The sequence below is a fragment of the Periplaneta americana genome, chromosome 1 (genome assembly GCF_040183065.1).
Source record: "Periplaneta americana isolate PAMFEO1 chromosome 1, P.americana_PAMFEO1_priV1, whole genome shotgun sequence".
Classification (NCBI taxonomy): Eukaryota; Metazoa; Arthropoda; class Insecta; order Blattodea; family Blattidae; genus Periplaneta; species Periplaneta americana.
This window is the reverse complement of record NC_091117.1, coordinates 175,186,124-175,430,384: the sequence shown is the minus strand read 5'-3', so window position 1 is coordinate 175,430,384 and position 244,261 is coordinate 175,186,124. Positions and strand designations below refer to the sequence as shown.

At 35.6% G+C, this 244,261-nt stretch overlaps 4 protein-coding genes and 2 long non-coding RNA genes across 7 annotated transcripts; 3 read left to right on the top strand and 3 right to left on the bottom strand.

Moving 5' to 3' along the window:
- The first annotated feature begins 813 nt into the window (after positions 1 to 813).
- Positions 814 to 76,302, top strand: LOC138694908 (serine protease nudel-like). Its single transcript, XM_069819128.1, has 23 exons — positions 814 to 934; positions 9,193 to 9,293; positions 11,055 to 11,183; positions 14,021 to 17,929; positions 22,645 to 22,842; positions 27,733 to 27,893; positions 28,932 to 29,059; positions 31,323 to 31,853; positions 35,619 to 35,896; positions 37,629 to 37,773; positions 43,392 to 43,516; positions 45,408 to 47,421; positions 52,530 to 52,699; positions 56,048 to 56,161; positions 57,881 to 58,052; positions 60,144 to 60,503; positions 61,834 to 62,034; positions 62,251 to 62,401; positions 64,922 to 65,084; positions 65,221 to 65,382; positions 68,532 to 68,772; positions 71,268 to 71,375; positions 75,660 to 76,302. Exons 2-23 carry the CDS (start codon positions 9,197 to 9,199, stop codon positions 75,940 to 75,942), a joined length of 9,840 nt encoding a protein of 3,279 aa, XP_069675229.1. The 5' UTR covers positions 814 to 934; positions 9,193 to 9,196; the 3' UTR covers positions 75,943 to 76,302.
- Positions 76,303 to 90,599: 14,297 nt separating this feature from the next.
- Positions 90,600 to 119,606, top strand: LOC138704507 (trans-Golgi network integral membrane protein TGN38-like). The gene is made up of 4 exons (XM_069832454.1): positions 90,600 to 91,380; positions 98,290 to 99,126; positions 103,842 to 103,999; positions 107,415 to 119,606. Exons 1-4 carry the CDS (start codon positions 90,792 to 90,794, stop codon positions 107,556 to 107,558), a joined length of 1,728 nt encoding a protein of 575 aa, XP_069688555.1. The 5' UTR covers positions 90,600 to 90,791; the 3' UTR covers positions 107,559 to 119,606.
- Positions 119,607 to 122,491: 2,885 nt separating this feature from the next.
- On the bottom strand, positions 122,492 to 140,163 carry LOC138704509 (trypsin-1-like). The gene is made up of 8 exons (XM_069832467.1): positions 140,094 to 140,163; positions 137,799 to 137,919; positions 134,399 to 134,453; positions 130,871 to 131,039; positions 128,612 to 128,826; positions 126,847 to 127,040; positions 123,146 to 123,203; positions 122,492 to 123,068 (listed from the first exon to the last, which is right to left on the bottom strand). The coding sequence occupies exons 2-8, from the start codon at positions 137,838 to 137,840 to the stop codon at positions 122,941 to 122,943; spliced, it is 861 nt and encodes a 286-aa protein (XP_069688568.1). The 5' UTR covers positions 137,841 to 137,919; positions 140,094 to 140,163; the 3' UTR covers positions 122,492 to 122,940.
- A 13,214-nt stretch (positions 140,164 to 153,377) lies between these two features.
- Positions 153,378 to 187,159, top strand: LOC138704517 (trypsin-1-like). Of its 2 annotated transcripts, none has more exons than XM_069832480.1 (6): positions 153,378 to 153,523; positions 158,739 to 158,913; positions 165,961 to 166,169; positions 170,375 to 170,586; positions 184,756 to 184,810; positions 186,918 to 187,159. In XM_069832480.1, exons 1-6 carry the CDS (start codon positions 153,469 to 153,471, stop codon positions 187,013 to 187,015), a joined length of 804 nt encoding a protein of 267 aa, XP_069688581.1. In that variant the 5' UTR covers positions 153,378 to 153,468; the 3' UTR covers positions 187,016 to 187,159. The 2 variants fall into 2 exon arrangements, with proteins under 2 accessions (XP_069688581.1, XP_069688589.1); XM_069832488.1 differs by having other exon boundaries at positions 153,404 to 153,545.
- Positions 187,160 to 194,225: 7,066 nt separating this feature from the next.
- On the bottom strand, positions 194,226 to 205,994 carry LOC138704447 (uncharacterized). Its single transcript, XR_011333349.1, has 3 exons — positions 205,846 to 205,994; positions 200,985 to 201,183; positions 194,226 to 194,399 (listed from the first exon to the last, which is right to left on the bottom strand). It is a non-coding gene; the product is annotated as an uncharacterized lncRNA (long non-coding RNA).
- Positions 205,995 to 222,915: 16,921 nt separating this feature from the next.
- LOC138704440 (uncharacterized) lies at positions 222,916 to 232,098 on the bottom strand. The gene is made up of 3 exons (XR_011333348.1): positions 231,943 to 232,098; positions 228,093 to 228,270; positions 222,916 to 223,083 (listed from the first exon to the last, which is right to left on the bottom strand). It is a non-coding gene; the product is annotated as an uncharacterized lncRNA (long non-coding RNA).
- Positions 232,099 to 244,261: the final 12,163 nt, after the last annotated feature.

Sequence of the window (244,261 nt, the reverse complement as noted above, 5' to 3'; positions counted from 1 at the left end):
ATGACGAATGTGAAGAAAGTGATGCGTAACATTTTCCAGACTGTTATGTTGAAGTAATTGTCCGAAAATGTGCAGTCATTTTTCAATTTTTCCCTTATATTACAGTACATAGTATTTGCTGATAACAAATGAAGAGTTCACTGCAAGAATGATGGATGTCACTTTCTTGTCGAAAATGAACCAAGACTGTCAATGCATAGCTTAAGACATATAGAATGTACATACGGAGTTATATGGCATTAACACTGATAGTCATTGTCCAGTAATGATCGGAAAATCACAGTTAAGCTTTGAGCGCTAAGCATTTCAAACTTTCAATTGCTTCTCCTGCAAAATGTATCCCAAATGACATCCATCATTCTTGCAATGGACTCTTCAAATGTCAAAAAATTGTTCAAAATTAAACATTTTTGTAGTGGTGATAAAATACACCCCCACCCTAGTTGGTATTGCATGTTATTTAAAATACCTCGATATTTTTATTCTTAAGGTATTTCATTCCCGTGTTACTTAAGTAAATTTATATTCAAATATTTTTTAGACCAAAGCTATATTTTATTGCGTAAATTGATTAACATGAAAATACGTACAGTTACATTTCACTGCATATTTTTACGAATTTTCTCAAGAAATATTCACAGGATAAGATGTAACAAACGAATATCATAAAAGTGGTTCAATTTAGAATCAAGCATTCAATGTCCCTGAAGTAGCCTATGTCCGATATCTTCAATTTGGTTCAGGCCTACTAGTGGAATGAATCCATCCTACACAAATATTAGTTTTGTTGTTGAATCACGATTCCTCTAGATCGCGGGTGTGTCGTAATTCATTTATCGTCAACCCCCTTCAGTCACGTATGGACAGCGTATCAGTCAGGGTTGAGAGTGAAATTTGTGTTGCCGTCTCGCCTCGTTTGGAATCAGATTGTAAGGTAACAATTTTCATATCCAAACTTAATCAAGTAGGAACTTAAATGACTGTTTAGTTAAAAATAAAGCACATTTATGTACCGTCCTTCATATTTCCTGGACGAGTGAGAGCAAAAGAAACCAGGGAAATCAACTTCAGTAACTATAATGTTAAATCTGATGTGGAACTTGAGTTTGTTTAAATTCCTAAGTAGGAAAAAATGTTTCTATAACAAGAATTTGAAATGTGTAATGCAATTTTTTAATAATATTAAATGTAACTTCATGAGCCTTTACGTCATTTTGAAGATAAAATAATATAATAACTTCATAAGAAAAGGTGAAATAAAACAATGTACAAAATAGTTATTAAGAAAATCTCTAGAACGGAGTTTAGGAATTTAGAAGGAAATTTTCTTGTCAGGTACTTGCAGGATATCATTAAAAATTAAATTCGTGCCATAAAAATAGTTATTCTAAAGTTTCAACCATCTACACCTGTGGAGTAAACAATAGCGCGTCTGACGGCGAAATCGGGTAGCCCGGGTTCGAATCCCGGTCGGGACAAGTTACCTGGTTAGGGTTTTTCCCGGAGTTTTCCCTCAATCCAATACGAGCAAATGCTGGGTAACTTTCGGTGCTGGACCCTGGACTCATTTCACTGGCATTATCACCTTCATTTCATTCGGACGCTAAATAGCCTTAGATGTTGATACAGCGTCTTAAAATAAGCCAATAAAAAAGTTTCAATCATTTTAAAATGCCTGAGACTCTGTTAAAATGTAAGCCTACTTACAAATCGAATCGTAATTTCATTTATAAGGGACTGGGATTTAACGTAGTTTATTTTACGACGCTGTATCAACATCTTAGGTATTTAGCGTCTGAATGAGATGAAGATGATAATGCCGGTGAAATGAGTCCTAGGTCCAGCACCGAAAGTTACCTAGCATTTGCTCAAATTGTGTTGAAGGAAAACCCCGGAAAAAACCTCAACCAGGTAACTTGCCACGACCAGGATTCGAACCCGGGCCACCTGGTTTCGTGGCCAGACGCGCTAACCGTTACTCCACAGGTGTGGACGGGTTTAACGTCAGGACGCTTTTTGAATTGATTCATTTAGGAGCTATCACTTCGAAACGAAATGAATTAGAGAGATTCAAGCAATTCTTGTTGGATATTTAACTTTTTTTTTCCGAAAATGTATTCTTCAAAGTAATTACTTTATCCGTACAGATGTAAGGTTGTCTCGTTTCTTTGTTACTATTAATGTAATAGAATAGAACATTAAATTTATTTTTATAGCCTTGGAATATTTAGAACAAAGCTAATTGGGCTATATGAGTTGTACAGGGGGCCCTATATAATTTTCATTCTGGCAGCTGTTAATGACGAAGAAATAACTGTCGTTTTTGGGTTTTATACAGGATGTAAGGGATGTAAGTGTCGTCCTTTTCACAATCGTCGGGGACTATCTACAGGATCGAAAAATGTCCATACAACATAGGGTCAAAACTTGATAGTTTACCCAGAAAAAAAATATTTTTCTTATTTTATTTGCATTATACTGCTTATATCGTTAGTAAAATTACGAACACAATTACATCAGTAGGTATATCTAGCAAAGAGTTAATATTAGTTTAGATAAATATTTGTGTGTTCTATTACGTTTTCGTGAAATTAGATAAAAATATATGCCTAATTTTGTTAATAATCTGGCGTGAGAGACGTGGCAACGTGTTCAGCAGGCAGTACTCTGCACAGACGTAAGTATGAGTCAGCTGAGTTCAAGCTCCCTGTCCGTAGGTAGGTCTACTGCCGAGCGGATTGCAGTTCAGTACAGGGTATTCAATAAACAACTTACAATGTCTCATTTACAGTTTAGGAATATCATATGTTATTAATTTATGGAGAAAGTCGTCGTAATTCAAGTGAGACAAGAAGGAATATACCGTCAACGTTTTCCTCAAAGAAGGTTACCTAATCGGCGAACTTTTGTAGCAGTTTCTCAACGATTTTTAGAAACTAAGAGTCTCTTACCCCTTTTCGAAAATCATACAACCATAAATTTGTTTAAAAATGATGCTGCTTTACGGAAGCGGGAGAGATTAAAATTTTGCATTAGAAAAAAATTCGTGTGATTTTGTGCAGAAAACCATTATTGTTTATTTTTTAAACATACAATAAAAATAGAGCAATATTGTTACATGAAATGTAAATTTACCATAATGTTCTATTAATGAGATTGAAAGTTTGTGTTTTCTGCTTGTTTTATGTAAACAACAGTATTATCATGGTCCGTTCCTGCATTAGAACAGAGCATCTGTACCGGTATGTCTGTACCCGCTTGAGCTGTACTGTGTACTTATAAACCCCCTCCTCCCCATCCAGCAACGTTGCAAAACGTCTAATATTGTATACTTCAATAATTAGTTAAATATTGCAATTAGAAAAAAATTGTAAGGACATTTTATTCTTCCTTGTGACATGAATATGGTTCCAAAATGATGGCGCACCCGCGCACTTTGCCGTCCGCGAACATTCGGGGAAAGGTGGATAGGCCGAGGTGGTCCAACTCCTTGGCCACCATGGTCGCCAGATTTAACTTCTCTCGACTTTTTCCTTTGGGACGACACAAAGAACCTTGTTTATGAGATTCCTGTAGTGCACATGGCAAGAGCTCATTGTCTTTAGTAAAGTGGGAGATGTAAATCGATTCAACCTTCAAACTTATTTTGCATTGAAACGATACATTTCCGGACATGGGTTCCTAATCAAAACTTTATCTACTTAGTCCCCTCTACAATCCCTATAAATTTGTAATAGGAATTACGAAACACTCTGTATAGGTTTAGAGGGTGATATAATCAAGACACATAACACCACCTCTGCCAAAGCAGGCAAATTGTACTGCTCAAAAACCTCATCCACTTCAAGCCCACACTCTTCTTCTTCTTCTTCTTCTTCTTCTTCTAAAACTTTTGGCAGTAGGGTCTATGTTTCTTAAGACACTATCATCTACGAACAAAGCATCCAAATTGACACTCAGTGCAGAAGCTGCTTCTTGAACGTCTTTCAAAATAAATTTGACTGTTCCCTTTTAATGATAATGATTAAACATTCTATAGGGTGCAGTTTCAGAGAAGTCGAAGTTACTCTGAAGTTAGAAGACAGCATTTTCATGAAAAAGAATCAATTTCTGATGATTTTATAACATTGAAGTTAGCTTTATTTGTGCTTACGGGTACATGCGCCACATAAAAAATAATATTCAAATATTAATGTAAATTGCATGTAATAAAACAGCGAACATTATTTAAATGAATTAAATTATAGAGCCCCAAAAATCAGGGCAATTAGCGTCGCGACTGACATCATGGAAGGACGCAGGACAACAAAGTAGATATCGGAGGTGTCCCGAGAAAATCCAATCGGGAGGAAATCCTGTTATTTAAGCTAATAATTGTATTGTTGTTTGAAGTGTGTTAATTTGTATAGGTTTCTGGAAATAAAATTATAACATTTTATCAGTAAGTGCACCATGATATGAAACGCTATAAAAATAAAGGCTGGTCCACAATAAACCGGGACGGAAACAACGAGAACGAGAACGAGAACGGAAATATTGTTAAAATAAATGTATTTAAATGTGAGCATTCATAATTAACTATTGTCAATGCTCACACTTAAATACATTTATTTTAACAATATTTCCGTTCTCGTTCTCGTTGTCGTTTCCATTCCTGGCTTATTGTGAACCAGCCTTAAGGAAAGAATTTTCATATTAGGAATCTTGCGATCTGTAGTGATTGAACATTCAGTCAGAAGGCAAAATTGACACAGGAGCTACAGTTCCTTTACGTTTCTTTTCTTTTCTTTTTTGCTGTTTTAAAAATATTGCTCTGCACGTCTACAGAGTGAAATGCATGCAGTGCTCTGATTGTGAACATGTTACTCAACCACTTGTACATCGCACATGTCTGTTTTCTTATCTCTGCTGGTCAGCATTTCGACTCGCATTACATCATGCAGAAGCTCCTATGCTAACACCGAGGGTCTCCACCGATAGAGATGACGCTAATATCTAAAGATATGACTCAAGTTTTAAGCTGTAAAGTAGATTGACATACAGTAGATAGGTTGAGGAAACTTTCTACAGGGACATCATCTTATTTTCACTAACATTTCTAATATTAACCTGGCTATACCTTTGGATTAAAAGTTCAGAACCGGAAACACCGTTTGCTACTCCCTTCTACTGGAGTTCGATGATACTGGCGTATTATACAAACAAATCACTTTACTAGGTATAGGAGGAAAGAAAAGTAGTTCATCCATTTACGTAAACTAGGAAATATTTTGAGTTTGATCATTTTCATTAGATTTTTGTTTAATCAAAATACAATACTGTATTAACACTTAGTGTTTTTACTCATGAATTGGGCTATCCATTCGGACGTATTAATTATGCAGTGTATGTTGTACTGTTACAGCACATTAGCGTACAATATAGAGAATGAAGTTAAATTGAAAAATAATCATATTATGGATATTTAAACACATTTTCCAAAATGGTGGCCGTTAATTTCGATACAGGCTTCAGTTCTAATGTGCATATTATCGCACTATAGACTATTATACCTAATTCCCAGTTTCGTTCTTCGTTCTAGTAACTCATGTTACAATAATTCTGTACATACTCTATAAAAGAGTACCTTACGTACTGTAAATGCAATCTTCATTTTTGCCCGATCCGAAAAGATAAAATTACTCAGACATGCTATCTACTGTGGTTTTGTCGCAGGATCGTAGAAAGGATAGAAATAACGTGACAGTTAATTAATTAACGAGGCTCTTTTGTTTATTTTAAACATTTGTATAATATTACGTAGACGTCCACTTCTTAACAGAAGTTAATGTTTTCAGAAAAGAGCCAAGACAGCCCAGCCACTAGCTTTTACAGAGGGACGAGCAAAAGCCGTTGGGAGAAACCGGGATGTGACATAGGCAAACGGACGACAGTACCTGTGCGAGAATATGATACAATATATTGAAAGCGAGCATATTTCTGGAACGTACTATATTCACTAACAGTACTGTTTGTGTTTACTACGACCATAAGGCGACTTTGACTGTACACGCTTGGTTCTGTGTGAAGAACGGTTGGAAGTTTACTAGTAGAGGGGGTGGGAGTGAAGTACATTAAAAAACTCGGGTACAATAAAAATTGAAGTAAAAATAAAATGATGTCCCTGTACAAGTTATCATGTAAGGATTGAGGTCCAGATGATAGAATTTTGGTTGGTAGATTGGTTGATTATTTGTTACACACACAGGGTGCGAATTAAGATTTCTGATGAGGGGGGGATAGATCCTAGATAGAGAATAACACACATAAAATTACCTTCATTCGATACGGCTCAACGCTTGGTCGCACTGAGTTGCTTGTCTTGCATCTTGATCATTATAATAATTATATCCATGAGCAGGCTTAAGATAAGATGTGTAATGCCCTAGATCATATATGTAACAGATAACTCCTCGCTACGTTAAAATCGGCAGCACTTTGAAGAGAACAACCGCCAGGATCGCCACCCGTCCGCCGTAAACGAACACGAGATGGCAGCACAATCGCTAATGCAATTCAAATGGGAATTACGACGTGACTCCTTATGTAATAACTAGATGGCAGCGTAGTAAACCTCACAAAAGTTGTTAACCTCAAAGCCTATAAGCCCGACATATGTTACATATATTATCTAGGGTGATGCCTAAGATATTGATTGTTGTCAGCTTGCCGGTGATGATAATATGTCAATATTATTTTATTTGCTTACTTTATACTGTACTTTATAAAGTATACACGTATTAAAACAATTATATCTTGTGAGGTAGGTAGAAGTTATCCCTGGCAGGGATGTTAATATGAATTTATGAGAGGGGGATAACTTTCAAACGGGGGAAATCCCCCCCCCCATCTCCCCCGTTAATTCGCACCGTGTACACACATAACTCATAGAATGTACACTCCTATTTACCCACTTAGATCATGTTCTCTTTCAAGATTTCGCCACTTTGACCTCGCCTTTTACACGCGTCTTCTTAAAAAGTGACAGGGTGAGGAAATCCCTATGATTGCGTGTAACGTCTATACAGGAATTAGGATAGACAAATAAATACAGTTTGCTGTAAGATTAAAGTTTCTTTAATAAATAGATACCGAGCTAGTTAGCTCAGATGACAACGTTTGAGACTCACATTCGGGAGGTCCCGGATTCAAACCCCTTGTCTGGCCAATCTGATGGTATACCCACAAATTCTAAACACGCGATATGGACATAGATCTTAAAGCGTATATAAATAAATTAAAAAATGAATGGATATGCTACAATAATAATAATAATAATAATAATAATAATAATAATAATAATAATAATAGCAGCTTGCATGTATAGAATGTAACTATTAAGAGAACAAGTAAGAAGCTGTAGCTGTCAAAAAAAAAAAAAAAACAAAAAAAAAAAACAAAAAAACAAAGTGGCCGCACTCGTGAACAGTGAATATTTTCTAAGTTCACTTCGGGTCACGATGATGTTACACGATTAGAAGCAGTTTCGGAACTATGGAGCCATTCGATATATGCGTATCATATAGTAGCGGTAGAGTGCTCGCTTAAGGATTCAAAGGTTGTGATTTCGAGCCTTGTTCAAGTTATCATTTTATTTCATTATCATTCTTTAGCGATACAAATAATATTCAAGTTATCATTTATATTATCGTTTTTTAGCGATATAAATAATATCAAATTATCATTTTATTATATTATCGTTCTTTAGCGACATAAATAATATTCAAGTTATTTATATTCTGTTATCGTTGTTTAGCGATATAAAAAATATTCGCGTTATAATTTATATTGTTACCGTTCTTAGCGATATAAATTATATTCAAGTTGTCATTTATATTCTGTTATGTTCTTTAGCGATATAAATAATATAAATTTAATGTTAGATTTTGAAAAATACAGTTGCATAATATTGGTGTTAGTTTTTTTCTTTTTATATATTACATTATATATCTTGTAATACAAAATGGGATTTGAGCCTGAGACGTTGACGTCTGAATTCAGACGTTCTTCCAACTGAGCCACGGGGCACAAGTAAGAAAGCATAATAATATGCGGAATAATTGGCCCAATCCCCCCTCCAAGACGTCCTGATGATTTGTGGAAGCTCGTCCAGGACATGTCCACTCGACTGCAAAATGTGTTCGAGATTGGAGAAAGATGGACTAAGTATTGGATCGTGCCTTTTGGTTTGGTTTTTTTAAACTTGTGTTTGAATTTTCTATGGCAGACGCCAGTATGCTTGTTTTGTTTATGCCACAAAAGATATTTTTGCTGAGTATAAATTTCTTTATTTTTTTCCATTTGCAGCCATAATGTCATAATAAATGATAGTCATAAATAATGATAATGGCATAATGCATTCATGAACGTGATGTTAATTGGGCCTACTGAAACAGTCATAAAAGAGACAGCAGCGATTATATTTTTTCGCTATCTTAAAAAAAAAAGTAAAAAGCACTCGGAGGTGTTCGAACGCACGACCTCACTAATATCAGGCCGAAACGCTACCATTACGCTACTAGTGTAACACGTAGCATTCTTTAATTACAACTATATATATAGCAGGCATCGTGGTCCAACATGTAACATCGTTTGTCTCCGAATTTTAGAGGAGTTACCCGAAGGGAACTTAGTATTTAGAGAGCGGCCACTTTTTCTTTTGACAGCTGTACGTAATGTCGACCTTGTATCAACTTTCTACAAATAAGTACTCGTGTATTGTACAACATTTTTTGCACGATCATATTTTTAAAATTTTAAATACAATATAGGCCTATTTTTACATTGGACATTTAGAGTAATATTATTCCAAAGCCTTCGCAAAACTGCATTGTAATGGTAACTATGTAACAATAAGTCCACTGTAATGGGTCTATATCAGTATAGTTTTATGTTACGAAGAATGGTTTCCTTAATAAAAAGTTTCTGTATGAGAATTCTAACTTTCAAGGCCTAACGACAATAGCTGTAAATACAACAACAAAAAACACGATTGTACAAAATAATATATTACGATACAAGGTTGGGAAGTGCTTTTTGCAAAGTTGAAGAAAAGTTTGAAAAACTCACTTTGCTCGTTTTTCAATTTCCGAGATTTTATAATGCACTTCGCAAACGTGTATTGTAAGGATTCGAGGCTTTGCTTGTTGACAGGACAATGGTAACCGGTGGGGAGGATGACAACATTCCATTAGAAGAAAACAGTCGACGAATTTCAGATGACGTCGCAGAATCCAGAGAAGCTTCGCGCCGAGGTATGTACTCTTGTGACCTGCTTTACTTGTTTTATATTATCCATGAATTAAATTATACTTCCTTCTTGAATAATCATTTGCTATATGCAGTATTTCATACGAACTATAGAAGACCTTACTATGATTCTGAGATCCGCGCTTACCTCGTATCTACATATTGTCACTTAACAGAAAGGTTTTATAAACAGATAAACGTATTTAAGGTTAGCATTCGCGTACTCATTTATTTGATACTAGAAGATTGAATAAATAGGTAGGTAGATAGATAGATAGATAGATAGATAGATAGATAGATAGATAGATAGATAGATAGATAGATAGATAGATAGATAGATAGATAGATAGATAGATAGATAGATAGATAGATAGATAGATAGATAGATAGATAGATAGATAGATAGATAGATAGATAGATAGATAGATAGATAGATAGATAGATAGATGAATAATTTTATTATTGAATCAATTATCTAATTAAGTAACAAATAAGTGAATAGTTCTTTCTGCTGCACGACGGGGCACAACGCGTTGCTCCGCTTAACCTTTACTCATTTCAGCGAGTGCTGACGGCCACTGCTCTAGTATAAGAGGCATAGTTTTCCAGATTATTATACTTCGAAGTATAAATGAATAAAATCTATTTCACAATAAAATATTATGATAATTTCATATGTTTATCCAAGAATTTCATATTTGCACGAGCTGGAATGTATTTATAATCTCTGCTTTAACAGAAAAAAGTACCTGAAGACACTCGTGCAGTAAGAATTAGTTGTTCGCGTAGGAATTATCTAGCCGAATGTCACAGTACGAAATAGCTTTCACCGATAATTTAATTTCGCTTTTAAACTCCTATTTCTTGTCTTGAGAATTACTAGGTACTCGATCTGTTGTCACGGAAGAATCATCATGAAAAGAAACATTCGTTAAGCTCAATTAAATTATCGGAAAACTATCAGCACTTGTAATATAATTTTAGATAACCTGAGTGGAGAATAGCAAGAAGAGACTTAATTAATCTATAAACGAATAATTATAATTCTGTAAAAACATTTTCGTCACTATAATCTGAGACTTTCACTGTGTTCAATATAGTGCAAGATTTTTGGTCTTTGCATCATCTGATAAATGCAGAAACATCGTGTTTCGGAGTTACCTATGTTTCGGCTCCGACATTAGAAAAACAGAGGAAGTGGAGCTTATCTATTGGCTTTGTCACCAACTTCTTTTTGAATGAGATCAGCAGGACTCCTTTCTCTATCTTCCCAGATTATGGAACTCTTTCTTAGCTTTGCAGCCTGGATGTTTCTGCATCTAATATCATACATCAACCCAGGGTGCGAATTAGGATTTCTGATGAGCGGGGGGACAGAATCCTAGATAGAGAATACCATATATAAAATTATTATTGTCCTCATTCGATACGGCTCAACGCTTGGTCGCACTGAGTTGCTTGTCTTGCATCTTGATCAAAATAATAATTATATCCATGAGCAGGCTTAAGATAAGATGTGTAATTCCTAAGTTATTGATTGTTGTCAGCTTGCCGGTGATGATAATACGTCAATATTATTTTCTTTGCTTATTTTCTACTTTACAAAATATACTGGTATTAAAACAATTATATTTTGTGAGGGGGGGATAGAGTTATTCCTGACAGGGATGTTAATATGAATTTATGAGAGGGGGATAACTTTCCCCCGTTAATTCTCACTCTGCATCAACCCAAAAAATATCGCACAACATTTTGCTCCATTGCAGCACACACATCACTTTCTGACTGGTGTCAGCTACGCCGCAACAGACGTCGGATGGTCACCGTAGTGGCTCTGGTGCTGGGGGCAGCCACAGTTGCTGTATTGGTGCCCATCATAGTTTACAATTCCACTCGTAAGTATCCACAGCCAGTCGCGTGCTTATTAATATCCCTGCTCACATATATAGCAGATTGGCCATGCTCATGTTAAAAACGGTAACGTGTAGAAGACAACAACCACCAGGATCGCCACTGTCGATTAGTAACGACCGCTAGATGAAAGTATATACAGTTGCTCTATGCAATTTTTTTTAAATTCTTCTTGGATTTTGATACAGTATCGGACTTTATGGATCCCTGACTGCACTATGATGTTGTTCCTTGTATTGTTAGTTTACAGAATCTCTTCATCGCACAAATTCGAAGACGTTGATGTCCTTGAAAATTGTTTGGAAATTTGTTTGTAGATGTTTTTCCTCATACTGTATCACAAGACCACCAGTTTGATTATTATGCAATATCAAAAATAGCCATTTTCGGCGTTCTATACAGTCTGAAGTCGTCTACATTACAGTCTCCAATTCTTTTAATGAAATAATTTGGGCTTCATTGAAGTCTACTATAAAACTTCCTTATAATTTTGGTAAGAACTTCATGTATATATGGCATATTGAGATCTTCATGTATTTGAGATGTTCTAGTAAACCAGTCAGACCCATGAGTCAGTCTAAGAGCCCTGTTTTGTGCAACCTGTAGTGGTCTATAAGCATTGCTGTTCATATAGCCCCAGGAAGGTGCAGCATAATTATGTTATAATTGGCAGTACCAAAGCCTTACAGAGATGCAATTTCCGTTTAATGCTTATGGCACCTGATTTTAATAGCGGAAATATATGTACTATGCGTCCAATGGCGTTTCCTTTAATCTGATGGAGATGCTGATGCCAGGACAACCGCTGGTCCAGAGTTACGCCAAGATATTTGACAATCGGTTGATACTCCAGCTCTTTATCGCATATGTTAAGTTTAGGGATTCTTTTCATCGTACACTTCGTGAAACAGATAGCCTGTGTTTTATCAGCATTTAAGGTCTATGCAATTCAAACGGGAGTTACAACGTGACTTCTACTGTCGCTAGATGGCAACATAGTTAAATTGATAAAAGCTGTTGCCTTCAAAGCCTATAAGACTGATCAGTCTGTTATATGTGATCTGGGTTAATACGAACCATTTTCTTTTGTCTTGAGCAGTTATGAAGTATGGAGTAATTGCTACACGAGATAGCCATTATTCTAAAAGTTCGTCACACTACTCGTAATATTGTACTCAAGACCGCGTCTGTAGCTGAAGAGCTAGCGAGCTGGCCTTCAATCCCCGGCCAGGTCATGATGAGATTTGTGGTGGACAAACAGAAATTAAAGAAGGTATTCCACGAGGCACTCCCGTTTTCCTCTATCATTCTACCAACACATTACAGCTTTCCCACATTTTTTCTATCATCTGCAACAGTAAAAATAGGCTGGAGAGAGGTCTCGGTTGTAGTCTACGGACTTCCGATGCTCATATAGAAAGGACTTGGAGCTCCTAGCCCCTTGGGCTCATCAGGCCACTCGTCTGCAGATCCGATCTGGCTGTCAGTAACTGAAACAGAATGGTCTACCTGTAAGCGTCGGTTTCACGATTCTGATTGAGGAAGGGCTTGGAGCTCCTGGTTCCTGGGCCTTATCAGTCTACTCATCTGCGGATAAAGGGCTGAAGCAGAATGGCCCACCTGTCAGCGTCGAATTCACGAAAGCCACCCAGGTCACCTGTCGGACTTGGGCCTGCAGGGCACACATTGGGCCAAAGAATGTGTGTTAGGACCCGGCCTAGATCCAGTCACGAAAAGCCAGACCAAGTGAAGCCAATTCGTACTCCAAAATGATGTCGACGAAGAGAAGAGTCCTGAAACAGACCAGGCTAGCATCACGAACATGGGGCTCCTGAGGATCAAACAGGGTCTGTGATAAGTTGCGCAAGCCAGATGGACGAGGACGGGCCTTTAGTTCAATTTCCAGTTAACTTGTAGCGTTCGTAGAGTGGTAGAATAATCGAGTGATTTAATCGTGAAATTTAATACGATAACGTATATGAAAAATGCCCAATTTTGTGGGACAGTATCCACGAAGTGTATAAAGTAGTGCATAAAGAAATGAAGCAAGAACTCGGGATATGTGTCTCTTATTTAAAGATTATCATCTGTTTCGACCCACGGTATACTGCCTCTGTAGAAGAAACTTCCAAAACTTGGTGGATATCAACCTAGTTCTTAGCATCAGAAACCACCACCATTACTACTACTACTACTACTACTACTACTACTACTACTACTACTACTACTACTACTACTACTACTACTATTACTACTACTACTACTACTACTACTACTACTACTACCACCACCACTGTTATTACTACACCGCCGCTACTACTATTACTACCATACTGTTACTACACCGTTGCTACTACTACTACTGTTACTGCTACTACCACTACCACTACACTACTACTACCACTACCACCACAACCATCACTACTATTACTACATATATCACTGCTACTACTAGCACTACCACTGGTACTACTGCTACTACCACCATTACTACTACGACAACCACACCACTGCTATTACTACACCGCCACCACCACTACTACTACTACTACTACTACTACTACTACTACTACTACTACTACTACTACTACTACTACTACTACTACTACTACTACTGTTACTATATTGTGGGATGATCAGATAAAATATCGTACTTTGTTGAGTAGAAAGAAATGTCAACGTCACTTAAAACATGGAATGTAATTTTGAACAGACTGTAGTGTATAATGTTTACTATTGAAACTTCATGGAAGTTGGTATATCTTAAATTGTAATAATTATTCTGTTTAATTCGTAATAGTTGTTTCTTTCTATGTTTCAGACATCAAACACAAGATGGAGCTGTTAAGCCGTTACGTAACAAAATCAGAGACTAATGATGGTGATTTAGAAGTTGCAATGGGTTCACGTGATACAGATGATAATTACAGTGCTAGCAGTGCATTTCCTTCCTTTGCTACATTCTTTGAAGGAAATAATGCTATCTTGACAGAAAATCACTTTGTTGACGATAATAGCGAAATTAAATATAAAAGAACTGGTAATAAAATTACATTAGATTTGAAAACTAATTCATTACAGTGGAATGAAGAGGCAAATATTGATCGTCAATCAAGAGAAGAAAATATTGATGACAGTGTTACTAGAATTAAGAGAATACGGCGCCATATCGAAGATGTTGATAGAAATAGTGAAGATAAATGTTTAGGTCGGAAGTGTCGTAAAATTGTGCAGAAAATATCTGATAAGGTACAAAGTTTAGAGGCAAAAGTTGAGGCTCTTAAAACTCTGATGTCAGAGTTAAACGGACCAGATGAGACTTACGAAGAAATGCCCAGTCAGCAGAGTCCCGAACATGGTGATACATTGGTAAAGAACTCTGAGAACGAGAGCAGTAACTTCATGTTAGCTAAACCTGTAAACAAAGAGAACAAAGAGGAAACTGGAGATAAGATGTCTAAGGGACATGCTGTTCAGACTAAATTTTCGGAAGTAACAAACGGATATTCGAATTCAACTGATACAGATTCCACTTTACACGAAGTTACTGAAAGTCCCAGATCATTTAAAGAAATTGTTCAGAATGAATCTCAGACTACAATTAGCCTTGAAGTAACACAAAATACGGATAAAGATAGTGTTCTTCAAAGGGACACAACACATAGAAGTATACCTAGTAACTTGACGACAGTAGCTAATTCAAAAACTTCCGTAGATGATAGAACCATTTCTAGTGCCTCTGTTGGTTGGCTACTTACAGATCAGAATGAAGACAAACGTGTTCAAGCTGGAACTGAAACAGGAACTGGAACTGACAGGTTATACGAAGAAAAAAATGCATTTTATGACGACAGTATTGCTTCTGGGCTGGAGGCAGATAACCTTCTTTGGACAACTGACAATGGGAAATCAGAAGGAGGACTGAGTGAGGGAAAGATCGAAACCACTACTGAGAAACCAGCTTATAACAGTGAATATGGTATTAACGAAACTTTAGAAAAAGTCTATGAAGGTACAGTGACCGAAGAACCTGTTACAGTAAACATCTTGATAGCACAGAATTTGGAGACACAAGAGAAAAACGAAGAAAATGCATTGAGCACACAAACCACATCGATTTTTGCTAATTATGTGAATATAGACAACAGATACGAGGATATTACAAGAAAAACTTCAGAAGAACTATATGACAAAGATCAGAGTTTGGATATAGTAACTAGAAACAATGGGATCCACAGTACAGACAGGGTGATACTAACATCTTCTCATCAATTTCAAGAAGAAGAGAACGATTCCACAACTACAAGTGAACTTAATACACACAGTTTCACCAGCAAAGATGATGGCTTAGTAGTGACCAGTATTGAAATATACGAATCAGCAAGTACACCAAAGACATCACAAGATTGGATAAGCTACTCAGATAAACAAAGGTCTTTCCCAACAGCATCATCATACGAATTAGATTATAAGAATACTAAAATTACTGCAGGAACAATAGAAGATAAATACGAAACATCTATAAGAACAACAAAACGTGAAATAACAAAAAGTGAACGTCAAGAATTTGGCAATGTTGGCACTGAAAATTCTGTTGGAACAACATTGAATGAAATAACAGTTATTGGAGATCACGAATTGCACAACAGAGAAACAGAGAGATTTATAGACACAACAATGCTAACTGAAGGTGAAGATAATGAACTCAACTACATAGAAACCCTGAGAATTGAAGATATAGTTGAACAAGGGCCAAACATTAAAAATACCGGTAATGAATTAAATTACACAGAAACTACAAACACTGAAGACACTGCACTTCAAGAAGGAACTGAGAATGAAGGTAATAAACAGAACTACATGGAAACTACTGACTCTGAAGAAACAGAAATCGAAAAAGAATCTGAAAATGAAGATAAACTGTCGAAATATACGGAAACTACAAATTTTGTAGAAACAGGAATTAAAAAAGGACCGGAAAATGTTGACAACGAATCGGATTACATAAAAACTACAAAAACTGACCATGCAGAAATAGAAAAAGGATATGAAATTGTAGATAACTCATCGGAATACACAGAAACTACAAAACCTGAAGACAAAGAAATTAAAAAGTTATCTGAAATTGTAAATAATGAATCGGAAACTACAAACTCTGAAGGAACAGAAAACCAAAATGGATCTGAGAGTGAAGATAAAGAATCAGAAAACACAGAAACTACAATTTCTGAAGAAACAGATATCCAAAAGGGATCTGAGAATGAAGATAACAATCAAGAAAACATAGAAACTACGAACTCAGAAGAAACAGAAATCCAAAAAGAATCTCAGAATGAAGATAGCGAACCGGAAAGCACAGAAACTACAAATTATGAAAATACAAGAATCCAAATAGAAACTGAAAGTGAAAACAATGGACTGAAATACACAGAAGCTACAAATTCTGAAATCACAGTAGCTGAAGAAGGAATTGAATATGAAGCTAATGAATTAGCTAACACAGCTGCGACAAACTCTATAGGCACAAAAGTTTATGTAGGAAATGATGAAGATAATGAAATATCTGATACGGAAATCGCACATTCTGAAAACACAGGAACTCAAGAAAAGACTAAAGATGAAGATAATGGGCTAGATTACACAGAAACTGCAACTACTGTGGACACAGAATTCCAAGTCCAAGGAGCTACTGCAAATGAAGATAACAGAGAGATTACATTTAGTGAAACAGTTGAGAATTATAACGTAAAAAATACAACCGATTATTTTAAACTTACAGAAAATAAAAATGATAAAACCAAAAAGATTAATAGTCGAGATACAAGTACTGTTTCAAAACCGTTTCAATTTCAAGTCTATGAATATCAATCAACTGTAGACGATGGGAATATACCAGTTACAACTATGGACATTGAGAAATATTCTGAAAATGAACTTATGGACAAAAGCGGAACTGATATCAGTATGGGATATTTTACCAGTTCAGGAGCTAGTTCCAATTTTTTGTCTTTTGCGACAACAATGTCAGATATTTTAGATGAAAGGGAGCATATTTCAGATGTACACCCCGCAGGAAGTAAAGATCCTATGGCTCCATTGGAGGACACTGCTTTGAATGCAGAACACATTCTACCTACTACAACGAGAAATAACAAAGGCTCGAATACGAGTTCAGTTGTAAATAGACCTCTCCATTTTCCGCCTTTGACGTCCTTCAATGCATTCAGCACAGATAACTTTGCACACACACAATTTGGCAACACTGCAGTTGATGAAGTAATGAAATCTCATTTACAAGTTGAAGCAGAACCTGCGGTGCTCGTACCCCCATACTGGGTACCGTACCCCATGTGCGTATATAAGGTGCCTCCATCCCGACTTTTATTTACCTCAGGAGCTGGACCGTTGGAGTCGGAAGGTAGTTTAACAGCAGTGTCCCAGAATCAAGATCAATATCAATGGTACTTCCCTACCGGTCCTGGTGAACAGTTCTTGTACCCTGGAGTTATCAAGACCCATTACCCACCACAACTTGGGTCATCACCACAGCAGTATGTCTACTGTCCACCAGTCATACCGTCACTTAGGCTGCAGTCTCAGCAGTTTGCATCCATGACGGGTAGCACTGGCTTTCAAAGAGACAGCACCAACCAGGACTTTGTTCGAGGGACCGACGAGATCGATGACCCTTTAGTGCAGAAATTGCTGGGAGTGCAGCCTAAAGCGGCAGGTGAGAGGAATTTGCAGCACTTTTTTAGATAGTGTCAGAGAAAATATTTGCACAAACCTGCTACATTTTATAAGAGTACGCAACAATTTATCATTATTGCTAAGGTGGTTGTTAATGCTATTATAGTTATCACATATTATCACTGTCTCCAAATATGGAGAAAATTTATCGCACTATATTAGTCTAAGAAAATCGGATTTGTACAGATGGAATTCACAACATTAATCGTAGGTATTTATGATTATGATATTCTCCTATTCTAAGTATCTATCTAGAGAGTTGTTACCGGTTTGGTTTACCGATGTACCGGCGCGCGGGTCCTCGGTGAGGACTGCGGTTGTGACCGCTAGAATTAGTACCGTAACAGCGCAATTAAACTACAACACATTTACCTTGTAAAACTAGGGTTGGATAAAAAGTAATGGCAAGAGTTCGATATTTCTGACATGGCTTTATTCACAGGGGTACTACAGTTACGTACCTTCTATATAGTCGCCCCCCTTATTTATTACCTTTTGCCAAATGTTTGGAAGGCGTCGTACACCATCAGCGCGTCCATCTTTGTTGATGTTCCGTATTGACCACCCTAAAGCACGGAAAAGTTTATCTCTGGTATTGTACTGGGTCCCTCGCAGTGGTTCTTTCACTTTGGTGAAAAGATCGTAATCGCATGGATCATATCGGGTGAGTACGGTGGATGTTCCAGTAGTCCGCGTTTTCCGTCTGCCTTGAAGGTACAGCGTGGTGCAGTATTACCCCATCAATGACATATGCCACAATGAACATCTCCTTCACAGCACTTTGTGTAGGGCGCACTTTCTTTGGACGAGGAGAACCGGGATGCTTCCATTCATTTGATTGGCGTTTCAAGTTTGGTTCATACGAGCGAGTCCAGGTTTCGTCTATAGCGACGATTCGTCCAAGAAACTCGTCACCTTCCCTTTAGTACCGGTGCAACAAGGCCTTCCCGGAACGCTTTAACCCATCGTGCAACTGTGCGATTTGGCAACGCTGTATCGCCACATGCTTCACGCAGTCCCTGAAAACATTCTTGTGCACTATGACCTCGTGCTATTTCAATTTTGATCCAGGAACGTTGCTCTAGTTTTGTAAGGCTGGTCTTAGGGCTCTCGCACTATCCCTATGAAAGTGAACGTTCTACACACTGCAGTAGATTGATGGAGTACTGTCGCCGCTGGCTGCACTAACTCATCTAACAGTCCTTGTTCATGTCCACACAGCTGGCAGCTCTCGAACGCACCATCGTCACGTGTTGCCATTACTTTTTATCCAACCTATGTAGATGCTGAAAATGTCGACCATCTTGTTCCACACAAATGGAATATCGCGTAAATACGAGTAAGTTATCGTTCTCTCTCCGCAGTTCTTCGATTGAAATTCCTGTAATTTCTAACTCAATGTTATCTTTTAGTTCCTGAAGTGCATTATGTGGATATACACTCAAAAGCTTGTATAATCTAATTATAGAGCATAAAATGGGGTGTAATGAGAAGATTGTTGAGTTATTGATCTTGTTGCTTAACCTCGCTAATATTTTATCAAAATATAATGAATGAGATATCAATTGCAACAAACGCAATTCCATATGAAATTAGCAAAAAGTAGATAATCAATTCACGGTCTTTCAAGTTATGTATGTATCTTCATAGTGCAGCTGTTAACTGCACGGTTACTTCATTTGTCACAGTTTCTTTTCATATTTGCACTGTAATAGCTCTTCAGTTGAGAACTATGTCAGCAGCGATTTTCTTGGCGCCTTATTTAGGCAATCGGTAATACTGAATTTTGAAATCAATCTATATTGATAGAGAATTTGTGTTATTTTTCCATAGGCATGTATCGATAAGTCTTCTTGCAGGGACTATGGCACTATATTATCGACTATGGTTTAGCTCTACTAGCAGTTTTCTATAACTATACCAACAGATGGCAGTACCGGTACTTAACATTTTATTGAATTTACTTTTACATTAATTAAAACATATTCCAAGTTAAAGCAATTTATTTATTTATTTTATTGCTAGTAAGTTTGAAATGAATACAAGTTATTACAATGTAAGATAAACTAGCCCACTCCTGAATGAGTAAGACTCTTGCTCAGGAGGGGATTCCAATACAGACAAAAATAAAATTAAAATTGAGAGTGAATACATATTAAAAATTGTTTAATATGTTTAAATCCAAACTATAAGTCCAATACAAATGTTTATATTATTTTATTAATTTGGAGATGATTCGTGGTTAAAGCAATATTAGAATAAAATTATTGTTTAATAATCTGGGACCTTGACTTGTGCTATGATAAAAAGCTGCATTGGTTTTACATTTAGGTTCAGACAAACGCAGAGAATTCATATTTTTAGTTCTATATTTATGTAAGATATCTTTCAAAATTATAAAAATTTCTGTGAAAATATTTTAATAAAATAAAATAATAAATTTGTTTAATGTTAAAAACTTTGAAATGTTTAAACAACAATTCAATTGAGTAATCTTTATGATTTTTTTAAACAAATTTTTAAATAATTTTTTCTGTAGTAAAATTAACGGTTAAAAGTTGGATTTATAAGTTCCCCCCAACCTATAATACCATACATAATATAATATAGATTGAAATAATGCTAAATAAATTATACGTAAACAGTTAATTGACAAAATATTTCTTAGAACAACAAAGTAATATAATATTTTACGTAATTTATTACAAATATAATGAATATGATTATCAATAATTATACCTAAGTATTTAACCTCATTAACTTAATTAATAACTGAACAATTGCAATTTATATCGGAACAGTCAAAATTATGCATTTTAATTTGTAGTATAGATGAAATTGGTTTATTACTTGTATTATTTAAATAAAATGAGATAACTATAGTTTTATTCTTATTATTTACAAGTGAATTTAAATCGAACCATTATTTTATTAATTTTAAGCCGAAATTTGCATTATAATAAACATCAGTCCAAGTTTTTCCACTAAAAAGTAAAACAATATCATAAGCATACGAATATAAATTATCTTCATATTAAATGGATTAAAATATATATATATATATATATATATATATATATATATATGATTCATACGTAATCATAAGTGTATGACATTTTTTATACTGACGTTATTTACATGCACTTTTTGGTTAAGTGCTATGATAGAGTAACTGAGTGGCTGAATATGTGTCATTTTATGATAATGCTCTAAAGTTTGTTTTTGGCTGATTACCAGAGTTTTGGAGGGAGCTGAGTTTCCTTAACTCCCTTTCCTTCCATAGACAAACCCAAATAAATATAAAAGAAATAAAAGAAAGTTAAAAAAAATAGAATTAACATCTCTTACTTACTTACTTACGTACTGGCTTTTAAGGAACCCGGAGGTTCATTGCCGCCCTCACATAAGTCCGCCACCGGTCCCTATCCTGAGCAAGACCAATCCAGTCTCCATCATCACATCCCATCTCCCTCAAATCCATTTTAATATTTTTTAATATTATCCTCCCATCTACGTCTCGGTCTCCCTAAAGGTCTTTTCCCTCCGGCCTCCCAAGTAACACTCTATATGCATTTCTGGATTCGCCCATACGTGCTACATGACCTGCCCATCTCAAACGTCTGGATTTAATGTTCCTAATTATGTCAGGTGAAGAATACAATGCGTGCAGTTCTGTGTTGGGTAACTTTCTTCATTCTCCTGTAACTTCATCCCTCTTAACCCCAAATATTTTTCTAAGCACCTTATTCTCAAACACCCTTAAGCTATGTTCCTCTCTCAAAGTGAGAGTCCAAGTTTCACAATCATAAAGAACAACCGGTAATATAACTGTTTTATAAATTCTAACTTTCAGATTTTTTTGACAGTAGAGTAGATGACAAAAGCTTCTCAACCGAATAATAACAGGCATTTCCAATATTTATTCTGTGTTTAATTTCCTCCCGAGTATCATTTATATTTGTTACTGTTGCTCCCAGATATTTGAACTTCTCCACCTCTTCAAAAGATAAATTTCCAATTTTTATATTTCCATTTCGTACAATATTCTGGTCACGAGACATAATCATATACTTAGTCTTTTCGGGATTTACTTCCAAACCTATCGCTTTACTTGCTTCGAGTATAATTCCCGTGTTTTCCCTAATCGTTTGTGGATTTTCTCCTAACATATTCACGTCATCCGCATAGATAAGCAGCTGATGTAATCCGTTCAATTCCAAACCCTCTCTGTTATCCTGGACTTTCCTAATGGCATACTCTAGAGCAAAGTTATAAAGTAAAGGTGATAGTACATCTCCTTGCTTTAGCCCACATTGAATTGGAAACGCATCTGACAGAAACTGACCTGTACGGACTCTGCTGTGCGTTTCACTGAGACATATTTTAATTAATCGAACTAGAGAATTAACATCTCTACCTAAAAAAAATAACACAAAATAATATACTTATAAATAAAATACTAGCATACTCAGCCAAAAAAATTAAAGCAAAACCACCTCTACTATATTCACTACATAGTTTCCATTCTGACTTTATCTTTGTGTTCTTCCCTGGCTGCAATTGTGATAATGACGATCTATCTGTAAACAAATATAGCAAGAAACTCCATCACTTCGTAGTCCAGAAGGAGATTTAGCAGACGGTTGGTTATAAGACTGACTAATTCATACACTGTTCGGGGATGTAATATTCCAGAAGGATGCCGTCCTGGCACGAAGGCGTGTTGGGATGGCTTGGAGTGTGTGTCTTCTTCGGAGTGGTGTGATGGGATTGTGCATTGCAATGATACAAGCGATGAGAGGGATTGCAGATGCCAGGACAGGCTGGACAAGAACAGAATGTGCGACGGCTACTTCGACTGTCCACAGGGAGAAGATGAGTTGGGCTGCTTTGGTGAGTGCTATAGCTTCTATAAAATCTATTTTTGGACAGTCATTTTAATGTATACCTTATTTTATTTCAAGGAGTGCAGTTCGGTGTTCAAAGGAGCCACCGAACTGCACTCCTTGAAATAAAATAAGGTATACGCTTCTAACAGTGTAGGATCGTGTTAAAATGTACTATAATGTGAAAGCGTGTTATTAGTAAACAACTTTCAACTGTTTATACCACATTCTTTCGCTTATACTAGAGTTTCTCGAACTATCGTCCAAGGATCACGGACCACAAGTGGTTTTCGAGGTCTGGGTTTGTAGTCCTCTGAGATTGAACATGTATTTAGTAAAACAGAGTATTTGTCCGAGAGGGACGGAAAAAATCATTCCTTAGTTAAGCACAGAGTAACACGATTTCGGTTGCAAAAGTTTTCTTTTATAAAAATATGTTCAGCAATGTTCATGGCTTTATGAAGTTTGAAGCATATATCTCTTTTCTCCCAGGATTGATGTTTTATGAAATTTGTGGCTGAACATGGAAAATGTTGAGCGCAAGCATCAGTAACACTCTCACGAACCTCAGCCCGCCATTTGACTCTGGTAGGCTGAGCATGTAACAGTAGTGTCAGAGTTGTAAGCTCCAAAACTGGTTGTGGAGCCGGAGACTGCAGTCGGAGCGTGTTTACGTTCTCCACTTGGGTCTGTTCAACAGTGTATCCTGAACATCAGATGCAGTTGTATGCGGCATTCGATTTATTTCTGTTTTTAGATCTTTCTCATAATGAAAGTATGAACTTACATAAGGAAGGGAAAAAGCTAAGCTTAAAAAACGGAGCCAAACAGAACTGCAGTGTTAAGCTAATAAATTTTCAGGTGCTCATATATCAATAACAATGTAACAGAATAATAATAATAATAATAATAATAATAATAATAGTAATAATAATAATAATAATAATAGAATACAAAATACATATTTAACCAGTATTCAAATTTTTAATAGTAAACATTTGGTTAGGAACAAATAAAATAAATTAACTTCTTAAGTCCTATTATTATTATTATTATTATTATTATTATTATTATTATTATTATTATTATTATTATTATTATTATTATAAAACCTGAAATATTGTTCTATTAATTCTCACAAACAACTATCAATGTTCATTCACTTTCCAATAACTGTGCGCTTACTGCTTGAAACCTGACATTTTCTATTCTCCACTAATATATTTATGTTAGCTGAGATTCTATTTGCCAAACAAATTCGAGGCTGTTTTTCCAGATTGATGTCAGAAAGCCTTTCTCAATTTTTGTTTTTCAACTGTTTCAACACGGAAAACCCCTGCTCGCAAACATAAGTGATACCAAACATAGAAATAAGTTCAGCGACGTTCTTACGTAAGTGCTGAAATTGTGTCTTATCAAAGTCTTTATAGAATTACACCATACCAATAGCATTTGTCTTCAGTATTTCACAAAGGAGACGATATCATTTAAGTTCAATGAGTTCCAGCTGTACAGCAGGGTCGCACACAGTTTTGATATCTACTGAGAGGGGAGTTTCGAATAGCTATAGCTAATTCAGTGTCAAGACTGCCTAAATTTGCTAAATTCGTGAAGAAGATTAGTTAATACTGTAATAAATTGTTCTCTAGTGAAAAGAGTTTAAATACATTGCATTCCTCTTCACCATTTTTCAATTTCATACGCTTTACCAGATCATTCTAATGTTTTCTCTCGTAATGACCAAAGCTCGGAACTTGGGGACTTGTGTGTCGTGCGCTTGAGTAAGGTTACAGGTACAGCGTACACAAAGCTCAAGCTGCAAAGTGCTCTGGGACAGTCGTATGTACTAAGAAAGTGGTCACATCGAATGGCAAGAAGACGAACGAAGAAACTGTGTCATGTCGAAGCCAATGACATTACGAGAATTACAGGTAAATTGTCTGTCTGAGGAATGAGAAAATACGTGTTATTCGAATGGGTGTTATGGAAGTTTGAAAATACATTTCTTAAATTTTAGGTACAGAATTTCGTGGAGGAATTCTGAGGAGATGCATTATTTTCTTCTAATGCAGAGTTTATATTTTGTAAGTTGTGCCACACATAAACTAGAGCTGGAAACGGGCATTCATTGAAAGACATTGCTGTCCTTTAAATTTATGGAAAATTTGTCCATAGCCATGGATCAAGTCGTAGAGGGACCTTCCCTAGTAGTGATACACTAATTGAAAACTATTTGCGAGAAAAATTTAGGATATACTGTACTTATCTTTCTCAGATACGAAATCTGCTGAAAATCGAACAGGAAACAGTGACAGTGAAAATATTCAGTATTTTATTTAGGCCCAGGACTTTATAATAAAATTTCAAACCATATTTACAAATTTGAAATTTTTTAAAATTGAAACTTTTAAAAAGGAAATTTGTAAAATTATCCATGATATATAATAGTAACAAATGTACTTTTTTTACCTTTTATTTCTATCGACTATATTTATGTTTTTATTGAATATCACTGGCTTCTGTCGGATTGTCAATTTATATTAAATGTGTATTTTTCTCTCGTTTTCTCTTTCTTCTTTATTCTTGCTCTTATGTTGTATTTATTGGTTTGAATTAAGTTACTTACTGTATTTAGTAAACTGTCCTTGTAAATTTTATGTTATATTATTCACTAAGAACACATCGTACACGAGCCTGGCTCTTACGGTAGTGGCTAGAAACATTTTTATTTTATAAATGCAATTTGTACTCACAAGGTAGCTAGTTAAAATGAATAAAATAAAAAAAATTAAAGTTTGCTCCCGTCACTTCATGTGACGTGGAAATAAGTTTCCTTCGTTTCAAGTCATGTTTAACTAACAGACGAAGAATTTATGGGTTCGAAAATCTTCGAATGCATGTAGTCATACACTGTAATGAAATGTACAGAGCAGAACTATAAATTTGATATATTTTACATGTTTATTTATAGGCTATATATACTATAAAATTACGTGTTTCAACCTATCATAATATTATCATTATGTTGTTCCAGCCAGGAACCACTTTTATAGCAGACCTGACAGTACCTCTGTGCTGGAAGCGGGAGTTTGTCGACATTGAAGTCCGGTCGCTTAGCCACGTTCAAAGACACAAGTCCCCAAGTTCCGAGCTTTGGTAATGACGCTTCACATTGAATCTTTTCATCGACAGGAACTGTTTACAAAATTAGACACTGTACACTGCGAACAAAAACACGTTCTCCCAGCTTGGGTCAAAGTAGGCACTAGAACTTGAGCTCGATTCTCCCAGCGCTCCTGCTGAAGACGCAGCCATGCTTTGAACTTTGCTTTGTCTGTGGAAATACCGGAGCACGCAAGGAGTCACAGTGGGCGCTCCGCTCCGTTTAGTCTTTGTCTGACAACGCTGATTGTAAACTTTCGTCTCTTATATATCCTATCGTCTCTTATATATCCTATCGATAATTTTCTCCGACATTTGTACACACGATGATTCAATCCATTGGTAGACCATGATAACGTGACTACAGTAGGTGGCCGGGGTCCGACGACGGAACATGGCGCCGTCTTGAATCACAAAGTGGTTACTTACGCTTATAATATTACTACGATGTACCGAAGTACATACGATATTTCCGTGCAGGAATTCTATATTACCATATGGTGAAGAATCCCGTGCCGAAGAGATTCTACCCATTCTTCACCGGAAGAACAATAATTGTTTTTATGCATCTGAAGTCTGACTAGTGTAATAATATGTAGCTAGTTGGCGATGTACGCAATGGAGGGGTAATGGAACTGGCCACTCTACTGGGCTAAATGCCTCATAAGTGGTGACTTCTTGGTATTACTTGTGAGGTTCAGACCTGTCTTCAGACAGTTGACTAAACAACAACAACAACCTATAATAAAACAGAGAATTAAACAGAGCTGCAATTCCTTAATATTAAATTGCAGACATAGTGTGCAGATGTTAACAGCTAATCCTGTGAATAAATACAAGCAAACACACTCTTACAACAGGCAGCGATACCAAGATGATGCCAAGATCTAGTAGGCTCTGATGTTGGTGTACAGTATACACCGAAACAGCTGTAAGGCACACGTGCTTATATAATTAACACTAGTAAATTTGCCATTTTATCAATCATTTGTATTTAAGTGTTAAAAGTAGTTTACGTAAGATTCAAGATAAATACTTTTTATTCAATGCAATTCGGGATGTGTTTTATAATGCCTCTTTGTATTAAATAGTTTGATATATGGTAATTGTTTTCGGCAAAACACATGGCGCATTTTTTTTCACGTTTAAAAATCTTAAAGTACCGTTAGTTCCCATAACTATAGTCCTGGAACACAACTATGGTCCATTCAAATTTTGTACTTCATAATGTAGTACTTCATTTATTTATATTTTTTCTGTATTGTAGTTTGAAGTCAAGTTAATGCAGCTATCTACGAACGGTTTATGTTACTTCTACAGTGTTCTTTGAATAGTTGTATCATGAATCATAGTTTTGTTTCAGGACCATAGTTATGGGAAATGACGGTATGCATTTCTCCATTCATTTGTTAAAGAAAAGCGACATTTCGTTTTCTTGACACGCTCCATTGAAACTGACATCCTCCGATGTATTGTTTTGAAATGTAATGCTATATTCAATGAGTTGCGTACGTACTGATGTAACTGAGAGAAGAGAGGGGATCCTTAGTGACACGCCTGCGGGGGCACATTGGCACACAGTGACATCGAATGCCCATGGCTGACTTAGAATAAGCATGGCACAGTCACTTTTCCTTTACAAACATCACAGGATCTTTGAAACAAGGTTATAAAATTATGTTGCATGATTACCCATTGGAGAAATTAGTGCATGGCGATACAAATATTTCTGCAGGATGTAACGACCAGTCATTTAGCTGCGAGAACTGGGATCGGAGCCATACAGCCACCACGTGCATGTCCGTTGAGCATCGCTGTGATGGCACACGGAACTGTCCAAATGGGAAGGACGAGGCCGAGTGTCTACTCCTGGAGGACAAGTTATTTCACCACCAAGTAAGATTATTATTCGGTCGTTTAACTGTTGCTGAATATTTGTAAGTTTACAACAAAAACTCTTCAAGAATTTAATAATATGAAAATTGATTTTATGACTAGTCAAACATTTTAAAATAGAATTTTTTTGTGTATGGAGGGTACAAACAATAAACTTTAAGGGTGCTATTCATAGACATTTCACTAGCCCGCACTACGAGCGTGCTAAACTAGCCCCGGCTATCGACTGGTTACTTGTACAGGATTCATATCATATATCGCTAACATTGGTTTATGAATACGAAAAACGTTAGTTCGCTGATCATCCACCGGAAGCCCGTGCTAAGAATGTCTATGAATATGGCCCAATATTTTCAAATGTTTGACTAGTCGTAAAGTCTATTTTCAAATTAAGATAAGTTATAGGCTGAACATTTAAAATAAATTCTTGAATATCTTGTAAAAATGTCAATAAAGAAAGGACATTCTGTCAATATTTGATTGCTCAGTATATTTTTCAATTTGTCGTTTTGAACGACAAAATAATAAATTATCGTTCTCGTCTTCATATTCCATCTCAGCAGAGATCAATGGATTTTTTTTTTTTTTTAGACTATTACACTTTTACTACGTCATACTACTTTTGACCAATAAAACGGTACGAAAGGACGTCTTTCAAGCAATCATGGCTGCTTATTGCACAATTTTATCACTTCCCTAGCATTTGTTTATTTTTATCGCTTCCCTAGCATTTGTTTCTTTGTTTGCCAACGTTTCAAACTGCAAATTCTTTACGGTATTATAAAACATGCTTTGCGATCGTCATTTATTTCCCGCATAGATAGTCGACTGAAAATGGCGGCTCCGTTCAAACGTTTTGGTGAAAGTAACATTAGTGAAATAGAATTTTAGCGAGTCAATTAATATCTATTTTATTGTATTAGAATACTTTATTTATTATAATCTTTATATACTTTCTTCTGTTTTTATTACCTCCCTACCATTTGTTTCTTTGCTAAATTAAACTTCGTGAAACTAATGTTTTATGTAATATTCCAGTTATTTCCTGTGTCATACACCAAAGGATTTCTGCATCGCTTCTGGCAGGGGAAATGGTATCCCATGTGTAATACTCTTGAAGAATGGGCGCTTGAAGTGTGCAAGTCGGATGTGGGATTCTTTGAAAAGTAAGTCTTCATTGAGACGCAATAAAATAATGTTAGTGGTGAGACTAAAAGAGAAGTTGCCTGAAGAATGAGATGGTTGCTGGGACCTAAAACCAGCTCCGTAGTGGGACATATTTGAACAGTCAGGGGCTGAAGGGAGCTAATTTACAGTGAGATATAAATTGGAGCCATTTTGTTGAGGACATGGAAGAGATGCAGTTCATATATATTGAAACGAGCATCAATCTGCAACAATAATTAAACTGGTTTCACAATTCTTGTGAAATTTTGCATTACAAAATAAAAATGTTATTACAGTTGATACTCTTATTTTCAATAGTCCTTTAACTGAACGCCGGAGGTCGAACCCCTTGGTTCTACGTACCAAGTGCTCTAACCACTGAGGTACGTCAAAGTTAAATCCACAGCACCGGAGCGAATTTTTCTCCTCTAATAATCATTGTCACCGCAACAGATATATTCTGTAGGACCAAAAATTAATCTTTACGTAGATTCTTTGCCCAACAGTGCATATTACTGTGGAATCCTGGCCACCAAGCCACTCAATTGAGTGCGCTTCTTGTATAATGGCAGTCGAGTTAAGGGTTAGGTACAGCTTATAGCAGTAACATTTTTGGAAATATTAAACATTTTTTCCTCCATTATTGTATCTTGTACAGTAATGGAAATTGGTATCTGTAAACTCTGTTCTTCTGCTATATGAAAAAAAAAATATATTTTTACGATTTAAAAAAAATACTTGTGTGTGTGTGTGTGTGTGTCTGTATATATATATATATATATATATTTTTTTTTTTTTTCAAAATTCAAAATGTGCAGTTTACTGTGCAGTGATGAAGCATTTCCCTCATAACTCATAAACTTATTAAGTTTTTCATGTTCTCTCCCTTTTATTTTATTGATGAAACTCATGTTTATAATATCACGCTCTTTCAAATACATTCCTTAATAAATAACATATATATTTTTTTATTTTGTGTTAGAAGAAAATACTGATATTCGACCATTTTGTAAAATGAATTAATTTTTTATCAGATAATCTATCAAAGATAGAGAAGTGATCTTACATAATATTGTAGACATGACATCCATTAATACACACAAGAAATTTTATCACAGAATGTTGGATACTTTTTGAATAATGTGGGAAACGCTTCATCACTGCACAGTGAACTGAATTTGGAAAAAAAAAAAGTGTAAATAATTTTTTTTTAAATCGTAAAAATATATTTTTTTTTTCATATAGCACAAGGACAGTGTTTTACACATACTAAGTTTCATTATTGTACAAGATACAATAATGGAGGAAAAAATGTTGAATATTTCCAAAATTTTACTGCCGTAAGCTGTACCTAACCGCTTAATATATTATGTCAACATATATGTCGAACTTGGAATCAGGCAACAAAGGGAAACACACTAGAGGAGAGGGATTCGATCCGGTGCTGTGGATTAAACTTCGGCGTGGCTCAGTGGTTAAAGCACTTGGTACGTAGAACCAAGGACCCGAATTCGATCTCTGGCGCGGGAGCGAATTTTTCTCCTCTAATAATCATTGACACCATAACAGATATATTCTGTAGTACCAAAATTAATCTTTACGTAGATTTCGTACTAGTGTTAGAAGCTTTTTTCTCGCACTGTTGTATAATAGCCATTTTTAAACACTCTTACCTAGCGTTAAAAGATCTGTTAGAATTACTGCCTGAAAATTAATTATTTTTAGCTATTTCAATAGTTTTTTTCTAGTAATAATATTTAGACATTGCGAGAATATATTCGGGATAGATTATATACGATTTGTTGCACCTCGTTTATTTTACAGAAATATGTTTCTTTGTCTTTATAATTGGACTCCACTTGCGTTGACACTCTAGCTCCATCTCACTTGCCGAATACCTCCAGACGCGCAGCATCTGCTGCTGAATTAGCCGTGAAAAATAAAGTCAATAAATATGCTCATATTTTAGACAATTATATCTTTGTCCCCTTTGTTGTGGAGACCTTCGGTCCTTGGAGACATAACGCTAAAGTTTTGGTATCTCAAATCGGCCAAATTTTGGTCTCCATTATTGGTGATCCTCGTTGCACCACTTATTTTCGTCAACGTTTAAGTATTGCAATTCAACGCGGAAATGCAATGAGCGTTTTGGGTACTCTTCCCGAGTCCAGCCTTTTGGACGAACTCTTTCTCTTGTAAAATTTATTAAGTAATTGGAAATTACCATATAGAAATATTCCTGAATATAAATGTTTGTTTCAGCAAACCAGACATTGAAAAGAGGTATGTAACTTCCGAATACAGAGGTTTGTTCTTGATGGTGGACTCGCATGAGAAAGTCGAGTTGGTGAAAAGCTGCATTGGAAACGAAGCAATCTATGTGACATGTCCTCGCATGTTTTGTGGCACCCGGATCCTACCAGGTGTTAAGGACGAGGAAGAGCTAAGCACCGAGGACAGTGATCTGAATCTGGGGCGCATCAAGAGACTTGAAAACATCGTGCAGGAGTCCCTTAACGTGAATGCAGATGAAGATAGCAGCAAGTTGCTGAGATTTCACTTGATGATACCAGACAGTAACAACAGTACCTCAGAGACGCTGGGTCACGAAGATGGGGATGCTGCCCATAAACAAAGACCAATTAGGGATGAGGGTCGTGTGGTCGGAGGGACGGCTAGCAAGCCAGGAGCTTGGCCCTGGGTTGTGGCCCTGTACAGGGATGGTCAGTTTCACTGCGGTGGTGTCCTGCTTCAAGAGTCCTGGGTCATGACGGCTGCGCACTGCGTGGATGGGTGAGTGTCAACTCTGAGTTCTCGGTAAAAAAATCGGTTTCTTGGTAAAAGTGACCAAGTCCAAAATGCAGAATTGTTGGGAAAAAGCATTTATGCTCGACCATGCCGAAATTTAGTAATTATACACCTGGTAGCAGTCCTTTAATGCATGTCATCCTAGTGGGATACCAACATCTATTATGCAACATTACTCCTGCTCTTCCAGTCAAGTTAAACGACACAATAATCCCTTTTGCATCCTATGTTAAAAACCTTGGAGTTTACTTTGACACACATTTAAACTGGAATTATCAAGTAACCCATATTATCAAAAAAATGCTTTCCATACTACATTCCTTAAACAGCATTCGAAAATTCCTCCCGCTATCACTCAAGAAAGTACTAGTGGAAACACTAGTAATGTCCCACTTCGATTATCGTGATTCTATACTGACCGACCTCAATGTCAACCAGTCGCAAAGATTACAACGTGTTCATAATTCTTGTGTTCGCTTCGTCTGCGATGTCCGTCGCGCTGACCACATTACCCCATCCTTCCAAACTCTAAACTGGCTACGGCTTAACGAACGTAGAAATTTTCATTCTCTTGTTCTCCTTTTCCAAGACCTTCACACCTCTACACCTACCTACCTTGCCTCCCGTTTCAGTTACCTGTCATCATATCATAATCTCTTCACACGCACGCAAAATAGCCTCATACTCACTCCATTCCATCCGCTTTCCTCCCACCACGTCAAACAGCAGGCCACGAACCTTGCCGAATAGGGATGTTGCCAAACTTCCATCAAATGGTGTCATAAATAACTGGTCCTGCATGCTACAATATCATTTCTTTCAATCAAAATACATCTTGTATTTCTACATTTTTAAAACTTAAATTCCATGTCTCGAATCACTTTCCGTAGTGTTTCTCTCCAACCTTGGAAATTATTGCTTTTCTCGCAACCTTCAGTAATTTCTTCAATGTCGGAACGTTTTTCTGTATGGTATAAAATTCTTGTATCTTTCGTCTTACAATACATCGGTTCATATCATCTACAAGAATTAAAGGTTCCCTTGGTCTGTTCTTCCCTGGTGATTCTAGCTTTTCATCTCCTGCACAGACCCCCTTCTCTCCCGATTTTCTCTCCCGATTAGGCGCTCTAACTTGCCTATATAAATTACATAAAAATGTTGTATTATTAGTATTTGTTAAGTAATTTTAATACGTAATCAACTGAAATAAAATAAGCCTCACCTTTGATCGCAGCTGCTCTTTTCGTTGCCTGATTTATAGGAAACAGATATTGGACCTGTTTGTTCCTCTTCATTGCAAAATGTTATTACGTAGGCCTACTTGCTTAATAATATTTCTTTCGCCACTCCGAGCTACAGTGTTCATGTTGAGTTGACAACACTGGACTACAAGTGCACATAAACTGTCCCGCAAGAAGGCTCAAAATTGAGAGTAGTGGGGGACAGAAAGGGAGAGAGATAGAAAAGAGAGAGATAGGAATGCAGGGAGAGAAATGAATTACCGAGGCTGAGAAGGAATTAGGGTTCAGTTCGCATATCTTACGGGAGCACAGATCCGATGGTTCGACAATATTTAACATTAATTATACAGTGTGTCCCAAAATGATGTATACACATTTTGAAACACTATATCACAGCAACTAGATGAGACAGAAATACTATTTTTGCGGTTTTGTATTCATTAAGCCCGTACGTGTTCAAAATGGCCCCCTTCCGCCACAGTACACTCCCAACAACGATGTACAACAGAGCGACACACCAACCGGATGTCCACACCTGTGGAGTAACGGTCAGCGCATCTGGCCGCGAAACCAGGTGGCCCGGGTTCGAATCCCGGTCGGGGCAAGTTACCTGGTTGAGGTTTTTTCCGGGGTTTTCCCTCAACCCAATATGAGCAAATGCTGGGTAACTTTCGGTGCTAGACACCTTCATTTCATTGAGACGCTAAATAACCAAAGATGTTGATACAGCGTCGTAAAATAACCCAATAAAAAAATAAAAAAAAACAACCGGATTGTTGCTAATGGAATATCATTACAGGCATTTCAATCTGAACTCTCAGTTCCTCCAGTGTTCGTGGTTTTGTGGCGTACACTGTGTCCTTTACAGCTCTCCATAGGTGGACAAGTCTCGGAATGTAAGGCTTCCATTTTTGAGCTCGCAAAATTCGATGAACACTGAATTTGCTGATACCAATCTCACGAGAACATTGCCTCATTGACTTCTTTAGGGATTGTGCAAAAGCCTGCATGACTGCATCAAAACTCTCATTATCAGTGGAACTTCTCTTTCTTCCGCACCGCCCTTTCAACACATCCTGCACCGTTCCGTCGACTTCAAACTTGTTTCAGATTCTTGTGATAGTTAACCTTGTTGGTGGTTATTGAATATAGTTTCATTTACATATATGTAAATCACATTTTCTTCAAGAATTATTATAGTATGATGCGAAAGATTGTCAATTACATTAACATATCTTGATTTAATTATTAAATCTATTTAAATACATATATGTTACAGAAGTCAAGAACCTGGTGAACAATCATATATAGAAGATTTTTAAACAAATGTTTGCATTATAAGACATACTCCATTACAACATTTTAATCGTAACATCAGTAATATTTGCATAATATCACATAGAATATCTCACAGGCATTAAGTACAAATATTTCACATTTTATCAATTTTAACAATTTATATAATAGTGACATTCAGCAAAATGTAATATGAGTTCTATGTAATTTACATTCATATTTATGTTTTTATATTTTACTTTTCGGCAAGTCGGCGAAACTACACAAATCAGTCAAATTGAACATTTCTCACACCAATATCAGATTTTATCACATATAACTCATGATTAATTATTTAAATCATTGTTATGCTTATTACTGTTGAATATGCCTGAATGGACTTACGTTTAGATTTCATTGTAACATTTTGAATATCTGACGATGTCATATAGGCGAAAACGTTCATAAACTTTCCTCTGCAAGATGTATTAGCAAATAATTATTTGCAAAAAAATTATAAATCATATGATTGAAAAACTTTAAAATAAATTTATGCTCGACCATGCCGAAATGTAGTAATTATACACCTGGTAGCAGCCCTTTAATGGACCTCTTTAAAGTACACCTATTCATTAAAGTTCAGGTGTTCCACCAATCAGAAAACACCATTGTAGCAATATGAAAGCGCAAGTATCGATTATTCTCGGATATGCAATCGAAAGACAACTAGCGATACGTCACGGAGGCTGGAAATCCAATACTGTCCCAGAAGGTTATGTTCTGTTACTATAATAATTAGCGTTAATTGTAAATAATATTCAAATAAATTCAATTTGTCATCTCGTTTTTCAATGTCTAAATGAATTTCAAGGTTATATGAAGATTAAGGTTTATTTTACTCTCTAGATTATATCAAGGTCAATGACATTTGTTTCTCGGAAAAATCAATACTTTCGCGTCTGCGCACATCTCACAATTTACGTGATACTGCACAAGATCAGTTCCGCTCCCCAGTCAGATAAGAATAACATGAATACTTATTAATAATTTCAAGTTAGAAATATTGCGCTCGTTTCATAAACATACTCGCGTCTTAATTACTACCATTATAGGCTCGTTGCATAATGTACTATTATAATCTTGAACTGATTTCTCTGAAAAATCAAAAATGAATTGTAAGATGTCTATGTTTAATTGAAATTGAAAATGAATTAATTTTCCTGATCTGTTACAGTTTCTCTCAGCACTACTTCGAGGTGCAGGCAGGCATGCTGCGCAGATTCTCATTCTCGCCTGCAGAGCAGACGCAACCCGTGGAACACGTCATCCTGTTTGAGCGTTACGACCGTTCCGATATGCGCAATGATCTTGCTTTGGTGCAGCTGAGGGAGCCACTTCGACTGAACCGTTGGGTGCGCACTGTGTGCCTACCACCGGAAGTCTGGGGCCCTCGCTCTGGTACAGTCTGCACTGCTGTTGGCTGGGGTGCCACGTTCGAGCACGGGCCAGACCGTGAGTCCTACTTCTACATACAGTGAAGTTTGCTTTTCCAAGTTAAAGTGATATAACTGTGCACATAGAAGGGGACAATTAAATACATAAAAATAAATAAAAAAACCTATTTACGCTTTGTAATTGAGTGCAGAATTAATTAGAAAAGTAAACTGGGGGTATCATTGTGGTAACTACACGTTATGCCGAGCTTGTTGGATGATTGTTCACCTCTGCTTAGATATATGGACATGAGACAGCAGTCGGCTGGTAGACATCGACCTTCCATACTTTCTCATAATGGGATTGCTTTTTTTTTCTTATTTGTGTTGTATTTATTTACATTTCAAGGTATTCGTACATCGCTTCTCAACTAGAATATGATACATGTCAAAAAAATCTTATTAGCACTACAAAGTCTTAATTATAGTCATAGTCTAGTTGAAATATATACAGAATAATTTTACAATATCGTTGGTGTTCGCGCAAAATGTCTTATGTTAAAATTACCAATTTTTCAGAAAAGGGAAACAAGTGAATATCTCTGTTGGTTTCAGATCAATGGCTATTATCATAAAAACACATCTTGTGATATTTTGCAATTCTATGTAAACGCCAAAATAATGCATGTCTAGAAGGGGAAAAAATTTTTCGAATTTTTTGACATATGACATTATGCACGAACACCAACGATATACTAGTACAACACAAGATGTTAATATCAATATTTAATACAAGACAGAAATATTCATGCAGCGTTGTTGAATGTCATAAATTCACTTACAGAATAGAAGGCGTGAGAAATTAGGTACTTCTTTAATTAATTTGGCCCTAAATAATCTTATGTTTTGAGTTTGATTTTTTATATCCATACGGAGGCTATTAAAATTTTTACTGCCATATAACGCACTCCTTTTTGGTAGCATCATATACTTGCCGATGGAAATGAAAGTAATTTTTGACGCGTATTTATGCTATGAACTGTTGCATTAGTTACAAAGTTTTCACGATTACATACGAAGAAGTTTACTAATGAAAAAATATACTGAAAATCCATGGTCATCATTTGTAGATTTTGAAAATGGTCCTACACGATTCTCTAGATTTAACACCTACAGTACTTCTTCAGAGGGTAGATCCATATTCCTCATTAATTACCAGTTGATTCGCATCGTTGGAGTAAGACTAAGTTTCAGTTAGCTATATTTGTTTAACGGAATGAGATAGAAAACTAATTACGGTACAAATTAATTGTATAAATTTAATTGTATTTATTGCTAATTTATTTGGTAATTTTATACATTTAAGGAAATAATGTAACTGAATAGAGGTATTGCACACTTAGAAATAGGCGAAAGGACAGGAATGCTTGTGGAGGGAATCCTTTTCGAATGAATTTGCTAATAATAAACATACAATATATATAAAACGCAGTTGTATGAACACTTTACAGATGATGATAATAGAAGTTTCCTTTAAGCCACGATACATCGCGGTCGAACACCTGTACCAGCGTCGTGGTAATGTCACTGAAGATGGATGGGTACCCTCCGAAACATGTTTGAATTTTACCAATCTTAATTATCATCATCATCATCTGTAAAGTGTTCATACAACTGTGTTTTATATATATATATATATATATATATATATATATATATTGTATGTTTATTATCTAACCCATGAACACTGTTTAATTGAACTTACATGTGTGAGTTGAATTTGCTAATGTTATTAATATTTCCTTGAACAGCTGATCACATGCAAGAAGTGGAGGTGCCCATATTACCCAAGTGCAAGCATGCTGCGGACAACAAGGGCTTCGAGATTTGTGCGGGTGTGCCTGAGGGCGGCAGGGACGCGTGTCAGGGTGACAGTGGAGGCCCTCTACTGTGCAGGTGCGAAGCTAATGTCTAAAATCTTCCTTTGCTCTTGACTGCAAAGAGCATGATTTTCATTTTAATGCACTTGATTAATCTCGGTATTAATATACACTGCAACTATGTGATGTTTCCTTTAAGACTAAGCTTGAAACCATTAAGCAGTTAGAATAAGACGAGTAAATAGCGAGAGACTAAGGGTCGTATTCATAAACGAGACTTTGGGTCAAAGTTGACTTTGGAAAGTACAAAGTCACCATTTTCATATTCACAGTCGACACTTTGACGAAAGTAAACTTCAATGGTGACTTTACTTCGAAGTCGCCGAAAATCTAGACTTTGACTTTGACTTTTGTTCGTGGACAAAAGGAAAATGGCTGATATTTGGAAAATTGTTAAATTTGCCGAGAATATTGAGGACATCCATGATATTATTAAAGCTTCCCATGTTCCTTAGCGTATTATTATAGATTATAAATTCAAATCAAGCTACAGATTTGATAAACAGACAGTATTAAATATCTTCGTCATGTTTCAAATTTCATTGATGAATAATCAAAAAGGTTTATCTGTTCCACCGATAAATAATACAATTTATTTCATTGCGATTTTACGCTACAGCTTGGATTGATAAGGATTGATAGCTTAATATTGATTTTGACTATTTAATTCTATAAAGGATAGGTTATACAGTTGGATATGCAGTTAATTTATAATCCTGCTGTCGTCATAATAATGTTTTCTGCATATTGATTTCAAATAATTTTTGAGTAGTTTCTGCTGACATGCAGGAAATAACTATGCCAACTGACAGCAGGATAATGTCTCTTCCATAGTCTGTCATTGGTGCATCTTCTTATCTTCTAAATCTTCAGAATAAAATTATTTTGCAGTGAAATAATTTAAGAGCTTGATGTGAAACTAATGTAACTACAATCGATGTTTTATTCACAACAAAATTCTTAACAGGCAATACTATTTCATAATATGAACTCTACCATCATGTTCTGTAGCTGCGAATTGTGTTATAAACAAGACTGTTCGAAATGAGTTGCGATTTTTTGTGGCCGAGTATAGAAGAACAAATTATTATCTATTGGTTTACTTACGTTAGTTTCATATTAAACCCTCGAATAATATTATTCTTATGTAAAGCAGCAAGAACGGTTAACAATCACTTAACATGTACCGATGTTCAATTGTTTCCCTGATTTGTGACTCAAAGGATGGCTTAGATTGTGGCAATGCCTACCCTATTTCAACTATATATTAATTTAATTCGTTTAGAAGGCAGTGATTGTGATTTCCAACATTAGAACAAGATCGTCAAATCTCGACTTACCGAAGCCAAAGTCAAAGGCTCAGAAGTATTGTCTATGAATAGGACTTTCAAAAAAGTTAAACTTTACTACGAAAGTCGACTTTGGGAAGTTTTCATCCAAAGTCTCGTTTATGAATACGGCCCTAAATCTCACCAAGTATATACCAATCTATTCGAAAATGAACAAAATGAGATTTCACTTTATCCCTATAAAAGTTTACTGCAGACATTACACAGGGTTAGTTAAAAGTCCCGCACCACCTAAATAACTTTTGAAGCATAAGGTTCAGTGACATGAAACATGGTATGTGAGGATAACCATATACTACGAACTCGATAATGGTATTACAGAGTTTTTTTACTTCCGGTTTAAACGGAAGTAACTCCAACTCTCTTATTTTAAATGAACACCCAATATATTTCATTAAGAGTACTCATTAAGAGCTTTTCAAAAAGTACCCACACTTGATACTTCTTTACAAATTCAGTGTTGCTAAGTCAAGAAAACAGAAAAGTGTATCGAATATTAAAATAATAAAATAATCCTTCCTTAATAAAAACAAAACAAAGCTAGCTCACCTTCTAAATTATGTGTTCAAATTGGTAGCCGTCAGCTGCTTTACAATGTGTTACTCGATGATAGAAACCATTTAAGGAATGATTTAACCAGGCTTTAGGAAATATCTTGCACCACTTCTATTTTTATTTAGCAACACTGAATTTGTACAGAAGTATCAAGTGTGGGTACTTTTTTGAAAAGCTTTTAATTAGCTTTATTAAAAAATAAAAAATATATATATTGGGTGTTCCATTTAAAATAAGAGAGTTGGAGTTACTTCCGATTAAACCGGAAGTAGAAAGAACTCTGTAATACCATTATTGAATGAAATTAAAGTTCTAATCAAGCATTTCTCAATTTTCTTCTTGATGAGGTCCACCTTTTCCTCACATTACGTCACTGGCCTAATTTTAATTTTTGGTTTTATAAAATTCCTTTGTATGTAAAGCTCATCTTCTTATTTGGATGCATGAATTCATTTGGTAGATGTTTGAAAGTTAACTGCAAAAATAAACTATGAGTTAGAAAAGTGATTCTCGACTAGGACGCCTCGGTTCCCTAGACAGTTAAGAGGACCACAAAATAAAACAAGTTGTTGATGATGATGATGATGATGATGATGATTATGGTGACGATAATAATAATAATAATAATAATAATTATTATTATAATTATAATAATAATTATAATAATGCGATTTTAAATGTTTTATGAAATTTAACATTAAACTATTTTGCGTTAAAAACATAATTATATTAAAATAATTTCGAGGGAAAAATTGTTCCGGAGCCGGGTATCGAACCCGGGACCTTTGGTTTAACGTACCAACGCTCTACCACTGAGCTACCCGGGAACTCTAACCGACACCGATCCAATTTTTCCCTCGAAATTATTCAAATCAACTTTACAGGAAGTTATATCTGAAATCTTGATTTGCATAATACACGTCACTGTTCGTTAACAGAAAACCACATTTAAGTCACACGGAGTTAGTATGCACTCGAAGTTGGTTGCTTGACGGTTGTCAGCCCACTTTGAGGTCTGTGGATATAGAGGGAAAAATTGGATCGGTGTCGGTTAGAGTTCCCGGGTAGCTCAGTGGTAGAGCGTTGGTACGTTAAACCAAAGGTCCCGGGTTCTATACCCGACTCCGGAACAATTTTTCCCTCGAAATTATTCAAATCAACTTTACAGGAAGTTATACCTGAAATCTTGATTTGCATAATTATATTACTTTCTTTTAAAATTTTTACCAAATTTTAAATTACAATGCCCTATATTTTAGTGTACATCTTAGGCCATTGATGTAATGTCAGGAAAAGGGAGACCTTCTCAAGAAGAAAACTGTGAAACGCTGGATTAGAATATTTATTGTAACATGATTTAAGAACTATACTGACAATCGCTCGCTTGACGCCTTTTTTTCATTAGGAGGAAGGGAGGGAACATCCCACGCATTAGGAGGAAGGGAGGGAACATCCCACGCACTACGACCTGAGGTCTATTGTATACCCCCGATATGGGATGGGTTGCGTGCCCACCACTCCTCTACGCGCACAGACCTAACCACTTGACCCCCTTAACGACCGGTCTCTACAGCCAACAGAGTCCATGTACCACTCCTGCTTCGGCAACCCGCGCGCACCCAAGGCTCTCTTAACGTCCGAGGCGAAGTCCTCCCCCGAGGTCTGCCTCGGATTCCGTTACAGAAGCTCTCCATTATCGCATGAATACAATCCACGAAGGTCGGTCGAGGGAGCCAGCAGCTTCGGAGGGCCGCCTGTAGAGCGATCTGAAAACCAGAAAAAGTAACGGAATGATGAATGAAAGGATGATAGGGGAGGAAAGGAAATGGTGAAGATGAGTGGGGCTCCAATCGCCTGATAAAGTTACCTGATATTCATCCCTAGGAGCGAGGGGAAAATAACCGAAGAAACCTCACCCAGGCAACTCGTCCCGACAGGGAATCGAACCCGGGCCCGCTGGGTTCGGAGTTAGACTGGCTAACCCCTCAGCCACAACTGTGTACTTGATGCCTTGTGCTAGGCGGACGAACATTTCCTGTTTCGAAATTACCTTGAGTTCCAGAATATTTCCCCAGTTTTCCTATGTTCCTAGATATCTGCAGCAACTATTATGTCACCTTCTGTATGTTCGAAAAGCAGAATTACGTCACACTGTTATTTCGATCCATTTATGTCAATATGTAGGTAGATGCCATTACTTTACAGCAGCCGTGGCGAAAATGTCATCGTGCGCCGAGCCACTGTATAACTTGCAACGTGCATAGCACCTATGGAGGGAGGCGGACACCCGAAGGGAAAGTGAAGCAACTGTCTGACTTATTAAGGGGACACACAACTATATTTTGGAACTTTTTTTCCTATTTTACCAATCTTTTTCAAATTTGGAGAAAAAGTTTAATATACACATGGAAAGTAACATGCAAAATCTCAGCTCATTAGATCCAATACTTTTAAAAATAAAAAATATTTCAATTTTTAATCAATCATTAATTGAAATATCACTTTTAATTATCATTTTTTATTTTTTGGCTTTTTGCATTTGACTGTGACTTCTCAATGAATAGGGGAAGAATTCTGCGTATTGATTTAGTTCTGTCACGTAAATTAATGTAGAAATTTAATTTTTCATTTCTGTGACACTTTTTCTGCAATTTTTAAGTTGAGTGTCCCCTTAACGGATTTCATTTTCCTTATGTCAAGCACTTAAATATAATTTTATACAGTATAAGGTTACAAACTAATGTTTAGTACGTGTAACGAAGAAATAAATGAAGAAGAAAACATAGGACACATTATCACAACCTATTAACTGTCTTCAGAATGTCTCTGCGACAGAATTTCAAAATCAGGAATTATGTCACGTACTGCCAGTCGTAGTTGATCACGAAGCAATTTGTCTGTCAGTCGTGATCTAAATTTGGTTTTTACTATTTTCATCGTTGAAAATATTTTTTCACAAACATAAGTTGTAGCGTACATGGCTTCAACATAGCAAGCGAAAGAACGAAGCTTCGGATATTTATTTTTTGGCAAAGATTTGAAAAGTTCAACATTTGTCAATTCCTTACATTTAGCTTTCATTTAACATCACATTGTAAATCTGTGAGTTTAAATTGAAGATCTAACGGCATTATTCGTATATCTGCTGAAAAAGGATCGACGTAGAGAGATGATAATAATAATAATAATAATAATAATAATAATAATAATAATAATACTTCACCTTTTAATGTTTCATGAGTGACATGTAGTATAATGCTGCTTTATGTTACACAACCGTTTTCCTCGTAATACTTGTGAACAAATCCTACATTTAAATATTCTCATCATATTAGCAGCAAAAAAATGCGTCCTTCCATCCTACTTGAAACTTTCGATTTTGTAGAGGTACATGGTTTTGAGAGATACATTGGACGATACGCCACTCGCAGGTCAGAGAGAAATAAGCAAATGGAACGGAGTTTGATTCCAGTGAGTGAGAGGGTGGGGGTTGGGGAAGGCAGGAAGTAAGAGAAATGCACAGCTATCATTGCGAGCCACAATGTGCTCCCGAGTCGCATTTTCGCCACGGCTGCTTTACAGTATTATTTTGAATATACTTTCAAATTGGTTGAAGCGTAATGTAACTTACAGCAGTTGATTTAAACATTTCAGATCTGATGTAGATAATGACAGCTTACATTCAGGAAATGATTAATTTAATTTCGTGCTCAATTATTGTGTGTTTCAGACATAAAGGACATCAGTGGTACGTTGCTGGTATCGTTAGCCACGGAGAAGGTTGTGCACGACCGAATGAACCAGGAGTGTACACAAGGGTTATGTTGTTTCTGGACTGGATCAAGGAGAAAGTGGGTGAGCATTTTAACACATTGTTAAAACAGTTGCCTTCTGAGGAAGTAAGTTCAAAGCATTCACTATCCTGTAGTTTGCATGTCATCCTTTCATAATGTTCTAACGAAGGGCAGGTGTTTCACTGCAAACCCAGCATTCTCCAGTCTTTCCTATTTTCTGTCTTTTTCTTTGTCTCCGCATATGATCCACATATCTTAATATCGTCTATCATCTGATATCTTCTTCTGCCCCGAACTCTTCTCCCATTCACCAGTCCTTCCAGTGCATCCTTCAGTAGACCATTTTAAAATAATTTAATACACAAACACAACTATTACATGAAATGATAAATAAGTTTTTGTAGCTTAGCTTTATCCTCTTCAGCTCTAATCAACAATAAAAACAATCCAGGTGGCCAGGCGACGATAGAAAACAAAAGATGTGAAAACTAATGAAAACTCTAGCTCCATCTCACTTGCCGAATACCTCCAGACGCGCAGCATCTGCTGCTGAATTAGCCGTGAAGAAGAAGGCCAATAAATATGCTCATCTTTTAGACAATTATATCTTTGTCCCCTTTGCTGTGGAGACTTTCGGTCCTTGGAGTCATGACGCTAAAGTTTTGGTATCTCAAATCGGCCAAATTTTGATCTCCATTACTGGTGATCCTCGTTGCACTACTTATTTGCGTCAACGTTTAAGTATTGCAATTCAACGCGGAAATGCAATGAGCGTTTTAGGTACTCTTCCCGAGTCCAGCCCTTTGGACGAACTCTTTCTCCCGTGAATGAGGAGTATAAACAATTGAATGCTCTTTCATATTTAAGTATAAAAATATAGGGGTGCCATTTGAAATTTCAAAGTGGGGGTGGCTGAGGAATGGGCGGTGAAATCTAAAGTGCAATTAAGCCTAGTTTAAGACTTCCCCCTCAATATCTAAATTGGCGTGTTTTTTTAAATTGAATTCAATTTAAATAATTAAGTATTTAGACTGGAAAGTTTTGAAATTAAAGCCCTGTATAAAAGTGAATGTGGGTATGTATGTTTTCCATACAAATCTACACTCTCCGAACGATATTTGCCAAAGTTTCATAACCAGGAAAAAAACATAGGCTACATTAAAATTGGACAAATGGATGTTAAATTAATTAAAGGAAAATAAAACATAAAAATAAATACGATAAAATTTCATGCATAATATTAAAATGCAATCTTATACAGTCAGTAAGTTCTTTATTATTGTCTGTTATATTCAACATCGATTTTTACGAGGCCGTGGAAAAAATAACACGAAATTAAATAACATTGTTGATACATCATGAAGGCCAAAATCTAGACAGTTCGTGCAATAAGTATCTATGCAGTCCAGTAGTCACGAAGCTCAATACGTAGGGAATATGCATCCAATGGCAGTTGAACTTTAGTTGCTAGCCATTAGGATCGCTGCTATCGCCTCATCACAGACAATGCGAAATAGTACCGGCACAGTCTGTTGTTCCTAGTACTCTCAGTTGCTAACCGCTTGGAGTGCTATATCGCGAGAAATGCAAAAAGTCACCTCCAGCTTGTGACTGTAAGATATTAGTCTGTGGTTATAGATAGTGAGCGGGGTTTTTTTTTATCCAGCTGAAATCTTTAATTCTTCGAAACACATCACATATTATGCTACGCTGAACCTGGACTGAAATTGAATCTCTTTTGGATATTGTTCGTGCTACCGAGAGGGCTCATTAGAAACGTACTACTGTTTTTTTTAAATTGCATGAGTTGTGCTTTCTAATAAAGATGACAAAAAATGTCGTCCCATTTTCCTTTCTCTTTTGAGAAGAGGTTGAAATGAAGGAAAGTTCGAGGGAGCCATTGGGTATAACTGATGCTGAATAGTTAAAATAATTGTTGATGTTTTTCACAGGGACAACTCAACTCCCAGACAAGACCCCACGACCCTCGTGTCCTGGACTACAGTGCTCGGTGGGAAACGCGCGTTGTCTCTCCAAGATGAAGGTGTGTGACAGAGTAGTGGACTGTCTGCGTGCAGAGGACGAAATGAACTGCCCCTCACTCTCGTCGCGCTCGATGGGTTCCTCACACTTGAATTCCAGAGCTGAAATAGAAAACGAAGACATGTTTGGCAGAAACTACCTTTCCAACGATATCCTGGCATCCGAAAACCAGTCTGGTGGAGCAATTGGATTTGACAACCATGCAGCCCTTGAGGACAACACGTACTTACAGCGTGAGACTGAACGGACTTCGGAATCATTGCAACGTAGGAAAATAATAAGGGATACCACTAATTCGGGAAGTGTTGATGCAGATGGTAGGAAAGTTGGAGGTATTCTACAGTCACTTACAGGCCCTGCGGCATATATATTTTCAAATAATGAAGCTCAAGTGCCACCTTTACCTTACATACGTTCAAAAATGGAAAGATTAACTCGAAAGGATAATGTTGTTTGGGATAACAGCACAGGAAATACAACATATCATAATGGAACAAAAAATGAAACATTTACTGATGGTGAAATGAAAGGTATAATAGTTTCTAATAGTGAAACAAATAATGGTAACATAACATCTGATAGTGATATTTGGAATAAAACTCTTTTAGAAGAAGAAGAAGCAGCACAAATTGAGACATTTAAGAACATTTCTTATAATGAAGGACAAGACGCAGTTACTGAAACAAAAAAGACGACTATTGATAATGGAACACAAAACAATTCAGTTTCTGACAGTGATTCAAATAATAAGACAGTTAATGATAGTGAAACAAGTAATAAAACAATATCTGTTAATTATAAAATGTGCAATAGTGAAACTGGTAATAATACTCTTTGTGACAAGGAAATGGAAAATAAGACACTTAACTTAATTTTGTTCACTGAAAAGCATGACGAAGGTATTGGAACAGTAGAAAAGATAATTTCTGATAACGAAACGCAGAAGAATACAGCTTCTAGTAGTGAGAAAGGAAATGATGGGCCTCTCAAAAATGATATAGAGAACAAAACAGAAACAGATCGCGAAATGCACAATGACACTGTTTCTGTGTTGAATGAAACAAGAGCATTACCTGAAAATGTAGAAATTACAACGGTTTCTGTTGATGGCACGCAGGCGCAAGAAATAAATAAGAATACAATTGACATGAATGAAACGCGTAGCAGAATAGTTGGTAACAACAAAACAATAAATGAGAAGGTTTCTGACAGTGAGAAACAAAGCACTGCAGGGTCTGTGAAAGAAATAAATGACATAACTGAAAATACATTTGAAGATGAGGCAGTTTCTGGGAATGAGACACATAATGAGATGAGAACTGATAAAGAAAATCAGATTATGCAGTCTGATGAAGCAAGACAAAATGAATTGGAAAACCCAGTTTCAAGTACGATATTATCAACATTTATAATACAGAATATTACCGTTGGCGACACAACAGAAGCATTTGATTGGTTTGAAATGGAAACAAAATTCCGACGGAAAACACCATCACGTGATGACTTTCAAATTAATAATGAAACGGATATTACAACACAAGTTACAGCAATGCCCGATATTGTAACAGCAGTAAGAGTTGACAGTTTCATAGTTGATTCCCCTAGGACACATGACGAAGCAGATATGCCAAAGTTAAATGAATCAACTGTTCTACAACAGGAGAAAACAACACCAACGCCAGAGACTTCAACTGGAAGTCACTTAACTACGTCAATTGAAATCACAACATTACAGAGTGCAGGGGAAACAACTGCAGCCGCTTACAGTAATGCTACAACGACCGTTACTACTCCAGTATATTCGAACATAAATACAGAAAGTGAGACAACCTCAGAAACAACACTGCCACCACTTACAACCACCCAAACTTCCATCAAGCACAGAATCAATGTAACCACCAAGGAAACCTTCAGCTGCAAGACGTAAGTCTTACTAGTATATTATATTGTGCTCTTTTGCTTTGAAACCCATTTTAATACTACAGTGAAACCTCCGTTATATTAGACACCTCATTATATTAGACATATTTTCTTGGAACAGGACAGATTTCTATGCATTTACATGTCCAAAATACCGGTATGCTCTGTTGGACACCCCTCAATCCTGAAAGCTGGACACTCCTCATAGTTCTTTCTTGGATGATTCTCTTGTTCCGTTGTGTATTTCTGCTACCTGTTTAAAGTTGAGTTTCATTGAACCTTTGTGTTTTACAAGGACCATCAGCACTATTGAGTAAGAGGAGTGTTTTCTTGTACTGCACAGCAACTGTGAAGCTCTTTCTATTTCCCTGGAATTATCCACTTTGTCCTTTTTGTAACTGTGCTGTGGCTAAATTTGAATAGAGAGCGAAGGGGCATTATTTTTCATAACAGTAAGCTCTGTTGGACCCCCTCAATCCTGGAAGCTGAACACTCCTCATAGTTCAGGGCAGGGCATAGTTGCGCCCCACGGTCAGATAAAATACAGCAGATAAAAAAGGGTCCCTGTTTTGTGGGCATAGTTGCACCCCGTTCCCATCAGGTAGAGAAAAGGGCATGGCATAGTTGCGCCCCGAAGAATTCAGGCAGCAGAAGGTACATGGCATAGTTGCGTCCCGATGAAATAGGTAGAGAAAAAGACATTACAGAAACTCGAGCCTCGTAATCAACCAACCATATTGATTTCTTATTCGATTTAATATTTATTATCGATACCGTAAAAATGAACACCATGAAGTTGGCAGTACTTTATTAACTGTTTTTCTATTGTTTATGCAGTGATTATCCATAGCCTACCGTTCAAATGAACACCATAAAGTTGGCAGTATTTTATTAACTGACATATTCAAAAGAGTGAGTCGTTGGCATTTTATTAGTGATTTTCACACCGTGTGTGGCGTATAGTGAGAATAATTTAAAATGAATGTTAAGTTTAGTGAAAAGGGTAAAGAGTTAATAATTCACAATGGTTCTAAGTTTCAATATTCGAAACCCTGTACCGCAAGTTAAGATATCGGTGTACAAACAAAAAATGCATTTCATTTATTGTGTGATCGATAAAAAAGTGTTATTTTAAATAGCAAAATTGATCACATGCCAGGCCTATCTGATTTCAATGCAATTATCACTGTAATATTTTTAAGTAATTTGTTTATATTATGACAATCACTTTCGTGTGTACTATACCCATCGGAGCGCAACTATGCCATGTCCATTCTCCTACCTGATTTCTTCGGGGCGCAACTATGCTATGTCCATTCTGGTACCTGATTTCTTCGGGGCGCAACTATGCCATGTCCCTTCTGCTACCTGATTTCTTCGGGGCGCAATTATGCCGTGCCTAGGCCTCTCAATTGACCGCGGGGCGCAACTATGCCATACCGATAGTTCTATCTTGGACGATTCTTTTGTTCTATTGTGTATTTCTGCTACCTGTTTAGAGCTGAGTTTCATTGAATCCTTGTGTTTTACAAGGACCATTAGCACAATGCAATAACAGGAGTGTTTCCTTGTACAGCACAGCAACTGTGAACCTCTTTCTACTTCCCCGGAATTACCCACTTTGTCCTTTTTGTAACTGTGTTGTGGCTAAATTTGAGTATAGAGTGAAGGGGTATTATTTTTCATAACAGTAAACTTTATGATGCGAAATTATTTCAGTAGGCCTGCAGTGTAGAAATCAATCTCTGTTGAGGGTTTTACCCCTGAGAGTCAATTTGCGAAGTTTATGTAATGCCTCAATATGAATAAGCGTAAGTTGGTGGAATTAAACATTGAAAGGAAGAAAGAAGTTATTGATCGTTTGAGTTATGCTGTTAGTTGTAGGAAAATTACAGAAGAGTTTGTAATTTCTAAATCAACAGTTTCAAACATTGTCAACAGTAGGACCTCAATATTAAATACATGGGGAAAAAAATTCCAGTGGAGAAAGAAAAATAATTCGCAGGAACTAAATTACGAAGTGTTTGAGTATTGTTGTTCCTTAACATTATGTACAGTAATTTCCTTTCTATTGCATGCTAAAAAAGTCTGCTTTCCTCTCTACCTTGGACACCCGGTTAGGGTGAGCAATTTTTCACTGAACCATAGGTGTTCAATTTAGAGAGGTTTCACTGTACTAATTTTTACAGCCGTGTTCAGATACCGGGACCAATCTGTGCTCTTGGCGTACGTCACAGCTGTTACACATCCGTACTCGCACTATCAGGATTGTCTGAACTGAAAACGTTGGTCGTAAGTTAGCATAATATTAGTTACATTTTGGTCAGTTCCGATGGAAGGCAATGTTTGTTTCCAGAACACTATCTGCTCTCAACACCTTGCCTCACTCCACCTCCCCATTCGTGCAACGGTCACCAAGGACAGAAATTGGTTCCCAGTAAAATTTTTGTAATAAATGGTTGAAAAAAAAACTGAGAAAGTAAAGAGAAAGTTAGTTTTTTTTATATAAGTGTGCCAACTAGAGATGAACAACGATCGAGAAAGCAACACTAACAGCGCCCGCAAAGCCGAAAACCCGCACGACAATGTTGTATACGTCGCGTCCTTGACGTAAAGACTTCCAAATCTTCCGAGACTCGATATTGATCATCTCCCGAAGTCAAGCAGTCTTCAATCGCCACAGTTATTTATACCTGACTGAACTTTTATCTACTTTGCCAACTGTTATATATGTATAAACAATCAAGTAATCTATTTGAAACATCTCTACCTTTCAGTGTATAATAACCCGTTCCCCAGTCTTTATTTAATTACTAGGCCCTTATTAAAAAGCTAGGAATTTTCTTTTCATATGTTTAAGATAAAGTGTGCAATCTCAAGTAAAAATATATTAATGTCATGTTTCATGTTTCTTAGAAATGCAAATTTCTTTCAGAATTGTTTTTTTTTATCTATTTATATAACCACAGGTAATATCATATAAAAGAACCAGAACATTTTGATAACTAAGGTACTGTTCTGTTTTGTCTTTTTGTCTCATTTAAACATTTATAATGTTATTTATTTCAATTATGTATGTTATACAAAGTTACGAAATCTTTCCACGCCGACGAAATGCTATTTCGAGAATGACGAGCGAGATGCGAAGCGCACGAGAATGATGAGACGAGACTCGAAAGACAAATGCAGCGAACATAGCGAGCGAGAGCGGCAGTTAGTTTTGTTCAACTCTAGTTCCAAGGTATAGACAGTCGGTGTTAGATTACCAGAAAGACTGATTTAGAATACTTTTTAGGAACTGTTTCAGAAGAATAATAGTGTAATAACGTATTACTACCATAAAAACGAGTTATACGCTAAGATTAAACCCATTGAATACACACTCATGCATATGCGTGTAAGTCGATTACTGTTAACCTCTGTGGAGTAACGGTGAACGTGTCTAACCGTGAAACGAGAAGGCCTCGAGTTCAGATCGTGGTTGGGACAAGTTACTTGTTTGAGGTTTTTTCGGGGGCTTTTCCTCAACCCATTAAAAGCAAATGCTGGGTAACTTTCAGGGCTAGATTCTGGACTCATTTCCCTGGAATTATCATATTTTTACACATATACTAGATAATCGTCACAGTTGATAAAGCGTCGTAAAATAATTGAAATAAATTTTTAAATGTCCACTATTATTAGTGTGTACTTTGTGGGCAAGCGGGTTACTCTTGTAAAGCAATTGAATTGAATTTTGCGATAAAAACAAATAGGAGAGAGTTATAAAGTATATAAAGATTAGAAGAAATAAAATAATCTAATACAATAAAGTATTGATTTATTAAAATTCTGTGTCACTAATATTAGCTTCACCAAAACATTTAAACGGAGCAGCCGTTTTCAGTCGACTATCTATGCGGGAAAACAAATGACGAACGCAAAGCATGTTTTATAATACCGTAATGTTGGCAAAAAAAGAAAGAAATTCTAGAGAAGTAATAAAAAACAAACAAATACCAGGGAAGTGATAAAAATAAATGCTAGGGAATGGAATGGAATGGAATTTGAGTGGGTCACGGATGGCCCAGCACTACAACCTGTTGAGATCTATTGCGTTAACCCTCGATATGGAATGAGTTGCATGCCATAGATCCCCGACGCGCACCGCTCTAACCACATGACTCCCTAACGACCGGTCCCTACAGCCACCAGAAATCCATGTACCATTCCTGCTTCGGCAACTTCCCCCAAGGCTCTCCTGTCGGTTCGAGGCGAAACTCCTCCCCCGAGTAGGTCCGCCTGGGGTGCTCGTTGCAGAAGCCATCCAACGTCGTTTAACTACATTCCACGGAGGCCGGTCGAGAGAGCCAGTAGTTCCGGGAGGCCGCATGTAAAGTGATTTGAAAAACCAGAAACGGGATGATGAGAAAAGGATGATGGGGGAGGAAAGGAAGTGGCGAAGATGAGTGGGGTTCCAATCGCCTGATAAAGTTACCTGATATTCATCCATAGGAGTGAGGGAAAAACCCCGAAAAAAATCTCACCCAGGCAACTCGTCCTGACCGGGAATCGAACCCAGGATCACTGGGTTCGGAGTTAGACTCACTAACCTCTCAGCCACAACGGTGGACTTAAAAATGCTGGGGAAGTGATAAAATTATAGCGATAAACAGCCGTTATTGGTTGAAACCGTTTTATTGGTCAAAAGTAGTATGGCGTAGTAAAAGTCAACATAAACACGTATTTTAGTAAACAATCTCTTTGCATACGATATCAGCCTTAGCTTAGGCTATAAGGATTTTTGTTTATATGTCCGTAAAATGGTGTGACTAGGGACACAGGGGTGAACAAGGACGAATTTTTACCCATTTTTGATTTCTTTATGTCAAAGAGTCAATATAATAATAAGAGTGTTTGTTCACTCATTATGAATAAAAACATAAATACTTTTATTATATATAATTTTTGATACAAAGAAATAAAAAAAAATAGTAAAAATTCGTCCCTATTCACACCAGCGTCACAATCCACCCCATTTTACGATATCGATTTTTTTTTCTTTTTTTCTTCAGTTACGAGCTCTGATGTTCTCAAGCACTTTTAGTGATACGTGCATGCATGACTTGCAGGATGCGTCAGAAGATCCTGCTGGAGAGGGTGTGTGACGGCGTGGTGGACTGCGAGGACATGTCGGACGAGGCTGACTGCACGTGCCTCGAACGGCTGTTGAGCATCAGTCCGCAGTTCGTGTGCGATGGCTACCCGGACTGTGCAGACGGCTCTGACGAACAAGATTGTGGTGAGCTGCTAGCACAGTCGAAATGCCATCATATTCGTAATATACCTGCCGGGTGAATAGAACGCAGACTCAGGTTACGCATACAGTTTGCTGCCATACGCAGAGCAGGTCAATAATTCGACACACCAAAAGCTATTAATGTAAAATATTAATAAGCGTTGATTTTATTCACCCACATTAAGGAAGGAAATGGCTGAAAATGTCTGCCTTCTTGTTGCAAATACTTGTCATATCAAACACAGGAAAAATTGGGACGGTGTAGGGTGTAATTCCTGGGTAGCTCAGTCGGTAGAGCATTTGTGCGCTAAGCGAAAGGCCCCGGGATCGATACCCGGCCCCTGAACAATTTTTTCCTTGAAATGATTCAAGTCTGCTTCACAGAGAGCTTTACCTGAAAGCCAGATTTGCTTGTCACGTCTGTTTGAGAAATGAAGCATCACTTGCTACAGTTCCCATTGGAGGTCATGTTTTCCCGGATCTTATTTTTCAATTCTTTCAGAATATGTAGATTAATGTTGTACATGTTGTCTTATATGTCCCGCGCCTGCCTAGGACTCGCGTTACGGATTGCGCTGGTTCGAGTCCTCATGGGGGAAGAAATTTTCTCATGACATTTCAGCCTGTGTATGGGACCGGTGTCCACCCTTCACCGTGATGATAGTGAAATCCGTTATGAAAACCAGCTAACCACAAGATACCTCCATTCTGGTTGGATGATCGACCACCTCTGCTTCGACATATAGACGTGAGGCCAGAAACCGGCTGGTCCTTCATGGGCTGTTGTGCCTCGAATTATTATTATTATTATTTATTATTATTATTATTATTATTATTATTATTATTATTATTATTATTATATATGAAGAGTCCACTGCAAGAATGATGGATGTCATTTCGAATACATTTTGCAGGAGAAGCAATTGAAAGTTTGAAATGCTTAGCGCTCAAAGCTTAACTGTGATTTTCCGATCATTACTGGACAATGACTATCAGTGTTAATGCCATATAACTCTCTATGTACATTTATGTCTTAAGCTATGCATTGACAGTCTTGGTTCATTTTCGACAAGAAAGTGACATCCATCATTCTTGCAGTGGACTCTTCATATAATGTACTTAGATGTAAGGGAACTACGTCCACATCGGATTTATAAAATAAAACCATCTGCCCTTCAATAAGAGTGACCACAAGGATCCAGAAAACAAATACATATATAAATGTTTACAATGAAAATAGGCCTACATACAATAAATTTCAAAAGAAAATTAAAGTACCATATTACTTGAAATAGAGATTAAATTGCGAAATTTGAATTGAGTCCTTTAGAATTTCTTTGAGGATTTTCTCAACATTGTAAAATGTGAATCCCTTTGATTTTAAAAGGTTATAGATGTATTTGGAGATGGTACCACGAACTCCAAAAAGAAGTCCGTGTACTGACTAACGATTAGCCATGATGTTATACTGCTTGCTAAAATAAGGAATGCAAGGTCCATAGATGATTCTCTTTTCATCATCAGTAAGTTTTGGCTATTGTGCATCCCTTTCAAACCTGATAGTTGGGTCTAATATTGTTCCTGTGTTATTTTTTCTATCAGTGACAACAATATCTGCTCGTCTTGTTGAATCATCTTCCGAGATACAATGCACTTCTTCATGGGCTTCTAATCCTTGTTGTCTTAGGATGTCAGCAAGTATTGTCCTTACCGTGTGATGGCGGTTGTTCCTCAGTAACTCAGTCTTTCGGCAGAAACCCAACACATGTCCTAGTGTTTCAGTCTTGTCACAGCCTGGGTGGCGGCAAAGGGTTATGTTGCTCTACCTGGGACTGACCGTACTGCAGGAAGGTTGCATGACATCTTCATCGCATAACATATTCAGATGATGACGAGCCTTTTTTATTCAATATCCAGGAATCTGTCTTAGGACATTCCGCATAAAAACTGACTCCTTTACCCTTAAGCGGCAGTTCACATCATGAAGAAAAAGATTCTTTCCTTAGGATTTCTCTCAGTTGCTGTCCTTTCTTTAAGTTCGGAAATTCATTTTCAGAGATATTAAGATTTGTTAAAGCTTGTTGTCTTTCTTTGTTGAGATTCCAGACGAAATTTAAGTAGATGTCATTTATATGTAAAAGGTGAGTGCATATATTAAAATGTTGAATGCTAGCTTCCTACTAAGCTCGAATGATACAAAGCCCTCGAAGTTTTCCAGAATCGTAGATCATGGCATTAGGGGTGTCATCAGGAAGCATAATCATTTCCTTCACAGCACTTCTTATAAGTTTATCAGTATCTCTAAAAAATGTTTTAGAATTCTGCATTAGAGAAGAACATTGTAGGGGATAGACGAGTCTTGGCCATATAAATTCATTCATAATCTTGATCTTTTGTTCTGTCTTAAGTAATTGTGATTGTGTCAAAGAATGCAGATCTGAATCCAGAGATGAAAATACTTTCCTCTTACCAAAACAGATTTCATCATTAAAGTCTACATCTAAATATCGGATTTGCTCTTTTTTACTTTGAAGTAATGAAATAGCTGAACCCTGTAGAGAGATTATTTGTTCACTGGATAAGAGGTCTTTTCGTAGAATGATACATTTGTTTTATTAGGATTAATTTGAAGACCGAGAGTGGCAAGACTGCTTTCAGCTTAGTTGACTAATGAGTAGCATGTTTTACAGAAGAACTTATTAATGCCAAGTCATCCGCAAATGCAAGGGTAGATAAATTAGGAAGTCCTCAGATAGGCTGTAATAGGCTGTACCCAGTTACCATGGATAAATATTTATCCATGCAGTTACTTTTGAAGAACCAAATATTGGGAAGCAAGAAGGATGATGACTTCATTGTTAAATCCAGAGCATTAGATACACGCACACTTTTGAAGAACCTACACCATCTAATGAATGAAAACAATTAATGTAGAAATTCAATTTAAAATTAATGGACGGACTGAAGAGTAAACGAAGGAAGATACGAATGAATGATCGAAGGAGGAAGAGAAACGGGAGTGAATGGGTGAGTAGATCTAAATGTGTGAAGAGTTCGTAGCTATTAAGGTGTGATTGACGAATAGAATAATTGAACAGAGAAACACACCGAATAATAAAATGAACTATCAGAGGAAAAATGAAGGCGTACACAGAAGAATGTACAGTATAGGGAATATATATTTACAAAGAATTGCACGAATTCTAGGTAGGCCCACCTGAAAAATTGTAGGAAGTTAAAGTTCATCGGAGAAAAAATATTTTATATTGAAATCACAGTTTGTAAGCTTCTTTCATATTTCGCAAACACATTTACGAGTACTTTATCATTGATATTCACTTGGGATTTCAGGTACCTGTGAGGAAGGAGAGTTCTACTGCTACGTAAGCGGAGAGTGTGTTTCTGGTGATCAGAAGTGTAATCACCGGGTGGACTGCCCCCAAGGGGAAGACGAAAGTGACTGCTGTAAGATCTCTACGATATCTCTTATAATATTAATTTACTTATATGATTTTGACAGTCATTGAGTATAATTAAATATAGATTAAATTTTGCAGTGTCTTTTTACTTTTATATAACGAGCAACAACATTTTGTAAATGAAACATAACGTATTCAGTTATTTTATGTATTTTCATTGGAGAAGAATGGGGTTTGTTCCCGTGTAGGATCTTCGACACTTTTTTTATAAATAAAATGACACATAAGGGTTTTCTCAGACAATTTCCGTTTCTCATGTCATTCCCATTTCACCCCACAGTTGCGTGATCGCCATATTACAAGGCCAAAGTTTCTGAATAAAAATGTTATCTACATTAATCTCACTAGAGGGTTTGATTTATCTGAAGAAAATCAAAACTCGAGTGGGATTTAATTGACCACTACACGATATATAAAGTATATAAAGATTTGAAGAAATAAAGTACCCTAATACAATAAAATATTAATTGGCTTAGTAAAATACGTACTAAACTGTCTTGAAAATATATTCTTGCACCATCTCATCATTACAAATATTCTGCTAGATGGCAGTAGTGTGTTATGATGAGCTGTTCTATTGTTACCAGTTGTACCAACTATACAGTCTTCATTGAACTCTATGGACGATTACTAGTCAAGAAGGCTTTGTTGTTTCAATTTCAGTTTTATTAAAACAGTCGCATTCCACTTCAATTATTATCAATATATATTATACATTTTCTCATACGTGACTATCAGTAATCTCATACAGCAGAAGCTATAATATAACTTAAATAATATAAACAAGACAAATTATAGAAAAGTTTTAATTAAAGATGATGAAATAAATAGGTGTCATTTTAAAAGGTACAATTATTGAAAGTACAGTGTTGGCAAACAAATAAACAAATGCTAAAAGATTATAAAAATTATAGGGTAAGCAGCCATGATTGGTTGAAACACGTCGTTCCGTACAGTTTTGTCGGTCAAAAGTTCTATGACGTAGTAAAAGGTAATAGTCAATGAAAAGCTGTTAGATTAAAAATAATAATTCCTATTCGTGCTATATGAAAATGAAAGTATTCAGTTCATAATTTCAGTACGGGAATATGAGAAATAATACATATTTATATAAATATGTTATTTAGTAGGTAGGCCTAAGTGATATTACTCCGCCAATCCACCAATGGTTAAAGATGATGTTTGCCGTCCCATTTTTCGATGTTCATAAGTTATTTAATTTAAATATAATAATCCAAGAGTGAAGGTACGACAATTTTCTGTTCATTTGTAATGTGTAAAGATTAAATAAGAATTCTTATGCTTACGTATTATAGAAGTATTAAGTGAAAATAATTAATATGGTTTATTTATTACAACAAAAGAAAGAACGTTGTTAAAGTGTAGGTCGTAGTTTGGTTGAAGAAGAAAATAGTCCCCCTTTTATTGTAACGATTGCAAGTCACGGAAACATTTCTAGTAACGCTTGGTCTGATTACTTGTTTGGGCGTTTTCCGAGATTTTCTCCGACTTGAAAACGAATGCCTAGTAATCTATGGCGAATCCTCGGACTCATCTCGCAAAAATACCATCCCGATATCACCAATTCTATTGACGCTAAAAATGTCTTATAATTGACAAACATTAAATAAACCCAAAAATTACGAGTTCCTTTGAAATGCTTCACGTCACGCTAAAAACTGTAAATTTGCTCTTTTTCTTGTAGTTGCGCTGACCAATGGTGTCAACGTACAGATGGATGCGGATGGAATGTCTCATATCGGTCCCAGCGGCATTTTCACATACAGTCTGAATGGACACTGGAGGGCCATGTGTGTGCTTGACACAATGGATGTCAAAGTTCTTGCTTCGAATATTTGTTATTACCTTGGTTACAGGTGAGAAAAATAACTATCTTTTTAGGCACAACTACAAGATATATGGGAAGCTGAGATGATATTTTAAAGATCGTGCTATGGAGGATTAAGAATACTAAGTAACAAGAAAATGTATAAGTAGAGTAGAACATATTTTAACATATCAATGTTAATTAGGCAACAGGTTACGAGCAGGAAATAAACACAGGGTGATGTTCACATTAATTGATAGTAAGTATAATTACCACTATGAGCAGCTACAATTGGAACCATAAACATTGATTACAGCTGAACTTTCCATCGTATTTGATTTTATACCATTATTAGTCAGGCACTGCGCGAATGTACCTTGTCAGGTTTATTTGTACTCTTCAGTTCTGTTAGGAGTTGGAGACGTGCAGTTCCTATTTAAATAAAGAATGAATTGAGGTCACAAAATAATAAAATTTGGACGTCAGTAAGATAATAACGTAAAGGAAAATTAAACGATAATTACCTGAAATGGCATGTTTGCCATACTTTCTGCGTGACAAGAAGTGAAATGCCTCTTTACATTGACATGAGAAATATAATTACTCCACAAATTAAACAGTCTTTCCCCCATGAAGTGCACAAACGTATTCGTCTTCCCATTCCTGATGGTAGTAATTTCCAGAGAAGAAACCATTTTTACGGCGAAGATTACAGAGATCACAAGCAATGTTTACATTTGAATCCTACCTTACCCTATCGAGCGGACTGGTGTGGGGTTGAATGAAAGTAGTGACGTTATTTGTCATGGAGAAACAGTCTCCCATCCATAGTTATAATTGAAGTCATATATGACATAATTGATTCGAAATTACGAAATTAATAGTATAGTTCTACTCGTACATTACTTACATCCTCGTGAAAATTATCCGAATAAAGTACCCACTTTTAACTAAAAAGTCCAAATTCAACAGAGACTGAGGGCTACTCCTCTACTGAGCAATCAGTTGAACCTGGGTCATTCCATGCAAAAAATATGCTTTTGAACCATGATGTTTCAACAGCTAAAAATATTGTAGTAGGTTATTTTGTATGTTCTAAATATGAATTTCACGCAATATTATATTTATATCCTTCATAGTTTGGCAGCAATCAGTATTTAAAATATTGGTTTAGCAAAGAACACGGTTCCATTCATTGAAGTTTTCTTACTATGTAAAAGAAGATGGAAAAGTGATTTCAATGCAATTCGAAAAAGGAGAGCCTTGTTTATAAATTCCCTCAAAATTAAAAAAAAAATGTATAATTTTTTAAGTATTTGTACGCCGTAAAATAATTTAAAATAATATAGAACACAAAATTCATTTCATTTTTACAGACGAAAAAGCATGTGTTTAATTCTTTAGGGTATATTGATTCCACTGTGAAAATTTCAGATTGTTGACTTAAATATCATGTCAGTTTTTAATAAAAACAACTCACCGGAATAAAAGAGCTCAGCATATAGGATCTCCCGTCGCCGTCGTACAGAATGTTGCGCGATCAAGGTCAGGGAGACGGTCGTTTGAGATTACTTATCGTTATGAAGTCTCGCGAATGCTGCGACCGCCACACACAGCAAGCGATTTTCAACCGTCGGAACAAAAATTAGCCTAATAATTTTATTAATTTAATTATTCATAAGTTTTTTGAGATAACGTCACAAAACTTGAGAGATGGATTAAGAATAAGATTTTCTTGAATACAAATAAAATTCGCATGAATTTAAATTGGTACATTCGAAAATAAAACTATTTCTTTTTTTCAATGAGGTGTTTTTATGACCATCTCTTAATATTATTCGAATTAGTCTTCAAGGTATTAAAACATGGTTGTTCAGGTTTACAATGGCGTCTGTTTAGTTTCGATGACACTTCATACAGGGTGTCTTGAATATTTAAAATTATGGATAGCATGTAACTGCCACCCATTTTTCAGTCATCCGTATGACTAAAATATTAATGATAAGGCGGTCATACTTGACAGTTTAATTTATTTTCATAATAATATTATTGTATTAAAAGCCCAAAAAAATCCATGACATCACTGGCATATTCTTAAAATTTTGTATGGAATAACCCACCTAGATTCCTCTTGTTGCAGCGGATACAACTTCTTCACCAACGTTACAGTGAAGCACGACAAAATGGAGGTAATCCAATCGTATTCGTCCCTCAGCAATTCGACCAACATAGCCAATGCTTCCAATTATGACGATGACTTGAGCGAGATGATCAGGAAGAACTTGCCACCCAAATACTGTACTGGCTTAGAGGTGAAGTGTGTGCCACGTCTGTTTGGGGGCGAAGCTTCCTTCCAGCTCCACTCAGCCTCGAGCGTTGAGACTGAATACAGGTGGCCATGGCATGCTGCTGTTTACGTGAATGGAGTATACCTCAGTGCTGCAACTCTGCTCGATGCCAGGTGGTTGCTTACAGAAGCAATCATGATGGACAATATTGAGTAAGTATCTCACCTAAGTATTAACAATAATATTCAGTATCACTCGGTTAAGGGCGAAGTTTTAGGCTATATAATATTCTTATTGAATTTGGTATTCCCAAAAAGCTAGTTCGATTAATTAGAATGTGTCTCGGTGAAACATATGTGCTACATGTCCTGCCCATCCCAAACGTCTCGATTTAATGTTTCTAATTATGTTAGGTCAATACTACTATTTTTTATGATTTCGCTTACTGCTTTCGCTCCTACTCCTTTAGGACCAACCTAATCTTGTTGTGCCGTTATCTGTTTGTAATTTAGATAATGATACAACACACGATACTATACACCTATACACAACATACTATACCTGAAACTGGCCTATATAGACTCTTCGTAAAGGTCCGTTTCTGATATTTTTCCAATTAACTGCGGCTAAAGCAAGGAGATGCACTATCACCTTTACTATTTAACTTTGCTCTAGAATATGCCATTAGGAAGTCCAGGATAACAGACAAGGTTTGGAATTGAACGGGTTGCATCAGTTGCTTATTTATGCAGATGACGTGAATATGTTATGAGAAAATACACAAAGTATTAGGGAAAACACAGGAATTTTACTTGAAGAAAGTGAGATAGATTTGGAAGTAAATCCCGAAAAGACAAAATGTATGACAGCATTCTTCAGTGTTTCCTATTGAATACTGCTCAGGTGGACCACAGAATCTTTTTGGTGTGTTTCTTTTACTGGAGAGTTTTACTGGTTGCAATTCCAAGTCTTCAGTGTTATCCATGGCTTACATATTTGAAAACTTAATGAAATTTATCTTCACTTCTATCGTCTGAAATTGTACATTCTACCAATCTCACTGCTGACATCTGTCCAGTAAGTCTGCTGGCGATCCAGAAGGGTGAAGTTCAAACTTTCAAGATCAAGGATTATATCACTGGTAATAAGCAATGCAAGTGTGAATCAAACATTCAAATCACAGCTTACGATATTTGTCACTACTATCATTAGCTTCGATATAGCATAGACGTCGACTGATCGAAGATTTAAATATGGTTAGCATTCCAACTTCCCAATAGAGGCATTGAGTTAAAAATAAGAGTACAAATTATAATTTAAAATTAGAGATGTCAAACAGCTTCGTGCCAGAAAATGTGTGGGGTGCAGACTTCCCAACCTCCCCCACCACCAGGATGCCCGTGATAGAATGTAATATTCACTGCCTTTTGTTAGCTGTAAGACACCTAACTTGAGGTGCACAGGAGGAGGTACTCCCTTAATATTAGATTTATTGTACTATCGATCTCATATTTGAATGTTTTATTTGTGTTTCGCTTTCAGGCTTGAGAAAGACTATGTGTCTGTATTGCTGGGAGTGCCAAGGAGAGAGCTGGGAATTGAGGGTCCATACGAATTGGTTAGAAGGGTGGACTTCATGAAAACAGTAGCATCCAGCGACGCGCTGCTCTTGCATATGGATTCTTCTCTAGATGCTGACGTGGATATCAGTCGTCATATTCATCCAATCAGCTTGGCTCATTTGTAAGTAAAATGACTGCGATTTAATTAAGAACTTGCCATACGATTTTCAATCTTGAGCTGAAATAGGTTGTTGTTGTACGAGACGACTGTGCTTTGTGCATGCATTCTTGATGTAATTTCTGCCATCATATTTAGACTCTTTCCTAAGCATAACCCCTCTATCTGAAACAAGTACGTCTGACATACCTGCGGTAATGTCGTCCTTCTATTCTGCAGTTACAAAGATCCCACAGAAGAGGAAACATGCATTGCAGTAGGCAGAGATTCATCAGGAAATACAAAGACTGTATTCTTGAAGACACTGTTGTCAGATTGCGACTCGCAGAGATGCTTCAAACGAAAGAACAATAAAACAGCATTATGTCAGGTATGATATGATCATCCGTTTATATTCTAATTCGTTCAATCGAGAACTTATTATATAAAAATGAATAAAAAAACGCCAGTCTAAAGAATTTTGGCAAAGTCTTGTGTGTTACATTCCACTACTAGAATAGCGTATCTTAAGAGAACGTCATTTTTATATCGTCTTGGTTCTCACGGTTTTAATTGTTTGTATTTTGTCTCTTGACTTCAATTGACCAGAAATGAATTTATTATACCTCGAAAAGTTAACAAAATCATATTAGTTTTATTGTTAATGCCTTTATTTTTATAAATATGGGTCTGAAAAAGTGTGAATGATTTAACAATGTAATGAGTGTTTTTTAGGCACATAATTATTTATGTTACTTAGTCTGATGAAGATAAGATAATTGGAAAGCTCTGTGTTCTTACTAATGCTATTAAGCGAAAATGGATAAGAGATAAAGAGAAGGCGTCATAATCTTTGTTACTAACACTTTAATTACTTCATTTATCTATCGCTTGAGCATAATTTAATAACTCTTTGCTGAAATATTACTTAAAAAATTACAGACAAAAATTGTTCGTTAAATTTATACCCAATATTACAAATTCATTTTACAAATTATGAATTGCAATTTACTCTACTCGTCCTTATGTTCTAACGTTTCAAACTTAACCATTAAATTATGTAGATAAGGATATACTCGTATAGCTTTCCTCATTAAGTTGCATCTGCGACCAGCTACGAAAATTCCAGCACATAGGCTATAGATAGTAACTAATTAGAATTACATAAGGTTACATTGCGCAGGTTCATCTTCTCCACACTAGTGGGTTGCATGGGCGTGCAATGTAGTTACGATTAGCCTAATAGTATAAGAATATTGATTTGATATTATTTCGGAATATATAAGTTACCAAATTCTTAGACCTTACGTCTGATTGACAGAAAACGCATTTTATTGATTACCTACCTCAGTTTGTAGAATAACGTTTATATTCGACAGATACTGCAGAAAAATGGGAGTTATTCATAGATTTCAAAAAGGCGTATGACTCGGTTAAGAGAGAAGTTTTATATAATATTCTTATTCAATTTGGTATTTCCAAGAAAATAGTTCGATTAATGAAAATGTGTCTCAGTGAAAGTACATCAAATTCCGTATAGGCCAGTTTCTGTCTGAAGGCCCACTCTCACTTAGCGAAATCGAATCGAACAGAATTACTCTTCACAATGTATTTAAATGGAAGATAGCAGAAAGCGACGCGGCACGTCGAATCGAACAGAACAGAATTCAGGAGCTAGAGCATTTATTCCACTGCCGGAACAGAATTTCTTGTTTCAGGTACGATCGTAAGTTCTCGTGAAGTCTTCATGAAAAAACAAATGAACCACATCCATTCTTGGCGGCTTAATTTGTTTACTATAAAAAGTTATTGCTGAAATAGTAGTGTACGAAAATCACAATTTAATATGCACGCAGAAAAATTAATAAATCTTGTGCAGAATTATCCTCTTTTGTATGACAAAACACAAAAGTGCTGTTCGTTCGATTCCACTAGATGTGAGCGGCAGCAGATTTTTCGTTTCGATTCGATTCCGCTAAGTGGGAGCGGGCCTTGACGCTTTTCCAATGCACTACGGGCTAAAGGAAGGAGATGCACTATCATCTTCACTTTTTAACTTTGCTCTAGAATACGCCATTAGATAAGTCCAGGAAAACAGAGGTGGTTTAGACTAGAACGGGTTATATCAGCTGCTTATTTATGCCGATGACGTGAACATGTTAGGAGAAAATCCACATACTATGAGGGAAAACACGGAATTTTACTTGACGCGAGTAAGGTGATAGGTTTGGAAGTAACTCCCGAAAAATACAAACTATATATGATTATGTTTCGTGACCAGAACATAATACGAAATGAAAATACATAATTTTTCTTTAAAAAGTAACATATAAATGACACTCGAGAAGAAATTAAACGCAGATTAAATATGGGGAATGCCTGTTATTAATTGGTTGAGAAGCTTTTGACATCCAGTCTGCTTTAAAAAAAACTGAAAATTAGAATTTATATTACCTGTTGTTCTGTATGGTTATGAAACTTGGACTCTCACTTTGAGAGAGGGTCGGAGGTTAAGGGTGTTCGAGAATAAGGAGCTTAGGGAAATATTTGGAGCTAAGAGGGATGAAGTTATGGGAGAACGGAGAAAATTACACAACGCAGAACTGTACGCATTGTATTGTTCACCTAACATAAATTAGGAACATTATATTCAGACGTTTGAGATGTAGCACGTATGGGTGAATCCAGAAATTGAGGGAAAAAGGCCTTTGAAGAGGCGGAGACGTGTATGAGAGGATATTATTAAAATGGATTTGAGGGAGGTGGGATATGATGGTAGGGATTGGATTAATCTTGCTCAGGATAGGGACCGATGGCGGGCCTATGTGAGGGCGGCAATAAACTTCCGGGTTTTTTAAAAGGTATTTGTAAGTAAGTAAATAAATAGCATTTATATTAGAATGTTTTGCAGAACAAACAGCCCAAAGCGTGGAGTGGCGTCATCTCTTGCCTGTCTGATGTTGGTTGGTACCCTGCAGCAGTATTTCATGAGCCTGATGGTGTCTGTGGCTTCCAAAGGGTCACTGAATTCACAGCCGTTATCAGGATCCTCAACAAACTCCACAAACTTATGGGTACCTTGTAGTAATTATTTTTATAGCTTCAAAATGGGAAGCAATACAAGCTTCTTAGAATAAATGTTATGATAGTTTCCAAAACGTCTGGTTCAGTTTCCCTCGTGTAATGTCTGATGTTGCTACTCTTTTCTAGAAGAGAGAGTTGATCCCGCACCTGTGCCAGCTTGCCGAGGGCTGTGGTGTCCTTTGGGACGTTGCTTACCTCCTGAGAAAATCTGTGATGGTTTTGTGGACTGCCGTTACAATGTTGATGAGAATCCAACATATTGTAGCAAGTGTCAGAATGGAAGTTGTGGTAAGATGTGTTTTAGAGTAATTTCTATGGTATATCCAGTATAGTAAATCAAAAATTATTTAGCGTTTAATGAGACAGAGCCCACTGTTCACAACATAACGAAATTAAAGTAATTCAAGAAACTCATATCATTTGAACCTCTTCAGTAGATTTGTCTTTACTGTATTAAGAGCAGGGTTTAAGCCACAGTCGCATTTGTCGCATTTTGCTACTCGACTTCTAAAAATGCAACAGACTTTGAATGTAAATGTGCAAAAATGCGACAACCAAATTAAACTTCAGAAACGAAGATGGTAATGGAGAAAATGGAATCAGAGATGTGTTCGAACTAATCTGAATTTAAATGAAATGCTAATGGCATGGGCAATGTTCAAAAAGATATTGATCAATAGATGTTCAGAAATTGATTTCAAAGATTTGGTACAATTCATATAAGTTAAATGAACAATTTCTTCGAATTGATTTGTATAATTCCATCGCATACTGTAAATTGTGAGCGAGGATTTAGTTGCATGAATCTTGTAAAAACTGGAATTAGAAACCGCCTTTCAGTAAAAGAGTCAGCACTCTGCTAACAAATCTTGAATGGCCTACTAGTAAAGAATTTCATGTTCAGAATGCCCATAAAATAACGTATTTTAATGTGACGTAAATTCAGGAGTATAAATGATACTTATAAGTATATGTGGAGTGTGCTAATATGGGTTGAAAGTAATAAAACTCCAAAAAGCAAATTACATAACTTTTTGTTTCTGCATACTGCATTAATTTTATCTTTCTGCATAATTACTTACAATATTGCAAAAGCATTTCGCAATTTGCACAAATATGATTTTTCATTTGTATATTTTTGCGACAATTCATTTTATATATTAAAACCTGGTTAAGGGGTTAATTAGTATAGTATTCTGGAAAGTTATGTTACGCTATATGTTACGTTATGTTATAACCTCGTCTGTCCTTCGGTATCGTATATGATAGCTTAGAAATTTATTCATGTCATTCATTATGCGCTTATATAGGTCCGTGGCCTGAGGTATCTTATTCACGTACTCGTTCCCGGGCTACGGCAAGCTTCTCGTTAATTGTGAATGTTCGCATTTAAATATATACACTTTAACATTTTTCCGTTCTCGTTCTAGTTCTCGTTTTGGTTCTCGTTTCCGGTTTATTGTGAAAAAGCCATAAAACTTAAATCATGAAGCTGAATGACAATGTGGATTACTGACAGATTGAATCCTATACTAATTATACTGAAATACAAATGTTAACTTTTCTATTACGAAAACCAAACCACTGGAATTCGAACACGAAATTGGCATTCAAATTGTCAGGTCATACATGTTAGAAAAATTTTATAACACGCTCTTGGCAAGCAAGTCAAATGACGACTACGATAACAGCGACGTCGCTTGTCGATTTTACGTTCCTATAATATGGTTACTAAGAAACGCTAACGTGACATCCTGGGTTATACAGTATTACATAAAAAACTGAATTTTAAACAATCTTATTACGAATTTGATTTGTTCTAATTTTTAGCAAAATGCGCAACACGTATGTAATAGTTATTTGTGCGAGATCGTGCGTATTTGCTTGGTTTCCGCACAAAACCAATCCGCGGGAAGTCTAAAATTCCACATTCAGTATTCTCAGCCTAACACACATAACAATTTCCCTCTTCTTACCGCTTAAGCGCGACATTCATTTTACTGCTTTAGGCTTTTAACATATTATTTTTAGAGGCGTTCAATATAGTAATAATTATAAATTGGAAACTTACCACTGCAATTTCACCTAAATTGCACTGTTAATTATTGTTTTTAAATATTTGCAAAAATTAAGTCAACTCTACAACTCCACTAAAGTTACTGCATTCGTGATGCAAGTAACATTAAGGAAGCAGTGAAAAAATCAACAAACTTGCCGATGTTATTACCGCAATATGTTATATAAATATTATTATTAAAATATTAAAATGAAAAATAAATCATTACATAACCTTACCGTTTGTTTTAATTTCGCATTTATAGACTGGGAAAAAAAGAGACAGACGTATATCACAGCCTGCTGGAGTATAGTAAACACAGAAAACATTTTAAAGTAGCAATGTTGAAGATAGATATTTTTGTTTTGCAAATTTGCCGTCATTGAACAGAAACCAAGATGGAGATTTCATTGCAACTAATTAGAAATTCCTCTTTCAGGTATGTAATAAACGAATTTCGCACAAAATAATGTACGATACACGAGCGGTATGTTTTCTTTCAATTCTCGGAAATTAAAAAAGCTCAACTACGTTTCGCTTTTTCAAATTTTTCCTCGAACATGAAAACTTCAACATACCGCTCTTGTAACTCATATTACTATTACGATATGAATATCGTAAAGTTTCATACCATACAATCCGAGACTGGAAAGTTGTCAAACGGGGCCGCAGGCCGATTTTGATAATCTTTCGAGTATTGTAATACGAAGTTACGATAAATATATTCGTACAACGTTTTATCCGCTATGATAAATAATTAAGTTTTTAATACAAATAATTTTATTAGTTTTGAACATGTATTTTGTGGAGAGGCGATTGTATTATTAGCTTCTTCCTGCGATTCGTTTATGTTTGTTTTATTAGTTTTGAAAACAATAGGTTTTTGTTTATAACAGAAAAACAGCAGTACTAGGAGAAATAAACAAACATTCTTAAAATGAGTTGAAACGAGGATTCAGATATTGAAAATACTGCAAATTGTGCAATTGAATGTTTAGTACCAAATTGTATTGTTGTTAATGTTTTTAATAAATAAAATCAACTTAATTTGATTTAATTTAATGTGTAGTTCACATTACGCAACCAGTTAGGTAGCAGCAGTATAAATACCTAACCAGTTGCGTAATAGAAATATCATTACATAACTAGATGCGTAATGATTGTGTTTACATTATATTTATTAGTGATGAAATTGTCACATTATGTCACATTGCATAAAGTGGATAAAATAGCCACAAAAGTAGCTTTATTGCACTCGAGAATTTAGAATACTCCCTACGGCCATGTTCTATCTGACCCACTCTTACATAAAGCTGTATTTTTATACTAGTCGTATAATATAATATTACGTAACTTTAATATGCTATTAAAACTTCCACAGCGCAGTGTACTTTGGATCAACTGCGGTGTAAAAGTGGTGAGTGTGTTGCCAAATCTTCGTTCTGCGACGGCCATAAGAACTGCTCTGATGGAAGTGATGAGCCAGAAAACTGCAGCTGTGCAAGCTACTTGCAGATGGTGGCTCCAGAGCGTGTATGTGATGGCCACAGAAACTGCGAGGACAAGTCCGACGAGAGTCCTGATCTATGTCCTTGCAGGAAACACGACTTCAAATGCAACGGGTAACAAAATGTGTTCACAAAATTCATTCTGATAAGGAGCAAGGAATTAAGACTGTGAAACTGCATCCATTTCAATGTAACCACTTTGACAGTAGTTACTTTCTTATTTCGAATTGCATTGAAACTGTTTCGAATCATGAGTGACGTGTATTCAAGGTACATTATTATTATTATTATTATTATTATTATTATTATTATTATTATTATTAATATTAGTAAATCCCGAAAAGACTAAGTATATGATTGTCTCGTGACGAGAATATTGTACGAAATGGAAATATAAAAATTGGAGATTTATCTTTCGAAGAGGTAGAGAAGTTCAAATATCTGGGAGCAACAGTAACAAATATAAATGATACTCGGGAGGAAATTAAACACAGAATAAATAAGGGAAATGCCTGTTATTATTCGGTTCAGAAGCTTTTATCATCCAGTCTGCTGTCAAAAAATCTGAAAGTTAGAATTTATAAAACAGTTATATTACCGGTTGTTCTGTATGGTCGTGAAACTTGGACTCTCAATTTGAGAGAGAAACATAGGTTAAGGGTGTTTGAGAATAAGGTTCTCAGGAAAATATTTGAGGTTAAGAGGGATGAAGTTACAGGAGAATGGAGAAAGTTACACAACACAGAACTGCACGCATTGTATTCTTCACTTGACATAATTAAGAACATTAAATCCAGACGTTTGAGATGGCCGAATTCAGAAATGCATATAGAGTGTTAGTTGGGAGGCCGGAGGGAAAAAGACCTTTAGGGAGGCCGAGATGTAGGTGGGAAGGTAATATTAAAATGGATTTGAGGGAGGTGGGATATGATGATAGAGAATGGATTAATCTTGCTCAGGTTAGGGACCAATGGCGGGCTTATGTGAGGGCGGCCATGAACCTCCGGGTTCCTTAAAAGCCAGTAAGTATTATTATTATTATTATTATTATTATTATTATTATTATTATTATTATTATTATTATTATAGGTAAGAGCCATTCAACCAGTAGAATTTAGGACTCTAACATTTTTGGAAATATTCAACATTTTTTTCCTCCATTATTGTATCTTGTACAATATGAAAATTGGTATGTGTAAAACATTATCCTTCTACTATATGAAAAAAATATTTTTACAATTTAAAAAAATTGTTTTCTTTTCTCAAAATTCATAATGGTCGCAGTTTACTGTGCAGTGATGAAGCGTTTCCCTCAGAACTCATAAACTTGTTAAATTTGTCATGTTCTCTCTTATTTTATTGCTGAAACTCATATTTACAATATCATGCTCTTTCAACAACATTCCTCAATAAATATTTTTTTTTGTGTTAGAAGAAAGTACTGATATTTGACCATTTTCAAATGAATTTATTTTTTTATCAGACAATCTATCAAAGGTATAGAAGTGATCTTGCATCATATTGTGGATATGATATGCATAAATACACACAAAATATTTCATCACAGAATGTTGGATAGGTTTTTAGTTATGTGGGAAACGCTTCATCACTGCACAGTGAATTGAACTTAAAAAATATATATGTAAATAATTTTTTTAAATCGTAAAAATATTTTTTTTTTCATATAGCAGAAGAAAAGTGTTTAAAGACTCATTCACAATTAAAATTAAACATAATGTAAGCGTTAACTTAAGAATATAAACGTTACGGTAAAATCAAGAAGTCATACTATCATTCACGATGGGAACATAAACATAACAGCAAACATACTTGGTAACTATGGAAACATAACAACGACGCCATTTCCTCATATTCTGTTGTAGCCTATACTTCAGCGCTCCACGATTGTGTTCTGTTTGCAAATCACGTAAGCATAAGCATGGAAGTTTGGAGTTTGCAAACTTTCATGTTAACGTCTTACGGTAATGTTTATGTCAATGCTTATGTGAATCATTGTGAATGATCCCATTTAGTAGCCGGGGCGCAAACTTCTGCGTTTATGTTACGGTTGTTTAATTTCCATTGTGAATGGGCCTTTACACGTGCTAATTTGCATTATTGTACAAGATACAGTAATGGAGGAAAAAAAGTTCAATATTTCCAAAATTTTACTGCTGTAAGCCGTACCTAACCCCTTAAGCTAGCGATTCTGAAAATATGGGTAGCAACGTGCTTATGTTTACATTAGGATTTTTCTTACAGCGAAAACAGTATAGCTAGTGGGCAATGTATGCAATGGAGGAGGAAAGGAACTGCCCACCCTACAACATTATCTCCTGGCCTAGTTGCGTCATAAGTGGTGCCTTCTTGGTATCATTCGTGGGGTTCAGAGTTCAGACTTGTCTTCGGTCAGTTGACTAAACAACAACCACTACAAGAAAACCTACTTGGAATTTTATTTTCGTATAGTTACAGTAAAAAACTTTGGTTCGGGTAGTGTCATAATTTCGTGGAACTACCTAATCACTGCGGTAACACATAATTAAATTAAAATTTATTCTGTTTCGCTTCGGGATGTGCACTAATGACTATACTATGTTGCATTTTAGGACTGAGAGATGTGTGATCAAGGAATTCGTCTGTGATGGCGAACCAGACTGTCCGGACGCGGATGACGAACTCCACTGTTATTCACTTCTATTGGATAACAATTCGAAGTAAGTAAAAGGTTTGGCTATGCTCGTGTTTATGAACGAGGACTCATGCCAGCTGTCAAACTGCACGCATAGTATGTGAAGCTATATTCCCTCTATTTATTAACTTGCCTGTCCTTTAACTTTACACTCATTAGTTGTAACTAGAGTCCGGATTCGTATAGAGTACATTTATAAAGCTTGAAATATGCCTGCAAATTTGATTGTCCATGAGAAAATGTCCAAAATATTTACAAATAAAATCAAACTTAATTTAACTTGAATAGGGTAAAGTTGCCTATTTCCGTGATACCCCTAATCCCGTGACACTTTTTTAAAATTGAATGTCAGTCAAAGCTTTGCCTTTCGAACATAGCGCATGACATCTTTCTCGAAAAATTGCATCTTTCACCTTCTTTTGAGAATCGGTGAACTTCCTAGCAAGATACCCAACCCCATGATAGTCAGTGAAAAAACATATCACGGAATTAGGCAACTTTATCCTAGTTCAATATTTGTGGTGGTTTGTATTCAGTAACTGCAAATGAATTTTGAAGAATTTTCTATTTATTTGTAACGTTTGTTACATTATGTGAAAAAATATCAGCAAAGTCACACCACTGACGTCATAGCACTGACACTTTTTGTAGGTAATTCTGTTCGAATTCTTTTATATTAAAAAAAACTAATTATCCAGTGAGGTAGAAGAAGAAATAACGCTCCATTCCATGTTAATGTAGTCTACTATAATCTTTCAGTTTAAGGGAATAATAAAATACAAGCATGTTGTATGTTTGAATCTTCCAGATTTGTCACACCACTGATATGTATACGAACTACTCATGTTTAACGTATTAGATACAGTATAACACTAACTGTGCAGAACATGAATATTATGTGCAATACAGCGGCGGCTCCTTAAGGTTGTAGCAAGTTTGTGCTACAACCCAAAATTATAGAAGTCATAAACTCCTTAGAATAGGGGTTGAATTGATTTAGTTTTGTCTACTATGTCATGGGAACATGATTAGTTTGCTTCGGAGAATCGCGTGAATCATTTGCAGGAGCCTCATCGTTGACTCGCCGGAGTGAACGCACGTACTTCTTATGGGAACAGGGTGGATCTTAGGACCCTTTCCGGGACGGAGGGATGAGCGGAGATTTCTCTAGTACAGCTTGAGAGTAAAGTTGTTGGTAAACGGAATTCAAAGCTCTCAACATATAGGGCAGAGGGCAGGTCTTTCACTGCAAACCCAGCATTTTCCAGTCTTTCCTATTTTCTATCTTCCTCTTAAGGATGGTTCACAATAAACCGGGAATGGAAATGACAACGAGAACGATAACGGGAATATTGTTAAAATAAATGTATTTAAATGTGAGCATTCACAATTATGAATGCTCACATTTAAATACATTTTAACAATATTCCCGTTATCGTTCTCGTTTCAGTTCCCGATTTATTGTGAATCAGCCTTTAGTCTCCGCATATGATCCATATATCTTAATGTCATCTATCATTTGATATCTTCTTCTGCCCGAACTCTTCTCCCGTTCACCATTCCTTCCAGTGCATTCTTCAGTATGCAGTTTCTTCTTAGCCAGTGACCCAACCAATTCCTTTTCCTCTTCCTGATCATTCTTTTTTCACCCACTCTTTCCAATATAGCTTAGATTTTTATTCTGTCTGGCCATTTCACACGCTCCATCCTTCTCCATATTCACATTTCAAATGCTTCTAGTCGCTTCTCTTCACTTTGTCGTAATGTCCATACTTCTGCTTCCATACAATGTCACACTTCATACAAAACATTTCACTAGTGTTCTTCAGAGATCCGTAGAAGATGCTCTTTTTATATTAAAAGCGCTTATCTTATTTCGTTGTAATATCTTTTGATTTTCAAAAAAGCTTTGAGATACTGAGACTGTAACACACCCTAAGATTCACCTTTCAGTTCCCCCCCCCCCCAAATTTGATAATCTAAGAAGCGTGATCTATAAAGTTTAAGAGAATGTAAACTCTGTTTTCTATTGAATGAAATGTACATTGGGAGAAAGGCAGTCTCAAATTTGAAGGAAAACCGTTTCTCTAATGGTTGAAATTCTCAGTATGTACTGTGGGGAGCTGACGAGAAAGTCTCTGCGAAGTATATTTATATTAGGTGCGGTGCGGGAATGGAGCACCGCTCTTCCTAGAACTGACCAGAGATAAGATAAGTTGTTATGAGTTTGACCCTTATGACACTAAACAGATGAAATCACTGTCGCCACATGATGTTTAATTATAATGTTGCTGAAAATATCAACTAGTTTGAGACTAGCTCAGTGTCGGTGTGTTATATAAGTTGAAACTGTTAGTTTATATTTTAAAAGTTGATCGAATGTTTTCACATTGGTTAGTTATTGTAATGTAGTTAGTAGTGTCATTTTGTCGTTTTCTACCAGGAAGAGTGGCGTTATGCTGGATGTTGCCTGCGTGTAGGATTGGCATTACTCCACATTCCTACCAGGGCTGATCTCGTGAGCTCCCCACAGTACATAATATGAGCCGTTGAGAGCAGAAGTGGTGTAAGTGAAAAATGGATAATGAGGGTTAAAGTAAACATTCTGTAAAATACAGTGCAAAGTACCAATTCATATTCAATTTATTTAAACTATTAGTAGTCAGTGGATAGCACGAAGGACACATTAATTGCTACTTTGCGCTATATTTTACAGAATTTTTACTCTAAACGTCATTACGCAATTTTGACTTCTGCTCTGAACGGTTCATATTTATGATCAGAATAACAGAATCAACTTGTGTTTATGAGGAAGTGTAGTAGGCGTCTACGTCGAACTAAAAACAAACATAAAGCGACTTTGGCTTGATATTCCATCTCGGAAGAAACACAGTACAGTAGCTTTCGCTACACTACAGACGAATGAGTTATTTCAGCCCAGTCTGACGGTTATACTGCTGAGTCATGGATGAATATATAAATATATTCATGCATGGTTGAGTGCTGCAAATCGCTAAACAACTAGATTACAAATGTCGGTAGTGCGGTACGTCTTTGGTTGGCGACATTTACAGCTCGTTTGACGGTAGCCTTGAGGTTCATTTGCTTTATTATTCACCTACAACTAGCATGTGTAAATATGTAATTAGGCCTAGTGCTAACTATTGTGTTGTGCGAGATAACGCTTGAAGGTATGTCTCGTATTTTAGTTAGCAAAGATGAGTACCGCAAATTTGTTTATTAGAAGAGACGTTTTCAGCGCGCACTTTGAAAGAAAAATCTTAGATTAAGTGACTTGGCAGACCAATTCCATTCCCTGAAATTTCAGAATGTTTTAAAACAAAGGCTAAGTCTTTTAATAGAACTTTTAATCCAGAGTTACATCATATGACAATTTTCAATGATTGTGCGGGCATTGGGGAGGGGGGAGGGAGAAGACAAACGTTTGTTACTATGTAACTGACTAACAAAATACAAATGTTTTTGGCTTTTGATTTTTTATTTCTCTTCTATTTTTTAAGAAATATTTTCAAAGCCAAGTTTTTAGTAGATCTCAATTTTTAAGCTTCCTTTATTTTGGCTACAGCCACAAGATACAGAGGAACATTTCGGTGCATTCATTTTATGAAATACCTGATTTATTCACTCCCAATTTTTTTTTAATTTGAAAACGTTACTTATTCTATCATTCATTAAAAATATTAATAAAATAAGCTAGCAGCAGTTCTTACAAAATAAATGCATAAAAACATGCAGTACCTCATAAATACTTTCAGTAAAAATTTCATCCAGATTTATTGACACTTGTCATAAAAAAATTGGTGTTGAATGAAGAAAAAATGGATTTGAAAGTAAAATGAATATTTATGTAACACATAGCCTACCTATTAAAATTCTCTTTCGCTACATTCGTCTAGTAACTTCAAGGAGCCAACTTTAAAACAAAAAGTACTAATATTGTTGTGTGCATGTGAACATGAGCAAAAACAAATGCATCGAGTATACCGTGCGCTGGTGTATAAATGTGACGATTAAAACTGTTAACAAAATACTTCTACTACTTACTGTTATACCATTAACGGCCTTATCCGTCATTTACATGTCAGCGCTTACTTGATACATTTACAAAATCATGTGACTGTTACCTATATAGGGCTACTATAGAACTAGGCCAAAAAAATCCTCGAAATAATCCATATCCACTCTAGTATCTTCAGTTGGATTCCTAGTTTTAGTGCTATGAAACTAATGTCTCATTAAAAACATATTTTTATTTGTGGAAAATAAATAGATCGTACTTTTTTCACAGTAACACCGGCAAAGTGATGGTCAAAGTGGGCGGCGTCTGGCAAACTCATTGTTCCTCAGCTCTGTCTCAACATTTGCTGGACACTTTATGTCGTGGCTTGGGTTTCGAGATTGCCGATAAAGTGGAAGAACGAAGTGACACTACATCAGAAGTGCAGGACTTCGATTTATTCTCCACTGTGAGACTGAACTCAAATACATCGATAACATTACGGGGCAATCGATCCTTTGCAAGATTTGTGAAACCTGAGCATTGTTCCCAGCTGCAACTACATTGTTCATAGCACAACATATTTCATGAGAACTGTTGGCATGACTAGTGACTGAGATTACAAAAAACATTGGAAGTGTAGAGAAACAAAGAATATGAAGTGACATTTTGGTTGTGAATGTAGAATAAAATCAAAATATCGCATCATTTTTCTAGAATTATAAAGAAAATTAAAATAAAATGTAAGTATTAAATAAATCTTTACTGAAAATTGTTTATTGCACGATATGTTGGAAATAACGTTCGAACAATTTAAAATTTATGCTGTGGATAGAGTTGTTTGCTGACAAAACAGGCAGTTCTCACTGAAGATGTGTTTTCTTCCTCTCTACAAGAATATGGCAGTCTTCACCATCTTTCATTCACCTTGATATGGAACATACATCACTTGTTTAAAACGTAGCCTACGTTGCATGCATAGAAGAAAGAAATATGACTATTTCTGAAAATATATTAATCACATTGTGAACATGCTTTTTAATAGGTAGATACAGACAGGTTTTACCCTACCCGCGGGGAATCCTCTCTCCCATCTAGCGGACGAAAACGTTGTGATTCCCGCCATACGCAAGCGAAAATAGGCGGACAGATGCGCAGGCGGGAGAAGAGCACGTGTTATTCATATAGTAATGCTCACCACATTGAAGCAATATGAGACAGTGTGGTGGACAAAAAGTTGTTTTACACGTTTTATTCCTATATTTTACGCTCATTCTTGACTCTGAATTTTGACTAGGAATTTTTTGAATTCAAGTGGCTCGTAACAAATACACGTTAAAACAGCGACTTTTTATGTACCGTACGATAATTTTGTGAAAGTGGGATCTGTAGCCGTTTTCGTTTCAGATCACAGTCTACTAGATTTATTCCGTTGTCACCAAAAAGCTATTTGGTCGTCGTATAAGTTATTTTGTGGCAAGAAAGCCGTAACGTAATATCTTGTCCATTCATTGCTTGTAACTAACGCAGAAATTCAGTAGAATCACTTTCAATATATGCTACATGTAATGTGACCAAACTACCACGTGGATTGAATTCTTAAATATACCATGCCTTAAATTTCAAAGTTGGTTAACATGCGTTTATGTTGGCCGGCTTATATTCATGAGAGAATGCCGTTGGTCAAGTATACACAAATAACATCAGAATGCGTATCTTTATTGACATATCTATCGATATGCATAGCAGTTTCCATTCTCGATTTATTTTGAATAAAAAATCTTAACGTTCACGTTCTGGTTCTCGTTTCCGGTTTATTGTTGACAAACCTTGAGAAGACGATTCTGAGAAGAATTTCGAAATTCTGCTGTTTCAAATGCATCTAGAATGAGGAAAATAGTCGAGAAGGTGAGAGAGACTGGCTTCTTAATTGATAAGAAACCTCAGGCCCTCAGCAGCGCCGCACAGTTAGTCTTGGTTTACTTCGTTTTCCTCCATGACAGTGGTCGCCTTTGTAAGCCAGGGTTTGATCTGGGAGAAGGTTGTAGAAGAGTCTTGTTTCATCGAGGTTATAAATATCCCTAGGGGCATAGCCTATTTATTTTTCTCTTCTTCGAAATTCTGCAATCATTTACTCACAGCCCTTTCATTTACTGAATTTTGTTCTCCACGTATTGAGAGACATGAAGTAACATGACGTTCTCGAAAACTCGACAGCAAGCCGCCAGAACATTCAAAGTCTGTTATTCCACGTTTGAAAACGAGCTCTTCCTTTTTCTCTTGAATTACGGGACCTGACTGACAGTAGTATACCGACGTTCAAAGATATGACTCTAGTAATCGATAGTGATCGATAATTTGTTGGTGTAAGTGTGGCTTCTTTAGTTATTACTTCTATGAATAGATGGTGAAGATAATAGTCAGTATTGTAAATCACACATAAATATACACGCATTGCAGAATTCAATTTTCCATACCACTCTACCGACTGTAAAACAACACTGGGTTTAGTTGGAAACCGCCGGTATTGTCAATTATGAGAATAATTTGTGATTAATCTACATAATCATTTTCCCTGACACTGTTTTACCCGTCCCAATAATGGTGCCACCTATTGAGAACTAGCGTAACTCTTTTAAGGTTTGCAGGACTTAAAAGAAGTTCCTGAAGTTTGTCTATTTTTTATATTTTGGATTCTGACTTATCTTGTGATTGGAAAGTCCACTTACACGATCATAAAATCGTATGTCAGATATCTTTGAACGCCAGTGTACATTTTGTGCCCTCATATTGTCAAACCATTCAAGAATCTTAGACTTCACTTGTTCGTATTTTGCTTCACGAATTCGCTTAATTTTTGTTTATTAAGGACCGAAAGCTGCAGCAGCGTCAATTTTATTTTTATTTTTTATTTTAGTCGAAAGAGTAGATTTTAGAATTCGAAAATATATTTTGTTGAATGTTTGAAAATATTTTGCAATTTGAATTTTTGTCATAGTACCGTAAGACACTACATTCAAAATTTTAACTTTACTTTTGATATACTACAGATTGTTTTCCTTCTTTCATTTATGTTGTTGCTCATATCGAGGTGTTAACCCGAACACTGGCCGAGAAAAACTAACAGTTAAATCACTGTAGCACTCAATGACACCCTCGAGATACGACACACAGAAGACTTAAGCTACTACTCTGGTTCAAGTGGGAAATACAGCAGTACATATTATGCGTATTCTAAACGATAACTTGAAGACATTTGAAGTCTTTACTATGAGAGTGAACGGAGAATCCCCATTCAATAAACTGTAAAGGGTGTCCATAAAATTTGTTCGTTTCTATTGAAGGAGAGGACAAAAATCTGGAGACCGAAAATTTGTTTGAAGTTCGTGTAAACAAAAATTCGTATTAACCGAATAAAAACCCATTAAATCCACTGCATTTTAACCGGGACCGGAAAATTGTTCGTATTAAGGAGGTGTTCGTCTTAAATGAGTTCGTATTAACGAAAGTTTACAGTATAAAGAAATTCCCTGTAAAGAAATTTCGAAAATGTTAATGTTGAACACTTGACCAATAATAAATAATTTAAGGTAATTCCAAAATGTGCGCCTGTGTTACTCCCGAAAGTATGATTTACCAACCAAGCACCATTTTTTTTTTGCAATTTTTGTTTTTCGAGTTCGATGCTGATGTTATTTATATTGTTCAAACCTTTGTACTGACTAATCTTTTGTGTACAGTAGTGGTAAAGAAACCGGACCGACCCTTGTAGCTGATTTCAGTCACAGATTCAAATTTTGCTAGTCACAAAACACATCCAGCTTGTATTAATTGTAACAATGAAATTTGTTGCATTTGTTCGATTCTTGCCGGCTTTTGTTTCCTTCAGTGCCTGAAACTTACAGACGAAAAAACTTTGAGAGTTTCATTTTCATCTGGCATCAATATCACATTTCTACCTCTATTCGGCAAAGATTGTATTGTATTGTATTGTATTGTATTGTATTGTATTGTATTGTATTGTATTGTATTTATTAACATTCCTTGGTATTCATACATTGCTTCACAGCTAGAATATGGAACAAGGCAAAAAACTTAATACTACTATAAAGCCTGCATTTATAGTCACAGTCTAGATGAAATATATACAGAAGAGATTTACAATATAGTCTACTAGTACAACAAAAATTTTTACTATCAATTTCATGAAGCGTTATTGAATGTCATGAATTCACCTACAGAATAGAAGGCGTGAGAAATTAGGTACTTCTTTAATTTGGCCCTAAATAATCTTATGTTTTGAGTTTCATTTTATATATCGATAGGGAGACTATTAAAAATGTTTACTGCCATATAACGCACTCCTTTTTGATAGCATGATAGACTTGCCGATGGAGTATGAAAGTCATTTTTGACGTGTATTTATGCTATGAACTGTTGAATTAGTTACAAAGTTTTCACGATTATATAAGAGGAAGATTATTAATGAAAATATATACTGACAAGCCATGGGCATTATTTGTAGTTTTTTGAAAATAGTCCTACAAGATTCCCTAGATTTGGCACCTACTATTATTCTAATTACTCTTTTTTGTAATAGGAATATACTGTTACTATCTGTGGAATTTCCCCAGAATATATAACTGTGTATTTTACATTTAAGAGCAGTACATACCTATGGCTTCACTATCCATATTGAAATTACCACAATTTGACAGAATACACAGCACAGGATTCTTTTGTATCAGCTACAAGGGTCGGTCCGGTTTTTTTTTTTTTGCCACTACTGTACATAATGTTCTTTTAATGTGAAAACACTGATTTTTGTTGGAGGTGCCAATAAATTTAACTTTATTTATAGATAATTTACATTTTTACTCCTGTGAATGGTTATGTAGGCAGGGTCCAGTACACTGCTTTGCCCAGGGGCCTATAACACTGTTAAGACAGCCCTGAGAATGAATGATCTTCCAGTCAGCCCGCAACATAGCACACAAAGGAAGCAGGTTTATCGCTTTCAGATTGCCAGCATTGACACGCACTTAAAGGCGCCAAGAAGTTATTAGCTAATGACAATGAGGCCCGAACAGAAAGAAAACAGCTTCGTACGTCTTGTCAACGCGTGCAACAAGCGTCTACAAGTTTATCGGAATGAATCGTTAATCCCTGCTAGCTGGTTGTTGACGCCTGTATTCTATATTGTCGGTGCACAAGAGCAAGCAAAATGGATAGTGATGCTTTAATTGTTGCTGTTTATAATACACCTGCGGTATGAGTTAAAAGAGACAAGTACAGGTACCATAGTAACAGAAATGCAGTAGAGAAGTGTACTTAAAATGTACTTAAAAAGCCCTTAAATTAATGGAAGAATAACATGAAACTAAAAGAAAATGTTTATATATTATTCACCGTACTCGCACCACAACTTCTCCAAAATTAGTCACCTTGTTTCAATGACTGCCCTGCAAATCTCGGAGAGAGGAGGCAACTTCCTGGAATTTGGCTAAGATAAAGGAACAGAGACCACCTTCTCCGTCTCCTCCTCCTTCCGCACTTCACTTTTGTTACCAGATCTTCCAGATGAGGGAGTGTGAATGACAAAACAAACTGTGGATGCAGCGTGCATTCTTGCAATCTTTGTGTTAAAAATACTGACTACTACTACTGCTACTGCTGCTGCTGCTCCTACTACTACTACCACTACCACTTCCAATACCACTACCACTACCACTACATACCTTCCGAACCATGTTGGGACACAACGTCCTGTCCAGGACACGGTGAATGTTTTCTCTTTTCCAAACATAAATTCTAAAGACACCCTCGTACCAACAAAAGAACAGTAGCGGTCAAAGCTCTCACTTAAACTAAGCTGTGGTCAAGCATTTTATATTATTTCCGTTGTGAGAAGTGAAGCCTTCAGTGGAATGAGGGATAGACTTTAGAGTCTGTTCCAAACTATAAAACTCAAACTTCACTGTTATTCACTTATTCAGTAGGTAATTTACTACTGACCTATTTGCTTAGAAAGATATTTAACAAACCTATCAATAAATAAGAAAGTAAAATGTGTTCCAAATGATCTAAAAGTTCTTAAAAGTATTAAAAATGACCAAAAAATGCCGAAAAAAATATAAAAATGACCTATTAGTTCAGAAACGTCAAAAAATGCAGTATAAGAAATTATTTTTTAAATTTGATATTAACATAGAAAGAATTTCTATATTAATAGGCATCGTCCTAATGTGAAAAATAAGAAGATTACTTTTCATCAACATCCGTTCCCTATTAATAACTGACTTATCTGACAAACAACATGAATTGCAAATTATTTAAGTTGTTGATTTCATTGCTTATGAAAACACTACATTCAAGTTAATTTTTCACTTTATACTCTTTTTAGTAGCAAATCTGAGAAAGAATTGAAAGTATTTAAGTGATCAGTTTGCTGTCGAGCTTGGGAAATTTCCACCTCTCCTCTCGGTAGAATTCTGGTAATTGCAGTGATCACACAATAAGATGGCCACATTTTGAAGCTATGAAGTTCCTTAAGATGTAGTGAGGCCCAGGGATTTCAAGCAAAGCGTACCCTCACCGTATAGAGAGGATAATAGTGAAAGTATTTCTTTTCCCAGAGTATGATGACCCACGGCCTGCTGCGCCAGAGTCCCTTAATACTATTACAAAGTTTGTGGAATTCTCTTCCGTATCTCTTACAAAAGGGGGGGGGACGTAGGCCAACAGGTTGTATCCAATTATTCTCTGCTACATATTGAAATGAAAGTCAGAAGTTAAAAAAAAAAAAAAGAAAGAAAAAAGTAGGAAACGTGTTCAAGAAAATGAGGACGACGAATATCTACACTTTTTCAAAAGTCTGTAGTCTATAAGGAGCAGATTTCTATGTAATTAAATATTATTTTTGCGTGTGATAAAACACAATTAACAAAGTTAAAAATTCCGAACATGATGTTTCAAGTTTAGAACCCGAATTTTATTTCCACATAAAAACACATATTTTCACAAAAAAAATTATGTAAATACATATTTTCAGGAAATCTATTATAAACACACAAATCTTGAGGTTCTTTTTACTTAAATAATTTTTTACAAGAACTTTTAAACATTTTAAAACTAAATCAATTATGTCTCTCAGAAGTACGTTATCTTTTTAAGAATTCTTGGTTGCTTCGAGTTTCTGAGCGCTGTGTGGTGTATCCGTGATCCATTTTTGTAATAGTATCGCCTCAAGTTCTGAGAACTGCTAGGCAGCATATCAGTGTTATTATTAGAGAATAAATTAACGTGGACAAGGAGGAGAGATCTTGCAACACATAATTAGGAATGTTTATTGTTGCTGAAGATGATTTCATTCCACGCTTTGTTTGTGAAACACAACAGATAAGAGCTCGGGTATGAATTTTAATTTAAACAAATCTCTCGCCTCTCGCTCATGTCCATGAAGTAAGTAGACCTATGTCTTGTTGTGGTACCCTGTTATCGGGCTTGGTCAATCGATATCCTTCAAGATATACTGAAAGATGGTTATTTAAAAAACGATATGGCTTTCCTATTAGCAAATTTAAGTTTTTTGTGTGACACCATAAAAAAATTCGAAACATCCAAAAAGTTGTTGTCTGAAACAGGGAGGTGCGTGCCGTGGAAATTAAACTAGACTCGCTACCAGGTTCAGAAGTACAATTACTAAGGGACAAATTCCAGAATGTGTTTGGGAAAAACAGTGGATATAAAAAAATGTGTAAAGTTGCTCAAGTATTGGAGGATGTGTCTGTAGGTGAAATTGACAGTGTATGTGTTTGCGACATTTCTCTCTTTAAATATGCACGTCTGACGTCCTGTGATGCGGAAAGATCGTTTTCACAATAAAGTCGTTGTTCAGAGATAATCGGCATGCATTTGTTGTTCACTGCAATTCTCGGCCAACTACTAGCACTCAAGTGTGGTTGGTGAGTACCTAGTAACATTTTTTTTTCCCAAGCTAAGTAAGGTGTTTTTGTCATATTTAAAACAAATATTTTTTTGTTTTTAGCCAATATTTTTTGTTTTTAGCAAATATTTTCGTACTTTTTAGCATATAAAAAATAAATATATTAAAATTTTTTAGCACATAAAAATCCGCTCCCTAGTAGTCTATTACCACACAAATGGCAATTACACAGACAAACAAGTGATGTTATTCACCACACCTTTTCCTACAACGATTTATTGGATGAATGCCAGTTGTTTTTCTTGTCGCTTTTAATATGAAATATTAAATGTTATCAAAATATAGAAGAAAGTCTGCATCAGACAAGCTAGTCACCAGGAAAGCAACTGGTAGATTTTAACCGCTTTAACACGCGTTCTCTGTGTCCACTGCTCAGCGCCTACCGACGCAGGCAATCGACGTTGGCAGCCAGCGAGCAGGTTACCTGCTTTTGCTTGCTTTCTTTGTGTGTATAGACTTCAGTTCCCTTCAGCATAATAATTGTATTTTAAAATTTAAATAGATGCAATTTACTTAGTTCACGTAAAAATACTTATGTAACTAGTGTGTAAGACACTGTAAGAACTGTTTCTTATACATCTGGATTACACAACTTTTAACATTATATCACTTTGGAAAACTTATTATATATCTTTCACGTATTAAATTTTTTAAAAGGCGCCAAGACCAGCAATGACCAGTTCTAAAGATGACCAATAACAGGTCGAAATTTGTTAACAAGATAATATAAAAATTGAACACGTGAATGATATTATAATACTGAGACGGCCACGTGAGGTTCGATCTCACGACCGACGGAGGAAGGGCAGAGGGGGTGTATTACGGCAACGCGGCGAGGGGAGGTTGCGCGCGCATCTGCTACCTGCCGAGTGAGGATGGAAGCAAACTGCTACGTGCGGAGTGAAGGGGGGACGGACCCTCCCGAATCGACCAGAAGTCCGTCGAGGTGGAGATATCCAGATAATTCGAGAGAGCTATATCTGGACACCCGTAGAAATTTCTCGTAACTATGGTTTAGCTATAAAAGAAGAAACGCGAGTGAACTTGAGCAGTCAGTTTTAGTCAGTCAGTCAGTAAGGCAGTGTTGTTAAAGTCAGTGGAGAGCAAGCCAGACAGTCTTGTGTAGCAGTGAGACCAGAGCGCGACTTGAGTTGTGTCCGTAACTGTGGAGCCTGAAGCCCGGAGTTCGAGTGCAGTGGACCGCAGTTGGGGGACCTGAGTTCGAAGTGCAGCGGATCGTCTCTGAAGGTCTGGGGTTCGAGATTCTGTGAACGCGAGTGACTGAGCTAGAAGAACTAGCCAAGACAAACGAGCTGTGAACTGAGAACTGACAGTTCTGTGTTGTAAATAGTGCTTTATGAATATTAGTTAAAATTAACAGTTCATTGTTGTTCGCAATAGTCCAAGTAATTTGTCATTGTCGTCTGTGGAGTGCAATAACGAACGCTGTGTTGCTGTGCGGAGAACAAATCCCATTGTTGACGGGAGTGAAATTAAATTGTAGAGAGTGATAATTATTGTTGCTTTGAATAAAAGTTACGTTGTTGAGTTGGAATAAATTTACAATGCGTTTTCCAAACTGTTTCTTATTCAAATAACCTAATTTAATGCACAGCATGGAACAACGGAAACCCTTATGAAAAAATAAATGGTAACATCGCTTTCTGACAAATTAAAACAAGAAACCGCTACCACTGCAGTGGTCCAATTGGAAATAAATTACTGTCGGTATGCACAGATTTGTACTGAAACCTAAAACTATTTTGGGAATTTCTTAAATAAGACATTGCTCCCGCGTGCGAACTACCTAGTGTATCATATAAAAACATCACGCACTACTGCAGGAATATCTGAAGGTGCATCTACACGGTTCAACTTTTCTTTCAACTTTACGCATTGAATCAATGCATGCAATATATATATATATATATATATATATATATATATATATATATATCAAAGACGTTTTATAGTTTAACCTAGACTCACTACGAAACACTTTCGCGCATAGCCATCTTGGGGCAGAGAGCCATGTGATTACAATATGTTTACATCACAATTCCGCTTAATTTGAAATAACATAGAAGGTTATTCAGTATTATTGATGTGTTAGGAGTAAGTGCGTATTAATTTAATCAATAGTGTGTGTATATATATAGTGTTTATATAGTTTAAATGAATCGTTCTCCTGTGATATACGTGAAATCACAGTGTAGGACTACTATTTTGCTACATTTGAGGCCCATACATATAGTGTTTATATAGTATTTTAATCATGTTATGAGTGAAATCATCGTGTGCTCTTGTGCTGCATACAACTGTACAAAGAGTGTTCTTTTATCATTTATTTTCATCGTACTCCTTTATAAATTCCGCAAGTGGAATCATGGTGTATAGTTGTGCTGCATACAACTGTACGAATCAACGTAAGAAGGATTCGGAAATTTCTTTTCACAAGCAAATTAGTTACATATATTGTATTAGGATATTGTAAAATGACTGAGAACAGAAGTACATATTTATTGTGTTAATAGAAGAGAATGTTTTATAGGAGTAAGCGCAAACTTTCTTTTTAGGTTTCCATTGCAAAAGCCTGAGCTTCTCAGTAAATGGTTATCTGCTGTTAAACGGGATAAATTTATACCATCAACTCACCACAGGCTTTGTTCAGTTCATTTCATAGAATCTTGTTTCTGGAAGACTAATGGTAATAAATTACTGAAACCTGACGCAGTTCCATCAGTTTTTAATTTTCCAGCCCATCTCACAAACGTAATCACCAAAGGACGGATCAGAGTGGCTGTTCTTACAAGTTTACTAACCATTTACTATAGTATGTTTATGTTGAAGCACAGACGGTGACTCCAGAAGTACACAACGGGCGCGTACCTGCAATGTCCGTACAGTTGTGTCAAAAGAATGCGTACACTGTGCTGTACATGACGGCTGTGAATTTGTACTCCGTTATAAAGCACTACTTGTATTTACGTTTAAAGTGAATACTACATAGTCTGTGCATTGCAGTGGACAATAATGTACATGCGGAGATTGTTGAAAGTGAACGTTCTGCGTCTCTCACTTAAACAAAAATTATATCGTGAGAAACTCCTTTCGACATCGCAAGATGTAATAGGTGCATGCGAATAATATACTATATCAGGAATATCAATATCAATATCTGATATATTTCTTTCACTGTTTTATCTCGAGGGCTCTATTTGTTTTTTGCAGCAACATATCTCGCTCGCCATACATGATTGAAAAACCATTAATTTTTGCTAACACATTCTGAAGTTTCTCGTTCACTTTTTTTGTAACTTCCGGCTTTGGTTTCCTTAAGTTTTACAGATAATTTCTTCTATATGTTTATAGCCTTTGGCATGTGTAAATCAGATGTTTGTAACAACATTATGGCTTTCGGTAAGTGATAAAAGTTATTCTGTATGAAATCTAAACTGCACGCAAGATCATCTGAAATTAGAGATTTTGCTATTTCAATTACATGTGCCTTTGTAGAATCTGAACTATTGATCACTTTCACAATTTGAACATAATATGTGGCATAATAGAAGGCAGCCTCCAGCCAGCTACCCCATCTTGTTATTATGGGAGCGATTTCCTTGAATTTTTGTATTCGGGAAGGTTCTTTCAGAAAAAATTTCTTAACGTTGCCTATAAAGCTATCGACATCATTATAAGAAGAGCGAATTACTTCCGCTAAGCAAGTAAGGTGAACCAACTTAGGATATATTATTTTTATGTCATTGGCCCCTTTATCATATAGGGCGCAGCATCTGTGACTAAAAGAAAAATACTCATGGCATTAGAAAATACAGTTGTCATTGTTGTGTGGTTCACATTTTCTATCGTCTCACACGTTAGTACATATTTCTTTCCAGTAGAGTTAGGTATAAATGTTCCTACAATTACATTTGCATCCGATGTTGACGGATTCTCTTGTATGTATTCCCTGTGATGTCTGCTGTTGCAATGCCTTTCTAAGTGCCATTTTTTCGTATATCTTAACGTCACTTTACATGTATTACACGTAATTATTTCTCCTTCACTGCTGAAGATATTACCTCCGAACTGGTGTACAAGCGTTCACTTTTTCACTTTGTACACGTTTTTCCTTAGGCATTCTGACAGTTTATAAATAACAACACAAATAGCACAATCTTGTTCCTAACTGCTATGTTTAACTGTAGGTCCACTACTAAACGTAGTTCATCGGTTACCTCGTATTCCCACATAATAACTTCGCATTTGCTTTCACTAGTAGTAGAAACGCCACCCGTTTGCGAAGCGGAACGTGATGTTCCTACTGCATACTGTATAATTCTTTACCCTCTGTCTGTACCTAGGGAACACGTGCCGAGACATTCTGCTCTCTGCATCAGTAACATGAAGCCACAGAACCTGATCACTCTGATCCGCCCTCTGGTAATCACAAAATAAGTTTAAAAGGCCATAGCCTAGTTAGATTTTTGACCTTTAAAATAATGTTTTTTTTATGTTCATTTATTTGTAACTTATATTGAAGTACGGTACTGAAAGTTACTTATAACATAGATCCATGTCTATATTTTGCAAATCATAATTAAAATGCTCATAAGTTAATGTTTTTTATGTTTTGGAACCCGTATGTCCACATTCAGAATTCTTACCACTTCTAAAATTTATTTCAGATTGAACAACCACCCCGTAGAGTATTAAAGAGATCATTAGAATCAGACAAACATGAAACAAATGAAGAAAGTAACAGTGGTACTATTTTAATAAATACTGATCAGGTCGTAACAGAGCACAACTATGCTCTTAGTCCCAGAAAAAATGTAAATTAATGGAAAAAGAGCTGGAAAGAAAGAATGAACAAATTGAAAATTTAAGATGTCTAAATTCCACATAAAGAAAGACAACTCACAAGCAAGAGGGTTCAATCAACAAATTGAAAGTAGCAGTAAAAGAATTGAAAGAAAAAAATCTTGCCACTGAGCACACACTATCAGTCATGCAGGATAATTTTTCGGATGTGATGTTAGATATCATTTCTAGAGCAGCTGGTGAACAGAAGGGTGAATATTCTGATATACTTAAGAATTTTGCCATAACAATGCACTTTTATTCACCAGCTGCATATGAATATCTCAGGCAGAATCTAAATAATTCTTTACCACATGTCAATACCTTACGCACATGGTACAATACAGTAAGAGGTGATCCTGGTTTTACTCAGGAAGCTTTCCTTGCATTAGAGGAACGTGCTAAGCTTTCTTCTCATCAAATATGGGTTGTTCTCATGTTTGATGAGATGTCAATTAAAAAGTGCATTGAGTGGAATGGTAAGGAATTTGTTGGGTATGTTGATTTGGGAGGTGGTGTATGTTTAATCGAAACAGAGGAAGCAAAGAAAATCAATTTTATTTATGGATCAATAGGTGAGTGCAAAATAAATCTGGTTAAGTATTTTCGTACTATCTAGATATGGCCTAGTTACAATATTTTGATATTCTTGCACATATTCGATTTAATAATAACAGTTGATGTTTTTCCTTGTTTATTGAAATATTTATTATTAGGCCTAAGCAAAATGCACACAGTGTGCAAGATTAAGTTAATGTCCTAACTCGATTAATTAAATATTTCAGGAACTCCATCGGTACAGATTTGATGAATTGTGTAAATATGAATAGGCCTAATCACGAAGACAAGAATTTTTAATTGACAATTTTAGCATAACAGCTTAATATTTGTTGTTCACAAAGATGACGATTACTGAATGACAGTTCCAGTTTCTTCAATTATTTGCTGTTGTAGACTACTACAGGAATGCAGGTGATTACGTTTCACTGTTTATATTTGTTTTTATCCTTGTTACTCTTTTAGCTTATATTTGGTTGTTTTTTTTATAGTGTACGGTAGTAATAAATCTTAGTGTCTTTTGCGGTTGCGTTCTATCAGCATTACTTTTCGTCCGCTATTTTCACGACCGCAAGATGCACACAATGTGCAAGATTAAGTTAATGTTCTCACTCGGTTATTGAAATATATTTCAGGAAGCCCATCCTACGGATATGATGAATTATGTAAATAGAAATACGCCCAATTTATAAAGACGACGAAGATTATTGACTGACAATTGCAGGATTAATATCTTTGATTATTTGATGTTATACCACAAGAATGCAGGTAATTACGTTTTACTATTTATATTTGTCTTTATCCTTGTCACTCTTAGGCTCATGTTTGGTCGTTTTTATGTTGTATAGTAGTAAATCTTAGTTTGTTTTACGATTGCGTTCTATCAGCATTGCTTTCCGTCCGCTATCGTCACGGCCCCAAGATGGCGGCGAGCGATCGCTTCAATTTGGGTCCAGTCCTATCTTCTGCGCAGCCTGCAGTGTGGGGACTTGAGATATATATATATATATATATATATATATATATATATATATATATATATATATATATATATAATATGCAGAAGTTGACGTTCAAAACGGTGCACCTTGTAGACACAAAATCTTTATGCATCTTAATTGAAAGCGCGTTTTAAACTTACTTCTTAGTTCTTTCACTATTCTTTCCAGATTGCATGCATACGCTCAAGGAAAATTGAACTGTGTAGATGCTGCTTAAGAGACGGTACAGAATATGACGAGACTATTGGTTAGCGTAATTGATTGTGTGATCGGCTTCACTAAGCAAAAGTCAATTTAAAATTTTTACTGCCGGTATGCCATACCGGCTCATGACCACTGTAGTACTGTTGGCTATGCCGGTAGTTATATAACAAGGATAGCACGCGCATAATAATGTTTGTGATTTTTTTTTACGTGAATCTAGAACAGTTAATATTCTTATATCAGCCATGACGCTTAATCGTTTCACGGAACCCTAAATTCTGGGGTTCCACGAAATCCTGTTTGAGAACTTCTATTTATAAAAGTAGCATCGATTCGCGCTCCTAGCGGTGGAGACTTTGAACTTATGGGGACATGCAAAGATGTTGCGATGTGATTTTAGCGTCGAAATTCCTTATACATATACCTGAATTCTGTAATAATACAACTAAAAATATTGAGTATGTTGACTACTATGATATTGTTTTCTATAATTTCTATAATTTATTTGTAACTTGTGTAATTTGATATTGAGGGACATTTAAGTGGCAATATGGGACATTTCTTACCTTTAATCTGCGATTTCCAGTGTCCTTTGTTGGCAATGCTGGTTAGTGGTGACGTTAGGAAGTGGAGTGTTATGAAGTTAGGTGTTTTATCTCCAGAATTAATTTCGTGGTATCTTGTGTCAGATTTTTATTTATGATTGTGGATAAAGAATGGGATTTATATGAGAAACTCCCATTTGTGAAGTTGTGAATTATTTAGACTTAGTATTCGACGTAGTAAATCGGTATGACAATGTCACTAAAAATTGTTATAATACTGTATGTATTGTGTCATCCCGCATTTTGTAGTATTCGTCAGCCTTTAGGAATGAAGAACCCGGCAGTTCTAGAAAAATACACTGATCCGCGAACAATCATTTCTCGCATACAAAACGATACGAAAGATTGCCTCATAGTGGATCCAAAATATTTCGAACTATGTGATAGACCCGAACATACATTAATTAATAATAAGGCGTATTTGGATTTCGATATGATTTTGTGCATGAATAGTTACGATGCCGCATTGCGCATTTGTGAAAAACATAACACAGACGTCTTAAAGAATTTACAAAAAGCTATGGAACAAGAGAAAGAAGAGACTGGTAGTGTCTTCTGTAACCGAATGAAGTCTGTACTAGTGGAGTCATCTTTTCCGCAAACGAAAGAGTGGGTGTCTTTGCTTATTAAGCAATTTAGTAACGGAGATGATAATTGTAAACGAGAGTGTGTACAGCCTAACTCTATAAATCCGCTATGCAAATTCGTGCTTTTTGCAAATTCCCTTTCGTTGCAGTTTGAAAAGAATAAATCCAGTTCACCTGCCATTACAACAGGTAAGACCTCAATGAGAACAATTATCTTAAAATACTAAACAGCGCAGATATGTCCGTGTTTGTCGAATGCGTATCATCATGGTCACGAAAGGGCACTTTTCAGAGCCAATAATTTATTTTGCGTGCACAAGGTTGGAATTTTGGAGGAAGAGAAAAATGAAGGTAAACCGTGTTCTCCAGTAACAAGGTTAGCTAAGGTTTAATGAGGAGACATATTAGTGTACGAGTAGCAGGGTGCGAATTAACAGGGGGTGATGGGGAAGATTGCTCCCCCCCCCCCCCGTTGGAAAGTTATCCCCCTCTCATAAATTCATATTAACATCTCTGCCAGGGATAACTTCTGTCCCCTCCTCACAAAATATAATTGTTTTAATATGAGTAGGCGTATAGCCCTATGTATTTTATTAAGTATAAAGTAAGCAAAGATAATAATATTAATGTATTATCATTACCGGTAAGGTGACAACAACCAGGAACTTAGGAATTACACATCTTATCTTAAGCCTAGTCATGGATATAATTATTATTATGATCAAGATAGAAGACAAGCAGCTCAGTGCTACCAAGCGTTGAGCCGTATCGAATGAGGATAATAATAATTTTATGTATGGTATTCTCTATGATTTATCCCCAAATCCCTTTGTTTTACTATAGGACAGTGGTTCCAAACCTTTTTTGACTGACGACACACTTTACTGGACGCCCATGATGTCGCGACACACTTATTTGTTTTTATTAGTAATAATAAAAATAAAGTGAAACTCTGTGTAGAATATTTTATAGCAAATGGGAAGATAATTACTGTTCACTGCATGGGAATTTTGTCGTTTTTAACCTCTTTTTCGTTCAACTAAGACTTTCAAGGTCTAAGCTGTTCCAGCACGTTCCGCCAGAAAAAGAGCACTGATATTAATTTTCATATAGTGTCGGACATCCATTGTTGTAGATAGGTCGATGTTAACACGCAAAAAAAAAAAAAAAAAAAAAAAAAAAAAAAAAAAAAAAAAAGCAACTTGATTGGCATTAGGAAAAAAACAAAGGTACATTAGCCTACTTGTGTGTCAAAAATTCCAACCTATCTATTTAAATTAATGTAAAGTTTAAAGTTTGCATTTGGTGAGTTGCATAGAGTTTATCTATAGGCCTACATGGCCTTATGATTGACAGATCAACATGTAAATCGTCTTCAAGATGCAGCAGTCTGTTCATTTGTTTAAATTTCGCTATTTTCATGGTAAAGAAATGCTGATTCCCACAAGTATGAATTTGAAAATGGCAGTTATAAATAAATTTTGAGTTTATTTGGCACCATCGACGACAAAATATTTCCGCATATAAAACATTCTGAATTTTGTTTATATTCGTCTCCACGCCACGTAAAACCACATTACAAGTATTCATCTCTATAGCTTACTTACGAAACGCAGTGCGTTTTTGTGAATCCTGAAGAGAATTTTTGCTCACATTATCTGAATTAGCACTGCTGTCATCTAACTTAGAACTTGATTCAGATTTTCTTTTTCGAATTAAAAATTTGACAATAATAAAATCTAAATAAAGCACTTCTGATAAAATAGTCGCACTATCACCCGCTCACATGTATATACTGAAACTGACCGATATGTTCTAACGATTCTAAACTATGTTTTTTATGAAGTGGGAAGGGTATTAAACGAATTACAAAGCATTGTTGCAGATGTTCACTTTCATTGGAATTATCGCCAAGCAGAAAAATTAAACTGAGGATTGTTGGAAGTGTTCACGTTTCATTGGTAAAGTCTGTCTCAGAATAAAATGTACCATATGAAAGACTTCGTTGTACATAAAAATGCATTATAAAGAGACTTTCTGGATGGCATAAAATTTATTTTTCGGTACCAAAATTCCGCGACACACTCCATGGGACACACCGGTTGGGAACCCCTGCTATAGGATATCAGTACTAAGTTTATGAGAATTTCTGAATTTGCTCACTAATAAGTTGGAGAACCTACATTGATTTTGGAATATGTATTATATGTCTTTCTCGTGTTAAATTTTACCGTACCTGATTAACATGTTTCGGCCTGTTGGCCTTCTCGTTGGCATTGGCATTGATTTTGGAGAACGTATCACAGTTGAAATAAAGACAGAAAGGAAATTGTTAAAATGCTGTGTAATTAATTGCTATATGTCCATTAGAGGTACCATTAGAAATTAATCTATCATAGACTTTCATTTCCCATTACTTGCATTACAGTAAAGAAAAGGTTTCTTCCTAAATTTTCTACATTCATATGTGTACGTTCATCTGTAAAATAATGTTCTATTACGCTGCAATAGTACATTATGCAATGAGCCTATAATGGTAGTAATTAAGGCGCGAGTATGTTTATGAAACTTGCTTGCGCTCGTTTCATAATTTTCATATGAGCGTCTTAATTACCATTATAGTCAAGTTTCATGAGACTTTTTATGTTCGACCATATTGATTTTTTCCGGCATTTGGTGAAATGAATTTGTGGGAATGTGCTTTGTGAAAGGCTGGAAGATGACGGTGAATTGATGTTAATTTGTGTGTTGTTTTTTTCGACTGAGTTTAATATTGTCTAATCTCGCGCTAGTTGTCTTTGGATTGCATATCCGAGAATAATCGATACTTCCACTTTCATATTGCTACAATGGTATTTTCTGATTGGTGGAACACCTGAACTTTAATGAAAAGGTGTACTTTAATGAGGTCCATTAAAGGGCTGCTACCAGGTGTATAATTACTACATTTCGGCATGGTCGAGCATAAAAGATCTTTTAACATCGCAGGATGTGACAAGGCAGTAGTCAGAATGTGGTACAAGTGACAATTCTTTTTACAGTAAATTAAATTACTATCATATCGTCCAGCATAGATTTTATTTCTTTCAGCTTTGCCAGAGTTGGAAAAAAAACAGTTTTATTTAAAAAATAAAAAAGGCCTGTTTTTTTGTTTGAAACTGTTTTCTTAATAGTTATTTTAAGCAGTGCCATGAAATAGTGCATTTTCAAAATGTGTTGTTGTTGTTGTCGTCGTTAACTAATGCTGATTTCTTGACAATAAAGCCATTAACTCTCTTGCTGTTCAATATTTCTCACACACTGTGTGGTTCAGAGGAAAGGCCTGGACATAATGTGATTCTGATCCATTTTTTTCTGAAGACTGCACAATGGACAAGGTGGTGAAGAAAAAATTGACAAATAGTCATACCCTTTTGAATAATCGAAAGGATTGCAACTGTACTTTTCCTTGGATACTGAAGAGTTATATTTTGTACATTGAGACTCTCCCATCTTTTATTATTTTAAATTTCGTGGAAATGGTTGATGCTTTGAGTTGATTAAGCTTTTAACTATTGAAAATGATAACATTGACATTTTTTTAAATATTAAACATGGTTTATACATATGGTTGCCAGATGGGTATTGTAAAAATTAGCGAAATTCCAGATTTTTTAAGGAAAATTCGGGAAACCAGCATTTTAGACATTTTAAATTTTTATTGCACTGTTTATTAAATTAAATAATACATCTTGATTACACAACTTTTAACACTGTATCACTTCGGAATATGCATGATAAGAACTTTCTTGTGTTAAATTTTAACGAAGGCCTACCTTGTTAACATGTTTCGACCTATTTTCGATCATCTTCGGAACTCTTCCGAAGATGACCGAAAATAGGTCGAAACATGTTAAGGTCAATTCCACGATAGGTTGGACATTGAAGTTAAAAATTAAATTTCGTGTTCAGTATATGTTCTTTATATAATTTTCTTCAGGAAAGTTCATATTTTCAGAAATTAACAGAAAAGTTCGATTTATTTAATTCATCTTTGTTTTACATACATCCGAAGTGAATATTTTTAGTGTGTACTTTTGATCTGTCAAATTTACTTTGGCAGTTTGTTGCCAAACCATAACTTAAAATTAATAAACAAGGCTGTTCTCTGTTGTAATTCTATTAACAGAAAGAGAAGACTTTAAAATCCGTGTCAATTTACTTTTATGAATGTCGGTGAGTTAAAAAATTTGCTATTTTTAAAGTAAGTGTTTTTATGTAACACCCGTCACAGAATATGCTTAAAGTTACTCTCTTGCTCTCAGTTTTTGTCCTGAAGGCACAAATTTTTGAAAGCAAAGTCAAAATATGATGCCAAAAGTACAGTATTTTTTAATTTTTTTTTTAAACTAAAAATAACAAGTGTTTTAATGTGACGGGTGTTACAAAATTAGAGCACGGAGAACACAGGAATTCTGTATTTTGATTTATTTTAGGTAGTTCCCACAACACATTATTAAATAGGTTTCAAATGTTGGTAAATCTGAAGTTTAAGTTATCAACAGTCGTCAATACCTGTTTCCTCCAAAATCTTACTTGTCTGAAAGATTTCCCACCAAATTTACATTAAGGTGAATGTTTAGTCGAAAGTTCTGATTTACATAAAAATTATAGGCTACAAAGGTGAATGTACTTATGTTCTATTTTAGTTAATCATAGTACTTTTCTATTCTGTAACATTATTTCTTGCTTACTTAACAAGGAATGAATTACTGAAGATATTAACCACTAGCATAATGCAGATTAAGCTGCTGCATTTTTAGGATACACGAAGCTGCATGTTAACCATGTAATTATTTATTTTAACGTTTTGAGATAGCTGGATACCGTATAGGCCCTATATTTAATTGCAGAATGGGGAAATCAGCACCCGAGAGGCAACCTGAATGCCCTAGGCGAAGAAAATTAAATAAAGATAAAATTCTGTGGTGTTCGAGTAAAGGGGGATAAGTAATTTTTTGTGCAGATGGAATTTTGTTCCCCAGATGAACACACAAGTTAAATTATACAAGTTAATGTGCAAAAATGAAAAGAATACTAGCAGTTGTTGTGTTTTGTGTAGAAAAGTATTTTCAGTAAGAGTTCCAAATTTAATTTTCATTTATCACCAAGCTCATTTTATGACATCTCCCTTTACCCAAACAACACAGATATGAAGACTATTTGCAGAAGGAGAGAGAGAGAGAGAAAGAGAGAGGGAAAAGCTTAGGAGAACAAAGAAGCTATCTAGAAAAGAATTTACTGCTCACAGTAAGAAAACAAAACTGAAAGTTTGAAACTAAAGGACAAGAAAAGCTGCATTAATAAACACTAGTGTTTTCAGTGAAACGAAATTCCAGTCACCAGGAAAAGCTGTCGAAATAGTAAAAATTGAGACAGCTCTGAGTATGATGCTGCTTAAGTTGTTGTATTTTGTTTTGTAATTACAGTTTTAGTAAAATTTATTAAATTCCATTGTGAGAAATATAAATTTATATTTAGCATTTGTTGAAGTGAGCATATATACTAAAAATTAAATTTATGTTAGGAACAACAGTTTAATATCAAAAGGGAATCTATACTTCTAGCCACACTATTTTGATTTTATGGCTGTATTTTTTATTGTTTCTATTAAATATTTGTATTAATTTACTTTAGAGCGTCAGAAGTACAATTTTGAAGCTGTCAACATCATATTTGTAATTTACCAAGTGAAAGTTAACATAAAAAAAATTGCACACTTTGAAAACATATGTCTACCATTGATATTAGGCTACCAGTACTCTTAAGTCTATGTAGTGAACTACAGAAAATATATGTTCTATGATTTGAACCAAAAAAAAAAAACCAAATGTGAAATTTCTTTGGACAAGTAACACCCGTCACATTATTAAGTAACACCCGTCACATAAGGTTAATTAAATTGTAAGTGTAGGGCTTAATATTTTAATTACATCCATTATATCACTCGATTCCTTGAACTTTCCTCTCACTGAAAATTGGTAACACAATTAATTCAAACTGTGAACTTCACATAGTTATCAGTTAAACTGTATCATTAATTTATGCATGTCTTTTTCATGTTACACCCGTCACATTGTTTATTTCACTTAAATCACTTGACAAATAATGTTTAGAAAAAAAAATAATTAGTTGTGTCTGACAAGCAAGAAGTGGAGATTCATTGGAGTATAAAAGAACTAGTAAAAATATTTTATTAATTATTGTATTTCAATTAAATTTCGAAGAATCACTTTCTGAAAGTAACACCAGTCACAGTGGAATTGACCTTAACAAGGTACGTTAAAATTTAACACAAGAAAGTCCTTATCATACATATTCCGAAATTAAATAAGCTTATTTATTCATAAAATTAATATCCCATTAACTGAAAAAAAATAGGCCTACATTTTATGAAACTTAATGGTGGATTTCATAAAAAAAAATAATATTTTCAAATTTACCTCAGTTTGAGTGCTTATATTTCTATGAAGATCTAATTATCATTTATTGACAGAAATAATTTTTTACAACATTATAATAAAGCTCGACAGTCTAGTTTTGAATTGGCACAAAGTTATAATTCTGATTTCATTAAAACAGTGGGGCATCTGTTCCTCCTGTTTGACCATTTGTGTTTCATTGTGAGCATAAGAGGGATTCTTTCTCGTGGGCATAAGCCAGTTGTATACATCTTTCCACCTCTTTAAATAAACACTTTTTTTAATGGAGGTCTGACTAGTGGAATATGTAGCTAGTTGATGATGTATGCAACAGAAGCGGGAAGGAACTGGCCACCCTACCCCATTATCTCCTGGCCTAGTTGCCTCATAAGTGGTGACTTTTTGGTATCACTTGTGAGATTCAGATCTGTCTTTGGACAGTTGACTATACAACAATCTCATCAGAATTTCGTTTCCCTAAATGTTTAGACAGCATACTTGTGCAGAACCATTACAGAAAAAAATAAGTAAATTAAATTGGTTATCTGTTTCTATATTAATTTTAATTCACATTGATATTTTTCGTAAATAGATTCATTTTTAGTCATGTTTCATGAGCATCAATTTCTTTTTTCAGATAAAACTGTCAGCACCAACCAGGAAATTCTACCGAATCTTATTCCAAATGCTGTTTCTGCAAAATCCCATCATACAAAGTTTGATAATGTAAAAAAGGCAGATCATGTATCTCCAGTAAACAACACACATGCTCAAGTCGCTGCCCTTCGGAGTTCTCAGAAGACAGAAACAAATACTTCTGATGTAGATACAATTGTTAAGAACAAAAACAGTGCTACTCAGCCCTCAGAGCTGACTGATAAAAAAATTAATCAGAAAAATGTGGAACAAGATCAGTCCTTAATAAATAAAACTATTGTCCCTGTTGAAGAATCGAAAGTAATTCCAACGATTAAATCAGTCTTGATGGGCGAAGTAAATGAGAATAAGGGCTCACAAAGTGAGAATGAAGCCACCAAGGAAACCTCTTCTTCGAACAGCATCATGCAACAAACATCCAGTAATAACAAAAAGCAAGAGCCAGTACCTCAGAACAATAACAGATCTCAAAATTCCACAACTCAGGACATTACAACAGTACCATCGCAGTTGAGTGATACAGATAAAAGCAAACTTGAATCTGTCATACCTTCAACATCTTCGACAGAACTTCCAAAGCCAGAGAAGGGTGAAGATGTTCAAACAAAGAGCAAACCAGTTGATGTGGACATGAGCAAAACTCAGGGAACAGATGGTGAAGATGGCACACTTTTATATGATCCAAGTCAAGATGCAGGGGTGGAAAGTAGTATTGCAGAATCACCTACTGAATCATCAGAAATGCAAGATACAGATGTGGGGATCGGACTTGATGATGAGGACCAGGACATTACACAACATGATGCAGAGACAACAGGTAAGGGTTGGCGAGAATGAAATGTACTTCAGCACTGGTTTATTGCATCATAACCTACCTTCTTCCAACATGTAGACTGCACGGTAATTTATACTGTTATAATGTACCGGTATGCATTTATTTACACTGCAAGTGGGCAAGCACCCGGTGGCAGTGGTATACACAATATAAACAATACACAATAAAATTACAATACACAATACAATTATACAATACACAATACAATTATATACACAATGCAATACACAATACAGTTTAACACAATAATTACAATTAATAATAAAACATAAAATAACCTAATTTTACAATAGAACCTACATATGTATAGGCCCTACATAAGTTTCAATAGTCTTTCACTTTATTCTCATCTCACTCACTGTAGTGGCACTATGACACATTTCACTGACACTCTATAACACATTTCACTGACACTCTATAACACATTTCACTGACACTATAGAACACATTTCATTGACGCTATAAATTATCACTGATTGGAACTATGTTGGTAATCCATTTTGAATCTTGCGTACACCACTATGTTGTTGTTGTTTTCTAATGCCAGGCGTTTGACAATAAAGTCATTTGACCTCTTGCACTCCAATATTTTTCAAAGATATTATCATGACCAGCCAATGAAGCACAGATTTTGAATCCATTTCTTGGTTTGAGTTGCACAATGGGCAGTTAGGGGACTGATATATTCCAATTCTATGCAGGTGTTTGGCCAAACAGTCATGGCCTGTTGCCAATCTAAATGCAGCTACAGATGATTTTCGTGGTAAATCGGGAATTAACTGTGGATTTTGATGCAGAGAGTTCCATTTTTTCCCTTGGGATTGAGTTATCAAATTTTGTTTGTTGAAGTCTAAGTATGTAGATTTAATAAATCTCTTCACAGAGTAATATGTAGATTTAGTAACAGGTCTGTAAGTAGCAGTGCTGCCCTTCTTTGCTAAAGCATCCACATTCTCGTTTCCCAGGATTCCACAATTGGATGGTATCCATTGGAATACAATTCTTTTATTGAGTGATATTAATTGAGAGAGCATTTTAGTTATTTCTGCTGTTTGAGATGAAGGTGTGTGTTTAGAGACGATTGATAGAATAGCTGCTTTGGAGTCTGACAATATAACTGCATTCTTAAATTTATTGATGTGGCATAGAAGATTCCTGAGACATTCACTTATTGCAATGATTTCACCATCAAAACTTGTTGTTCCATATCCAAGAGATCTATAAAGTGAGAAGAGACAGCACGTAACACCTGCACCAGCACCTTGTTCTCTGGAGATCAAGGATCCGTTGGTGTATAAATGAAGCCAGTTTTGTGGAGGGTACCTAATATTAATTGTCTCTAAAAACAATCGTTTCAGTATTTCAGTGTTTACTTCTGATTTCAGTATTTCTTCTGTTAAATTTAGATTATATTCTATATTTAATAGAGTTAAAGGGTTTGGTTTAATTTGTAAGTTTTCTTTTAAATTCGGGATATCGATTTTCTGTGTTAATTCTTGAACAATGGATATGAAACTTTTTTGAGTTTTCAATCTACATAGAGGACTGTATGAATGCCAATTGTTTCCCGGTAATCTGATAAGTTTTTCATATTGAATCAGTGCTTTTTCTTCTATTGTCATTTTGATGCTGTTAATATTAGTGAGGAATCTCATAGAATCTATTGGAGTTGTTTTGATTCCACCAGTAATGAGTCTGAGAGCTTGGTTTTGAACATATTCTATGTCGTTTATGAAAGGTGAAGTAATAAAAATTTCTTCGCAGTATGTCAGCTCTGGCTGTATAAACATTTTGTATATAGTGTTCAAAGTATTCCTAGAGCATCCCCATTTCTTTCCTGCTAGTCTTTTTAGAAGGGAGAATCTTTTACGAGCTTTTTCAGAAATGTATTTCAAATGGTTGCTCCATGTTAACTTACCATCGAAAATAACTCCAAGATATTTGGATTCATAAGTCCTAGGAAGGTGTTGGCCATTGTATTGGATATTGAATTTTCTTTCTTTTTTACCGAGTGAAAATATTTGGTAGTTACTTTTGCTTAAATTGAGTGTCTTCAAATTTGATGTATACCATTCATGTAGTTGATTTAGAGCTTTAAGAGCAGAATTTTGAATTTTGTCTCTATGTCTGTAAGATCCGGAAGTCCACAAAACTATATCATCTGCAAATAGTGCTGTTTTCATGTTTGATTCCTCTAACAGGGAGGGTAAGTCATTTATATAAATATTGAATAAAGTTTTGCTGAGGACAGCGCCCTGAGGTAGACCTTGATATGTTTGTCTGTAACTAGAAAGTGAGTTATTGAATTTTGTGGCAATGAGTCTTTGACTAAGGAATTCTCATATCCATCTGAACATATTGCTGGAGATACCTAATTTCTGGAGTTTTAGTAATAATTTATTTCTCCAAACAGAGTCATATGCTAACTGAAAGTCAATAAATATTGCCAAGGTATCTTCTTTCTTGTTAAAACTGTCTTTTATTTCTTGGCCGAGGCGTATGACTTGTTCATTGGTAGAGTGTAGTTGTCGAAAACCGGCTTGTCTTGGTGATAAAAGATTTTAGGATTCTAAATACCAAGTTAATCTGTTGGAGATCATGGACTCCATAGTTTTTGCTATCATGCTTAATAGTGCTATTGGTCGATAACTATTAACATCATTAGCAGGTTTCCCTTTTTTGTGAATTGGTACAATGATTGTTTTTTTTCCAAGCTGCAGGAATTGAGGTGTTCCATGATAAATTGAAAATGGATAAAGGTACAGACTTGGCTTTTTCCCCCAGATGTTTAAAAAATTCGGAATGAATGTTGTTGTTGCCAGGAGATTTCTTGGTTTTTAAATTTTGTATAGCTAGAGTTAATTCTTTGGAAGTAAAATTTTGATAAAATATTTCAGGTGATGAAAGAGTGATGGAACGGAGAAAAATTCTCTCCGGCGCCGGGATTTGAACCCGGGTTTTCAGCTCTACGTGCTGATGCTTTATCCACTAAGCCATGCCGGATACAATCCCGACGCCGTTTAGAATCGTCTCAGATTAAGCTCCATCTTTTGGGTTCCCTCTGGTGGCCGCCCTCTGCACTACGTCATAGATGTCTATGAACGCAGGACCGAAGTCCATACATGTGTGGAGGTGCACTCAGATGAGTGACTGATTGGCCGGGATCCGACGGTATGGGCGCCGTCTTAAATCACACATGTATGGACTTCGGTCCTGCGTTCATAGACATCTATGACGTAGTGCAGAGGGCGGCCACCAGAGGGAACCCAAAAGATGGAGCTTAATCTGAGACGATTCTAAACGGCGTCGGGATTGTATCCGGCGTGGCTTAGTGGATAAAGCATCAGCACGTAGAGCTGAAAACCCGGGTTCAAATCCCGGTGCCGGAGAGAATTTTTCTCCGTTCCATCACTCTTTCATCATGTGATGACGCAGAATATCTGCATGGAAATATCATATGTACTTCGGTACATCAATATATATAAAATATTTCAGGTTTTGTACTAGTAATATTGTTTTTATTATTTTTATGTAATTCTCTTTTGATAAATTTGTCAGTTTTTTTGATATCGGAACTATTCACTGCACTGTAAAATCATAACTTCACTGACTCATCTCGCTTCACTGATACAACAGTTCTAATAAGACAGATAATTACACCCTTATGCATACTTATAAACAGAGCTACATTTAAGCTAAACATTTCTAAGGCCCTCTTATACGCTATTTTTAAATAATTTACAATTCAAACCAAGGGAGTAATTCGTCAGGCTAAATAAAATACATGCCACCTTAAAAAATTAAATGTTAAATGTCACCTTAATTTTAATTTGCACTTTATACACAACTTTTTAAGTTCTTCTGGAATCTCCTTAAGGAAGGACAGCCCTCAAAGACTGCTGCAGGTAGGTCATTCCAATCATTTATAGAACATCTACCTTCTGTTGGTCTACCTAGGTGTGATTATCATGTCACATGACATTGTAACTTATTATTAAACACTTCGTATAAAGTTGTCCTCAGTGATGTAAGACATTAGATTTGGGATTCATGTGTAGAAACTTGACCAAGGTAATAACTTATTTATTTATGAATGACAAAAATCGTTGTTGTTCCTTCCCTTAGAAGATAAGTAAGCCAGAAGTCCTGTCTCTGAGATTTATCTCATAGGAGAATGGAGAAAGTTACACAACGCAGAACTGCGTACAGTATTCTTCACCTAACATAATGAGGAACATTAAATCCAGACGTTTGAGATGGGCAGTGCATGTAGTAAATATGGGTGAATCCAGAAATGCATATAGAATGTTAGTAGGAAGACCCGAGGGAAAAAGACCTTTAGGGAGGCCGAGACGTAGATGGGAGGATAATATTAAAATAGATTTGAGGGAGATGGAATATGATGATAGGGATGGGGACTGATAGCAGGCTTGTGTGAGGACGGCAATGAACCTCCATGTTTTCTACAAGGCATTTGTAAGTAAGTATTATTATTATTATTATTATTATTATTATTATTATTATTATTATTATTATTATTGTTATTATTATTATTATTATTATTATTATTATTATTATTATTATTATTATTATTCTGATAGTAGCAGTGAATGTTATTTATTTATTTTCTATTGATTAAATTACACTTGCCTTTCTCCAGGAACTCTCAAACTGAAAGTATTTTTTGTGTATTTCAGATGCAGAATTAGGAAAAGATAAAGGTCCTATAGGAGGAAGTGACAACGTGTTTGGTGACCAATTTGTAAATGCAGAAGATTCACATTTTTTTGCCTATTTCATGACAATGGTGGTTCTGTGTATAATTGGTTACTTGGTGTTCCACAACAAACAGAAGGTAAAACAAACTAATATATGTTTTGAAATTAGGAAATTAAAATAACCTATGCTTATTGACTTCAAAATTGTGTAGATATTGTTAACATACTCTTAAGTATTAAATTTAAGGATATAAAAGGATCCTCATTTTTCGAGTTGTTACTGTACTCATCATTAGATTAGATTAGATTTTATTAAAGTCATGAGTATTATACAAATACTGTGAACATAGTCGTAATAAAACCAAAACAGAGTGAATAAAATTATATTAAAACATAAGTTATTAATGGACAACTCAAAGTATTCACTAATACTGTAAAAGGGATGATTAATCATCCAGCATTTTAAAACATTCTTAAATGTGCTATAGTTAACAGTGTGTGCAAACTTATGTACTCTATTAAACACAGATACTGCCATGGACATAAGTTGTTTTTTTTAGTTGTTTCCAGTCTAACATTAGATTCAGTCAAGTGAAAATTGTGTCTTGTATTATAATTATGATGATCAGATCTATGATAAACTGCGGTATGTAATTCTAAATAGTTTAATGCCAGTGTTACCTTGTAAAAGTATAGTTCTTATTAAAATATCTCATGTGATAGTTCTTTCCCTAAAATCAGCATTGTGTTATATACCTTTACAGCACTTCCAAAATCCGCTATGTGCATTTAAACTCAAAAAAGCGAAAATTGAGATTTTAATGTGAATTGGTCCAAAAAAAAATATATATATATATATTTTTTTTTGTAGAATAGTGCTGATCTCCGAAGTTATACCAATTGCCGCTAGGTGGCAGATGGATTGCTATTAATGGGAATCAACTGCTGTGAGAAGATTAAAACATGTTGTCCTGTACAAAACAAATTTTTTGCATTCCGACAGTATTCTGGAAAAGCAACAATGTGACGGATTTATTTCGAATGTTGGATTTTTTTTTAAATTTTCATTGTGTTTTTCGTTTATTTCTTTGTACAACGATTTGATTACATTTTAACTGATTGAGAAGATAATTTTTCTAAATGTCTGTGAGTAGTTTAACTTTGACCAATACGTCTGCTGTTCCATTTTCATTTACTCCGTAATAAGCAGGTATCTCTTGTAGGTATTTATTTTGTTTAGTTTTGTAAGTTGTGTCACCATTTACAATATTTTATCATTTAAGAAGATTTCATGGCTATGTCTACTGGGTTGCAAAATGATTGCTTGGAAGTGTGAATCTTCTATTTTACCATGAAAATGTGTTGTTCCATGACCCAAAGGTTTGTTGAAAGAAAAGATTTGTATGTGATTTCTGATTTCATAGATAGATCGGTAGATAGATTTATTCGTTCCATAATATTCTTACATTGCTTTATAGCATAGAATAAAGAACATGTCCAATTCTTACGTTTAACAATAAAATGCAATACATATAAAATGCAAATATGAAATATGTACAGAGTTAATACCTTAATAACAATAATATTTTATACAATGTAATATGTTTACTATTTAATAGTATTATAATATTTACACAGTACTGTGAAATGTTAAGAATTCATCTACAGAATAGAAAGTGTGAGATATTAAGTAATTTTTTAGTTTTGCCTTAAATAATGCAGGGTTTTGGCTATGATTCTTAATGTCTTCAGGAAGACTATTGAACATTTTTATCACCATGTAACATACTCCCCTTTGAAAGCATGATAAATTTGATGATGGTGTATGAAAATCATTCCTTTTGCGGGTATTTATACTATGTATGGCTGAGTTAGTTGGAAAATTTTCTTTATTACATAAGAGGAAATTTATTGTAGAGTATGTGTATTGATTTGTTAAGTTTAGAATCTCTAATTTAAAAAAAAATAATCTACATGATTCTCTAGCATTTGCACCAACTATTATTCTAATGGCTCTTTTTTGTAATAAGAATATATTTTTACTATCTGCAGAAATATTATTCCGTAGGACATAATGGAATGAAAATAGGCAAAATATATTGTCTTTAAGATACTGCTGTTTAGAAATTGTTGTAACTACCTGATTGCGAAGCATGCTAAGCTAAGTTTGGGGGTTATTTCTTTGATATTATTTTTCCAATTTATTGTATTATTAATATGCAAACCAAGAAATTTGGTTGTTGATGTTTCTATTAGAGGTATATTGTTGATAGTTGACATTAGAGTTTGTACAGAGATGCCATGTGGTTTCTTCTAAGGAGTGATGAATATGTAGTCTGTCATTATTTTTTAATTCTTAGACTACTGTAATCAAACTTTTGAAACCAATTTTTTCACTGCATTGCATTTTTGCCAGCATTATGTATGTATGTATTTATTAACACTACAATTGGGTATACACCCGGTGGTAGTGATATATAATATGCAATAATTGCAATTACGTGAAATAAAATAAAATAAACGTAAATGGAATAAAATAATATAAACGTAAATCTATAAATAGTAGATGCAATAAACCTAGGACTATAAATAAAAACTATTCTATAATAACGCCTACGATAAGCAAAAGTAAATCTAACTTATAAATACTTCTATTTCACCCAACTATTACCAATTTAAGTAATTACATATCACCTTAATTAATTACATACCAACTTAATTACATATCATCTTAATTACATATCACCTTAATTTATTTATATATCAACTAAATTACATATCATCTTAATTAATTACATATCAACTTAATTAATTATATATCAACTCAATTAATTACATGACACAACTTAAATAATTACACTGCACCTCCAATTAAATTTTCAGTCTAATCTTCTCAACCTTTCCTTAAATGTATTTATTTGAAGAGGACCACCCTAAAGATTGCTGCAGGTAAGCTGTTCCAGTCTACTATTGTGCGGTTAAGAAAGGAAAATTTTGCCACGTCCGTTCTTTGTTTTCTACATTTAAACTTCCTAATATGATCAGTCCTTCCTAAATATGATGGTGTTGCTAATCTAGCATTGATATCGGTCCATGCTTTGTGTCCCATTTGTGCCTTGAACAATGTGGCGAGTCTGGTTTTTCGTTGCCTTGACTTGAGAAGTTCCCACCCTAAGTCTTTTACTATCTCCTCACCATGTCCCTTCCCCATTTTGACATTTTTGCTGCCTTGTGTTGGACCTTTTCTATTGAATCGATTTGGTTTTGTCTGTACGGATCCCAACCTACTGCTCCATATTCCATAATTGGGCGAACAAGGGTTTTGTATGCTAATTCTTTTGACTTTCGGTTAGATTTCTTCAGAATACGCATAGAGAAATGTAGTGCTTTCCAGGCTTTCCTTGTGGTATTAGTGACTTGTTCCTCCCAATCCAGTTTGTTACTTAAATATATACCTAGGTATTTACAAGTGTTCACTTGTGGCACCGATGTACCATTCAGCTGATATCCGAGACAAATTTCTTATGTTCATATTGTAATGTTGTTTTACAGATTCTTGCTTTGGCATTGGAAGGCAGGGCAAGGCGGGGAACACGAAGGCGTCCCAATACTTCAGGATATCGAAAACTGGACAGCAACCTTGAAGAAGCTGTCACATCTGCATGCAGCACGTCTGTTACGCATGTTATCTACTGAGTCTGCATCTAACATAACTCAAAGAACAGAACTGTTATCTAGCAATGAAGCTGTTCGTTTTGTCATATTAAATGTAAGGTAACAGTTAACTTAATGCTCCATAATCTTGTTCGGAACAGGTTTAATATGGCAGAACTTTTGAGTAGGAGATTTTCTCCATATTTGTTTGCAATCCGTTCACTTTTAGGTTGGTTTTGAGTTCAGTGGTGATGTAATATGTTAGAAGTGATGCCTGTTGGAATTTATTTCCATCACTTTCATCAGTTGTGTATTCAAATATATTACGTGTTCCTGTGCTGAACACTGTAATTTAGTTTCTTGATATCTTGGTTCCAAGGAACAAGTGGATTAATTCGTGTTAACGCATCTGTAATGCATTCGGGTATGAAGAAAATGATGTCATTGCATTATTGGATCTCTTACTTAATCGTTTCATGCAGACTGTTGTAACTCACTAAGAGAAAAGAAAACTTAAAATAATCGTGTTGTGAAAACTGTTTAAATTAATATAGCCTACTTTGATGATGATGTGATGATGATGATGACGACGAAAGAAATAATCCTCAGCAGCAATAGCAAGTATTAGGTTCTCTGTTTACAGATTTTAAGTTAATTTTACTATTCTTCAATATTTCATATGAGAAGGGAAACAAATATTTTTTATTAATTTTCAACAGTTTCGTCTTAAACTTGAATCATATAAAATTGTAAAGGCTGACGAGACAAATAACCGAGCTTAAGTCTGTATGCAAATTTATATCAATATATTATATTTAAAACAATGAAGAGAATAAATAAACTTAATACTACGCCTTTTGCCTTCCTGAGGTTTCGTTGAATAGGCTTTGTACTTTCAATTGAGCGCTAGCGCTGCCCATAATTTTTCTGTTCCTATTATTTCGCTTTTTTCTAAGCTGCAACCAGCTTTCTTTTAAACCTTACCTCTAAGTTTAACGGTATAATTTGGCTTATTCTGTTAATACTCAAGTGTTGGTACCATAAAATATTATCATTGTTGTTGTCTCTTTAGCTTTGTTTGTATATCCCTTTATTGTCTGAAGTGTCTCACTATTATAGCTCAATGAATGTTTTTTTTTTTTTGTGACACTTTCGAAGGAATGTTACACGGTTGCCATTCATTTCAGATTTTCCTAAAGAAAAAAAAGTCGCAATAATTAATACTGGAGATTCGACAATCCATAACCATTTACTGATTATATGTACCCATTAATTGTATGCAACATTTTAATCATACAATTTTAGTGAACAGTAAGACAACCAAAACACAAATATTTATAGGAGGACAACATTATAACACGTAATTTACAATGTAGGAGTTTAGTGTAAACACCAATATGTGCAAAAGTCTTTCTAGTGGAATCTCATTTGTACTTTTTTTGGAATGGGATGATGAGAATAGCATATAAGTGGGAATAACTTTTTAACTTCAGCTTACATTTATGAAAAAAATCATACCGGTACAGAAATAACTGCATTTTACTACCCATAATGTGAAAGTGCAGAATTTTAAAGACATTATAAATTGTGATTTGATTTTTTGGTGCGAGCTGTACTTATAAATAAAGGGTTCATATGCAACCACTTTCCACACATTGTGATGACTAACATTCTTTGATGTGATGATATTGCCCTGTTGATGATTGATCTCGCCCAGAGCAGGAGATTCCTATCATATTACGTTATTTGCACAAAACCAATGTGTGACATACTTAACAACGAATGGTGGAAAAACGGACTAATACCCTACATATTATGTAGTCTCTCCCATGTTACTGTAACTACTGTCAAACACTTTGTAATGGATGCTAAATTAACAAATATTTAGTAACACAATTCTTTCTTCAGACCTCTTTCGTCTTCATATTCCCATTTAACGAAATTTCGTTACAGCTAATTGATTTCAGACTCTTATATACAGTGAAACCTCCCCTTACGGACACTCCTCATATACGGACAGTTTTTTATGTCCCAACTGAAATAATATAGAAATAATGATAAATTTAACTCTCGTTTACAGACACACTCAGACACGGACATGGACAGCTGTTTCACAATCCTAAGCTTGCTTTACCTCCTAACTGCGGACAGAACTTTGTTTTCAAGACCTAATGTGTTACAAAAATGGAAAATTTAGTACAGAAATTCCTTAACATGAAAGAAGACAATAAGAGTCTCGTAGGCTACCACTAGTCCAGCCGGCTACCCCTTTTTAGCTGGAAGCGGGTTGATAAACAAAGTCATAAAATTTAACCTGTCTGATGGGTCCAACGTTTCGGAGATCATAAAATTATATTTGACACATGATAGGGTTAATAGGATTATTCTCTTCGCTTCAATCAGTTGTTCTTTTTCGAGAGACCTGGCACCTGAACATAAATTACAGTAATGCATAACTGTAGACCTAGAATAAAATTGCATGGCACAGTACTGTATTTTCCTTTTTCGGTCTTATTTACTGTAGTTCAAAGTTGCAAAGAATTTACTGTAGTATACTGCATTTAGAATTAAACTACAGTAATACATTTCATTTAAAGCGTAAAGGGATACATAATCCATATTATAAATTTACTGTTAGATTGGGGAGCCTTCCTCCCAATAAAGGTCACCTCCCAGATGCGGACAGATTGTTAAGTCCCTTAGATGTCTGTAAATGAGAGGTTTCACTGTACTTATTTTTTACGTCTTTGATCTGTGGTTGCAATTCTGTTGTTGGGAATAATTGAATACTTCGAGTCAGAATTCAATATATATTACAGAGGTTAAGTGATGATGTTTTTTGTGCGGTACTGAAATACACTTATAAAATGAAAGCCAAAATAAATTCAATTTTTTTTTTTTGCTATAGTGTTTAAAATTTTTCTTAATGTGATACCTACATAATATTCACTTTGCATAGATTTGTAGTTTATGACATTCTGACAGTATATTAGAACTACAATATTAAAAGACATTACTATTATTTTACCTCACAATTACGCAGTTATATATAGCTATATTGATTTATTATTATTATTATTGTTATTGTTTTTTTTGTGAACACAACGTTAAACCTTAATACCATCTGTAACATTTAAAGAAGCTGTACAAAAATCTGGCTTATATTTACATCAGTGAATATCGAGACTTTAGGTGTTACTAGTGTTATGCGAATGCAAACTTTTTGGGCATATTTGTTGGGTGGTCACTTTGTACTGTCTAAATGTTGGAAAAGCGAAACTTAGGCAATGTAAGAAATACTTGCTCTTCATTTAGATTTCAACATGTTTTCACTTCAAAGCTCAAAACATAAGGCAATGTTTCACTATTTGTTTCGCAGTATATTTGAATGTTGGTTGCATTGATGGTTGTACCATTAAGTGAATAATTATAGCAAGACAGGAGTTACAGAACAGCCATATGAGTTCATTTCTTTGCGGGGGGGGGGGTGGTGAGAGAAATAGAATAAATTAATGGAACATGTAATTTAATGAATACCGTTATGTTATAACTTTCTTTTTTTCTTGTGGCAGTACATAGGTTGTGGTTGGACCAGTGCCATTCATCTTCTAACATCTCAGTACAATGCTGTCAGCCTTTCAAAATAACATTCAGTACATCATATTGGAATAAGTGGTGCTTGTCTATAACAGTGTTTGATGTTTTGCAAAAGTGTAGTTATAATCTAGAATACTTTGTCTAAATGTTCCGCCAAGCAGCCATGTGCAGTTCTAGTCCAAAAGTTGCAACTGTATATTCTCTTTTTTTTTTATTAATTTCCTGCCAATAAGTCTTGCATTTTATCATCTTCCGTGTGCTTTTTTGTGTCATGGTTTTTAATAGATCACAATGCTAATATGTTGTTTTTTCTTTGCAGTTTAGTTCCGTTTATAACTGTCAAATGTAACTTCTCATATTGTTTGCTTTTTTGTGTTATAGGTGTGCAGATTATGATATTGCTTATTTCTTTTGGAATTTTTATACTTTCACTATTTTTCCCGTTCTCCAGGAGTTTATACTAAACTTGTACTGTATAATAATAATAAGCTGGTTTTACACCTCGACCAAGTTAAGTCTGCGAGCCGAGAGGGGAAGTTGGAGGCAGTTCTGTAGTGAAAGGAGGCGTAACAAGAGGAGACCAGTACAGTCTCATATGACAGCAAAGTTTTCCTACTGCGCTTCAGTTCATAGAGCGGTAACAATTTAAGACACTTTGAAATAGACTGTACTTCTACTTCTGCTTGACAGTGAGGTTTGGCATTCTGATTGGCAAGTGTGGGCGTAGGAGAGAAAGTTGCATGAGGGGGGAGGCTGGGAGACAGCGTAACTGATGCCTTTATCTGAAGACAAGGACAAAAAATGCGTGCGCTCCGTAGTGTATTCTAAACGATGTGCACACATTGAAATCTGAGCATCAAGTGACCTATGTGGCAACTGTGTTTTGCCTCTACATTCCATCCCTATATCCCCACTCGCAGACTTGACTTGGACAAGCTGTACGTCTTATTTTATTTCTTTATTTTCTTTCTCTCTTTTTTTTCTTTATTTTCTTTTTCTCTCTCTCTCTCTTTTTTTTTTGCAGCTGTAGTTGATTATATGTAAATGGAAAAATATGGAATAGTGTTGGGTGAGTGGGATGTGTTTTCATGCAGAGTTCGACCAATTGCACAAATAAGTATGAAGTTAATTTTTATTTAATCGTAAAAGAATAGATTCTAATAATGTTTGTTACAAGTAATCTTATTACAGTCAACTCCGGTTATAGTGAACCTCTGCAGACCAGCATATTTCGTTCACTATATGTGAGGTTCACTAAAACCGAAGTGTGTGTTTTTATACTATTGATGTTGCTATACATACAGTATTAATGTCCATTTGGGACAGACCACGTTCAATATCAGTAACAATGTTCGCTTTATCTTCCAACTTAAACACTTTACTCTTCGACATTCAGATGTTCACAGTTCGAAACTTGAATCTAATCTGGCCATGTAGGTAGTAGGCACTGACCGATTTCGCACCTCTTCCCACTAGAGGTATGCTATTGTGTACTCGGCCTTGGAATTTCCTCGGGTTCACTTTTACAAAGATGCGGGAGGAAGGGTTGAGGACCATTATACTATAATCCTTCTTGTATTTATCCTATGGTCATCGCTCTACTCCCTTTTACAAAAACAAAAAAACACTTTCTCTTCCTATTCTTCGAATAACCTCTTTTAAAGAAGTCAGAACTAATCCTTCCTTTATCCCTCACTGCGTACACTATTCTCTTTAACATGTTTCAAACTGTCCAGGAAGCTGAACAAATTCTTCATCTTTCAATGCACATAATGAGTAGAAGGTTTGACATTTTGTTCTGAACATATTCTTGGAAGGTTATAGGAGGAAGGGTTTCCTAAATTATCATTTTGGCCATTTTAAAATTACATTTTCCTGGGGAAGTTATAGTTTTAGGTTCACTATAACCGAAGTGATGGTTCACTATAAACGGAAATATTAATGTACTTTATAATGTACACGGGTTGGGACCAACTATTTACGTTCACTATAGCTGAATGTTCACTATAACCGAGTTCACTATACCTAGAGTTGACTGTATATAAAATATATACATATTTTCCACCTGTTTTGTCACATTTCTTTTACAAATGATGTCTTAAAGTACTATATCATCGACCATGTTAAATGATTGAATTTGGCAAGTCGAAACCAAAGACTTCACCTCCTCAGGTGGTAAAAGATTTGCGAGTTCCCTTAATGATTATATGCATAAAATGCCACCTATTTTAATTATTTTTACACTAATTGTATACTTAAATGTAATGGAAATTTAATTTTAGCCAAAGAAATTACATTTTAGGTACAGTAGTGGCAAAAAAAAAAAACCGGATCGACCCTTGTAGCTGATTTCAAAGTCACAGATTCAAATTTTGCTAGTCACAAAATACATCCATCTTATATAATTAATTGTAACAATGAAATTTATTGCATTTGTTCGATTCTTACTGTCTTTTGCTTCCTTCAGTGCCTCAAACTTACAGACGAAAAAACTTTGAGAGTTTTATTTTCATCTGGCATCAATATTACATTTCTACCTCTATTCGGCAAAGATAACTGCGTATTTTTACATTAAATAGCAGTACATACATCTGGCTTCACTATCCTTATTGAAATTACCACAATTTGACACAATGCACAGCACAGGATTCTTTTGTATCAGCTACAAGGGTCTGTCCGTTTTTTTTTTTTTTTTTTTTTTGGCCACTACTATACACATTCTAATTCATATTTCTGTGGGCCAGTTTATGGGCTACAGTGTTAGAAACTTCAGTTGTTAAAATTTTTGTAGCATAGTTACTTAAGAAAATTGCATTGCGTAATTTAAGTGATCTTTTAGATATACTCCTAGAGTTATTGCAGCACTGATGGTTGTTTTTGGAGTGTGGCCCCCACTATTTGCTCATGATCATACCTCAAACAGTATCGAATAAAAGTATTGAGTAATTTGATTTTTGAAGATTGTCAAATTGTTTGATATTTTGGAAAGAATCTAATGAATTCATCCAGTGACTAATGAGTATTGTGCTGTTAGAAGATTTGCAATTGCACAGCGGGCTAAAACTCGTCAACTCTTCTGTGCATCTTTTTTTTGCCAGCTGAAATCGATCATCTGTGTTGTACTTCATCTCTGTATTCAGAATGAAATTTATTTGCTTCTTGATATAGAGTTATTAGTTTAAATAAATACAGATAATGATATCTTTATGTACTTATAAATAAACTTTATAATTTAATGTAAAAGCTATGTTACTTTGAAAAATGCCTTTTAAATTTTTCGTCACAACATTTCTACATTCGTATTAAGGAAGGAATTGGAACATCACAATTCATTAATTATTTTATCGTCATTATTGAGATACCTACGCAGGATTCATATTTAAGCACATAATAAGATTTACATGATATACATATTTCGCTGTTCATTATTTTAGGTACAATTTTATTTATTCTTGTTGTACTAGTTTCCTAGAATAAAAAAAAAACAATGTTGATTGGAAAGACTGTACTGATATGTAGCTGTTGTAACTTAAAAATTGACTTGAATCTTATTCCACTGAAGCATTGCTATTGCTTCCAGCCTGGGTTTAAGTTAAAATTTTAGATAGAACAACGAAAAGTCTTTTGTTCATAATCTTCAGATAAATTTAGTTTACAAAGCAGAATATATGTATTATAGTAGAACCTCTATTTAACGTTTTTCTGGGGACACTAAATAAATAACCTTAAATGGGGGTTGATGCTAAATAGGGGATTGCTACTTTTGTTTAAAAATGTGTGAATACTTTTGCAAAAATGTAATTTATTTGCAATAAAGCTACAATAAGAAAATTATGGACAATACTGCACCAAAAATGGAAAACATAACTGTTTGTGTCGTGTTCTGTTGTATGTTATTCTGTTTGTGATTGGTTCTTGCAAAGGGCGGGAATTAGCAGATGAATAGAAACGCAGCTTTATGTAGACGTGGTGAGAGAGGGAGAATTGTGTGGCAGTGAGGCAGCAGCATTGCCAAGTCATTGATTCTTAAAAAAAAAAAAAAAAAATTGTATTTTGCACGTTGAATCGAATTGCATTAATTTTTGCATTAGTCGAGATTAAAAAAAAATTAAAAACAATTTTTAACATAAAATGCGGGGTTCACAGGAAAGAGATCAATGTTAAATCAAACATAAAAATACATTAACTTACATAATAATTTTTGAGACTGTGAAATTTCAGTGTTAAATGTGGAAAAACGTTAAATGGAGGTCATCTAAAATCGGGGTTCTACTGTATATATATATATATATATATATATATATATATATATATATATATATATATATGCATAGTATAAGGCCTAGCCATTAGAAGACTGATTCCATTTGATTGATTTCCTGTCGTATATGGGCCCATTTGCACATGTGTGTTCAATCACATTGTTGTGCTTCTCCTAAAGTTGTAATAATTTAGGATGAGGAAAGTACCAGCATTTCTCGATACTCAGTATTGAAAATATAATTCTGTTACTGAATACTATTTCATAATCAATAATAAAAATATAATAATTTTTTTTCTACTTATTACATTAACAGAAATAAAGGAGGAAAATAGTGAATAATTGGTGAAAATGTATACATAAATCACTACATTCCCATCATGAAAATAACATTCTTTACAGTTCTTGAAAATTGCACAGCCATCTTGTATTAGGATAAACTGATAAAATCAAAGAAGACACTATGTAGATTACAACAAATCATGCATTATCTTAGAGGTCTAAGAATAAAATATACATTATAAATATTTCTGTTCTTTGCACTGATAACTTAAAGTAAACAGGAAATATTACATTTAATTATGGACATGTCTTGGAAAAAAAAAAAAGCACTCCTCTACTCGTCTGTGTTGAGTGAAAATTTTTACTTGACGAGTGAGAATTGCATTTCTGTAGTTCAACCATCCTGACTAATGAAATTTTTGCCTGACTGGTTAGCCCTGATTATAGAATTTCAAGCACTTGAAAATTAAATTCAGAAGCAGAAGGAGATTATAATGTTACTATTAATTTTATTAGTTACAGGGGTAACACCGGAATAGTCTAAAACACAAAGTGTCAAAATTTCCTATCATAAATTCAAAAGGCAGTAATATTACAAACATGCCACATTGGAGGGAAGTTTCTCGATCTTAGCTGAGCATATTAAAGAAACCAGCAGAGACAAAAAAAAAAGTCATAAGTTAGAAAAATGTATAACTGAAATGACATCTTAAATAACATTTGAAAACTGTATGGGGATAACAAGTTCAGTCAATTTAGTAAGATTTTCACAAGAGAAATTTAGAACTTCAAAATTTAGCCATCTTTGAGTCTATAATGCAGCACTCAAATTTATAACACATATTCTTGAAGAATGTAAGATTATTTGTAGAGAATTTTAGCTACTTAAAATCAAAAGTGGCTGATGTATTACCAATTAAAGTCCAATCCAGAAAATTTTACGACATTGGCATACCTTGTTATTTCAGTGTGATCTTCATTTAATAACATGTGATTATTTTACAAAAGGTCAGTTATTTTGAACTGTTGCTCTTAAGAAATAAACCATGCCCTCATATTGTGATAATTGTTCTGTAACTTGTTCGGTTATATCGTGGTATGTTACAGAATGTTACACTGATTCTAGAGCAGTAATAGCGTCATTAAAGGCCACACATTAGTGGAGGAAAACATGGGCAGCTTCGATTTTTTTCAGATTTCGAAGTGGGCTGCAGCTTAACAATGAACACATAATATATTCTCGTATTCTTACATTTTTAGGGCAAACATAATTTCGAGCAAAATTGATTTAGAACATACTGTATAAATTAGGTTCCTTATCTCCGAGGGTGTAAAATACTATTGTATGGGTAAAAACATATAAACGAAAAATGTGTAACCGAAATAAATTAACATGGAAAATAAAGGAATTTTGCAGGACATGAGGAAAAAATGTATGTTTGGAAAACATACAAGAGGAAAGTGTGTAAAAGAAGTTTTACTGTACATTTAAAATAAAAACTTATTCTAAATCTAGTGTGAAAATCATAATACAGTAGAACCTCACTAATTCGGACCAATTTTTTTTGGGGGGTGGGGGGTGGGGGGGGGGAATCCATTCTGGATTAGTGAAAGCCCGAATTAAAGAGAATGTACTGGAACAGGATTATTTAGAAAACTAAAAAAAAAATGATACTTTATATTTAATTGTTTAGTTACTAAGTGTTTAATCATTCTATTTTACAAACGTATGGAACACAAAACATTCATTAAAAAAAATGATTTTGAAGTTCTCGAAGTCTGTTACTGTACAGGAAGTAAATACTGTGACTAGCTTTAATAAATACCTATATTGAATATTAAGAATGGGTTTAAGTTGTCATTTAATGCACAGGAAGTACTAACTTTAAAATCTTCAGACATTTAGTGCACAGGAAGTACTAACTTTAAAATTTTCAGACTGATTTAAGAAAAAAAAATATGTTTGTGTCGGTTTGAGCTGCTCTTCTTTATGTATATTGTGACGCATTTTTTAAAGCAAGATAAATTTTCTGATAGTTTCGATTACATCCACAAATTCGATTAATGTATCTATGTGAATCTTATGTTGGATAATTTGAATTTATCACCACATTTTCACTCCTTGCATTGATTTGTACCTTCAATGTATGGAATATTAATTTCCAAGTCTTTTGTGTGAAAAAAAAAAAATTGAGCTGTCTGAATTATTGCAAATTCTGAATTAGCAGGGTTTCACTGTACATAACTTTAAATTTGGACACAGAATTATGCTGTTTAAGTTACGGAGTACATAATGAAATTACTTGTCCACGTATCCCAAAATTAAGGTTTCTTTTTGCGTTTTTATTACAAACTTTTTTAATATACCTACTACCTTTCTAACGTTTTCTGAGGATTATCGGTTTAATTGCTTGTAAGACTTGCAAAACTACTGTCATTGTGAAAAAATAAAAGGAAACTTGAGAGTTGTGTGCAGAAAAAGTAGGAAAACACTGTTAAATTGAAATTCTGACATTGATTAAAAAATCAGGACAGTAATTTGTAAAAATTTACCGATTGTTGGGAAAGTATAAAGTATATTTTAAATTCCACCAATTGTATTGTTAAGCATTGATGATATTGAGATATCGAGCATTATATTGTCCCATTCCTATTAATAACCATGCAACAACTTTAGCAATAGGGCCTCTTAAACTTCGAAGAGCAATAAATACACAATATGGTTTGGTAATAATTTTATTGTTTCAAAAGATTGGGAAAAACTAACAAGTTTTTAGCAATAAAATACAAATGCACCGATGCCACTTACAGATGGTAAATAAATTTATAGTTGGAGCAGCTCCATGTAAGTGATGACAATAGTGTGGTAGGTTGTGTTATTTTAGCTCCTAAGTCGAGGCACTGATGTAATGTCCGAAGAAATTAATTACTTTGTATTTAAATTGAATTAAATCGTCCACTTCTTATAGAGGTGAGTTGTGTTGTACAATTTGTGTTTAAATTGTGGTTGTGTGGTAGGTTTTATGTAGTGTAAATCTATTAATGTAAGAAGTGCATCATAAATGTCAAGAGAACAGTTTAGCTCACAATGAAAATGTGTTAATGCATTCTGTATGTAAAGATTACTGTAGATGCAGTAATTTGTTCTCCGTCCGTTTTTATGTGGCCACTTAATGAGAGTAGTTTTCAATAATTTGCATATTTTCTATACAGTCGTCAGCTGGTAACTCATGTGTAATATATATAAAAAAGAAACAAAACAATTTGCATGAAAGTATTCGAGTCTACTATTTTCATAAAATGCATTGTAGTACATTAGCTATTGGGCTTCAGAATTTCCCTTTAGTAAAGTTTACCTGAAAAGTGTTGAAATTTCTGATACCTCATTGTCATCGTAAAAAATATTCCTAACACAATAAGGAAATAAAAAAGTTCCTTTATTTGAATTTAATTTTTAATTTGTAACGGACATTGCCCTTAAATCATGTACATTCCTGTATTTCTGTTAATAAATTAAATAATAATTGTAAATGTATATTCCTTTCTTTGGGGCCTTATGTTGGCATGCAGATGTAATTGTCAGGTTTGTCTGTTACAGAATACAAATAAACCCCAGACATGTGAAAGAATTGGGAACATATTGTTAGAATGTACAAAGAAATTTAGGAAACACGTAGAAATTGCACAAAAAACGTTATTTTTCTTGTAATTGGATATCAAATATCAGAAATTTCAATCCAGTAAGAATTAAAATAACGTATTTAACTATAATTTGGTGTTTATCTGGTGAAGTATTGGTAAATTATATATTGTTTATGTTTATGTAAAATACGAAATAACAGACAGCACTTTATTGAATGTCTTATATTACTGCATTGTAATTAGATCGATTTACTTAAAAATTAATGATATGAAGCATCATTTATAAAAGTAAAACATTAATTTATTAATGATTTTCTTTTCTTTGTTGACAGAGTATATCCCATACTAATACCTTAGATATGTTCAAATGTTAAATAGAAATGTATGCAGAAGGCATGTACACACGCACTTACATACATACCTGATTTCAAGCATTCATAACACTGATCAACAAAATTAAAATACTTTTTGTTAAAAGATAAAGAATGAGTGTTTCTTATAGCAATTTTCGTGCTGATTTCAAATCTGTTTTCAAAAATTTTCTATCACCCAGGGTTTTTGAGTAATTGTATGAAATGTAATTCAAACTTTTCCAGTATTGATACCTTGTAACATTTTACCTAAAAGAAAATCGTCTGTAGCTGCATTTAGATTGGCAACAGGCCATGATTGTTTGGCCAAACACCTGCATAGAATTGGAATATATCAGTCCCCTAACTGCCCATTGTGCAACTCAAACCAAGAAATGGATTCGGAACACCTCAAAATCTGTGCTTCAGTGGCTGATCATGATAATATCTTTGAAAATTATATTAGAGTGCAAGAGGTCAAATGACTTCATTGTCAAACGCCTGGCATTAGAAAACAACAACATTTTACCTAAAATCATATTTATTTCCCTAAAATGTATGTGAAATAGATTTTAGGCTATACTTCGCTTGAGAAACACCTCTTTTGAGTGTCCAGCAGTAGTCTGACAGAATATTTGGGCCCCATTTTTCCTGGTAGTGCTTTTCCATTTCAGAAAAATCCTGATGAAAACGCTACCCTTGTTCGTCACTCACTACCCAAAGGTTTTGAGGAAAGAAAAAAATAGATGTGAATTCAAGAAGTTATTTTGAGAGATATGACATCCCATCACATTATAGTTCTGAATCAGCTCGCTGACAAGTTCTCTGTAATCTTCTGATCTGTGTTTCATAGAAAGTAACACCCTGCTGAATGATCCTTAGGTTCCTGGTAGGCTATATAATTGGAACTGGAAAAGCCATATGATGGAATCCTTTTAGCCAACCAGTTAATAGAATCACATGGAGCACAATAGATTTAAGGGGCCCAGTTCATGTTATCATCTATTTTGCAATCAAAAGAACACTTGTAAGCCCTTTTAACTAGTGTAATAAAATTCAAAGGTAACTAATCACAAACATAACAAAAGTTGTTTATGTGATATTTATACATTATTTCGAGGTATGTTTCACTTTATAAGATACTTTTACCACAATTAAAATTAGGACAAAGAAAACACTGGTTATGAAACTTGATTCATGATTGTAAGTTCCAACTCAGCTAAGAATTAATACCAACTCTCGCAGTCATATGAGAAATAAAATTTATATTTTATGAATTCTGACTTCTCAGGCAACAATGACCTGAAGTTATAGGTCAATTGTTAAAGTAATAAAATGAAATATTTGAAATATTTTCATTCCATTAACATGTTAAGGACTATACAGCAATAAAAATAAATCAATTTTTTTTTAAATTGCAAAACAATGGTGGGTGGTAGAAAAATTCTGACTTCATTTTTGGAATCTGTAGATGAAATTACATAACAAACAGTAGAAATTGTACATTTAATAAAATCACTGTTGACCAGTGTAACTTTTGACGATCAATTCCTTGAAATAAACATAGACATTTTATATGCATTTTACATGGTCTGAGCATGTAACATAATGAATATTAGATTTATTTTAAAATCTGTTCTGAAGAAGAACATTTTTAATGACTCAAAACACGTTAAAATATACGTACTTATTAACATCTTTAGTACTTATAAATGAAGTAGTTGAAAATTAGTGCATTTATATTTCTGGCAATTAATATTCCAAATAGATTGGTTAAAAATTTTCATATTTATTCCTTATGTTATATGCTGGCGACTTTCATCTAAAAATGCAGAAGAGTGCATAGTTATTCTAAATATTAAATGTATTCTAGTGTAAGGTTCATTCCATGTCAACTCAACCAAAGGATGTTGCACCAACACCACCAAATTGACCCATTTTTAAAAACGTTAGTTCGCAGTAAAGAACTTGTAAAACCCTCAGGAAAAGTATTCATTGCAAATAGTTTAGGAACCAGGGCTGTCCGAACTTCTAAAACCCATATTTTTCGATTAATCAATAATATATTTTATACATCTTGATTACACAACTTTTAACACTGTATCACTTCGGAATATGTATGGTAAGACTTTCCTGTGTTAAATTTAAATGTACCTCGTTTACACAAACTGCTCAACATACCAATGAACCAACAAGATTACAACGAAGAGCTAAACTCAATCAAATACATAGCACAAGGAAACAGATACACCCTAACATAATAGACAACATAATACGTAAGACAAAACATAATCACAAAAAACATAAGAATACAACACAAACACAAGAGCACAAAAAATACATCACACTAACATACGAAAAGAAAAACACAAAATTGCAACCTCATTCAAGAAATTAAATTACAACATCGCTTACAGAACAAATAACACTCTACAAAAACATCTCAACACACAAACACAAATAAACAAATACAACCACACAGGCATATACAAACTCAAACGTAACACCTGCAAGAACTTCTACATAGGACATACAGGCAGATCATTTCAAACACGTTACAAAGAACACATCAACACATCACAGCCATAACAAAATTACAAAACACTTCCACATATGCAGAACACGTCACAAATGCTAACTACACTCACAGAGACATCAACACAGACATGGAAATACTACACATCCAACCAAGAAGCCAGAAACTAAACACACTAGAACAATACAAAAACACACCCCAACGAAATTCTCAACACACAACTCAACTTCAAAACACACACACTCTTTGACTCTACACTATACCACAGGAATACACCCTCACAGGAAACAGAACAAGTGGCGCCAAGACCAACAACGACCAGTTCTGAAGATGACCCATAAATAGGTCGAAACATGTAAATGAGGTACGTTGAAATTTAACACAGGAAAGTTGTACCATACATATTTCAAAATATATTTTAGTTGTATCGAATGAGGATAATAATAATTTTATGTATGGTATTCTTTATTTAAGATTCTATCCCCCCTCATCAGAAATCTTAATTTGCACCCTGCTTGCACTGATGTTTTGAGAGGGAATTTAAACATGATACTATTTTTCATTAAATGTAGCTCAATTTACATCACAGTCTAATGAAGTGGTAGAAACACATGATGCAAGTTTATCGTTTCTAGTCACACTGTATAGCCGCTGTATCGAAGATACCTTCATAGTCTATACATCTCTGAATAATGTGTACTAGGTAGAAATGGTCAGAGACCTCCGACTCCCAGAATCTCCTTGTGTCCAGGAAGACTAAAATCGTTTGGTGCAGTAGACAGCATCCTGTGTGTTATGACGTATCCAGTCCAAATAAGCCGTTATCTTAGTGTAGATCCCAGGAATGCCAGGACGGGCGCAGCCAATTCCCCATGACACTATACCTGAAAATTGATAGAGTTTGCTTATTAGTGTAATTTCTTTCGTTGGAGGGGTAAGATTTCCAACAAGTTGTGCTTACCTATTTGTTCCACTCGTCCAGGTGTCATCTCATAAACCAGGGGGCCTCCACTGTCACCCTGCAATAATTCACTAAATCAGGTAAGATGGTAGATGCATGGTAGCATCTGACTTAATCCAATGGAATCAAAACACAGATGATGAATAATTTAGGTGTGTAGTTGCAAAATCAGATGGATCACTTTTTTTTCGAAAATGAGTTAATGTTATATTTCATATCTTCATATGATTCTACAACTGCTCCAAAGCCAGATACATCACATGGATTTGTGTGATGAAAGAATAGTATTGATTGCAAATTCTTGGTTCCTTGCAAACGTTTTTCCTTCATACTGAAAAAATTATGTTTTAGTGATGTATCTGATTTTGCAACTAAATGCCTCAATTGGTCATTGTCAACAGTACGGTCTATGGAAGTATTCTAGCCATATTTTCATAATACCCATATGGCATCACAGTTTGCATTATTGACTTAACAACAGTCACTTGTATTATTTTGCATTGTCTCATTTTGTTTTTCTCTTTTTGTAATAAAATGAAAGTTGCAAATTGTAGCGTCACAGAATAATTCTAAGTATAATTTGTAATAAATCACCCCACTTGACGTGGAGTTCAACATCCACCATAATTAATTATAACAAACTTTTATTAGTTGTGTCGAGATTCTTATTGGCTAAATCAGTAGTATTCAATCTTTTTGCTAGTATACCCTAAAATATATTTGGACCTCCAAACTGCATTGCAATTATATAAGAATTAACAAGAGACTATGATTGATGTTGTACCAAGAATAAATTATTATTGTAATACATTAGTTATTGATGCAATAATAATAGTAATGATTTGCGTAAATGGTATTCAAGCAAAGAAAAACAAGAGTTGATATTGCAAAAGAAACTATAATGTAATGTGCAAATCTATAGTCACGTCACTGTTATTTCTGGCATGACTCCTCCTCTTTGGTTACGTCTTAGAAAGTGAAGGCTCTGTAAAGTCTAGGTAGTTATTATCGTTCGCCATTTTTGTTCTTTTCTTGCCGAGCTACCAGACATGGAATCTATTTGGCGCACCGTTAAATATTGTGTCCTAGCTCCTATGATAATAAATCGACTCTCATAGGAGCTACGACATAATATTTAACAGTGCAGCAAATAGCATCCTCGTGTGCTTTCTTTTAATGCCAACGAAAGAACCAAAATGGCAGGCGATTATATTCATTATTTATCGAGCCTTAGGTAGTGCATAATGTCATTAGCAGTGAATGATAAAACACACACATTTAAATGTAGCATATCTGCAACATGATTGGCTGCCGGAAATAAGAGTGACGCGACTATAGCTTTCAGATAAAGCTCCCTGTGAAGCAGACTTGAATAATTTATAATATAATTCAATAATTATCAAGTATAATAAAATAAATATGTCAGCATTTTTACATATGTAATCAGTGGGATGCGTACCCCTTGAGAAAACTCTGCACATCCCTGGGGGTACGCGTACCATAGATTGAATACCACTGGGCTAAATCATGGTATGGTGTCATTAAAAAGATTCAAAGACATTTTCTAGTGATTCTTTGAATAATTTAAAGTTATGCTGTCCAAAATACTTCTCAGAGACACAACTTGATTTGATATTTCAAGGCGAAATGTATAGAAATATGAACAGTGAGATATCTCAAAGAAAGCAGTATGGATGAAGTGTTCGCAGAATTGTACAAAGTATTCAGCTTAAGTCTCACGATTCCATCGACTAGTTCTGCAGAGAGAAGTTTTTCCTGTTTAAGGAGGATTTAAACGTATCTCAGGAATAGTTTGTGCAACAGCAGATTGACAACACTAGCCTTAATTTACATCCGCGGAAAACTATGTAATCCCTTCTGCTGAAATGAAGAAGAGAAAAAGAGGTGAGTTATAATTTTAATTGCAATCCTTGAAGACCTCCCTGGAATAAGGATGTAACTAACAAATCTATAATTCACGTTTCAGGAGAAAGGAAAATAATTTCAGGGACATATTTTGTTAGCCCTATGTTTACTAGCAGAATCATTTGACTAATCAAGGATACAAGTTTATTCGGCTATTGGATGCAATAATTTATTGTTATAAATGAATGTTTCAAAATTACTTTTTTTTTTTTTTTTTTTTAATACCAAAGTCACACATTTCATTAATTTGATTTACATCCTTTTTCCGGGGAGGGCTTCAATTAAAGTATTTACAGGGTGATTCACGAGGAAAGGTGAAAAATTTAGTATACGATATCTTAGGCCATTTTGGGTGAAAAAGTTGATATGAACAATGGTGGAGCTAGATACATTTTTTTGGCAAAACGTTTCGCCCCAATGTGAATCAGATGTTAGCATATGCTGCTGACGAGATGTGAGACAAGGTCATGGATAGCAATGAATGACGTAACATTGGGATCTGCATTGTGAGAGACTTGGATAAGTTCATTCACAAACCGGGTGATGGAGCATTACAAATGTCCAGTCGCCTGCCCTTATCTGATGTAATGACACAGATCCTGCGCATAACACAAATACAATATCGCTTATCAGTTCACAGCATTTCAGTCAGATGCTCACAGTACAGTAGTTATACAGTTACAGTTATCGAATGTGTTAAGTTGTGTTTTTCAAGATGCCTTATAAATTTTCGACTGCAGGATATAACGATATTGTATATGTTTATGGTATGTGCTATGTAAGTTCCTTGCATGCCGTCGCTGAATATGAACGACGTTTTCCGAACAGAAGAGTACTATATCGAAGAGTATTTACTGTCTGTGGGGTTGGATGAAAGACTTGGTGTACCAAAGGAAGATGAAAATGAGAGAGGCGCTAATCGACCGTATTTTGGATGCTGCACGCTGCATAAAGAACAACCACATGCAACTCTTCCGAGCATGAGCCTGATTCATGCCTGAGGGCAACAGTGCATTGAAGCAGAAGGAGGTACCTTTGAAAATGTGCGAAAACATCGACCCCGACATCTAGAATATTAGGTATGTATGCATACGTGAATATAAAGTTTAAATTTGTCCATGATCTGTCTCTAAATGCGAGTTAGTACTCGTACAATGGAATCGCTGAAGTTTTTTATGAAATCAAAGAGCCATATCTCCGTAACCGTTCGAAAACGGACCTATATTATATGGACGTTTTGACTCAGAATGACTTCAGAATTCACATCCCAAAATTTTGACCTTTCCTCGTGAATCACCCTGTATATTATTATTACCGGTAGTAGGCCTATTATTAAGACATGTTCGGTAATTTAACAACAGGTTGCGGTTTGGAGTGAAATTCTCATTTTGAGAGAGGAAACCCCTTTTATTGACGAGTCACCTCTTTATTCACTCCAGAGCCACCACTGCTCTTTTATGAGGAGGTGGAAGAAAAAGAAGATGTGAAATATTGGAGATAGGTCAATTCGCCATGTTTTAAACATACAAAAACTTCATTGCAAGGTCTTTATTTGTTCAAGAAGCATCATTATCAGTTAAATGTGAGAATGCAAATCTTTTCTGTTCTTTAATTACTTAACATTGAGGATAATAGTAAAATGTCACTCATATGCCGATTGAAAATAGCATATATATTTTAAATACTTTGGATGACTGCTTGTCAGTTACAATGTTTCCATCTTTCTGCATATAAAAAACATTACTGTAGCCTTCTTTAAATGTGTGACTCCTCACCTGACATGCATCTGTGTCGAATTCATAAGCACAGAGCATGCTGTCCTTGATGTGGTCTCCTACAGTGGTATTCTTGCAGTCATCCTGGAGCAGAATCTTCACTCCAGCCTTCCTGAGAAAGCGAGATGGATTGCCATTTTGGGCTGTTCTACCCCATCCTGTCACCATTCCTGTTCGCTTTGTGTAGTCTGACTCTATTGGAGATAAAATAAGAATCAAAGTACAGACATTTTGGGGGAGAGATTTTGAGGGAATTATTTTTTGATATGGTGCAAGTATTCGTATATTGTGTATTGTAGTTTTCTTTAATTTCAGGTCTCGAGTGAAAAGATGAAATGTAATTTATTTTCATATTTGCGTAACATTGAACTACGTCACGAAGATACTGTTATTGTTGGGTGAGTTAAAATTCTATTCTTACTGCAAGGTAAGGAACTGTCCAGAGACATCTGATTTCCTAGTATAGAACTTTGTGAATAATAATTAGAAACACAGTTTAACTTCTAACATAATCTGAATATATAATAAAATTAACTGATTAACTAGCGGACTTACTCGTGTTAATTATGTAAGTTTGTGCTGCTTACAGCTGTTTCAGTGCTTCACGCACCATCCTCAGAGCCTACTAGAGCTCGGCGTCATCTCGAACTTCTCAGCCCGATCAAATTCTCAACACACAGATCAATTTCAGTACACACACACTATTTGACTCCACTCTTAAACACCTTCCAACAATCAAACACACCCACATAACAGGCAGAGAAGTTCGAGATGACGCTGAGATCTAGTAGGCTCTGAGGATGGTGCGTGAAGCACTGAAACAGCTGTAAGCTGCACAAACTTACATAATTAACATGAGTAAGTCCGCTAGTTAATCAATTAATTATATTCAAGTGTTAAAAGATTCAAAATGGAATATAATAAAAATTGTTATGGTATCATCATCAAAATAAAATGGAAATAAAATTTTAAGAGAGAAAATAGATCAATGCAGAAATAACGGCTTTGGCGACCACATAGAACAAAACTCCCACAATCCATTAGTATCTTTCATACTATTTATACTTAAAGAATTTGATAGTATGTACACTCCTTTCACCTGAATGTTCATTGTGTTGTCAGACTTAATTGGAGTGCCATGGTGATAGTGCTAAAAAACATGAATTATAAAATAATGCCCATTCACAACTGGAATGAACAGATTGAGCATTGATCAAGAACAAGAGCATACTCTACCAGTAATTATGAAACAATGAAATCGAATCTTGGACACAGTATACATGAGCTCTCAGGACTGAACTTTCGAACATAACCTTCAGTACCGGTATACATAAATCAATCAGTAACAGTATTACAAATGTTGGAAGACTAAAAATTCTTTATATAGGCTACATAATAATATATACCAGTATTAAGACAGAACAGCAGTATTTAAGAAATTAATAAAAAAAACCCTAGGTATGTAGGCCTATTTCATAGCATTAATTCAGTTTTTTAAATAACACATTTAAATATTTCACAAAATCATGGAGAGAGGAAGAATAAATATATGAGGTGAAAAATGCATTTTGAAGTACCGGTATTCTTTCACTTTTGCAATTTAAGTAACATTATGAGAAGAAGAAGAAATAGAACCTAAAAAATAAAATTTATATTTCATAGACATGAAAATTTACTGACTGTATCCATTTAGGATTAGTTACTCTTAATATCATGAAAAAGTTGTTTAAAGCTGCATAGTAAGTGAGCATTCAGATCCACTCACCAGGCCAAGGCAGACAGACTGGCTTAATGGCTGTGTTGTATTGGATGGGTTTCTTGAGCTTGATGAGGCCTATGTCCTCAGTGTCGTGCAGATAGTCGCTGGTAAAGGCTTCGTGTACTACCAGCTTCTCGATCTCTGCTGATCTCTCTGTGCCCTCTTCCATGGCAATGCGATCATGCATTCCCATGATCACCGTGAGCTCCTCTTTCGAGTTCCTATAATGAATGTATAAGATGAATGGAAGAAGCATGCTACTGGAGCTAAATGATAGCTGTGAGCAGTATGATATGAAGATAAAAACAAACAAGACCATGGTTATCGGAAGGAAACTAAAGAAGGTAAAGGAATTCGAAATGAGGGAGTGAAAGAAGTGGACAGCTTCAAATATTTTGAGTATACTGTAAGCAGCAACATGAGCTGCTGCCAGGAAGTCAAAAGGGGGATAGCAATGGTAAACGAAGCTTTTAATATAAATGGAGCATCATCTTTGGTAGAGACTGGCTGCAAATAGGAAGAATGGAGAAAGACTTTCAGGAAGATCAGGTTTCGCATGAGTTGTCAGACCGATAATGATGATGATGATGATGATGATGATGATGATGATATTTATTACCCCATAAGAACTCGACGCATTGCTCATTCTATATAATGCAAGTCCAGGCATGTTGCCATAGACCAGGATGCTACAGTGTGGAACAAATAGTTTTTATAAGGTTGTTAAATAAAGAATTACTAATTACTGTCAAAAGCGTGTAAATTAACAAATAGTCTTTATAAGGTTGTTAAATAAAGAATTACTAATTACTGTCAAAAGCGTGTAAATTAACAAATAGTCTTTATAAGGTTGTTAAATAAAGAATTACTAATTACTGTCAAAAGTGTGTAAATTAACAAATAGTCTTTATAAGGTTGTTAAATAAAGAATTACTAATTACTGTCAAAAGTGTGTAAATTAACAAATAGTCTTTATAAGGTTGTTAAATAAAGAATTACTAATTACTGTCAAAAGTGTGTAAATTAACAAATAGTCTTTATAAGGTTGTTAAATAAAGAATTACTAATTACTGTCAAAAGTGTGTAAATTAACAAATAGTCTTTATAAAGTTGTTAAATAAAGGATTACTAATTACTGTCAAAAGTGTGTAAATTAACAAATAGTCTTTATAAAGTTGTTAAATAAAGGATTACTAATTACTGCCAAAAATATGTAAATTAACAAATAGTCTTTATATGGTTGTTAAATAAAGAATTACTAATTACTGTCAAAAGTGTGTAAATTAACAAATAGTCTTTATAAGGTTGTTAAATAAAGAATTACTAATTACTGTCAAAAGTGTGTAAATTAACAAATAGTCTTTATATTACTAATTACTGTCAAAAGTAAATTAACAAATAGTCTTTATAAAGTTGTTAAATAAAGAATTACTAATTACTGTCAAAAGCGTGTAAATTAACAAATAGTCTTTATAAGGTTGTTAAATAAAGAATTACTAATTACTGTCAAAAGTGTGTAAATTAACAAATAGTCTTTATAAGGTTGTTAAATAAAGAATTACTAATTACTGTCAAAAGTGTGTAAATTAACAAATAGTCTTTATAAGGTTGTTAAATAAAGAATTACTAATTACTGTCAAAAGTGTGTAAATTAACAAATAGTCTTTATAAGGTTGTTAAATAAAGAATTACTAATTACTGTCAAAAGTGTGTAAATTAACAAATAGTCTTTATAAAGTTGTTAAATAAAGGATTACTAATTACTGTCAAAAGTGTGTAAATTAACAAATAGTCTTTATAAAGTTGTTAAATAAAGGATTACTAATTACTGCCAAAAATATGTAAATTAACAAATAGTCTTTATATGGTTGTTAAATAAAGAATTACTAATTACTGTCAAAAGTGTGTAAATTAACAAATAGTCTTTATAAGGTTGTTAAATAAAGAATTACTAATTACTGTCAAAAGTGTGTAAATTAACAAATAGTCTTTATATTACTAATTACTGTCAAAAGTAAATTAACAAATAGTCTTTATAAAGTTGTTAAAGAATTACTAATTATTGTAAATTAACAAATAGTCTTTATAAACTTGTTAAATAAAGAATTACTAATTACTGTCAAAAGTGTGTAAATTGGTGTTCTTATGCCATATTACAATTTGTTATATTACTTTAATATTATGCTAATATTTGCATATATTTATTTATAAAACATATAGCATTAATTTTCTTTTAGTTTCTGGTTTTAATTGGAATGAACTCACCAGTTGAGACAGTGCCCTGCTGTGAGTATATAGCGGTCGTTGATGATGGAGCCCCCACAGTGTAACTTGCCATTGTTAAGGATGGCCACCATCCAAGGATACAGATGTGGGCTGGTCACCGTGCCACCCACTATCCTGTTGCCCACATTGTTCACCATCTTACCACATTCTGCAATTGGTGTTCGTCTGCATTACTCGTCTTGAAGGAACAGTCATGTAAGGTAATCATCCTTAGTATAATGAATGTCATTTTAAGGTAGCTGAGACCAGTATGGTCTAATATTTACAAATTAAATTAATGTTATGCAGTGTAACTGATAGTGGAAAGTGGTAGTTACTCTGTAGATTGTCGAAAATGTTGCTTGAGCTTTCAGTACAACCAGTTTACCTTCAAGTTCTGTTACACATGACCAGACTTCTTTATTTTCTTTGCCAACTATTGTATAGTACAAAATACAGTGCAAAATTAATTTTGAATTCTGAAAAGCATTGAAGGCAACTTTTCTGCCACATTTGTAGGCGATATTAGTGGTGTATTTGAAGCTACTCATATGTTTCCGAATCTATTCCTCAGGGTTTTCTATCAGCCGAACTAAAGTAAATAAAATTATGTTTTAACAGAAGCTCTTTTCCCATATTTCAAACAAGAACTTTATAATGATATGGAAGACAAATTATTTTTATACTCTCTGTTATGACGAAACCACAAATACATAAAGAAATTATTAATTTATGCAAAAAAGTAAGTCTATTCTACTAGAAAACACCATATCAGTCTAAAGTCTGATCCGTTGCTAAGTAAGTGACGTTAGAATAGTGTGAATTTATCATTTCCATTGCTAATCAAGTGACATCAGATGTTGAAGATTTCGTAACATTTTATCCATTTGACTCTCAAGCATAAATGTCTCACATTAATAGACAAACAAACAAACAAATAAACAAACAAACAGACAGACAGGCAGACAGAGCAAAACAAAGCAAAACAAAACAAACAAATGGACAATAAAGATAAAAAAATGACACAAGAAAATAAATTAAACTCGTTAGTGATTTCCGAAATCAAACAATATTATTTCAAATAATTGATTAAATGGCGATCTTACTCGTGTTAATTGTTTAAGTATGTGCGGCTTACAGCTGTTTCAGTGCTTCTTCATACCATCCTCAGAGCCTACTAGATCTCGGCGTCATCTCGAACTTCACTGCCTGTCACCACATTTCAACACTTTTCAACAATCGAACGCACCCACACAACAGGCAGTGAAGTTCGAAATGACGCCGAGATCTAGTAGGCTCTGAGGATGGTGTGAAGATGCACCGAAACAGCTGTAAGCCGCACATACACAATTAATACGAGTAAGATCGCCATTTATTCAATTATTTATATTCAAGTGTTAAAAGTAGTGTACGAAAGATTCAACATGGAATATTATTTCGTTGCTATTTATTAGATAATTTTCTCCTACAAATATTATCACAACACTAAATGATCTCAGCATTTTTTTTGTAGGTCTACGGATGTGAAAAAAAAAACAATTTCCTTTCTGAAAATGTGTATTGTTGGTCGTGCGCATAAAGCAACCAATGTTCAAACGACAACAAATACAATTCTATATAATTAATAGCAGGCATGTTCGAAAAGAAAAGTTATGCTTTTTAGAAAATGAGACAATGTTTTTAAATTAGGATTTTTGAAAATATTTTGGATACTATCGAGAGACTCGATACTAATAATAATCAATGATCGAGGCATCTGGAGAATTGATGGGTACAGATGACGGAAATTTTTTATTGCATTTTGAAAATTAATCCTTATATTTTTAATTTACTATGTAATCATTTTTGTGAAGACTAATTTATATGCACATGGTCCACCATTATGGAGTAACGGTCAACGCGTCTGACATTGAAACTAGCGGGTCCGGGTTCAAATCCTGGTTGGGACAAATTACCAGGTTGGTGTTTTTCCCGGGGTTTTCTCTCAACCAATTGAAGCAGAATTGCTGGGTAACGTTCGGCGTTGGACCTCGGACTTATTTCGCTATCATTTATTCAAATGCCATTGTCATTATTACCACAGTCCGTGTTAAGTTCATGGTACAGAGTGTAGAAGAGCGCGACCGTTCGGCTACAAAAATCACTCACAGAACAGGAATGGTAAGCAGAATAAGCAGTGCAAGCCTTAGAGACACTCTTACATAAAAATTTTATGTATACAGTATGTCTTTTTATGCGTGTGGGCGCATTTGTATGCTCATGATAAGAATATGTAACTATCTATGAATTAGCTTAATTTATTGCCCCTTCTCCAAAGAAATCGTTCTATTTCCTCCTATGGGTATACTGCACGTTTAGTAGGCCTACCATACTTCCCCGATGTTCTTACAAACTTACTAAAAAGAAAGAGAAGTTTGACAATAAAGAAAAACTGAGCATTATTCTGTACTAACGACATATAGGTAGATCTATTTTACTAGATGGCGGAAATAAAGGATGCGGCAGAACATCCTCCCTAATTTAAAGTTTAAATAAAAAACAAATGGATCAAAATAAGGAAACTGTATTAATATGAATAGTATCTAAACAGTGGGAAATTTAGATTTACATGCGCAAAACAACAAGAATTGAATAGGACATGAATACACGGAATTGACATTCAATTAGTGCAAATTGTAATCAGTAACGAATTCCAACTATGCCGTGGACAGGTGAATAACGTGCTTACGCTGTGGTATCGTTTCTGGTAAGTGGTAATTTCGTTGCTGCTGCGGTACACTTTTATGATCAACAATTTTTTGGCACCAAGACTCAATGCGCTGCAGATTGACCAGGTATGGTTTCAGCAGGACGGAGCCACCTCTCACTCAGCTCAGATTTCTCTCCAAGTCCTGAGACAGATGTTTCCCGGACGCTTAATTTCTTCACGTGGCGACGTCCCCTGGCCAGCACGATCACCAGACCTTGCACCCTGCGATTTTTTCTATGGGGGCATCTTAAGGCTGAGGTGTTCAAACATCGGCCGAGGACTTTGCGAGACCTAAGAAATGTAATACAGGAAGAAACTGGTCTTATTCCTCAAGAAATGCTAGTTAGAGTGATACAGAATTTCCTAAGTCGCATTCAACAATGCATTGATAGTGAAGGACACCACTTGAGAGACACGTTATTCAAAAAATGAAAAATTCCCACTGTTAAAATACCATTTATATTAATAAAGTTTCCTTATTTTGATCCATCTGCTTTTTATTTAAACTTTAAATTAGGGAGGATGTTTTGCCGCACCCTTTAGTTCCATTGACTTAATTACATTATTAGTTCAATGAAAAGTCACAGTTTTTTTACTTTTATATCTAATATTCGCTTTTTGTTTATTTTCTAGTTCTTGTACCAAACCTCAAATTAGCAATTATTTAACAGAGATGAAAAATGTAAGCCTAGAGCACTTGATTTGTGGTTTCACAGTAGATAGGTGTGTGATAAATGTGAATAATTTCAAAGTGTAGAACCCATATTTTAGTCACTTACCGCAATTAGACAGGGTTGGCCCTTCCTCTTGATCTGTTTTTGGCATCGCTGCAATCTGTAAAATTAATGCATTTTAATTTGCATCTGGAAAAGTATTGCTACTGGTTATATGGCAGAAAATTCCTTTGGAAGTATAAATAGTTTTTGCATTAGAGGCCTACGTATGGTGGAACAGAATTCATTCCGTAGTTGTATTGTATGTTTCTCTTCTTAATTTTATAATAATAATAATAATAATAATAATAATAATAATAATATCTGCAAACGAATAAATCATTCCTTATCAGTTTCTCTAATAATATGAGTAAAAATCAGAATTGTAACATAGTAGTTATCGAATAAAATAATGTTAACATTTAGGGGAAAATTATTTGTTTCTGTTTTTAATACAACCAGTTACATAAGTAATAAGTGAAATTATTTATTTCTTTGGAAACTTTGGATTCTAATGATAATGACAATATGAAACTATTAACACTATCTGAAATAGTGAGAAACAAAACACTGTAAGCGATAATGTATGCTTAGTCGCCATAACTACGGAGATATGTATCGAAATGAACCTCATTTATTTATATGAATGTGAGTGTGATTGTGAGTGTGCCGGGTTAATATATTAATTACCGGTAACCAATCATCAAAATATAAAATACATCAGAACTGTCGCTGAGCAGTAACCTAACACGCGTTTCAGCGTCACATTGTTGACAAATAACTCAATCTTTTAGCACAACCATAAAGCATCTACTGTAATAGATGCTATAGTGTTACCAACAACGGAAAAAAAAAGTAGAAAAATATTATTTTCAATGCGCATATCGAAAATTTAAAGAATAAGATAAAATTACTTTATTTCTTGCTAGAAAAAAATAAAATAAAAAAAATTGTCTTATTTCTTAAGTAACTCAACTTACAATATTTGGCAAACAGGCTGTAGTTCTAGTTCTGAGCAGCTATAAAAGAGGCGCTGCGCACATACATGCCTTCTATTGTTCTTGTATGAGACGTAATTGGCAATATAGAACGTATCTTGATTTGATAGCAGGAGTTATAAATATTGAATGTGCCAATAAAACAGACGATTTTATAAGCTTGGATTCGTTCTGAAACGAAGGCAATACGAATTTCGCGATACACGCCGATAATTCTTATGAAAGTATTTTCTCTTCTGTAGATTAAAATATCATTTGGCGTACTAGAATTTTGTCACTTTCGTCATTTGCTAAGAGATTTCCAGCCGTGACCTACCATTTTTTTTCTCTGGTACGGAGGAGGGACCCGAAGGCTTACACTGCAGCCTGAGGCTTATTGTGCTCACCACTCCTAACCTGTGAATGATTGGGTAGCCGAACGGCCACGCTCTTTTACAAGTACAGCACAGTGCACCGTGAACTTAACCCGGGCTATTGTATGGATGATGATATGTGAATTAATGGTGGCAAAATGAGTCCGAGGTCCAACGCCTAAAGTTATCCTTCAATTTGTTGAGGGAAAACCCCGGAAAAAAACCCCAACCAGTGACCTACCATTACTCAAAAGCAAAAGGTTAATGTTATCATATATCTGAGATAGAAATTTTAAGTCTAAGAGGTTCAGTACTCGACATTAATGATATCCTATGTGATTTGCAGTGCAGAAAACATATATGAGGGAGATTATTCCTGGGGATTTCCTTTTTTCTACGCGATTATAGTTACACTATTGCTCCACTGTCGTCATACTTTCTTCTTACGATATAGAAAGAGTTCATTTGGTAAAGCTAAGTATGATTTTGTAGATGGATGAATTAATAATACCTAACACATATAATATGTCCATCTTCTTCCACAAGGAACTCCGCCAATTTTAATATCATTTCATTATGTTTTATCAATAGGAGCAATATTTGCAATTATAGGATTTATTCAATGATATCCTTTACCAACTTCTTTTCACTCTTCAATTAAACCCACTCCAAGCCAGAACATGGTCTCATTCTTCAGATTCCCCATTTTATTCCCCATTATGACCTCGGTTCTTAACAAAGTAGGCCTGTTATTTTAATCCCTACCATGAATCTCAGTTGTTCATATAGCACCACTTTAATCACCACGACAGACCTCACATTTGATGGGTTTTTAGGTTGGTTATTTAATGACGCTGTATCAACTTCTAGGTTATGTAGTCTCGTTGGAATTTTATTGATGATCGAGAGATGGCATTTGGTGAGATGTGGCAGAGAATTCGCCATAGATTACCTGACATTCGTCTTACAGTTTGAGAAAATCTTGGAAAAAACCTAACCAAGTAATAAAAAAAAGTAGAAATCGAAGTTACGTCCGAGTGCATCTATGGTCAACAGACAAATGCGCCTGCTACCTGAGCTAAACCGGTGGTTACTTTCGACGTTGCACCATTTTTATACCTATCATTGATCGAGCAGTTATCATGGTACAACTTCAGTCCCTATTACAGCACTACTGAAAATGCAAAAGTTAATCAATTTTCAAATATCTCTATCATAAACCCCGAATTGAACCTCACTTATGTATATCACTACTTTATGACTTAAAAAAATCTCACTCTTTACATATCACCACTATAATCATAACCATAGAATTCATTTTCGATTTAGAAGAATTATAAATGAAAAATTGGACCTCAAATTTGATACAGTATTGCTCCAATCTTAACCATGAACTTCACACTAGTCAAAATATAAACTGAAACACCATATAAACATTATTTGTTTGACTTTATATTTGAGCTGTGGAAAGCGTGAATGTAGGAAAGTGAACGATTAAAGCTTCAGCTTAATAAGGACTTGAATAATTTCAAGGGAAAAATTCTTTCGGGCCCGAGTATCGATCCCGAGGCCTTTGGCTTCACGCACCAACGCTCTACTGACTGAGCTACCCAGGAACTACACCTAACACAGTCTCAATTTTTCCATTTCAAAAGTTCAAACGGGGGGGGGTAAACCCGGTAACCTCCCCCCCTTGCGTACGCCCCTGTATGTAACACCAATCACATGTCGCTCTTGAAATAGTATTCTTCCTCCCTGACAATAATAATAATAATAATAATAATAATAATAATAATAATAATAATAATAATAATATAAGGATAATATCTGTATCTACATTTCTTTGCTATAACACTTGAGACGTCATTAATATAAATTAAATTGGAGTATTAATTAATATTTAATTAATTTTCATTGAAAACTCTTATTTTTGTTATATTACTTATAAGTTATTTTCCTATTGAAATTTTGGTGGTTCAGAACTTCTGTATTCTAATTGCTATTCCACGTCATATAGTTATTCTAATTATAAAATAACGTACAGTATGGTTAGTCTCTAACTCTGTGAACTCAACTGATAGTGACTCGTGAATTGAGTGAATTGAAATGACTTACTGGATAAGCTATCGGCAGGATGAGCAATGCGAATGGCCACATGTTGAAGAACAATGAATCAGAGCTGTCCGTCACAACACATATCTGCAGGGATGGTGGCACTGGCTGACGTCACAGTTTGCTGTAACTCAGAATACATTCCATATACTAATAGCATATTGAGGTATATTTTATAATGCCTTATCTTCACAATTCATCCCCTCACTCCTAAATTTCTATCTCATTCATTAATAAAACTCCCTTTCATCTCGTCAGGCGAATATGTGATATGATTCATTGTTTATTGACATGTATCGAGTCTAGTCCATTAAAATATGTATGGGACTTTAATCTTTGGTCCTCTTCGAGTCAGATCTTAATATTAATTAAACAGTACAATGTGAATCTAACACAGATTTGTGTTGTTTTAATTTATTATAGTAGGTTATTTTACGACTCTATCAACATCTTAGGTTGTTTAGCGTCTGAATGAGATGAAGGTGATAATGCCGGTGAAATGAGTCCGGGGTCAAGCACCGAAAGTTACCCAGGATTTGCCCATATTGGGTTGAGGGAAAACCCCGGAAAAAACTTCAACCAGGTTACTTACCCCGACCGGAAATCGAACCCGGGCCACCTGGTTTCGCGGCCAGACGCGCTAACCGTTACTCCACAGGTGTGAACTTTTTGTGTTGTTATATTGGCGTTGGGAATACCACAACTATTAATATGTAACTTACGTATTTTACAAAAATTTGCACTGCAAAAATAATATAAAGACAGATGCAGATTTTCTTAGATTTTCTTATTTTAACGACGTTGTAACAACTATTCTGTTATTTAGCTTTCAAATTGGCGATATCGAGATGGTGTTTGGCGAAATGAGGCTGAGGATTAGTCATAGATTACCTGATATTTGCCTTACAGTTGGAGAAAACCTCGGAAAAAAAACAGCTATGTAATCTGCCCAAGCGGGAATCGAACCCACGCCCGAGCGCAACTCCGGCTCGGCAGACAAGCGTCTCAGCCGATTGAGCTACGCCGGTGGCTCTTCGAATTCTTGCGGACAAAGATCTGAAAGAGATCTTCGTTTATATAGCCTACGTATTTTTTTTGTTCTGTAACCACTTCATTATATTACCAAAGCTATTATCGCTAGTTAACTCACTCACTCACTCACTCACTCACTCACTCACTCAAGTCAATTTAGTAAATTCACACCTATTCGAGTTAATAAGTAAGAGGTGAATGAATTAGGAATAATTCCAGTAAGCCAGAGCAGCCTCCCAATCAGTGAGTCAGTGAATCAGTGAAATAGTATATTAATCACTGTCAATGAACCAGTAAATCAAGCGACTAATCATTAAAAAAGTAAATCAGTAAACTAGCGAGTGAGTGAGTCAAGTCATTTAATCAGTCAGTCAGTCAGTCAGTCAGTCAGTGAATGAGATAGTCAGTTGGTCAGTGATCGGATCAGTGTCAGATGTGGATGAATGAGCGATTCGGCCAAGTACATGAAAAAGAAAAACAGTGACCTCGTGAATTGGATCAGCGATTGAATATGTCGAATGAATTAGTGAGTGGTTGAGATAGGTAAATGAACACGAGTAAAATGTATCAGTGTATCAGTGAATGAATCAAGTGAATAAGCCATATAACGAGTGATTGAAATGAATGAGTGAAGGAATTAGTGAATCAAGTGATTCAAATTATGAGTCAGTGATTGTGTCAAGTACAGTAGTGGCAAAAAAACCGGACCGACCCTTGTAGGTGATTTCAGACCTTGTTCACTCCAGAGCACGATAGACTGGTAACTAAGACTTTCGTGGTTCGAATCCTGCCTGAGAAGGAAACTTTTTTTTGTTCCTTATTCAAATTTATTCCCAATACTTTTCGATTGCAGCGATATTTTACTACTTAATTAACTTATTATTCCCAGAACATGAATTTTACCAGCAATCGAAAAGTATTGGGAATAAATTTGAATAGGGAACAAAAAAAAGTTTCCTTCGCAGGCAGGATTCGAACCACGAAAGTCTTAGTTACCAGTCTGTCGTGCTCTGGGGTGAACAAGGCTCAGAAATCACCTACAAGGGTTGGTCCGGTTTTTTTGCCACTGCTGTACTTGACACAATCACTGACTTTTTGAGACCCTGAACAACAGAAGCGGTTCTGTGAGATAGGCTAATGAGTAAGTTAACCCCGTGTGTCTGTAAGTTAAGTGATTTAATTAGTGACTCAATAAGTGAGTCCCGCAGATCAGTAAATGAATCGATGAGTGACTGAAGTTTCCAAATTCTGTGTATCGCATCTTACTTCGAATCCGCAGGCTGTCCCGTTGTTCGGTGTTCCCCACACATGGTATGCACTCACGATCGCGTTGAAGAATGGCGAGCGACTGACGTTATCACACGGAGCAGTTCGTGGGGAGCACCAGTGCCTCTTATTGCACGTAACACCAAGGTAGATGGATCTTTTAAACAACGATCTACAAAAGATGTTGATAGCAATGGAAGAATGGACAAACGAATCTCTCGGAAGAAAACGTAGTGTTCAGGAAAAGCTTGCTTTGCTTTTTCCAATATTACCTACTTACAAATGACTTTTAGAGAACCTGGAGTTCATTTCCGCCCTCACATAAGCCCGCCATCGATCCCTATCCTGAGCAAGATTAATCCAGCCTCTAGCGTTATATCCCACCTCCAAGTTGAGGTTTCGTAACAAGCTCTTTTTACGGTGATAGGTTGTAAAGCCTTGGTTTTTCTGAACCGACGCATGCGAGATGCGAGGCCCGCCTCGCACAAATCCGGACTACACGAGAGATAGTGAGTGGTTTCTATAGATGCGAGGTGCACAGACCTCGCATCTCGCAGCCATAGAAACCACTCACTATCTCTCGTGTAGTCCGGATTTGTTCGCACGTCGCATGCGTCGGTTCAGAAAAACCAAGGCTTTAGCCCTTCGCCCAACCCCCAAGCTGTAGGACCGTCCCTTATTGGCTGTCCATAACTGCTTATTCACCCTCTATATCTGGAGGCCGTCTCTTTTATCCGCAACCTGAGGACGCGCCATTGGCATATTGATAAGGACCTACAACACGTGCTTATTTCAATATACAATTTTTAATTCTGCAGAGTATGAAACCACGAACTGAGTAGTCCACAGGCGAGCCTGGGAAAAAATAAAAAATGATGCAAAATATATTGCGCATAGTATGATTTGATCTAGTGGATAGTCTATTACAGAGGTTTTATTTTATGATTTATTTTGTAGAAAGTACTTTGAGCGTAATTAGGACATGCACGTAAATAATAATAATAATAATAATAATAATAATAATAATAATAATAATAATAACTTAAAAATAAGTACTGTGTACAGGATGTCACAAAAAGATTTCTTTCTCACAGTTAGGCTACATGACTGATCTGTTCTTTCTCATATCTACAATGGACTATTTTCGTAATAAACTGGGACGTTGTTTGGCTGTGAATGGTTCTCATTTTGAGCATCTGTTGTAAAGTTTGGTTAGTGATAGTGTTTTGTTTAATTTTATGGTCTACTCAACATGATTTTACATACTGTACTTGTTTGTCTCAGGTTTGAAGTAAACGAAACAAGTTTAACAAATAGTTTAAAGACATGAAACGGGTGATTGGATAAAAACTTCTACACATTCACATGTAAAATTTAATAGAGATTCGGGATATGTAAATTTTAATATTCATTCATTCATAGTGTTCTGCTCAAGGACAAGTCTTTCATTGCAAACTCAGCATTCTCCAATTTTTTCCTATTTTTTTGCCTTCCTCTTTGTCACAGCATATGATCCATATATCTTAATGTATTTTCTATCATCTGATATCTTCTTCTGCCTCGAACTCTTATCCCGTTCACCATTCCCTTCAGTGTATCCTTCAGTACGCAGTTTCTTCTCAGTCAGTGACCCAGCCAATTCCTTTTTATCTTCCTGATCAGTTTCAGCATCATTCTTCTTCTCCCATTCTTTCCAACACAGCTTCGTTTCTTATTCTGTCTGTCCATTTCACATGCTCCATTCTTCTCCAATATCCACATTTCAAATGTTTCTAGTCGCTTCTCTTCACTTCGTCGTAATGTCCATGTTTCTGCCCCATACAATGCCACACTTCACACAAAGCACTTCACTAGTTTCTTCCTTAGTTCTTTTTCCAGAGTCCCCCACAAGATGCTCCTTTTTCTATTAAAAGCTTCCTTTTGCATTGCTGTACTCCTTTTGACTTCCTGGCAGCAGCTCATGTTACTGCTTATAGTACATCCCAAGTATTTGAAGCTGTCCACTTGCTCTACTGCCTCAATTAGAATTCGAAAGCTTACCTTTATTATTATTCCTCCTATGACCATGATCTTCGTTTTGTTTGCTTTTATCTTCATCCCATACTGCTCACATCTGTCATTTAGCTTCGGTAGCATATCTCGTAGTATCATCTCAACTTCTGCTAACAACGCCATTCACCAGAAAATATTATGCACTTTCTTCTTCTTCTTCTTCTTCTTCTTCTCCTTACTATCACTCCTCCCATGTTCTGAAAACACTTCTTCACTATATCCCCAAAGTAGATGTTGAACAGGGTAGGTGATAAAGGGCATCCTTGATGTACTCCTCTCCCTATTTCACTTCCTTCTGACATTTCTTCTCCTATCCTGACTTTGACTCGTTTCATATAAAGATTACTGAACAGCCTCCTCTCTTTCCAATCACACCAGTTTCCTTTAGGATCTCCATCAGATTATTCCAATCTACTCTGTGAAACACCTTTTCTAAGTTTACAGATACTGCATACACTTCTTTAATCTTCTCTAGGTATATTTCGTCTAGTTGCATCTCTCGTACCTTTAATTTTTTTAAATACAGGGTGCCATTAAAAAAATAAGTTTACTTTCACATCTGTATGCCTGAATAACTTTTTTCGAATACTGATATCATATTGTATGTCTATTTCCAACAGATTTTGTATAAAACTTTTTTCTTGTAAATTAAAATTTAAGAAATTATTAACCATAGTCCATACTTAGTGTTCACCCTGTATTTTTGAAGCAGGACTTCCTGGCGTGTGAATACAGTTTAATGTTACTTTAATTGATTCAGAAACAGGCTTTTGGGCATTGCTGAAAATTTAATACCGTCAGCCGTTGCTGAACTGCATAGCTATAGGTAAAGTAATCTGGCGCGACAGCCCATGAAGGACCAAGGCCGACCAGTCGGCTATTGGCCTCAAGTCCCCACAGCCGTTATAACAGCTCCCCAAATTTGTTCACGATGCTAGATGGGCGCCGGATACATACACTGACCGAAATTTCATGAGGATTCGAACCATCGCTTATTCTGTCCGAGCATAAAGCTTTAGTTACACCACGACATTACAGCGCGGTACGGAACTGCAAAGTGTTGGAAATATTAAGTTCCGGCACACGGTGGAATACCCAACATTCTGATTGTCAACATAATCAATGCGAAAGTTAAAATATCATATTACTTTGATTTGTTATTTTAAACCTCTCAGGAAGTTCGTATCTGCTGTCACGTTAGAAACTTCAGTCTTCACTTATTCACTTTCATATTAAATTAATATAGTCGATATAATTCTTAATTGCTCTCTACTTACAAATTGATGCTATTATGAAGACTGAATGTATAGCAAGTTGCTTGTAGAACCGTTGTGTGTCTTCTTCATAGCTGAAGTTGCGTTTTATATTTGGGGAACCTCCATTTTATTACTTCTCTCCGTTACAAGATGGCGACATTAATTACGGTTTCAGTCGGACAGTCAAGTATTTAGTAGTCTAACTACATAGATCTATACGATGCATAGGTATGCGGCTCATTTGCGATGCTAGTGATAGCGTAGTTTAATGAACATTGAAGCAATAGATAAATGACGTAACTTAATTGCAATGAGATCGAATTTATTGCTCTGTTAATTTTTTATCACTCAGATAAACTAATAGCTTACTGTAATTTCAGAAGGATATGGTTGCGCTCACTGCTTCCTCAATTATTTTTAAAACTTTGGCTTTTTTTTTTTTTTTTTTTTTTACGGAGGAGGAATCCGAAGGCTTACATTCATGAATCATGATGGTAGTCTTGTTGCAACAGGGAAGCTAACAAGAAGTCGAGGAAGGATACATGAGAACATATTATCAAAGGAAAAGAAAGTTAAATGGTCGAGGTTAACAGCAAAAGAAATGAGCTTGCAAAATTGCAAAGGAATGTATATGTGAGGACCGAATTTGACAGGCTTTAGTTACAAACGTAATCAAAACTCAACAAAATATTGTACGCGTTGGCATTATAGCCTGTCTCTAAGAGATAGATCTTGTTATAAAAAGTGCTTCAGTTACTTTAATAAACATTTTATCAACAGTAATCTCACTAGAGGTTTTGATTTATCTAGATGAAATCAAAACTCGATTGGGATTTAATTGACTATTAAACGATTAGAAGACAGTATATAAAGATTAGAAGAAATAAAGTACTCTAATAGAATAAAATAGATATTAATTGAAGAAATAAAGTACTCTAATAGAATAAAATAGATATTAATTGACTTACTAAAATTCTATTTCACTAATGTTACTTTCACCAAAATGTTTGAACGGAGCCGCCATTTTCAGTTGATATGTGGGAGACAAATGACGATTGCAAAGTATGTTTTATAGTACCATAAAGAATTTGCAGCTTGAAATGTTGGCAAACAATGAAACAAATGCTAGGGTAGTGATAAAAAGAAACAAATGCTAGGGAAGCGATAAAATTAAACAAATGCTAGAGAAGGGATAAAATTGTGCGATAAGCTGCCATGATTGGCTGAAAGACATCCTTTATTTGTCAAAAGTAGTATGACGTAGTAAAAGTGTAGGCCTAATAGTCGAAAATAAAATGTGCATTTGCTTGCAATGAGTTTGATAAACTGTGATATCAAAGATTTAAAACCAATACAAATACGAGTATGTATAACATGAATAGGCCTACATGTTATTGTTAAAAGCTGAATTACCAAATTAAAATGTAAATGAAGAGTACAGGGCAAAAACAATCAAAGGTACAATTCTCATATAGGTCATGTCATCAGTAATTCAGTATATGATTGCAAAATGCATGTGTTTTTCATATCAAAACTGGTAAAGAATTATCACTGAGGATACAGTCATACTTTCCTACTTTTTCATTAGGAACAGCAATACAATTTTCTGTAATAAACACTGAATTAATTTATGACATCATCCTTAAAAGAACTGTGACTTTGATTGTTTTTCCCCTGTACTCTTCAAATGTTACTTGCTGTACAACATTCTCACAAGCTTCAGAAAATTCCAGCGCTTTTTAAAAGCAGTGGTTTTGTGTATCCGTAATATCCCGATTATCTTCCTCCGTTTATTACTTTAATTCGAGTATAAACTTTCATGTAATCATTGGGATTTCCTTAAATCCTCTGTCAATTTTGTTTAACCTTGTTTCTTACATGAAGAAATAAATTAAATGAGCTGTCCAGTATGACCCCAGACCACTGTGTTTCGGGAATTTATTTTAATGGCGGGTACTTGACTTTTGCGTCCTTCACCCAAACGTTTTTGGAAGTAATCTACAGCATACCAGTGTGATAATGACTGATAACACTGGTCTACCACAAAATAAAAAACTTTTTGTCTGCTACTGAGGAAATTGATGCGCTGATTCCAGATCTGTAATCAAATTTATCATAGCACGTCAGGTTTTTGAGTTATATTGTTAAAAGTGCTTGAGACCTTTGCTTTTCCCCATGTGGTTGATCGCTGTAGGAACCCTTACCATGATCGTCACTTACAGCGCCGTGATTTGATGGAAAAAAGTCGAGGTGTGAATGAAGAAAGTGCATTTTTAAAGACATGCAACAAGCTAGATTCTGAAATGCTCTAAGCATGTTATATACTAGCTCAGCATAATTATCAACTCGATAATTTCCTAAAAACCTAGTTGACACTTGAACAAATGTATCCCAAGCTTCGAGTTCAAAAACACTCAGTTTTGACCTGAACGTAGTGTCACACATCATAATTAAAAATTAAAAATGTTATTATTTTAAAATTGTGGCGTAACAGAAAAAACGGACTTCAGATCTGTAATCAACATACTCAAATCAGGGTTGGTACACTTGTTTTAGTTCAGTAGCAAACTCACAATAAGATAAATAAAATGGATCTAAATGTATTAAAATGTAGAAGTTAAACATTAAAAATGTTATTATTTTAAAATTGTGACGTGATAGAAAAAACGGACTTCAGATCTGTAATCAACACACTCGAATTAGGGTTAGTACACTTGTTTTTGTTCAGTAGCAAAATCATTGTAGACCAGTGTAATTTGAGCAATAGGGGACTGCCGTTAGAAGAAACGGGAGTACCCCGCGACAACCTGCCACCTAACACCTTCTCTGCTCACCACAAACTTCTGTATTTCATTCAGTTGTTATTGTATTACGAAGACGGAGCGTGATACTTTTTATTTTGATTTCTATAATTCTTCCTATTCTAGGCCTACATAGGCCTACATTCGGTTATTAGAGGACGAAGATGGAATGTTATACTTTTTACTTTGATTCTGTAATTCGTTCTGGCCATAATTCAGTTACATTTCAAAGATGGAATGTGATAATGTTATTTTGATTTCTGTAATTATTTCTGGTCCATAAATTCAGTTACATTACGAAGACGGAATATGATACATTTGTTTTTATTTCTGTAATTCTCTCTGGTCATAAAATCAGTTATATTACGACAACGGAATTTGAAACTTTTATTTTGATTTTTGTAATTTTATTTTTTCTGGGTCCACACCTGTGGAGTAATGGTTAACGCGTTTGGCCGCGAAACCAGGTGGCCCGGGTTCGATTTCGGACGGGGCAAGTTACCTGGTTGAGGTTTTCTTTTCCGGGGTTTTCCTTCAACTCATTATGAGCAAATACTGGGGTATCTTTCGGTGCTAGACCCCAGACTCATTTCATCGGGATTATCACCTTCATCTCATTCAGACGCTAAATAACCTACGATGTTGATAAAGCGTCTTAAAATAACCTAATAATTTTTTTCTGATTATACAGGGACATAATTTTATTTTTACTAACATTTTTAATATTAACCTGTCTATACCTTTAGAGAACCGGAAACACCGCTTGCTCCCCCCTCCAAGACTGGAGTTCGATGATACTGGCGTAAAACACAAATCACTCTACTAGGTGGCCTATAGGAAGGAAGAAAAGTAGTTCATCCATTTACGTAAACTAGGAAATATCGCGATTTTGAGTTTGATCATTTTCATTAGGTTTTTCTTTAATCAAAGTACACTACTGTATTAAGAATAAGTGTTTTTACTCACGAAGTGAGTTATCCATGCGAACGTATTCATTATGCAGTATATATTATACTGTCTACAGCACATTAGCGTACAATAGAGAAAGAAGTAAAATTGAAAGATAATCATAATATGAATATTTAAACACAATTTTGAAAATGGTGGCCGTTCATTTCGATACAGACTTCAGTTATTTTGTGCATATTATCGCACTATAGACTATTGCATATAATTCCAATTTCCAGTTTCGTCCTTCGTACTAGTAACTCATGTTGAAATAATTCTGTACCTACTCTACGTACTGTAAATTCAATCTTCACTTCTGCCCGACCCGAAAATATAAAATTACTCAGACATGCTATCTACTGTCCGTCCAAGTGGTTATGCCGCAGGATTGTAGAAAGGGAGGAAATCACGTGACAGTTAATTACTTAACGAGGCCCTTTTATTTAAGTTAAATTAAACAGCTGTATAATATTACGTAAACTTCCAATTCCTAACAGAATTTAATGTTTTCAGAAAAGAGCTAAGACAGCCCAGCTATTACAGAGGGGCGAGCAGAAGCAGGTGAGGGAAATCGGGATGCGACGTAGGCAAACGGACGACAGTACCTGTGCGAAAATATGATTCAATATTGAAAGCTTTTTCGTCACTTGAAAACGCGAACATATTTCTGGAATTTACTATACTCAGTAACTTAGTACTGCTTACTATCTGCGGTCTTGGTTCTGTGTGGAGTTGGAACTTCCTTAGTAGAAGGGGTGGGGGTGAAGTACATTCAAAAACTCAGGTACAATAAAAATTGAAGTAAAAATAAAATGATGTCCATGTATATTGAAGAATGTGACTCTAAAACTCTCTCAATCCATTTAACCTTTTAGACTTTTAGAGAACCCGGAGGTTCATTGCCGTCCTCATATAAGCCCGCCATCGGTCCCTGTCCTAAGTAAGATTAATCCAGTTCCTAGCATCATGTGTGTGTGTAATGCCTGACCACTTCACTTTGCGTGATTTGGGTTCCGCATACTGCAGGGCTTGACGTCCCCATCCGATGGACGAATCACTACCAACAGTGACATATGCCTTCCCTTCATATGCGCTGCAGAGAGATTTGGGATTTAACCCAGGCATATTGGTGCACAATTTAGTGATTAGGAGTTGTGCGTTCCTAGCATCATATCCCACCTTCCTCAAATCCACTTACAGCCCAGTTACTTTATGGTGACAGCTCGTCGACGCGAGAGAGGAGAAGGTTCGACTGTGGGAGGGAGACGGAGGGAATGGAGGGAGGGAAATACAGTCATATAAACACTAAAGTAGTAAACTAATAGAAATACAATGAGCAGGAGTTCGGAACAATAATAAACACTAAAGAAGTAAACTAACATGGAAATACAATGAGCAGCAGTTTGGAACAATAATCACTAATAAACATTAAAGTAGTAAACTAATGGAAATACAATGAGCAGGAGTTCGGAACAATAATAAACACTAAAGAATAAACTAATGTGGAAATACAATGAGCTGCAGTTTGGAACAATAATCACTAATAAACATTAAAGTAGTAAACTAATGGAAATACAATGAGCAGGAGTTCGGAACAATAATAAACACTAAAGAATAAACTAATGTGGAAATACAATGAGCTGCAGTTTGGAACAATAATCACTAATAAACATTAAAGTAGTAAACTAATGGAAATACAATGAGCAGGAGTTCGGAACAATAATAAACAATAAAGAAGTAAACCAATGTGGAAATACAATGAGCAGCAATCGATTCATTATATTTAAGAGTTAATCACTAATTAACAATGACTTATACTTATGCGGAAATATCGGTAATGTTCATCAGTGCTTCACTGTTACCTTTCCCACCACCATCATCATCATCATCATCATCATCATCATCATCATCATCATCATCATCATCATCATCATCATCATCATCATCGTCCATGTAAAAGATGGAGAGGCCTTCTTCTCTGTACTTCTTTATTTTCCTCAAATACTGCAAACTTTTGGCCCTAATGCTGTGATGCTCGACCAGAATTTGGCGATTATTTTGTGTTTTTTTTTCAATGGAATCCTAATTTCAAAATAACTTTCCCCAAAGTCGAGATACCTCTCTGAAAGTTGACAGTCTTTCAATTTCAATAATATATATATATATATATTTTCTAAGTGTGGGCCGCTATTTCTGTGAAATATAGAACTCGTGCTTTGGTTCGTCTTATGACAGCTTCATTAAAGTTGTCCACAGTTGATTTTGGCGCCGATTATCAATGTCTTTAGTCTCCCTTATTATTTGGCTAACACAGTTCTCAGACAGCGGTAAACTCTGCTACAAGTTTTCCAACATTTGTTACGTTTTTTCTTCCGACGCCATCTTCATAAAGCGCTACACGTTGCTCACGACTTCTCGCGACTGCGAATGCAATACCCAACCTTTCAGTTTGCTTCTAACAGGCAGCATTTTCACAAACAGAAAATAGCAGTGAATCTAGACAATAAATACTACATACTAAACAATACGAAACAGAAGCACTACAACTATTTAAGTAACTAAATGAAATGTACTTAACAAACACACTAAATTGCAATATACAAGGCAGTGGTCCACATCTGTGGAGTAACGGTCAGCACGTCTGGCCGCGAAACCAGGTGGCCCGGGTTCGAATCCCGGTCGGGGCAAGTTACCTGGTTGAGGTTTTTTCCGGGGTTTTCCCTCAACCCAATACGAGCAAATGCTGGGTAACTTTCGGTGCTGGACCCCGGACTCATTTCACCGGCATTATCACCTTCATATCATTCAGACGCTAAATAACCTAGATGTTGATACAGCGTAGTAAAATAACCCAATAAAATAAAAATACAAGGCAGTGGTGGTGTAGTACGTCCTTAGCGCGACTGTACGCCCACAATAGCGCTCCCGAGATGTGAACGCTAGCGCAGCCAGGGGAAGACAAAAAGGAACACCCCTTCGAACAAACAGTGAACTCGCCCAAACCACTGCGTCGCCAGGCCAGAGCTGTCACCATAAAGTAACTGGCCTGTAAATATTATTCTCCAATCTACGTCTCGGCCTCCCCAAAGATCTTTCCCCTCTGGCTTCCCAACTAACACTCTGTATGCATTTTTGGATTCGCTCATACGTGCTACATGCCCTGCCTATCTTTATGACACACACACACACACACACAGATATATATATATATATATATATATATATATATATATATATATAAGGTAATACTTTTATTTTGATTTCTGCAATTCTTTCTGGTTATAAATCCAGTTATTATATTACGAATACGGGATGTCATAATTTTGATTTTTGTAACTATTTATGCATAAGTTATACATTAAATATTGCCTATACCTATTTTATTGCAACGACAGAATGTGATACTTTTGGTTATACATTAATTCCACATGTATTGTTTTTTTTAATTTCGAAGAAGGAATATGATAATTGTAGTTTTTGGAAATATTTGATCAGATTTGTATTAATACATTAACTACTCCTAGATGGGAACGGCAGGCGTTACACACCGTGTAGTTTATATCGTAATTGGTTTATGATGTTTTTAACTGAATCTAAATATCATTTATAGTCCATTGTGTACATATCGACCTTCGCATGCGCTCATAATTTCCGACTACGTGCTCCCGTATGATTTCTCAGCTTCAATTTGAAACGGTCAATTTATTACTTCTTATCATTGAGTCAATTCTCTGTCTCTCCCGGCACACTCATCGTTAGGGGACGGATGTTGATGACCTAAAAATCTAATGCCTGATCATTAAAATGCCTTAAACTAATGGAAAAATTACATAAAATTAAAGGAAAATGACATTTAAATATTATTCACTATACTCGCACTACAACTTCTTAAAAATTAATCACCTTGTTTCAATGACTGCCCTGCAAATCTCGGAGAGAGGAGGCAACTTCCTGGAATTTGGCTAAGATAAATGAAAAGAATATGCAACAAAATGAAGGTTTTAAGGGAAAACTATAGATTTTAATGAGGGTTTACAATGTGTTTCAATCAGGGGTGGTCCGTGTCAGTTCCTTCATTCTCCATCTCCTCTTTCTTCCGTGCTTCACTTTTGTTACCAGATCTTCCAGATGAGGGAGTGTGAGCGCAGCGTACATTCTTACAATCTTTGTGTTAAAAATATTACAGTAGACACCCCTTCCGAACCATGTTAAGGAAACAACGTCCTGTCCAGGACATGGTGAAAGTTTCTCCCTGTCCAAACATAAATTCTAAAGACACCCTTGTACCGACAATTGAACAGTAGCGGTCGAAGTCCTCACTTAAACTAAACTGCTCTTAAGCATTTTATATTACTTCCGTTGTGTGAAGTGAAGCCTTCAGTGGAATGAGGGATGGGCTTTAGAGTCTGTTTCAAACTATAAAATTCAACTTCACTGTTATTCACTCATTCAGTAGATAATTACTACTGACCTATTTGGTTAGAAAATGATTTAACAGACCTATCGGTAAAGAAAAAAGTAAAATGCATTCCAAATGATCTAAAAGTTCTTCGAAGTACTAAAAATGACCAAAAAATGCCGAAAAATATAAAAGTGACCTATTATTTCAAAAACGTCAACAAATGAAAAAATGCAATATAAGAAATTACTTTTTTACGTTGATATTAACATAGAAAGGATTTCTATATTAATAGGCATCGTCCTAATGTGAAAAATAAGATGACTTTTCATCAACATCCGCCCCCTACTCATCATTATATGTGCAGCGTGACAACACCGCACAAAATGTCCATCTTAATCCTTGCGGTGGCTGAGTTGTCAGACCTTCCGCCTGTAATGCAAGCTGAATGGATTCGAGTTCCGGTCAGGCCTGGGATTTTTCATGTGAATATCCATAGTGACACTAGTGGAGAAAAAGGTCACATTTAGGGGTCTTCTTGAGGTTCTCCCGTTTCCTATTTTAGGCATCAAATTCATTCCTCCCGATCTCCGTTTCGAAATAATTCCATGACATTTTCCGAACGCCCTGGCGACGAATGGAGGGGGCCGGTCTATTCCTCATTTCAGTTTGGTTGATAGGCCTTTTCCTTTTATTTACACCAGCGGTCGGCATTTCATGCGGCAAGCGGCAGCTTACGTCATAGTTATGCAGGGGCAGTTCCAGAAAAGAGTGTAGGAAAACGAATATTTATAGAAGAGTGGGAAGAGAATTTCGTTTGTTGTGCACAGGAAGAAAATTTAATATGTTTGTTATGTTCTAAACTATTTAAGGGGTTTCATATTACCATCTAAAGAGGCCTTATACAAAATTCCATTGTCACGTGAACTTTGACATAATATTAATACTTATTAATAAAAAAGCGTTGCCGAATATCATTTTTTGATAATATAAAATTTTGAAACTTTGCAAAGGAGCCTAAATAAGGGAACATTTCTCAGATTAAAAAATTTCCCGAAAATTTACCACAATTCAAAATAGCCACTCCATCGACTAAAAACATACTGCAGTCTCAAAACGAGAAGTAAGTTAACTTCCCTTTCTTACATAGATAACCTTTAGCATGGGTTCTTCCAGGAGGTAAGTAAAGCTGATAGGCCCGTGTCGTAGATTTACGGCACGTAAAAGAAACCTGTTCCTGAGAGGAGTCCAGACAAAACTTGACGGCCATTTCTCACCCACATTACTTTTAACATTGAGTAGCCTCTGCAGTAGAAAGAATCGTTACATAAAATACTGCTGCTACTACTACTACTAATTAAATTGTGAAAGTCAAATAAAATAAAGGTTTAAGGGGGCACATTTGATTTTTAAAACTCCTACAATTTTCATCTAAAATTTACGAATTTTAAACTACATAAACATGCCTACAATATTAACATCTGTGAAAAATTTGGTGTCATTTGGACTAATAGTTTTGAAGTTATATTTTTTAAATATATTTTATATGACGTCTTAGCGACAAACTTTTCAAAATTTTTAGTTCATATTAGCTCAAAAGTTTGGAAATAGTCATGAGAGTATAAATTAATTAGCTTTTTGAGCTTAGTCTAAATAGAGAGCCACAATAAATGCTTAAGTGTCCTCTTAATCAGAGAACCTGTTGGTGACGAAGCTGATGTGTGTGAAAATGAGTCTAATCAAGAACGTTAAGGCTAGATAAAAATTGTTTCTAGTCATTAGTACGTCACTTTCCTTTGATGTCAAGTTATATCGTTACTGTTGGCAGCAGTGGATGTGATAACTGGACTTGAAAACATGTGTGATAACAAACTCGATGAGGTCGCCAGACCTCGGGCCGACAGTCCCTGCGGGCCGTGATGAGGAACCTCTTCGTGCTGCTCTGGGCTGCCTCCACGCTCCATGCGGCCCCAGGTTGGTCACCGGTGTGTTTGTGGTGTGTGTTAAGTATTGTTCAGGCCTTGGTAACCAATGGAAACAGCGCGGTACTCTCTTGTTATTGTGATACTCTTTTTTAAGTATAATTGTGACAAAAATTTGAGGAATTTGGGCAAACAATTATTTTTAGCTGCCCCCCTCCCCTCCATTAAAATGCTCTATTCTTCTGATATCAGAAAATGGTATCAATTTACCTGTTCGGCCCATTTTTTTGTTCCCAGCAGATATTTTCAAAAGGCATGAGCATTGTATTCAAAGATCTGGTACATGCCTCCTTCGATGTTTCTTCATTTCTTTACTCGTCAGTAATTTTCTTTGTATAAAATGTTCCTTGAGAAGTAGCTATTACACGAATTAGTTGAAAATGTCTGAAAATACTGTAATAAGAACAAAGACTAAAATTTTCTCTGAGATTTTATGTTTTATTTAATTTATTGAATTTTGGGATACATTTTGATAGGTCAATTACAATAATAATGCAATAAAAATAATAAAGTACCAAGGCTTTAAAGATTTGTGGACAGTAAATATACATACGATATTAAACGCAGAGAATTTATTTTATGCTCGACCATGCCGAAATGTAGTAATTATACACCTGGTAGCAGCCCTTTAATGGACCTCATTAAAATACACATATTCATTAAAGTTCAGGTCTTCCACCAATCAGGAAACGCCATTGTAGCAATATGAAAGGCGAAGTATCGATTATTCTCGGATATGCAATCGAAAGACAACTAGCGAAACGTCACGGAGGCTGGAAATCCAATACTGTCTCAGAAGGTTATGTTCTGTTACTATAATAATTAGCGTTAACTGTAAATAATATTCAAATAAATTCGTTTTTCAATGTCTAAATCAATTTCAAGGTTATATCAAGATTAATGTTCATTTTACTCTCTAGATTATATCAAGGTCAATGACATTCGTGTCTCGGAAAAAATCAATACTTTCGAGTCTGCGCACATCTCACAATTTACGAGATATTGCACATGGTCAGTTCCGCTCTCCAGTCACAAAGAATAAAATGAATAGGCCTACTTATGAATAATTTCAATTTAGAAATATGGTCGAGCATAAAAAGTCGCATGAAACTTGCCTATAATGGTAATTAAGACGCTCGTATGAAAATTATGAAACTCTCTTGCGCTCGTTTCATAAACATACTCGCCTCTTAAATTACTACCATTATAGGCTCGTTACATAATGTACTATTTTTACACATGTCAGAAGATTCGTGCAATATTTCAGCACAATCAGATTAAAACTGTTAGGCAAGGACCTTTTATATCAACTAACAAGTACTTAGACAACCAATAAACTCACATACTTCAAATCAAGTAAAACATGTAGGTACTAATAGTGAATAAATACATGATTGTGGTAAATATTTCATAATAAGAATCTTAAAATTGCAGAAGTTAAGAAAATTAAATCATAATTATTAATTGCCCTTAATTATTTGTGTATTAGGTACCTTATTTCAATTAGCACTTTTGGCGCAGTTTCTTGAGGTGGAGCAAATCAGTTCTGCTAGTCGAAAATATAGGTTGAAATCTCGGCGATTTCAAAAACCATTGAAGAGTACAGGGGAAAACAATCAAAGTCACAATTCTCATAAGATTGGTGTTATCATCAAATTGAGTAGGCCTATATTACTGCAAACTTTAGTGTTTCTCTTTTCAAAACTGGTAAAGGAGAATTATCACCACAGACGCAGTCATCCTTTTCTACTTTTTCATTAGGAATATCAATGTGTGTGTGTACGTGCGTGCGTGTGCGGTATGTATAGGCTATAATATGTATGTACTTATGCATCAAGAGTTTTCGTCTTTCCTTCGGGTTTCATACTTACCGAATTTTGAACAGAATTTCATTGCATCCATAATTTTTCACGCAAGAAAATGTATGTTACGATGCACAAAAAAAGAAACATAACTATAACTATAATAATATAAAAGTACAATAAAAGGTAGGTAAATCTACGAATCCATTTGTCGACCCTTTTTCGAGATAATTTAGGCTGATAAATGGTAAGATTCGTGGCGCGACATGATGTGACGTCAAGCCTTTCCAGGACTTCACATTGACATAGGACCCACCACTGTGACTTTTACGCAGTGTTAAATGTACAGCAGTGGCAAAAAAAAAAAAACCGGACCGACCCTTGTAGCTGATTTCAGAGCCTTGTTCACTCTAGAGCACGATAGACTGGTAACTAAGACTTTCGTGGGTCGAATCCTGCCTGGGAAGGAAACTTTTTTCTGCTCCTTATTCAAATTTATTCCCAATACCTTTCGATTACTGGTAAAATTCTTGTTCTGGGAATAATAAGTTAATTAAGTAGTAAAATATCGCTGCAATCGAAAAGTATTGGGAATAAATTTGAATAAGAAACAAAAAAAAAGTTTCCTTCCCAGGCAGGATTCGAACCACGAAAGTCTTAGTTACCAGTCTATCGTGTTCTGAGTGAAAAAGACTCTGAAATCAGCTACAAAGGTCGGTCCCGTTTTTTTGCCACTACTGTACACGATTTGGCCGTTGCGTACTCCATGGTCTGCCTAACTGTATAGGCCTAGTGCTACTTTTAATCTACAGAGACTAGCCACAGGTCATTCGCCGATATGTTGGTAATGGGAAAAGAACAACATTAAAAGACAACAGGAACCTTGCAGCTTGCGTGTGGCTCGAACTCTGACCTTTTTGCTACGGGTCCATAACAATTTTTTCTTTTTTTAATATTTACCTACTCTTTATAGATTCTGATTAAATCTATGTTCTTGGCTGAGGTTGATAAATTCTAGCAATCTATTACAAAATTTGATGCAAAAATTAAATCGAATATGGAATTCGTTTATAATTTTAAAAGTAAAAATTTGAAGTAAACCTGGGAATGATTGTTGGATATTATTTATTAATAGTTCAAAAGTACATAAACTTAATCTTAAAACTGATACATTCACAAATAATGATAATACACAATATTTACACAATTTAATAACAAATTTTCTATCATATAATTATTCAACTTATGTTAAACCTGGGAATGATTGTTACTTACCATTTCAAACGTGACATAATGATATGTCATTACCAAATTTTGTAGCTTTTGAGAGGAGACTAGATGGAATACGTGTACTACAACGGAACATTGGAGCATAATCGTGTATATATTGTGCTCCAACCAGGAGAAAGTCTCAGGGGAATGAGACGCAGCGGGGTAATGTTGTGAATGAATGTTGATGTCATAAGATCACACATGTGAGTACACTCATCTCCATTGGCTAACTCTCAAAGCATAAACGATAACACTGATACACACATATTTATAATACCCTAGTTACAAAATTAGATCACAGTTAATCTCCTGGGGTGCTATTCATAGACATTTCGCAGCACGCGCTACGAGCGTACTAAGCTAGCCCCGGCTATCCACTGGTTACCAGTACAGAATTCAAATCATATCCTATCGCTAACACTGGTTTATAAATACGAAAAACGCTGATCATCCACCGGAAGCCCGCGCTAAAAATGTCTATGAATACGCCCCCTGGTCTTTTAATCCCTCCATACAGAAAATAACATATACAGGAGAGCGCATGTTTTTTAAACTGACGTTATAACGGTAATATTATCTATCTACTTCGCTACAATAGATGACGCAATAGTAAGCACATTCCTTTCACGGTTAATCTCCTGGTTGGAGAACAGTAACAGTAAGTTATTAACGGATTTCGTATTCAAATTTAGATTAAAAGATTAAATTTGACGTAATTTAATACACCAACATTAATGTTACATCTTTTCTTCTTATATTGACATCTATAGGTGTCCTCTCCTCTCCTCTCCTCTCCTCTCCTCTCCTCTCCTCTCCTCTCCTCTCCTCTCCTCTCCTCTCCTCTCCTCTCCTCTCCTCTCCTCTCCTCCCCTCGTATCCTTTCTTTCGTTCTGTATTTACAATTGGTTGGTACAAACGCATCAATTCTGAAACTAGCTAAATCAGCAACTTCTACCAGACATGAGGTTCGATTCCAGGTAGTCCTATGTGGTAAGAATCCCGCCTCACCTGACTGGCCTTGTCATAGGGACCTCGTTTATCAAACAACATGACGTCGTGCGACCTTGGCGACAATTTTATTCCTGCCCTTGTCTTTAAAACATCGTCTATTTGTTTCCATGTTCTGTGAAACAAATGACGAAGTAGTTACGTTGTAAACGTCTTATCAAACGCATCTACTTAAGAACGCCATTAATATACTGCCGCTCTCTTCCCCATGTGGATTTCTGGAGTACTGCGAAGTAAAATGAAGAGTGTTATTTAAGTTAGTCAAAGCTAATACCGAAAATGTTGTTAAGAAGAAGTTAATGGAGCAACTGCTATTTGATGATAGAGGAAATCGAAATAGCTAGAAGAGAGATTGTAAAGTACTTAAATGTAAATCTCAAGAGAGATTCTTTTTCAAGAGTTGAGAGGTAGACTTTTAATTAAGAAGTCTAGCGTCGTGATATTACGGAATGCTTGATTTGTCTTGTTTGATAGGCCTACATTTTAATGCGTTCTAAATTAAAATGATTATTTGTGAAATCCTGAGTTGTTTTAATTTTGTTGTTTTTTTAAGGTTCTGAAAACATGAAAATATTATGAAACATATTAACAATGAAAACATTATGAAATATATTATTTAACCATTATTATAATTAGTACAGTAGTGGCAAAAAAAAAAAACGGGACCGACCCTTGTAGCTGATTTCAGAGCCTTGTTCACTCCAGAGCACGATAGACTGGTAACTAAGACCTTCATAGTTCGAATCCTGCCTGGGAAGGAAACTTTTTTTTGTTCCTTATTCAAATTTATTCCCAATACTTTTCGATTGCAGCGATATTTTACTACTTAATTAACTTATTATTCCCAGAACATGAATTTTACCAGCAATTGTGGATAAAATAATTTACACAGTTCTACATACTTAAAACTAGCTGTTTCACATCATATTAGTAATAACTCTCCATACTGTGATAAATAATTATAATGTAGCCCTATAATTGAAATAGCACTCATTATCTCCCATAACTTCAGTCAGACTGACAAGTAAAAACCCTTGTCTCTACATTATGGATGCTGAAACACATCGAAATATAATATTGAAACGGGAAAACAAAAACAAAAGGCCCGTGTGTTTGTTTTTGCAGATTGCGGAGTCCAGATCATAACAGATGGTCGTGTTGTCGGCGGGGAGGATGTCGGAGGATACAAGATTCCCTGGTTCGCTCTCCTGCATCCCCCGGGGGATAAAACCACCTCGATTTGTTCTGGCTGCCTCATTGACACCAACCACGTGGTCACTGCTGCTCATTGCTTTACACTGTAAGTTGCCTTGGAAACCAACTGTCTTTAGTGATCTCCAAATATTGACGATTGTCATTGGAAGTATAAATAATCTCTCAAGCTTCCACACCAAGGAGCCACTTTCGCATTTTCTTTACACGGCTCGTTGTTACGGATATAGAGAGCGAACAATAAGTTATGTTATTAATTTCAGCGGGTTATTCTTTGAAATATTTCAAACAAAAATGATTAATGCAATTTTTCTCGTTTTTTCTTCCTTTTAGAGATAAAATTGTTTTATATAAAACGCTTCATAGCGTGTTCCGGGAAAATCATTAATTTCCAATTTGCTCAGTCAATTTAAGAGATCGGTGTAGTATGATAATAACTGATTGAAATAATTGTAGTTTTGTCCTTTAAATGTGCAGAAATTTGATCTGAAAAATGTAACTTTTCGTCCTGCAAAGGAATTTTTCAATGTTATATTTGTTTGGATCAAATTACTGCACATTTAATGAATAAAACTAAAATTATTTCAGTCATTTATTGTCATAATACACTGTCCTCTTAAATTGACTGAGCATAATGGGATTTAAATCAATAGCTTTAGAATTTTTCTTGAAATTAAAGAAGAGTGTAATTCTTAAAAATTTGTGAAAAAACGAACCAGTCAGAATTGGAAAACGAAATTTACAACACAAACTACTAAAACTATACTGAATATGTGGAAAAAAAAATATAAAATCTGATATCTCTCTTAATATAGTCGTGAAAACTTGAAAAAATTAATTTTGACGAAAATTACTACGATAAGTTAATATTCCTTTCTTTATTCATTATTTTGCAAACTGATATATCTATGCCATTGATACTCGTAGATGTAAATGAGAGGTAATTGTCCTGAAAAGAGCAAGTCTCTATCTTAAATCTACCACATTGAAAAAAAAAAAAAATATTATAAAGTACCAAATTGCACCACATTTTCGTTATATTATATGACACTCCTGTGGACAAACCTTGACGTTTTGGGGTATAGCTGTTTGCCTAGTTTGTACTGTAGAAAAATCTCTTTAATTTAATGATAGGCCTATATGAATAAAATATTTATCATTAGTCATTTGCTTTTATTAAGAGATATTCAGCACCACGTTTTTGTATTCCATTGATAATTTTCAAGGCTTTGGACAAACCTGACACGCAAACTGTTTATATTTTACGATTTTCCTTTCAGAATGATGCATACCATATTAAGACCTCTTCAAGGAAAAAAAAAAAAAAAAAAAAAAAATTTTGAAGACAGTCATGCAACACTTTCTTTTTTTTTTTTAACTTGGTTGAATTCGCATGGAAACAAAACACGCTGTGAAATGTTTCATATGAAACAATTTTTAACTCGAAAAGGAAGCAAAAACGAGCAAAATTGTATTGAACTTTTTTGTTTGAAATATCTCAAAGAATAACCCCCTGATATTAATGATCTTATTTACGGTTCACTCTATACTGTATAATGTTTCTCTTGAGTTTTATTACGTACCGTTATTGAAATGTTATGTGGCATCCTTTCATGTTTCTCCTATTATGAAATGTTTTAACGTATATGCAGAGTGTTGGAAAAATTGTGTTCAAGAAGCACAGTACGTGATAGAGGGGATCAAGACAGCTTTTAAAATCAAGATAAGAACTTACCCTCTAACTGGCATTTTTTACCTAGAAGCCGATAGGCCGCAGTGATGTCAACGAGAGCGCAAATGTGCTCATAGTCCGTATGCGCTGATCAGAGCACGTAAGGCACGCAGGTACAAGTCACTGGTGAACACAAGGGTTGTACAGGGACATCACTTTATTTTTACCAACATTTTTAACATTAACCTGGCTATACTCGGAAACACTGTTGCCCCCTTCCATTACAGGAGTTTGATGTTACTAGTGCAATATGTAAACAAATCATTTTACTAGGTATAGGAGGAGAGAAAAGTAGTGTATCCATTTATGTTGTAGGGAAATACGATATTACGATTTTCAGTTTGATCATCACTTTTACGGAATTTATCAAAATACAGTAGAGTAGTAATATTATTTTTCAAAAACTCAACTTTTCAGGCGGCTATGTTCGTTATGTAATGTCTGCTTTATTTAGCATATTAATTATTGATGCTATCATACAATATAGAGAGTGCATTTAAATTGAGGGGGTCATAAGTAAAGGGCTGTAAGTGCACTTAAGTTACTTTTGAGAAAATGGGGTTTAAATATTCAAGCTTTCGTAAAATCGGTGAAATTTTTTATTTAAATTTTAATGTGTGATGCGATTAAAATATCCCTTTGCCATTAAAATTTTAGATACTTTTGCTTACACTGGATGCACTTAACTCATGTTATTACAAATGTCACTAGCATTCCTTTGCTTCTAGCCACCTCAATTCAAAATAAGCTAATCTGAATTTTTAAACAAGTTGCTGAAAATGGTTGCCGTTCATTACAATGCAGGCTTCAATTCTTTACGCAGATTTTTAAAAACATTTTGAAGCATATTTTCTGAAATTGAATTTATCGTTTCTTGAATATAATTTTTTAGTACGATATTATTAATATAGGTTCTTTCTTCTATAGAAAACGCAATCACACTTATGAAACACACTATACACTGCAGTGTTTACTTCACTGCTTGAAGACTTCGAATGCAACAGCGGCCATAAGTTTGTGTGTCTGACGGGAGCAAGGACATTAGTGAAGGGGTGAGAGTGAAGTACATTCAGAAATGCAGGTACAATAAAAATGCAAGTAAAAATAAAATGATGTCCCTGTACATTACACATTGATGAAGAAGTCGTTCAGTAAGTTTCAGGCTGACTAGACTCTGAACTTCTCGTGTAAGTGAAAGATGAGGTTGGTTTGTGGAAATTATTTAGTTATAAAGACAAGCAGTGTCGAACGCCTGAAATTATTAATTCATCTACAGAATGATATAATATTCAAATTAATTTGTTTTTATTGACATTAAATAGTAATAAATGTATGTGAAGATGTATTGTAGAGCTTCTTCCTCACAGCATTGTATTTATGTTTTCAGAATAAAGTACAAACAAAAGTGTGTGCTGTTAATGGCGTAAATTCGTTAAATGTCAGTTAGGAGTTGTGTCTATAAATTGTCCAGATTTTCGTACATAAATGTTAACGATGTTTCTTACTATTACGATATTGTTCTGTCCAGATATTTTGAATTACGTGAATATTTATCAGAATTCTTAATAGAAAAACAGAGACAGTCCAGAACTAGTTCACTCTACATGGATCGAGGAACGTAACTTTCTCAAGGATGTATTAGAGTATCTGAACCTTTTGAATTTGAGATCGCAAGGAAAGAATCAATTAATCTGTGTCGCCAGATATTGTTAAAAGCTTTCAGATGAAGATATCATTGTGGATGTCGCAGATCTCACAGCACAATTTTTATAATTTCTACGCCTTCAGTCATTGATCTCCTGTTCAACAGTGTAAAATACTGCAATGTTTTAAAAAAATCTCTGGGAAGAGTTCCATAGACGATTTAAAGATACTGAACTACTCCAGCTCAAGTTGGATTTGTGTCGGCAAAAATGAGAAAAAAAAAACACTTCTGAATTACGCGAGAAGTCAGGAATTTAAATTTGTTTCTAGAACTGTGATGATGCTCATATGAGTAGTACATGATTATGTAACAGTTAATAAAAATAATTAGGCCTAGGCTAATTATAGGCCTCATTATGTAAAACTGCTTAAGTTAAAGGGAAGCTATGTTTATTATTTGTTATATCCTATTTCATAATTAATTGCATTTATTAGAGAGGTACATGTTGCAAAATATGCTTTTATTTCTTGTTTTCTTGTATGAGCGTAACGCATTGTCTATTACTTAAGAGCAGTTTAATTAATCTTGCAGTGATAGGCCAATAGATTTCATTTTGCTCACCCCTTCTTGTTCACCGCTACTGCTTGTAGAACAGATTCATTGGAACCCGTGCGTGCTTGGGAGCACGTAGTGTCTTTCGCGTGCTCTGACCTTGACATCCCTTCGATAGGGACACATGGTATTTCTCGAAGTAAAGTATTCTTAATCAAGTTTCAGTCCAAGTTTACCCTAAATACCCCAACTGAATCCTCTATGCGCCTTTTTGTATTTTCAATGATGTTGGAAACCATTATTTACAAGTTCATAAATCAGGCATCTGATGGCACGCTCACTACATCTTAGGAATTGGCACACCAGAAGGAAACAGTACGTGTATTACTAGAGTAGGCTACAACAAAAATGTGGAATATTCTTCCACCAGAGGTTGACAAGTAGTATGAATTCAATGTGAATGCAAATTCATAAAAGATATTAGTATCATGACGGAATACGTGTAGCAGGGTATTGTGACATGCATCTCGTCCTGTTGATATCTCAATCAACCCAGCGACTCTGTGGGATTTAAGTACTACGTGTTCAGTTCAAAGTATGTCATGGCTCGCTGTATGCCGTCATGTGGCTAGCCGATGAGCGTAGAGAATTCAATCTTCTTACACTTCCGCAGAGGCGTATTATCTACATGCCAGAGAAGTTGCCTGGCAAGTACGGCTTTCATTCTGAAGAGTACGTACCGATACGTACGGTAACGCCGGTAGTGGCAGGAATGTGAACTGTTTGGAAACACGTACTGAGGTGAGTTTTTTTCTTACTGTCGGGATATGGGGAGAGGGTTAAGACGATTACTTCCGTATTTGTTGACATTAACTTCGACGGTCAACATGGACACGGAGCATTTGATTTGTGTTGTGGAATTTTGCGGTACGCAACCGATAACAAATACCCTGCGTACGACTTGCCCGCGCAAAAAACAATTCTTAAGAGGTTACAGTAGCACACAGACCGTACAGACTGCCATCTGTTGCTGCGACGTTCAAGTTATACCGTACACGTTCTCAAGTTCAGATTGAACGCCTTGAATAATAGGCAATTTCTCTGACATATAAGCTGAAATTCGCTTCAAATCACTGACTCAACAACAGTGACGTCATGACACACTTTGAAATGAACACCCAGTATATCCTGCATGCCGCGATAAACAACAGCGTGTATTATTATTTATTAACGTTTTTTCTACATGTTTCGATAATGCCCTACATTTGACTGACAGATAATGTTTACGACATTTCCGTGAAGTATTGCTTGTCATCCCCTGCGGTGGCTGAGTGGTCTAAACCATTAGTTCCCAATTGGTGGTCCAACCAATTCAGACGGTCCGTGACACTATTCACATAGAAACGATTTTCTTATTTTTTCACTTGAAAATATGTTTAATGATAGCTGTACAGGTGAAGTAACTTGTTTTATCTTTTCGATATACACGCTTTCTTGCACTCTTCAGTAGCCATAATAAGAATATTCTTACGTAAGACATATCAGAGATATAATAGCAATGCGTTGGGGTTTAAGGGGAAAAACAATTACTATAATTTTGTGAGCTACGTGGTTAAGAATTTTTCTTCGAATAGATAAAAAAATTTCTGTATGCTCAGGTGAACAAATTTTGCATATTTGTCTTTGGTAGCCTATTTAGCATATTATGCTTTCACATATATTATTAGCGATCTGAAGACTAGCCTTGAAGATAATAATGTGCTTATGTACGTTGAAGATCAGATTGAGCCAGTATTTTGTCGCAGGGTCGTAGAAAGAGAGGAAATCATGTGACAGTTAATTACTTAACGAGGCTCTTTTATTTAATTTATTTTAAACAGTTGTATAATATTACATAGACGTCCAATTCCTAACAAAATATTTTCAGAAAAGAGCTAAGACAGCTCAGCCACTAGACTTTACAGAGGGACGAGTAGAAGCGGGTGGGGGAAACGGGGATGCGACGTAGGCAAACAGACGACAGTACCTGTGCGAAAATGATTTAATATTGAAAGCTCTTTCGTCACTGGAAAATGCTAACATATTTCTTGAACGTACTATACTCACTAACTCAGTAGTTTACTATGACCGTAAGGCGACTCTGACTGCATACGCGGTCTTGGTTCTGTGTGGAGGATGGTTGGAAGTTTACTAGTAGAGGGGGTGAGAGTGAAGTATATTAAAAACTCAGGTACAATAAAAATTGAAGTAAAAATAAAATGATGTCCCTGTACATACTTGCATCTTACTTACTTACTGGCTTTTAAGGAACCCGGTGGTTCATTGTCGCCCTCACATAAGCCCGCCATTGGTCCCTATCCTGAGCAAGATTAATCCAGTCTCTACCATCATATCCCACCTCCCTCAAATACATTTTAATATTATCTTCCCATCTACGTCTCGGCCTCCCCAAAGGTCTTTTTCCCTCCGGCCTCCCAACTAACACACTATATGCATTTCTGGATTCGCCCATACGTGCTACATGCCCTGCCCATCTCAAACGTCTGGATTTAATATTCCTAATTATGTCAGGTGAAGAATACAATGCGTGCAGCTCTGCATTGTGTAACTTTCTCCATTCTCCTGTAACTTCATCCCTCTTAGCCCCAAATATTTTCCTAAGAATCTTATTTTCAAACACCCTTAATCTCTGTTCCTCTCTCAAAGTGAGAGTCCAAGTTTCACAACCATGTACATACTTGCAACTAGTTTGAGAAAACTGTTCACAATGAATTGAAAATGCACTGTGATGGCCTGAGTTCGTTCCGTAGGGAGAGACGGAAGAATACTGTACCTCTGATCACGAACCGGATTGTACTCTAACGCACAGGTAAACAAAACGCAACGCGCTACCTCACTTCGTCTGTACTCCGTTGCACTGTTAACTTCACTTCATTCTTAAGTTTTCTCGGATCCTAATCTGGTCATGAGACTAAGAGGTATGATCAAACACCACCGGAAGGATAAGTCTCTTGCATTGGAGAAACACAGATCCCACAAATGATGAACAATTGCCTGTCTGTCAGGCGTTACATCAAAGCGTTTTTGAGCGTTACTTTCTTACCTGAAATGATTTATTTCGGTCTACCCTATCATCCTCGAAATTTGTAAAAGTCATTTTACCGTACGCTGTAATATATTATAATATGATAATGACTGCTTCACAGGGTGTCTGGAGATAAAAACACTGCCAAATTCGGGGTGACGCTGGGTATTTACGACCGGTGCGCCAACGAATCGTCGCAACAGACGTTTGTGGTGAAGAACGTGACCTTGCATCCTAAGTTCACGTCGCCCACCGGCAATTACGACATCGCCATCATCACCCTGGATGAACCGGCCACCAACTTCACACCAATCTGTCTGCCTGGAAAGGGTGAGCGCTTCTGTATCCATCCGCACTATGATTCAATTATTGACTCACATTTCTATCCAAGTACAATTTATTCACCCAATTCAATCACTACCACCAATTCACTAGTTAGTTTTCTCACTCAGATGACTGAATCACCAATTCATCACCGTTTAGCCATTCACTCATTCATTTACTCATTGAACCATGTAACTCATTGATTTAGGCACCACACCATTTGAATTAACAACAAAGAAAACATTTTTGGAACAGTCACATTGTTGCAGTGTTCAGAAGTAATCTCCTCCAACATGAAGAACCGCCTCCACACCTCAGGGAGACGGCGGATGCAATTCTCAGCGTCTTGTTGTACTAATATTCGAACAGACTGCTCTACTACTGCTATAATTGCCTGTCTGGTTCTAAAGCGATCTCCTCTAAGTGATAATCCATGTGTCCACCTAGCCACGGTACGATATGGTGAAGTGTCTCTGCCACAAGCTTCCAGTAATGCTGTATGTCATTGTCGAGCATTCTTGCCTTATGCAATCTGAATTTTAATGAAGTATTTTTGTTTGTATTTGCTAAACATTTTAGAGCACTACAGGTAACAGCCTACAAATTAAACTCGCTACAAATATCTTATAAATGAGATTTTTGTCTTCAAACTCACAGATAACACACATCAGATGCTCTTCTTTCTCATTCTTATCAGCTTGAGCTGATAGCGCCACATACAAACATTGTTGCCACTATTGAATAACCCATGTACTTTGTACAATTTTCTAGTATATTTTAAGTTCTTATAGGATATAGAAGGCGATTTCAAATATTATGAGTCCCTAATGCACAAATACGAATTGTTGTTGTTTACAGTGGTTCTCAAACTGTGGGGCGGACCTCCCTTGTGGGGGGGAGGCGTCTTAGCTTGACGGGGGTGTGGGCGTCAAATAAATGAAAAAGACAAGATTTTTTGTTTTGCATTTGTATTTCAGATTTAAATTTTGAATTAAAAATATAATCAAAACGAAAACATTGCAATAAAACATTTCTAAGACATAGATCTAATGACTAATATGTGCCTACGTAAAGATTAATTTTTTTGGTCGTACAGAATTATCTGTTATGGTTACCATTGGTTATTAATGGAGAAACAAATTCGCTCCGGTGCCGGGGATCGAACTCGGGTCACCCGTTTTACTCACTGGGCGCTCTAACCACTGAGCTACGCCGAGGCTCAATCAACAGCACCGGATCGAATCTTTCTCCTTTGGTATTTTCCCTTAGTGGCCTTATTCCATGTTCGACATTATACAGGGTGATTCACGAGGATTTACCGTCTTTTACGGAGCTTATTTCCGAAGACATTTTGAGCAAAAAATGTCATATAAACATAGTTCCTATTCTCAATATTTTCAGAGTTACATTAATTTAAAGTTGTTTGTAAAATACGTTTTTTCTTTAGTTTGAAGGTAAAGGAATAATACAAATAGAGAATGAACCATTCAGAAGTATCATTTCTTTAATTGGCAAGTATTATGAAGCTAAAAATGTGCTGTGAACTCCTTAGTTGCTTCGTACAGATATCTTTTTTCTATTTTTAACTAGAAAATTACATTATTCTTACGCACTTATCACAACAATTATTACAAATCACACCACTTCCACCGACTTAATTATTTGCAGTTCAATTTTGCATCCTAATTTACAGTCTTGGAGAGTTTACAACACATCTTAAAAAATGTCGCCATCCGCTTGAGTACACTTGGCCGCACGCTTGTGAACGGCACTCGTCGCTCTACATAAGTTCATACGGCTATCTTTGATTTTCGTAGCGCTCGCGCTGGCTGCTGACTGCACGCTGACCAAGATCACGCGTTCACAGCAATGCGTTCCAATAACGAAACGTAACTCTGTAAATATTGAGAATAGGATCCATGTTTATATAACATTTTTTGCTCAGAATGTCTTCGGAAATAAGCTACGTAAAAGACGGTAAATCCTCGTGAATCAACCTGTATATTGACACATAATTATTTTAAGTCAACTGTCACTTAGTATGCAACTAAGGTATTACTAGGACTCGCCAGAAGAGAAATTTAATCCAGAATCTCTAATTTAGCTTTCGAAATCGTTAACGTCCTGGAAAACTCCGTCATGGGACACACGGCTTGAAGTCCCTTCCGGTGGACTTGCGTTCCGAATTTTTGAGTCCTGAAAAGTCTATCGGCCCCAATCGAGTTTGGACCCGCAAATCTTGGGTCTAGAGGAGAGCGCTTTACCCCTGGATCACTGGGAACGACAGTTGACTTATTGTCTTTTTTTTAATTACGTATATAAAAGTGAAAGAAAATATCCAGCAAGTCATTTCGAACATGTCGCAAGAAGAGATTAGTCGAGTATTTGAGAACAATTTTTTTATATATCAAAATTGCATTGAAGCAGGAACGTCTCTTGTGACACAGGTAAGATGCATGTGCTCCTTTTTAAGTTGTTTATACATTTGTCCGGCTAAACAAGTTTTTAAAATTATTATTATTATTATTATTATTATTATTATTATTATTATTATTATTATTATTATTACTGAATAATTTCAAGGGAAAAATTGTTCCGGGGCCGGGTATCAATCCCGGGACCTCTGGTTGAACGAACCAGCGCTCTGTCAACTGAGCTACCCGGGAACTCCACCCGACACCGTCTCAATTGTGTACGTTAACAGAAAACCACAATTCCAAGTCACACAAAGATTGTGTGCACTCGATGTGGGTCTCTGGCGTTTCGTCAGCCCACGCGAGTTGTGTGGATATAAAGGGAAAAGTTGAGACGGTGTCGGGTCGAGTTCCCGGGTAGCTCAGTTGGCAGAGCGCTGGTACGTTCAACCAGAGGTCCCGGGATCGATACCCGGCCCCGGAACAATTTTTCCCTTCAAATTATTCAAATCTGCTTTACAAGGCGCCTTAGCTGAAAGACTAGATTTGCATTATTATTACTGTTAGTATTATCATTAGTATTGATACAGTGATAATAGTTATGATTATTATTATATAATATTTACTTTAAACTACAAATACTTTGATAATTTTGTGATAATGGTACGATGATAAAATAAAAATGGTATGAAAAACCAAAATTCTTCGAGACTGCACGCCTCACAGAAGCTTTTGTTTATTGAAAATTTCACAGAATCTGTTCGAGGTCATTCCGGTTCTCTCTGATTAGAACTGTTAGTTAACTGACTGAACAGAAATTAGATCCACAATAATATTAATGATAAAGGTGGCGTGAAGGTGATGATTGATGGCGATGATAGATTCAATGGAGTGTCAGAGATGATGATAGGAATGACGATGACCGTAATATGTTAGTAAGTACCAATGATGATGATACACTATCTACCAAAAAGTAATTGGGCACTGGTTTTGCCAGTTTAGAACCTCGTGGTACCACCTCTTGTTGCTATAACAGCAGCCACCCTGTCAGGCATGCTCTCCACTGGTTTGTGCAGGATATCCACTGGAATATATCGCCATTCCTCTTGCAACATGGCACTCAGACAATGAAAGTTTGCCGCATCTCCCGAGACCTCAATCGCCGGTCCAATTCGTTCCAAAGGTGCTCGATGGGATTGAGATCAGGACTCTGTGCAGGCCAGTCCAACCGGTGAACATTATTGTCTGCATACCAGTGCAGTAGCCGCCGAAACTTGGTGCCAACTTCCATTGTCCAACTGAGTGCCATGTTGCAAGAGGAATGGCGACGCATTCCAGTGGATATCCTACACAAACTAGTGGAGAGCATGCCTGACAGGGTGGCTGCTGTTATAGCAACAAGAGATGGTACTACGAGGTTCTAAAGGGGCAAAAACAGCGCCCAATTACTTTTTGGTAGATAGTGTATAGTGAAGATGTGTTAGGGATAATTATGATTATGACATTGAAGCTAAGGAGAATGAAGGAGGGGAGAAAATGGTGCTGATGGTAGTATGGAGGTTGTGATATTTGGGGTGCTGATAATAAATTATCATGATGACGATGATTGTGATATTGATTATATTAACGATAACAAAGAAAGTGAGGATGAAAATGTGAGAAGAAATCAGGATAAAAAGAATTAGATTACGTTCAATTCGTTCATGCAATATATAAGCAGTTCCCTGGTTACAATATTCTGAGTCGCTTTGCAGAAAAGATTCTAGTTTGCAATCTAAATGTTAACGGATGTTGCAGCGGAGAGAAATGTGACACATCGCGTGGGCGAGATCCTAGGATTCGGGGAGATGGCGGAGGACAACAGCACCACGATGCCGTGCAAGCTGCAGAAGGCATACCTGCAGATCTTCGGCAAGGAGCAGTGCGGCAGGTTTGACTTGCCTTCCCATGTGACCAACCCGCGAGTGCTCTGTGCAGGCGTCGTGGGTGGCGGAGTCGATAGCTGTCAGGTAGTTCAGCATCATTGTCATTATGAGCGTATTCCGAATCTCAGCGCTGAGTAATCTGATGGCATCACGGTGTTCCGAATTTCACCGATGGCGTCATTGATCTCCACCGGTGTCGCACTGGTGCCATCAGCTTGCAGAGGTGGTGGCAGTCTCCATCAGCCGCCATCAGTGAATCTGATTGGTTCATGTATAGGGCGGGAATTAGCAGACGAATGACATCGTGCACTGTTGTGTCATGGCGGTGTGTTCTGCTTTAGTTCTGCTGTATTGTTTGTAATGAGCACAACGTAAAAGCAATATGCCAATGATTAATATTCAGGGAGAAAAATCCGCTCCGGCGCCGGGGATCGAATATTAATTGTCAATATTACAGATATCATTCTGTAGGACAAATTAATAAAAATATCTTTAATATTCTCATAGCTAGCAGTGCATATTTCTGTACAGATTATTGTGCACTTAACTGCGGAATCCCGGCCAAACAAGTCACTCAACTGAGTGCGCTCCTAATATAATGACAGTTGACATTGGACATATACATCAACATATATGCCTAACTTGGAGTCAGGCCAAAAGGGAAACATTCGGGGAGGAGGGTTCGGCGTAGCTCAGTGGTCAGAGCGCTTGGTACGTAGAACCAAGGACCCGGGTTCGATCCCCGGCGCCGGAGCGGATTTTTCTCCCTGAATATTAATTGTCAATATTAGAGATATTATTCTGTAGGACAAATTAATAAAAATATCTTTAATAATATGTTAATGGCTTTTGAGAGAACATGTCAACGGACCAGTTATTACTACCGGTTCAAGAAATAAATTGTTTATGCTCTCTTTTCTTTGAACGAGATGGCAGTAAGAAAATTTCGCAAAATCTTGCTAGCGTAGCACAGACAACAACTTATACAGTCGCCATGACAGCCATCGATCCTTCCAGCAGTTTTGTTCCTATTTCGCTGCAGCGTGACGTCATTGTTGTCCACCGGTCCGGTGAGATTCGGAATACGCTGAATGGCTAGGCTTTTTTGGTGCTATGAGAATGGAAAATATTTAGTTTTGTTATGTACTTAAAAGTTAAAAAATACGTTTCAAAACCTAGAAAATATTTTCTTTAAAAATGTGAACTGAATGTACGGTAGGGTATAAGAAGTATTCTCCCGAAGTTTGCAGTACCCTAGTCGATGAATGAAGAACTGTTGCAGTGAACGTAGGTCAAACTTACAGTAGGCATCGTAAAGCTGCGCAAATTGTTACGAAACACTTACCTATAGCCTAATTTGAAAATGGAAATTTCTAAGCTGAAGATTAGTAATTTTAGTGGCGTGCCGTCAATGGACTAGTAGGACTAGCCTAGTCCTCTAAGTATCATCAGCGTATAAAATTTATTACCTTTCATGTTTGAATTTTAAAAAGTTTCAAGACATGACAATTGACGACTTAGGCCCTAAATCTGTTTTATAAATTTAATATTTGTTCCGAATTAATTAATTTGAAACCAGGTGGCCCAAGTTTGATTCCCGGTCGGGATAAGTTACCTGGTTGAGATTTTTTCCAGGACTTTCCCTCAATCCAATATGAGCAAATGGTGGGTAACTTTCAGCATGAGTTCATTCATATGGAGCGGACTGTACAAACAGCCGCTACCGTAACTACTAGTCAACCGTGCACTCAAGCATTTTGTAAACACAGAGCTCTACGTACGATGCAGCTTAGCCTATAATCGATACTTCTTTCTGCCGTACTGATAATAGATGGACACATTAGCCAGAACCTCAATCAGAGGTAAATTCTTGGTTATAGTATCGTAATAATGGGAAAAGTGAAATGTAATGACAGTGATCGTTTGCGTCTTAAAGAATTGAAATAGGTGTTCACAACTATTGACAAATTTCTGTAAAGTCTGTAAAAAGAGTATAGTGGCAAAAGAGCGTTCGCAGGTAGCGCAACATTTAAGTGGACGTAAGCACATAACAGCTGTTATTAATTATTTTAATATGCGTGTTCTTTTAGAGAGTAGTGGATATAATCATAGGTAGGGAGGGGTGAAACCTACAGAGTAGGATTTGTTTTAGGTACAAAGCACGTAGGTCAGAAGACCCATGCATTAGATTTTAGAAAAAAAACTATGATACTATAAAAATCTGTATGTATAATATCACTCAATAAATCTATCTATCTATCTATCTATCTATCTATCTATCTATCTATCTATCTATCTATCTATCTATCTATCTATCTATCTATCTGTCTGTCTGTCTGTCTGTCTGTCTGTCTGTCTGTCTGTCTGTCTGTCTATCTGTCTATCTATCTATCTATCTATCTATCTATCTATCTATCTATCTATCTATCTATCTATCTATCTATCTATCTATCTATCTATCTATCTATCTATCTATCTATCTATCTATCTATCTATCTATCTATCTATCTATCTATCTATCTATCTCTATCTGTCTATCTGTCTGTCTGTCTGTCTATTCTATCTGTCTATTCTATCTGTCTGTCTATTCTATCTGTCTGTCTGTCTCTCTGTCTGTCAATTTGTCTGTCTGTCTGTCTATCTGTCTGTCTCTGTCTGTTTTCTACTTCCATTTATTGTAATAGCAGCTGTAATAGTACATCTGCTATTTCTACACCAGACAGGATCAAATAATCCTACAGGATTAAATAGAAATATTGATAAAATTCCATTTCATCCTTATTTCACAATTAAAGATGTTGTAGGATTTTTAATCCTAATTATATTATTAACAATATTATCATTAAAAGAACATGAAAAAAAGCTAAAACAGAAAAACTCATAGATAAAATACTCATTATTAAACCTAACTGTCTTAAAGTAGATAAAGTCTGTCTGTATGTCCGTCCGTCCACCTACCTATCTACCTACCTACCTATCTAAAAAAAATTCGGCCAGCTAGGCAATCTTTACTTGGTGAATGCATATAGAGCAGGTATGCTCATTCGCTGACTCCCGATTACGTTCTGTAATCACAACCTTCCAATGTAGAGCGTGCTGTTCCTCATTCGAAGCTCGACGGATGACTGCGGAAGGCAATTCAAGTACTTAGTAACGCACGAACAGTGCGGCACAATGACACAGTCAAAACCTTCTGTAAGCAAACGATCATTCCGTACAGTGTGGGAGGAAGACTATTAATTGTTTTCCGTTCGGTAAAGTGTTTACTATATTGTAAGGCACGTTACGAATACTGCTGAGCAACATAAAACGACATTATACGCTCTGCCATCCAGAACATGCCGAAGTGACAGGGAAGCTGTTTTCTGTAATATGTATTCATATACCAACGTTATTATTATTACTATTATTATTGTTATTATTATTATTATTATTATTATTATTATTATTATTATTATTATTATTATTATTCATATTATTAGTGGTAGTGGTGGTGGTGGTGTTGTTGTTGTTGTTGTTGTTTTATTCCAACAGAAATATATGTTATAATTAAATAATTTTTCAGAGGCATTACAGTTTCAAGAATTGAAAGCACTTAATGAAAGGCCAAACATTGAAGAGAGCTGAACAATTTAGTCTATGTTTAGGAGCAAGTTCTGTAGTGTGTTGGGAATTAGCTAAGGCACTAAAACCCTTCACGGATGGTGAACTTGTAAAGAGATGTATGATGCCTGAACAAAATATAGTTAATTATATCTCCGTACTGGAACAACTCAAATTTGAATTCACAGAACATAGATTTGGTGATTTTAGACGTATGGAAAGTGATATTAATCTTTTTGTTAATCCTTTTATAGTAAATTTAGTACAATCTGTGAGAGTGCAGTTCCAGGACGAGTTAATTGATTTACAAAGTAACGTAGAATTGAGAACTAAATGCAGAGAATATGACTTGACAAGCATAGAAGTATTAAAAAAATTAACAAAACGAAATATCCCACGATGGGCTTATTCTCTACCACTATGTTAGCTACCTTTGCCTCGACATATGTGTGCGAAGAATTATTTTAGAGAATGAAAGTTGCTAAATCCAAACAGATCCCGATTAACAGATGAACATCTTTTTGAGCCAGTTGCGCATTGCAATAAATTCGTTGGAAATAGATTTCCGATTACTTGCAGAAAAGAATCCCCATGTTGAACAGACCGCAATATATGGTGGAATATGAAAATATCATTATCGATGATATAATATCATAACTATATTAAATATAATAAGTAATGTAATAACTGAATATTACAGTGTATACTCTTTCCTTTTTCAAATTCAGTTTATTATCTATATTTGTAAGAGTATGAGAGCGATGCCACAGGCGGTGCTGCAATGTAGTTGCGGAGCCCAGTTCCTACACTGTGTGTGTTATGCAGTGCAGCATCATCCGTGTAATCGGCGCTTTTACAATTTTGAGCATACCTGATATAGAGTGTTAATTGGGAGGCCGAAGGGAAGAAGACCTTCGGGGAGGCCGAATCGTAGGTGGAAGGATAATATAAAAATGGATTTGAGAGAGGTGGGATATGATTGTAGAGACTGGATTAATCTTGCTCAGGATAGGCTTATGTGAGGGCGGCAGTGAACCTCCGGGTTCCTTAAAAGCCATTTGTAAATAAGTATAATAATGATAATATTAAAATAGCATATTACGATACAAGGTTGGGAAATGCTTTTCACAAAATCGAGGAAAGTTCAAAAACGAGCAGAGCGAGAAATTTCCTCGAATTTGTTATGCACTTCACAAACGTATATTGTACAACACTTTTTGCACGATTGTATTTTTAAAATTGCAAATAAATATATTTTGCATTGAAAATTTAGAGCAATATTATTCCAAAGCCTTCGCAAAACTATACTGTAACAATAGCAGTAACAATAACTGCAATGTATGTTATGAAGAATGTTTTCCCTAGCAACAAGTTTCTGTGTGGGAATTCTAACTTTCAAGGGCTAACAACAATAGCTGTAAATACAACAAAAGAAAACACTTTCGTGCAAAAATAATATACTAGGTTCAAAAAGTTCCCGGAATTTTACTACCATTTTTCGTATTAATATATAACAAGGGATATTATACATTTGTTTTGTTGGTAACATTCATGATGTCATTTCCTTAAAGTTTGTTGATAATGGCAATTATTGGTTTTGAGTTGTAGGCAATTGTTTATCATAGTGTTTCGTTTGTTCGTCGCATTTTGTAATTATGTCCACAGAGCAAAGTACAAACATCAAGTTCTGTGTTTTGCTGGGGACATGATCAGTATGGCTGATGAAGATGGTGATTTCTTAAACAAAATGAAACTGGTGCTACTTGTACGACCCAGTCCCTAAACGACAGTCATCTGAGTGGAAATCGAAAACATCTCCTCGGAAGCAAAAATGTCCTAGGGACACTTCCAAAGGCAAAGTTATTTTAAATATTATGTTTTATTTAACGACGCTCGCAACTGCAGAGGTTATATCAGCATCGCCGGATGTGCCGGAATTTTGTCCCGCAGGAGTTCTTTTTCATGCCAGTAAATCTACTGACATGAGCCTATCGCATTTAAGCACACTTAAAGCAAAGTTATGTTGGAAGTTTTCTTCGACTCTCAGGGTCTCATGCACCATGAGTTCATTCCAGAAGGTCGTACTGTAACGAAAGAATTGTACGTAGAAACCCTCCGTCGCCTCTGGGACGCAGTGAGAAGGAAACGTCCAGAAAAGTGGGTAGAAAACAACTGGTTCCTTATGCATGACAATGCACCTGCTCATCGCGCAATTATTGTAAAGAATTTTCTTGCCAGGCACAACATAACTGCTTTGGATCACCCACCATACTCTCCTGATCTCTCACCACCTGATTACTTTCTGTTTCCCCGTCGGAAAAGTCATCTGAAAGGACGGAGATTCAATGCTGAAGAGGTTATCGCAAACGCGACGAGAGCACTAAGACGGGTTTCACAAAATGGCTTCCAGGCCTGCTTCCAGGAACTCTACACGCGTTGGCAAAAGTGTGTTGTTGCGGAAGGCAACTATTTTGAAGGGAATGCTGTAGAATAGTGTTTAAGGTACGTTGTTTCTATGATGCTAGCAAATTCCGGGAACTTTTTGAACCTAGTATGTATTTACTTCCATAATAATTACACTAATTTCAGATAAATTATATAAATGATCATCAGAGACCGGAAGTTTGGCAGAATGTCTTTTAAAATGTGTTAAATCTATCTTCGTTTTGAAAGTAAATCTGTACGAATTATACCTTTGTGATTGAAACGTCACTGTTTATGTTGCCCTTTTCTGCCTTTTTAAAATATAAATGCCTAATTTACAAAATAAATTTATTTTTTGCCTTTATTTGATTACTTATCTATTATTTATTAATTTATTATTTAAATTGCCTACAGGTGTATTTTAATTTATTTCTATAACCGCTACAATAAAAGTGACTTCACCGAATGTATATTATTGTCTTTCAGTCAGTTCATATTCTCTTTGCAACAATGAGTGCTGCCGTGCAAAAATGTATAACAGTAAGCGTTTTAATTATCGCTTGTGTTTATTTGACAATGCAACAATGAGTACGGGTCTAACGGTTATTTTTCTTTCAGTTTTCATTGCGACGTTGTTGTAGCTAGCTAAATATTTCATATTGCAACATATCAGACAATCAAACACAAAAATGCACTTTCCAAGGCTACTAGGAAGAAGATTTCTTTGCTTTCAACAGTAATTGCAACATTGAGTCGAATATCTCAATTTGCATTCGACTTATGTAAAGCTTTTCTTGCTGCCGAAATCCCTTTGTGGATAGTGCAAGGTTTTGGGTCTATTGCAAGATTTTTGTAATTGCCTTTTATTGCGTATTTTAGCTATTTGTAATGCCTTTTTGCCTGCCTATTTTAACTATTTATGATACCTTTTTGCCTGCCTATTTTAATGATGCATAATGCCTGAACTTCCGGTCTCTGCTGATCATCTATATATATAATTTGAACTGGTAATGGAAATTACGGGAAAACGGCTGGACGGATTTCAATAAATGACCCCTCAATTTGAAGCTTGGAACTCAAAGTTTTTCGGAAAAGTAGTAGTTTTCAGTGAAATGTCAAGTTTTAAACATAATTTTCCAATTTTCCAAAATCCATCTGTTGTCAGTTTTGAGAACTAATTTTACTGAATCACTGCCGACTTGATTGAATTTCAGAACAAAACACACACTACAATAAACAATAGGCTATTACACGAAGGCAATGACCTGCAGGATTGCCGAAATATTTAGAGCTCAATTCAATTTGTTATTAAAAACTGATTCTGCAGTGTATAATTTTCTGAGTACAGCTGTGTATTGGATATTCAAATCTACGAAACTTGAGATGGTTTGATGACATTATTACCATTAGAAATTAAATATTATTATAGTTAATATCATGATGCGTCTATTTTTAATTAATTGTACATAATATTGATGCTATATTGATGACATGAAAGTGAAACGTTTTGAGGTTATGTAAGTAAATGTAGAGAATATCTTAATTTAGATCTTCATTTCTATAATTTACTGAGTGGCTGTTATATATAACTACAAAACTTAAGTAAGATAATAATATTGTTATTAAAAATCAAATATTTTTATACTTGTATTAACCAGTGGGGTTGGGTCTTTTTCATATACTTAATGGCGGTGTAGTGTAGATATTGATATGTGTCATTGTCTTCAGTACTGGCTCGAGAGAGCGCAAAAATTACAGTTCCTAAGGAAAGATCAAAAGGTATTACTTACTGATAAAATAAGTGGCCTAGAAAATTTTGTAGTCTCCAGATCATTTCAGCAAGATCTCTTAGTAGGATAAAATGATTTTACGCTCTACATTTCAAGTTCTACATGCAGCAGCTATACGAAAATGCTATTGTTCGAAAGCTTAGCAAACCTGACATTTTTTTAACTTTCGCTTAGTACAATCCACAATGACCTGAAATAGCTACTGCTATCGTCCTAACATTGATACTTGCGTTTTCGCGTTGAAACTCAAAAACTGAAGTTGGATAGGTTCAAGATAAAGTATTTGGCCTAAAAAAATCCATTCAGAGGGAGTATGTTTCATTATTATGGAAGCAAATAACTATTAAAAAGACAAGTATTCTTCATTGAAAATAAATCTGAAAAATTTTTATTTGAACGTTTAACGAACTTAGTTTGCAGCAGTATTTGCTGCACAAGCCACTAGTACTGTTATATTCGTTTACTATTACAAACTATCAGAATGAAAATGTATAAATTAAATCACAGGGTGATAGTGTAAGGAATACGCCACTGTATGTTTACATTAAAAACTCCGACCGCTGCATGAGGGTAGGACGGGTAGGTAAAGCAGTTGAGTGTAGTCGCGCAAGGAATTCACTCACTTCTGCATGCTTGCTATAAGCCAGTTTCTTTCTTTACTTCGTTGGTCTTGTCGAAGTGAACTAGCAGTCTGTTAGTTGAAGTTGGCTACTCACCTCTATTGGGACTCTTGTCTGAAAACCTGCTGCGTCAGGTTAGGGTAAGTGTCTGGTAAATCTTTTCATTGCAATGTTGAATCAGTTATTTTCGAATTTAATATTTAACCATGCCACACTTCATTCCTAAGCAATTATTTTGTAATTACGCCGTAACTATGCATAAGCCTACATTCTTTCATTCCTTTTTTGTCATTACTAATAAAATCGTTTTATTTGTCAGTTCAGTAATGCCATTCGTATTTGTTCGATCAGTGTTCATGTATTAATTAAACTTATTTATATTTGGTTGTTTCTATTATGTCATCTATCGTATCGTATCGATGGGTTGAAACGATCAGTCGATGATAAAGCTACTGAACCGAAAATGTTCAGCAACTAATCTCACCGACTAACTTCTGTCGTTCTGTAGTTGTGATGATACCGAAAAGTGAAGCTGTATTTTGCTACTCTTTCTTTTGAATACTGAAAAGAAGCGTAGATAAGATAATATCATGTGATTCTATAATAATGAGTAGGCCTACTTGGCTTAAAAAGAAATTGTTCCATGCACTTAATGATGATTTTTACGTGAAGACAGTGGGAAATGTCATTATTTTCGAATGTGAAAGAAATCTTTTGATAAATTAATGGATTACAAGCTAGATATTATGATGAGGAAGTAAGTACTCCCATATTAGAAACATGCTATGACTGTAAAATGGATTATGTTCTTAACAGAAAAGTTATGTTCGAGATTTTTTTCTGAAATTTAATTACTGTAGTTACGTGCAAGTATTAAAAAATTAATTCTTTTTCTTAATTTTAAAAAGTAACTAACATAGCAGATATTATGTAACTAATTTTTTGATTTCAAACCATATTTTCTTTGACATTTAGGAAAATATTTTGAGTTGCATTTTTGCGCCCGTATAGATATGTGTCTTGCTTCCAAGTACGGTTTTTTTATATCAAGTCTACCTCTGTGGAGTAACGGTTAGTGTGTCTGACAGTCAAATGAGCGGGCCTGGGTTCAAATCCTGGTTGAGACAAGTTACCTGGTTGAAGTTTTTCCGGAGTTTTTCCTCAACCAATTGAAACAGAATTACTGGGTAACTTTCGGCGTCGGACCTCTGATTCATTTCTGTATCATTAATACGCATATCATCATCCATACCATAGCCCGGGTTAAGTCCATAGCGTGCTGTACTTGTATAAGAGCGCGGTCGTTCGGCTATCAAATCATCCACAGAATAGGATTGGTAAGCACAATAAGCCTCAGGCTGCAGTGTAAGCCTACGAATCCCTCCTCCGTACAAAAAGAGAGGGAGAGGGAGGGGGAGGGGGAAGGGGAAGGGGGGAGAGGGAGAGAGAGATTTTTTTTTATTAAAGAAATCGGTTAAACGAGCGTTGAGCGACTTCCGCCGATTTTGGAATAGACACTGACGCACTTAGGTTAGGTTAGTTTAGGCTTTTATTATCCCGTCAAGATGAAGGTGAAAGCGATTGAGTGTGATTTTTTGTGTTCTATGTTGGCAGTTCAAGTGCATCGGTGTCCATTCCAAAATCGGCGGAAGGCGCTCAACGCTCGTTTCACCAACAAATCCCTAGAAAGGTGTTGTACAAGGAAGCTATTAGTAACATCATCATCATCATCATCATCATCATCATCATCATCCACAGGGATTAGGCCTTTCGACCTGTTCCGTCCTTTCAAAGAAATTGATCTCTCCATCTTTTCGTAGGCCTTCCTCTGTCTCTCTTGCCTTTGGGCTTGTACTGTAGAATCTTTTTAGGAATACGGTATTCTGGCATTCTTTGTATATGTTCATAATATTTTTCTTGGTATTCTTTTATTTTATTGTTAAAGCTGAATATGTTCAGTTCGTCTCTTATCGTTTCATTTTATTGTCTGTCTGTTCTTCTGCATCCAACTACCGATATAACAAATTTCATTTCTGATACTTCTATTTTGTGTTTTTGGTTTTCTGTTAGGGTCCAGCATTCTGAGCCATTCAAGAGAGATGGGGTTGCCAAGACTTCATAAAACTTCAAAATGGTTTCTTTCCTTGTTTTGTTTAATAGGGTTCTTTTAATCGTTCCACATACTTGATTAAAATTTTATAATTTTCTTTGTTGACCTAATTCTCTTGTGTTTCCAATTTCACAGCCCAGGTATTTAAAATCTCTTACTTGCTCTACTATATTGTCGTTAATTAAAATTTTACATCGTACCTGTGTTTTCCCTTGGAAAGCTAAAATTTTTGTTTTTGTCGGAGATATTGTTAAATTATAGCTTGAGGCTGTGATTTGTAATTCATATATTAGTTTCTGAAGACCATCCCCTTAGTAATATTAATACTGTACATAATTTTATTGAAGACACTTAACTGACTATAGCTATACTGCTGTAGTAACAGTAGCAGTTATAGCAATAGTAGCAGTAGCAACCAGTCTTCTATACGAGTACTCTGTCCGCTCTTGGAATTGGGATGGAATGGAATTTACGGGAGGGGGGGGCAGCCCCCTCCGTGCGTTGCCAGCCGGCGTTCGGGGAATGCTATGGAATGATGACGAAATGAAAAAATATTGACAGAATGATGTAGGTGATGGAGGAACGGGAGAACCCCGAGAAAACCCCAACTGCGACCTTATCCGCCACAAGCATCACTACGAATTTTTCAATGAAAAATCCCAGGCCTGACCGGAACTCGAACCCAGCCCGCCTGCGTGACATGTTAGATGTCTGAATACTCAGCCGGAGCAGGGGATCTGTCCGCTCTTTGTTTTGGTCCGAATGTAAACATTAACCACGTGTCGGTGACCTCAAGACATTGTACTCGTAGAGAAGTTTAGCAGTGAACCTGTAATATGTTAAACAATACATCATCCATGACTTATTTTTTGGTCTGGTGTTTGGCGGATGGATAAGATTTGTTTTGTTTACTTTGGGACCCAGTCTAAGAGTGAACGGAGTATAGTGTGAACTACACAATTTAAAACAATGCTTCACCTCGAGTAGGCGCGGCTGCAATCTCAACAATTATTTTAGACAGTGGACTGCATATGACTGTTGACCAGTTTGACGAGTGCAGTTGTCTCATGTGAAAGGGACTGACTCGCTGGCTGGCGTTTCGAGGGCCTAACCCGGACTATGAACTAACAACTACCGTGGTAGGTTAGGAGCAAGCAGCTAATTTCCTGATACGATGCTGCACTGAGGCGTGGGTTTGAAGCCTGCTTATGCTGATTATCTGTTTGATTTCTTTCTGAGGTTTCCCAACTACAGAATAAGTTATCGTCAGTATGGTTCACCGAAGTACTCTCGGCTCCACAAGTAAAGAACCCTGGCCCCACACCACTTCTGCACAGATGGCAGTGATTGACAGGCCAGTTAGGGGAAGTAGACGTGCTAAAACTTTCAGCTGTTGCCACGTTTGCGCTTGGCTTGATTCATTAAATGTATTTTCTTTTGCAACTGGTTGGATTCTTCTAAAAATGGAAAATTCACAACACAGCATTCTCGGCGGTCTCCTGGCGGTATCTTTGTCCACAGTTTCACTAATTGGGGGAGCGTGTCAGTCAGATTTATGGCTTCCTGAACCCAACCCTGCAACGAAGGTTCTTTACTTGTGAAACCAAGAGTACCGATACGCGGTCCTTGGCAGGATTGCTGTTGCGGTCGCCAGAATTAGTGCCGTACAGTGCAATGAAACTACAACATATTTACCTTGTAACAGATGCCGAAAATATCGGCCATCTTGTCCCACCAAAATATAAATACGTTTTCGTTCACTATCCACAGTTCTTCCACTGAAATTACTATAATTTCAAACTCAATGTTATCTTTCAGTTTCTGGTCATTTTGTGCCGCGACAATGATGGTGCCCATACTGATGTTATGGATCACTAAACAAGCTGAAACATAAAGTATCAACCATTGTTACATCTGCTATGACATGTTGAAAATGGATTCACATCAACATACAAACAAGGGGGGTGACAAGACTTGCGGACCTAACTGTATTATGATTCATAATCTATGCATACCTGCTCGCAATTCTACCCTGCTTATGCATTCACGTGACATAATAGATGTACCAGAAGAAACTACTCGATCCGCTGTACGTTTGAGAACAGAAATCCGCTGCCTGCTTATTAAAGATTCCTTTTTGTAATAGGTACATGATATTTTAATTCCCTGAGTTATCCACATGTTTTTCCTATGAATTTTTTACTACCTTTACATTAATTTAAATAATTCGTAAATGTAGTGAAAAATGTATTAAATTTACTATTAACATGATCCCTTTTTTGGTTTTAAATTAACATTTCGAATTTTTTTTACTGACATCGAAGATACTTGGAATATGTGCATCATGATTTATTAAAGGTTTTGTTGATTAGGAATGCAATCTACTTCCGTTTATAAATTTATTATTAATGGCAGTGCAACTTTAGAGAAATAATATGCTTATCTTGATAGATGTTCCTACTCATTAATGATTCCTTTTTGTAATATATATTTTAATTCCAGCTTGTTTTCTGGTTGGGAAACTTACTGTGTAATTAAGATTATAGGCTAAGTTTTAAGAAGTGAGTTTAGTTTACTTTTCTATCTTTCTCATAGATAATCTATGTTCATGTCACCAGAGATCAATTCCGTATGTGGATTGTAAAGTCTTTTCAGTAATGAATCTAAGTTGGTTATAAATAGACAGTGGATGCGGGATGACTTATCGTTGAATGTAAGTGCACATTTACTATATGTTACATTTTTTTCATTAAGACCATTGGCTCAACAGGTTTTAAACGTAGACGACGTCAACATGCTACTGTATCTCCGTACAGTCAGAAGGAAAAGAAAAATAACGTACTGTAGTACATACCTTGCAAGGTTCAGTCCTCGTCATCATTGATGCAATAACCAGCGTTGCAGTATACGACGATGTATTCTCGTAAGTTGTCAAAGCTGAATCGTCTTCGCCTAACGCTTAAACAGTTTTTTTTATCGAGAGAATTTCTGAAGAAAACCTCTAAAATGGGGATCACTCAATTTCTTTAGAGGAATATTTGTACTGAGCATCATGTTGCACGTGTCGTTAGAACCGCACAACTAGATGATGATGATGATGATGATGATGATGATGGTTCCTCAGATTTCATTTCAACGCATTGTACTGTTGCAATGTTTCTCTATAGCCTGAGTTGTGGTTTTTATTTCAATTTTACATACATTACACACGATATTGTCTTCGTTAATGCATAAAATGTCACTCTCATACTTTTTAATTGCATTTCGTATCTCTGAGCGAATTTAACGTTTTGCCATTATGAATGGATCAGCACAACATATTCAACGCGTACTAAATACTTGAGCAGGATAACACAACTGCACACATTGCGTTGCAATGTTACTATGAACGATCGGGGTTCATTCGTTTTGTACGCTGCTGTACTCGCCAGGTACACAAAAGACGGACGGCGCGGCACGTGCCATATACTCTGATACGAAACAACTTCACTTTTCCTTAAGTCACCCCGCATCCACTGTCTAGTTATAAATCTTTTTTAAAATCTCCCATTGACTGACAGATAGACAGACAGATAACAAAAATAATAATATTAACAATAATAGTGCTAATTATGACATTAATAACAGTCCGTAGAGTTTAAAGCAGGTCGTAATGTATTTCACTTAAATTGGAAATAAGCCAGCTGAGCTTCTGTCTCTCTTACAGGGTGACAGCGGTGGACCCCTGCAGCTCATGGACGACGGCGCCTTCGTTTTGGCGGGTGAGTTTCCTGAAGAGTTTTGTGACATCCAAATTACATTTTATTATGCATACTGATTATTCATGGTATAGATTTTATCCATTTTCATGTTTAGTTGGAAAGAATGGAAAAGTATCTGTAATTGAATCGGTAAAGTGATTGATACAAACTGGAGGACTGTGGATTAGAATCTAGAATGGGTGTGTTTATATCCCCTTGCAGTTATCTTTTTTTCGGGATATGAATATGTGGACGTTTGCATTCATGCCTCATATACTATCCTCAACACAGCACAGGATACGAATACAATATTGTTACACTTTCTTGTTATACGAAGTAAAAAGAAGTACGTCTACGGTATTGTGGTGCCGAGAAAACAGATTCCATGTTTTTCGCGTAAATACACGTTTTCAGGATCCCCATGCTGAAAATGTGGTTTTCGTCATATTTTTTTCTGTATGTGTACAATGATTTCCCGTAAATGGTCGTCGAATTTTGTTCATGTTAATTATTCATAGGTTAATTTATACGGGAATTATTCACATGGTTCAGACATAATATAGACCTACAAGTAATATAAAACAATTCACTTCATATTTTAATGAAATAATAATATATAATCATTTTAGTAAAGAATTAATGGATCACAACTTGTAGTCGAAAACACAGTGACAGTTCATTTCAAGATACAATACATCACATGATTTTCATCGTGATTTTTTGTATTACATAGAATAAACTGACAAATGAAACTGCACAGTTCGCATCTAACAAATATTGTAGTTTTTAAAAGAAATTAATTATTACACAGGATGTACCAGAAATGGAAGGCAAACTTCAGGGATGTGTTTCATATACGGAAAGCAGGAATAAATTGTTACGTTATCATGGATCCAGACACACATTAATTTTTTATATAGTTGTGAAGGTGTGTTTTTCCTAATTGAGTCTCGAAAACGTCCTCATGCCCCCTGTACGTTGCGTATTATTTAAAAAGCTACCATGAATATTTTTAAAATTTTTCTCCCCAGACAAAATAAACCATAGTTTTCAAATAAATACGAAGTAAAAAATTCAGGGCATTTAAATCAGGTGAGCTTGGAGGTCAAGCAATTCGTCCTCCCTTACTTATCCAGTTATCAAGACAAATACTGTTTAGATACGCTGGAGCGACAATGCCATTTTAAACGAATTCACGTACCTTATTTGGGGTTGTAAAAAATGACTTTAGTATACAATTTTGAAAAAGAAAATTTATGTTCTTATTTGGTGCATAGTAAATGATTCAATTTACATTTGTTTGGATTGTAGTTCAAGAAGGTAAACTATAAGCTTTAATATTTTCCGCAATACGGTAAAGGAATTGAATTGATGCGAAAATTATGGAATGAAGTGAGAAACTATGTCATCCTCGTAACACATTTTAGTCGTTGAAACAATTGATGACTTCCTGAACGATTTATTTGGAATTAAATAAATTATGCGCATAATCATTTATAAGAATTTTATATGAGAAATACATTATATAGACACTCGTATGATAAACGTTCTCTGAATTGTGGGAATAAATTCTAAGGAAGACATAGTGTTCGTTACAAAAAAGTAGAGGCATTTTTGGAGAAGTGAGAGGTTTTAGATGTTTTCGCAGAATACTAGATATTTCAGATAAAGTCAAATACAAGTGACTTCATGTGATACAGAATGAAGTTTAACCTAGTACCAGAACACAAGCAGATATTTAATAATAAATAACATGTCGCTTTGATTCTCAATAGCTAAAATGAAGAAATGAAACAGTGTAACAAATGAGAATTTTAAGAAAGTGTCATTAAAATTTAGAATGTATCTTTTTGTTAATAAAATAAAAATAAACTTTCACGACCAAATGACACATTTAAAATTTCATTTTCTTCTTAATATTAATGCCGTTGAAATCCACCAATTTAGATAATTTAACGTTTTAAATTATACTTTTGACCTTAATAGTAAAGTACGAATAATGAAGCCCATAGATATTAAAGAGAGATCTTGATAATTGAAAGATAAGGAATATCGCTCTGAAGTAGTGCGATTATTTACTTAGGAACTTTCACTGTATTTTTAACAAGAATTTTGATATTTTCAACAGGAATTGTGTCCTATGGATTTGGTTGTGGCAAGAGCGGATATCCCGGTCTCTACACGAACGTGTTTTATTTTCGTGACTGGATAAAAGAAAATACATAAAATGGCATCACTGGTATTCGAACATTTTCAATAATTAATTGAAACATTGGCTGGATATAATGCATGGGAACTGCGTTTATTTGTACAGAAAAAAAATACTTGTAGCATATCGAACAAGAAAATAAAAGACAGCAAAAGTTAGAACATGTACTGTATGTGAGAAACATTTTGGAAAGTGTTTGGAAAATATGTGTTAATGTTGCTATTTAATTTTCATAACGTTATGACATTTCCCATTTTCCCCCTTTCTTCAGTTTGTCACCATGTGTGTGGAAGGTAAGGTAGTACCACAGTCTACTATATACAGTCGCGAAGCTTGAGGTGATTTTTTTCAAATCTCGCTATAAAGCGCTCCAAGCGGTTAGCAACTAGAAACAATAGACTGTCCACTGTCGACTTTGGATTTAGAGTCGACTGTGTCGTATTTCTATCGAGTGCTAGGTCGTTGCGTATTTTGCATTGATGCTCGTGAAGAAAAATCCTAACATCTATTTCTTATTTTACTTCTAGATGCAAAAAGTGGTTAATAAACAGCAGGAGGGAAGATCTAATGACAGAGAATGAAGCATATCTTTATAATAATATAAAGTTTTGCTCTCTTCATTTCGAAAACACACAATTTATGAATGAAAACAAAAATAAATTAATCTGGAATGCAGTTCCAACTTTATTTGATGTTTCAAATAAACCTGTTCTGTTATTACCTGCAGCTGAGAGACAAAAGCTTTGCATTAATTCTACGTCTGTATCAGCTGATTCCTTGAATAATTGTACATTTTCAGACAACTTAGGCCTACTTTTTTTTCATAGGATATGTTTTTAATTATAGCTGTTAATTTTGTTGCTATTTTTATTTGTTACTTTACTAGAGACGTAGAAAAAGTAAGTCTGTTACAATAAAATTTATTGATCACGTTTTATTTCCAATTCTGGTGTGATTATTATTGCTTAACCTCATCCCACTTTGTTAACTACGTAAGCCTACACTACAAGTGCCGGTACACGTAAGTTACTTCCATTAATTCATATTTCCATTATTATTGTTATTATATTATTGTTGTGAAGGGAAATGCAAATTAATATTTATTGGTTTCATAGTTCATTATCGCTATAATCTTGAATGAGTGAAGCGATTATGTAAATTTCAGTTCGTTTTGCACAAACAAAAATAATATTAACCTATTTCTTGCAGGTGTCTTCGAGTTTATGGCGGAATTTAATATACTTCATTAAAATAATAAATTAACTTTATCCATTTAACATTTCAATAATGGAAGGAAGGTGTTAATTTTTCCAAAAGAACCCGACAACGAAAGTGTAACATATTTTGTCGTCTGCTAGGAGAGATCTGTGATGAGGCGATAGTAGCGATCCTAGTGGTGGGCAACTACCCATGTTTGCATTTTACTACATATTGAGTTTCGCGACTGTATATAGTAGACTGTGGTATACATTAATTGTAGGATGTGATTCCTTAAAATGCAAAGAAAGAAAGTCTAATACCAATTTGCTCGTTTTTGAGGGTTTTTGAAGAAATAATACTTTTATACCGACATTTCGATCGCGAATTTTACGAATACTATTTAAAATACGGTTTAATTTCTTATATAACAACGAAGAGAATGTTTGTTATGTTCGCGTTGCAGCAGTATTTTAATTAGAAAATTCACAGATTTCGAATTAATCGATTGAAGAAACATTGGAAACATTGACTGTCGAGTCACGTACAGAAGGTCTAAAAATCTGGCATCGCTGTCCGGACGGCAGACAGTTTGCGTAGTACTCGCAACTGATCAGCTGTTGTGATGTTTAGATTGCTTTAGTGTGCAGTTGGACGTACAGCGATACGGTTTAGTTTATTTAAAAACTACGAGATGCCAGAGTTCACAAATCGTGAGTACTTAGACATGATCCAGTCAGAGGAAGAAATTTGGAGCAGCGAAGGACTATTGGCCAGAGTTCGTCATAATTGGACTAGAAGATGTGAAAACTGCACGTACGCTGATGGTGGACATTTTGAACTGTACCTGTAAGATGTGAGTGGAACGTGGTTTACAGAGTTTATCCTTTATTTCATTATTAACGCCTAGAATTAGTGATTCGTAAAACAACAAACTATAATGTTAATTACATCTTTTTTACAAAGTTACATTAGTTTTCCTTTTTCATTAATTGTAACTGAAACTTCAATCCTAAGTGTTTTCACAAGTTTGGATATAATTTACTGTTATTACTGTACGTATTTCTTCCTCACATTAAAATTGTTACGTCATACTTTGTATTGAATTGTATACTATTAATATTATAAGAATTATTACTGTGGAATCCCGGCCACCAAGTCACTCAACAGAGTGCACGTCTTGTATAATGGCAGTTGACTTGATATAAAATATCAACATACATGCCTAACTGGTAGGCCACAAAGGGAAAAAAAAAACACTGGAGGAGAGGGGTTCGATCCAGTGCTGTGGATTAGACTTCGGCGTAGCTCAATGGTGAGAGCGCTTGGTACATATGGTACGTAGAACAAAGGACCCGGGTTCGATCCCCGGCGCTGGAGCGAATTTTTCTCCTCTAATATTAATTGTTGCCGAAACAGCTGTATTCTGTAGGAATAATAATTTTTACGTAGCTTCTTCGAGCTACAGTGCATATTACTGTGGAATTTCAGCCACCAAGTCACTCAACTGAGTGAGCTCCTTGTATAAGGGCAGTTGACTGATATAAAATATTGTAAATTTATTTCAACTCAACAATGTCATTTTATTGTCACAACAATAAAACTCTTCACTCTCTACAATTTAACTTCACTTCCGTCAACAATGGGATTTGCTCTCCGCACAGCAACACAGCGTTCGTTATTGCAATCCACAAACGACAATGACAATTTACTTGGACTAGTACGAACAACAATGAACTGTTAATCTTAACTAATATTTACAAAGTACTATTTACAAATCAGAACTGTCAGTTCTCAGTTCACAGTTCTTCTAGCTCAGTCACTCGAGTTCACAGTATCTCGAACCACAGACCTTCAGAGACAGTCCACTGTACTCGAACTCAGGTCTCTCCAACTGCGGTCCACTGCACTCGAACTCAGGTCCCTCCAACTGCGGTCCACTGCACTCGAACTCAGACCTTCGGATGTTGACACAGTTGCGGACGCACACTCGAGTCGAACTCCGGTACACAAGACTGGCTTGCTTGCTCTGGCTTACTCACTGAATGGCTGAATAAACTGAAAACTGCTCAAGTTCGCTCGCGTTTCTTCCTTTATAGCAAAATCATAGTTACGAGAAATATGTACGGGTGTCCTCTCGAATTATCTGGATATCTCCACTTCGGACGGACTTCTCTGGAAGATTCGGGAGGGTCCGTCCCCCCTTCACTCCGTAAGTAGCAGCTGCGCGCGCAGCCTTCCCTCGCGCGTCGCAGTAGTACACCGCCCCTCTACCCTCTCAGCATCCAGACGCTCCCCATACCAGCGTTTCGTCGGACGCGTGTTCGAACCCCGGTGCAGCTGTCACAATATGTCAACATACATGCCCAACTGGGAGTCAGGCCACAAAGGGAAAAAACACTGGAGGAGAGGGGTTCGATCCGGTGCTGTGGATTGGACTTCGGCGTAGCTCAATGGTGAGAGCGCTTGGTACGTAGAACCAAGGACCGGGTTCGATCCCCGGCGCCGGAGCGAATTTTTCTCCTCTAATATTAATTGTTACCATAACAGATGTATTCTGTGGGAACAAAAAAATAATAATCTTTACGTAGATTCTACGAGCTATTTTGTTCATTCGGGTTATTAATTTACATTTTCTGACATTAAATTACACAAATTAAACAAATAACAGTTACGTCCCTATCCGGAGTTTAGTATCTAGGTGTTGAACACTAGGGCTGTAAGTTTGCTGTAAGTGCCGGAAATGTCATGAATCTTAATGGTGATATTACGCCAGTAGTCGGAACAAAGAAATATAATGATGCAAGCATTTGAGGGAGGTAGGATATGATGGTAGAGACTGGATTAATCTTGCTCAGGGTAGGGACCAATGGCGGGCTTATGTGAGAGCGGTAATGAACCTCCGGGTTCCTTAAAAGCCAGTAAGTAAGTAAGTATAATGATGCAAGCATCTGTGAATAATTTAATTATAGAGAGTTTTACGGATGTAATTATTTTACTGATTTACGAAGAACGGTAGAACGCAAGAGACAACAAAGCAACATCGTTGTTAGTTGAACGACAATAGCTACTCTCTTCAGACTGGAATGGCAAGACTTCTTTTAATTACAATCTTCAGTATGATTTTGAAACTCATTCGAGTTACTATACACCATAGATGTCCAATATTGTAACTCATACGAGGTAACCCCTGGCGCAAGCGATCCGCAGCACATATTCTTTAAGGCCGTTTTTCCTACTTTATATGGAAAGTTATTGACTTTAGCAGAGCAAGCTTGACGTGTAATGTCTCCTAGTTCTATAGACGTTTGGACACCCATGTCATACGCTTTCTGTTAAGATACACCGCTGACTATGAAAGCATTGATCCTGAGGGAAAGTTTGCATTCTTTTCAAAAGGCAGTTTTATTAAATAAGATAGGAAATGTGACCAGAATATTGTGAGAAATGGAAATATAAAAATTGGAGATTTATCCTTCGAAAAGGTGGAAAAATTTAAATATTTTGGAGTAACAGTAAAAAATATAAATGACATTCGGGAGGAAATTAAACACAGAATAGATATGGGAAATGCCTGTTATTATTCGGTTGAGAAGCTTTTGTCATCTAGTCTGTTGTCAAAAATTCTGAAAGTTAGAATTTATAAAACAGTTATATTACCGGTTGTTCTGAATGGTTGTGAAACTTAGACTCTCACTTTGAGAAAAGAACAGAGATTAATGGTGTTTAAGAACACGTTTCTTAGGAAAATATTTGGGGCTAAGAGGGATGAAGTTACAGGAGAATGGAGAAAGTTACACAACGCATAACTGCACGCATTGTATTCTTCACCTGGCATAATTAGGAACGTTAAATCCAGACGTTTGAGATGGGCAGGGCATATAGCACGTATTGGCGAATCCAGGAATACGTATAAAGTGTTAGTTGGGAGGCCGGAGGGAAGAAGACCTTTGGGGAGACCGAGATGTAGATGGGAGGACAATATTAAAATGGACTTGAAGTTGGGAGGTGATGATATAGATTGGATTAATCTTGCACAGGATAGGGACCGATGGCGGTCTTATGTGAGGGCGGAAATTAACTTCCGGGTTCATTAAAAGCCATTTGTAAGTAAGTAAGGAAATGTTTAGGTTTTCTCCGGTCTGAGCGTTCGTGGACATATACGGCAGCCACAAGTCTATTCTCCACGCTGCATTTTGCAGTCTTGAAATGGCAGGAAATTAATGTATTATGATTTTGTTATGGTTATATTTGAGGATAATTACAAAAGGATTAGAAGGAACAGAGATCGAAACAAGAAAGATAAAACAGAAAGGAAGGAAAAATAACATGAAATACGAATAGGCTAGAACAATAAAGTGTTATAACAATCTTCTTGTTATTTGAACTCTAGTACTCCTGTCACTGTGACGATGATTGCAGAGACCTTGGTGTGGATATTGAAACTTTAAGGGATTTGGTACAGCTTACAGCAGTAGAAGTTTTGGAAATATTCAACATTTTTTCCTCCATTTCTATATCCTATACGGGAAACTCGGGTAATTCCGCAGTACGGATAATTCCGCAGTAGTGCATATATGATTTTACTGCGGCTTTACAATAGCGTGAACGTAAGTTTTGAGAGGCTTTCAACAGGAGGCATGTCCTCTGCAGTGCTATAGAAAAAATCAAGGATATTGGTCGACACCTCTGTCGGCAATACAGTGAAACATCGAAAGTTGGCTGTTTTTCGTGTTTTGTTACACAGCTGTGAAGAAAGTGAGCATTGTTACATATAAATGGTTCATTTTATATTACTTTCATAATGTATTTCATAATTATTTACTACTGCGGAATTAACTAAGTCCTATTGCGGATTTATCCGCACTGTTGCGGAATTACCCGAGTTCTTTTTCAATTGTAATGTATGTACAACTAAATATATTTGCATTTTAATAGCTTTCTTTATTTCATTTGATAATGAAAGGTTTCGTCCATGTCTACATATCTTGATAATATTTTTCAATAAACATTTTAATAAAAATATGATAGAATTACGTCTTAATATTGCGGAATTAGCCGAGTCACTCCTACAATAATGAAAATTGGTATGAGTAAAACACTGTCCTTCTGCTATAAGATAAAAATATTTTTAAAATTTAAAAAAATTATATATATATATATATATATATATATATATATGTTTTTTTTTTTTTTTTTTCAAAATTCAAAATGTGCAATGATGGAGCGTTTCCCTCATAACTCATAAACTTGGTAACTTTTTCATGTTCTTTTTCATTAATTTTATTTCTGAAACTCATGTTTACAATATCATGCTCTTTGAAATACATTCCATAATAAATAATATATATTTTTTTATTTTGTGTTAGAAGAAAATACTGATATTTGACCATTTTTAAAAATTAATTTATTTTTTATCAGACAATCTATAAAAGATATAGAAATTATCTTGCATCATATTGTATATTTGACACGCATAAATACACACAAAAAATTTCATGACAGAATGTTTGATAGAGTTATGTGGGAAGCCCTTCATCACTGCACAGTGAACTGAATTTTGAAAAAAAAAAAAAAAAAAGTCAATAATTTTTTATAAATCGTAAAAATATTTTTTCATATAGCAGAAGGATAGTGTTTTACACATACTAATTTCCATTATTGGACAAGAAGCAGTAATGGAGATAAAAAATGTTGAATATTTCCAAAATTTTACTGCTGTAAGCTGTATCTAACCCCTTAACTTACCTTGATGCAGAACGAGGTTGGGTGGTAGAAGGTAGAGTTGTGGTACTGGAGGAGAACTGAATGAATGCCTGTACGGAACTGTGATTAGAGAAATGAGGGAATAACTAAGGCTGCTGCAGGTGACGTAAGGAGTGAATCTCTTAATTCCAAGAATCACACTTCATTAACAAAGCAGTCAAAACTGAAAAGTGAATTACATACTGAAGTCATGATTTCAACAACAGATATGTTTCCTAGTCAGCTTAGCCTGAATTAGTTGCTAAATACATACAGAAGCAAACATTCTTCTGAAACAGAATTTGTATTTATTTTATTATTTCTCTTTATTAACTACATTTCTTCGTACAATTTGTATCATACCAACTCACTGGGAACATACTTCGTTCTTGCATGTATATGGCTTCTCGCACTCGACGTCGAAGAGAAATCTAAGATTGCCACAGGATTCACCTTTTCCTGTTGAGACAAGAAATGAAAAACTTACATGTCAACTGTTTTCTGTATTAGGAGCTCCTCTATTATGCAAAATGTTCTATGTCATATTAATTAATACAAAAAGAAATTCTTAAATGGCTTTATCTGACTGGTATAAAACTGTCTCTCCAAGTAATCGCTATATTACGTAAACTTAATAAATACAGAGAGAAATCATGCTCCGTTTTAATTCCTCCACACTACTGTACGTATACAAAAAGAACAGACTATCATGAATATAGACACCTTCAATCCACATGTAACCCTTTGTTCATTTCACTGTAATAGCCTAAGTATGTATAGGTCTGTATATTTGAAGGATTCAGAACCATAGTGGGCCAAGCGCCATTTACTAAAACCATAGAAAACAAGGGTTAAAATGAAGTTATTACCATAATTCAATGGAAACATATAGCAAGTAATATAAAGTATACACATTAAAACTAAATGATATGTCAATCTTCATTAAACTATGGTATTCACTTAACTTTAACCCTTGCTTTCTCCGTTTCTAATAAATGGCGCTTGGCCCACTATGGCTCTGGACCCTTCATTTAAACGGTGGGTAGCCCCGGACATAGGGTAGCCTCGGATACTAGGGCTTTCTCTAAACCAGCATTTCTCAAACTTTTCTGAAGTGGGGACCACTTTTTTAAGTCAGAACAGTTCCGCGGACCACCTTACTCTTGTTCCCTTCGAAAGTAAATTTTTCATTTTTGTAGCATATTTTAATTCCAGTATACTTATATTATAAAATAGAATCAATTAATTAAAATTAATTTAATTCAATTAATTTTATACAGGGACATCATTTTATTTTTACTAACATTTTTAATATTAACCTGACTATAACTTCCACGACTGTAGTTCGATGATACTGGCATAAAACACAATCACTTTACTAGGTATAGGAGGGAAGAAAAATAATTTGTCCATTTACGTAAACTATGAAATATCGCGATTTTGAGTTCGATAATTTTCATTAGGGTTTTGTTTAATCAAAATACAGTACTGTATTAAGAATAAGTTACGTGTATTTACTCACGAACTGAGTTATCCATGCGAACGTATTCATTATGCAGTATATATTATACTGTCTACAGAACATTAGCGTATAATTTAGAGAATGAAGTTAAATTGAAAAATATCATAATATGGATATTTAAACACATTTTTGAAAATGGTGGTCGTTCATTTCGATACAGGCTTCAGTTCTTTTGTGCATATTATCGCACTATAGACTATTGCATCTAATTCCAATTGCCAGTTTCGTCCTTCGTAACTAGTAACTCAAGTTGAAATAATTCTGTACCTACTCTATAAAAGAGTATCTTACGTGAGGAAATCACGTGACAGTTAATTACTTAACGAGCCCTTGTATTTAAGTTATTTTAAACAGTTGTATAATATTACGCAAACGTCCAATTCCTAACAGAAATTAATGTTTTCAGGAAAGAGCTAAGACAGCCCAGCTCTTACAGAGAGGCGAGCAGAAGCAGGTGGGTGAAATCGGGATGCGACGTAGACAAACGGACAGTACCTGTGCGAAAATATGATTCAATATTGATATGTCTTTCGTCACTGGAAAACGCGAACATATTTCTGGAACGTACTATACTCACTAACTCAGTGCTGTTTACTATATGCGGCCTTGATTCTGTCTGGAGGACAGTTGGAAGTTCATTAGTAGAAGGGGTGGGAGTGAAGTACATTAAAAAACTCAGGTACAATAAAAATTGAAGTAAAAATAAAATGATGTCCCTGTATTAGTATTAACTAATTAAGTTAATGTTAATAGAAGAAAATTCATTTTCGTTTTTTTAATAATTCAAGATATTAGCGTTTAGATAATCTTTAACTAATTAACTAAAAAAATAAATAAATGTTGGTACTCACATTAATGAGATGGAGGAGCCTGCAGATTCTTACATAGTTGTTCTATACTTGGATGTATGCTGGCAAGCTTAAGTCGGAGATCGTCACATACATCAAGTAGATTTCGGTAGCCTACTTTGTTTTTGTTAGAGTTAGTGATGAAAACCCTTTCTCACACAGATACGTAGAATCAAACTGAATTATAATCTCTAAAGCACCATTGTACAGTTCACTATATTCTCTTTTCACTTATGGGTGAGGTCCAGAAATTAACCATACCGTCAGCGTCGAATTTCATTTTAAGTCCGGTGTCATTCGAAAGTTCAATTATCTGTTCTCTTTTCTGTGGCGTAGCATGAAATTTTGAGCAGGGGAAGCTAACTCAAGTTGTCTTTCATGCAATATGAGAAAACGTATTACAAAAATACAGCCTTTAAATAAATAGTAGTCAATGTCAAGTCAGCAGTCGAAGATTGGTTGGAATATCGTAAGTTATACCAATAAGGCATGACCTCAAATGATATGTAGTAAAATATGATTTCACGGTTTACACATATCTCTTAACAAATTGACACGTATACGTATAAGATTAGCTCACTCCCTGTCATACTTAGAGAAATCACAATATTAACGGTCAATAGATACAGTACGTAAGTATGCGTCTGTCTTTTGGTTGTGTCCTTCATTGACAGCAAGGGTGTCGGTCATTTGTTTTTTAAATCACACTTTTGTTCGTAAGTCAGTCTTGATAATACAATTGTCCTAAAAAAATTCAAGTAAATTAGCGTCAGGAACTGTTATTTCGAACATTATTTATTATATCTGCCACAATGCACACTAACACTTCAACTGAACACAACTGACGAAAAGGGATAACTCGGAAACTACTTATTTTAAATGTTAAAGCTAGCTTCTTGCGATCCTTGCGACTAGGGTAGTTTAGTTAGAAAGGGATGGAAAATCTGCGGGGTGGATTACACAGAAGAAACCTGTCTGTTTGGAAGCTGGTGTGTGCAGGCTTCTTGTTTACTGCCGCATCACAAATCATCCTGAGCTGCCGCATCACAATATTTAACGCGTAAATATAAATTCTATTAAAATTAATAAATAATTTTCTCCATAAACTGCAGGTTTATTAAGAAATTATTATTAACTGGGGAAGCTAAGCTTTTTAGCTTACATTGACGCTACGCCACTGTCTCTTTCATTCAGTGAAAGTTTGTTATTTTCAATATTGAAATGAAAGGGATCACGAACCCATAAAAATTCGTCATGTTTACTTGGAAAATAAGTTTCAAATTGTGACCTCAGAGTTGTATTATTGGTGTACAACGTACAGTACGTGACCATTTCAATGTGCAGACTGGGTGTCGGCAAAACTATTAAGAAGGTCATAAATACATGAAAAGGTTCGGTACTTTGGTCCTCTGTTATGAATTCGGGTGGTCCCTGGCTGGGTTACAGGCGCCAGATGTGTAGGGAAAAGATGGCGAGAAACATAACGTTCATAGTGCTTTAAATCCCTCTTTTGTTGTTGAGAGTAGAGTGGTAAGTCAGTAGACAGGTAGAGTAATAAATTTCATTAAATGTCAGTACTGAGAGAACAAGTGAAAGGTGATTGATTGCCATGTGTCATTTCCAGACTATGAGATTTTCAGCTATAGTATGATGCACAATTCGTTTGAATTTTATTTTTCTTCTGTATTTTTTGAAGGACCACAAGGGCAGACCTCGAGGACCACAGGTGGTCCGCGGACCATAGTTTGAGAAACGATGCTCTAAACTAACAAAAGTTGGTATTTTTATCCTGTTTTACTTGCATATGACTTCCCGTTTTGTTGGGCCTTGAATGTTATCACTTATCAGTTGAGTTGCGTCGACTTTTTAATATGTATATTCGAAGATGACATCAGAGATGGTTGATAAAATCGAATCTGAAACTCCAAATTTAGACGGGATCTCCATACCTGCACTCTTATATGCAGATGATCTTATTTTAATATCTCGATCAGGTAATCAATTAATGGGCTGCAACAGGAACTTCACTGCTTGTTTTCAACTGTCGGTTGTACTGGCTTTTAGTTTTCACTTACTTTGTTTCATAATAGGGAAAACTGTTCGTAAGCGTATGTGCTTCCGAATATAGATAACTAGTGGCTTGTGCAGCAAATGCTGCAAACTAAGTTCATTAGACGTTCAAATTTTTTTTTTCATATTTATTTTCAATGAAGAATTCCAGACATTTTGAAAGTTATTTGCTTCCATAATAATGAAAAATACTCCCTCTGAATGTTTTTTTTAATGCCAAATGCTTTTTCTTGAACCTATCCACCCTCAGTTTTTGAGTTTCAACGCGAAAATGCAAGTAACAATGTCAGGACGATCAGTGGGTTTTTCATGTGGGAGTAAAGCAATAGCTATTTCAGGTCATAGTGGATTGTAGGTGAAAGTTAAAAAAAAAAGTCAGGTTTGCTATGCTTTCGAACAACAGACAATATACAGTAGCATCTTGGTATAGCTGCTGCATGTTTCATGAACTACCTTGAAATGTAGAGGGTAAAATCATTTTATCCTACTAAGAGATCTTGCTGAAATGATCGGAAAACCACAAAATCTTGTAGGCATTTTATTTGATCAGTAAGTAATGCCTTTTGGTATTTCCTTATAAACTCTAATTTTTGCTTTCTCTCGAGCCAATACTGAAGAGAATCACGCATATAAAATATCTACACCACACCGCCATTAAATATATGAAAATGAACCAATCCCACTTGATTAATAACTATAACAATTTATTTTTAATAACAATATTATTATCTTAGGTAAATTTTATAGTTTTCAGTAACATATACTGTGTAAACTATATAGCCGCCACTCAGTAAATTATAGAAATTAAGATTTAATGTAAGATATTCTCTACATCTACTTATATAACCCCAAAACGTTTCACTTTCGTATCACCAATATAGCGTTAATAGTCTATGTATAATTAATGAAAAATAGTCACATCATGGGATTAACTACAGGGACATCATTTTATTTTTACTAACATTTCTGATATTAACCTGCCTATACCTTTGAATCAACGGTTGCTAACCCCTTCCATGACTGGAGTTCGTTGGAGTAATATGCAAACAAATGACTTTACTAGGTATAGGAGGGAAGAAAAGTAATTCATCCATTTACGTAAACTATGAAATATCAAGCTTTTGAGTTTGATAATTTTCATTAGGTTTTTGTTTAATCAGAATACAGCACAGTATTAACAATGAGTGTCTTTACTCACGAACTGAGCTGTCCATACGGACGTATTCATTATGCAGTGTATATTATACTGTCTACAGCACATTAGCGTACACTATAGAGAATGAAGTTAAATTGAAAAATAATCATAATATGGATATTTAAACACATTTTTCAAAATGGTGGCAGTTCATTTCAATTAATGTATGTAATTCCAATTACCAGTTTCGTCCTTCGTACTAGTAACTCATGTTGAAATAATTCTGTACCTACTCTGTAAAAGAGTACCTTACATACTGTAAATTCAATCTTCACTTCTGCTCGATCCGAAAAGATAAAATTACTCATGCTATCTACTGTCCGTCCAAGTGATTACGTCGCAGGATCGTAGAAAGGAGGGAAATCACGTGAGAGTTAATTACTTAACGAGGCCCTTTTATTTAAGTTATTTTAAACAGTTGTATGGGTATAATATTACGTATATGTCCAATTCCTAACAGAAATTAATGTTCTCAGAAAAGAGCTAAGACAGCCCAGCCACTAGCCTTTACCGAGAGGCGAATAGAAGCTGATGGGCAAAACCGGAATGCGACGTAGGCAAATGGACGACATTGCCTTTGCGAAAATGATGCAATATTGAAAGCTCTTTCGTCATTGGAAAACGAGAACATATTTTTGGAACGTACTGTGACGGTAAGGCTACTATGACTTGGATCAGTGTGGAAGACGGTTGAACTTCATTAGTAGAAGGGGTGGGAGTGAAGTACATTCAAAAACTCAGGTACAATAAAAATTGAAGTAAAAATAAAATGATGTCCCTGTATAATAATATTTCATTTCTAATGGTAATAATAATTTCATCAAACCACCTCAAGTTTTTTAGTTTTTAATATCAAATATACTGCTGTACTCAGAAAATTACACACCACAGAATCTGACCTGTAAATAATTTTAATAAGTCGTGAAGTTTTTAATAACCAATTAAATTTGAGCTCTAAATAAATCAGCAATCTTGTAGATCATGGCCTTCGCGTAATATTGTTTACTGTAGTGTGTGTTTTGTTTTATTCTGAAAAGCTATTATTTCTCAAAACTGACGAGAGATGAATTTTGGAAAATGGGAAAATGATGTAGGAGAATTGACATTTCACTGAAAACTACTATTTTTCTGAAAAATGTTGGGTTCCAAGCTTCAAAATGAGAGGTCATTTACTAAAATCCGTTTAGCCGTTTTGCAGTAATTTCCATTACCAGTTCGAATGATATATATAGATGTGGTACTGGCCGCAAATTACGGATCTCTGAAAAGCGAGGTGAATCAAGATGTTTGTAGAATTCTACTAAATGCATTTTCTTATAGTTAACTTTCAGCGAATGAACTGTTGAGGATCGCATTACTCTCTCTGTATAAAGGTACATGCAAGGATAGGTTATTTGCATGCCACTTACTCCTCATGACGACACAGCTGTTGCAGCATATGTCTTTTTCCGGTTGCGCAGGAGTGAATGTCGCAGGGCAATCTTTTTCGGAGATATTTATGCACCTCACACCCGAACAGAATCTGAGGTCCGGAGTGTTTTCTGGCTGCTGAGCCGTAACCTTGACAATGAGGCAACTTGCTAGCAATATGACAAAAATGCGTTCCATCTGTGAAATAAAAACCTAGTATAGTAAACAATATAGTGGGAAACGTCTGTACTAAGTTTGAGAGATGCAAATATTTAGAATATAAATAAAATAATTTGTCATTGGTACAGGTGTTTGACAGGAACACAGTTTTAAATAAATTTTAGATTATTTTAGTAAGAAGAATCATTTTGCAATTCATTTTGAAGAAATTTTATCAGATAAGTCTTTGATATACAATAAACGATTTGATATTTTCAGTCAATGACTTAACACACAAGTTATAATAATGTTCCACCAACGAGCATTAAACAAAATAGATCTAGCCATTGTATCAAATACAAAAATAAATAATACTACAATTACATATAGTAAGACAGTAAAAAATTTAGGGATATATTTAGATTCAAATTTAAATTTTTAAAGTCAAGTGACCTACATATGTAAGAAAACTTTTTCCATAATTCATTCCCTCAGACACTTAACCAACGTTTTACCTCTCAGCCTTAAAAAGAACCTGATACAAACTTTAATGATGCCCCACTTCGATTATTGCGATTCTCTTTCACGAATCTAAATACTGATCTTGCCCATAGACTACAGCGTGTTCACAATATCTGCGTTTGTTTCGTTTGTAACATTAGAAAATTCGATCATGTAACACCGTCACTAGAATTGTTGTCTTGAAGTCCACTTAAAGAAAGAAGATTCTTCAGCTCTCTCTTATTACTATTTAAAATCATCCACACCTCCACACCCTCTTACCTAGCATCTCGTTTTGTTTACCTTTCACTACCTCCAACCCGGAACATGTATCTTCTCTCTATTCCTCTGCACAGAACATCCTTCTACTCATCATCTTTCAGCATATCTATTTCACGCCTCTGGAATTCTCTCCCTAACCATGTCATTTAAATTAAAAAATCACATTCTAGTTCATGGAATTGCTTGTTGAACACCTGTCAGGTTGCGCAACTTCGCCTTAACCCATGACATATAGTAAATATTGTAACTATGCTGTTGTAAAATTGACAATTAATATGTAATGTATTTATTATTATTATTATTATTATTATTATTATTATCAGTTATCACTATCATCATTGCTATCTCCGTTTTCTTTCTTTTTTCTTGTATTAGCTCGATGAGAGCTCTGTAGTGTTCTTTTCACCCTGTTGACCCTCTATAGGGCTTTAACTTAATTTGTATTATTTTCATCAGTGTTTGTATTTCTTTTTTGTATTTATATGTGCTTTCTGGTAGGATGGAAGAGAAAGCCTTATGGCCTTAATCCTGTCAGATTAAATAAATAAATAAATTATTATTATTAATTATTAACATCCTGTATATAGGTGTGAACCTTTATATTACATATTTATTTTAAGTATTAACATTTTCGTCCTACCAAACGACATCATCATATACATGATTGGAATGCAATATAATAATCTCTTATTTTATATACCATGTGCCCCTTTTGTAAATAATTAAAACCTTAACCTAATGACCATAATTAATATAAAAGTACAAGTTTTCATAATTTAAGAATATTAACATTGTAAAATTTGGGAAATATATAATGTGTTACTGTATGTGTGAAGACTTGCTTACAAATTTGGCTGTTTTTTCTCTCACACAACTTCCTTACACACAGATTTGACTGTCTTATCTTATACCTTTTACTATAGATATGATAAAATATCATTCAGATTGATGATCTATTGATGTGTCTATGTTAAAAATACAAATGAATCGGTTATTGTTGAAAGGAACTAAGTCTACTTTTTAAAGTTTTGAGATAATCGAAAAATACTGTTTTGTGGATAATCTATCGAAGATTAAACCAACATATATTGTACACATAAAAATATGTTTAATATGTTTAAAAATATGTTTAACTTTAAAAAGTGGACTTAGTTCCTTTCAACAATAACCGATTCAAATGTTAAGTTGTATACGCGTTGAAGCTTTTGTTGAAACCATTAATGTTGATAGTAACGATGTCGCATCGAATGAAATGTTTCCTGTTATGAAAAGTGATCTTCTAATGTTAGGTTGATAAAATGGAGTTGAACGTTACAAACGTAGTTGATCTTGGTCTTCAATCTGGGAAGAATATTAATAAAAATTATGAGGTTAGGAGGTATTAAACTAGAATATAAATTTACTAAGGTTTGTTTGAATTGAAATTGTCTAATTGCCAGAGTCATATAATATGTTAAAAATTATGGTGTTATGCCTTGAGAATATTGAATAAAGGAAATTATCAAAGTAGGTACGATGCTAAGTTAAAAAGTTAATTTCAAAATTCAATGTAGAAGAAAATATTCAGAATTTAGGAATTAAATTCGTTACATGTAACATACGTTACGCATGTGGAAATTTATATAACTTGTATTAAATCAGAATCAGCTTCAAGAGTTCACAGAATTTTTATTTTATGCATTTTGAAATAGGAGAATAAATAGGAATTGAAATATAGAAGGAAGAGCATTGCGTGAAAGGTAATTAAAAAATTTGACAATTTGAATAAAATGATAGAAGTAATTTTATAATGAACCTAAGTTCTATTGTAAGTACTGTATTTATTTAAATAAAGAAAACTGACGTGTTTTTGCTGTGAAATAATAGCAGGTAAATTGCTTGAGAGGTATATTAATGCATAATGATAGTCTTTTTCATAGGTAGGAAGTTCGTACCAAAACAATAGATTTCAGTTGAGTAATCCTATAGCAAGGAGTATACAGTAGATGACACCTGCGCAGCGTCGTGCTACAGGCCGCTATAGACGATATATAATATGTTCACATAAACAAGACATAGTAGCATTCTGTGGAGCTGAGTAGAGTCCTGAATAGTTTGAAAAATATTGTTCATTTATATTAATATTTTAGATTCTGAACAAAGTGAACTATTCTGTTATTATTGTATTATTTACGTAGATAATATTAATGTTATGCATGATTCCAAAAGGTAAACTCGTCTGTTATTCAATAATTATGCAAAAAGGAGTGTGTAACACGTTTATTTTTCCCCGGATTATTCTTCGTTAAATGTTGACGTCACGTGCTGCTATGCATTCGGTTGCGTTACAGCCCAAGTTCAACATCGGAATTACGATACGAACTTCCTAGCTACCATTACAACAGAAATTAAACATTTTCTTGAAAACAATTATGGGTTTAATATTATAGGTCACATACGAGATACAGTAGTAGATACAAAGATACAAAGTAGTAGATACAAAGTAGTTGTTCACCTGATCATATTTCAGTTTTTCTCCAGTAACATCTTGTGACGTAGAACGAATATTTTCAGAGTACAAATATTGTTTTTTTTTCTGAACATAAAAGGAGTATCTCTTTTGATAAAATGAAAATGTTCATTGTTATTTGAGGCATTCAGGAGTCAACATGATTAACTACTTTTCCAAAGATTTGAGATATTCAAGGTTAAAGTTAAACACACATAATTAATTCTGTGATGTAGTCGAGAAGAATACTGCATTCTGTTGGCTTTTTATTGAACTATGGAGGTAATCACATTGACCACCGAAAATATGGTCAATTTAATACACCGGCAACTTAGAAACTCTGAAATAACCAAAAGTTGAGTTAATCATGTTGACTTCTGAACGCCTCATTTGTTATAATGAGGCTAGAATCATAATTATATACTTTGTATGACATTGTTTTATGTATGGGTAAATTATTTGAATTGGGGTGTTACTGAATTTATAATTACAAATTATTGTTTTTTATATTATTCGTTTATTATTTTCTGGTTCTAAGGCTATGGACGATTGGAGCACATGTTTGGTTACCACCCGACTGTACTACATGTTTGTCGTTCTGGTTCGCTGACATTGAGAGACGCTCTATTACTTTTCATTCGGTAGAAATATAGTCCAAGCTCACACAACTTAACAGTTTTGGTACTAACTTTTTATCTCTGGTTATGATGACGCTAGAAATAATAATAATAATAATAATAATAATAATAATAATAATAATAATAATAATAATAATGGGGCGGCCCGGTAGCTCAGTTGGTAGAGCAGCTGGCTACGGACCGGAAGGGCCGGGGTTCGATCCCAGGTGGTGACAGGATTTTTTCTCGTTGCCAAACTTTCCCCGAGGTTCACTCAGCCTCCTATAAAATTGAGTACCGGGGCCTCCCGGGGGTAAAAGGTGGCCAGAGCGTGGTGCCGACCACATCACCTCATTCTAGTGCCCAGGTCATGGAAAGCATGGGGCTCTAACCCCATGGCCCCCCCAAGTGCCTTCATGGCATGTTACGGGAATACCTTTACCTTTCACCGTTTTAATAATAATAATAATAATAATAATAATAATAATAATAATAATAATAACAACAACAACAACAATAATAATAATAATAATAATAATAATTCAGTTTCTTAATGCGAAATAAACCAAATAATGATAAAACGAAGAACAGGCTAAAAGCAAAACGTGTAAAGCAGAAAAGCGAACAGTAAAAAGTAGTGTAAAAGAGAACGAACATAAGGAATATGAAGTAAAACAGGTTAAGAAGAAACGGAAAGAATTATGAAGAAGAGACGAAGATATAAGTAAAGAAAAGTAAGCAGAATGATGGAGCAGGAAGAAGAGAAAACAAATTATATGAAAGAAGAGTATGAAATAAACAAATGTGACTTACTTCTTAGTCGTTTGAACTTCTCCGCTTTTCTTGTATCTCTGATGACTGCAGGAAACCTGACTGCCAGTATTACTACTTAAGCTTAAAGATTTACCTTGATGAAGTGTTAGCATGGGAGTTTTTTTGTCACACATAATGACGACTCCGTGCCGGACCTTGAGCAGGGAACTGTGTGATTGGTTACTTGGTTGTGACCAAATTACAGACCAGTCGCAAAAAAAAAAAAAAAGTTTCATTTGCTGTGTGTGACGTAAGAGGTGAATCTTGAAATTCCCATTGATCCGCCTAAGAACTAACACCGCGTAGCGAGTAATAAGATATAGAGTAATTTCTATAGTTTGAGTCAAGTTACAAAATAATACTAACTTACAAATGGCTTTTAAAGAACCCGGAGGTTCATTGCTGCCCTCACATAAGCCCGTCATCGGTCCCCATCCTGTGCAAGATTAATCCAGTCCCTACCATCATATCCCACCTCCCTCAAATCCATTTTAATATTATCCTCCCATCTATGTCTCGGCCTCCCCAAAGGTCTTTTTCCCTCCGGCCTCCCAACTAACACTCTATATGCATTTCTGGATTCGCCCATACATGCTACATGTCCTGTCCATCTCAAACGTCTGGATTTAATGTTCCTAATTATGTCAGGTGAAGAATCCAATGCGTGCAGTTCTGCGTTGCGTAACTTTCTCCATTCTCCTGTAACTTCATCCCTCTTAGCCCCAAATATACAAAATAATAATAATAATAATAATAATAATAATAATAATAATAATAACAATAATAATAATAATACAGTAGGCCTATATTATTATTAAAGCCCGGATTTCTAAGCACAATCAAACAGTAAAATAAGCAAGCAAATAAACACGAAAAATGGTCAAAATAAGCACCAAAATAAGTAAAAACGAATACACGGAAATATGATGATAAATTATTTGTTTCGTAGAACTTTTACTTTATTGAAGACTGTTGCAGTATACAAGGAAGGTCATCCCGAGATTTTCCTGTGTGAAGCTCCTACGTCCGTCATTGAAGAATGATTTGTACAGTGAAAATGTTCTTTCGACTTCGCATGACGTCACAGGTGTTTGTGAAAAGCGCCACAGTTCTCGGGTGAATTCCTCTTCAATATCTGTTTCTTGTCAGAAAGGTTTTTAGAAATTTGACACAGTGTTTTGTAACCGGAATTTTTCTGTAATAGGGGACCTAGGCCTAAAATGACATACCTTAAGGAAATCTTGAAAAAAAATGTATTCTTACCAAATTTGTTGTGGTCAATTACATATAACTGATACTACAACATTAACACATATATGAAGATCAACAGAAAGTGGAAAATACTGACAATATTTAACTGAAAGGTATGTTTGAAAATAGACAAACTATGTCATTTTACCCAAGTTACTAGGGTAAAGTGACACACTTAAGTAAATTTTTACATAGTTAAAAAAAAAATTGTTCTCTTAGATACACTTGCACATTCATTGTGTGCCCATGAGAAACATTTCTTGCACTGTAGCCATGTTTCTTCTGGTTTATATTGGCTGTAAAATTCATTGCAGTACAGACAAGGTGCATTGTTCTCAACATCACCATCGAAGTCACTCTCTTCATCTTGGTCCCCATTGCTTAGATTAAACTGAAGCTGTGTTTTTCATCTGTTTGCTGAACACATTTTTTCTACAGCTTTTCTTTCAGCTTCCTTTAATTTTAATTGTTAATAAAAGAGATGCTCGATTTGGGACCCTTCATGTGTTCTCTTTCTTCTCGCCACAGATCTCATGCCAGAGGGAATCGGGGAGATCTCTTGCTGTGTCACATGAGCTGAAGACCTCGTTTGTGACGTTTCCGCTGCTGGAGCAGTTGTTGGTGATGGCTCTATCATATGTTCTTTTGCATTTCTTGTTGTTGAACTACTCTTCTGTGTTGCACCCTTTGGCCCGTCTGTAGGGACTGCATTCGTTAGAGGTCTGTCTGTGGGCACTGCAGGCCTAAATAAGTGATCAGGAAATATGTCCGAATTGAGTGGACAAATTCCTGTTGAAGAAAATCCACCCAATGCATTGGTGATGGTTTCAGCTTTTCCATAGACTTCAGAAAATAAGTCCTCAATTTGAAACTGTGTAATCACCCCTCCAGGATGGTTCCTCAGCCACTTTGTAACGGCCTGATCATATGTTTTCAAAGGCCCGAAGAAAGAGACATCAAGTGGCTGGAGTCGGTGGGTGCAGTGACGAGGGAAGGCTAACATGACATGTAATCACTGTTGCCGACTTCTGTGCACTACAGAGCTGTAAATCTAAACTCATCTCACAATATTTTCCACAGAAGCGCTTTTTGGTGAAGTAGGTGCAAGTAAACTTCAGACTCGCCAAGCCTAGCTCATTCATAAGAGGATAAATCAGAGTAACAAAATTCAGTGCATATACATATTGAAAATATATTTATTTTAGAAACTTTATGGTTTTATATATTTTAAAGAAATCCCCATGTCACCTATTTTAAAATCAGTTAGCTTTACGAAAAATTCAGTCGAGCAATGAGAGAGATGCCACTATATATTACATAATTTCACAGAAGTAATCACTAATCAGCCATTGGAAACAAATTTGACCCCAATTTTGCAAATCGCTATCGCCCATAATATATGGCTTCTCATTTCAAGTCATAAACATGCACTTGGGTAAAATGACATAGTATGTCATTTTAGCCAAGTAGATGGTATGTCATTTTACCCGGAATGAAGAAGAATAAGAAGTAGTGTTAATGTGACCTAACCTCTTTATGAATTTGGATATTGTAATGCTTTTTGTAGAGGGAAATATTCATGTTTTCAGTCATGAACATTATTTCACTAATATCTGAAGCTTAAAAGGACAAAAGAATACATAACATACCTAACAATATTATATCGTCTTGCACTTTTTTCCTTTAGTTGCACCTGCTTCACCAAAAAGCGCCTTCGCTTGCTAAAACTTGGATGTAACCACTGTTTCCAGCTTCTGTGCACTATAGAGCTGTAAATTCAAACTCAGCTTACAGTGTTTTCACAAAAACATAGTACGTCATTTTACCCAAGTATGTCATTTTAGGCCTAACTCCCCTACCTGACTGAGTTTGTCGGACACAATTTTTGCAACCCCATGTGTTTCTGAAGACTATTACACTCTTACTACGTTATACTACTTTTGACCAATAAAACGGTACGAAAGGACGTATTTCAACCAATCATGGCTGCTTATCGCACAATTTTATCGCGTCCCTAGCATTTGTTTAATTTTATCGCGTCCCTAACATTTGTTTCTTTGTTTGCCAACATTTGAAACTGCGCTGGTCTGGACGTCAAATATATATATATATATATATATATATATATATATATATATATATATATATATAAAATTACAAACCACTCCAGTCGATGCACAACAGTTTCAAATATGACTCTCATTGGCATTCAAGAACAAGAATTAATAAAAATCACTGACCATACCTATACATCTTCTGAAATCCGATTTACAAATAAATGAAGAGCACCATTCGGAAATCCTGAATAAGTTGAATACACCATGTAGGCCTAAATCAACGAGTTCCACTTCTATTATGCACACGTCCAATATAACATCAATTGAACCACCAACCACATTCAAATTTGGAAATTGTACATTAAATAATTATTCCTTTTAAAATTATTCATGTTTATTTTTTACGTCATCGTCGTTAATTAAAACTTTTCTAACACTTGTGTATATTAGTTAGGTTATGTTATAGCTTCTGCTCTGAGAGGATAAAAAGAACTTCTGCTATATGATATTATGGATAGTCACGTATAAGAGATTGTTTAATATTAAGATTTATTGAATAGTAATCATTACAGTGTCTGTATAATGACACTACTGTCATCTAGCATGCATCTAGCGTAATATTTGTAATGTTGAGATGGTACAATAATACATTTGAAGACAGTTGTATTTTCGTAAGTCAATTAATATTTTATTGTATTGGAGTACTTCGTTACTTCTAATCTTTATATATTTTCTTCTAATCGTGTAATAGTCAATTAAATCCCACTCGAGTTTTGATTTTCTCTAGATAAATCAAAACGTCTAGTGAGATTACTGTTGAAAATCTTACCGTAATTTCGTCTATCAGAGAAAGTGAATGTTCTAAGGAATTATTTCGAGCTTCGAACTGCTTTAAAATTTCGGGTATTTTGGAGAAACGGTTATGGATGTACTGAATCTTTTCTTGGACGCCGTTTTTAGCAAAACATTCGTGGGCTGTGGCAATGCTGACTGCATCTTCTGCATTTAGGGAATTCAAAACGTTTTCTACTTCACTGAAATATTCCGCGCAGGTATGACACTTATCACTTGCTCGTAACTACCCCTACTTTGTTTCTTCATATCAGTGTCACTTTTTAGTGAAGCTTATTATATTGTAAATAATATTTTTATTATATGAAAATGATGCGAGCATGAAATAACAGCTATCAGGTTTATACAGCATTTTGTTCTACTTATTATATAAAACTATAGTAATGTGATTTATGAAAAGTCATGCTAGTGACCAAAGGTATCGCCAATGATACCTCTTAAAAAGTAGTGTTGTACTCCTGTATGAGAACCCAAGCAATGTTTCTGTTATTATTACGTGAATAGGTAATGTGTAAGGATGTATCAACAGTTAATATTATTTCATTTCACATATAAAAAATCGGCAATTATATTTGCTTTTCTCTTGCTGCTGACTAAACGGAATGATAAATTCAATCAAGTGGAAGCATCTAGTGACAATAAAATACAGGGACATCATTTTATTTTTACTAACATTTTTAATATTAACCTGGCTATACTTTTCTATTAACGATTGAAACAGGAAACACCGTTTGCTCCCCCTTCCACGACTGGAGTTCGATGATACTGGCGTAAAATACAAATCACTTTACTAGGTACAGGAGGGAAGAAAAGTAGTTCATCCATTTATGTAAACTAGGAAATATCGCAATTTTGAGTTTGATAATTTTCATTAGGTTTTTGTTTAATCAAAATACAGTAATGCATTAACACTTAGTGTTTTTACTCACGAATTGAGCTATCCATTCGGACGTATTATTTATGCAATGTATATTGTACTGTTACAGCACATTAGCGCACAATATAGAGAATGAAGTTAAATTGAAAAATAATCATAATATGGATATTTAAACACATTTTTGAAAATAGTGGCCATTCATTTCGATACAGGCTTCAGTTCTTTTGTGCATATTATCACACTATAGACTATTGTACCTAATTCCAATTACCAGTTTCCTCCTTCGTTCTAGTAACTCATGTTGAAATAATTCAGTACCTACTCTATAAAAGAGTACCTTATGTACTGTAAATCCATTCTTCACTTCTGCCCGATCCGAAAGATAAAATTACTCAGAAATGCTATCTACTGTCCGTTCAAGTGGTTTTGTTGCAGGGTCGTAGAAAGGGGGGGTCACGTGACATTTAATTACTTAACGAGGCCCTTTTATTTAAGTTATTTTAAACAGTTGTATAATATTACGTAGACGTCCAATTCCTAACAGAAATTTTTCAGAAAAGATCTAAGACAGCCCAGCTACTAGACTTTACAGAGGGGCGAACAGAAGCAGGTGGGGGAAACCGGGATACGACGTAGATAAACGGACGACAGTACCTGTGCAAAAATGTCATTCAATATTGAAAGCTCTTTCGTCACTGGAAAACGCGAACATATTTCTGGAACGTGCTGTACTCGCTAACTCAGTACTGCTTATGCGCCCTCGGCTCTGTGTCGTGAACGGTTGGAAGTTTACTAGTAGAAGGGGTGGGAGTGAAGTACATTCAAAAACTCAGGTACAATAAAAATTGAAATAAAAATAAAATGATGTCCCTGTATAAGAAACTCGAATGATAACCAAAAAGTGCAGATAGTAGAGTATAAGGTACCTCAGGCCACGGACCTATATCCTATAAGCGCATAATGAATGACGTGAATAAAGTTCTAAGCTATCATATATGAAGAGTCCACTTCAAGAATGATGGATGTCATTTGGAATACATTTTGCAGGAGAAGCAATTGAAAGTTTGAAATGCTTAGCGCTCAAAGCTTAACTGTGATTTTCCGATCATTACTGGACAATGGCTATCAGTGTTAATGCCATATAACATTCTATGTACATTCTATATGTCTTAAGCTATGCACAGACAGTCTTGGTTCATTTTCGACAAGAAAGTGACATCCATCATTCTTGCAGTGGACTCTTCATATGATACCGAAGGACAGAAGAGGTTATCCAATAACTTTCAGTCAGGTTGAGTGTTGCTCAGAAAGATTGTGAATGTTTCTCGACCCCAGTAACAATTTATATTTGAAATTATACATAGGCCTACCATGCATTTTGTAAAGAAATATATCAGGAATACGGACTTTTCAGGTCAATTAGGGGCAAAGGTAGATTAAAATTAAACTAGATCTCTCTCTCTCTCTCTCTCTCTGCCTTTATTGCTTTTCTTATTACAAATTAAAGATATGCGTTATTATTGTTACACTCACATTTAGTCCATTACTTGCAGATATTATCAACACAGTTTAGGTTGCTCTGGCAGACAAATTGGATGCCAGGATGGTCTGATATGCAGGACTCTCTTTGCCCTGGAAAAATAAATCACAAAAGATTAGAACATGAAAAGATAATTAACTTTTCCATCCATTGCTTTAAATATAGAATTACTTGGTCACTATTTAACCATAGTGTTGAATTTATTTCAGATTTTATAAGATTTGAATTGAGGAAGCTGCTATTGGTAAGGTTCCCCAAGTATTGATAAGGTTCCCCATCCCTTTTTTTATTTCAGCATTACGGAATAATTACTTGTGATTTGAAATATGATGTTAAGATTGCGGAGCGAATGAACCTGTTTGAATTGATAGTTGTATAAACATCAGCCCGAAAAAGTAAATTTTACAGGAGAGATATAATACAATTTTTCTCCTAAACTGTGAATGCGTGGGTGTCTGCAATTCGTGCAATATTAACCTTCCATATTGGACTGCTTTAAATATAAAATTCAGAATTATACTTTTATTGCTATTTTTCTGCAAGTTTTTTAATTTTGTGGACTCTTGTTATTGCAAAATAGGATTTGTAAAGCAAAAAATGATATAAATGCATGTTATCAATAGAGTGAACAAGCGTCCGGATTTAACCAGGACAAGTTACTTTTATTAGCTTTATCCAAGTGTCCGGACGCCCTTTTGTCCAGATTTCAAAGAAATTGCACTTTAATGAGAAATTAATTGCTTGATAATTTATAACTCGAAACGGTGTTTTTTTTAAGAAATATCATGATGTAAAAATCCCTTTACTCAAATTGTGGTTTGCAAAAATGATTAGGCCTCTCTGCGTTTACGCGGTGAACATCGTAATATGTAGAACCGGAGTTGCACTCTGATATGGGTTCGATTCCCGCTTGGACTGATTACCTGGTTGGTTTTTTCCGAGGTTTTCCCCAACCGCAAGGCAAATGTCAGGTAATCTATGGCGAATCCTCGGCCTCATCTCGCAAAATATCATATCGCTATCACCAATCCCATCGACGCTGAAGGACCTAGTAGTTGATAAAGCGTCGTAAAATAAACTAATCAAGAATAAAAACTGTTACAGTTAATGGACAACGTTATGTGAATATGTTTCGTGATGTGCGTTATTAGTTTTACGAGATCAAAACACTGAAATGTCCAATTCATGCAGGACGGTGTGCCTCCCTGCATCTTTAACCTGGAAAAAGAATTTTTATGTAACACTTTCTGTGATCGTGTTGGTAGGTAATTTCTTTTAAATTGGCCTGCAAGATCGCCAGATAATAATCCTGGTTTGGGGCTATCTGAAGGGAAGCGTGTTTCTGAAAAGACATGCGACAATATTAATCAGTCAGATGAATCCATCACATAACATGTAACATATATTTCGTAATATGAGCTCAGAGCTCCTGATTGCATCTTTGAAGAGAGGTTGCTACTTGTATAAGAAAGGAATGGCGAACACACAGGATTTACGTTGAAGTTATGACAGTGGATGCTGCAAAGATTCCAATGTATTACATATTAAGGTAAAGCTAGATATTGTAAAGAAAACAGGTCTAACAGAGGTATGATCGTATGAGCAATCAATATTACCCCTACTTTAAAAAAAACTTATACATAATCCCTGTGTTTTTGCATATCCATTGTATCTGTCCTCTCTGGTCGGGTCAAAAACCCTGATAGAACTGATATTTAAGCCTTGCGGTGAATTTCGGTGAAGTCCGAAGGACCTATTTAGTCAAATCCACTCTCCTCATCTCCACGCTGGGGCCCCCCTGGTATATTTTAAGATGCGAAAGAGAGAGTGGTGTGCGGAAAGTAGCGGGAAACTACTGCATTTACCTTTCCCATTTAAAACTGCAAACATGGCATGACGAACCTTTTCACGTAAAAGATTCTGGACGTAAACAAAGCGAAGAGAAGCGACTAGAAGCATTTGAAATGTGGATATGGAGAAGGATAGAGCGTGTGAAGTGGACAGAGAGAATAAGAAACGAAGCTGTGTTGGAAAGAGTGGATGAAGAGAGAATGATGCTGAAACTGATGAGAAAGTGGAAAAGGAATTAACTGTGTCACAGGTTGAGAACAAACTGCCTTCTTTAGAATCCACTGGAAGGAATGGTGAACGAGAGAAGAGTTCGGGGCAGAAGAAATCAGGTGATAGACGACATTAAGATCAGTGAGGGAAGTGAGAAAAAATCAGAGGCGGTATGCCATCCCAATATTTTCTCCTGAGCTATCTCGATTTAAAAAAGGGATCCCCCCCCCCCTTACAACATACACGTACATGATATATGCAATAAATTGTTTCGTGCAGTCAGTAACGCGAATCTTTGAAGCTTATGCAAACCTTTAAATTTCTTGTAGGCTGGATTCACTGGGCCTAGTCCGATCATAACTAACACAATCATTTTTGTGACACTCAAATTTCTCTTTACTCCTCGTATGACAAATGTATCCATTATTAGGCCTATATTACAAACACCACTACACCACCGCCGCGCTAGCCTGAGTAACGACCGGCGAGGCTTTGATATTTATAAGTCATTGTCGCTTCTGATTGTGGTTCTTTCAGTCCCACAGCTCCAATCATATTCTACAAAAAACTGTTGCCGCCAATGGCAATCCAGGATTGAATTTTGACGTGTACATATCAAGTCCACGTGGAGTAAGAACCAAGGTTGCCATTTTTAATAACAAATGTTTCGTTCAGTTTAGTAAAGCATTTCAAGTGGAAGTTGTAAGTTGGTGTTAATATTTAAGACGTGGAGGCCGTGGGAAGGCGATGATGAAGTTGAAAGTAATGTAAATGCGTATGCTCCTTCAACTAGTACAAGTAAGACAATTACAGGTAGCAAATGTATAAACAGTCTCAGAAAATAATTTGTAATGTGTATGCCTACGTCAAAAGTAATAAATTGGGCAAGGGACCGATTACAGAGACCGCAAAAGCTGTTGGATTAAGTAGGCAAGCCGTAAGCAGAGTTGTAGAAAGAGGTTCTAAAACATCCAAAAAATGTAAAAATAAAAAACAGAAATTTGAAAAAGCTGATAACTTCACCTGCGATCTGATTCGTCGAACGGTGTATGATTTAAAAAAAAATGGACAGTCGGCAACAGTTAGTGAAATATTCATAGAACTTCAACACACGTGTGAATTCCCCTATAAAGAACAAGACTGAGAGAAATATTGAAAACGTTATGATTCAGGTTCCGAATTCTTAACAAAAGACGCGTGATAATGGAGTCATCGAGAATAGTAACGTGGAGGTACAAATATTTGAACACACTTCGTTCTAAAAGATCGGCAGGCCATAAAATTATATTTTTGGAAGAGATATGGTATGACACCCATGATGTCCCCAAAAGAGGTTGGGATGATGGGAGTTGCTCATGTGTCTTCAGTGCCCCTGTATCTCGCGGGAAACGAATTATGGTTTTGCACGCAGGTAGTAGTGACGGCTGGGTTCCAAATTGTTTGTTCCTTTCAGCTAGAAATACAGGTGATTCCAAAGCAGATTCACATGATGAAATGAATTCTGAAATTTTCGAGCACTGGTTTACAACCAAATTAATGAAAAATCTTCCAACAAGCCCTCCATGTATAATTGTAACGGATAACGCTGCTTATCATTCCAAACTACAGTTTAGGCTGCCAAATAGATCCACAAGAAAGGATGATATTATTAGCTTCATGATACACTAGAAGTACGTAATCCATTCCCCACTATATATGTATTGCTTGAAGTTATAAAAGAAGCTAATGTCAGTAGAAAGTTTGTCATTGACAAAATTGCAAGAGATTTCGGCCATGAGGGTTTGCGGTTGCCCCCCATACCACTGTAATTTAAATGCTATTGAACTTAGGCCTATTTGGGCGCGCTTAAAACATGAAGTTCGAAAACGAAATGTGACTCCATCGCGTAGTGACAGAGTATGCAGAACTATACGAGAATGTGTTGAACTTATAAATTCGGAATTGTGGACGAAGTGTGTTAACAGGACAAGAGAAATAGAACGCCAATATAATACGTAATGACGCCGGTCGCCGCGAACTGAAGCAGTAAAGTTAAAAATTCAAACCCAAACCAAACATTGCCAATACTACTTTACGGTAAATCGCTAATCAGCGGTGCAAAATTAATTTACTTCCTACAGTGTTATTGATTAAAACTTTTCTTTCACTAACGATTACTTAAAACAGTATGCAATCCTATTTCAATAATAGATACCGTTAAGTAACAATATTTGTCACTGACAAACACTTTAAAAGAATAAGATCTGATGACACCTTGAGCAGGGAACTGTGTGATTGGTTACTTGGTTGTGAACAAATTACAGACCAGTCGCAAAAAAAAAAAAGTTTCATTTGCTGTGAGTGACGTAAGAGGTGAATCTTGAAATTCCTATTGATCCGCCTAAGAACTAACAGCGCGCAGCGAGTAATAAGATAAAGAGTGATTTCTAAAGTTTGAGTCAAGTTACAAAATAATACTTACTTACAAATCGCTTTTAAGGAACCCGGAGGTCCATTGCCGCCCTCACATAAGTCCGCCATCGGTCCCCATCCTGTGCAAGATTAATCCAGTCCCTACCATCATATCCCACCTCCCTCAAATCCATTTTAATATTATCCTCCCATCGACGTATCGGCCTCCCCAAAGGTCTTTTTCCCTCCGGCCTTCCAACTAACACTCTATATGCATTTCTGGATTCGCTCATACGTGCTACATGTCCTGTCCATCTCAAACTTCTGGATTTAATGTTCCTAATTATGTCAGATGAAGAATCCAATGCGTGCAGTTCTGCGTTGCGTAACTTTCTCCATTATCCTGTAACTTCATCCCTCTTAGTTCCAAATATACAAAATAATAATAATAATAATAATAATAATAATGATAATAATAATAATAATAATAATACAGTAGGCCTATATTATTATTAAAGCCCGGATTTCTAAGCACAATCAAACAGTAAAATAAACAAGCAAATAAGCACGAAAAATGGTGAAAATAAGCACCAAAATAAGTAAAAACGAATACACGGAAATATGATAAATTATTTGTTTCGTAGAACCCTAGATCATATATGTAACAGATAGGTCGGCCTTATAGGCTTTGACGTTAACAGCTTTTGTCAGGTTTACTACGCTGCCATCTAGTTGTTACATAAGGAGTCACGTCATAATTCCCATTTGAATTGCATTAGCGACTGTACTGCCATCTCGTGTTCGTTTACGGCGGACGGGTGGCGTTCCTGACGGTTATTCTCTTCAAAGTGCTGCCGATTTTAACATAGCGATGAGTTATCTGTTACATATATGATCCAGGGTAGAACTTTACCTTATTGAAGACTGTTGCTATATACAAGGATGTTCATCCTGAGATTTTCCTGTGTGAAGCTCCTGCGTCTGTCAGTGATGAATTATTTGTACAGTGAAAATGTTCTTTCGACGTAGCATGACGTCACGGGTGCATGTGAAAAGCGACATAGTTCTTCGGTGAATTCCTCTTCAATATCTGTTTCTTACCAGAACGCTTTTTAGGAATTTGACACAGTATTTTGTAGCCGGAATTTTTCTGTAATACCTGACTGAGTTTGTCGAATGCAATTTTTGAAACCCCACGTGTTTCTGAAATTTCTGTTACCGAAATTTCGTCTATCAGAGAAAGTGAATGTTCCAAGGAATAAAATTATTTCGAGCTTCTAACTGCTTTAAAATTTCGGGAATTTTGGAGGAACGGTTATAGATGTACTGAATCTTTTCTTGGATGACGTTTTTAGTAAAACATTCGTGGGCTGTGGCAATGCTAATTGCATCTTCTGCATTTAGGGAATTCAAAACATTTTTCACGTCACTGAAATGTTCCGCGTAGATATGACACAGCCTATATCCACGTAGGTTTCTCATCGAGTTAAAACTGGCTGAGGAGGTAAAGACAAATTTGAAAGGAGTTCACAAATTTTTTTAATTCTAATCGGTGACTTTATAAACACTTTCTTCACGCTGAAAACAATAAGATCCACATCTTTATTCTGCCTAGTCGCAGAAGTTGGTGGGAAATCCCAAGGTTCTCTCCTAATTAGAACTACGCAGTATTATTTCACAACATCCTGGGTCATACCCTAGCATTGCTTTCTTACGTATTCGACTGAAGTTAATTTTCTTTTAGCCAATGAAAAAAGGGAATCGGTGATAATTTACGGCTAGGAGTGGGATATGCACTTTTAAAATTACAGTTTGGGTAAAATATGCTGTTTTAATTAAAAATAGTAAATTAAGTAAGCAAAAACGTTTTCCTGCGAAATAAGCATTTATAAGCAAACTAACAGACACAGTTAAAATTGCTTATCTAAGTGTGTCTTACGAAGTCTAACCTTTCTTTAAAACTGTGTAAAAGAATATGCATTTTGCTTAGAAATCCGCGCTTTAATTTTTATTTTGTTCGTGGGTGCACATTAACTGCTGTGCGGACCCCAGAAGATTGCTGCCCCCCGGTTGAGAATAATTGATGTACGCAATTGCTAAGGTATGTAGCTTTTAACGTTGCTTGAAAGCTAGACACTCATATGGCTTCGACTTTCGTTTAGAACAGACCTCCACAAGATTTGCGCTCTCCGAGCCGGCTCACAGCTCATGAGCGGAATGCAGATATTGGCTGCGCTCTGTAACAGGGTGGACTGGAAGAAGGGGTGATCTCGTACAAAATGTACACAAATGTTGTTCATAAAATGAATTCGCGTTCAGTGATTACAAAACTATTATTGATTAATAAATAAATATTTATTTTGCAGAAATAATACAAATTCTATAGCTACTTAAATGTACAATATCATTTTGTCATATTTTTATTTATCAGTACATAAAAACGGGGTTTTATGCTGTTGGCAGCTGATCGTAATGAAATATCAGTTACAGATTTTCGATGCCTGTCTTTATTAAATTTGATGATAGAAATGCTCACAAATATAAATGTTGAGCCAAACATAGCAGTCAATTTCACAGCCAGCCTGTGTAGTCGTGGATATTATTGCTAATGTTTAGTCTTGTAAAACTCAACCAGGCTAGTAGTATTATTCAAACGGTCTTTAGCCCTCAGGTCACATTGAAGATCAATAAGTTCAAGCTGTAAATCGTTAAATGTTATGTTTTATTTAACGACGCTCGCAACTGCCGAGGTTATATCAGCATCGCCCGTGTGACGGAATTTTGAGCCTATCGCATTTAAGAACACTTAAATGTTATGTATGACACTGTAAATTGTATGACATTGTTTAAACTGATGTTGAAGGAATTTATTATAACCTTAAACTTCTTTCAAATTAAGACAAGATCTTGGAACCTAGAATTAAATTAATTTTGAATTTCAATTAATATTTGCACATAATCGTTTAACATGGCTTCATCACGAGCAGTTTCTATGGTTCGAAAGCGAGCCATATTACCTTCCCGAAACTGACTTACGAAAAGTGTAAGTTTACGACTGAAATCCCGTAATTTATTCAACATATAAACAATGAGCTGGCCTTTTCTCTGAAGAGAGGTATTTAAATTGTTGGAGATTAATAAATTCTAACGTACCCTACCTCATGTAATAATGCAACTTTCAATTCCTGAACTTTTCTACTGCAATCTTCACCAACTAAACCATCGTATCTCTATGTGTGGACTAGTATGAAGCATTATATTCCTCTTTCTTTCAAACCTTTGTGGCAGATAAGTATTGACTCCAGCTGGTGTGAAAAAATAAGCATTTTCCCATGCAATATTGAAAGAATTTGCCGGGTGATTACTTTTCCGTCTTTTAGATTCCTCCATTATGTAGCCGTAGATAGGCAAAGTGAAATAGCTACTGATAATACACACTACACCAGATAGCTGCGTGGACTATCCTCTACCTATAGCAGGCATACGTCATTCCGACGTAACTTTCCGGCGAGCTGTTTGGACGGCTCTCCCGCGCCGTTTGTGCAGGCCTGGTTTAGAACAAAGAGGTTTTCGGAAGTCTGGCACCGTACTGGCCCTACGTCAAGAGAATCCCGCCAAATGTCCATTTAATGCTGTTAGATCTGAAGGAAAATGCAAAAACGCTATGAGTAAAACCGCAGCAGAAGTATGAATAGGAACATGTGCAATACATATAAATAACAAAATTCAACATTCCTTGAGTTGGTTTTATAGTAGGCCTAACAAAGAAAACAGTTAATTTTATTAGTGGTATGAAGTTTGTTTATTCACATACCGGTAATTTTATTTTAGGGAGTAATAATGGGCCATAAATAAGGCTCATGGTCATGCGATGATGAGTTATTTACTCCATATCGCAGAAACTTAAATAAAAGCTGAAAATGCCTAGATAATATATTATTTGTTTCATTTCCATACATTTATGTTCACAGCAAAATAATTTAGTAGAGATACTACAACGCATATTTTAAGAACCGTTAACGTTTTGTAATGAAAAATGTGATTGTAAGTAATACTGGAGACTATAAATTTTGTTTACACCAGAGGCCGACAAAACCAACGATGCGCGAAATATAATTTTAATATTACCCACAATAGAGGAGGAAACTACAAAACGTAGGGGCATCAATGGACGTTCACGCAGTGGTGAACTGTAGACAGGCCACTACGAAAAATAATGACTCTGTGGAATATACGACAGAGTAAAACGAAATATGTTGTGTCATCGACAATGATTCTCGTACAATACCTGAGCTATTACGTGCAATCTAAAACAGAAAACCGATAATTTTGGACTTATCATGTTTTTCCCATGTACTCTTCAGATTACTTAACATTATTGTGAACTTAATTATTTATTTTCTAAATTATTTTTTTTTTTAAATTTCTTCAAAGATAACTTGAATGGAGATTGAATTGCTGAATGTGTATTTGTAATAATGTTATTTTGAGTTTACATCAAATAATGTAAAGTAATCTTTAATGGAAATAGTTTTGTTTTATAAGAATTTACATTCTTTACTATTTTGTAATTACATAAAAATGGAAGAAATCAAGAGATAATGTGAATTTTAAATAAACTTCATGATATTAAATTTAGATATAAAAAGGTTACAACGTAATAAACTTACCTACTTACATACTTACTGGCTTTTAAGGAACCCGGAGGTTCATTGCCGCCCTCACATAAGCCCGCCATTGGTCCCTATCCTGAGCAAGATTAATCCATTCTCTATTATCATATTCTACCTCCTTCAAATCCATTTTAATATTATCTTCCCATCCACGTCTCTGCCTCCCTAAAGGTCTTTTTCCTTCCGGCCTCCCAAATAACACTCTATATGCATTTCTGGATTCGCCCATACGTGCTACATGCCCTACCCATCTCAAACGTCTGGATTTAATGTTCCTAATTATGTCAGGTGAAGAATACAATGCGTGCAGTTGTGTGTTGTGTAACTTTCTCCATTCTCCTGTAACTTCATCCCTCTTAACCCCAAATATTTTCCTAAGAAACTTATTATCAAACACCCTTAACCTATGTTCCTCTCTCAAAGTGAGAGTCCAAGTTTCACAACCATTAATAACAACCGGTAATATAACTGTTTTATAAATTCTAACTGTCACATTTTTTGACAGCAGACTGGATGATAAAAGCTTTTGAACCGAATAATAACAGGCATTTCCCATATTTATTCTGTGTTTAATTTCCTCCCGAGTATCATTTATATTTGTTACTGTTGCTCCAAGATATTTGAACTTCTCCAACTCTTCAAAAGAATAACTTTCCAATTTTTATATTTCCATTTCGTATAATATTCTCGTCACGAGACATAATCATATACTTTGTCTTTTCGGGATTTACTTCCAGACCTATCTCTTTACTTGCTTCCAGTAAAATTCCCGTGTTTTCCATAATCGTTTATGAATTTTTACAACGTAATAAAATCCTACAATGTAATAAAGAAAGCCAAAAACCAAACAATTTGTGTAATTAATTCATTGAACATTTTACGTATTTATCGACAGTAATTTGATTAAAACGTGTTTGACGAGACTTTTTTTGCTTACATTCTCCTCTCGCAAGTGTTGCGGATTGATAATTGGAGTTACACTTACTCAAGGAGCACTGCAATGTTGCAACACGTTACATTTCATATTCTCAAAACTATTGGGCATATTTGACAAAAATTGTTGGCATTGACTTGATCTATTACCTCTGTAAATTAATGTAACATGTTCCCTTCCATCCTGTATATATGAATTTATGTTTGATGTAGACCTAGCTGTTGGTTACAATCGCTTCTTTATCCAATAACTTTCAGCCAGGTTGAGTGTTGCTCAGAAAGATTGTGAATGTTCCTCGGCCCCAGTGACAACTTATATTTGAAATGATACATAGGCCTGCGATGCATTTTATAAAGAAATACATCAGGGAAACGGACTTTCAGGTGATATAATAAGGTCAATCAGGAACAAAGGTAGATTAAAATTAAACTAGATCTGTCTCTCTGTCTTTATTGCTTTTCTTATTACAAATTAAAGATATGAGTTATTATTGTTACACTCACATTTAGTCCATTACTTGCAGATATTATCAACACAGTTTAAGTTGCTCTGGCAGACAAATTGGATGCCAGGATGGTTTGATATGCAGGACTCTCCTTGCCCTGAAAATATAGGCCACGAAAAATGAGAACATGAAAATAGAGATAATTAACTTTTCCATTCATTGCTTAAAATACGTGGTCACTGTGTAACCATAGCGTTGAATTTATTTCAGGTTTTATAAGATTTGAGTTGAGGAAAACTGCTATTAGTAAGGTTCCCCATATAATACTGTTCTCCATACGATTATTATCATCTCACTGGGCCTATTCCTCAATTACAGTACTTTCATTATATCAATATTACGAAATTATTTCTTCTGATTTTAAATATTATGTTAAGATTGTAGAGCGAGTGAACCTGAATCGATAGTTGCATAAACATGAGTCCACAAAAGAAAATTTTACAGGAGATACATAAAACAACTTTTCTCTTAAACTGTGAATGCTTGGATATCTGCAATATTAACCTTTCATATTGGGCTACTTTAAATATAAAATTCAGGATGATACTTTTTATGGCTATTTTTCTGCATTTTTTATTTTGTGGACTCGTGTTGTTATTGCAAGGTATGATTTTTAAAGCAAAAATGATATATAAATGCATGTTACCAAAAGGGTGACCAGACGTCCAGATTTAACCCGGACAAGTTACTTTTTATTAGCTTTGTCCAGGTGACCGGATGACCTTTTGTCCAGATTTCAAAGAAATTACACTTGCTTGATAATTTATAACACGAAACTTTTTTTTTTTTGGAAGAAATGACATGATGTAAAAATATCTTGTTTCAAAATGCGGTTGCAAAAATGATTAGGCTTATCTGGGTTTACGCGGTGAACATCGTAATATACCGACCCGGATTTGCGCTCGAATGTGGGTCCAATTCTCGCTTGGGCTTATTACCTGGTTGTGTTTTTCCGAGGTTTTCCCCAACCGTAAGGCAAATGTTAGGTAATCTATGGCGAATCCTCGGTCTCATCTCGCAAAATACCATATCGCTATCACCAATCCCATCGACGCTAGAGGATCTAGTAGTTGATAAAGCGTAAAAAAATAAACCAATTAAGAACAAAATGTGTTATACAGTTAATGGACAAAGTTATATAATTATGTTTCGTGATATGCGTTATCAGCTTTACGAGATCAAAACACTGAAATGTCAAATTCATGCAGGACGTACTGTCCGTTACTCAGGAGAAAACGAGCGGAAAGAATGTGACCTTCTTTACTATCGCTGCTGATTATTATAAACATCGCTCAGATAAGCATCCCAGTAGCCAGGTTATTACTCGTGCAGGAAACATGAGTAACAATGCGTATGGAAATTAAAGCTAAGTTGAACAGAAGGAGACCTAATGTTTCCGCTTACTGCAGTACAAATATTGGACGTGTTGTCGTACGTTATCTGTTCACATCCCTTCCTCCTCAGTCCGCTCTCGTCTTCTCCTGAGTCACCGACAGTACGAGTAACTTCTTTTAAATTGGCCTGCAAGATTGTCAGATATTAACCCTGTCTAGTATTGATTCGGGGTTATCTGAAGGAAAGCGTGTTTCTGAATAGACATACAACAATATTAATGTTAGATGAATCCATCATATAGCATGTAACATACTTCATAACATGAGCTCAGAGCTCTTGAGTACGCCTTTGAAGAGAGGTTGCTGCTTGTATAGGTTCTTCCAATAAGGGTGTCCTACTTTTAACATATATAACAGCTACCGTGTTTATGAAGCTATAGCAGTCATATTTTTCCCATGGTTACAGTTGTTATTGGCAAATGAGCATGGAACGTTACACCATTCCACAATGCGTAGAAATCAGTATAATGTACAGTATTATTAAAAAAAGTCATCCGTTCGCCAAGCATTCCGCGCATTATGTGAAGTGTATGGTGTGTGTAAGACAGAGGTCTGCATTGGACGTTTTCGCTCGAGCGCCAAGTAGTTCATAGCATAATCCGATAGTTGGCGCACATGCATGATGGGTAAAATTGTCACGAGCGATAAATACTCGAACTGTATAAGCCGAGCGTTAGACATTCGTTCATGTTACAGTGATGAACTGTGTAGTAACATCATAGATGTTTATCATTTCAAAACTTAGCAGTGTTTAACTAACCTCTCCATAGTACAACTACAAAACGTGCTTTAAAATGTAATATAAATGTTGTAGGTAAATGTTTCCCCCCCCCACACAGGAGTGATTTTGTTTTTGCCACATCTGATAGATGTTATTGGATGTAAATGTAATTATTATAAACGGAGAACACAATCACGACAATGCAAGAACTGTATCAAGTTTTCTGGTAGTAATAATAATAATAATAATAATAATAATAATAATAATTAGGGTATCAATCTTTGCGTCTGTAACAGTTGTGCAGCATGATTATTCGTTTTATTATATTTTCTGTGACGTTATCTCTGTACTAATATTGTTATTAATCTACTGCTATATCAATAATATTTTGTAAAACGTTTCTACATTATCGCAGTATTTAGGCGGAACACTATGTATGGACCTATCATATTATATATGTGGTAAATCAAATAGTGAATAATTATTTATTAGCAATAATAACTGTGTCTCGAAGTTTTTCATACTATTTTATTTATAACTTCATGTTCCTGTTTTGGTACGTTCCATTGACTGTTCCATTAAACGTTTGTCATAAACGCAGAAAATAAAGCCTTATTTTTTACCGTGTGAGCAAAACATATGTGTATCTTATCTGTCGCCTTCCATACAAGATAAGACATGTCGGTGAGATGACCTTGTACTGTGCTTCTATTTATTACGAGCGTATCACGACCGATCGTATGTCACTCGAGGGTTCAACACTCGACCGAGTTCAAGCCAGCGATTTAACTCCAATGCAGCACTCTGAAGTAAGATATCGGGCTATGATATGGGATTATTTTTGGTCTCAATTGGAAGGTATGAATCTCAGAAACGTCTGATTTCAGAAAGATGCCGCCACATGTCATACTGCTCATGAAACATTCGACCATTTGAAGTTCAAAGGATTCATTATTTCGCGTGGTGGTAATTTAACCGGCCTCCGAGATCATGTGATTTAACGCCGCTGGATTACTTCTTATGGGGTTATGTTAAATCACGGGTTTATCCCAACAAGTCAGAAACAGTTAATGACCTGAGGAACAATATCACGTGCGTTATTCGTTAAATTGAGCTTGGTATATGTTTATCTGTTATTGAAAATTGGAAGACCCGTATACTCGCAACCCAACGAAGCAGCGGTGGCCATTTAACTGATGTTCTCTTCCATAGGTAATGGCATTAAGTGTGCTTCAAAGTAATAGTACCGGTAATTAAATAAATAAACCTCTTTCGTTTATACAATTTATTTTATTTTAAAACTGTGACGCTTATTGAAAGACTATAAGAAAGGAATGGTGAACACACAGCATTTACGTTGAAGTTATGGCAGTGGCTGCAGCAAAGATTCCAATTTATCGCATATTTAGGTAATGCTAGAATTCTTGATATTGTATAGAAAATAGACCTACCAGAGGTATGAGCATAGGAGTAATCAGTATTACTCCTGTATGTTGAAAAAAAAATTCATACTGTGTTTTTGCATATCCATTGTTTTTGTCCGCAGTCACTTTCATGTGAATATTTTCTGAATTATTTCACCTGATAGATCATTCCAAAAACCTGTTTTTGAGTAGCTCATGCGACCTAATAGGCCTACAGGATGTTAAAAAAAAGTATCCAATATTTTGGGAGGTGATAGTATACATTAAAACATGAAAAAATGTCGAATCAATGTGAGTCCTACAACACATACTTTCTGAGATCTGAACACTTGTTCATAGGAGGTGCTCAATGTGACGTCCATTTATGACAATGCATTCCTCTGCCGTTCGGCGTAAGGAATCACGCTCTCTTTGAAATTGACCTGGTTGTTCTTGATAACCAAACGTCTAGGGGATTTAGATTTGAGGAACAAGCAGCCCAAGGTGTGGGGCCTCCCCAATCAATCCAGCGGTCCTGAAATATCAGCGTCAGGTGTTCACGCTTATCGCGGAAAAAATGTGCTGGTGTGCCATCATGCATGAACCACATCTGTAGTCTTTGCTGACATGGCATATACTCCAGCAAGGTAGGCAATACGTTAATAAGAAAGTCGTGATAACGAGCCCCAGTTAATCTCTGTGGTAGCACGTATGACCCTTAATCTATCGCCAAGAACACCTGTCCATACGTTGGTTGAGAATCGGTGCTGATGCCTTGTTTCTTCAACTGCATGGGAATTTTCATCAGCCCAAAAATAGTGATTACGAAAATTCACAACACCAACTTTGCTGAACCCCGCTCATATCCGCAACCAAACTTTTGTTTTCAGTATTCCTTGCGACGTATCATTATTCCATGCCAGAGGTGTCAGCTATGGTACGATTATCTAGTAGGCTGCTGTATTGTAGAGCAGAAAAATGCATTGCCATAAATGGACGTCACATTGAGCACATCCTATGAACAAGTGTTCAGATCTCAGAAAGTATGCGTTGTAGGATCCATGTTTATAGATTTTTTCCTTGTTTTGATGGATACTATCACCTCCCAAAATATCGGATACTTTTTAAACACCATATATATTTGTAGTATTACGTAAGCTATAGTTGTTTACTCTTTTAAATTTCCACTTAGGTAATGGAAGAGTAATTCTAGAATTTTCGCTCCCTTCCGTATCAATGAATCCTAATAGGCCTAATTAGTGTTGTTAGGATCGGTTCAGAATATGATGGTTGGAAGCAACCGGTATGTAGCTCAGGCAATAGGTGAGTCTGTTTGCTGATCCGTGGCTGCGCTCGGCCTTGGGTTCGAAACCTGCTTCGGCTATTTAGCTGTTTTTTTCTCTCCAGATTTTCCCAAACTGTAAGGCGACATCGTAAGGTAATGACATGGTGAATCCTCGGTGTCTTGTCGTTAAATATCATTTCTCTATCACCAATTCCATCAATGGTAAATAATTTAGTTGATACTGCATCGTCAAATAACCGACTAAAAATGACGGCTTGGAGTGGTAGTGTAAACTGGATTCACCTTTGGTAACGACACACCTGGGGCAGCACAAGCCATTTTGTGGATCTGATGGCGTGTACTCTCCGCTGCATTGCTCCTTGTTCACACCAGCGCACCTTACTCTTGAGCAGATGTCATCATCACTACGTGCAATAGCCAGCACGCATGCACAGAGCAGAATTAAACGGCAGTATCCCATCTGAAACAACCGCAATTGGAAATCTCTTCAGTTAACGTCCCATACAAAAACCTGTATACCAGCTGCTTTGAGTACTTCCAGTATTTCAGAACATGATGGAAGTCAAGTCCAGACGCTTTAGTGCTAACTGTGGCAATTTCAAGGCAATTACAGTATTAGCCATGAACAGAATGTTAGCAGAATCAGAAATAGTATATTAGCAGAAGATAGCTATGTCTCTCAAGTGCTTTACTTACTTACTTAAAGAACCCAGAGGTTCATTGCCGCCCTCACATAAGCCGCCATCGGTTCCTATCCTGAGCAAGATTAATCCAGTCTCTACTATCATATCCCACCTCCCTCAAATCCATTTTAATATTATCTTCCCATCTACGTCTCGGCCTCCCCAAAGCTATTTTTCCTCCCGCCTCCCAACTAACACTCTATATGCATTTCTGGATTCACCCATATGTGCTGCATGTCCTGCCCATCTAAAACGTCTGGATTTAATGTTCCTGATTATGTTAGGTGAAGAATATAATGCTTGCAGTTCTGCGTTGTGTAACTTTCTCCATATTATTACTTACTTACTGGCTTTTAAGGAACCCGGAGGTTCATTGCCGCCCTCACATAAGCCCGCTATTGGTCCCTATCCTGAGCAAGATTAATCCAGTCTCTACCATCATATCCCACCTCCCTCAAATCCATTTTAATATTATCTCCCCATCTACGTCTCGACCTCCCCAAAGGTCTTTTTCCCTCCGGCCTCCCAACTAACACTCTATACGCATTTCTGAATTCTTCCATACGTGCTACATGCCTGCCCATCTCAAACGTCTGGATTTAATGTTCCTAATTGTGTCAGGTGAAGAATCCAATGCGTGCAGTTCTGCGTTGTGTAACTTTCTCCATTCTCCTGTAACCTCATCCCTCTTAGCCCCAAATATTTTCCTAAGAACCTTATTCTCAAACACCCTTAATCTCTGTTCCTCTCTGAAAGTGAGAGTTCAAGTTTCACAGCCATACAAAACAACCGGTAATATAACTGTTTTATAAATTCTAAGTCTCAGATTTTTTGACAGCAGACTAGATGACAAAAGCTTCTCAACCGAATAATAACAGGCATTTCCCATATTTATTCTGCGTTTAATTTCCTCCCGAGTGTCATTTATATTTGTTACTGTTGCTCCAAGATATTTGAATTTTTCCAACTCTTCGAAAGATAAATCTCCAATTTTTATAGTTCCATTTCGTATAATATTCTGGTCAAGAGACATAATCATATACTTAGTCTTTTCGGGATTTACTTCCAACCCTATCGCTTTACTTGCTTCAAGTACAATTTCCGCGTTTTCCCTAATCGTTTGCCGATTTTCTCCTAACATATTCACGTCATTCGCATAGACAAGAAGCTGATGTAACTTTTATTATTATTATTATTATTATTATTATTATTATTATTATTATTATTATTATTCTGACTAGGCTTTGGACAATGAAGAATACCACTTCGAAACTGGTTAGGCAGGTAATTTCCTAATGTTAACACAGTAAAGAAGTTATAAAGTTAGTCAGTGATTATATAAGTGTTAAAAGTGTATTTAGAACAATGAAGATAAAAATTTTTGCTAATAAAGTAAAACAAATTAAAATATACTGGTGGTAAACATTAGGCATCACAAAAATTTCAACACTGTAATAGAAAAAAATAGGAACAGTTTCTTTCTCAAGTACTTGAGTACCGTAAACCAGGATTTGATTGGCCCAGCCTATGTTACTTTGACCCACACACGATAAAAAGTTAAAAAAAAATTTCGCACTGCGTGTTTCATCACATCATTCATTCCTATGAGTCATACGATAGTCAGATATTTTAAGAATAACTCCCGCTATCAGGATTGTCCATAACGGCCTTTGTTGGACATCTGTAATGTTCATGGCTTTTGTTGTTGTAGAAGTAGTAAATATTGTGTAAACTTCCTCCTTCCCATCTGATACCGGTAAACTTCCTCCTTCCCATCTGATACCGGTGATTGAAAAATTCAAGTAAGAGTATTATTTGTAAGCTCAAAGTATTGGCAAAATACAAGATATGTAAACAATATTTGATTATTGTAAAACACCTTGACAGTATTTTCTATCTAAAAATAAATAACACCTATACATTGTGGATTTTATTAATTTGTCCTACAGAATAATCTCTGTAATGTTGACAATTAATATTTGTAGCTCAGTGGTCAGAGCGCTTGGTACGTAGAAGCAAGGACCCGGGTTCGATCCCCGGCGCCGGAGCGAATTTTTCTCCTCAAATATTTTCAACATTACAGAGATTATTCTGTAGAACAAATTAATAAATCCATAATATTCTCACAGCTAGCAGTGCATCACAACTGCGGAATCCCGGCCAAACAAGTCACTCAACTGAGCGCGCTCCTAGTACAATGGCAGTTGACACTAGACATATACGTCAACATAGACGCCTAACTTGGAGTCAGACCACAAAGGGAAACACTGAAGGAGAAAGGTTCGATCCGGTACTGTGGATTGAATTCGGCGTAGCTCAGTGGTCAGAGCGCTTGGTACGTAGAACCAAGGACCCGGGTTCGATCCCCGGCGCCGGAGCGAATTTTTCTCCTCGAATACTAACCTATACATTGGCCCAGGTCAAAGTAATTCCTAGCGCTAAATTTTCTTTCGTTGTAACTGTTTGCAGGTCATGTCAGACCATTGAAATTAAAATACCCAATCATTGGCTATTGGAAACTTTGTGTAACTTGGGAAAGCCAGTTATATGCAGCTGTTATCACGAAAATGGAATTTATGCTGACTATATGCATGCAAGTCCTATTGGTCGGTATTGGGTACGACCCCAACAGAAGAACATTTTATTTTACCCTGTGGAAAAGAAATAAACCCTCGAAAACAATTCTCAAGGCATCAACTGAATATAAAATATCTGTAGTTTTGTTTTGTTGTTTATTTTGTTTTGCAGTCTTATCAATATAATGTATCTTTGTGTACCTCGTACCTTTTGGTGTAAACATTATTTGTAAAGAAGGATTTGTAGCATAAAACATTGGAAAGGTTTAAATATTTATCTCAAAATAAATATCTTTCATGTTTCAGACAAACTTATTTTTAAGAATATTGCCAGTTTGAAGTTCAATTTCCCAGGTGCTGTATTACATTGTCCCAGTTTAATTTTACTATGGCTATGTATGAGAAAACATAGGTGGGTCAAAGTAACCCCATGTGTCAGGTAACTTTGGCCCACAGTTGTGAACTAAGTTTTATCACATGTACTATAATCAGTGACTATTATGACTGTTGAAATGCTTTTAGGAAATGTTCCCGCACTCGCATATAAAATTTGAAGCTTTATCTCCGATATTTTTTTACAAGAAACCAGCAAAAGAACATTTAAAAATGTTTTTCAGTGGGTCAAACTAACCCTGGTTTACGGTACGTACTAAATAATTATTCCTGACCTCTGGGTCCGCGTCTAAACACTAAAGATTATCCAAGAAAAGAAATTGAGAATCATTTCCTACTTTAACATGGACGTGAAATTCATCGTCACAAGATCTGAATGTTGCTATGGAAATATAAAACAAAATAGGTGGGAATGCAGGAAGGTATTTGATTTTACTCACCTGGTGCAAAAAAAGAAAGAAAAACAGGCAGAAGACTTACCTTGCAGTTCCAACCGTATCGCAGGAAGCCAACGATCCAACTGCCAGGCCTGTACTCATTAACCTATCTCTGACACAACTCCGGAATATGACAACGCTACTCGCCACATGTCGAGGACACGATAAGTGCTTTAACACGAACACGAGCTCATTCGTGTGATTCAGCAGCGCTTATAAAGAATGGGGAAACACAGTAGTTCAAGGTCACACTTCAGTTAGTATAAGCATTCTGAATTTAAATGTAATATAATGTGTATCTACATAAGTATACGTACTTTCGATTTTACATGTAAGTATGTATTTCTTTGGGTTTACCAAATAGAAAATCGTAGGCGTAACAACATTGAAGTCCACACCTGTGGAGTAACGGTCAGCGCGTCTGGCCGCGAAACCAGGTGGCCCGGGTTCGATTCCCAATCGGGGCAAGTTACCTGGTTGAGGTTTTTTCCGGGGTTTTCCCTCAACCCAATATGTGCAAATGCTGGGTAACTTTCGGTGCTGGACCCCGGACTCATTTCACCGGCATTATCAGCTTCATCTCATTCAGACGCTAAATAGCCGAAGATGTTGATAAAGCGTCGTAAAATAACCTACTGAAATAAAAAAAAACATCGTTGCAAAATAGCCTGTCGGGATCTTCAACACCTTGGGGAATTCCAGTTCCGGGTATATTTACAAATGCGTTAGGTTCTATAGTCGAAACTTAGCTGATGACGCAAGTGTTTATGAATAATTTGATTATATTCTTCGAGTTTTGCGGATGTCATTATTTTTTATCTTCAGGCATTAGAAATGGCAAGGTCATGAGCAAAACACCATGATAGAATGCTCTAGTCCACACCTGTGGAGTAACGGTCAGCGCGTCTGGCCGCGAAACCAGGTGGCCCGGGTTCGATTCCCGGTCGGGACAAGTTACCTGGTTGAGGTTTTTTCCGGGGTTTTCCCTCAATCCAAGATGAGCAAATGCTGGGTAACTTTCGGTGCTGGACCCCGGACTCATTTCACCGGCATTATCACCTTCATCTCATTCAGACGCTAAATAACCTAAGCTGTTGATAAAGCGTCGTAAAATAACCTACTAAAATAAAATAAAAAAACAATGCTCTACCCACGATATCTTTTCAGAAGAAGCCACCGGCGTGGCTCAGTCGGTTAAGGCGCTTGCCTGCCGGTCTGAAGTTGCGTTCGGGCGCGAGTTCGATCCCCGCTTGGGCTGATTATCTGGTTGGGTTTTTTCCGAGGTTTTCCCCAATTGTAATGTGAATGCAAGGAAATCTATGGCGAATCCTCGGCCTCATCTCGCTAAATAACATCTCGCTATCACCAATCTCATCGACGCTAAATAACCTAGTAGTTGATACAGCGTCGTTAAATAACCAACTAAAATAAAAAAGATCTTCTGAAGAGAACCACGGGCGAGAAGTCACAAAGCAATTATTACTATCTATAATCCTCGTTGCACTACAGACAGTGCACTTGCCTAGGGCGGAAATTTCCAGGAGTGCGGCATTTTCTCTCTCTCTTTCTCTTTCTCTTCCTTTTTTTTTTTTTTTTTTCCATTTTCATTTTACAGTGAAATTTGTTTTTAAAACACTTCTTGGTAAATCATTTCTGAAATTTGTTCTTGAACACCTTGTGGAAGTCGGATATTGTTTTGTTATCGTATTGTCGTGATCGTGGCGAGAGTAAAAGGAAAGTGTGCAGCTGCATAGTTATTATCACCGTGCTCTCATGGTTAACGTTCGGCAGGTCTTTGAGCGCCCTCGTGCATAACATTCGGCATATATATATATATATATATATATATATATAGAGGGTTGCAATATTTATTTATTTATTTAAATTTAAATATACAGAATAAAGAATATAATTACAAACAAACAAGAGAAATGGAAATAAAATAATACAAACAATATGAAAAAGGAGATACGGTAGTATTAACAAAATTTGAGACCGAATGAGCAACGCTCGTGTTCTGTCGCAGTTCAGAATTGCATTATTGTTTTCAATTTCTTATGTCGCCGCTCCAATCACTCGCCTCAATTTCAATGTTGCAACCAATAAGCTGCTTCCATTATTAAATGACATCTACTTGTCTAATCCACGTGGACTAAAACCGAGGTTGCAATGTCTTGTGCTGAGGACGAACATTAAGGTATGTGGTTAAAAATTATACCGTAATTAAACAGTTAAGAATTAAGAATTAAGAATGTCAACGTACTCGTGTATGAAATAATAATAATAATAATAATAATAATAATAATAATAATAATAATAGCCATTTAACAATATAACAAACTAGTGCTTATTCTTATCGAGGAAGTAGACGTGACAACGTGACGCTTAGAGTGGAACCTACAGAGCAACAATCGGTCGGCAAAATTATGTTTTAAAAGCACACCGCACGTTATTGTAGGATGCCGGCATGTTCACCATGAGAGCGCGGCGATAATACATTGTAATGCCGGTATCACTTTATTATATTATGAAACTGCTTAAATTTAACTGCTTGTACAAACAAGAATACTTACTTACTTACAAATGGCTTTTAAGGAACCCGAAGGTTCATTGCCGCCCTCACATAAGCCCGCCAGCGGTCCCTATCCTGAGCAAGATTAATCCAGTCTCTATCATCATATCCCACCTCCCTCAAATCCATTTTAATATTATCCTCCCATCTACGTCTCGGCCTCCCCAAAGGTCTTTTTCCTTCCGGTCTCCCAACTAACACTCTATATGCATTTCTGGATTCGCCCATACGTGCTACATGCCCTACCCATCTCAAACGTCTGGATTTAATGTTCCTAATTATGTCAGGTGAAAAATACAATGCGTGCAGTTCTGTGTTGCCTAACTTTCTCCATTCTCCTGTAACTTCATCCCTCTTAGCCCCAAATATTTTCCTAAGCACCTTATTCTCAAACATCCTTAACCTATATTCCTCTCTCAGAGTGAGAGTCCAAGTTTCACAACCATAAAGAACAACCGGTAATATAACTGTTTTATAAATTCTAATTTTCAGATTTTTTGACAGCAGACTGGATGATAAAAGCTTCTCAACCGAATAATAACAGGCATTTCCCATATTTATTCTGCGTTTAATTTCCTCCCGAGTGTCAATATTTGTTACTGTTGCTCCAAGATATTTGAATTTTTTCCACCCCTTCGAAGGATAAATCTCCAATTTTTACCTATTCCGAGGCTTATTGTGGGGATTCGTAACAAACTGTTTTTTTACGGTGATGGGTTGTTAGCCCTTCGCCCAATCCCCAAGCTGGAGGACCACCCCTTATCGGCTGTCCACGACTGCTAATTCAATATATTCGCAGCTACCCTCCATATCTGGAGGCCGTCTCCTCTATCCGCAACCTTAGGCCGCGCCATGCCGTGGTGATAGGGACCCACAATACATGGATAAACAAGAATGCATTGTTGAAAATCAAATTGAATGTGTGCTTATTACTGTTCTCCAAGCAGGAGATAAACCATGAAAGGAATGTGCTTACTATTGCGTAATCCATTGGAGCGAAGTAGCTAGATAATATTACCGTTATAACGTCAGTTTAAAAAACATGCGCTCTCCTGCATATGTTATTTCCTATATGGAGGAATTAAAAGACCAGGAGATTAACCGTGATCTAATTTTGTAACTAGGGTAGTATAAAAATGTGTATATCAGTGTTATTGTTTGTGCTGTGAGACTTAGCCAATAGAGATACGAGTACCCACGTGTGTGACCTTATGACATCAACATTCATTCACAGCATCACCCCGCTCCCTCTCATTCCCTGGAGACATTCTCGTGGTTGGAGTACAGTATATTATCGCTATGAATAGTAACCACAACTCTCAGTTACATTTCCAATTCAATATATCGTCAACAATACTATTTAATCACTTTTCCAGCGTGTGCAATATAAATTCGATATGAAAGATTTTTCCGCAAAGAGTTGGAGTTTGTTTTTATCAATTTACCTTATACAGGGACATCATTTTATTTTTACTTCAATTTTTATTGTACCTGAGTTTTGGAATGTACTTCACTCCCACCCCTTATACTAATGAAGTTCAACCGTCCTCCACACAGATCCAAGACCGAATATACAGTCATAGTAGCTTACGGTCGTAGTAAACAGTACGTTCCAAAAATATGTTCGCGTTTTCCAGTGACGAAAGAGCTTTCAATATTGAATCATTTTCGCACAGGTACTGTCGTCCATTTGCCTACGTCGTATTCCGGCTTCCCCCACCAGATTTTATTCGCCAGCTAGTGGCTGGGCTGTCTTAGCTGTTTTCTGAGAGCATTAATTTCTGTTAGGAATTGGACGTCTACGTAATATTATACAACTGTTTAAAATAACTTAAGTAAAAGGGCCTCATTAAGTAATTAACTGTCACTTGAATTCCTCCCTTTCTACGACCCTACGACATAACCACTTGGACGGGCAGTAGATAGCATGTCTGAGTAATTTTATATTTTCGGATCGGGCAGAAGTGAAGATTGAATTTACAGTACGTAAGGTACTCTTTTATAGAGTAGGTACAGAATTATTTCAACATGAGTTACTAGTACGAAGAACGAAACTGGTAATTTGAATTAGGTACAATAGTCTATAGTGCGATAATATGCACATTAGAACTGAAGCCTGTATCGAAATGAACGGCCACTTTTTTAAAAAATGTGTTTAAATATCCATATTATGATTATTTTTCAATTCAACTTCATTCTCTATAGTGTACACTAATGTGCTGTAGACAGTATAATATACACTGCATAATGAATACGTACACATGGACAACTCAGTTCGTGAGTAAAAACACTCATTGTTAATACTGTACTGTAATTTTATTAAACAAAAACCTAATGAAAATGATCAAACTCAAAAGCGCAATATTTCCTAGTTTACGTAAATGGATGAACTACTTTTCTTCCCTCCTATACCTAGTAAAGTGATTTGTTCGTATATTACGCCAGTGTCATCGAACTCCAGTCGTGGAAGGGGGTAGTAAACGGCGTTGATCCAGAGGTATAGGCAAGTTAATATTAGAAATGTTAGTAAAAATAAAATGATATCCCTATACTTCCTATCGAAGTAAGGAATACTCGTAGTAATTATACCACCAAGAAAACCAATGCTTAAAAATAAACCACAGCTTGCCTTTCATAAATCAATTTTGTTTCAACATTGAATGAATTTGAGTAGGGGGATCTGTAACACGGGGAGCCATAGGGCATGCACATCATTCCATCCCGGGTAGTACAATAAACCACTCGAGCTGCCTGCGTGCGAGGACACTTCCAGTCCGTGCCCTTCCCTGAAGGGGGACTAATAGATTATCCTTTGTAGTTGTTACAGTAGAGGTATGCAAAGATACAGTAGAAGCAATTCCCTTAAATTTCTGCTGTCGTAGTGGAGCTTCGATGAAGTTTCTTTTAAATTGTTGCAATTAATTTGTCTACGCCAGGATAACTATCCAGTTGATTGGTTAAAAATATATCTGATTAGTTACAAACAATTCAGGAGTGTACAAAAATCCGTTGTAAGACAATTTGTAATAAAATGCGTTAGAAAGAAATAATAGTAAATTATGCAACGAACCTATAATGGTAGTAATTAAGACGCGAGTATGTTTATGAAACGAGCGCAAGCGAGTTTCATAATTTTCATACGAGCGTATTAATTACCATTATAGGCAAGTTTCATACGACTTTTTATGCTCGACCATATTTCTAAATTGAAATTATTCATAAGTATTCATGTTATTCTTATCTGACTGGGGAGCGGAACTGACCTTGTGCAATATCTCGTAAACTGTGAGATGTGAGCAGACGCGAAAGGATTGATTTTTTTCCGAGAAACAAATGTCATTGATCTTGATATAGGCCTAATCTAGAGAGTAAAATAAACATTAATCTTGATATAACCTTGAAATTAAGGGGCTAGGTGCAAGAAGGGCATTTTAGAGGATATGCCCTTTTTGAGTACAACGTTTTATTGTGTTCTCTGATCTGTTATGCATATGATCACCAAGTTGTAGTTCAATATTGTGATCATAGAGGTCAGGAGTATCCAAAATGTAAAGGCGTGCGTAGGTAACATTATTACGGTTTGAATTTTCAACATCAATAATTTTCTTAAAACTTTCATTTAAGAGAAGTGCCTTTCTTAGACATTGAAAAACGATATGACAAATTGAATTTATTTGAATATTATTTACAATTAATGCTAATTATTATAGTAACAGAACATAACCTTCTGTGTGGATTTCCAGCCTCCTTGACGTTTCGCTAGTTGTCTTTCGATTGCATATCCGAGAATAATCGATACTTGCGCTTTCATATTGCTACAATGGTGTTTTCTGATTGGTGGAACACCTGAACTTTAATGAATAGGTGTACTTTAATGAGGTCCATTAAAGGGCTGCTACCAGGTGTATAATTACTACATTTCGGCATGGTCGAGCATAAAATAAGATCTAATTATGAAGACGGTTTGAAAAGCTAACGTTAAAGAATTTCGAAGGGCAGGGAATAAGACATTAACTGAGACAGACTACATTTATGTATTATTAACGCTTTTAGTACCAGCCATATTTACGTAGGATGTACTAGGAATGCCATGAATAATTTACTAAAAATGCTGATAGTTCTTTAAAAAATTGTTCTCACGAGAATTTTGGTCATTCTTGTTGAAGATATATTCGTAGAAACACGAGCATTCATTTGTGAACACTATTACAAATTTCGATAATATTCTTAATGTGATGTAGCAATTACATGAATCTTGCACAAAAATTACATACTCTTTTTAATACTTACATATCATGAGTATTATTGGTTATCCGATATGCAGGCATTGTGGAATAGACGAAGAAACTTCCTCACATATCTTGCTGTAATTTCTGACTTCCAGTTGGATGTAAGTACTTTCAGTTCTGCTGTCTAAAATTTGGTCATTTAATTCAGTGAATCCATGGCTGCCTCTAGTCTGCTTGTTTGATCAATATACAAGGGTTGGATAGAAAGTTATGGCAACACTGCTGTCACATGACGATGGTGCGTTCGAGAGCTGCCAGCTGTGTGGACATGAACAAGGACTGTTAGATGAGTTAGTGCAGCCAGCGGCGACAGTACTCTGTCAATCTATTGCAGTGTGTAGAACGTTGACTTTCATAGGGATAATGCGAGTGCCCTAAGACCATGTTTACAAAACTAGAGGAACGTTCCGGGATCAAAATTGAAGTGGCACGAGGTCGTAGTGCACAAGAATGTTTTTTTAGGGACTGCGTGAAGCACCACCACCTTCGTCCAGCGCTCAGGAGAAAACGACAACACTTGGTGGTACAGAACCCCACCATTCTTCGTGACAATGCAAATAGTCACACCGCTGCTGCTGTCAAGGACCTCTTGCGCCGCTGGCAATGGGATATTCTGGAGCATCCACCGTACTCACCCGATATGAGCCCATGCGATTACGATCTCTTCGCCAAAGTGAAAAAACCACTGTGAGGGACCCGGTGCAATACCAGAGATGAACTTATCTGTGCTATAGAGCAGTCAATACGGAACATCAACAAAGATGGACGCGCTGATGGTGTACAACGCCTTCCAAACATTTGGCAAAAGGTGATAAATAAGGGGGGCGACTATATTGAAGGTACGTAAATGTTGTACCCCTGTGAATAAAGCCATGTCAGAATGATCGAACTGTTGCCATTACTTTTTATCCAACCTTTTGTAATTAAGGAGCACATTGAGTCAAATTGATAGGTCTAAATGCTATAAGAATATTTTGAGATTACCACAGAGGAGAAAATGATGCCTAACATTCAAGACTCAATAGTAGGTATATTGTTTGTCTGTTATCCATGTTTGTAGCAACTTATAATAACAGTGTGAACATATTCTGTATTCACTAATTTTTAAATGATAGAGGATAACTGGGAAGATTACACTTGAACCAAACACACACACAGGTGAAGGCATTTACTCCCTTTCGACATCCTCTACAGAGGAGATGTTGTTATCACAGTCTATGGCGCATATTAACGTTTGGTTCATAACTTACCATTTTTCCAGTAATATCACATAAGTTTTCAGTTCAGACAGATTACTCTAAGCACACACAGATGTGGTACTTTCCTGTGAAGCAGTTTATCTGGAATGGAAATCATTATTTATTTACAAATGAAGATATAAACAAACATTCCTATATTTTATTTAATGTCTAAATGTATACACAAAAGACGTTGTAATGTACAATAAACTAATTATTTCCTCACTTCATTTTTGTAACATTTCTTCGTACAGTAAGTCTCCATCGATACAGTTTATTAAGAACATACGCCGTTATTGCATGTGTATGGTTTCTCGCATTGAATGATGATGGGATAGCTGGTGTTCATAACACAGGATTCGTTCTTCTCTGTGAAAACAAAAGAAAAACGCATGTGATGTCAGTTACCATGACTACGGTCGGCTTCTCTACGTGTGAATTAATAGCACAGTCTAGTATATACAGTCACGAAGCTCAATACGTAGGAAATATGCATCCTTAGATAGTTGCTAACAACTAGGATCGCTAATATCGCCTCATTACAGACAATGTGAAATAGTACCGGAACAGTCTATTGTTTCTAGCATCCTCATAACTCAAGCTTCGTGACTGTATATACTAGACTGTGTTAATATTGTATTTTAAAATAAATGTTGTTATGAAGACCAAAAGAAATTGATGAACATTTTCACGTAGTGCACTATTGAATCTTCTTCAGTCAGAAGAACAACATTATAAATGTACAGTATGTCATAAGTAGAGTCCTGAGTTTGATTACCTAAAGCCTCCAAACAACCCGCAACAGTGTAGGTATGTAAGGAGCAGAGCCGCCGAGAAGGGGGGGGAGCAAAGAGGGCGAGTGCATATGGGCCCGTGAGCAATAAGGCCCGTGAGATTAAGTGAGTCTGATTACTTTTTATTATCACGAATAATTGAATAATTACGAGGGAAAAATTGTTCGAACCCGGGACCTTTGGTTTAAAGTACCAACGCTCTACCAACTGAGCTACCCGGGAACTCTACCAGACACCGATCCAATTTTTCCCATTTATATCCACAGAACTCAGAGTGGGCTGACAACCGTCAAGCAACCAACATTGAGTGCACACTAACTCTGTGTGACTTAAATTGTGGCTTTCTGATAACGAACAGTGACGTGTATTACAGGGAGTTATACCTGAAAGCTTGATTTGCATCACGAATAATTATTCACAGATACATAGGGTACTATAACATTTTGTAAGAATATTTGTTACATAAATTTGACATAGGCCTATTAACTCAACAATAGTAGAATAATTCTACTAATTCTACTAATTATTAATACAAATTACCACTTCATGTGTATGTAAATATTTGACTTTTATATAATAGAATATCGGTTTTCCGCATTAACGTTCACCGACACGACAATTGAGGGCCCCGGCATTTGGCTGAACTATGTTCCCGTCGCTTATACTGAACACGTTCAATTATTTATTGACTTGTCCTTCTTAACTACCAAACTTACTGTCTTCGCGCTACGAGTTGGCGCGGGGAGTAGATAGGCGGGACGGGGGAACTTTACGCTACGCTCTGACCTGAAAACTTCAGTCCACTTACTTGGCTACACGGGAACGGAGTCAGACATAAAAGATTCTGCATCTTCGGTGCTGTCGCTATGATTATCATTATCACATTTTTTTCAAAATTTCTGGAGTATGATCTGTCCATGATAATCGTCTGTTTATGTTCCAGCCGTGTATATTAATTCGAATCTCTCAACAAAGCCATTAGTCCCACCGCCCCCATACTGATGAACAACAATGAGTCTTCTGGGCACATTTACGGCAGTCAAAACTCCCGTAACATTTTTATCGTGCCAGAACTTGGGAAACGTTAAATTGGTAGGCCTATCTATCCGCATTTCGTCCAGATACAAAATCGGTTTTTACACTTTCCTAAGCTTTCTTTTTTGCTGTAGATATCTTCACGTATTCTAATTTACAGTGTTTTCCTCAATTTTTTTTTGCTGCACACTTCTTCCACCTGAAATCCTTTTTCTTCAGTATTCGTCTTAATGTTGTCTTTCATTTCAAATCAATTTTCTCTTGTAAAAGGGTAGACGTTTGTTGCAGCTTGGTACTATTTTTTTCTTGTTATTTAACGACACTGTAATAACTACTAGCTTCTTCAGTGTCGATTGAATTGATGATGGCGAGATGGTATTTGGCGAAATGAAACCAAGGATTCGCCATAGATTACCTGACATTCGCTTTCCGCTTGGGAAAACCTCGGAAAAAACCCAACCAGGTAGTCAGCGCAAACTGGAATCGAACTCACTCCCGAGCACAACTGCAGATCAGCAGGCAAACGCGCTACCTCCTAGCTACGCCGGTAGCCTTCTTTTTCAAATAAAAATTCTCAATTATATCTTTTTTGTCAATCTCCCGTCGAAGTCATCTATATTTGCGTTTCGGTAGTCTGGACGTTTACATTTTTTTTCCCCCTCAGGTGTCGACAACGCACTTTCTTCTGTACAGTCTTTCATTTCATTCCTTATACGCTGTATTGTTCTTGTGGATAGATTAGAGTACTTTTCTACCTTTGCTGTAGGTTTCGTAAGAGGAATGCAAAGGCACTGTTGTTCTTTTTCTTCATCACAGAATTATTTTGCACTTCTAATAATATTCCTTTCTTCGCTATAGATTGTCAATCCTTGTTTCCTCTTTGTTGACATATTTACAATAAACAAAAAACTGCTATAAACCTAAATAACAGTATACAATAACATAAATTATATTAACTATATTATTATCAACACTATTAACACGAAAAGCAAAGTATAACTAAAGCAATACAAGATTTGCGGTATACTGAAAACAATTGTCTTGTTGAAACTAATAAAAACTAATCTATACTAATAATAAATCTGTAGCCGAAATTTTTCTGGTAATTTTCGATTTTCCAAAAATAATTGGTCCTAACATATATAATTAACCACCCTGAAACCGAAAATCGCTTTTTTGAAATTTTTGTTTGTATGTATGTCTGTCTGTCTGTCTGTATGTTTGTTACCTTTTCACGCAATAATGGCTGAACCGATTTCGATGAAAATTGGAATATAAATTAAGTTCGTTGTAACTTAGATTATAGGCTATATGGCATTCAAAATACGTTATTTAAAAGGGGGGTTATAAGGGGGCCTGAATTAAATAAATCGAAATATCTCGCTTATTATTGATTTTTGTGAAATATGTTGCATAACAAACGTTTCTTTAAAAATGATTTATGATAAGTTTTATTCTCTCAAAAATTTTGATAGGACTGATATTTAATGAGATAAATGAGTTTTAAAATTAAAATAACTGCCATCTAAGGCGGTGTATTGAAATAAAAAACAAATGACTTCGTCTATAAGGGGCCTTGGACACAACAATCGAAAGCTATGAAACATAGCCTACAGAAAATGTTTCTGTGTTTGTATGGTAATATCGGAAGCTAAATTAACCGATTTGTATAATTAATTATTATTTCATCATTGGAAAGTGTAGTTTCTCTGGATGGACATATTGCTCTAATGTTATTACAGTAACTTGTGAGTGAACTGAGGACAGGTAAGATTAAAATAGCTTCTTATGCACAGAAAACTTGATAGGTTATTCTGTATATTCATTTCCTGTATTTCTTAAAATAATGTTTATGAACATATTCATTTTTATCTCAGAGAATTAACGAACAACGAGAGTGTATTGATTTAGTATGCAGTAATAGTACGTTAGCTTAGCAATCCATTATTTTATAATTCAAATTTTAACTATGCTCAATTGAATCGTGTTAAAATACATAAAATACATATGCAATAAATGCAATGCAAAAAAATTGGGTAATGAGCCAAGCAGATTAAGTTGCCCTGTTGTAAAAGTTGTTCCTCCTGAGATTCAAGAGCTCCCACAACAAATTAAAAACTTTCTAATTCGAGTACATCCGTTATCAACACACTTTTTTTCATAATATAATATAATATAATATAATATAATATAATATAATATAATATAATATAATATAATATAATATAATATAATATAACCATAATAATAAATCTGTAGCCAAAATTTTTCTGTTAATTTTCGCTTTTCCAAAAATAATTGGTAATAACAATTAAGAAACATGTTAAAGGAATTGTAATTGCACCAAATGAGTGGTCTCTGGATCAAAATGATCGCATTTTAATATTTTAAATATAATTTAAATTAAGTAACATATTAAACGATTTATCCTTCT

Coding starts and splice junctions, on each gene's coding strand:
- LOC138704507 (XM_069832454.1), top strand. CDS start 90,792: ATGACAATGTCACTAAAAATTGTTATAATACTGTATGTATTGTGTCAT. Junction 99,127..103,841: donor ACATGATGCAGAGACAACAG/GTAAGGGTTGGC, acceptor TGTGTATTTCAG/ATGCAGAATTAGGAAAAGAT. Junction 104,000..107,414: donor TGTTCCACAACAAACAGAAG/GTAAAACAAACT, acceptor GTTGTTTTACAG/ATTCTTGCTTTGGCATTGGA.
- LOC138694908 (XM_069819128.1), top strand. CDS start 9,197: ATGGTAACCGGTGGGGAGGATGACAACATTCCATTAGAAGAAAACAGT. Junction 58,053..60,143: donor TGTTATTACCTTGGTTACAG/GTGAGAAAAATA, acceptor CTCTTGTTGCAG/CGGATACAACTTCTTCACCA. Junction 60,504..61,833: donor ATCATGATGGACAATATTGA/GTAAGTATCTCA, acceptor TTTCGCTTTCAG/GCTTGAGAAAGACTATGTGT.
- LOC138704509 (XM_069832467.1), bottom strand. CDS start 137,840: ATGTGGCCATTCGCATTGCTCATCCTGCCGATAGCTTATCCA. Junction 134,454..137,798: donor TCCTGCCGATAGCTTATCCA/GTAAGTCATTTC, acceptor TTAATTTTACAG/ATTGCAGCGATGCCAAAAAC. Junction 123,204..126,846: donor TCGACACAGATGCATGTCAG/GTGAGGAGTCAC, acceptor GAATTATTGCAG/GGTGACAGTGGAGGCCCCCT.
- LOC138704517 (XM_069832480.1), top strand. CDS start 153,469: ATGAGGAACCTCTTCGTGCTGCTCTGGGCTGCCTCCACGCTCCATGCG. Junction 153,524..158,738: donor CACGCTCCATGCGGCCCCAG/GTTGGTCACCGG, acceptor TTGTTTTTGCAG/ATTGCGGAGTCCAGATCATA. Junction 166,170..170,374: donor AATCTGTCTGCCTGGAAAGG/GTGAGCGCTTCT, acceptor CGGATGTTGCAG/CGGAGAGAAATGTGACACAT.